The sequence below is a fragment of the Cheilinus undulatus genome, linkage group 14, assembly GCF_018320785.1.
Source record: "Cheilinus undulatus linkage group 14, ASM1832078v1, whole genome shotgun sequence".
NCBI classification, from domain to species: domain Eukaryota; kingdom Metazoa; phylum Chordata; class Actinopteri; order Labriformes; family Labridae; genus Cheilinus; species Cheilinus undulatus.
Window position 1 is genome coordinate 9405793 of NC_054878.1, and position 246090 is coordinate 9651882.

Consider the following 246090-nt stretch of genomic DNA (forward strand, 5'->3'; position numbering starts at 1 on the left):
GGTATATTGGTCCCCCCAGATCTAGAAACAGCTTGCACCGACAACTAAAAGAAGCGAACCAAAGACTATAGAAATTATGGCTGCCCATGCCCAAACAGCATACAACTCCCTGTCAATGCATAAACAATCTTTTGTTCATTCAGTCACTGTGATCATGGAACCTAGAAGATAAAGGCATCTTATATGTATTGCAATGTTTCTTGTGCATACTGTGACATTTAACCCTAGCGGCACCACCAACAATGTGCTACTAGTCCATGACTTATTAGCATGTTTGCAATACTTGGCCTGGAAATTGTTGCAGTGCTTGCCCCATCATGTTCAAAGAGGGGGCAGCAAGTGCGCTGATGAATGTTCTGCAAAAGTGAGCAATTCTGGGATTTTGAAATATGACAGGTAAAACTTTTATGTTAAAATGGTGTCTTGTCTAAAAATGCAGTGCAACCAGCCCACAAAGTTTTTGTATTATGATTAGGGCAAATGTGAGCTTGTGATTGGATTATGAAGGAGATCTGATCAGTCCAGGGCTGAAGAGTTATCCACATGTGCAGATATTTAAACCCAGAGGTCTCTGATGTTTGCACCAAACCTGCAAAATGGAATCAACTTCCTCCATTCAGAGGTTCCTCTGTTGTAGTTTTTGCTAAATTGCCCAGGCTCAGCAGTACACACACCAGTAGATCAGATTAAACAGGATGTAGGATCCAGGGAAGATCATGCGTGAGTAAGTGTCAATAGCATGGGTGTTCTGGATGATCCTGAAGCCGCGGATTCCCTTCTTCTGCTTGTTCCCTGTGGGCTCATTGTCCAGGGACAGATGCACCACCATTCGCTCCTGTTTTTCTGAAGAGTCCTCAGCTGCCATCGATGCCCTCGTATACCCAGCCAGACTGTTGGCGTCAGCTTCACTGTACGTTCCGTCCAGCATCATGGTCCTGGCGTGGGACATGCCGCAGGTGCAGGGGAGAGTCTGGGACTAGAAAAAAAAAGACAGGAAATGGGATCAAGTTTGATTGAAGAGGTGAAAACGCCATTTGGAGCAAATTCCTTTTCTGAAATGTCTCTGTACCTGCTCCCGGGCTTTTTCTCGGAGCCTGCGGTCTTTTCCGTCTCTCATCGTGGTCAGGTAGTTGACAGCTGCATATTCAAGCACAGACAGGAACACAAAGACGAAACTGACCCAGAGGTAAATGTCCACAGCTTTGATGTAGGAGACTCTAGGCATGGAGGCGTTGACTCCTGTGATGATGGTTGACATGGTGAGCACCGTGGTTATACCTGGAGAACAGACAGTCTTTCATTAGAAAAGCAGATGTTAGGGAATACTTAAAACTTACCAGCTCTGTGTGTTGGGTATCAAAAAGTCATGAAACATGTAGAACAAAGTTACTTAAGTGGAGAAACTATTTAGAGGTCAGGCTCGCTAGAGAAGCTTCTGTAAGGACTTCTGTAAGGCGTGGATAGCATCATTAGACCGACACAACAGAAGAGACCCAGGTCTGTCGAATGGCAATTTTCTTTTCAAAATGCCGTCAATTAAAAGTTAAGATAAAACCAAAGCTGTGTGTACATACTGCAGTGATGAACTGTCTTTCCACTGAAGCACAATGAGTCTGAAGTCTACCACCTTCAGGCAAAGCACCATTGCTAGTGTTAGCAAAGACGTTAACAACAACACGGGATCAAGCCATGGTCATCAGGCTACACCGGGGGAGTCCAACAGACCTGGATTTACCACAAAATGTCAACATCTAAGCTAACTAATGCAATCACTAATAAGTCGCCAAAGCCAGCAGATCATCAACATCGTTGACTGATTGATTTCTTTAAACCTATTGACAGCACTAGTTTCTACCTTTCAACAAGCTCAGCAGATTTAATTGGAAGCCAATGACCAGCTACATTAGGAAGCAAATGTTATGCTAAGTATTGATATAAATATCTAAAAATAAGATAATGTCAATAAATCTGAGTATGTCAGATCAAACTTGATGATTTCAGTAGTCCAGATAAGTTCCATCATCAGCATATTGTTTAGGCCAGTGGGTCTCAGCTGGTTGGGTATCAGGACCAAACACCACCTGCTTATGAGAAATCACGACCCAAAGTTTAAATAAATGTTCAACAACTCAAAATTATGTAATGGTGGCAGAATAATTAAACATGTTAAAGGGGATATATTTTAACCATTTAAGACAAGTTTATTTTGGTCTCAGAGGTCCCCAGAACATGCCTGTGAAGTCTGTTGCTGAAAAACACTCTAGTATTGGATTTTTGCATGTCTAAAAGCCCCCTCTATTTTAGCCCTGCTCAAAACAAGCTGTTTTTGTTTCTGTGGCTTTAAATGTTACTGAGCTGTCTGACTTCACCCCTCACCACACCCCTCTCAGGAAATGGGTGTGGCCGAATGGATGTGGCTCTTCTGATCCTCGAAGATCAGGAGAGGAGTGTGAGCAGGGAGGGCCAACCGAACCTGAGAGCGAGGCTAACTCGCCACGTGACATCATGAGGGGAAAAGCTGAGAACGGCTTGTTTCAGCACATATTTTCTGAAAGGTGGAGGAAAGGGGGGGGGGGGGGATGGATTTTTCTGGTACTTGTGGGAATTCTGGACAGATCAGGCTAGAAAAGCCTGAAAAAGTCTATTTTGCATAATATATCCCCTTTAATAAAAAAAATCCATCTTTGCAGAAGAGCATAAATGCTTACATTATTTTTACATTTACATTATTTTACTCCATTTCCCCCATGTGGTCATTTCTCAAGAAATTTCCAACTTTTCTTGGAAAACTAGCTTTGTTATCCAGGGAAAAGGAGATAAATAAGTTAAAATCTTGAGAAAAAGGCTAAATTTTATTTACAGTACATTCATACATTCTGTATGAATGTACTGTATGTATGTCTGCTTAGGGCTTCTGTACATCATAGACTTTTTGCCACATTGTTTTCCAGGCACACCTACCCAACCCACTGGAAATAGTTTCATGACCCACTTTTGGGTCCTGACCCACCAGTTGAAAACCACTGGTTTAGGCAAAAAGTGTATACACTCTGTTTCAATTATAAATGAATGTGGGTCTAACTAAGTCTTCTATTAATTCTCAGCTGGCACTCAGGAATGATAAGAAAACATCCTTTTGAACACTGATTTGGAGTTGCTACAGGCTTTTATTTTGCTAAACTGAGCTGTGCTCTCCTCTTGCTTTACATACACAATGAAAATGAACAGTATTTGTTATATGGTTTTACCCAGTGAGACCCTGGCAGGAACGGCCCTGCGGTCGATCCAGAAGGACACCCAGGACAGCATGACCATGAGCGTGGCGGGGAAGTACGTCTGCAGCAGGAAGAAGAAGATGTGTCGCCGCAGCGTGAAGTTGATGTACAGACGGTTGTACCAGCCTGGAGACACAAAAGAAACATCAGCCAAGCTTGCAGACTGTTTAACAGGACCCATGGGAAATAAACAGATAACTATGAGCTGAGATGACACAGAATCGGGTGGAATTATCAATTTATATGAACAGGAATTATTGATACCTGGAGGGCTTTTAAACTAAACAAAGAAATCTATAACAGCAGAGCACAGAGCGGTAATGTGAGGGGGAAATATCATAAAAGCCCAAAGGTGTGCTTTCCATATCAATGCTCTAGTTTCACAACTTCAGAAATGTTTCTCCTTGGAACATCTTTTTCTCTGGGTACATAAGTAATCTTATTATGACAGGGAGACTAACCACAGTGTCCTTGACTGGCATTGTCAACCAGCTCTGTGCATTGTGGTTAAAACTAGGGCACCACTTCTGCAAAGACAAGCTGCTACTGACTCTGGATTTAATTCTTCAGTTTGAGACTTCAAAAACCTAAAGGTTAAGGATGTCTCTAACGATGTCTAATTCCCACAATGGAAAGGATATCTCATTAAAGTCTTGATCTAAAGGTTCAATTTTCGTGCACCAGCTGCTTTGCCAACTCCTGGTCCATGGGGAGAAAATAGAGGTGCAAAGTTAAAGAGGACATATCATGAAAAGCAAACTTCTTCAGTATTTTTGCACATCTATTTCTAGAGTATACAAACCGTAATAAGCCATCCCAGTCCTTTATTCACTGTAGGCAACAACAAAACTTGATGGTACCTTTATTAAACAAGTTCGTGTAATGTAAATTCAAAGGCTAAAGACCTACTTATAAGGGATTAGTTTTAACCTGGGGATCTGTAATAATAATTAAAGTTATTGTCAGTGTTGTTAATCCTCTGTTTAGTGACCACAGCACTGTTCACTGAGGCCTCTGTGCAATCTCCCCTGACGTCAGTCTGGTACCAAAATCTGTGATTTACTCAAATGAACCGACATTTCTGATTGATAACACCGAGGCGCTGTATGACAGCAATAATTTTTAAAGCACTACACTCCTCCTGTTTTATATTCAGCTTAAAGACATTAAAGTGCACCCTCTGTTTTGCAGGTATCAGTGCCTTTATGTGGACAATCTGTTAACCAGTTAGATGACACCTGGGCGGCTGTCCAAGTGAATGCTACTCTTCCACCATTTTATTTTCACATTATTTTACATTTTCTCATCTGTGTGGATTAAATGTTGTCATAACTAAATATTGAGTGACAAGTGAAAAGAGTTTGGGCAGGAAAAGTGCTGTGTCTTTGAAAAAGAAGTGTAAACATGTTCATGTAAGTATAGCAGAAATGAAAAGGGGGAAATTAAAGTAATTTGTGATCAAATGTTTTGGGGAAAAAAATTGAGAAAAGGCATTACCAGTACCAAATATTTTTTAACAATATCCAAAGCAGTCTGTTTTTAAAAAGACTATTGGTAGAGACCCAAAATAAACAAAAATTTACCACCACAAATACTGAGATGCAGATTGAGACTGGGTTATTATTATCAGCTCTGTGTGTGCTGGAATATATTTGTCAATCTGCAGTTTACAAATGACAAACATGGTTGATTTGCACCGGGATAAAAACAGATATCCTTATTGATTCCCATCCTGGGGTTCCGGACCCCGTGGGAGGCGGATGTACAAAGATCTCAGGGGGCGCTAGGCTTTGAATCTGTCAAAATAAGATTTTCACACTGACTAAAATCATGATACATCTCACATCTCATATAGTTCATACAAGAACTATTTTTTCAGGGATTTTTCAATTAGGCAACTAAAGTCTTTGTTTTTTCTGTCACTTTTTACTTGTGCTGGTCCTGAAGAGGCTTAGCTTTTCTTGATATGTGTTGGTGGGACTCCAGGGAATCAAGGTGGGGAGCAGCTGCTCTTCAGTCCTTAAAATGATTAAAGTTCTGCAGGTAGCAGTCTCTAACTGTCTGATAGACACTTTATAAGTCCCTTCTTCAACTTTATTCCCAATTTTCTTATGAATAAAAATGAGCTGAAACTGTTTTTTCTAATGAACCACAATGGCAACAGACAGGAAGTCAAAGAAAAATCCAAATCACGATTAATTGAACTTTTTACCTCGATTATTATTAATGAACAAGTATTCCACCCCCAACCTCCGACTCTGTTTGTTCTGTAAATATTTGTATAATTCTAAAATAGATAACTGAAAGGAACATGCAGCCAGATATGGCCTCCGAATAGGCTGAGGGGATCTGGTACCGTTTAGTTCCTAGGGCAGTTTTGGCAGCTGCTGTATAATAACTAGAAAATTAATCTGTTGCTCAGGTTGCACAGGTGATTGAGTTTCAGAAGACTGGATGGGATAATGTTACATGACAAGTACTTCTTTTGCATTTCCAGCAGGCCACATGCCTTGCGACACCTGGGTGCTTATCACGTGACGCCAGTAGTTTAATTTTAAGGGGCTGGTGCATTAGTGGAGAGAGAATTCAAGGGGAAAATATTGACACGGCCGGTTTTTGTCAGTTAGAGGCTCCTAATGTTGGTTTTGATTATTTTTTTGATTAATTTTTCCGCTCTCCTTTGCATGGGAAGTGGTTCATACCAACTTCAGTCCCAGTTTTGTTTGCACACAATGTTAATAAATGAGAGTCCTGTGACATTTTCCTGGTAAACTGATGCACTTTTGGGCCAGTCTCTTTGTTTTCCTTTTTCCCTCACAATGACCAGCCCATAGAGCTTCTGTCTCTTTACCTCGGTTATTGTATTAAACAGTACCTAGTCCAATAACTGGCTTCTTTTTAGCTGAGGGCTGGTGTGGAAACTTGTGCCAAAACTGTAAAGAGAAGAAAACCGTGGTTCTGCTCCCAAAGTTACATGGTGCTGAAAGCAGCTGACAGGGCACTCAGTGGATAGCTGCCACTCTATCTGTTAAAAGTAATTGTCATGTAAGATCAAAGTTAAAAGAGTTACATATTGTTACTTAACAAGAATAAGAGTGCATTGCTGTATTTGTTCAATTCATTTGCTGGGTAACCACTACATCAACAGCGGAAATACCCTCCAGTCACTCTCCATTTATTGAATATAGAGGGGGAAAAACTCTAAAGATGGGCTCAATAGCCTGGCTACTCACTTGAAAAGTGCCTCACTACTTTCAAAACAAAACAGTGGTATAAATTTGAGTAAATTAAAGACTTAGCCTATCCAGTATGGCTGTGCTATAAAAACACTGACTTTTGGGGGTGATTCCTGAATTATCAGAGGTCCTTGGGTGTGACTTTTCACAGCATTTGGGTTGTGCTAAAGACTCCTTGAGGAGTCTACTGATCTTATTCTCTATACAGGTGTTTTAAAGCTTGATTTTATCCAGCCAGAGTTTTATCCCAGTGAATTACTGATGCATTCTGCCTGTAAAGCTAAAGCAAGCATTAGCTTAACCTTTGCTACAACTTTGGAAATATCAAGCTTGTCACCTCCAGCCCCAAGTGTGAAAATGCCAATCTTGAGGTTGACCGTATTGAACTGATGGTTCTAGCTCTCTACGCCCGCTCATAGTCCATGTTCAGTACTCTTCATGCTCTTCCATCATGAGATTCCTATTTCATAATGCATGTTTGCCTCTTTAAATCATCTCCATTAAGTGCACATGTGAAGCACTTATATATCCTTACTGCATTATATATGTTATGTAAATTAACTTTCTCTGACAGCCTTGCCTTGAGCCTCTTCAGATTTCCTCACTGAGGTTCAACTCTGCAGATGTGATTACTTCTGACTTGGCAAAACGAGGGTCTGATTTACCCATCAGCACAACTTGGGGTGAAGAGTCCCTGCTGATTACTCTAATTTATTTTTTAATTTCGGCTTCTTAAAGATGGATTTATTTAAAATATGCACCGCATTAGCATAACTTCAGTTTAATCATTACATGTGTTGAGAAAAGGATTTGTCAGACCTATGAAGCTCAGATAAAGTGGTGTATCTACCTGTGCTGCTGTAGAAAGCCAGTCTGGATGTGGTGTGGAACTTCTGGATGAGAAACTGAGACAGAGAAATTCTGTCGTCGGTACTCAGGGACTCATCTCCGCTTTTCCAGTAGAGCATCAGGTCTTCATCTGTGTAGGCGTCTACGGGACAGAGAGTATGAGGGTAAGAAAGCACTAACACAAGGCTTAGGTGCCCCATATCCTGCCAAAGCATGACTGTCCCCCTCCACAGTCACCCACTAGCCAACACTCAAATTGTTAAGAGAACAAATACCTCCTGTACATGCAGAAATGCATGTGATTCTCGCTATGAAATAATAACGTATAATTGTGTAACATTACGATGCATGAAGCAAATACTCGGAACTATTTCTTGAGTAAACCACTGGGCGGAGTGACACAGTGCAGGAGCCATGCCTGGAGTGTAGTATCGGCTTTGCATTTAGCTTTAAAACATCTCTGTCTCGTAATGTTCCATGATTATTTCATAGCGTGGTGAATGTGCAGGTCACAACTCGTCCACGAGAGCGTTTTGGAGTTGTTGGATTGTGTATTTGATGAGTTTGATGAGGGAAAGCCAGAATACCATCTGCTTACATTGAGTTGGCACAGCAGGTCCAAACTCGGCTGCGGCCGATCTAAAAACAGCTTGCACTGACAACTGAAGGTAAAGAACCTATAAATAAGACTATAGGGATTATGACAATGGACGAATTTGCCAAAATGTTGAAGTATCCCTTTAACTTTTCTCTAGTATAGAAATGTCTGATTGTTTTGAGAGTCATTTTTTTATATACATGTTTTATCTGAGTTTTGGTGTGTCACATGCTGTGTTACTCTCCTGCCAGCTCACACCCTGTGATGTGTAAGTGGGTGTGGGAATACAGGTGTCACTGTGAGTACACTGGACTATCATCCTGCCGCCACTTTATAAATCATAACTATGAGACATTGTTCTGGGATGCACATATTTTATCCTTTTTATACTTACCTAATAATTTCAACTGTCACAGGTTTAAAAAACAACACTAGATAGAAACAAATGTTCTGACATTACTGACATTTCAAAATATTGAATATGAAAAGCATAAAAATTTTCATCTGGGACTTCTAGTCTGTTGGACCAAACCTGTAAGGAACTGTGACACCAAACTGAACAGTGATACCGGTGAACTGTTACAACCCTAGAGCCTTTGTTTGTTCTCATGCATGAACATCCATACCATGCTGAAGCCCACTTCTTCTAGCTGTTTAAAGTTCATCTAATATACACAAGATTTAATGCTAGAACTATTTGTAGTATCACGAAAAGAAGTTGGATATTTGATTTGACTGGAAATCACACTGGAATAATGCCAATTCTTAGGAAAGTGCAGACAAACATGTTATAAAACCAAAAATATATCTGAATTATTTGTAAGAAGTAAAAAAAAAAATTCTTGCCTGATTGGCAGATATTTGTTCTCTTAGTAATGACTTCAGGCCTAAGTATTATTAGACATTTTGACTAGAAATTAGATGAAAAACTTGCTCTGATTTGAGTTTTTTGATTGCATGTGTTGGTTTCTTTTTAATGCAGTGATTTGTGCTCTCAGGGCCACCATACAGCTCAGGGTGTAAAATCAGCTAGTTGCTGATTGAAGCAGCATTTTAAATTCTGAAAAAAAAAAAACAAAACACTTGAGGCCTTTAATAATGAGCAGCCCATTATCCACACTGTCTCCTCAGCACTTCAGTGAAGAGTCAGAGACACTCACAGCTCTCCAGCTCCAGCGTGCACGTCTGAGAGTCCAGCGGGAAGCGGCTGAAATCCATGTTGCACGCAGCGGTGACTGTAACCCTGTGGGATTAAAAGCAGAGAGTAAATGTCACCAGTGAGGGCATGGATCTGTGTATGTAGGATGGGTGGGGAGGATTTAAGTCTCACCTCAGGCTGTAGAGGACGTGACCGTCAGGAAACACCCGCAGCATGATGTTGTCGGTGGTGGTGTCGTGGATAAACGACCTCTTGGAGTGGACGAAGAAGACATCGGGCACCCAGATCTTTTTCACCAGGCGCCCATCAAACGTCATGCTCTTGTTGGTGGTGCTGGGGAAGGCAAGCCGCTCGTCCTTCCAGTAATGCCTCAGATACAGGGTCATGGTGAAGTCCTGAGGGGGGAGGAGAGGCTGTTAGATCCCGTGTTTGGATTAAGTCTCACTGCGAGGATTCGCTCGTTTACGGAGTTCTGCTGGGATTACACAGCTGTAGATCCTGGATTATATGGATTCTTTATGACTTAATATACACAGTGGAGAAAAGTGCTGAACATATGTTAACTAAGCAGAATCTACAGTGTCCATTAGTCCTAGAATACCTCAGTCTGCCTCGTGTTTCCACAGGAAGAGTGAGGCTGATGCTTCCACTCCTATCTGAGGCTGTCAGAGTTTTCCATTCTTTTTGATGCTTGATACATACTCCTTCGAGTTAAGGATCAGTTGTATGGAAAAGTAACAAAGCTTTAAAACTACATCTACATCTTCAGACAGCTGTATATCAAAGAAAAAAAAACTGCAAAATTTGCAGCCAATCTTTAGCACACTGTCAAAAATGTAAAAATACATCACCAACATGTATTTAAACTATTCTGGACAGTATGTAAAAGTATGTTTGCTTATTTTGGCAATATGATCATCCAACATCAGATATCAGGGACTTCTGTTTCTCCACTCTGACTATTATCCGGCATTAGCTGTTAGCCTGGATGTCACTGTAGGACCGTTGCAGTTTACTCCAATCTGGACCGCTGTTCTCGTTAAAACATTGGTTCATTTTCTTTTGTCAGTAATCTTTTTCTTATAGAGAATGGCATGAGGTCGACAGCAAAGACTTGTAATTTGGAAGGACTGACTTTGAGCTCTGTCATCAACCTAACACTCCACTTCAGTGGCTGGACCAAAAACCAAAGAGATCATAGAGGTGCAATAGTTGCAGTGACATCTCTAATGTACACATAAGATTTTTGGGGGAAATCTGCCTCTCAAAAGGAATGGGTTTCTTGCAATTTTTGATAACTGATAAAAAAGACAGGTATTGTATTTTTTTAGTTAGAATGGCACTGAAACACGTATCAGTGTTGCTTGTTGTTTGCAACCTCTTTATTGAAGTTTAAACATTTAGTATCATAAAAACTCTACTCCCATCTCTGCTATTTTACAAGAGCATAGCAGTTTGAAAGAAAGTCTACATCCACACGTCACAGTCTTGGCTTCAATCATTAAAGAAACTTTGAGGAGTGTAGATGAGTTCAGGGGCACGTCAGAGTCTGTGCAGTGAATAGTGATGTGCTGAGTTCACTAATGAGAGGTGCTAACCTTGGCTGCTAACTAAACTGTCTAAAGCCTCACAAAAACTTTAAAGTCCTTCAGCGGACTGTAGAAGCTTTGCATAAGTTCAAACTTAGTCTATTTTTTTATGATTTTTTTTATTGAGGACATGTTTATGATCTAGTAACATTTAAAGTTTTTCACCAGCTGAGAAAGTTCCAACACAGGAAGACGTTACACCTAAATCCTGCCCCTTTTTCCTAGCAGGTGCTTTTTCGTACACATGCAGTCAGTTAAACATTATACGCCCACGCTAAACTCATCAACAACAACAGTTAGCTTCACATCAGCACCATTAGCCTGTTAGCACATTGGCTGCTATCATAGCTTAGTAGATCTGAAGTGGGTAAATCTGGCACAACTTCACCAACTCCCAAGGTGCATGGAGATGAGGAGGGTCTTGAACAGAAGAGAAATCTCCAGCAACACTTGTAGTTAAAAGAACAACTTTATTAGACTGACGCGTTTCGGCACGTAGCCTTCATCAGGGTCATGCTATCATAACTTAGCAGCTTATAACAGCCAAATACCATCCTCCAACAACAACGAAGCATCCAAACACACAACAAAGGTGCTCTGTTAACTGGACACTGCGTTAAAACTCCACATTTCAAATAATAAATGAGTCTTACTGTCAGTTGCTAATATCAGTCCTCATGATGATATAACTGTAACCTCTGCTAAAGCTGGAAATCCAACCATCCTTGTTTATTTGGACTAGTCCCGAAAAGACAAATGCTCCACAGCAGATAGTCCAGTCCAGTCCTCCTCTCATTAACAGCTTATCCAAGACTACTTCTGCTAATTAGCCAGGACATCCCAAGCATTAACGGCCAGCTACGGGGAAGAGGGATGGAGCCTTTGTTATGAGCTCCAAGCGGTCCTTGCCATTCTGCACGATGTGATTCTGTGTTGACTACAATCCAACTTTATCTGAGGATTGGTCATAGGTAGTTTATCGAAGTCCACTATTCTGCTCGGTGTAGGCCACCTCTCTGTTGCTGCATCGGGGTTTCAGCCACTCAGCTATACATTTCCCTTTGTTTCAGCCTCTTCATTACTCGCAGTGATGACATAAAATCCCTCCATACCGCTGATGATATTAAGCCTTTGGTTAACCAGGAAAATCTCACTTAGATTAAAATTCTGCTTTCCGAGAATGTACTGGTCAAACTTTTCCAGCATGGTCCCCAGCAGAACTGCATGCTCAGAGAGAAGGCTTGGGTTTTTCATCATCGTGCATACATAATTAGCCATGTGCTTGCCGTCTGAGGAGATAAACAACCCCAGCACAGCAGGACAGTAGATGTAGTAAGATCAGGCTACTTTCAGTTTATATTAACGCATCCTCGCGACATATTTTCTAGGTTACACAAAATATAATCTGCAAGCATTTAGTATTTACTTATCTGTTCATTGGCATGTTTTCTGCAGGACATTTTGACCGGTGATATTTTTATCTGCCAGACTTCCGCCCTTTTTACCGGCCAATGCCGGCTAACGGAAACTCATATTTATATATAATGCATTGCGCTGCTCAAGTACTTCTTCTGTTCGCCCTCTCCCTCTCTCCTTAAGTTAAATCACCCCCTGGGGGGGTAAGATGTCTCATTGCTTTTGTTAAACCCCACTCACAATGTCATGTCGGTAGATATTGTTGTGGAGTGCAGAGTAAGATGTGTTTAGTCTCTTTATTAAATGCCAACATCAGATTGACTAAATTCCCCGTGATGGACCAAATTCTTAACGACCAATTAATCAGTCATCGGTTAATTGTTCCCATCCTTAGTACTGACTTAATTTTGGAGGTCATACGTCAAAGGTCAAGATCATTGGGTTTGTGCACATCCCTTGTGATAGCTAAGGAATGCTTTGGATTTTCTTCTATCACTGCACCAACATCTACAAAGTTTCAAGGAATAACTGATGAAGTTTTGGAAATCAAAGGTCAAGGTGATCAGGCCTCATGTTCATCCCTTCTTTATAGCATTTTTACCACAGAAAGTACCACAGTCCTTCTTCATGATCTGACTGTGCAACAGCCGTTAACTGTGGAGGCTACAACTGTCCTGTGCTAATTCTAGCTAACCTGACATGCCAGTTGGACTTGTTTCACTCATCCATCTGGAAAACCTTCAATACTAAGCGTTTGGGTAAGGGCAGAGGCTTCAAAAAAAAAAAACCTGGGCCAATCAGAGCAACAAAACATATGATGTAGCTGCGACCGAGGTGCGCATGCGCAGCTACCGAGTAATAACACGAACCATGGCGACTATAGACATGTCAGTACACGACTTTTGTCATTTTTGAAAAGAAAACAACTCAATGCTGTTCTTTGTTCTTCTTTTAATAAAGAAATGTTGTCAAGTTATGACAAAGCTGGCGCTTTAGCAGCATCCATGCTAATGCCTTCCCCTACAATTGCATCGGACTCTTGTTGCTGTTTGCTTACATCATGACTCTGCCGCACCTGAAAGTACTGCTCCTCGTTGCTGATTGGTCCTGTCACTTTCTAACCAAGCCCAAACGGTTCAGACGGGATCTTTGCAAAATGGATTCGCCAGTGAGAAACAAGGAAACGAGTGTATCCATCTGCTTGGCAAGGTTAAGTTCTAGCTACTCCTGCTTAGTTTTCCATGAGCCCAGTGTAATGACCACCGAACCACAGGAGATGTGACAGTCTCTGAAGTGAAATTACAGTTTTTACTGAGACACAGTAAATGTGTAAATACAAATCTAAAATCAGGGCTGCACAGCGGCACAGGGAAGTTTCCTGGTTTGCTTCACGGTCAGAGCCTTTCTGTGTGGAGCTTGCATGTTCTCCCGGTGAATGTGTGGGCTCTCTCCTGGTACTCCAGCTTCCTCCCACCACCAAAAACATGCTCATTAGGTTAAATTGTCACTCTAAAATTGGCTGTACGTGTGAATGAGTCTCTTTATGTCATCCCTGTGATTGATTAGCGACCAGTGCAGGGTGTAGCCTGCCTCTCACCCAATGCCAGCTGGGATAGGCTACAATCCAAAACAGCAAAAAAAGTCTGAAAACAAGGAACTAAAGGCCTTTTCACACTGAGTCCATTGTTTTCATCCCAACATGCTGTATGTAGGGCCCTATGATTTTCGCATTAACAGAATCACGGACGGAGGAAACAGGGTTACTGTTAACCATTTAACTTTAATGTGACCTTGTTAAGTTACTATCACTCTCTGAGAGAACAGAAGGAATTCTTTTCTATTTAATTAGTGAACATTTTATTCATTTTACATAAACAGGACACTTTTTATAGTAAAAATAGTGGAAAGGTATGTATGTATATAAAGAATTATGACCTTATGTTGTGTTCATCATTTTCACACACTGACTTCAAACTTTTGTCCATCATTATTTTATGGGAACAGGTGTAAATGTGTGCTCTTTTTGTATTCCTCACATTCATTTAAACGGGTTATTGATGCATCAAAGCAACAGCTTCGGCTCCCTTTTTTCTCTTGCAATAAAACTTCACATCAAACACTTTTATGTTCCCATGCATCAAGTGGATATCAGCAACCAAACATGATAGATAAGGACCAAATTTGCACTTACAGCCATGCAACAAAAGGACTGAGTTAAAAAGATTCACACAGGGCTGTGATGCACAAGCTTGTGCATATAGCTTTTAAAGGTCTCTGTTAGGAGTGAGGGTCTTTGCACACTGAGTCTGTTATTTTTTGGATGCATCTGTTCTGTCTGTTATTTTTTTTTTTAAGTCATACACTCAAACCTTACACCCTGAGTCTGATGTATTTTATTTGCATTCCCTTAGAAAATGTAGAAAATTGTTTTGTACTGCAGAGAGAAAAAGAGTGAAGATGATTCTGTGACTCTTTGACTCGTTGAAAAATCAATCTGGGTTCACCCATCCTGACCAGAGCTCTTCAGACAGCACCAGATCACGCTTCACAGCACTGTCATGTTGGGGAGATGGAGGTCAACTTTTTAATTCAGTCTCTGTTACATGGCTGTGAGGCCGAACTTTGGCACACTATCGATCATGTTTCATTTTCAATACCGACACAATAAACAGGCAATTCACAGTGTTTAAAGAGAGGTCTCAGTGGAGAGAGCGGAGGGAGGGTGGTGAATGAGGGAAAATGAAGCAGAAGCGGCTATTCTGAGTAATCAAACAACCGTTTAAATGACTTGGACTGATGCAAAAAAAGTGTGTCTGTAAATAATGGCCAAAGTTTAGACATCAATGTGCAATATAAGAAACACGACAAATGCAATGAATAGAAAAATAAATGCATCAGACTCTGTGTGCAAGTCCAAGTGTGTGACTTTTTTGTGAACACATTAAAAAAAAATCATGAACTGTGTTTACGAAGATCATAAGGCTGGAACTTTTGACTCATGGTACAGAGACAAACTGACTCAGAAGGAAGACAGAGACACTGACTAAGAAGTTAATTTCTGAGACTATAGGCTGAGTTTCTCAACCCAGGGACCCCCATTGGGGGGTGCCAGAGATTTCAGGGGGGTGCAAGGCTCTGTCTGGAGGTTGTAATAATGTGATTTAAATATATTGACTAAAATCATTAGATAACACTTATACATTATTCATACAATAGTCTGTGGGTAGGAACATTTTGGTTTAGGGCCATTTTTTGAATTTCAAATTCAAATTGATGTTAATTTTGACCACAATGTATCACTTTTTTTCCCCCGTTGGACCTTTTTTTTTTTTTTTAAATTCTGAGAAAAGAAAAACTGAATTTTAATCTCAGAATTTTGACATTTTTTTTAGAATTGGAAAAAAATTTGCTTCTCACATTTTTTTTTTTCAGTGGCCCTACTCCTCCGCTGTACATTACTTACATTTAGGCATTGAATTTTTTTCAAGGATATATTTTATAATAATGGATAAATATACCTATGCCTTTCTGTGCAGAGTTTGCATGTTCTCCCCCGTGTATGTGTGGATTCTCTCCAGGTACTCCTGCTTCCTCCCACCACCAAAAACATGCTCACTGGGTTGATTGGTGACTCTAAATTGGCCGTAGGTGTGAGTATGCCTGGTTGTCTGTCTCTATATGTCAGCCCTGTGATTGACTGGTGACCAGTCCAGGGTGTACCCCGCCTCTTGCCCAATGACAGCTGGGATAGGCTCCAGCCCCCCCTCCCCACGACCCCTTATGAGATAAGCGGTATAGAAAATGGATGGATGGATGGTTGGATAGATATACCACTTTAAATCATTTTAAATATCCTTGTTTTTTGTCTTGTCTTGCTGGCTCCCCAGGAGTCCCAGTCCCCACTTTGGGAAACCCTGCTCTAAGGTAAAAGCAAAAATAAAACAAATGACAACACCTTAGCTAAAGCCTCACATTAGCTGATTTTAAAATCTTAACAGATTTTGAAATTGTGAGAGCTACACAGAAGATGAGATATACTTTATTGTCCCAGAAGGGAAATTTGCCTTGGGCAGTAGTGCAACATACACAGCTCAAAACATACACTGACATGCAAACATCAAGATTTAAGAATAAAATACAGAGTCTGTAATACTATATAAAGTGCCTGAAAGCATCCAACATCATAAGAATTCATACAATAAATACTGACAATTCCAACTTCCACACTGCAAGAAAACCACTGAATATACACGCAAAAAAAGGACATTACACATTACCAGCTAGACTACCTACCACAAAGAGTGCTAACATGCAAGCAGGTGCCAGGAAGGTATAGCACTTGTGGATACACAAAACTAGGGAACATTTGGGACTGCAGTCTGTTTTTTGTTGAACAGTGTGATTGAGGTAGGAATGTAAGAAAGTTTGAAATGATTGCTTTTATATTTACAGGCTCTATAGTGCCCAATGATAGATTAGGCGACATAATGATAGATGAAAAGTTGTATTGTTGAACCCAGTTCAGATCAAAGATTGATGATGCGACAAAATCGTTTAAGAATAATGCTGGCGACGGTTGGAGTTGTCTCAACCAAGCCGTCTCAACTCGAATAAAGTCGTCCGATGATAATGCCTTTGATTCAGCACGTCAAGTCACACTGGTTGCAAGCTGTGAATTTTAGAAATGATTACACATGTCTGCCTTTAACTTTTCAAAAATGTCAGGATTGTCTTGCAGTGTCTGCCCCATTTTACGTTACAAACTAAGTAGTTTATCTGTACAGTTTAGATTGAACCTCATACCACCATTTAAGACACAGTGATTGTAACAGGACATGATATCTGAATTTTTAGTGTGACTATTCAAAGTTAAAGAGCAGTGTTAGCCATTACTGCTAATGACAAATTGAAAGTTCATTGTATTAGCAGCAAAATGCACCTTTGATGAAGTTAATACACGCTCAATTAAAGAGTTCTTCTGCTGCAGCTTCACTTAGCAGCTGATGAGGTCATTTGGGGCAAACTTAAGGAGAAAATTGCTCTGTAGATGACATTACAGTGAGTTTTCTATCCTTATGACTGCATCCAATTATCCAAATTCTTTCAGATTCACAGGCTGTGTGGACTTTGGTGTGCTTTCAGCTGCATGATCTTTGCAGAATACAAAAGACTATCAGGCTGACTCTTTAGGTACGGTACACCTGGGTTCAGACTCACAAAATGAAACTGGACTTTAGGGTCAGGGCTCATGTCCTTGATGTGAAAGCACCCTGACTTTACATAAATATTCAGAAACATTTGGATCCTGCTGTTTGGAGTTCTTATACGAAGACTAACCGTGACGGCACTGAAGTGAATGTGTTGTTGACGGGCCTGCAGGCTGAATGCCAACATGCACCCGAGCATATTTTGAATTTTGGTCTTTTCCCAAACCCCCTCCATGTCCTTGAAAACCTTGTTTTTGCATAACCTGCCATTTGTAAATGATGCAGCGGTAGATAATTTGCAGTGTCACCGTTGAACATCATGCCTTTGTGGTATGACATAATGTCATTAAGAGCAGCCGTGCTCTGAAGTCATTATTTATTTCACCGCTGTCTGCTCAGAAACAATTAAATACACAACTCCGAGGTCCCAATGAAGAGTAATCCTCACTCGTCCTTCAAACGGAGGCTTACACAACATCAGGACGACAGTTTTTTGGATCCAATTTCTGCTTCCAGAACAGCAGGTTGATTTAATTACATTACTCAACATGCATCAGTCTGACTTTGAACAAAATCAACATCCCAGCAATGAGTTTCAGTAATCAGACGCTGATTATCCAACTGAAAAGAACAGCTTCATTAGTACAACTAAAAGAAAGTTTTTTTCATCATTCCTCTCCAAATGAAGAAATCCCTCCATTATCAGTGCATCAGATCACAGATGTATACTAATGAGATCTACTTATTCCAATAAGTACGGCTCATGATCTGGTGTATCCAAATTAAAGACTTGGACAGACAACCCACGTGCTGAAAAAGTAAGTTGTTTTTGTTTTTCTAAGATTCATAGTATATGTGAAGTTGGATCTATAGAAGTAATGGAGGGTTGCTAGCTCACGCTGTGTAAACCGATGGTCAGGCAACACCTGTGTGTTAAGTCAGGATAGACCGTGATGAATGCCACGAAAGGTTTCCTTTAAAAACTCCATCAGATGGAGGTTGAAATCCCATCCATCTATATTTTTTATTAACTCTTTTGCATGGTTTAAATTGAACCCAGACAAAACTGCTCAAAAGCTAAACCATAAAAAATATTCACCTATAGCTCTGGAGATATTTCATTTCTGTTTTTACTAGTTTGTATCTTTTACTATAGAAGGGGAAAACTTGCCTGCTTTGTAACCAACATGAAAACCAGAGAGCTGTTTATGGGTAAAAAACAAGCAATTGTGAAGCCAAGAGAAGAGGCAAAATCAATCAGAGCCATTTCACAATCATTGGTCATAGCCTGCACAACCATTAAGTCCTGAAGAAGAAAGAGACCACTAGTGTACTCTGTAACAGATGTTACATGGGTAGACCAAGGAAGACAGTGTCAGTTAATGACAGAAACATTGTCAAAGCTGTAAAGAAGGACACTAAAACAACTGTTAGTGGCATCAGCAACAATTTCCAGAGGGCAGGAGTGAAGATATCACCATCTACTGTTCACAGAAGACTTCATGAACAAAAGTACAGGGGCTACACGAGAAGTTACTAACCACTCATTAGCAAGAAGAACAGGAAGGCCAGGCTGGAAAAGTACAGAGACAGGCCTCAAACATTATGGGACAAAGTTTTATGGACTGATGATCCCAAACATACAAGCTCATCTGTGAAACACAGTGGAGGTAGTGTCATGGTTTGGGCTTGCATGGCTTCCTCTGGGACAGGCTCATTAATCCTCATTGATAATTTAAAGCATGATGGCAGCAGAAATGAACTCAGAAGTCTACAGAAACATTTTGTCTGCCAATTTAAAGAAAGACGCAACAAAACTGATTGAGTGATCCTTCATCATGCAGCAAGGTAATGACCCAAAACAACAAAGGAGTTCATCAGGGTAAAGAAGTGGAAGCTTTGAGATCGACCAAGTAAATCTCCAGACCTAAACCCTATAGAACGTGCATTTTACCTGCAAAAGATGAGAATAAAGGGAGTAACCCCCCAAAAAACAAACAACAACTGAAAGAGGCAGGGGTGAGAGCCTGGAAAAACATCACAAAAGAAGAGTGCTAAAGTTCACAGACTTGATGCAGTTACTGCAAGCAAAGGATTTGTGACTAAAATATTAAGTCTTATTCCCTTTCAGTCTCTGTTCCAATACTTTGGTGCACCTAAAAATTTGGTGTCCCATTTCAAATAATGCTATCTTCTAAGTTGCGGTACAACCAAACCCAACTCTGTATGGTATGGCTTTGAAAGTAACGTCACTCACTCAGTCAGGGACTTACAGGGCCATCTGTAGGGCTGACCTCAGCGGTCAGCCAAAAAATTAGATTCAGTAGCAAGAGCAGCACGGCGATGAGCACCAGCCTCTTATCCCTCTTCTCAGCATCTCCATGCTGGTTTAAAAAAGCCTCTGGATGTGAAAGCAGAGAGGGTCAAAGACCTTACTGCTTATACAATCTAAAGACTATAAGCAGACAGGTAGAATGAGAGAACAGCAACTACAAGGGTCTAAACTTTGCACAGACAGTAAGGAAATTTGTGATTGGTTGATTATTTTTTTGTTTTAACAATGCTTCTGGGCTATAAATCAATCACCATAGGCCCGGAGACTGTTCCATGGCCTTGGGAAATCCACAGCACAAGCAGGGGCCTGTGGCAACCCTACTATGTACCTTGACATTATCCTTGGCCATACTTACTCAATACATTCACCCCTTACTGTACCCTAAAGGTGTCAACATTGTTATTTTTTCAACAGATTATTTTCCCATTAATATGCAATGATATCCAGAGCACTACTGGGGTTGTTCTGTCCTCCTTTCTGCCCAATGGTTCCTTTAAGCAGCTTACTAGCCACATCTAGGCCTTACTTCAGCCTCAATGCTTGGCTCAAAAATGCCTTCAAAGTTCTGCGCTGTACTGTTTGTACGTAAGCATCACCAAAGCAAAGTTCTGGCTCAGACTTTCATGGTTTTAGTGATTTGAATATAGTCCCTGGAGGTGTATAAAGGTCCACTGCGACAAAAAACGTAGTTTAAATTAATGTCTGTTATCTGCTGTTGATCTGCTGTTGATCATTGTCAGATGATGTAAGCATGCGTTGTTTTGAAAAGTTGGAGAATTGAAATGCCCTGTGCTGCAGCTCCAGATAGAGGCCAATGGTAGCTGCCATGTCTTGAGCACTTTTTGCCCACCAGACTCCAGTATTGCACACATGACAGAAAACTGTGAAGTCCAGTTTTTGGCAAAGGATGGAATGTAACAGCTGTTTCTGGTTTGTAGAGCTCAGCCTCCTCTCTAATACAGGCTCTGTTTCAGTAGAGACCCTTTCTGTAATGTTGTCAGACACTTAAAATAACAACCTGAACCCACCAGTGACCCAGCAAATAAACAAAAAACGTTTTGTGGTTGTACTCTGATCAGCAGATTTTCCCTTAAGGATCATTTAACAGCTATTCCAGCCTGTTTTTTAGACTGAGAACCACGTCTACTGAAGTCTCAGTGTACTGTTCCTGATGTTTAGGGTTAAGTTTTATCAACTTTAAAATATGCAAAAACACGCTGCAAACTTAAAATGATTGAATTCTTCTCCCATGAAGATGGTTTTTGGATCATTAGTTGCCTCGTCAGAGCTTCTCCTCTGTGTGTTGAAGCAGTTTGAGCTCATCCATGAAAGTCAGCTACTTCAAACTCAGTCTGTCAGATTTACTCGCTCAATCTGCCAACAGGAGCATAATCCAGTGGAACAGTGGCATTAATACCAACATGATATTTCTACTTTTTCTATAATCTCATTACTTTCAGTTTGTGAGTGTGGGCTTTCAGACCTGATTGAAAATTAAGTTAGAGTGATTCCAGTAATCCTCTTTTAATACAGCCAAAATTGAGACTACTTTAATTACTTATTTGAGGTTCATGCAGCGATACTAGAATATCAGATTGCTGTAAATACATGTACAACAATTTAGAGCTGTCACAGGAGCAGATTTTTATGTTCTGCATGGGTGATGGCAGATGTTATGGTTCTGGCTGTCCATATGTCCATGCCATTCTTATAAACATGATAGTATCTCCGCAACACTAAAAGTGGTCTTCATCAAACTTTGTGGAAATGTTCAAGGTGACTCAAGGATGAACTGATTAGATTTTGGCATTCAAAGGTCAAGGCATTGGGCCTTGTGTTCATTCCTTGCTGAAGAACTGTAATTCTCAAGAATATGTTGAGAGATTTTCCTCAAACTCAAACCTCCCAAAAAAAAAACTGATTAGATTTTGGAGGTCAAAGGTCAAGGTCATTTTGTCGAACCTTGTAAACATAAAATTTCAAGAATGCAGTGCAGTATTTTTTGTCAAACTTGGGGGTTAACTGATCATATTAGGAATGTTGGAATAATGCTACATTATGCCGTGCTTCACTGTGCTACGCTAAACTGTGACACTCTACATTATAGATCCCTACACTGCGTAGCGATCTTTTGTGCCAGGCTACAATGTGCCGTGCTTCATCGTTCTGCTCTTCATTGTGCCATGCCACATTATGCCACGCTTTATACTGGTGTGCTACTTTGTGCTGCTCTACATTGTGCCATGCTAAACTGTGACGTGCTACATCGTGGCATGCTACATTGTGGCCTGCTACATCGTGACATGGTACATTGTGACATGCTACATTGTGCCATGCTGCATAGTTATTTGCTACAACATGACATGCTACATTGTGACATGCTACATTGTGCGGTGCTTCATGTTGTTGTGCTAGACTGTGCTGGGCTACATTGTGACGCACTACAATGTGACACATTACATTTTGACACACTACATTGTGCTGCATATCATTGCATTGTGCTCTTTGATGCCAAGCTACAATGTGCTGCGCTCCGTCATGCTGCTCTTTAATGTGCCATGCAACATTATGCCATGCTTCATAGTGTTGTGCTACTTTGTGCTGCTCTGCATTGGGCTGCGCTACATTGTGCTGCACCTAGTTTTGCCACGCTAAACTGTGTAACACTTCATTGTGCAACGCTAAATAATGCAATGCTACATTTTGCCATGCTACATTGTGCCATGCTGCATTGTTAAGTGCTACATCTTAACATGCGACATTGTAGTGTTCTACATCGTGACATGCTGCATTGTGCCATGCTACATTGTGAATCGCTACATCGGGACACACTACACTGTGCCGTGCTACATGTTGTTGTGCTATACCATGCTGCACCACATTGTGCTGTTCTACATCGTGCCATGTTATATAATGCCAGGCTTCATAGTTGCATGCTTCATTGTGCCATGCTGTTGTGCCACACTATGTAGTGCCATGCTACATTTTGACTTGCTACATATTGCCATGCTACATTGTGTCTAACTATGTTGTGTCTTGCTACATTATGTCACACTTCTTTGTTTATGCTACAATGTGAAACAGGCTGTGTTGTATGATTTAACATTGTGTTGCATAATGACATGACAAAATGCTGTGTTCCAGTACAGAAAGAGAAAGCCACTGTTGAAAGAAGAAGAAGAAAAAAAAACCTCAGATTAAATCTGGACTAGATTTTGCCAAAAGGCAGTGGAAGTGAAAGAAAGTTCTTTGGTCTGGTGAGAGCAAAATGGTACTTTTTGTTTATCAGACAAGACACACTTTTTTGTGGACATTAAACCCTGCACATCACCACAAACACATCATCCCGATTGTGAAGCATGGTATTGGCAGCATCATGCTGTGGGGATGCTTCTTGGCAGTCAGTCCTTGAAGGCTTTTAAAGGTAGAGGGTAAAATGAATGCAGCAAAATAGGAAGTTACTAGAGGATAATGTTCTTCAGTCTGCAAGAGAACTTGGGACCTGAGAGAAGATTTATTTTCCAACAAGACAATAACCCGAAGCACACAGCGAACGCTACATAGAAATGGTTTAAAGACAACAAGGTGAATGCTCTGGAGTGGTTGAGTCAAAGCCCAGACCTCAATCCAAAAGAGAATTCCTGGCTGGACTTGGAAAGAGCTGTTAACACCTGATCCCTGTGCAGCCTGACAGAGCTTGAGCAGTTTTGCAAATAAGAATGGCATAAAATAGCAGTGTCTAGATGTGCAATCCTGAATGAGACCTATCCACACAGTGTCAGTGCTGTGATTGAAGTCAAAGGTGCATCTACCAAATACTGACTTAAAGGGGTTCATATTTTTTAAAGGCTCTGTACATCACACTCAAGCCACTCACCATGTCCACCTCTGATATGCTGTCCAAACTTTCCACCTGCACGTCCACTCCCACAGGAACGGCTGGACCTGAAGACAAGAAGCAAAAACAATTAACATTTAAACACGTTACAAAAACACAACTGTTCTGTTAAAATAAACTATTACTTGACGATTAAAGTCAGTTACTTATAAATTATAGAACAGATTAGGAACAGAGAATGAAAGAAATAGAAATGTTTTCAAGTACAGCACTACCATGCATTAATATGTCTGCAATAATGTTGTGGAAACTACAAAAAGAGGCTTCTATAATATAATCAAGCACCATATACAGTACATATTTATAAGTGGGATCACAAACAGGGTTGTGCAGCCTCTGATAACTACTTCTTAGCTGTCATGTGGGTATAAGCGTGACAGCTCAATGATGAAATGTTAATGCACAACACTTATAGCAGCTTTCCAGGCTTTCCAGTCACGCTGCATGTCACATTCAGCCTTTTACTCACATTTTACATTGATGTCAGATGCTATGTAAAGAATCAGGCTGATCAGCAGGATGTAATCTAATCATATTCACACACTGAAGCTTCTCATTCAGGAGAAATATTGGCTCCAGTGTCTTGCCTGAGGACACTTCAGCATTTACTGGGGGAGCGGTTAGACATGTAGTGCTGTAAATGGAAGCCTGTAAATCTCTTTCAAAGTAGCTTCTTTATCAAAACACCATCCTGCAGTGAGCGGTACTGGGCTGCAGTTAGAAACATTTTCACACATGCACTTCTTTTTAGGACAGGCTGCTCCTGAAATCTTTCTGAGCAAATTTTCTATTCACAAAGACCTCACAGCTGGAAATTTTCCCTGTCAAACAGATAAGGCTCTCAGCAGGCAGGACACGAAGTAATGAAGACTGCATGAAAAGGACGGGCAAAGCAGCAGCATCTGAAGCTGCTGCATTAGCTGTGATGAGCTTTGGTCACGTTTGCACCAGATTCCTGAAAACTTTTTAGCCCAAACTGGAAATTCTCCTGCCAGCCATACAGTAAATTTTCCAAAGGAAGTCAGGTTGAGCTAAGAATACAGCAGGGAATATTTAGGAAAATTCCTCACAAGCGAGCAGGAGAGGGAGATAGTGTTTAAACGGTGATGGTGTGTCCAGCGGCAGCAGAAAGCATTAGAGTCTACAATTGAATTTCACACACTCTACAAGCGCTGCGTCCTGGATCCACAGTGGTTTGCATCAACCAACGGCATACACCTTTGCCTGAGCAGTCAGAGACTCAAGATCACAGGAGAAAACTATGAGGAAGAGTATGTAAAAATTGGATTATCTGGCCTTTTTTGGGTTGATTTGCCATTTATTTTGATGTTGTTCGATGATATTTTGCTTTTGCTATGGGTTACTATATAAGGAATTTTAAAGTTTAATGTTTGCTGCAAAGAATGTACGGTTTAAGGTAAAATTTTGAGGTTTTTCTCAAACGTGCTGTAGCAGCTCTGTGACCAACCTACTCACCACTTGGTGAGGTGACCTGTTGCTTGTGCCACAGGATGAGACGTAATGTTGATACAGTGAGGAGTTTGTGTATTTTGTAGTATTTTGAAGTTGCTCGGATGACTCACGTTTTTCCAGCTGTTTGGAACAACCTGCTCTACATGGACTAATGCGGTAGGGCTGCTGTCAATCTGGCAAGTACACTATATTGCCAAAAGTATTCACTCACCCAGTCAAATAATACAAATCAGGTGTTCCAATCACTTCCATGGCCACAGGTGTATAAAATCAAGCACCTAGGCATGCAGACTGTTTCTACAAATATTTGCAAAAGAATGAGTTGCTCTCAGTAGCTCAGTGGATTCCAGCGTGGTACTGTGATAGGATGCTACCTGTGCAACAAGTCCAGTCGTGAAATTTCCTCACTGCTAAATATTCCACACTCAACTGTCAGTGGTATTATAACAAAGTGGAAGCCATTGGGAACGACAGCAACTCAGCCATGAAGTGGTAGGCCACGTAAAACGGAGTGGGGTCAGCAGATGCTGAGGCGCATAGTGCGCAGAGGTCATCAACTTTCTGCAGAGTCAATCGCTACAGACCTCCAGACTTCATGTGGCCTTCAGATTAGCTCAAGAACAGTGAGTAGAGAGATTCATGGAATGGGTTTCCATGGCCGAGCAGCTGCATCCAAGCCATACATCACCAAGTGCAATGCAAAGTGTTGGATGCAGTGGTGTAAAGATGTAGAGATGCGTTCTCTGGAGTGACAAATCGCACTCCTCCACCTGGCAATCTGATGGACGAGTCTGGGTCTGGCACTTGCCAGGAGATCTTTACTTGTCTGACTGCATCGCGCCAAGTGTAAAGTTTGGTGGAGGGGGGATTATGGTGTGGGCTTGTTTTTCAGGAGCTGGGCTTGGCCCCTTAGTTCCAGTGAAAGGAACTCTGAATGCTTCAGCATACCAAGAGATTCTGGACAATTCCATGCTCCCAAATTTGTCGGAACCTTCCTGTTCCAACATGACTGTGCACCAGTGCACAAAGCAAGGTCCATAAAGACATGGATGAGAGAGTTTGGTGTGGATGAACTTGACTGGCCTGAACAGAGTCCTGACCTCAACTCAAGCTTGCTACATTGTTAGCATGGATACTTAAACTAGCATAGTTACATTAGCTGTATTTTTAGCTACATTCGCTGTTCTTACACTAGCTGCAGAAGCTAATATAGCTTGGTTTTGAGTTTCTTATATTCAACATTTTGCAGTTCTGTTTTGCAGGACAAGTTAGTGACTTTGGTGCCCTAACCCTTATTCGAAGATGAACCATAAGTTTAATCATATTTTATTTTGAACATTAAGTGTGTATTTCTGAGATTTGACCATCAGAGTGCACTGCAGTGATATGATTTTAATAAAGTTTATTCTGTTGCTTGTTGCTGATTTTCAGCATTGCTTCAGTGTTGCTAATTTGCTGCAAAAAAATATTTTTAGAAATGGATATCTGAATGTGGTCCTGTAAAAATGCAGAATAGTAAAGAGACTGTGGTCAAGTGTCAAAGCTTCATCTGCAGCAGCTGTCAAACTTTAACATGCTATTATTCAGTAAACGTTTATATTCTGATGATTTAGGTATTAAAAATGGAAGACTACAAAAGAAGGCTGCAACTTTTCTGGTTTATTTTTCCAAAGGTTCAGTGTGTTGGATACTGATATGACTGAATCCTTTCATGGAAAGCTATCTCCATTTGGTTTTTATCCTCAATCATAAATTCTGATGGTGCACACTTCAGGGGGTATAAATCACACAGCAGGTTTTCTTTTGGTTTGATATCAATAGTTTATTTTTTGTTGTGGAACAGAGAATCAAACTGGTGTTTAAAGTGTATTTTCAAAAAGGCTTTTATCTTTCCTTGTCTGATAAACTCTTCAGGTGGTCTACATCGGCTCATGATTCGCATCATGTTCATGGTGCTGAAAGGACAGATAAAACATTTCAGTTCAATCGAATCATGGTGGTCAGTGTTTGGAACTCTATGTACTACTAAGGTTCATGTGTGCAAAAAATCTGCAATTGTAAGTTGCTTTTTTAAGAAAATATCCTGAACAATAAACAAATCTCCTCTTTTTTCCAGTATCTTACAGGTGCAGAGGCTTGACAATGAGTGGAATTACTTAGAATTAGAAAAATGCACAGCATAGTGAGCAAAGATGCAAAGATAAAAGCCTACGGCAAATACAAAGTATGATATTTGCTGGAAATTGAACAAACTTGCTGCAAAAAAAGCAAAATAACTGCATTTACATGATTTACACAAATAATAAAACACTAATTCAGAGGCAACTGCAGAAAAGTACTCACAGACATGCAGGACTTCTGGATTTGCAGCTTTCCTCTTATCTGAGTGTTAGGTGGGCCTTGTAAACCATGACCCTCCTACTTGTGCAGCTGACCTGCTCTAAATAAATGGAACATATTTTCCTTGCTTATGTTTTTATTCATTCAGATTCAGTATTTGAATAATATTTATGTAACACCATAAAAACAATTTTATTCTACAAAAGATGACAGACATTAAAATTATGCAGCTGTTATGTGTGAGATCAGAACCCATCATGTTGGGCTATAGCTGCCAAACAATCTATACTGATCTCAATTAATCTCAGGATTTCTGCAGTTAATTATAGTTAATTTAGATAGAAGATTATTATATGAACTTAATAGGGCTGAACGATTTGCAAAAATAATCTAATTTTTTCCCTGCAATATTGCAACTGCGATTTGAAATGCGATTACTTAGGTTCCTCAGTTTTTTCTGTTGTTCAACAAACATTTACAAGAAATCATTCTATATTATAACAAGTACAATATTGGGTAAGTTAAACTAGGGCCATTTTGGCTCATACAGCAAATTTGATATCGATTGCTTTATTGAAGGGGATGATCATTTCTCATATTCTTCTCATTTTGATGAAGAAAAATACATGTATGAGCAGGAAAAGTAAGATTTTTGTAAAAAAAAAAAAAAAAAAAAAACATACTAGAAGGTTTGAATAACGTATAAGGCAGTGATACTCAACGTGTGGCTCTTTTATGTCTTGATTCTAAATATTATTCCCCCAGAAAACCTTAAAGGAGACATATTATGCAAAAATCCCTTTTTCAGGCTTTTATGTGCCCCTGGCCTGTCCACAATCCCCTCAAATACCAGAAAAATCCATTCCCTCTCCCCCTCTTTTTCTCCACCTTTCAGAAAATGTGTGCTGAAACAAGCTGTTCTCAGATTTAGCTCCTGGTGACCTCACCAGGAGCGTAAGCACCCGCCCCCAGGTTTGGTTGGCCTGCCCCCACTTGGAAGAAAGTTCTGCCCTCCTCAACTGATTCTCTCAATCATTCACTGGGATGCTGGATAACTCAATGGGTTTTCCTGCTGACAACAGTGTGGGAGGTTGATGGTTCAAACCCCGGTCAAGTTCTAAGCTTTGGATAAAAGTGTCTGCAGTACCAAGAGTTTTGAGAGGGGTGTGGTCAGGGGTGGAGTCAGATAGCTAATTACCATTTAAAGACACAGAAACCCCTTTTTACCATTTTTGTTGCTTTTTGACCCTTTAAGCCTCCTTTAACTTATTTTTATTGCTACTTCAAGCTGTTTTTGCCACTTTTCACCACTTAGATTGTGGCTCTTGCAAAGGTATTTTCAACTATTTGGCTCTTTGGTTGAGTAACACTGGTATGAAGCATAAAAAAAGATTGTATCAAACTGGTATTTTGACACTTTTCAGGTTAAAGAAATATTGCACTGTCTGCGATTTGAAAATTGCAGCATGCCATATTGTGATTTAATCTAATTTGCGATTAATTGCCCAGCCCTAGAACTTAACACAGAAAAATGAACAGTACAGAAGGGGGACAGACAGCTGATCCCAGTTATCGCCTCTCAGCTCTCACTGCCAATCACAGCTCTTTCTCTCAACACAGTGGTGTATTTAAATGTGATGTACTTCTCACTAACCCCTGCTTGCAGCAATACTGATGCTGCTACACCCCAGCCTCCTCTTTTATAGAATAAAGCTTGTTGCACGCTTATATTGAGATTCATGCTATCATGGATTAAATGCTTTTAAACTTTTTTTTTCATCACTGTAGCTGCAGGGAGAAATCGCATTAGCTTAGGCAAAGTGTGGTGAGAGGGACACTAGAGCATGCATTTCATTGGGATTTTAAAAAACCCTGCACTATGTAGCTACCCCAATTAGTCGCAATTTATGCTGCCCACCCTTTCATCTGGCCATCTCACACTTGCACTTGCATTTTTCTCAGCTCAACAGTATGTGGATGCATGAAGGATGTAAATAACAGCACCTGCAGACAACCTCTCAAGGTTTATCAACAACTGTACTGCATCTCCAGTGACTAACACTGTATCTGCTGATGCTCACATCTAGTTTCACTGCTGGAAGAAAGTTTCTTAATGTCGCAAAACAACAGACAAAAAAACAGGAGATGGCGAATGTTCCTGTCTGACCTGATTGTCTTTAAGTTATCCTAAAAGCACAACCTAACTGTTAAAAGCTCAGGAAGATAGCACAATGTGGCACACATTTCCTATCGACTTATCTCTTTCTGTCTGTCTCACCCTCTCTCCCTGTTATTAATACAATCTGATAATAATTCATTTTAATCATTTAAAGAGAGAATTTTCTTACAGAGAAGTTGAAGAACAGATTTCTGAAAACAGATCAGTCTTTACTACAAAAGAAAATAAACAAGCTCTCTTTTGTGCCTTGGGCAATATGCAGTGCATGCTTTACTCATGCCAATTAAATAATAGTGTTGTCAGCATTAATTGCAATTAATTAAACTCTATCGCTAGTGGATTATTTCATTGCATTAATATCGTGCTTTTTTGTTTCTCTCAGAACTTTGGTTAAGTCACGTCAACGTCTCCCTGCAGCCTGTCTGTCTCATTCATTACGGGCCAATCAAAGGATGAAGTATATGACCTAGTGGGCACTTGCAATGCTGGATTGAATTTCGCCTTTGGTAGCTGCCACTAGGTCAGTACAGATTGTCGGCTGATAAATTATGTTTATAGAAATGTTTGGAGACATAACGGCATAATAAAGACACAGGATGGCGCTGGACTATCATTAACAGAGAAAAACTAAAAAAACAGACAAGTCCACTGATATTTATCACAGAATAAATAAGACAGCATTTGTAAATTAACATGATTTCTATTTGGTTAAATACTGGAGTGAAGTGAATGTAACTAATGCTGTAAAAGTTTGTATGACATAATGTGAAAGCTGAGAGCTGTACAGTCTAGATTTGTCACATTAAAAAGGAAAATGAAGGTTTTAACTTGAGTTAAAATTAGGGGTGCACCGATCGATCGGCCAAGATCAGTATTGGCCTCAATTTCCTTAATTTTGGGAGATCGGCGATTGGCCAATCCTTGTAAAATAAGATCGGTTTCATATGCCTCTACTTACTAAAATGTAAAAAATGAAAGACTAAACTAAACTGATATTATTTAGTAGTTTGGACAGCAATGCTTTAAACTTTTCATTCATATTTGACAGAACTACCTCATGTGCAGTTAAAACAACAAGTTTGTATTGTTTCACGGGTATTGTTCAATGTTATTCAATAAAATAAGATTGGAACATTGAAGGTGTATGCTGTCAGTCATAAAAAAATCGGTATCAGCCAAAATCGGAATCGGGAGGTCAGGCTTTTTAAAGACAGGTGATCGGTGATCGGCCAGAAAATTGCAATCAGTGCACCCCTAGTTAAAACTGAGCTAGATTAGGAAAGACAGCTGACATACGTTGATCTGGTTTTAAAATACATCCCCAAAAAGGTTTAACAACCTCAGATCAATCTTTTGACAGTTAGCTTAAGTAAAAGAAGTAAAAGAATCACTGAAATATGGAGAAATAGCTGATCTAAAACTTGATATTAAAAAACTTTTTAAAGTTAATTTAGTTGCATATCAATCACTGCTGAACGGGCTGATGTGAGCCTTTGGGCCTTGCTTTGTGTACGTGAAATCAGGTCCATTATGGATGCCAGGATTTGATTTATGATCACTAATAAATGTCCACGGTCCACTGTGTCGTTAAGAAACATTGTGGATCTCTCTCCAGTTGAGATTTCCCTAACTGAAGCGGACATTAGTCTTTCCCCTGTTTTCATCCATTCCCCTTTAAGCAGCCAGCAGTGCCTCAGACCATTTCCACTCAGCCGGACCGAGCGGTCATGTCCCATGCTAAGTGACATCAGAGCACCCCCTCTATACCTGCTCATAGTACAGTTAAAACAAGGCCTGTAACCACCCAAACTTGTGCTTAAGGAATTCTGGAGAAAAGTAGCGTAATCTTTTCCTCATAGCAAAGCTTTAAGTGCATATTTTGCTCTACTTGTAATAAAGAAAAGTGTTCTAGTTCTGATAAAACTGCTGCAGCTGCATTTGAGTGAAATGCTACCTGCCTTAAATCATCATTCTCAGATCAGACAGAAATGTTCCAGACTGGAGCTTAGAGAGGGATCTGCTTGATGACAGACATGAAGTCTGGACAGTTCATCTGCTCTAAGTCAGTGGTTCTCAACTGGTTGAGTTTCGAGACCCACCATCAACTCCTCAAGGAGAATTGTGACCCAAATTTTAGGGATTTGTTTTTATCAATCAGATGTATTTGATAAAAAATAGTTCATGGGCCTAAGACAATTCAATAGGTGTAACAACACAATGAAACAGGACAAAACAGGCGTTTTTATAGAGTCTCATAGACAATTTGGTACAATTCTTTTCCCAGGCACACATCCACGACCCACTGAAAAAGGTTTTGTGACCCACTTTTGGGTCCTGACCCACCAGTTGAGAACCACTGCTCTAGCTTAACGTCTTGTTCAACTCTAAAAACTCAGACAGCTCAGTAGATAAATCAAAAGTCTTCTGCTCCTTCTGTTATCAAACATTTACCTTTTCGCTGTTCCTTATATTTCTTTTCAATCCATATCAAGTTGGGTTGAGTTTATGCCATATCCTCTCATCTACCCAAAGTTCCTTATTTCCTATTTCCTTAGTGAGGAAAAGGCCAGGCTGTGTTCATAAAGGAAGTCAGTTACTCTCCTATTTGTACGGTAAAAGTATTACCTAAGGACCTCTGGTCATTTGTGTCGTCAGTGTTCAGTGTAGTGCATTCACATAGGATAAGTGGAATCTGTAATGAACTCAAATTTACAGGCATTCCTGAAGGAAAACATGAGGGTTGCATGGCTGCAGCAAAGAAAATACACAATTTTTACTTCTAAAATTCCTACAAAACATGCAATTTGGAGCACATCCTGTTCAGCAGGTGGCATTTTCTTTATATGTCTGATAAATACTGTTAACCTCGTGTTAAATTTGAATTTTGTCTGTTACGTTTAACAGTAGTGATGGGAATTTTGGCTCTTCTCAGTGATCTGGATCATTTGGTTCGGCTCAGCAAGAAGAACCGGCTCTTTTGGCTCCCAAACGGCTCTTCATTTGGGTACCAGTTATGTTCATTTGACCTGCCAGATTTAGCAATATCATGACATATGATTGGTATTTGTGCTAGTATTTCAGTCCAACTATTCTCAGTTTTTTGAATTGATGAAAATATCATGCTATTATATTTTAAAATATACTGCCCCCCCCCCCCCAAACACATTGCTGGTAAACTGAAATCTGCTCACTGGCTGAGCTGTTTGACACACCTTATTTAAAACATTTATGTTATACCACCAAGCTTGTGTCCCTAATGCGAGATGTGCCATAAGGCCTACATTTGGCCTCAAACGTTTCAATTTGTCAAGTAAAATAAAGCTATTTTTACATGTATACTGAAAATGACTGAAAGAGAAACACCATTTATAGCCTCTATGTGTCAAAAATTTGCTAACAATGTCCTGCAAAGATTTCACTATTTTTTGAAGAAGGAGCAGAAAAAGCTGCACAGGTTTAACATAATAACCACCCTAGGTTATGGAGATGCTGATTCGTATGAGATTATAATCACCCGTGGACCTCTGTGTGCTGAGATACGGTTGGTAATTTGCTCAGGAATTTTTACATCTCAAATAAAAGACATGGTCAATTCACACTGGACTAAAAAATCCAGACATCCAGTGAGGTTATTCCAAATTATCTAAGGTCATGAGGTAATACTAGCCCTGTGTGAACAGGGCATTAAACAAGGGAAAATCCAAAACAGCATAAAACAGTTTTGAATGCAAAACAGTGGAATTTAAAACTGTAACAAAAAGTTGAAATTGATCAGGGTAAACTACAGAAACTGAGTTTAATTGCAATTAAGAACTTGAATCATTTGACAGCCCTGATTTATAAACGACTCCCACGTCCACAGGTGAATAAAATGCAGACTCTGCTGATGGTTGAATGTTTCAGAGAAACTTCTCCAGCTATTTTTTCAAATAAAATATGTACAGAACATAGATGCCTGAAAGAATGGGACACATTGGTCCACAAGTGTGGACAAAATTACATGGGCCCAGCCAAAAATGCAATCCTGGCCCTGCCTTTGTGTTCTCTGTTTCAGTGGCTGCATCTGCATTGTTTCCCACCATGCTGCATGTTTTTCCTAATGTAACTCATTCCACCCACTGCTTAGCCTTTGCACTTGCACTTTTCCTCCTCAGGGGGAAAATTTCTATCAACAAAAGCCGATTTTCTGTATAGAAACACTCCACTCCTGCCATGTGCTTTTCCTGTGATGCACAATTGCTTCACAAACATGATGCTTTATCCTGCTAATAATTCCAGCTTTCATTATCCTGATAATAATGTTTATCATTCATTCATGTGTGGTGTTTAGCTGACCGAGGTGAAGTTATTTAAGGTCAGTTTGGGATTTCCACTGCGCTGGGAGAGAATCCTAGTATCTGTTTCATTAATCCACACGCACCCTCTTTGTATTTTGGTATTAAAGAGACGTTGGCGGCTGTGCTATTGTTAATCTGAGCAGCAGAGAGGGTGCCAGCCTTACATAACTGGTGGCACGACAAAGCTGCTACCTGGAAGAGAGAGAGGAGGGGGTATTTACTCGTCCAGCTGTCACCAGAGTGTCCTCCCTGCTCTTACTCACACCATATGTCCCCCATCACGTGCCAGACTCTACAATCCCCGAGCCCGGGTTGATGTGTTGTCTCAGCAGAATCAGCGGCAGATACCTGCTGGGACAAACGCCCAGACCAGTGGGGATGACGGAACTGGACGGGTCTGCAGCCAGCACTGGGAGGACGTATGAATGTGTTTGTTTTTTAGAGTACAGTGTGCTGCAGCGTGATTTCTATGGTTTATACTGAGGCTGAAGAAAATATGTTAGTGTGTGTTCAAGCAGGACAATCGTGTACGTATAAAACATGTGTGACTTTGTGCCAGAAGATTTCCGTTTCGCTATTTTAGGCTGACAGCATCAGCGAATTATTCCACTACACTGATCATCAGATGAGACCCACAAATGCGTCATGGAAATACTCCACTTCAGGATGCTGCTGGAAGCTTCTGCAGCCCTCAGAGCCTCATCTGTGTGTGTTAATATGAAAACAGTAGTAAAGAAAGATCAGTAAAATCAACTTTTTAGTGTAGTAACTTTAAAATAAGTCAACCAAGACATTTACAACAGCTGAACATCCAAACACTGGTGTCATAAGGTCAGATGCATTACAGACAACCTGAAGAAGAAGAAGAGCACACGGGTCAAACGTGGACAATCAACAGAAACAACATGTCACAGCAACATCAGCTGACTCTTAGTGGAAGACTGTAAGAGTCAGCAGTCGAAACATGTCAAAGTGATAGACACTTCAAATACCTACTTTTACCTGGTCAGGCCAACCACACACACTAGATCAGTGATCATCAACTGGAGACCCACATCAGGCCCCCCACAGCTTTCCATCTGGCCCCCAGAGGGTTTTGGCCACACACAGCACAGCATATTAGCATTAAACTCAGTGATAAACATCACAATGTCTCCAGAAATGCACAGCTAAAATTTCTCAATCGCCCCCTTGTGGCTGGCTGCAGTATAGGTGATAGGGACTGATCTCACTGTTAAATGCTTTAAGTTCCATTAGTTTTGGAAGGAAATAATATTTTTACAAGAATATATTAATTAGAGGAAAATATTAATTCTATTTCAGTTTATTTCAATGTCTGGCCCCCACAGCATCGGTCAAGAAAAAGCTGGCCCCTGTGAAAATGGAGTTGATGACCCCTGCACTAGACCATTTCAAATCTCAAATAATTTAAAAAATGAGGGAGACTGTACATTCTGACCAGAATTTCATAACAAGATTTGCAACCGTTAAGATTTGAGCCAGGCACTTGCAACAGGCTCCCTTACTGGTTCTTCAATATGCTGTATTGTGATTGGTCTATATGACGCCCACTGCTACAGCCTGAGCCTCGCATGTGTCTGAGCTACCTGCAGCACCTTGAATAAAGCTTGCAGCATCCAGAGTTCAATCCTGGAGTTAAAATCATCATAGTCCAGTCCTTTTTATTGAAGATATTGTGCAACAGAAAACACAACAGAGTCCACAGACATAAGGACAATTTTAAGAGACTTGATCTTAAAATCCTCTGAGCAGACACACTAGACAAGTGGGTCTCAACTACGGATGGCACGATCACCCATTTTCACAATTAATTGTGGTATTAAACTTTACGATTACTTAATCGTAACTTTTCCTAAATATCGTCAATTTCCAGAAAATATTATGCCAGGAACCATATTGGTACGTCAGCGCAACTCGCCCGGAACGAAAACAAAGTTACACAACAACCGCGTGTCACCGCCTCCTGTTGCCTGCGTGCAGTTGCAGGCGGTGGCGTGTCACAGTCCCAAACAAACTATAGCATGAAGAGGAAGAGCTGTTCCCTCCGAATAAACGGTTGAAGTCAGCCATGAGGAATTTTTTGGATACAAAAAAATGACCAGAGTGTCATTGTGGAAGACGGTCAGCCTAAATTTAAAACATGCCACAAAAAAGTTGCAGTGAAATCAGGCACCTGCGGGATAATAACCCAGCGTTGTACGCCAAAGTAAAGGTAAATAGTAACTGGGTTAAGTCATGTCAATGTTAGGGATGGGGATCAAAACCCGGGTCCATGGGGCCCGGTTCTGTGTTTTTGCAATACCCGAAATCAATAACGTTTTAGCTTATCGATACTGCTATCGAGTCTCACAGGCTCTGTGACGTAACGTCATTTTAAGATAAGACTGGTGTTAAAACATACACCAGTTCTTTCAAGGGGAACATAAACTGGCAGTGTCATGCATCACATCAAACAAGAATGTACCTTAAACTGTCGGCTTGAGGAAAAAAGACGCTGCCTGTGAGTCACATGCTATCATATGGTATCCTGTAGTGCTGGGAGTAACAGGCTAATATCCCTCACTTCAGCTGCTTCAGGACAGTTTTCTTCTTCAGCTGCTCAGATAAATGCTGATAAATGCTCCAAAACTTTGAGCTAGTCCTGTTTGTTAACAATATTAATCCAGTGTAGAAATCTGTGGTGGAATTGGCAGGACTGAAGTTAATTAACGAACTTTACGAGCTGAAGGCAGAAAATATGATGCATTCAGGTAACCTCAGTATATTAGACAACTGTAGTTCATACGTAATGATGTGTGCAAATGCCAACTAAAAATGGGAAAATTTTGTTTTTGACGAGAAACTGTAATAAATACAGTTGTGAATATGAAGAATTTGTTTATATTTGAAGGACATAAAATAGATGTGATCGACTGAATTATAGCTTTTTAACTCAAACACTACTCAGCTAAGACCACTGGAGTGGTCCATCAAAATGGGATTATTATTATTTTTCTTGTAATTATTGGTTACTTTACATTGTTGATATATTATTTTGTTATAAGAGCATCCTAAGATGGAAATAAAACACAAGACCTATAAGGAGGGTTCATGTTATTTTACATATTCATTGTAGTGTGAAATTAATTAATGCAAAAATAATCGTGATAATCGTAAAATCGCAATTATTTCTCTGACAATAATCGCACCAAGAAAATCTGTGATCGTGACATCCCTAGTCTCAACCACTCTAGCCTCAGGACCCACCAGCATCTTTGATGACAAATCACAACCCAGATTTCCAAAAACCTTCAACAATGCAGCTGTAAATAAATAAAAATGTTGCACTTAAGATCTTGGATGGAACAGAATTTAAGACAAGAACAAGACCAAGGGCAAAACTCACGTTTGACAGCCCCCTTTCCCCATGATGAGCTGATTTTCTAGAGATCTTGAGAAATTACTTCATGAACATGGTTAAAGCAGCTCTTTTATTGCAAGAAAAGGAACTAAATGAGTTGAAATACTGATAAAACATTTAAATTTGCCCATTATCACAATAAAACAGAGTAAAATAAATGGTACGGTTGAATGTTCTTCATAGACTTTTGCCACCATTTTTTTCCAGACACACATTCCCGACCCAGTGAAAGCTGCTCCCCGACCCACCACGAGTTGAGAACCACTGCATGAGACCACCCAGCCAGACTGTGAGACCTCTGAGACCACACACCACTTTTAACCAATTTTTGCCACATTTCACTCTTTTTTGGATTCCATATTGAAATCGCTGTCTCAACTGAACTTTGGATCAATCTAACAGCCCGCCCACTAAGCTCAACTTCCTGTCAGCTAGCTAGCTAGCATTCTGGTTGACAGAAATGTAGCTTCTGCCTGTTAAGCTATCTGTCAATCAAATGAGACGCGCCAACCAGTGAGCAGTGAGGTTTTTCCTAAATATAATCTAAACCATTTTGGTACAAAAAGTTTATTTTTAGTTTATTTCTAGTGTAAAAACCCAGCTGTTTAAACGGTGTTCAGATGGGACTTCCGGTGTTCTTGCAGTCAGCCTCAAGTGGGAACTCACGGTATTTCAATTATTTGCACTTTTGCATTGGCTTCATTTTTCAGGACCGGAGGTTGCCACCTGCATTTCACTCATTCTTCCACTTTTTTGCCACTTTAAATCCATTGTTGCCCTCGTTTTGCCTCCAGATGGTCATGCACAACCTGAGTATTCACACTGTACGAGGGAAGTTGGGACGGACTGTGACAGAAATCTGTGGAGTTTCCTTTGAAAACGTCTCACACACAGAGGTTGAAGTCGTACCCAGTCATACCCTCTCCATCTGTCCCACCTGTCTCTCTGTCCCACAAAAACAGCATCACCATCTGTGTTGGCTGCAGGTCCATGGGTAGGAATATGTCCTGCTAGTTTATTTCCTTTGTTATAGCAACCCCATCAAGCACCTTTGCCATGCATATACACCATGTACTACCTGAGAGTGTCAGTCTAGTGTACTCACAATCATCTCTAATACATTCATCCTGTACACCAGCGCAAGGTTAAACAGCAGGTCAATGCTTCTCTTACTGACCAGGAACACACATACTACTCCAGAGAAAGCCCACACTCTGAATTTGAATGTAAAAGCCTCGTGTTTATGAGAGCACACACAGCTGCAGAACATTCACAAAGCTCAACTAACCCCCTGCTGCTCTATTTTCCTCAATGTTTGACTCCTTACAACAGAATTATTGTCCAAACAGAAACAAAAGCACATAATCCACACACACCCTGACATAAAAGCAAACATTTTATTAGCCACGTTTAGGGATTTATTCAGCTCCTGAATATTTTATCAGCCTAATTATTTGAGTTCCTGTGTTTATGGACTTTCATTTCCCACGCTGCAGGAAAGTTCGTAAAGTCTTTAATTAAGAAAGTTAAACTTAAAGGCAACAAAACGATGATAAATCTAAAAAATATATAAAGTTTGAGAGTATACGTTTGATGTGTGCCAACAGATGGCAAAGCATATTAAAGATTTTAGCCTGAAACCGGACATTAGGGGAATATTTCACTTATGGAAGCAGTTTTTGGGTTTCTGCAGGTACTTTTAGAGATCTATGAGCTGTGCTAGCTCTCTTTAATGCTTTATGCTAATCTAATGAACTTCTGAGTGGGCATCCGGCCAAAGAAGAAAGAAAAATAAAGAAGTTAAAGGCCAGTCTTCCCCCGGCAGGCCTGGATTAAACCATTAGAGATAAATACGCCCCCTTCCCACTTACAGGTTGTGTTGTTCAGCAGAAAGACCTGCAGGATATTGATTTTCTTTTTCAGCTTTATCTTACAGAAGTGTAAACCAGAGAGCTGCTGAACATAAAGAGGCTGTTACGATGCTGCTGCAGAGCTGTGAGCTGGAAAAGCTTTTTAAAGTCCTTGTAAAGCAAAATCACAATTTGTCACTAAACACGTGTTGGGGTAAGGCTGCTGTAAACATTTAATAAGAATGAGGGTTACTGTTTACTGAATTTCAGGTGTAGGCCAAGGTTTCTCTAAACATTTTCACCACTTTCAAGGTTTTTTAGGCAGGGCTAAATTTATGTATGTCTCAGTGACACACTTGAGCCTCAAACATTGGGAATTAGCTATATAGAAAACAAGGACTTGGCCTACATGGCAGTAGTAGTTTTGGAAGCTAAACAGGACAATGGACCATAAAACCTGGGGCAATCATCATCCCAGGATCCATTGCAGCACTTCATACTGAGGTGTCAAAAAGGACACATGTATGTCTCTCATAGGACGAGACCTGAGGAACTGCAGGGTTCCAAGTTTGGCACAGTCAGCAATTAAAGAGATTAAAAAAACAACTGTGGACTATGAACTTAACAGAACTAGCGTGTTTATCATTGATTAAATTTGCTGCAGCAGTGACAATTTTATGCAGCTGCTGTTATGGTTTTGGGTTTTGTTGTAAGTTTTAGTTCCTTAGGTTTCTTGTGCTCCTTGTGTTTGATTTTCTACCTCCTGTGTTCCCTCGTCTTTGTGTTTCCTCGTTTAGTTTCTAGTTGTGTCATTTTGTAGTCCTTGGGTCCGTTTGAAAAATTACCTCCTAAGTCCTTTTCTATTCACTTTTCCTTAACCCTGATAAAAACGTCACAGGGTTAAGGAAAGGCGGGACTACGAGGATAGGAAAGGAGAACTGTGGTGATTAAGGAATCCAACTGCACTTTCCCTAGGTGGATGTTACGGATGTGACGTGTGGTATTTGTGTAAAAACTACATTTAACGTTGATGGACTATATCTACCACTCGGTGCGTTCTCTGTGTTGTTATGTGCTGTGAATGAAATGCTAAAACATCAGTGATAAATCTGAGCTCATTAAGATTTTTACATGCTAAAGTCTCTTCAGGACGAGGAACTGTGACTGTTAACATCCAGAACAGCAGAAACTTTTCTCTTAATCTGAACTTTTTGCTAAGTCAATACGACAATATGAACGATGTTCAAGTCCTTTTATTTCACAATGATATTGGATTGTTTTGCTTTATTCCCTACCTATCCATTTATTCTTTAATTTTCTCGTCTCTGTTAATTTTATTACAGAGTCTACTCTGGTTGCATCTTTCTTTCAGCTCGTTATGTCAAAAGCTCTATAAACCCCGTCTTCCTTGCGTAATTGTGATGATAGATATAATTTTCACAATATAAACTTATCACATTTACTTTGATATTTCAAAATAGCAAAACAAATACAGTTTAAAATACTAACTGATCAGTTAACTGTTTGAATAAAATGGAAATGAGAAGAAATTAAATCCTTATTGTAAGTTGAATGACAAAGTTTTCACCTGTGTCTCATCATCCTCACCTGTCTCCCTGTGTCTCATCAGTCGCTGTGTTTTGTTTCTCCATTTTCCCTGTGTCTTTGTCAGTTCGTCTGTTTGCTTCCTGTGAATCCCCTCTCAGTGTCTCCACTGTTCCTCCGTGTTTTAATTGGTGAGCTTTAGGTTTTGTATTTTTTGACCTTTTGTGATTTTGATTTCGTAGGAGTTCAGGTGTTATTTCTTGCCATTTTTAGTTATTAAAGAGTTTTTTGTGCCTTTTCATTTGGGTCCTTCCTTTTTGAGTTTTTCTTCACATCACAGCTGCAGTTTTCATCGACTTCACAGACCTTGTTTAATGCCACAGCCCACTTCTTTGACTTATCATGGACTTTGAATAAAGGAGTCATCTGTTGAAATGTACCCATGACCAGCTGTTTAAAGCTTTACTACAGGAACCTCTGCAGCTCTGGTCTCTCTGCAGCTCACAGCATTTGTTAAAGCCCCAGACAGGCTGACAGACACTCACTGTGTTGATGTTAATAAAGAAATCAAACTTAGGAAGAAAAAAATGTTTTTTCCTGTTTACTGTGCTGCAGGTTAATAACAATGGCACACCGACAATATTATCTACAATATGATTTAAAAGAAATATTTAATTGTGATCATTTTGACTCATATTGCAAATATGATATCATTGTTATACTGAAGGGGGTGATCATTTTTTTCAGTTTCCTTTTAAATAGGAAAAACATTTATTAGTAAAGCAGGAGTTTCTATTCTTGAAAAGAACTTGAATTTTTGCATGATGTGCATAAAATCTCTGCTGCACAAAAAAGCATTAACTGTTATTTTGACACATTTATAGTTAAAGAAATAATGCATCTTTCTGATTTGATCTACTTTGCGATTAATTGCCCAGGCCTAATTGAAACACCTAAATATAGTAGACAACAGGTGTGGGAAAATACTTTTGTCCATATACTGTACCTGGCTGGGCCTAATGTGAGAGAGAAGAGGCAGATAAAGAGAACGAGAGCTCACACCACAGTAAACTATCTCCTATCTTATTGATTAGTAAAATAACCTAACCACTTAAAGCCAACTTTGGTAACATTTTTACCGCAACATCCAAGGATGTTTTTGGGTTTTGCACTAAAACAGATGCTTCTTAAAGGATCTATTAAATCCAGAGTCCACAGTTTTTGATATAACTTAAAAACAGCTGTTAGGAGAATAAGCTGTGTCTGCAGCCTTCATGCATGGATGCTAACTGGTTTCTCTGTGTCGCTGCTGTCAGAGTTGATGATTCAACTTTTCCCATCTGGCGCTTTGTCATCACCATTGCAACAGACATGTTAGTACACCTCTTTTTAAGTCCAAGTAACAGGGCAACTATATTTGCATATATTTTGTCCTTCTGTTTCTCTGTATTTTTGCTGCTAAACTTGTTTGATTCAGCAGAATGACGATCTCGCAGCAGGTTGGTGATAACAGAGTCTGGAGCTGGAGGAATACAATGTTGGAGCTGTTGGAGAGAGCTGGGAGCCTCCAGAGCAGCGCTGCGCCCTGCTGCTGATGATCCAAAATACACAGCATCAATGGAGGTTGATGGAGCTCATTCTCAGTCTGAAAGTGGCTTCATACACCTGGATGAGACCAGGAGGAGCAGGAAACAACAGATATGTCACCTGGTGACAGCTTCTGTGTTTAACATTTGAACAAACTGTTAAAATGTTCGGTGACAAGCTCACACACAAGATAGTTGTCAAACCTTTGAAAAATGTGAGATTGCAGACAGAAGGAAGTCTAAAAAGAAAAAACCTCCCTACATCTATCACAAATTATCCAGTGATAATTTTTTTCTTGGAATTTATTATTAAACAGAAAGCCAAAGCCTCAAATTACTGCTGCTCACCATTCTTCTACCCAGTCCCATTCCCACTGATGGTATTGTTCTATATTGTGTGATTTCTCCTCATGTGCCCAGAGCAGAGAGAGATAAAGAGCGTATCATTTCCTCCCAAAGATGCTGGACGGCTCCCGTGTTTGTGGATTAGCAGCTGCTGCTGACAAATCCAGAAGAGAGGATGCGTTTGTGGAAGGTTCCTCGGAAAGCAACGGGTGAAACGAGGAGAAAACAAGCGGCCTCTTTAATGCAAATGTGACTAATGCATGACGGGTCTAAACCCGAGGCAGACAGGGAGGAGGAGCTTTATAAATAGAAGCACACAGGAAATATAATGACAAATATTCAGTCCAAATGTACGTCTTCTTCCCTTCAGCTTCCTGTTTGATTTGTGAGGACGCAGTGGGGGACCAATGGGAGCAGAGCAGGTGCTCTAATGAAGGCGATAGACACCTTATCAACACACACAGCTCCACCTGCACGCCGACGATAACACAAAAATCATCTTCTGAAGAAGCGGAGGAATCTGAGCCAAAAAATTATCATCTTTCTGTTGAGAGTTTCATCTCTTGAATCTTAACAAAGAGGCTTATTGCAGGTTTGGAAAGTAATTCACTACATTTACTCACTTCACTGTAGTTGAGCAGCTTTTTGTGTAGTTTTGTGTAGTCACCTGAGTAGCAGTGAATTTGACACAGGTGATTTTAGATAAAAGACAGCTGAGTCTGGAAGGTCAAGTCACTGGTTAATCAGCATTCCTGGCTACCTTTACACCATGAAGAAAAAAGAACAATTCAAGTAAATCAGAGATTGAAATGTATAAGTCAGGGGAAAAAATCCAAGGCCATCCTCACAAACTGAGTGAGCATGCAAGAAGGAGAAGAGAGAGACCACCAAGACACTTATGACTACTCTGAAGGACTTAAAAGCTTCAGCAACTGAGATGGGAGAGACTCTGCATAAAACAACTGTTGAGCTGGTTCTTCACCCGTCAAAGCTTTATGGGAGAGTGGCAAAGAGAAAGCTACTGTTTAAGAAAACTCAGATCAAATCTGGACTAGAGTTCACCAAAAGGCATGTGGGAGACTCCATGGTCAAGTGAAAGAAAGCTTTTTGGTCAGATAAGGCACCAAACACTGAACATCAACACAAATGCACCATCCCCCCTGTGAAACATTGTGGTGGCAGCATCATGCTGTGGGGATGCTTCTCAGCAGCCGACCATAGAAGGCTTGTAGAGGTAGAGGGTAAAAAGAATGAATCCAAATGTAGGAAAATCCTGGAGGACAATCTTATTTAGTCTGCAACAGAACTATGGCTTGGGAGAAGATTGATTTTCCAGCAAGACAATGAACCAAAGCATGCTTGAAAACTACATTCCTGACAGCTTGAGCAGTTTTACAATGAATAATGGAATAAAACTAACCTGACACACCAGATGGATTTATTTCACACGTCCATCTGTGAAAGCTTCAATAGGAAATGTTTGAGAAAAGGCAGAGGCTTTGATAAAAACTCAGAGAATGATTGGGGGAACACTCTGTCTTTCACATCTCTACGGGCCAATCAGAGCAACAAAACACGTGACGTAGCCGCTATCAAGCTGCATGTAAGTACTTGACTTATGTCGTTTTTGAAAAGAAAACAACTCACTGCTGTTCTTTGTTCTTCTTTTCACAAAGAAATGTCATCAAGTTCTGATAAAACTTGCACTTCAGCAGCATCCCCGCTAATCTCTTCCTCCATAACTGCACCAGCTCTTGTTGCTGCTTGTTTCTTTTTTTTTTTAAAGATTTATTTTTGGCTTTTTTGCCTTTATTTGATAGGACAGTGGATAGAGTCGGAAACAGGGGAGAGAGCGGGGAGAGACATGCAGGAAATAGTGCCACCGTCCGGATTCGAACCCCGGTCGCCTGTGTATATGGCATGTGCCTTAACAACTCGACTACTGGCGCGCCTTGTTGCTGCTTGTTTACGTCACGACTCTGCTGCACCTGAAAGTGCCTGCTCTCGTTGCTGATTGGTCCTGTCACTTTCTAACCGGGCCCAAATGGTTCAGATGGGAGCTTTGCAAGATGGATTCGCCAGTGAAAACAAGGAAACGGGTGTATCCATCTGCTTTGCAAGGTTAGAATAAAACTGCAGTGTACAGATGTACAAGCCTGCCTGAGACCTGTCCACACAGACTTAGAGCTGTGACTGCAGCCAAAGGTGACTCTACTGAATACTGACTTGAAGGGGCTGAATATTTATGCAGTCACTTATTTTACGTTACATTTTTTTAAAATTTAATTGACATAACTTTGTAGAAGTCTGTTTTCATTTTGATATTACATTTTTTTTGTACAATAAAAATCCAAATTTTATTGACCATGATTGATTTATAAAATCTTTGGAAAGAGGTCAGTACTTTTTATAGGCAGAGTAGAGCAAACCTAGATCTACTAAAAAAGTGAAAACTGCAGAAAATAAAAGATATTTAGACCTTTTGCGTCTGATTTCACAATAGTTGGTCCAAGTACAGTTGTTGTATTGTTAAAATTCCCAAAGCACACCAGGATTTGCCTCAAGTTGCACCACTGAGAAACCACTGTTTTAAACCTCCACTAGCTACTTTCAAAGCACCCTGGTATTACTTATGGCACAAATTAGGAAGGCCGCTTTTAACCGCATTCTCCCTAATTATGTAAGAGTCATCAACACAATGAAAGAGTTGGTTTAATGTTTAGTAAATACGTTTAAAGGAGTGCATTTTTTTATCCAGCAGAGTCCTGGAGCTGTATTCACAACTTACCTGAAAAGTCACATATTATACAAAATACACTTTTTCAGGCTTTTCTAGCAAAAATATGTGCCCCAGGCCTGTCCACAATCCCCCAAGAACCAAACATCCCCCCCACCTTTTAGAAAATGTGTGCTTTGATTTTCCCCTCATGATGTCATGTGGGGAGTAAGCCCCGCCCCCAGGTAAAGTTTGCCTTCCCTGCTTGGAAAAAAGTTCCACCCTCTTCTCTCAGATCAGGAGATCCACATCTGTTAAGAGGGGCGGTGTCAGGGGCGGAGTCAGGCAGCTCATTAACATTTAAAGCACAGAGAAGGCTCGTTCTGAGCAGGACTGAAGCAGAGGGGTTTTCAGACATGCAAGAATCCAATACTGGAGTGTTTTTCCAGGACCAAACTTGACAGGCATGTTTTGGGGATGTCTGAGACCAATATAAACTTGTCTTAAAGGGGTAAAATATGTGACCTTTAAGTACCTCAAATTCTTTAGAAATTAAAGAAGATTGTTAGAATCCTGACTTTTTGAATTTTCCCTTAAAGTTAAGGCTTGTTAAGTTCAAAATTAGTCACAATGCATATTAGCCCCTAAGAGAGCATCGTAGGAGAAAAATAGCTGGGAGTAGAGAGGGGAACATTTATGAGGAGTTTCAAAAACAGAGGATAAAAATAGCAGGAGAGAGAGAGATTATACTGTATTATAATCATAGTTATAAAGCAAACTGTTACATCTCAAATTAACATCGTTTACATCTACTAAAATTTGTGGCTCAGTAAAAAAACACATGAAAATAAATAGAAGCATGTAGCAATGAAGGACTTACAGAGGGTGAAAAGAGTCCAGGCTGGAGTACTGATTGAGAATGTTCTTTTTTTCATAGCTGGACTAAAGAGGCTGATTCTATTCATGCAGATCTTTCCATCTTCTACTTTCCTCAGTACAGAGTGACTGTGATACATGGCGGTCCTTCTAAATGAGTTTCCTCCACAGCTACATCCAGTTTCTGAATAAAGTCAGCAGGTGAAGACACTACTATACATTACCGTGTGTTTTAAAACAGTTTATCAGTTGTCAAAGTAAGGTTGTTTTTTTTTTACTTCTTTTTCGGATCAACCAATCACAGCTTTCAAAAGGATGGGTCATACCTGGCAACAGGTAAACCCCACCTCCTCACTAAGAAAACAGTTTTAGTCTTTTAATGCTCAGAGTTGCTCTGAGAGTTTTCCTAAATCCCTTTAAGCCACCACTGCTTGTGAGAATTTTTCTTGATAGGTTTCAGACTTGGGTGCGTGTTTGCTGCAGAGCATGTGCTGCTGTGTCGCTGCCTTTATACCAGACAGGTGTGCTGTTGTTGACGGTCTCCCTGCTGTCACAGTCCCCTCTATCTTCATAAAGTATGACTGATAAATTTCCCAACAAGAGTCTTCATTCATTTCAAATGCAGGTCACTTTTTTAAAAGCAATCATTATTTAACTTAACATTACTATGATAATGTTATAATAATGTTATTTCACCCTTTTTTATTTGGAGCATTTTTTTCAGTTGTTAATACTGAAAATTTAATTTTTAATTTACTTTGAATATAATTTATTTTTGTCAACATAAAATTATTTAAACTAAGCAATTGGCTAAATGACTACACCTTCATGTAAAACATACACAGAAATCTGTGTCGTCAAATCAACACAGAATTAATACTGTCATTTTTAGTGTCTTTATTTGTCCACGTCACAGAGTATTGACTCTTTTTAAAAATATTATGCAAAAATCACTTTTCAGGCTTTTCTAACAAACATATGTGCCCCTGGCCTGTCCACAATCCGCTTGAGTGCAAGAACACCCCTCCCGCATCCTTTCAGAAACTGTGTGCTGAACTAAGCCATTCTCAGATTTTCCCCTCATGACCTCATGTGGGGAGTTAGCACCACCCCCAGGTGACATGCCGGATAGCTCAGTGGATTACCCTGCTGACTTTAGTCTGTGGGACTGATGGTTCAAATCCCAGTCAGGCCCTAACTTTGGATTAAAGCATCTCTAACAGTTTAACATCAGGACTGCCACGTCCATTTCCTGAGAGGGGTGTGGTCAGGGGCGGAGTTAGACAGCTCAATAACATTTAAAGCCACAGACATGGAAACAGCTAATTCTGCAAAATTCTGCAGTGTTTTTTTCAGTAACAAACTTCACAGGCATGTTTTGGAGACCTCTGAGACCAATATAAACTGGTCTTAAAAGGGTAAAATATGTCCCCTTTAAAACAACATGCTTCAGCTAAACTAGTTTAAAGAGCCGGATGCTACTAACACCGCTAAACCAGGTGCAGCTCACGCTAGCACAGCACAGAAATTTCACTCACATCAATAATGTAATTTTCCCGAATTTCCTGTGTATATTCTCACTGCATTTCGATTTTGCTTTCTCATTGTTCTTGTATTATTTGTGATCGGATTTTACATAAAACATTAAAAACTCAAACTTAAATCCTGTCATTGCCTTAAAAACTATCTCTCTAAATTCAATTGATAAAATGAGCTTTTAAAAACTGTTTTCTTTTCCTTTTTAATATAAAACTGATGAATCATAAATTCAGGCTTTGAGTAAACCGTGCGTCTTGACATATTTATTTCAGCATCCTTTAGTCCGATTACTGTACTTAAACCAAACCTGCATACTGACGATAACAGGACAAAAAAACACCTCTGAAGAGGCTCAAAAATCTCAACCACAAACATTAACATTTCTCGGTTAAGTATTTTGGATCATAACAATGATGTTTATTGTGCAGATGTTCACAATAAAGCGCTCCACAGTGGAGATTTGTCTTAAAGTGACTTATGAATTCCCCCATCCACACCGACAACCCTGCTGGCTAGTAACAGCATCGTTCCCGATATGGCTCCCTCAGTGTGTAAGAGGTTTTCATTAGTAACACTGCAGCCTCTGCTTTTGAAGCCAGGAGGAACCAGTGCATCTGCTGCACACATAACTTCCTCCACAGACACATGAACGCAGCCCAATCTCACACACAGCAGCGGGGCGCTTACACGAGTCAGCTTCTTATGATGTTTGACTAAGACCCTCACATTCTTCTTCTTCTGCAGCTACAAACAAAAGCTGCCAAGCGACAAAGACAAAAGTGGTCCTCAGTGGGAACCTCGCCTCCATCTGTGTCTGCTGCTGCAGTCTCACAGGAGCATGAAATGCACCATGGGACGATTCATTTAGCTCGCCACCTCCTCCTGTGTTCAAACTGCGCCCCATTTATGCCCAACACCAGAGGATGGGACTCTTTAGTCCAACAAATAAGCTTCTTATTTTTAATTGCCTCATGAAAGTCACAGCGGCAGCACTGTAGTCCTGACAGCCAACGTGTGAAGGAGACACACAAAACAGGGCCTATAGGGGAAATTCTGGCCTATTTTGAACCTGGACCACATTTTTACAATCTAAGGCTTCAAATGACTAAAAGATAGCAGTTGTGGAGGAATTCCTCCAGTAGACTGCAGGCCTGCAGCAGCAGTAGCACACACTGTGTGGGCTGAAATGTAATCCATGAAGGAAAATGTGCCAAGAGTGAGTCCACTGAAAATCCTTGTTTTAAAACTTTTCCGTAAGTTAAGATAACCTTTTTCTAAGTGGAGACTTGTGTCTTTGATAGGGGAAATTGCCTGCTGCAGGCCTAAAGGAGAAATTACACCCTATTTTAAACCTGGATCCCCTTTATTTTACACATTAAAGGTTTTAGATGATAAAAGATGATGGTTGATTGGGAATTTCTCCAGTAGATTGCCTCAGACTGTCATGGCTGAAATGTAATCCATGCAAGAAAATGTGCACGATCATAATGGGTCTACTTAAAGTTCTTCCTTTACCACTTTATTATAGGGAAAAATAATTGCTTTTTCTGGTGTCATTGCATCGAACTACAGGGGTTGATGATGTTGCCGTCATTACAGTCTTTTTTATTGTCGCAGGCAGACTTAATCTACAGGAGAAACTCCAAAATACAAAAAGGTGAAGCCCTGGAAATGCATATTGAAATTTTGCAGCTGTGTTGATGAGAAAATACAAAAGAAGTTTAGAAATTTCTGCAGTAGTCTGCAGGAATAAAACAGGCTAGAATGTAATCAATGCTGCAAATGTGCCAAATCAAACTACTTCCACTGAAAGTTCTGCTTTTCCTCTGTGTTATATAAGATAAAATACATGCTTTTGTCAATGGAGTCTGGTGTCTGATCGCCTCGATGATGTGGCTGCCATTGCAGCCTTTTTAATTGCAGCAGGCTGAAGCAATCTGATGCAGAAATTCCTTAACTTTTTATGTTTTTCTCATGAAGGCCAAAAACGAAAAAGGCCAGGAATTAAATTTTTAAAAATTCAGTTGGAATAAAGGCTGTAATGGCTGCGACATAATCCTTAAATATTCCAAATTTGAAAAAAAGGCCCTCTAAAAGTTCTTTCTGTCTTTGCTCTCTGATAGAGTCTGGTGCATTTGAACGGGAGCATAAGCCTAATATGTTGCAGCCTTTACAGCCTATTTGGCTGCAGTCCTGAAAGTAAACTTCTGTCCTCTTAAATCATGGACCTGACTATTTTTTTTGCACAGTTAGTTATGAGAAAATAGAAAGCAACAGTTTGGGAATTTCTCCAGTAGATCGCCTCGGCCTGCAGCAATAAACAGGTCACAATGGCTGAAATGTAACCCTTGCAGGCAAGTGTGCCTTATAAAGAAGATCGGGTAAAAGTTCTTATTTTGACCCCTTTTTAGCATAAAATAATGTAACTGCATCTTATTTCTTTGATCCTGCATTTGCTTGCAAGGACTGATGTTGTTGCAGCCCATTTTATTGCTGCAGGGTCAGACAATCTTGTAGAGGAATTCCCACACCTTTTCTATTTGGGGCTTTTCCACTATGGCTTTTGGTCGTGCTGAGCCAAACCAAGCCGTGCTGGTTTGCATTTCCATCACCAGTTTGGCTGGTGCTCAGGGCCAAAGCAGGCCAGCCCGTGGGGTCTGATTTGCTGGGGGAATTTACCCCCTTTGCCACTGATAACCCCTCCATGATAAATTTTCACCCCAAGGGGAGATGGGGAGATACGTTTTATCCCTGCCTCTGTTCCAGCTGTCCATAATTCTGTTACAGCATTGTCAGCATTCACTGTATGACTTAAATATTAACCACACAAGACCAGTACTTGAGATTTTTTTTGCATACCATGGTCCAATAGTTGCACACAGCTTCTCACATTGATGAATGAGATCAGAAAGGACCATGTGCAGATCAAGGAATACACATTTTTCTGCACCTACTAATAACAAACTAATAACATCTACTAATAACCTTCCCCTTCTTATAGACAAACAATTCTAGACTTTTAAAAATTAAAATGCTGGAGATGTTCGTAACATTACTAACATGATGGAGTCTGTCTTTAATTTATTCTGGTACTAGTAAATCATACAGTTCTCTTATGTTTTCCTTGTAAAGACTTCAAAAAAGTTAAAGCTGATAAATAAGTTTGGGCAAAAATTCCACTGAAGACTTTCAGTTGCGATTTATTTTCTCCTCATGAGGACCTTAAGATGTTAGAGAAAAAACAGACAGGATTTCTCTTGAATACTTGAAACTTGAGGCAATAAATAAACTGTAAATGCTGCAACATAATCCATGTAGAAATGTTCTTAATCAGATTAGGCTGAAAAAATGTGCTTCCTTTTCACTGTTCTGTGAGTTAAAATATTGTGTTTGATCGATGGAGTCTGGTATCTTTGGGAGACAGGGATTATGTTGCAATCATTACAGCCAGGTTCCTGCTGCAGGTCGGAACAGGAAATTCTGTCCCATTCCATACCTGGGCTGTTATTTATTTATTTTAATTCCTCTGCAGGTATAAAAGGGTAATATATAAAGTAAAAGTTTGGGAATTTCTCCAGTGCATTGCATCAGCCTGCAGCAATAAAACAGGTCATAAAGCCTGCCATGTAATCTTTGCAGTCAAATGTGCCCAATCAAAATATTTTGATTGACTAGCTTTTGCAGCCTATTTTGATGCTGTGGGGTGGATAAATCTGGTGGAGAAAATGCCTCAACTTTCTATGCTTTACTCATGAAGACCAAAAAAAAAAAAAAAACAGTAAGACCAAGGAATTAATGAGGACAATTTTTCGCCTGAAGACTTACATCAGTAAAACAGCTAAATCCTTGAGGAAAAATGTTCTCAATCAAAGCAGGTCCACTAAAAGTTAATTATCCTCATCTCTATGATGAGGCTGAAAAAATGTGCTTCCTTTTCACTGTTCTGTGAGTTAAAATATTGTGTTTGATCGATGGAGTCTGGTATCTTTGGGAGACAGGGATTATGTTGCAATCATTACAGCCAGGTTCCTGCTGCAGGTCGGAACAGGAAATTCTGTCCCATTCCATACCTGGGCTGTTATTTATTTATTTTAATTCCTCTGCAGGTATAAAAGGGTAATATATAAAGTAAAAGTTTGGGAATTTGGGAACCAGCTGGTAACAGGAAAATTATGTTGTATGAGTCACCATTTCAGCTTAATGTGTCCATGACCAGGGCCACTCATAAAGGGGGAAAGGAGAGAGCGTACTGGGGCCCACCACAAGGGGTGCTGATGGAGGTAAGCAAAGGCATAGTCCATAAAAATAATGAGCATTCTTGTCAAAGCAACAAAAACCATCTTTGATTTATTGTTGCTTTAGAAAAATGTAAATGTTTCAGATTGTCAAACTATTTTTTATTTTAGACAAAGACAATCTGAGTAAACGCCAAATGCATGATGATTTCAAACCAAACCTACCTGACCCTATATAAAAAAGTTATCGCCCTCAAAACCTATCACCTGCAAGCAAAGTTTGTGATAACTGCCAATGAGTCTTTCACATCACTATGGAGGAATTTTGCCCCACTCTTCTTTAGAGTTGTTTGACTTCAGCCACATTGGAGAGTTTTACCCGGTATAAACGACCTGTTTAAATTCATGCCACAGCATCTCAATCAGATTTAAGTCCAGACTTAGACCAGGCCACTACAAAAGCTTCATTTTGTTATTTAAAGCCATTAAGAGGTGGACTTGCTGGTGTTTTTGGATTACTGTCCTGCTGTGCCTGAGCTTGAGGTCATGAACTGATGGCCGGACATTCTCCTTCAGGATTTTCCCTTAGAGAGCAGAATTCATGGTTACACCAGTTACGGCAAGTAGGGTCCAGGTCCTAAAGCAGCAAATCAGCCCCAGACCATCACACTACCACCATGTTTGACTGTTGGCATGATGTTCTTTTTATGAAATGCTGTATTAATTATACTCCACGTGTAACAAGACGCACACCTTTTAAAAGTCCAACTTTATTCTTGTCAGTCCACAGAATATTTCTCCAAAAGTCTTGGGGATCATCAAGATTTTTTTGCCAGTGTGAGGTGGGTCTTCTTTGTCAGCAGTGGTTTTGGCCTTGGATCTCTCCCGTGGAAGCCATTTTTGCCCCATCCCTTTCTTATTGTTGAATCATGAACTCTGACCTTAAATGAGTAAGTGAGGCCTGCAGGTCTTTAGTTGTTGTTCTGGGTCCATTTGGGACCTCCTGGATGAGTCATCAGTGCGCTCTTGGAGTCATTTTCTTAGGACAGCCACTCTTGGGAAGGTTCACCACTGTTCCAAGTTTTCTCCATTTGTGGGTAATGGCTTTCACCGAGGTTGGCTGGAGTCCCAAAGTCTTGGAAATGGCTTTGTAACCTTTTCCAGACTGACAAATATCAGTGACCTTGTTTTTCATCTGTTCTTGAATTTCTTTGTAGCATGATGAGCTGCTTTCTGAGATCTTTTTGCTACTTTACTTTGTCAGAAGTAATCAGGTCTGGGTGTCATGAGTGAAATTGAACTCAGCTTTCCAAATAACATGTTTAATCACAGTTAATGCATGACTTAATGAGGCCACAGTTACTTTTTCAGACAGGTCCAGGTAGGCTTGGATGACTTTTTCCCTTAATAGATGATATCAGCATTTAAAAACTGCATGTTGTATTTAGGTTATCTTTTCTTATGTAAGGATTTGTTTGGTGATCTGAAACATCCAAGTGTTGCAAATGTGCACAATAAAAAGACATCAGGAACGGGGCTTACATTGCAGCCCCTACAGCCTGTTTCATTGCTATAGTTTGAGTGGGTCTCTACCAAACTCTGCTGATATTCCCTGCAGTGTCTCAGTGACTGTTAAAACCTAATGAAAACTACTCCATGCTCCTTTTCTGTCTCTTCCTGTCCTCTTCAGGTTCGTCAGAGTGGTGGAAGAACAGACAGGAGGCATAAATAAACCTGTTTCTGCTCCGTCAGTCTGCGTGCTATCAACATTTACTTCACGCTCAGGTTCAACAAAGGGTGAACTGAGACTAATCCTGTGGGTGTGTCACATCACTCAGACACACAATCACAGACACACAAAGCTCTGAGGGCTTACCTGCGAAGGCCGGCCTCATGGTGAAGTCATGCTCGTCGATTCGCAGGAGGTGACTCGTTTTCAGCTTTCGGGTTTTAGTTCCATCTGCCACCTTCTTGGACAGAGGACTGGAGACAGGAAACAGAGAGGAGAGGTTTTCACTGACTCTTAAGATTAATCTGAAAGGATAAATCCTGTTATTGTGATTTATTGTCTGTCAGTGCGGTTCAGCTTTCTGACCAGAAATTTCCAAACAATTCTTATTGTTTTTGTGATGTGCTTTAGTTCCTGGAAGAAAAACAGACTCCAGACTGAAAAACTTTTCAATTCCATAAAAGCTGGGGTGAATCATGTCTGTTTTTTATGCAGGGCCACCAGGGGGCCGGAAGAGCATGAGCAATTAATACAGTGTTAATTTTGATAGCTATTTTTATTTTAGTCTCAGTCTTAGTCTTTAGATTAAATGCCTTTTAGTTTTTGTCACATTTTAGTCATTTCTACCTTTTCTAGTTAGTCTAGTTTTAGCCCATTAAAAGTCCTCACATTTTAGTCTTAACTTTTAATCCAAGCATTTATTCTCTTGCGTGAATCTGGTGCCAAACCATGACAGTGTGGGGTCCCTGCCTTTCTACAGCTGAGAGACAGAACAGCTGCAGATGTGTTGTATTTTGACAGAGTTCACCACAGCTGAGAAATATCTTGGATTTTGAATGTCTGACAGAGATTTCTCCAGATTATCAGAATCTTTTGATGATATTGTGGACTGTAGATCATTGTATTTAAAGGTTTTGAAGTTTTACGTTGAGGAACAATTATCTGAAATTGTACCACACTTTTTCAGATATGGTTTTATGCAGATTGGTCAACCTTTGCCCATCTTTATGACAGTGGATCCCCAACTGAGTACCAGGCACCCCTTTGGGGGGCACCAAAGATTTCAAGGGGGGGGGGGGTGCCAGACCCTGTCTGCTCTGATGTTGTCAAAATTAGATGTACACAAATGTTTTCAAAATTATGATTCAAAAATTAATGTACGGCAGTGTATTAAGGCCCATAAAAGATAAAAAAAAATGTAAGCAGAGCCATTAACTTTTGAGCAAAAGAGTGAACATTTTTGTGGAGAAGGTAAATTTTTGAGATTATAAAGTCTATGTTTACAGGAGAAAAAAAATCAGAATTTAAGAGTTTAAAAAGTCAGAAATTTATGGGAAAAACTCAAAAGATTACAGCGTAAAACACCTGAAATTTGATATTAAAATCTAAAAAATTTCAAGTTTTACATTCATAAATTTACAACATTGTAAAGTTAGAAATTTACAAGACTCTCTAAGTTTTGATTGATGTACATTCACGGATTTAAAGTTAAGATTTTCTTTTTTTCCCCCATAAATTAATGACTTTTTACACTTGAGAAATTTTAGGATTTTTTTTCTTGAAAATTGACACATTTTCTTCATTTTTTGGAGTGGCCCTAGTGCACTGTTATAATAATGGATAGTTTACACATAGAACTTTTACAAGAACAAGTGTCAGTGGCTGGAAATACCCTGCCTCTCTAAAAATGCTCCTTTTATACCCAGCCATTTTACTGACCTGTTGCCAATTTATCCAGTTAGTTTTAAAATGCTCCTCCAGCTTTTTTTCATCAGGACTACTTAAATTTCCAACCATTTTCTGTCCCATCCCTTCTTTTTGGAGATTTGTTGCTGCCATCAAATTCAAAATGAGCTAACATTTTTTATGAAATGGTAAAATGTCCCAGTTTGAACATCTGATATGTTGTTTACGTTCTATTGTGAATAAGATATGCAAATCATTACATTCTAGTTTTATTTACACAGCGCCCCAACTTTTTTGTAATTGGCGTTGTGCAACAGCACATCACTGTAGTCATGGAAACTGCTATTATACAGTCCCCCTGAATATGCAGACCTTTTATTCTCCCACATTATGTGTCTAGTCATTTGCCACACCGGTAGGTGGACCACAGCAAAGGTTGACTCCTGTGGTTTGTTTGTGCTGCTCTCCCAAAGTCTGCATTTTCTTGAAGTTAATTCTGTCCTAATTTCTATGCTTAAAGGCTCACCGCTCTGCAGCATAGAAAGTGGGAGTATGCAATTCATAGCTTCAGTACAAAGTAACACCACCACCTGGCCAGTTTATACAATGTTTGAGTCTTTTTGTGGATCTCTGCACACACTGGTTGTTATCAAAACGTCATGTGTACATGGAGCAACCTTGAAAATGAAAATGAAAAACGATCACTTCTGCGTAAACACAGCTTTAGTGTCAAACATAATTCAAAGCTGTACCCAGCCTTCAGTTTTTGGCAGGTCTTCTTATATAAACTGACAAATGAGTCAGTAACTTCTATTTACCTCTATGATTTTAACAAATGAGTCAGTAACTTCTATTTACTAGGAAACAAATGAGTCAGTATTTTTGAAGCAGCTGTTTATGCAGGAAAAACATGATTTGGCTCAGATTTACTATTGAACCCCAAAAAAGATGTAATTCTCACAAGTTACACAGGATTGATCAGATTTACATAAAACTTCTAGGCACATTTCAGAAACAAATGAGTCACTAACTTCTTTTTACCAGTGAAAGCAAATGAGTCAGTAACTCCGGTCTATTTACCAGGAAACAAAGGCCAAACTCCTTTTATCTGCAGTGTGAGATCAAATTCAAAGGCAGGAAGATAACAAAAGAAAAGATCAGGAGTTCAGTAAACAACGAGAGTTTCTCTGGTAAAACTTTAAAGAAGGAATAAAGATGTTTACCAGGAAACAAATGAGTCAGTCTAACTGCTAGTTAACCAGCAAACAAATGAGTCAGTAACTTCTATTAACCAGGAAACAAATGAGTCAGTAACTGCTAGTTAACTAGGAAACAAATGAGTCAGTAACTTCTATTTACCAGGAAACAAATGAGTCAGTAACTTCTATTTACCAGGAAACAAATGAGTCAGTAACTTCTATTTACCAGGAAACAAATGAGTCAGTAACTTCTATTTACCAGGAAACAAATGAGTCACTAACTTCTATTTACCAGGGAACAAATGAGTCAGTAACTTCTATTTACCAGGAAACAAATGAGTCAGTAACTTCTATTTACTAGGAAACAAATGAGTCAGTAACTTCTATTTACCAGGAAACAAATGAGTCAGTAACTTCTATTTACCAGGGAACAAATGAGTCAGTAACTTCTATTTACCAGGAAACAAATGAGTCAGTAACTTCTATTTACTAGGAAACAAATGAGTCAGTAACTTCTATTTACTAGGAAACAAATGAGTCAGTAACTTCTATTTACCAGGAAACAAATGAGTCAGTAACTTCTATTTACCAGGAAACAAATGAGTCAGTAACTTCTATTTACTAGGAAACAAATGAATCAGTAACTTCTATTTACCAGGAAACAAATGAGTCAGTAACTTCTAGTTAACCAGGAAACAAATGAGTCAGTAACTTCTATTTACCAGGAAACAAATGAGTCAGTAACTTCTAGTTAACCAGGAAACAAATGAGTCAGTAACTTCTATTTACCAGGAAACAAATGAGTCAGTAACTTCTATTTACTAGGAAACAAATGAGTCAGTAACTTCTGTTTACTAGGAAACAAATGAGTCAGTAACTTCTGTTTACTAGGAAACAAATGAGTCAGTAACTTCTATTTACCAGGAAACAAATGAGTCAGTAACTTCTATTTACTAGGAAACAAATGAGTCAGTAACTTCTATTTACTAGGAAACAAATGAGTCAGTAACTTCTATTTACCAGGAAACAAATGAGTCAGTAACTTCTATTTACTAGGAAACAAATGAGTCAGTAACTTCTATTTACCAGGAAACAAATGAGTCAGTAACTTCTAGTTAACCAGGAAACAAATGAGTCAGTAACTTCTATTTACTAGGAAACAAATGAATCAGTAACTTCTATTTACCAGGAAACAAATGAGTCAGTAACTTCTAGTTAACCAGGAAACAAATGAGTCAGTAACTTCTATTTACCAGGAAACAAATGAGTCAGTAAATGCTAGTTAACCAGGAAACAAATGAGTCAGTAACTGCTAGTTAACCAGGAAATAAATGAGTCAGTAACTGCTAGTTAACCAGGAAACAAATGAGTCAGTAACTGCTAGTTAACCAGGAAACAAATGAGTCACTAACTGCTAGTTAACCATGAAACAAATGAGTCAGTAACTGCTAGTTAACCAGGAAATAAATGAGTCAGTAACTGCTAGTTAACCAGGAAACAAATGAGTCAGTAACTGCTAGTTAACCAGGAAACAAATGAGTCACTAACTGCTAGTTAACCAGGAAACAAATGAGTCACTAACTGCTAGTTAACCAGGAAACAAATGAGTCAGTAACTTCTATTTACCAGGAAACAAATGAGTCACTAACTGCTAGTTAACCAGGAAACAATTGAGTCAGTAACTGCTAGTTAACCAGGAAACAAATGAGTCACTAACTGCTAGTTAACCAGGAAACAAATGAGTCACTAACTGCTAGTCAACCAGGAAACAAATGAGTCACTAACTTCTATTAACCAGGAAACAAATGAGTCAGTAACTGCTAGTTAACCAGGAAACAAATGAGTCAGTAACTTCTATTTACCAGGAAACAAATGAGTCACTAACTGCTAGTTAACCAAGAAACAAATGAGTCAGTAACTTCTATTAACCAGGAAACAAATGTGTCAGTAACTTCTATTAACCAGGAAACAAATGAGTCACTAACTGCTAGTTAACCAGGAAACAAATGAGTCAGTAACTGCTAGTTAACCAGGAAACAAATGAGTCAGTAACTTCTATTAACCAGGAAACAAATGAGTCAGGAACTTCTAGTTAACCAGGAAACAAATGAGTCACTAACTGCTAGTTAACCAGGAAACAAATGAGTCACTAACTGCTAGTTAACCAGGAAACAAATGAGTCACTAACTGCTAGTTAACCAGGAAACAAATGAGTCACTAACTGCTAGTTAACCAGGAAACAAATGAATCAGTAACTTCTATTAACCAGGAAACAAATGAGTCACTAACTTCTATTAACCAGGAAACAAATGAGTCACTAACTGCTAGTTAACCAGGAAACAAATGAATCAGTAACTTCTATTAACCAGGAAACAAATGAGTCAGTAACTTCTATTAACCAGGAAACAAATGAGTCACTAACTGCTAGTTAACCAGGAAACAAATGAGTCAGTAAATGCTAGTTAACCAGGAAACAAATGAGTCACTAACTTCTATTAACCAGGAAACAAATGAGTCAGTAACTTCTATTAACCAGGAAACAAATGAGTCACTAACTTCTATTAACCAGGAAACAAATGAGTCACTAACTGCTAGTTAACCAGGAAACAAATGAGTCACTAACTGCTAGTTAACCAGGAAACAAATGAGTCACTAACTGCTAGTTAACCAGGAAACAAATGAATCAGTAACTTCTATTTACCAGGAAACAAATGAGTCACTAACTGCTAGTTAACCAGGAAACAAATGAGTCACTAACTTCTATTAACCAGGAAACAAATGAGTCACTAACTTCTAGTTAACCAGGAAACAAATGAGTCACTAACTGCTAGTTAACCAGGAAACAAATGAGTCACTAACTGCTAGTTAACCAGGAAACAAATGAGTCAGTAACTTCTATTAACCAGGAAACAAATGAGTCACTAACTTCTAGTTAACCAGGAAACAAATGAGTCACTAACTGCTAGTTAACCAAGAAACAAATGAGTCACTAACTGCTAGTTAACCAAGAAACAAATGAGTCAGTGACTGCTAGTTAACCAGGAAACAAATGAGTCAGTAACTTCTATTTACCAGGAAACAAATGAGTCAGTGACTGCTAGTTAACCAGGAAACAAATGAGTCACTAACTGCTAGTTAACCAGGAAACAAATGAGTCAGTAACTTCTATTAACCAGGAAACAAATGAATCAGTAACTTAGTCAGTGACATCTTGTTAACCAGGGAATAAAAGAGGTACCAACTGCTGAACCAGGGGAAAAAACAGAATAACTAGTTTAGTACAGAGTCACTAATTCATCATTTTCTTTTCATTAGTTTTTCACTGGTTCTCTGGTTTACTACTGTTTAGTTAATCATTTGTTACCCAATAACTTGACCTCTTTGTATGTGTGTCCTATTTGTTGTAAAGTGTTGTTTCTTTGAAATAAGAAATGCATGTTTCAAAGCGGCGCCTGGTCTGGTAAAGTGATAAAATCCATTTTTTTCCTCAGCAGAATAAACCCATGAAAATTATCAGAACAAGTGAAGCTGCTGCAGCTTGGAGTGTGACTGTGAAAGGAGAGAAAAACAGCCACACATGAGGATTAAAAAGAAGAATCAGCCTCTCTGTGGGGAGGCTTCATAAAGAATTCACCTGAAATAACATCCTTCACTCCGTCTGCAGGGAGGATTCTACCCTCGGATGTAAACACCAACACAAGTTTCCTCAAGGATGATGGATCAGCGAGAAAGCACTCTGCTCGGAGTGTTTGATCCATCAATTAATAGGCAAAGGCCACAAAATAAACCCAGAAGCACAACATAAATAAATCATTAAGACTGGACAGTGATGTTAGAAGGGTTTGCTCAGACCGGATGTAAATGTTTAGTTTCAGAAATTCTTGGAAATTATGAGGCAGTAATATCCAGTGAGCTTCTCTCTGTGGTAATATTATTTTCTGTAAACGAATAAAAAAAAAACATTTGCCTCAATTATACAATTATAAACTTTAATATGATTCTTGTAAAAATCAAATTACATCCTTGCAAAGTGCAGGTGTTTGTCTTCTATATTCATAGATCATTAAATAAGCCCAATATTCAGAGGGTAGGATTTCTACATTTGTTGCTGTGGAATCAGACAGGTCTCAATATTATTTGATTTTTACTAGAATCATAATTTTATAATTTTAATATCATCACCACATTTGTTATCCCTTTTTTAGCTAGAAATATGAAGGCATGATTTTTTCCTATGACAACATACCTATACTGATACATGTTGATACCACAGCAGCAAAAAAGAAGTCCTAGACACCTAAAATTGGGTATTAATTTGTTTTTTTTGTCACCAAAAACCACAAGCAAACTTCTATACATGTTTTAAATTGCACAAATATGCAGACGACATTTGGAAAAGTTTGTGGAACTGGCCAGGAATTAGGGAAACGCTTGCATTTTTCCAAATGTTGCCGACTTATTGGTACAATCTAGAGAGAGAAGATTGCCTGCAATTTTGACAATTTAAGACAAAAAAGTTGAGAAGGGAAAAATCAAATGATAATAGAAGTTTATGAAACTCAACATCGGATAATTTGTGGTTTTTTCATGACCCTTAGTTTAATAAGCCCCTGCTCTTCGCCAGTTCCATCCGCTGTTCCAAAAGGTTGCCGATGTATTTGTGCAATTCTCTCTCTCTGTTGGTTCAAGATCATTACATGGTTCAGCCTGTTGCACCAACTATCAGCAAGTTCTAAAGTTATGGTTTAAAGTCCAGATTAAACTCTAGGTTAAAACTGTTTCAGTCCTAACTTTAGTCAAGTCATTGTTTGGTTGCACCACTGGGATGGAAGGTTGATCTCACCTTATGGAGCTGCGTCCAAACTAACCAATATGATGTTGCACATGTGACTTTTTCATTTAATTCAACCAATCAGTGAAAGGCGTTTTTAACCCAATGTTTGTTACAGAGCTGCCTCTCATGTCTGTTTTTGTCTCTAAACAGGTTAAGGGCTAAAAACACGTATGCTAACTACCGTTTATCCTCTAACAACGCCAAAAGTGTATGAAAGACATGACAAAGCATTTAACATTAACAATTAACAAAGCCTACAGCCGAAATCTAGAGCCAGTATGGGATAAAAACACTGACTGAGGGCTGGACAACTCTCCCAAGCTTACTTGGGGCCCTAAGCAAAGTTTGACTGGGGCCCCCCCAACCGCTGATCACTGTTAGTGATGCAGTCAATGCTAGATGATCTGCACATATACTACTTATCTAAACCCCAGTGGAGAAAAAATGAGGTAGCAGAACTTGAGATTTTCTTCATTTTATGTCAAACCACATTGTAGATATTGAGAGAAATTCAACATGTCACGTTTTATAAAGTAATTTGTCTCAGTTGATTCTTTAAATGAGTCAAACTAGATTTATGTATTTGACCAGTGTGAATGAACTCTCTATTTAGTCCACTGATGATCATCCCTAAACATAATAGTAGTGACTATTAGATCCAGACTCTGGGCCCACTGACATGCAAGTAGTAAACTGAGCTGTGAGCTGGACTGTTGTGGATCGGGAAAGGACTGTGATTGTCTCTGGGAGATCAGGAAGTCCTCCACTCCTCTGTCTCTGCTGGGATGTTCTGGGTTTTACCTTTATGCACACAGATGAGAAGGCTTCCTGTCTCCCTTATTTTTCCTGGACTATCTGCCAGGAGAGGGCTGTGTTGGAGCCCCTTAAGGTCCTGAAGTCTGTAGGAGTGGACACTTGTGAAGGAGATGGACTTCTCCCTCTTTTTCTTATCTGTCAGTCATTCTTTAGGAGACCCCGCCTCATCAGCATGCATCCACACTAAAAATAAAATCAGTCTTTTTAATGTGTTAATGGTAATAACTTAACATTTATGTACAAAACACAGAAATCAGGGGTGGAAAGTGACTAATTACATTTACTCAAGTTAGTGTAACTGAGTAGTATTTTTGTGTACTTGTACTTTTTTGAGTATATTTCAAAATCAGTACTTTTACTTTTACTTAAATACATTTTAAGCGAAGTATTGTACCTCACTACATTTTAAAAAGTATTAAGTACTGAGTAAAAAAAAACAAAACACTAAAAGCCAAAATGAGGCGATTTTAGCTTTCAGCCAACAAGAAAATGTCCTGAAGTTTGACTTCACAGCACATGACGGTCAGCAGAGACAGAATCACATTTCATCCTAAAACTGCTGCTGAATTTGACTTTAGGTCAGGTCTCACCTTATAACAACAACCTGGTTATAGATTCATGTTCTTGTAGTTATTTCACATTAAAAAAGATCCTATTTTACTGTAGACCCACCTCAGGTATCAAAAATAGCTACTCAGTACTTTGAGTACATTTTAAATGACTTACTTTTTCTAAAGTAGATTTACAGATCACTACTTTTACTTTAACTTAAGTATATTTTAGGTATTTTTACTTTTACCACAGTACAATAATCTAGTACTCCACCTCTGTCAGAAATAAACCTGTTGATGTCCTACACCCTCCCTTTTAACGCACATCCTCCTCTTTCTGAAACATCACATTTTTGAAGGATTTAGAGCCATAGAACAACACAGACGGCTAGTAGTTCATTTATTTTACATGCTTTTAACCTCAACCATGAATCCTATTACAGTGACAGAGCTAGTTTTATATAGAAACGTTTACTTTACAGCTCTTTAATGATCTGTATTAACATGAAATCCCCTCTTAAAGTCAGATATTATGACGGTGCATGCTTCGTTCTCTTCATTAAACACTAAAATAACAGGCTACAGATCTATAAAGTCACGTCATTACTCTCTAATTATATTAATCTGGAAAATGTCATTAACCTCTGTCTTACCTGTGATCGTGTTTATGTATCCCTGTGGTCTGGTGCACGATGACTACGAGCCTGCTAACGTTTATCCTCTTTATGTCCTTTCTCCCGGTCCGTACTAAAACAGTTAGACCCTACACAGCTCAGCTTCCCGCTAAGAAGAGACTAAACTGTGGTTGAAGTAATATGGTAAGAGAAACTTAAGAAAAGCACGACTTTAACGGGACTCTAGTTCGTGTTTAGCATGTCTGTACTGCTCCAGTGCAGAGACGCTGTTTGACTGTTGTGTGGTGCGTTCAAGAACATTAGGTAAATATGCGTTTTAATGAACAGACTTAAGAAACAGCCTAAAACAGCGTTATACGAATCCCCCGATGTAAAACATCGACTTAAACTATTGAATCTGGGGTGGGGCACTGTTTCTTCTTGAATTTTACTCTCAGCACCTCATTCCCTTCACAGCCTGGCTGATTTCACTATAGTTTGCTTCTGAACTGCTTGTGAACGTTCACTTCCTCACTCTTGGGGGCCCCCTGGTTGCGACGGGGCCCTAAGCAGCCGCTTATGTCGCTTATGCCTTGGGCTGACTCTGTGGGACAATTTGGAACAACAATCTAATTGCAATTTTTCCCTCTTATATTGCAGTTATGGTTAATATGGGTTTATTTTTAAGTTCCTAATCTTGTGTATTTAAAACAAACAAGTAAAAAAAATGATTCTACATAGAGCTGATTTTTTTTTAAGAAGGCCAAATGATCTGCTATGTTTAAGGGGATGGTTATTTTCATATCATTCTCATTTTTAATAAGAAAAATAAATACAGAAATAAGGAACTAGGGTTTTTTGCAAACTATTTGAGAAAAAAATACACATAAATATTTGCATGTGTAAAGAATAACATTTCCACTGCAAAATAAAACATTTCAGGCTTAATAAATATCGCACCTTCTGTGATTTGGAAATTGCAGCATGCCACATTGCAATTTAATATTTCCCAGCCCTAGTTCAAACTAAGCTATGTTTGAACTCATGCACAGCTGGTGAAACCCATAGCTGGACTATCTGATAATACTGGTCATTAAAATAACAGAGAATACATCCTTTTGGAACACGTGGTGTTTAATGATAACCTCTGCATACGATGTTTAAACAAAAATTTAAGATTTATCATTCCATTTAATTATTAAGGCTGTCAACATTAACACAATTATCGTGATGCATTTAAGATCTATAATTAGTGCATTATTTGTTTAATTTGCATGACTAGCATTCTTTATTGTCTCTTTCAGCACACTTTGATGAAGCCACCACACTCATGTACTCAGTCCACCACTGCTCCTTAACCCTTAGGCCGTGTTTCCATCAGGGGGTCCGGTTTGATTCAGTTCGGTTTGGTATGGTTTGGTATGCTAAACCCCAAAATAGTTTGTGTTTCCACAGACACCCATGCTCTCACTTGGGTGGGCGGGGCTGTGAAAGCATGCATGTAAAGTCACAGACAGCGCGAGTCAGCTGTTCCAGCAGCAGAGTTATAGAAAGGATGAGTGACAGAAATCAGTCAGGAATAAGCAGTAAACAGCTTTATTTCAGCTGAAAGTGCTTTTAAAAAAATAACTCAGCGAGCAGCTGAGTTGTGCGCTGATGTGACGTCAGTGCAGCCCCTATTGTTCTGTGTGTAACTCCACCTTTTTGGTACGGTTAGGTAAGATTGGCACCCCTACGGAAGGGTGCCAAAAAGTGGGACGGTACGGTTCACTTTTTTGGGACCCTTTCTCTATGGAAACGCCAAAAAAAGCGTGCCGTTCCGCAACGAACTGAACCGAAATGCTCGGTGGAAACAACCTATTAGTAGTCCACTGGGCTACTTTGCCATTTTGTTCATACTTTTCTATTGACAATAAAAAACACCATGCTCATGTTTGGTTTCATTTTTCTGCACTACCACAACTTTATGAAATGAAAACTGTATCTTTATAAGTTTAATTTGTTGTAACCAAACTGCAACCTTTTTTCTTGGAGCTCCCCTAAAGGTGCCTAACAAAAGTGGTACCCCCCAAACCCCCCCCCCCCCCCCAGCAGCCTCAGAGCAGGCAAAGCCTAAGATCTTTGGCGGCCCCCACGACCCCAGGTTGGGAACCAATGCTGTACAGTATGGTCCACCGTCCCTTATGTAAAATTAATTTGTATATCAAATTCAAATGATCATATTTCCTGTTTTACTTGGCCTATTGACATCAAACCAAAATGAAAGAGAGCTCAAAAAACACTTTCCATTGCAATGTAAAACGTGGCTTTGATTTCATGCTGTCATGTGAAGAAAATAGCAGATGATGAAATCACACCAGTGTGACTGTGGACCCCTAAGGTCTCATTTCATCTTTAAAAAACTCAAAGACAGCTCAGTCGATAGTCAAAAGTCATCTTAACCTTGTCCTATTAAACATTTACTTTTTTTTTATAATACCCTTATTTCCTTTTCAATCCATAGCAAATTCCTTTTTCTGCGGTTAAGTCCATGCCATAACCTTGATTCGATCCAAACTTGCTCATTTGCTTTCGAAATAAAAGCAGGTCTGTATCCAAACAGCAGGTAACTTTCCCTTTATTTAATGCTGCCTTCCAGTTTAACTCAGTACTTGGCAGGTAGATACATCATCACAAATGTGCCCTGAGCTTGACTCGGAAACTCAGAGCAACGTTGGTCTTCAAGTAACCAACTCATAACAACTAAACGCAGCATTAGAGAGTAAAAAGATACAAAATGAAAAAAAAAAAACAGCTTTAAATGAAAAATATTACAATTTTCAAAATGCAACAAATAAAAGACTAATAGTGATTAAAAGCAATTAAAAATATAATCGATATACAGCCTGATTGAATTTATTGGCTGTGACTCAGAATTAGAAGGTTGTGGGTTCAATCCCCAGACCCTTCAGTCACATGTTGATGTGTCCTTGGGCGAGACACTTAATCCCAAAGTTCTTCCATTACAGTCAGTGGTGAGTTCTCCATAGAAAAACTCTTTGTGAATGTGGAGTTAAAGTGTATGAATGGTTAGCTGTGACCTGTAGTGTAAAGGAGCTTGGGGTGTTTTACAAGCTCAAGTCCATTTAGCAATTCATTTCCTTAAAAGGTACTTTGTGTAGAATTTGGCATTTTAGCGACATCTAGTGTTCAGATTTTAGAATGAGCCGATCTGTTGCCAAAACGTCACATCACTAAGCAACAAGAGCCTGTGAAGACCAAAAAGGATCGTGAGCCGGACATCATTTACAGCAGTGACGAGGTGAGGGTTTATTCATTCATTTTTGTAACCATTATTTTTATAGATTATAGGTCAGTCTTCTTCTCCACCTGCCTTCCAGGTAGCTTTCAGGACTGGCGGGCAGGTTCGTTTAAAAAAATTGCATTTCGCTCTTTCTGTCCCCAAAAAGTTGCCGTAGACAACATGGCGGTTCGTTATGTCAGCCTCTGTGAGGGCGACCCGCGGTAATGTAAATTTAAAAAGCTTATTTCTAATTTTGTAAAAAGAAAATGAAAGTTAAAGGGGATGATTGTGCACTTATTTTAACAAACTTCACATAGATTTATAAACATTGTATCCCATTTACACCGTTTCTGTTTGGCGAAATGCTGCCAAATTCTACACACTGTACCTTTAAAAGGAGCATCTATACCGAGTGTCCAAACATTTTCCACCGAGGGCTGCATACAAATATATATAGCTAAGGATGGTGGGGCCACCTTTATATATATCACCTTAAGGATATTAAAGCCAGTAAAACCAATTTTATGATGGTTAAGACATGACTGGTTACTGTGTATACTTTAATGGCCAGTTAATGGCTGGCAAGCCAAATATGGAATCATTCAACCAATTTTAGTGGGCCAATCAGATTTCAGGGAGCCCTGGTCGACCCTGGCTAATACTGGCTGCAACCCTAAAATGGTACTATTTGCCTCTGTAATCCATCAGGGCATTATAAATTAAGATATTGTACTTATTTGGGTTGTCGATATGTTTATTATTTATAGTGTTGTCTTGACCCTCCTGCATACTTTAAAATTAACATACACCCTTTAACCTCATGTACACAAATGATCCGTCTCATAAAAGTGCAATAAAAATGTAAAACATAATTTTTTTTTTACTTTAACTGCATCAGATCTTTTCAACAACTTCAAACATATCCATAGATATGACGTTTATTATAATTTTTCAATATTTTAAATATTTTTATGGCCTTTTTTTCATTAGAACCCCTGATTTTTTTCGGAAAAGACACAAAACGTGCAATATTTCCAAAAATGAGGTGCAAAGGGAAATATTTGTGATGAAGATATTACAGCCTTTACCATGTTAATAATTGATTAAAAAAACTGATTTTAATGCATCATTACTTTTGGCACAATGAGAGTTAAAAAAAAAAAAGTACACCCTTTGACCTCGTGTACACAAACGGTCTGTCTCGCAAATTTGGTCACAAGGTGAAAGGGTGTCAGTGTGATGCAGATCTCCTATTCTGTACACTTCTAATGGACAGAATTTTGGAATTAGAAAATAAAAATGAAAAAAGAGTGGCAAAATTTCATACAGTTAGCCTTTAAACTGACCGCTATATTGACAGACGAACAAATAAAAACAACCAAAATGTCACTTTTGGAGGGTTAATTTAGTTACCAAAAAAAATAAATCAATAAATCCTTCCTGTTTACAAACATTCCCATGTGCTTAAACCAACAAATGCAAAGCAGTCAAACACAAGCTTCGTGTTCAAATGTGGGCCATATTTCTTTAATTTTTAGAACTTGCAGCAGGCCAATCAAAAATAGACCGCTGGCCACATTTGGCCCCCGGGCCATAGCTTTAAAACTCCTGATCTATACTATTAGTAAGAATTAAATGATACTGATTTTTGTTTTCTACCACAGTAACAAAAACAGACTTCCTACGCACCAAATACTGGGTGATTTATTGTTTTAACCTTTAGTTTAATGATCCCCATGCTCCTGTCCAGCTCCACCCATTGTCACAAAATGGCCAGTGAATTTGTGCAATTTAGAGAGAACTTCTCTCTTTTGGTTAAAATAGAACTGAACAGTATAAAGACTAAGTATTTGATACCAGTGATCATAAGATAGCTGAGATTTTATCATTTTTAAACAGATGAAGTCATTCAGTATCTTTGGATATGAACATGCAGTTTAGGCAGTGTGCACGTGTCTGCCTGCCTCTGAGAGCACTATTATTGGTTGTTTGTGGTTTCTAATTTAGCTGCTGTGGTATCAGTCAGCTATGTGATGTAATTTTTCTAATATTATAAATGCTTCTGTTAGACCAAATAGGATTATGGTTTCCCATTCAGATTTCATAGATAATCCTGGGGTCAGTAAGCATACTGTTGGTGGTTCTCACTGCCAGAAATCCTTTTACTGAGCGTTTACTGAGCATCCATTATAAATGATGTTGTCTTACCTCGTTATCTCTTTGGAAAGAATGTATATCGACATATCTGAAAAACACTAAGTATCCAGCCCAGCCCTACTCTGTTGCAGAGTTGCGCGTAAATTGGAGCTGTCAGGCGCACGAAAGAGAAACACTTTCTGTTTCCCCTGATTTTTCTGGTCGAGTTTTTGTCCAGTGGAGACTTTGCTGGCACTGTACATGTTCAGTGTATTCTGTACACCTCACATGTTGATCTTAATTGAAAAGGATGGTAAGAATCTCGGTACTTACGTCCCGGGCTTGTGCGCCTCCGCGGGCGCAGACCAGCGCTTTTTCCTACTTCTGTGCTTCCTGCACTCCCCGATCAGCACCAGACACAGCAGCAGGAGCACAAACCTGGCGTAACAGCGCATAGTGAGTCTAAAAGTCCCGCAGAGAGTCGATCTGTGCCGCTTTGGGTCTGCGTGCCGTGCGCTCAGTGCGCCGTAACATCTTCCTGTCCGCCGCGGCAGGATGAGGAGTGACCGAGGACTGTGGTGGAGGAAGAGGAGTGAGAGAGAGAGAGAGGGGGAGAGGAAGAGAGGGGATGCTAGAGTCTGATCCGAGCTCTGATTGGTCTGCACACTCCGGAGGGGGCTTCTGTGGCTCAGGCGCGCAGCATCAGCACCACATGCGAGGAACAGAGAAACAAAATCACGTCCCCACTGAGGAGAGACTGAACATTTCTACAGGAGGCAGGAGACAGTGCCTCATTATAGGGAAGAAAATAATATGTCCCATAATCCCCTCTGCTTATAACCACCCCAAAACTAAAACCTGAAATAGGACCACATCCTTAAAATACAGAAGTGAGGAGCTCTGATTTGATGCTGGATCTGTCTGGAGGATTGGACAAAAGTGTGTCTTGTTTCTTTGATTTAAACTTCCCCTGGTTGCCCAGCTGTTTCCTCTGTTTCTATTTCTTGCAGTGTTGGACTTTTTTTATTTATATCTGACACTTTTTGCAGTGTCGGACATGTGTGTGAGGGCATCCTCTCTCTGACCTAATTTGTTGATGTTGACATCTGTTTCTCTCAGGACTCTACAACCTTCAGTCGCTGTTAGAGGAGGAGAAATTAAAGGAACAATATGTAGAGTTTTTGGACTGAAACGTCACATTAGGGCTGTCAAACATTTAACAGTCTTAATCACAATTAATCTGAGAATGTCCACTGTTAATCTGGATTAATCTCACCTTTGCCTACATTTTCAGTTTCATTTTATCTTTTGAAGATATGAGAAGAACACCTGCACTGCAGCTGAGTTGATCATCTAGACCATCCACATCTTTATGTTGTTTTATACTCAGAGGGCCGCATGGTTGGGGATAATGGTCCTGAACAGGAGCCTTAAGGCAGTGGTTCTCAACGTGGGGGAGACACTGAGAGGGGGTCGCCGATGCCTTAAAAAGAAAATAGGAATATTTTATAAATTATTTGAAATAATGTATTTTATCATTTTTTAATGAAAATGTATGCACAAGAATTAGTTAAATGTAAAAGAAACCATGGTCATTTGATGAGATTTATGCTGAAATCAAAGTAATGTATAAAAAAAAAGTCTGAACACCAGCTCGCTAACAGATGTGGACCCCGACAAGCCAAAGACTGGGCTCTAACTTTCTTTAGATCCACATGTTGAAAGCTTTTATTTGTGCCACTTTTTTAACACTTTTCCCATCCAATTGTGCCACTGTTTGCCACCTTTCATCACTTTTGTGCAATTTGCACTTATTTTGCCTTTTTTTTTTACCGAGTTTGGCCACTTTACACCAATTTTAACACATTTAAACCTGTTTTTACCACTTTGTACCACCATTTTCTTGCCAATTTTAACACATTTTTGCCACTTTTGTTAATTTCTGCCACTACAAAACAAATTATTTTCTCTGTCCACTTTCTGTTGCCTCTGTTGACCAGTTATTGCTACAATTAACCCTTATTCACCACTTTTTACACCCAGTCTTATGGCCTCATTGTTATGGCCTTTGTTTTGCCATTTTAAAGAAATTCTGCCAATTTCTGCCTCAGCTAACACATTTTTGCCCATTTAGACCAATTTTCACCACTTTTAAAAATGCATTTCACCATCTTTTCCACGCGTTTTTGCCCCTTTAACCCCATTTCCAACACTTTTAAATCTAATTTCACCAATTTTTCTACCAAATTTGACCACTTTTTAAGCAAATATTTGCACTTCTAGCCCTTTTTACCACTTTTTAGGTTTGTTATTGCCACTTTAACCCATTTTCATTCTGTTAAGAAAGGGGATTTACATTTTTAAGATGGACATATAACAAAAGTATTCACTGACCCATCCAAATAATTGAAATCAGGTGTTCCAATCACTTCCATGGCCACAGGTGTATAAAATCAAGCACCTAGGCATGCAGACTGTTTCTACAAACATTTGTGAAAGAATGGGTTGCTCTCAGGAGCTCAGTGAATTCCAGCGTGGTACTGTGATAGGATGCCACCTGTGCAACAAGTCCAGTGGTGAAATTTCCTCACTCCTAATTATTCCACAGTCAACTGTCAGTGGTGTTGTAACAAAGTGGAAGTGATTGGGAACGACAGCAACTCAGCCACGAAGTGGCAGGCCATGTGAAATGACGGAGCGGGGTCAGCAGATGCTGAGGCACATAGTGCGCAGAGGTCACCAACTTTCTGCAGAGTCAATCGCTACAGACCTCCAAATTTCAGATTAGCTCAAGAACAGTGTGTAGAGAGCTTCATGGAATGGGTTTCCATGGCCGAGCAGCTGCATCCAAGACATACATCACCAAGTGCAATGCAAAGCATCAGATGCAGTGGTGCAAAGCATGCTGCTACTGGACCCTAGTGCAATGGAGACGAATCGCGCTCCTCTATTTGGCAATCTGATGGATGAGTCTGGGTTTGGCGGTTGCCAGGAGATCAGTACTTGTTGGACTAAATTGTGCCAAGTGTAAATTTTGTTTTTCAGGAGCTGGGCTTGGCCCCTTAGTTCCAGTGAAAGGAACTCTGAATGCTTCAGCATACCAAGACATTTTGGACAATTCCATGCTCCCAACTTTGTGGGAACAGTTTGGGGATGGCCCCTTCTTGTTCCAACATGACTGTGCACCAGTGCATAAAGAAAGGTCCATAAAGACATGGATGAGAGAGTTTGGTGTGGATGAACTTGACTGGCCTGCACAGAGTCCTGACCTCAACCCAATAGAACACCTTTGGGATGAATTAGAGCGGAGACTGAGAGCCAGGCCTTCTCATCCAACATCAGTGTGTAACCTCACAAGTGTGCTTCTGGAAGAATGGTCAAAAATTCCCATAAACACACTCCTAAACCTTGTGGAAAGCCTTCCCAGAAGAGCTGAAGCTGTTATAGCTGCAAGGGGTGGACCCACGTCATATTAAACCCTATGGATTAAGAATGGGATGTCACTTAAGTCCATATGCGTGTCAAGGCAGGTGAGCGAATACTTTTGGCAATATAGTGTAGCTACTATGGCACAAAGGAATTTTAAAAAAAAGAACATAACCTCTGGGCCATGTTTGTGCTCTTCAGACAAATACTCCATCTTATTGTGAGTTTTATCGCACTGACTGAGCTCCACCTTTCGTATCTTCATGTATTTGTTCAGACTGATTAGCAGCCATCTGTGTCTGTGCTCACCATTCTTGGCTTGTTAGCTTATTCTGTGTTTGCATTCTTATTTATTATATCAGCCAGTGCATTGGGAGTCAGGATTGTCCAGCAAAGAACCAGGAAGCTTAACTCAAAACTCCTCAAGGCTGACTCGTGCTAACTCATGAAACATAAAAGCCAAAAACATCAGCACTCGCCTTGAAGTCCCAAACTTTTGATGATGAAGCTAAACAGCAGCTGAAAGACACGATCCAGTTTCAGCCCCAGGCTTTGAAATGCTGAAGAAAACCAAGGACTGTAACACGTTTGTTTCTTTCATCTGCTGTTTGTCCTCATCGTTAAAAGCTTTTCACTTCGTTGAAAGTGCTGACGTTTTTGTTGCCACAGTCAGAATCATTGTAAACTCTTCCCTGCAAAGATATGACAGCGGTAGTGATGAGAAGACGTTACTCGTTTTGAGTCGTTCAAACATTTTTCACTCCCACAATGGAGAAGTGTGAACGTGAGGGATGAGATTTCTCAATTCCACAAGTTCTTAGAAATGAAGACGTGTTTCAGCTTGTCGTCTTGTCAATGAACTTTCCTTTGTCCTTGACGTAGACTAAATAATGATGGAGATACTTCAGTGGTTTCCCTCCTGCATAAATGAATCCCCATGACCATATTTGGACTTGACCAATTTCCTTATTAGTGCCTTGTGCAACTTTTCACTTCAAGAAAAAACAACAATCCTGACTACCATTTATCAACAATGTAAAGCAATTCTTCCTAGTGTAATAATTTGTGAACCACATAGTTCATGAGCTGTATTTCATGATGGTTACTATTAGATTGATCTTACTACTATAATTGGCGGCGTGTCTGTCCGTGTTTATTTGCCCGCCACACCGTTGCTCCAGTTGTCCTTGATACCTCTCAGAAGACTTCCTGGGTGTACTGGTTTGAAACTGGTGCCATGAAAAAAAATCACAAATACATACAGACTATTTAAATTCTCATGTGTTGCTCTGGGCCATCATTTGTGGACTAATTATCTAAGTTGACACCAGCAGATGGTGGTCAAGGAGGACAACAAAATCTGAACTCAATTATCTCAGGACCACAAACCAAACAAAATGAAATCACTGCACTTCTAGGAGGATTACTTAATTATGTGAGGCCCTCTGCCAAATTCCTTTGTGTTTTCTTTTATCCAGACTTGTGTTTTGGGCCAAATGTAGCCAAGGTTAAAACATGTTTGCCAAACAAATTGGATAGACTCATCAATGCTTTTGTCCCTCCGGCCTAGACTTGCGTGACTCACTGCATTCTCAGTTCAGACAAAAATCAATCTACACCTGCAGACAGTTCAAAATAAAGCAGATAATTTTTGAAACCAGAATGAACAAATGTGCAAGTACCACGCCAAATTAGGTGTACACTGGCTGCCCATTGATTTTTTGGGACTGGTGAAATTCTTGTATTACTTTTAAGCCACAACACCAAGCCCACAGCCTGTCTGAGATCCTCTCTTTAAGTCAGAACACAATCTGAGATCTTCTGTTAGTACTCTATGAGCTCTATGAGCCAGGGTTCCTGACTAAGATCCCCTTTAAAGCTTTAGTAGAAGTCTATGAAACAGTAAACCATCTCAGACCCTCTGACAGAGGTCTAGCCGAGCGCTATGAGCCATGATGCCGTCTGAGATGCCCTGAAGGAGCTCTATGAGCCAGGAGGCCTTGGGATCCTCAGGTAGGAGTCTTTAAAGGTCACATATTTTACTGTTTGAAGACAAGTTTATATTGTTCTCAGAGGTCCCCAAAACATGCCTGTGAAGTTTGTTGCTTAAAAAACACTCCAGTATTGGACACATGTCTAAAAACCCCTCTGTTTCAGCCCTGCTCAGAACGACCTGTTTCCCGTGTCTGTGGCTTTAAATGTTACTGATCTGTCTGACTCCACCCCTGACCACACCCCTCTCAGGAAATGGATGTGGCACTCCTGGTGTTACTACTGCTTTTATCCAAAGTTGAGGACCTGACTGGGATTTGAACCATCAATCTCCCAGACCAAAGTCAGCAGGGTAACCCACTGAGCTATCCAGCATCTCCGCTGTTAACTGAGAGGAGGATCAGGAGAGGAGGGTGGAACTTTCCTCCAAGTGGGGAGGGCAAACCGAACCTAGGGGTGGTACTAACTCCCCACATGAGGTCATGAGGGTAAAATCTGAGAACGGATTGTTTCAGCACACATTTTCTTAAAGGTAGAGAAAGAGAAGGGAAGGGAAGGGATTTTTCTGGTATTTTAGGGGATTGTGGACAGGACTGGGGCACATATTTTTGTTAGAAAAACCTAAAAAAAAAAGGGTTTTTTGCATAAGATGTCCCCTTTAAGCCAGTAGGTGTCCTAGCCTCCAGACTGACACCTTCTGAGATCCTCTGGTAGCAGTTTATCCATCTGAGATCCTCTTGTAGAGCCCCATGGTCCAAGATACTCAGCCAAGGGCCATCTGAAATCCTTTGGTAGCCAAGTATTTTACAATAAATGTGTTTATTTTTGGAGCCTGTTTCATCTTATTATGTTTACCCTTACTGTTTGTTCTGAAGAGCTTGTTAACTGCACAGAAAAAGGGGCAATAGAAGTAAATAAGTATCACCATTCACATGTTTAAAAATGGGGCAAAATCATATCATAAACTGTGCATTTTAAATAGCAGATTTGGTTGCATCCCTTAAAACACTGTTATGTACACTGCTGTGAAAAAGTATTTGCCCCCTTCCTGACTTCTCTGATTTTTTGCAATCTTAAATGTTTCAGATCATCAAAAATGTTTGATGTTAGTCAAGGATAACCAGAGTAAATACAAAATGCAGTTTTCTAAATGACAACTTCTTTTATTATGGGAACAAAACCATCCAAACCTACCTGGCAAGGACAAAAACTGTAAGCAAGCATTGAGAAACTGGCATTGAGTCACTGCATCACTGTGGAGGAATTCTGGCCCATTCTTCTTTGCAGAATTGTTTGAATTCAGCCACTTTAGAGGGTTTTCCAGCATGAATGGCCTGTTTAAAGTCATGCCACAGCATTTCAACCAGATTTGTCTTTGCCACTCCAAAACCTTCATTTTGTTTTTTAAAGCCATTCAGAGGGGGTCTTGCTGGTGTGTTTCAGATCATTGTCCTGCTGCATAACCCAAGTGCTCTGGAGCTTAAGGTAACAAACTAATGGCTGGACATTCTCCTTCAGGATTTTCTAGTAGAAATCAGAATAACTGGCAAATCCATCTTGCAAAGCTCCCATCTGAACCATTTGGGCCCCGTTAGAAAGTGACAGGACCGATTAGTGATGAGGTTCTGTACTTACGGGTGTGGCGGAGTCGTGACGTATGCAAGCAGCGACAAGAGGCTGGTGCAACCATGGTGGAAGACATTAGCATGGAGGCTGCCAAAGCGTAAGTTTTACCAGAACTTGATGACATGTCTTCGTTAAAAGAAGAACAAAGAACAGCATTGAATTGCTTACTTTTAAAAAATGACAAAAGTTGTGTACTGACATGTCTACAGTCACCATGGTTTGCGTTATGCAGCTCTCTATGAAGTTTACTCATCGTTAGCTGCGCACCTCCAGTTTGGGGCTACGACGTCAGGTGTTTTGTTGCTCTGATTGGCCCGTAAAGATGTGACAGACAGAACGTTCATTCAATCACCCTCTGAGTTTTTTCAAAGGCTCTGCCCTTTCCCAAACGCCGTCTATGGAGGGTTTACCAGATGGATGTGTGAAACACAACCATCTGGCGTGTCAGGTTAATTTTTGTCTGTCTCTTTCTTATTGTTGAATCAAGAATCTGCAGGTCCTTATGTGTCATTCTGGGCTCTTTTGTGACTTCCTGGATGAGTCATCAATGAGCTCTTGGAGTCATTTTGGTAGGCCGGCAACTCCTGGGAAGGTTCGGCACTGTTCAAGTTTTCCCCATTTGTGGATAATGGCTTTCACCGTCCTTCACTGGAATTGAAAGCCTTAGAAATGCCTTTGAAACCCTTTCCAACCAGATAGATGTCAATGACTTTGTTTCTTGTCTGTTTGTGTTTTGCTTTTTGAGATTTAACAAGGGGGGCTATTACTTTTCACATAGGGCCAGGTAGGTTTGGATGGCTTTTCCCCTTTAATGAATAAAAATCAGCATTTAAAAAACACATTTTGTATGTACTTGGGTTATCCCTGTCAAACACCAAAATTTGTTTTAATGATCTGAAACATTTAAGTGTGACAAATACGCAAAAAAAAAAAATCGAAATCAAGAAGGATGTTAAGACTTTTTCACAGCACTGTATGTCAGACCGTATTTCTCTAAATAAATGCCCATGAATCTTTCATACTGGTCCTTTAAAAGCAGCCACATATTCCCTTGTGGGGTATAAAGGAAGAACAGGACGATATAAAATCTGACACATGGCACACAGTGTTTCTTTCAGGTGATTTATTTTCTGTTGCGATCCCGTACACCAGCCGAGAGCAGCATCATTGTAGAGACAGATACAGAGAGGTTCAGAGAATACGGATATTCAAATAGAATCTCTGCCGCCTTCAAGTAACACCTGAACATGTGCAGGTGTAAGATGTAACTCAAACAGAGAAAAAACTACTCAGACAGATTTGTTCCCCTCAACAGGTCGACTGCTACGAGCACCTTGGAGATATTTTTCTCTGTACATGTCAGAGAGCCGTCAGCTACGATGTGCAAAGAGTGAATGTAAATTACCTCCCGGTTTCTCTGCTTCTCATCAGAGTGATAAATCCTTGCAGAGTGTATCAAAGAGGGTAAACTGCAGACAGTGTGTGGGTCTGTTTATACGGGGAAAATGAGTGTTTGCATACGGCTTCAGAGAACGCAAGACAAACAAGAGACTAATGCAGGGACATGGTGCGAAAACCATCAAACAGTGAGAGGGGGTTGACACAAATAAACAGGATTAAAGTGTCCACATTAAAATGACTTCTTCATTCTAATTAAATAATAAAATTTACTGGATGGAGAACAATCAAAACAAAGCCTCAGTTGTGCTGGAAGGACACAGGCTGCTGGCAGACCAGGCTGATGTTTACTGGTGGAATAATCCCTCAAACGATCTCAGCAGTAAACGTTTGCAGGGTGATAACAGTATGAGCACTCTGCTCTCATGTTGTCCTTCAGAGCCCAGAATTTCATTTGGCCAGTCCATTTTTTCAGTCAAGTCACCATCTTAACAGAACTTGTGGGATTTTTCACTCTCCAGCTCAGTTTTTGACTGCCAATAACACTCAGACATTTTCTTGACCTTCAATTTCTCTCGCAGTTTAAAGCTGTTTCCAGTGAAGTTGGGTTTTCATTCTGAGGCTAGTCCCAGCCTTTTAAACCAGCCGTTTAAACCTAGACCTTACACATGCATTATTTGGGGTCTAAATGACGTCTAGGAACAAAAAAGTTAAGCATTTTTTCAGTTGTTTCCAAGAACAGAGAGCCTTGAAACAGGCTGTAATGGCTGCAATGTAATCAATGAGTATAAATTTGTTCCTAAAGCCTAGTTCAGACCAAAGATTCACGATAAGACCATTTCAGAGCGTCACATGCCATGATCACAGATGCCTGAGCTGAGCTGTTATAGTCTGATCAAGCAGTCTGATGACGTTACCTGCATTTCACTTCATCAGATCACAAACAGCTGGTTTTTGGATGCTGCATGTGGATAAATATGACATATCTTATTTTGAAAGATTTAAAAAGTGAAACTCATACAGATTCATCACACAGAGTGAAATATTCAAGGTCTTGATTTCTTTTCATTTTGATCATTATGGCTTACAGCTAATAATAACCCAAAATTTTGTGTCTCAAACAATTAGAATATACACAAGACCAATTAAATAATGATCTTTAATACAGAAGTGTTTGCCTTCTGAAAAGTACATTCTTTTATATGCACTCAGTACTTGGTCTGTGCTCTTTTTACATCAATGCAGCATGGCATGAAGGCGATCAGTCTGTGGCACTGCTGAGGTGTTATGAAGGAGGTTGCTCTGATAGCTGCCCTCAGCTCATCTGTATTGTTGGGTCTGTTGTCTCTCATCTTCCTCTTCACAATAACTCACAGATTCTCTACGGGGTTTAGGTCAGTCCAGTTTGCTGGCCAATCAAACACAGGAATATTATCGTCATTTTACCAGTTTTTGGTGATTTTGGCAGTGTGGGCAGGTGTAAAGTCCTGCTGGAAAATGAAATCAGCATCTCCATAAAGCTGGTCAACAGAAGGAAGCATGAGATGCTCTGTAATGTCCTGGTAGACGGTTGCATTGACTTTGGACTTCAGAGAAACACAACAGACCAACAGCAGCAGATGACATGGCTCCCAAAACCATCACTGAGTGCGGGAACTTGAAACAGGATTTCAAGAATCTTGGATTCTGTGCCTCTCCTTTCTTTCAGACTCTGGGACCTTGATTTCCAAATGAAATGCAAAATTTACTTTCATCTGAAACCAGGACTTTAGACCACAGTCCTTTTGGTCCTCAGCCTGGGTATGACACGTCTGATGACGTCTCTAGTTCAAGAGCAGCTTGACACGAGGAATGTGACAGTTGTAGCCAAATTCCTTGATACGTCTGTACGTGTTGGCTCTTGATGACCTGACTTAATCCCCCCATTGTTGGATGGGTTTAGCTTGACAATCGTTTCAAGGCTTCAATTATTCCTGTTGCTTTTGCATCTTTTTCTACCACACATTTCCCTTCCAGTCAACCTCCTATTATTGTTAGCACTCCATGACTAGCCAGCTTCTTCTGCAATATTTTTTTTGTCAATGACTGTCTTCTGGACATCTGCCAAGTCAGCAGTCTTCCCCATGACTGTGTAGCCTACTGATCCTGGCTGAGAGACCGTTTAAAGGCTCAGGAAACCTTTGTAGGTGTTCACAACATTGAACTTTTTCACAATATTCCAATCTTATGATACTGAATTTTGGGTTTTTATTAGCTATATGCCATAACCATCAAAATCAAAAGTAAAAAAGGCTTGACATTTATCTGTGTGTAATGAGTGTATATATGAGTTTCACTTCTTGAGTTGAATGACTGAAATAAATAAACTTTTCCATGATATTCCAATTTATTGAAATGCACCTAGACATGAGAAAAACCAGTCTGTAGGAGCTAAATAGTCAGTAGTAAAACCATAATTCTTTGCAGGTATCTTAGTTATACAAGGACTGAGCTAGCAGAGCATTTTTGAATTTTTATGTTGTGAAATTTCACTTCCATGCTCTGACGGTAAGGACAAAGGAATAGCCGATGAGGAGGAATCATACAGCCTGACATTACAGATTATAAATATGATAAACGGAAAACAATTAATATGCAATACCGTCCTTCTTGTACAGATAGATTTATTGTGCAGAAACTTTAGAAATAATCTAATGACTGTGAGAGTAAAAACTATAGACTGAGGATGGATCAGCATAATATCAGTACTGGCAAGTATTAGCTTAAAATGTTGATTATTGGTATCAGCAGAAACAACAATTTCTGCCTACATTTACAGCAGTTTTATCTGCCATGCATATCAACAGTATATATAATATATTGGCTTTAAATACTGGTAAAATATAGAACTGTACCATCAGCTTTAGATAGTTGTCTGTGGTGCTACACACTCGAGGAGGCCCACTGTGAGCTCTGAACATTTTCAATGAAGCTTCCCTGCTCCTCTCTCAGCTGTTTGACTCAGTGCCTCTTTGCCCTGCAGACACTTGGTGTTCTTTACAATAAAAAGGTAAGCATTCATTAAAACCTGCATTGGTATCAGCTTAAATGAGTTAGTAAATATATGCATGTCAAATATCAACAAAAATCCAACTTTGTGTATCCGTAGTGGAAACTATGCATCGTCTCCTCCAGTTGTCATACATTGAACTTACAGGCTTTTAGAATTTTGCAGAACAGTCCCTCAGACGCAGCTGTCAGGTTCAACTCACGTCTGACTTTTTGAGCTGAACTGGGCTTTAAATGGGACATATCATTGGAAAAAAGTGGGGGTTTTGCACATTTGGCTGCTCCAAAAGTTAGCATTTTGTGTGCTAGTGTGGCTTTGTTTTACACAGGTTCTAGTAGAGTAATCATGTTTGTTTTTAAAAGTACTTTGGCTTGCTTTAACAAACTAAAAACATGTTTGATAAGATAAATGGTGACTCTAAATTGCCCGTAGTTGTGGAGGATATACCCTGTCTCTTGCCCAATCACAGCTCAGATCTACTCCTGTCCCATGAACCCAAACAAGGTGGAAGGATGGCAGAGACACCCAGTAAAGCAACACAATAACCTCCTGAGTCAGGGGTAAGAAAGTAACCGTATGCCATATCTGTGAGGTAAAATTACTGACTTTTAAATGGAGTCTGTTTCTTGAATACAAAAGAGTCTTCCTCTCAAATGTTGAAGATCCTTTCTGTAATGTTTTCAGACACTTGAAATAACAATCTGAGCTGTAACAGGCAAAACATGAGCTTTTAGTGGGCAGACTGATCGGGACATATAAGCTGTTGGATGATGCTGCAGCCATGACCGCCTGTTTTACTGTAGGCTAGCAAAAATGTACCAACATTCTTTGTACCTATTAGTCATTTAGACTTAAAAATATGAAAAACCACTGCCAAAGTTAAAAAAAAAAAAACACCCATTTTCGAGGGATAACCTTGAAGTTATGTCACACGCCCCATTTACAGAGGCTTTAGTCCCCGAGGTGGGCGACCGTCTGCTCTTTACCCAATGTCATTCCTGCTCTCTCATCCCTCTTTGTGATTCTACCCACTGTCCTCTGCAACAATAAAAGCATGAAGAATAATCTTTAAAGGGGACATTTCTGGCACTGGTTAAGCTCAGTTGGTAAAGCAGCCCCCTCCTACGGAGACTACAGTCCTTCATGCACTGGTTGCAGGTTTGAATCCTGATTCTGGTGCTGTTTATTGTATGTTTCCCAAATTCTCTCCACATTTACTGCCTCTCTTCAGCTGTCCTGTTAAATAAAGGCAAGAAAAAAAGTACAAATTCTCCTTTGTGTACCATATCACACCGTAAATTTAGGACCTGAAGTTGGAGCATTGAGGTGTTGCTGTAACTGAAGGGACCTTGGAGGGTGTTTAAGGGTGTTTTCATACCCAGAGCTTGTTTGACATGTTTGGAATCAGACTATTATTTGATCAAATGATTAACTGTTGCATTTTTTCCTTCGGTCATGTTGTGTTCACGCTGTAGTGCCGTAAAGCAGGCCACTTACGTAGAGCTGTCCATACACTGTAACAGCCTGCTCTTCTTGCTGCATAGGTGACGCATTTTCCTGTTCTACTGGTCTCACTTTGGAGTGTGTGATGACTCTAGGACACTAACTAGACACTTTACCGACCCAATAAATGAGTTGTGGAGGAGCAAAAAGATCAAATTTCTAATTGATATTTTGGAAAACGAGAATATTTATCAAAAATTTGACACCATTTGCAAAAACTTAAGTTAAGAAACTCGGGGGCGTTCTATCGGTATTATGGTTTAACTTGTAAGCGTGTTAAATGGTGTTAACTGGCATTCCTGGTGGAGGTTTCTTTGTTTTGTTTTCATGTATTAAATGAGTTACTTTGATATTACAATGTAAAACTGTTCAAATGGGCTTTCAGGAGTATGATTGCCAGTTTTAACATTTGTCAAAGCAAGCACAGACATACTATAAGCAGCTAGAGGTCATTGGTTCACACAGTCCCTCTTCAAAGCCAAGTGTACATTTCAAGCCAATTCAGAAAAAGATTTTGAGTGGCATGACTCCTTGGAAGCGGGGCTGAATTTCTCAAGTTTGGAGCTATTCCTGTGCTGGACAACATCTGAAATCAGCATGAAAACAGCAGGAATATCTGTCTGATGTGCTTTCTCCTCCAGTCATAAAAGACATGAATGAGAAGGAAATATCTGACGACCTCTATACATGAAGAGGTTTTATGTGAATAATTAGAGTGGTTTTCCTACAGACTAAAGGCTTGATATTTACTTTAAAGGCTTAGCTACTGCTCAGTGGTATAGTACTGAGGTTTTATAACATCATACAAAACTGTTTTGTTTCTTGTGAAATCTAGGATTTGGTGTAATTCAGTGCTTTCAGTCAATTTAAAAAATCCCAATTTACCTAAGGCTTTGTTATTAATCAAGTGCAAACAGTGTATACCAGAAATATGAGGATTGCATCATAGGTAGATTTAATGAAAATGGAAATAAAATGATCTGAAACAATGTGCATCTGATTTTTTTTTTTTTGCCAGCCTTTTAAACAGTGATGTTATGTAAAAGAAAATAGGTTGCACATGTGTGGCTCTTCGCAGATGCAGACAGGCACAGGAGGAGGAGGGAGTAAGGGCAGACTGCCCTTGCTTAGCTTTTGTTGAACCACACATGGCTAAAATAATAAAAAAATCAAGGCCAAAGGGACTTTTGGCATTAAATTTACAAGCTACTATAGAAGGTTATGTAATGACATTTCGATGTGACTGATCTTTAAAATCAAAATTTTTCCCCCTGATTAATAAATTGGAATTAATCTAAATTTTTGACTGCCAGTTAGATTATAACCTGATATTTGAGTAAAAAATTGTATTTACAGTACATTCAGAGAGTATTCAGACACCTTTACTTTTAATCCTTTGGTTCTGTTACAGCCTGATGCTACAATTGATTTTTTTCTTTATTAATCTACACTCAGTACCCATCAAGACAAAGTGAAAGCAGAATTTTAGAAATGCTTGCAAGTCTATCAAAAATAAAAAACTAAAATATCACTTTGACATCAGTATGCAGACCCTTTGCCAAATGGGGCGTCATTGCAGAGTGGCGAGATGGAGTCCTCACCTCAGAGCAAAACACTCTTCAAAGTGCACTTGAAGTTTGCAAAAAAACTGGGCTTTCACAGAGGAGAGACTTCTGTCTAGTCCAGATCTGTGGAGGGATGCAGTGATGGTTGTCCTTCTGGAACAACCCTTTGGTTCTTGGTCACCTTATTAAGGCCCTTCTCCCCCGATTGCTCAGTTTGGCCAGACTACCAGCTCTTGGAAGAGTCCTGGTTGTACCAAACTTCTCCCATTTAAGAATTGAGAACCTTCAATGCAGCAGATTTTTTTGTAGCCTTCCCCAGATCTGTGCCTGTCAACAATTCTGTCTCTGAGCTCTACAAGCAGTTCCCTTGACCTTATAGTTTGGTTTTTGCTCTGATATGCGTGGTCAGCTGAGAGGCCTTCTGTAGAGAGGTGTGCGCCTTTCCAAATCACATTCAGTCAATTTAATTTACCACAGATGGACTCCAACCAAGGTGTAGAAACATCTCAGCAACGATCCAGAGAAATGGGAGGAAACTGAGGTAAATTTACAGTGTTATTGCAAAGGGTCTGAATACTTATGTCAATGTGATATTTCAGTTTTCATGAATTTGCCAAAATTTCTAAAATTCTGTTTTCACTTTGTCAGTATGGGGTAATGGAGGAAGATTTATCAGAGAAAAAAATACAAACAATTGTAGCAACAGCCTGCAACATGAGAAAAAGAAAGTGAAGGGCATCTGAACACTTTCTGAATATCATCTGTAAATCAGTCATGAGATAAAACATTGCTAAATTTGGTTAATTAAAAAAAAAAAAACAAGATGAAGTGCCATTTTGGAGCTGAAAGATTTGTTTGCTGTACATAACCAAAACATCCAGGTCACTAAAACTGATTGAATATCCATCACTTAGCTGACTCAGTATTTGTTATTATGTAGCTGCAAGTTGTGTTTGCTGGCCATGCTGTGCATCTGTGAATGAGGAAGAAGCTGAGACTGTTTTCATCACTGTTTGAAGCTTTTTGAGCTGTCCAAATGTGACATTACATCTGACTTCAACCTCTGTCTGTGAGACTTTTCAAAGGAAACTTCACTGAAATGTGTTACAGTCTGCCTAGAAATCATACCCTCAAATCATGAGCGTTGGTCATGTGTCCTAAATGATTCAGTCAGACAGTTTAAGGTGACAGTCACTTGAAATTGCACACGTTTATGCTAATTAGCTCCTCAGCAAAGAATAGGGTGAAAAGATCCCATTGAATTGCAAATGGTAATTATTTAGATTTTATTTTCAGATGTTATTAAAATTGCCTAGAAACCATATTATTACTACTGGAGCGTGATGAGTCAGACAGTTTTTTGTTACAGTTGCATTGATTGCGCTCTCAAACTGCTCCAGGGTTTGACTGGAAGTGATCCTAGCTCCCTTGTTTTGTCCTGGATTGTCATGATACATCCAAACAAACTGGGCCAAAACGGGAACGCCTCCTTGTTGTTGCAAACAACAGAGGTGTGAAAACACCCTAAACACATGAAGAAGAAGAAGCAATAATAAAAGAAAAACTCTGTAGATAATTTCATGATTCAGTAATAATCTTGAGACAAACCTCCCCTTAATTAATTTTGTTTACAGATTAAATTACATTTTTAATTAAAGGGAACAAGCTAAAGCTCTAAGACGGACAACAGATCAATGAAAATGAGCATGTGATGGTTTCAGTTCTTAAAAATGTACGACACAGGACAGTAAAATGGACTCTGATTAAAAGACACCCAGGAGGTGTTGTGGAGATTAAAGTGCCTCCTCTGCAGGAATGAGATCTCCCCTCAGAGGAGACTGAACCTCGGCTGGCGAGCACAGAGGGAGGAGAGTCTGGTGGCCGCTGACTTGGCTCTGGGTCCACTGCAGCGGCTCAGTTTGGGGGGATCAAATTAGAGGAAGAAGAAAGGTGTGAAGGCGTCGTTGGTCACAGCTCAAAGTCAAACTGGTACTCGTTGTTCAGGTAGATCCTGCGGAAGATGAGTGCAGCCAGAGCCAGAGTGAGGAGCACGATGAGGACGGCTGAGCCCGTGTGGCCCTCCTCATGCTGCCTCCGAGGAGCGGGGGCGAAGACCGGCCTGCTGGCCGCGTCTCTGCCGTCTCTCTGACCCTGCTGGTTCTGCTGCTGCTGGGCGCGACGCTGCCGGGGACTGAGGGGCCGACCGGTGCTGGGGGCTGCAGGGGGCTGAGGCTCCTCTGCAGGTGCTGCAGACACCTCCGCCTGTGGGCCAGAGAGACAAAAGTCATCACTGATACGTGCACAGACCAAATGCCAGGCTGCTTTCCAACTTAAGGGATCAAACACAACTTTGTTTTTGGATTCTTATCATCAGCTAATGTGTGACCAAACTTACTGCAGCATTATAGAAAAATTTAACTGTGATTGAATCACAACAAACAGGAGGAAACAGTGCTCAAATAACAACATGATTGGCAAAAGGGCTCAATTAACCATTAGCCTGTTGTAAAATCAAATATCTTGTTTATTTTTGTTTTGTTTATTTTGAATTTAGTCAGGTTTAACCTTTTCCAAGGACTTCAGGACAAAAACTGTTGGTATACTGGCAAAAAAATTAGTTTGCAAAAATGCACAAATACTAAATCATGCAAAATAAATTACTGTGTCTTTATTTTGACATTAGATGAGACATCTCTTACTGATAATTTGATAACTTTTGGTTGAGTGATTGTGAGACTTTGGTGCATAAATGTGTTTGTTAAACACTATTTGCTTAGAGATTGGTATTACCTAGGGACTAGGGAGCTCTGGTAGTTTGTAATAATTGATCCAGATGTCTGTGTTTTTAACTGTCATTTTATAAGTAATGATTTCAGGGCAGGGGCGCAGATGGCTTGGTAGTTAGGTTGTGCCTCATGTACGCAGGTGGCCCTGGTTCAAGTCCAACCTGTGGCTCCTTTCCCACGTCTCTCACTCTTCATGAATCCTTCTGTCAGAATCTATCAACTGTCCTCCTCTATCAATAAGGGCATTAACAGAACTAAAATACTATTTTCAACTCCAGAGCAAATAATCTACCATATTTCAGCCCACAAATAGGGGGACAGGTGATTCTAGTCCGGTGTGAATCTGCATCTCTGTAATTCAGGATGGTAATTATGATATTTTAAGGTCTGTGTGGCTTTTTCTTTCCTAGCTCTGATCCAAGAAGAATAAAATAAAAGAGGCTGCGTAGATGATTTTTTTAGAAAGTTTTGACACATTTAAGTTATTAATCTGCCTTTCCTTCAGTTTAATTCATCATAGCTGACAAATGACTTTGTTTCGCTTGGATTATTAATTCAAACTCTACCATCCAAACACACAGCCCTTCTGTTCTGCCTCCAACAACCTCTCTTTATCTGTGCCTCATCTTAGTTTAGATCAGTTTTATTTAGCTGTATATTTCATGCACACACAATTTACAATTTGAAATGTGTTGTTCAACATTTAGTGGTTAGGCTAGCTGATCTGTGTGAGGAGGGTTGATGTTGTGATCCGAAATAAAGGTATGGAATAACATGAACAGCATTTTTACTGATCATGGACAGCCTGCTACAGATTATGAAAATGTAAATACATATAAATATATAAATAAAAAAACACTTTGGCATGTCATGTTTACTGTGAACTCTGATTAACAGTATAAATAGGATACATGAAGGCCAAGTCATCTGCAGAACACAGCTGTGTTTTATTGCTCCTGCCATGCTGCACCTTCATGTTTTCCTTCAGAAATGTCAGTAAATTCAAGTATGCTACAGACTCTGCTTATCCCAGGACATCATGGGGTGATTTACAAATTACCAGAGGTCCACAGGTAATACTAATACCAAGCTGTAAGATCTAAATCTGGCTACACACTGGATCATTTTCAAATTATAACCAGCTTTTCAAAAATTAGGAGACAGTTCCAACAGATTTCTGACATTATAATCCTCCAAATGAACACATGAGATGAGTTAGCCAGACGGTGAGACCCCACACCTGCTGCTTGTTGTGACAACTTCACAGTGGAGATTCAAAAAGTGTGAGATCTCATACAAACTTGTGGATCAAATGTGACTTAGGAAGAAAAACAAACATGGAGGACATGGTGACTGCAATTCTATGGTGCATGTATTGCATGAGACATTACACAGACACTAGTGTTGTTGCCAGAGCTCTGGGCTCACACCCTACAGTCAGCTGGGCAATTAGACGGTTATTAAGTCTTGTGTGATCAACATCTAATTGGTCAGAGAGAGAGAGAGATGTAGTTGCAAATGTAGCAGTAGCATTAAGAATAAGCGGTTATGCTCTAAAGAACAGAAGCACGTCTACAACTTGTCAAGTGTGCAGGATTTCTGGCACCATTAAAAAGACAGAACAGTTATCTGAAGCTATTTTGTTTGTAATTCTAAACAGCTGTTCTGTGATCATGAGTATAGGCAGGGGCGTGCAGCTGGTCGACTCTGAGTCGGCTATTTCAGCACAATAATGAGATTAAAAACAAGTTATTATGCTGCAAAAAGCTGGTTGTTTATTTTCAAGGTCATTTAGACTGACAGGAGGGTGGGGCAAGAACAGATGTCACTGATTAGGGTGAGCTAGTGAAGACATGCAGGTAATTATTTTTCTGTCCAACAATCAACTGACTGAACGGTGCATGGGTGTAATTTTCAGTCAGTTGAGTCCCTCATGATTCTACAAGCTTGTCATCTTTTTTTATATACGTTTGTGCTCTGAATGTTTTTATTATTTTCTTGAGCTGGAGTACTAGCATGGTGTTGTTTTTGTTTTGTTTCTGTTACATTGTGTTACACCATGTATGAAATGTTTTGTCTAACTGTAGTTTCAATTATTAATATATTTTTCCAATATTCCCCTCAGCTCAGGGCACAGCTGTGTTTATGTTCTCTGCCATGTTTGTGAGCTGTAAAAGTGAAAAACATCCATTTGATGTGACATCTTGTCTTATCACTTGGCTATTTAAGAAATTTCAGCAGAGGCATCCCAGTCTGTAATTATAAATATTATAGAAATGATGATTTAAGTCAGAGAGGCTGTATATAAATGAATAAACACAGTTTTGATTTCCATCCACATGACTTACATTGCATGTCTGATGAAGTGAATGTGCACATGTGTAGATCACCTCTGCTGTTTAAAAATGAATCATGCATAAATGCAGCAACATTAGAATTTGTCATCTTATTCACTCTTTACTGTATTTCATGGAATTAAATCACACTGTAGTGTATTTTACCTTAAAATAAAAGCTATGATTTATTTATTCATTCATTTAACTTTTTTATTATGATTTATGATTTATTTTTAACTTCTTTTTTATTCTTCTTATTATATAAGAGCTATGTTCATTTTTAGTCATACACTTAACATTATGCCTCATTTAATTTAACATGTAAACGTAAATTGTCTTTTATGTGTGAATTCACATTGAAACCCATTCTGCATCTTCCTGCTCTCTGTTTTTATCCTGTTTTTTGAAAGTTTGTTGTCTAATTTGTTTCTGTCCTGTTCTTCTGTCATTGAATGTTGGAGGTCATCCGCTGCTGCCAAATACCAATTTCCCCTGAGTGATGAATGAAGTACTTTTATATCATCTTTATCTTCTGCTAACTGCAGTTGACGTTAGACTTAATGATGAAACATTACAACATTACTGTGGGTCTAGACCACAGTAAGTGGCAACCTCTGGTGTTGAAATAAGAGCAAAAACACAGCAGTATCCACACGAGTATGTCCACAGAAACATCTTAATTCAAAAAAACACCTTTTCACTTAACCTATTTAGTTCAAAAGTCCTTTTCCGTGACCAAATGGGTGAATTATCTGAAATAATCTACAACCCCAGTTCCAAAGAAAGTTTGGGCGATGTGTAAAATGTAAATAAAAACAGAATGCAATGATTTATACATTTCATAAGCCCATATATCACTCACAATAAAACATAAACAACATGGATGATGTTGAAACTCAGACATTTTACCATTTCATGAGAAATATTAGCTCGTTTTGAATTTGATGGCAGCAACATATCTCAAAAAAGTAGGTACAGGGCAAGAAAAGGCTGGAAAAGTAAGTGGTATTAGTAAAAAACAGCTGGAGGGGAATTTTGTAAAAAAAATAAAGTGGCAATAGGTCAGTAACCTGACTGGGTATAAAAGGAGCATATTAGAGAGGCAGAATCTCAGAGGTAAAGATGGACAGAAGTTCTCCAATCTGCAAAAAAACTGTCTAAAATTGTGGAACAATTAAAATAATGCATGATGTAAAACTGTCAAGACTCTGAATATCCAACAATCTTTGGATCATCTTTGGATGCAAGTTTTCTTAGTTCCCTCAGGCGGTACTCTATTAAAAACCGGCATGATTCTGTACTGGAAATCCCTGCATGGGCTTGGGAACATATCGACAAATAATCATCTGTCAACACAGTTTGCCACGCCATTCAAAAAAACAAGTTAAAGCTGCATCATGCAAAGAAGAGGCCATATGTGAACACAATCCAGAAACACTGCCATTCTCTCAGGACCAAAGCTCATTTAAAAATGGACTTGAGGCAAAATGGAAAACTGTTCTGTGGTCAGATAAATCAAAGGTTAAAATTCTTTTTGGAAACCACAGACATCCTGTCCTGTGGACTACAAAGGAGAGAAATCATCCAGCTTACTATCAGCGCTCAGTTCAAAAGCCTCCATCTCTGATGGTATTAGTGTCTATGGTGTGGACAGCTGATACATCTGGAAAGGAACTATCAACACCAAAAAGTAGATGGAGGTTGTAGAGCAACATATGCTTCCATCCAGACAATGCCTCTTTCACGGAGAGCCTTGGATATTTCTGCAAGACAATGCTAAAGCCCATACCACATCTATCACAACAGCATGGCTTCACTGTCAGAGAGCCCTGGTGCTGAACTGGCCAACCTAAAGTCCAGACTTTTCACTGATAGAAAACAACTGGAGCATCATTAAATGAAAAATCCAACAAAAAAGACCCAGGACCGTTGATTAGCTATAACCCCACATCAGACAAAAACTCCAGCAACTGGTCTCCTCAGTTCCCAGACTGTGGTTAAAAGAAGACACACTGGTAAACATGGCCCTGCCCCTACGTTTTTAAGATGTGTCGCTATCATCAGATTCAAAATGAACTAATATTTTTCATGAAATGGTAAAATGTCTCAGTTTCAACATCTGATGTTGTTTATCTTCTATAGTGAATAAAATATGGGTTTATTAGATTTGCAAATCAATTTACATTTCTAAGTGTCCAAACTTTTTTGGATTTGAAGTTTTAAAAAAGAATGCACATTTCTGGCATGTAAAACCCAAACTACTGAGGCTTATTGATAAAATAACTGCTATATTAATCATCATTAAATGAAACGATCATTTGTTGCATCTCTATTTGGTGTTAATGTTCCTAAACAAACAAACAACATCTGGATGAGTTTATTTAAACAGACTAATGAACCTTGAAAGTATATCTTCTAAATTTGAGCCACAAGAGAATTTTTCTTTTTTACAACTTTATAATATTAATTTGTTATTCCTTATCATGCTGCTTCAGCAAATTAAAACCATTAATTTCCAGCGTAACAACTGAAGATAGAAATCAGATAAACACTGTGATACTGATGTTTGTTTACACTGACCACAGCTGATAGGATAAATCCCCTGTGATCAGGGGTCCCTGCAGGACTGTTCAATGTTGGTCTAAGTCTTCCCCCTCCAGCTCCAGATGGTGAGCCCTCTTTCTGACCTGCTCAGTTCATCCAAAAACTCACAATCTTTAATCTAAGCTGACCCTCCTCTCTGCTCCTTCAGACTCTGCTGCTGTGGTTCTGCTGGTGAGCAGCTGGCATCAGAATCAATCCTCTTAGGCAACAAAGCTCAACCATATCATCTCAACTGGTGAAAGAAAGCAGCAGAACCATCGGCTTCAAGCTACCAAAACAGGTCAGGCGTGAGGATGGGAGGAAACGCTGATGTCTTGCTGCTTGATTTCACACACAGCTGGCGTTTAGCCGGCACAGAGCTGCTGCTGCACTGTCGATCATTTTCATCTAGCTCATTCAGAGCAACTGTGAGGCTCAGCGGGATGTCAGAAGGTGGTGAAATGTGTCACCAATTATAGGAACCATGTCAGAGAAGAGTGGCTGACTTCATAGAGATGGCAGCATATAATCTACCCACTGAAGCTTTAAAGGGAAATGCTGTATTTTTAAACCCAGGCCCTGTTTCATATACTTTACAATCTAAGGCGAAAATGATCCAATAAAAACATATTCTTTTTTACTTTCAAAAATATTAAAAATAAGACAATTATAGAACATTGAAGGGGAGAGCTGCAGCTGTGTGAACTGAGCCGTTGCAGCTCAAATAAGACCAGCTTCCTGCAATTTAGTTTGTCAAGCTGAAAGCTTTATTTAGAAAGTAAGACATGTCAACAGAAATCAGTGCGCTACAAGCACACAGAGGAAACCAGCTGGTCACACCAGTTAAGAAGGTAAAACCAGTCAGTAAAGGCAGAGTTATGGAAATATGACAAAAACAACAACCTCAAAAGGCTACAGTGTGGTTATCAATGGTTATGGCTCACCTTTCACCAATGTGCACAATATCATCACCACCATTTCTCTAGTAAGGTAAGTGTTTGCTCTGCTTATTGGATGTGACTAATCTCGCAAGGCTGATGGCTTCATCAGATTCCATAACTGTCATCTGTAGCAAAACTTTGATCTGATTCGCTTGTCTCTGGTCAGAGAGTGACTGGACAAATAAGCGTCATTTGAAGAGGTAAATGCTGCAGCTACGGGGGTGGTCTGGTTGAAGCCACTGCAATCCTCTAACAATGGTGACAACCTGTCCCTAAAGACCTTGTAAAGCAGGGGTTTCAAACTCAATCACAGCAGGGGCCAGATTCGGGACTCAGGTCTAACCTGAGGGCCAAACAGGGTCAACATTTAACCATAACTGTCAACCTCATTTTCACCTGTAATAAAATATTTTTTTAGAAAAACAGCACCGATGATAAATTATTTGGAAATCTAAAAAAGTGATAAGTTTAAATGCTCAAATCTGAGATAAGAATTCCACCTTGTTAGTTCAAAAGATCAGAACATGATATTAAAAAAAGAATAGAAAAAAATGTTTGAAGAGCAAAGAGCAAATATATGAGGAGAAAGTTGAGATCATAAGTTTGAAAGGTGAAAATATGAGATCAATTTTGAAATCATGAGTTTAAGAGTAAATATATGACTTAAAATTTTAAATTGTGAGTCTGATAGTTCAAAATATGGGATTAAAAAGCCATAATTAGGAGTTGAAAATGTCAAAATATGTGATAGAATTCAAAATGATTACTTTTAAAGTTAAAAATATGACTTAAATTCAAACTTGGGAGTGTTAAAGGTCAAAATATGATATATAAAGTAAAAATTAGTCATTTAAAATGTTAAAATATGAGCAAAAAAATTGAAATAATGTTTTTAAAAGTCAAAATATGGGATCAAAAAGACAAAGTAAGGAGCTGAAAATGTCAAAATTTGACTTAAAATTTAAAATTGGGAATCTTAAATATAAAAATGTGACATAAAGTCCAAATTATGAGTTTAAAAGGTCAAGGTATGAAATAAAAAGTAAAAATCATAAGTTTGTGTTGTAATCTTGAGAAGCAAAACTGAAAATATGAAATAAAACACCAATTAATTTCTTTCCCCACGTTCTTGACTTTTTATGAAATCTTTCTTCCTCTTTATTTTTTCAGATTTTTAAGGCTAAACAAGGATATTTTAAATAATGAAGTTAAATCCAAAATGTGTGTCTTAACACTCTAGATATGTTGGAATAAGGTTGCTGTGAACATGTAAAAACACTGAGATCTACATGTGACTGAATTTTGGATCTAGACCATTAGAAAGTTTTTCACCTCTTTCCTGGCTTGGTTTAATTTCGGCGGGGCAAATATGTGGGTTTGTGGTGTATCCAGCCCACAACGGGGAGTTACCCCACCCCCTAAAGCCAAAATAATATAAAATCCCCAAGCAGTTCATCTCAGTACAGCCTGTTGTTAGCTGATGCCACTGCCTTCATTTAAAGTTAACAGTAGATTAAATGCTGATTTTGTTCACTCTGAGGTAAATTAGCCTCATTATCACAGTCCTCATTTATATTGTACATGTAAAGTTTAGTACAGCTACAAGACAGGCATGAAAAGCAGAAGTGGAAACTAAAGCACAGACATTGCTATGAAAACTTTGCATTGTCTCACCCAATTTACAGCAGTGTAACCTGACAGGCTTTTAAAATACTGTAGAGTGACCCATTGCAAGCTGTCACGAATTTCAACTCATCTTGTCAAAAATATTTGGTCTTCACTGGGCTTTTCTTAACCTTGCAAAACAGTGAGATTTGCCAGTCTCCATTACTCTCATCAGGCAAATCCATCTGTAGGCACACAGGAGTGAGAAGGAAAGCACCATGACAACAAAAAAGTCTGAATTAAATAAACTGTACAAACAATCTTGCACTGGAAACTCAGTATTAAAAATACTTTGTTCTAAAGTGGATGTAGCACTGCTAAAACTAAAAAAGGCAGATTTAATTATACATTTAGCACCAGTAATGGATATCAAATAAATGGTACAGGCATCTGATAAACAGCACATCCATCTGAATCTGTCTGTAAGAAGAAAAGGATGCATTTAGATAAAATGAAAAACAGTTGAATTGGTGGGGAAAAGTCATGCTGTCAATATGAGTGTGATGAAACCTATATTTATCCTAAAACGGATGCTGTTAAATGATGGAACTGATGGAAAAACACTGCACTTTGTTTTCAAATAAATCATTATGCTGATCTTCTTGGCCTTGTGCTCACATATTGAGCACTTATGTTACTCTGCTCTGATAATGATTCTTTTTAACCCAGCAGGATAGGTAGGTGGCCTCAGAGATAAACCTCGCAAAGCAGATGAATTTGCCAGAGTGATATCAGGCAAATCCATCTAGAAAAGCTCCAATCCACACCATTTGTGCCCAACAGCACGATGTTCAGACCAATCAGCGTAATTTGAGGAGAACGAAGCGGTAGCTATGGGTGGGGTTTAGTTATACTAGCCAATTGCAATGGCTGCAGCCGTTTTATCAGAACTGGACCACATTTCTGTATGAAATAAAGAGTAAAACAACACTTAAAGCTTTTCATGACGGAAAAGATGTTTTCGCTCTACTCTCAGCCTGCTTCGGCATGGGTTTGCAATTATTACGGGTGGGGTCTGCCCAGTGTATCCACTGGCTGCTGCCGTGGTAGCTGTCAGCTTGGATGTAGCTGTAGGAAAGCTGACCACACTTCCTTTTGAAACAAAAACCAAGAGGCACACTGAAAGCTTGTCTTGGCAAAGAAGATTTTTTTGCACATCTCATGACCAGCCTTGGCATAAACTTCTTTATGCAAGAGCTCCACCAGTCACAACCATGGCAACAGTAGCCTGTCTGCTCAGGAGAAGCGCATCAGAACAACCTCATTTTGTCTTGTCACTCTGATTGGCCCATCATGAATGTGACAGACAGAATGGTCCAAACTCTTTCTATGGGAGCTTTTGAATTTAAAATATATCCATGCAGTAGATATATAGAACAGTCTACCTGGCATGTCAAGTTACTGAAAGACAGGGACATGAAGTTCCAACAGAGAGCCTTTCCCATGCTTTGAAGAATGTGATGCATTAACTGCTAGGCAAGCTTTACGTAATCTGTATTTTGCTTAACTGCTGTTACAACTCTCTATTCGAGAGGCTCCTCTCCAACAATCCAGAGAGTCTGTGCACAGCTTGAATTAAGAGATACTGACTTCAAGATCCCCATTGTGAGCATAGTGATTCTTTTTCACCCCACAGGAACATAATTTAAACACATTAAATAACCTTGTGTGAAGGAAGGCCATTACTATTTAAAAAGAGTGGTTCATGGAAAAAATCCCAAAAAGGTGCTAGGTTTATCTTCATAATTTACATCTCACAGTTAAAATCAAACACTGCATTAAAATAAAACCTGACCGTAGTTCAATCTAATTTTATACTGATAATAATATGAAAGTGCTGAATTTAAAATGCATTAAATGCAGTAAAATACAATTAAAGATAACATGTTATTGTGTCTTTCTTGATCTTACAGATTTGAGTGCTGATAAGTGTGAAATTAATTATTTCATCCTGTCATATCTGCACTCAAATGTGTGTAGAAGTGCTCTCTAGTGTTTCTGAACACTAGACAGCACCGAACTAAGAACCAATCCCAGGGAAGAAAACTTAAAGGAGACATATTTTACCCTTTTAGGACAAGTTTATATCAGTCTCAGGGGTCCCCAAACATGTCTGTGAAGTTTGCTGCTGAAAAAACACTCCAATATAGGACTTTTGCTTGTCTAAAAATCCCCTCTGCTTCAGCCCTGCTCAGAATGATTTGTTTCTGTGTCTGTGGCTTTAAATGTTAATGAGCTGTCTGACTCCACCCTTGACCACGCCCCTCTCGTGGAATGGATGTGGCACTCTTGATGTTACAGACACTTTTATCCAAAGTTGAGGACCTGACTGGGATTTGAACCATCAATCTCCCAGACTGTAGTCAGCAGGGTAACCCACTGAGCTATCTAGCATCTCAGCTGGCAGCTGAGAGGATCAGGAGAGGAGGGAAGAACTTTTCTCCAAGTGGGGGACGGCCAACCAAACCTGGGGGCGGGTGCTTACTCCCCATGAGAGGTCACTAGGGTTAAAATCTGAGAACGGCTTGTTTCAGCACACATTTTCGGAAAGTGGAGAAAGAGGGGGGGGAGGGAATGGATTTTTCTGGTACTTGAGGGGATTGTGGACAGGCCAGGGGCACATATTTTGTTAGAAAAGTCTGAATAAGTGATTTTTGCATAATATGTAAGTTAGTGTCAGAATCTTAAAAACTGTGCAAGTGAGGATTTTAAGAACACATTTCTTGCTAAGATTGGTTGGTGCATGAGGCCCAACATGTGCCATTGTACTTACATTACTTACATATTATTATTTTGCTAACAATGCATTTAACATGTTCCCTCTGACTATTACTGAAGCCGTTTAACATTGTGCCTACATTACTCATTTATACCATAAAATGAGTAAGAAAGGGCTCCGCTTTAAGAATACCAGAGGTTTCTTATACTCGCTGCTCTGTCCAACAGTTTGCAGCTTAAACAGATTGAAAAATAAACCACAGGATGCTGAAGAGCGAATCTTTAATCCTCAGTATCAGCTCTGCTGCCTGTCAGTGATGGAGATTTACAGTGGGGTGATATATTTTTTTATTAAGTCTTCAGCGATGTAAATCATCAGCAGTAAGTGTTAGCTTTCAGTGTCAGCTCTTCAGAGCAGATCAGGCCTGTCTTTACAGTAATCACTGAGCTGTCACGCAGATCGACTGTAGGAGGACGGAGGATCATGTAAACACCAGTCAATCCTACACACAGACATAGAGGGGATATACAATATGGCTGCTAACGCTCCTTTTCAATCACTCACTTCAGCCTTTAGAGCAAAAAGCATTCAGCATATAACATATGTACTTCTAGTTTGACTAAAAGCTTAAATTTCATATAAAAATACTGATATTTAGTCTGTTTGGATGTGGTTTTTATCAGTTGAACAGAGCCTGTTTCTGTGTGTGGGTACAATCGAACATCTAAAAGTTCCCACTACACCAACACACATGCTTTCATACTGTATGAGCCTGCTTTTTATTCTAGTGAAATGAAGGTATAAAAAACCCAAATAAAGCAATAAATTAAGTCCTTGATTGGAGTAAAAACAGCCTCACTGAGAGAATCTTTGATATCAAAGAGGTTTAGCAAACTTTATCACTACCAGGCTTTTAAATGTTGTAATCTGTTTTATCTTAATAAAGGATATGGTACATATTTTCCTTAAGACAGGTGTGTAGTAGAGGAATGATTCTGTCAAAATGTGGCGTGTAAACTCCCACACAGTGTCTAAGAGGAACAAATACACTGGCACCTTTACAGTATTGAAACTTTGCCAGTGTATTTGTGCAAATTTGAGAGCGTGTAGGAGTCTGCTTGCAATTTTTGATGGTTGAAAATGAAAACTTATCCAATTTGGATGCCTAGGACTTGTGTTTTATTTATTTTGTTAGATGGTACCTTCAAATCAAATGAGAGGAGACTACAAAAATCACCCTATGGTACAGTAACTAGAAAAAGTATGTGAACCCTTTGAGATTTCTTGGATTTCTGCATAAATTGGTCATCAAATGTGTTCCGATCATCTAATTCACAACAATAGACAAACACAGTCTGCTTAAACTAATACTGCACAAAAAAATGATATGTTTTCATGTTTTTATTGAACAAAACACATAAACATTCACAGTGCAGGGTGGAAAAAGTATGTGAACCCCTAGGCTTATGACTGGTTGACCCTCCTTTGGCAGCAATAACCTCAACCAAACGTTTCCTGTAGTTGCAGATCAGACCTGCACAACAGTCAGGAGGAATTTTGGACCATTCCTCTTTACAAAACTGTTTCAGTTCAGCAATATTATTCGGATGTCTGGTGTGCATCGCTCTCTTGAGGTCATGCCACAGCATCTCAATCGTGTTGAGGTCAGGACTCTGACTGGGCCACTCCAGAAGGCGTATTTTCTTCTGTTGAAGCCATTCTGTTGTTGATTTACTTCTATGCTTTGGGTCGTTGTCCTGTTGCATCACCCATCCTCTGTTGAGCTTCAGTTGGTGGACAGATGGTCTTAAGTTTTCCTGCAAAATGTATTGATAAAATTGGGAATTCATTTTTCCGTCAATGACAGCAATCCTTTCAGGCCCTGAGGCAGCAAAGCAGCCCCAAACCATGATGGCCCCTCCACCATATTTCACAGTTGGGATGAGGTTTTGATTTTGGTGTGCTGTGCCTTTTTCTCTCCACACATAGCGTTGTGTGTTCCTTCCAAACAACTCAATTTTGGTTTCATCTATGGACAGAATATTTTGCCAGTAGTGCTGTGGAATATCCAGGTGCTCTTTTGTAAACTTCAAACGTGCAGCAATGTGTTTTTGGACAGCAGTGGCTTCCTCCATGGTGTCCTCCCATGAACTCCATTCTTGTTTAATGTTTTACTTATTGTAGATTTGTCAACACAAATGTTGGCATGTGCCAGAGATTTCTCTAAGTCTTTAGCTGACACTCTAGGAGTCTTCTTCACCTCATTGAGCATTCTGCGCTGTGCTCTTGCAGTCATCTTTACAGGACGACCACGCCTAGGGAGAGTAGCAACAGTGCTGAACCTTCTCCATTTGTAGACAGTCTGTCTTACCGTGGACACATTAACATCAAGGCTTTTAGAGATACTTTTGTAACCCTTTCTGGCTTCATGCAAGTCAACAATTCTTGATCGTAGGTCTTCTGAGAGCTCTTTTGTGCCAGGCATGGTTAACATCAGGCAATGCTTCTTGAGAACAGCAAATTCAACACAGGTGTGTGTTTTTTATAGGGCAGGGCAGCTTTAACCAACACATCCAATCTCATCACATTGATTGGACTCCTGGTTGGCTCACTCCTGGCTCCAATTAGCTCTTGGAGAAGCCATTAGCCTAGGGGTTCACATACTTTTTCCATCCTGCACTGTAATTGTTTAAATGGTTTAATCAATAAAAACATGAAAACATATCATTTTTTGCACGGTATTAGTTTAAGCAGACCGTGTTTGTCTATTGTTGTGAATTAAATGAAGATTGGAACACCCTTGATGACCAATTAATGCAGAAATCCAAGAAATCTCAAAGGGTTCACATACTTTTTCTAGTGACTGTATATACAATAGCATATATGAAAATTGCTCTGAAAGCCATGGGTTAACAAGTTGTGATATGCATGTTTAGGAAGAAAATACTTCAATTCAGTCTTCTTAGTCTATATGCACCGGCGTCATTTCTACCTCTCAGCTGTAGTAAGCAGGGACCCCAGATTTAGCAGGTAGCATAGAACACAGTACCGTGTTTGGTAACAGATTTAAGCAAGAGAATAAATGCTTGGACTATAAGTGAAGAGTAAAATGTGAGGACATTTTATGGACTAAAACTCGACAAAAAAGTTTTGAGTTACTGTCAACTAAAACAAGAATAAAACAATAGAGGCTAGAAATGACTAAAATGTGACTTAAACTTAAGGGCATTTAATTTTAAGACTAAAACTGAGACTAAAATTAAAAATAGCTGTCAAAATTAACACTGGGATACAGTTGTGTAAAGCACACCTACACTGGATTGAGGAGCAGTGGAAACGTGTTCTCTGGAGTGATGAATCACATATCTCTGGCAGTCAGATGGGTGAGACTGGGTTTGGTGGATGCCAGGAGAATGTTACCTGCCTGACTGCAATGTGCCAGCTGTGAAGTTTGGTGGAGGAGGGATAATGATATGGGGCTGTTTTTCAGGGTTAGGACTAGGCCCCTTATCTCCAATGAAGGTCAATCTTAATGCAAGCACAGACCAAAAGAGTGGGCAGGTAGGATTTGGTCGGTTTTTATGTATATAAAAAGTACAGTTAACATCTGATCTATTTGAAAATTGCCTTTTAAAGACATGTATGTATGAAAGGAAGACTTGTAAAAATAGCCCATTAAAGACTTGTGAGACCTTACAACCTGCTGTCGTTAATAAAACTCAGTAATCCAGTAGCCTAAGTCATAGTAAAAAGATAGTCATAATCATAAAACAATTTTTAAACTTGATTTTGTGTCAGGGGCTGCAAGGCGGGCTGTTGCTTCACAGCAGGAAGGTTTTCGATTTGCTTTGGGCCTTTCAGTGCAGAGTTTGCATGCCCTCCCTGTGCTGGTGTGTGTTCTCTCCAGGTACTCTGGCTTCCTCTCACCACCAAAGACATGTAGACTGGGTTAACTGGTGACTCTAAATTGGTCGTAGGTGAGTGTGAGCATGCCTGGTTGTCTGTCTCTATATATCAGCCCTGCAATTGACTGGCGCCTCCGGCCTAATGACAGCTGGAAAAGGCTCCAGCCCCCCTGTGATCCCGAACAGGATAAGTGGTATAGAAAATGGATAGATGGATGGATTAAATATCAGTAACAGGACCCAGGAGCTCAGTGTGATTGTTGCTGTCAGTACAACAAGGCAATGCAGAGCTGTTATTTCAGTACAATTTCACATCATTAAATAAGTTTCCTAACATTAAAGTTTAATGTTTTGTTTTTAATATTCTTGGAATGGTATCGCTATAAAAATATACTGAATCCTTATTAATGCATCTCCTTCAAAAGGTTGTGAACTAAAGTGGGCTCCTCTCAGCAGCTGGAAGTGAACCCCACTCCAGCCCTGGGCCAAAACTTTTTTGAACTGCACAGAAAGAAAGAATGCAGTGAATTTTGTGTCTCCTTCAAAAGAAAAGAAAAGAAAAGGCTGGGTAAATAATTCCATGTCAAACTCTTCATGTTTTTCAGTTATCTGCACAACCTCATGCACTATGGCACTGTGCCACGGTGAGGAGAGAGTACAACTGAGCTACAGCCACTGCTCTTAATTTTCAGTCACCTGCTTGAATAATTTAGAAGGAAAAAAAAGGATGGGAAAAATGACACAAAAAAAATCACATCTGTTCTGTGTGCAAACACGATTCTGCTTTAAATAACAGGAAACTGATCACTATTCAGAATTAATTCACCAACAAAGTGGACGACAGCAGCAGCCAGTGATAAATACTGGTAATGTTAAAGTACAGCGAGACAAGTAAGCCTATGTGTTTCTGTTAATGGGAGTATGTTGATGAAGTTATTCTCTGGTTTTAAATTTCCTTTTCATCAGCTCTGATGCCCTGCTGTATTCTTACCCCTCTGTTATTATTTTCAGTCTAGTTTTTGGAAAGTATGCTGGAGTTACTGGACTAACTGAGTCCATTTGCATTGTAGACAAACACTGTCAATGACCTCCTCTGATCATCCCTGCACTGTGCAGCAGGGATTAATCTCTCCTCCTTCCTCCTGTCTGTGAATTTGGATGTTTGTATTGTTTCTTTATTACCTCTGCCAAGGAGGTTATGTGATCGGGTGGGTTTGTTTGTTAGCAACATAACTCAAAAAGTCATGGACTGATTTTGATGAAATTTTCAGGAAATGTCAGAAATGGCGTAAGGAAGAACTGATTAGATTTTGGGAATGATCCGGATCACCGTCTGGATCCTGGAATTTTTTAAAGGATTCTGTACTATTGGGAGATAGGGCTAGTGGCAGAGGTCTGCGCTGTTACCACTTTACACCAGGAGATGGTGGACATGAGTAACTTATACAAAGTTTTGGACTTTACAGAGTTTGTAAGACGCAAGCCCAGTCGAGGAGACGAGTCGGAGCGTAACAGAGAGAAAGGCAGTGAATTGTAACGAGAACACTCACAATGCTGGGAGGAACAGAGGAATATTCACCCTCTGCCATGACTTCCACACGTAGCCAATGCTTTGCCTCACCTTGTCTCCACCCCATCAGGGAGGGAGTAATCAGCGAATTAGATTTTGGGAGTGATCCGGTCACTGTCTAGATCCAGGAATGTTTTTAAAGGATTCTTCACTATTGGGAGATAGGGCTAATGGCAGAGGTCTGTGCTCTCTGAGTGCTTTTCTAGTTTTAAAAATGATTCTGCATCATGTAGTGTATGTGACCCTTTCTTTGCTGTTCAGCTCAGCGGTACAGTCTTCAGTGACAACCTAAAGAATGTTTTTAAGACACATGAAGCATTTTCATGCTTTCATGCCAAATAATTAGAGTATAATGTTTTAAATTCATGATTAATTGGGGCAGAATCATGCAAACTGCAATTTTCTGCAGCCAGACTCCTGCTGCTTCCTTCTCTTGACTCCACCACATTTTAAATCACACACAATGTAACATAATGACGTTAATTGTGATGAAGAAAATAAATGAAGTCTTTACTTTCTGCAGCATAAAAACTCAAGACATTCTGCTTTTCTGTTTGTATTTTATCTCAGTTTAATCAGAACTATGCAAACAAAAGACTAACTGAGTTATTATATATTTCCGACAGCGTCTAGGCATCAAAATTAGAATATTTCTTAGAAAGGAACCGTGCCAAACACTTTGCATAATTGTGGACAATTTTCCCAAACATACCTGAAAGGATAATTTCAGTTCATCACAACTTTGGTCTTATTTTCTTGTTTTGGCTGTCAGATATTTAATCACTACATGTACGTTAAGGTTGACACCTGGGAACAAGAAGACAATATTTAAGAAAAATAGATCAAGACACATGACCTGTCAGCCTATAAACATGCCAACAACTGATCCAAATCATCTAAATCTTTTTATTTAGAGATTAAACCGACAGTTAGGGTAATAATATTGACTTGCATTCTGTTTGCCCTCTGTTTAGAGTGAGGTCAAAGTGTTCTTAATGCTGATGTTGTTGTGCACCATGGACGGCAATCTCTGAGATCACTACCTATAATTTGACAGCAATATGGCCTCTGAGGGACAGTCTGGATGAAAACTTTTTGAAACCCAGGCTCAGCTGATCAGAATCATTTTTGTTTAGCTCTCCCACTTTATGCAAATGTGTGATACACTATTAAGCAAATTGTTTTACAGGCATTTCTTTTCATTTGGATTAGACAACTGAAAAAAGACGGGGAATATGGGGAGAGAGATTTGGGGAAGAGAGCACCAAACACCACCAAGACCAGGAATCAATCCCATGACGAGTGCGTCAAGGACTCAAGCCTCTGTATTTGGTGCCTGCTCTACCAATTGAGCCAAACAGGTGGCTAAGATGGATAAATCTTGCATGGAACTGGTTAGATTGATACAAAAACTTCAATCAAAGACTTGAAGAAATGAGCAGATCGCAATGCATCATTTAGGTATGAGCTGGTTCTATGTGCTGGCTCTTTTATGTGAATGACTTGAGCCGGCTCCCATTTGAGAGCCAGTGAAGAAGAAGTCACACTGACAGGTGTGGCACTGTTCCAAAAGTTGGACTGTTTTGAACTGATAACACTGTGAGAATGTCCAAAAAAACCAGCTGATGCTGGGGGTATTTTTGCATTCAGCATGCTGAGCACTGAAAACACTGACCTACATTCGTTTTATAAAGAAACTGAGCGCTGCCAGTGCAAAAGTTGCAACAATGACACAGGCCCTAACCTTAAACTTCTGCAACAGAAATATATTTGTTTCAGCTAGTTTGACAGACATGTTTATCATTGTGCAATAACATTGATAGATTATACATATGCAGATAATTATGAACTTGGTTTATATTGTTGTCTTTAGAACTTTCTGTTCTTGTTTCTGCTGCTCATGTGCAGGCTGCATCTCATAGCCACGCACTTATTTTGAGATGAGTATTGCTGCAGCATGGAGACCTCTTGTGTCATACCCTCTCCCTTCTGCCAGGCATTGACAGTTTAACCTACCCCAGGGGTGTCCAAACTTTTCCCACAGAGGGCCACAAACAGAAATATATTAGGATGGTGGGGCCACTTTCACAGTTGTTGCTCTAATGATTTTAAAGTTAGTTAAACTAATCCAATATAAGTTAATACATGCTTAATAACTGAGTATGCCTAAATGGCTAGTTAATGGCTAGATAGCCATTTTCAGGATTTTGGAGAGCCAAACAGATATTAGGGGTCCCTGTTTAGCCCTGTTTACCACTGGCTCTGTCCCTGGTGCTGCATTTTGCTGTGATAATACATCAGGATGTAATTAATCAAGATATCATCTTGTCAAGATGTTTGTTTACAGATTTAACATGGTAGCACTGCCTTGTGCTGAAACATGAAGAACAATGCAGTTAAGCACAAGCTTCATGTGTTAATGTGGACCATATTTCATTTTATCTCGAGAATTTTCTACTGGCCAATCAAAACAAGGCCAGGGGCTGCATTTGGCCCCCGGGCCATAGTTTGGACACCCCTGACCTACCCCAGTCCTAACCTGAAGGGAGTATTTTTTAAATCAACATTAGATGTAATCATGCTTATGGACCAGCTTTTATTTTGAAAAAGAGAAGCTGACAACAACCAAAACATATAAGAGGAGAGGTCTGAGAGGAGATGTCTTCATGGCCGTAGCGATCCACTCTTGCTTTTTTTCTAAAGACTTTCACAGCCAATGCGTAGCCATCATATATACCTGTACTTAACAGTATGTATATCTCCAGCCTTGAGACACTTATGTCACAGTAATAACAGCAGTGAGGTGTCAAATGTGAAATCTCACAAAGAGATCAATTTAAAAAACAAACTCAGACATTCTCTGCTGCATTACCACATCAAAAGCTACTAAACTTTGATAGAAATATAGAGACAGAACAACACAATGGAATAAAAAGATGATAGAAAACCTGTAGCTGGCAAATAAAGCCTTTAAAACATCTGACTTTTGTTTCCAGTGTGGTTAGACCTGTGGTTAATCATATTAAGCATGTATAACCAAGGCTATGATCTGTTTCCGTGGGTGTCGGTTTGGCTGCAGGCCGGTAATGTTCTCCACTGTGTCGTCCCTGAGCAGCACTTTAACACCTACCTGTTCAGTCGGAGGCTCGTCAGCAACTTCCTGTCCCGCAGACGTGGAGGCGTCTCCCTGAGTGAGCGAGGAAGGCTCGCTCTCTGCTCCTACGTTCTCACTTGAATGTCTGGATAAACTGGACTCTGCCTGTAGGAAAATACAGAAAATTCCAGTCATTACTGTGTATACTGACAGCATGAGTGTGACTGGAGAGTATGGAGGTTTCTCTTTCATGGTGGATCACTGTGAATGAGTAAGTCCTGATTACAACCAGTTAAACAGTGGTAGTCTCTTAAATACACACTGCAGTGAAACTTCTGCAAATGATGGATGGTGGATACTTTGGCGCTGCAACAGGAGCGAGTAAATGCAGCAGCAGAGTGATGTCACTCTGATTTTTCTTCTGTTTTTCACCCTTACTGCCAAGCAAACAAACAATAAGTCTTGTCAAACTCACTCTTTCTTCACAAGCACCTCCATTTCTGTGTCAGAAAGTTAATTTTCTTCCAGTTTCTTCTGCCTCTCATCTAAATCATCACTGGAAACCTTTAATCTGCTGGTTTATTATCATGCATTTTCATTCTTTAAGAGCCTTGCTTCAACCATTTGAGGGTAAATGTGGGCGTGTGGAGAGAAGAATGATCCGTTCATAAAAATCCTAATGGAGTAGTATTTATCACTGAGGTATTCTCATTTTATTCACTGCATTAATCAACGCAAAGAAAGCACCGGAGGGTGGAACCACATTTTGTAGTCCGTCTGTACATACATCTGTCTGTTATCTCTGGCTTGTCCAGGGCCCTGTCACAGTGGCAACAAGCTAAGCAAGTCAGCCCAGACATCTCTTTCCCCAGAAACAATTCCTAGCTCTTTCTAAATAACTTTAAGGTGTTCCCTGGACCTCCACAGGGAGACGACCAGGAGGCATGGAAAGAGCACTCTGAGGAGCTCTGGAACCCAAACATCACCTCCTCTGGCGAGAAGGCAGAGTCTGAGGATCCATCTATCAATTTATATGTGATTTAATACACTCAAATACATGTCGGTACCTTGCCTGGTGTCTAGCAACACGTCGTACTCTGTGCTGATTTATTCGTATTGTGTAAAGAACGACATGCTGGGCAGCTCACCGCCTCGCTGGCTGCTCACAATGCCCCAGTGCAAAAGCAGAAACCCCAAGACAACGTAAATTATGTGCTTTTCATTGTTTATGTGGAAAAAAAGAGACCAGCGGAAGGAGCTGAATTTCCGGTTTTGTCGTCTTCTACGCCGTCTTTTCTTCCTGGTCCCCATTTGTTTGTGACAACAGCGCCCCTAATGGGCACATATTTCTTGTTTTGTGAGCTTATCACAGAGAGGCATATTTGTTACATTGCCCACGTCAATTTACATTGTTTATTAAAACAAAATATTTGAATGTTCAGGACTCAGGGGCTGTTCACAAGAGAAAGCAATTTTAATAGAAAGAACTACCAATCTCAGAGAAAAGCTACTTTGTCAGATGAAGTCAATGTTATTTATGTTTTGTATTATCTCTTTTTACATTTTGCTTATTTGCACAGCTCTATGTATTTTGTTTTGCAGAGAAGAAATTTACTTTATATAACTTATTATTACTTTACTTGAGTTATTACTTTAATAATTTACTTAATAATTTACTTTCTTGATTTAATTTATTTATTTCTTTATTTCTTTATATACAGGTATACAGTACAGTTTCTTTTCATGTAATTAATGTACATGTCAACCTATGCAACTGATTCAATAAAAGACAGTATTCAGTTCATGTGGATTTAACTCAAAACTGAATGTGTTTTTATTCATTCTTCATGGACAAATACATCAAGGTATATATTGAATATCGAGATATAGTTAAAATATATTGAGATATATATCTTGGTTCATATCGCCCAGCCCTAGTATAGTCAAGTATATTTATAATCAAGCTTGTGATGCACCGGGATGCAAATGAAAGTGCCAAGTCGAATATCTCTCCACTGAAGGATTTGAACTCTGGCCTGAACTTGTGTCTGCAGGTAGACTTGTAATTGTACTGCATGAAAATTTGTTCCTCATTTCATCTAAACACGCCTTTAGAAAAAATAACTGCACAGCAAATACCTGGACTTTCATTTCATCAGGCTAAGAACATCAGCTGATGAAATACTATCTTTGATTGAAATCTCCAGATGAGCTACTGACTTGACCGCCTGATGATTTTGTGGTAAACTGGTAGTTCTGAAGCCAACAATGAACTCTTAAAATCTGGAGTATTCCTGTTAAGAACAGAAACTGACAGCAGCAGAGTGAAGTACCTGACATGATTCTGTTTCAGGAAGGCCAATTTAGGTTGAAATGTTGTCAAAATAAAAGCATATCAGCAGAGGCAGGGATTATATTTCTGGCTGAGAGTGCACGCAGAGAGAAAACGCAGTCGTTCTTTTGTAGCTGATGCTGTCAGAAGCTCTTTTGCTTTGGGGGTTAAATCGCTGACTGAACCCTGAATCAAACGTGATGCATGTTAAAGCTGCTCGTTTGTACCTTGAAGTTGATTTGCTGAGCCAGTTGTTTGGCCTGGTGGTCCTCGGCGCTCGGGTTGCTGTTGGGGGTCAGAGCAAGGAGGGTGGAGCGCATGGAGCAGCTGCACGTCTCGCAACAGAAGTCCTGGGACCTGACGGAGACAGAGACAGTGCATGGTGAGGGCACTGTACTGAAGGGGCAAAGCTGAACCTTTGACATTCAAAGACTTTCAGTTCTTCAAGAAAGGAGTTTTTAAGAGTTTTAAACATTTATCAAACAGCCTGGTCTTTTTTCTCCAGGGATGGGAGCATGGACAAAAACATTATATTAACTGAATGATGTTAAACTACAAATCTTGACATTTTTTACTGCAGCTGGTTGTCACAGCAGCAGAATTATACATTTTGATGTGATTGTAGTGAAAAACAAACCATAAAGAAACCTTTTTGATACAATGGCAACAGAAATAAAAGTCCTAGAGACCCAATATTGGGCAATTTTTAGTTTTTAATAATCAGAAATTAAACAAAATCTCCTATACAGTGTCTAAACAAAAACACTGGCAATATTTCCATATGTTGAGGATGTCTTATTTTCTGTACTCCAAAATACCATGCATTTCAGAATGATAAAATCTCCACATCATCCATCATTTGATTAGTGCAAGCACAAGCCTACCGCACTCAGACACCATGCTGGAGTTTGCTTGAAGATGTGGTCTGAGCCACACTTTGTGTGTACTTGAGCTCAGTCTGCAGAAGATATAGAAGCAACTGTGCCTAAGCACAGGATACAACAGTGAGTTGAGTTAAAAAGGGAATTCTTAATGTTTTCTGACTCTTCAAAAACAGTCACATCCACACAGCACAGGCCCAGTTCATCCTGACCTGCACAGTCGACGTTTAAAGAGGGTTGTTGTTGTCTCAAAAAATAAAGCGTAAAAAGAACTACCACCTGGTATTTCCGTGCTTTACAAGATATACAACTGGTGGATAAGGAAGAAGGGGACAGGTATTTTCTTTAGTGTGAATCATAGAACTGTTAGGACCAAAGTATAAACACTAATCACTGGCATGATGAAAATGTCCAGTAGTAGCAGAAAAAACTCAATTGTCCACTCAGAGCCTGAGAGATGTGCCAATGTGAGTCATAACCTTGATTTCTTCTTCATCTTTCCAGCACATCTGTAGACTAGTTGTATGCATAATACCACCTGCTGTAGCAGACTGTATAGAGACACAGTATGTTTAGTCATGGGACAAAGTTTTTCATGTGAAAGCAGAACCAGCAGGGAAGAGGGGAGGGATGAGCACTCATTCTTAGGCAAAGAATCAAACAACTGTGTCCTATATGAAAACACCCTTACTGATCGTTAGTCAAATTTTAACAAAGACAGGAAACACTGTTTAAATAGCACAGATACTTGAACACATTTTGGAAAAGTGGTTGGAAATGTTAAGAAGCCAACCCACCTTTATTGCCAGTTACATGTCCTTTTTCAAAATGTTGCCAAGGTTCACTATACTGACAAAAGTATTTGGCCACACCTGTTAATTACTGAATTTAGGTGTTTCAACCAGACCTGTTGCCATAATTGGATAAAATCAAGCACCAAGCCACGCAGTCTCTGTTTACAAACATTTGTGATCATAAATGGGTAATTCTGAAGAGCTCAGTGACTTCAAGCTGGAACTGTGATGGATGCCACCTTTGCAATAAGAAGTAGGGGTGGGACAAAAAATCGATACACTGTCACGATCCTCGTCTGTTAAGTTTATTTTTCACCTTTTTCGCACTTTCATGTCTGTTTCATTTTTTGCTGGTTCTAATTTCTCTTTTCTATTTTTAGATCAATCACGCTTCATGCACCGCGCCCCCGCCTTTTCCTCTCCGACTCTCCTTACCTCTTGTGTCACTCACCTCGTCCCCTCCCTCTCCTGTTCTCCGTCCTGCACGCTGCTCCTCACACCGGTCCTGCATCACTAATTAGTCATAGTATAATACTCACCTGCTCACCCACCTCCTTTGTTAGTCCGTTGACCTTTCTTGTCACGTACCAGCTCTCTAGTTTACTCACGTCTTTGTTTTCATCTCGATCTCGACCACGCCAGCCCGTTTTGACTCCGCTCCTGCCTGCTGCTTATTTTGTACCTTTGCCTGTGAGTTTTGGAACTTCTGGTTTTTGACTTTGGACTGTATTAAAGAATCTGATTTTTGCCTCACGTCAACCTGTCTGAGAGTCTGCATTTTTGAGTCCTGCAATTCTGTGTTCTGGTCCATGGTTCTGACAGAACGGACTAACCAGAATGGACTCAGCAGATTCTGATCCTGTCCGTCACGCTCTGAAGGTCCAGGGCCAGAGAATCGCGCAGCAGGAGGAACAGATCTCCTCCGTGCACACCTACGTGAAGGAGATGACCGCGCGCCAGGAGGCGCTGATCCACGACCTGAGCGCGCAGCTGAACTCCCTGACTCAGCTGCTTCACAGAAACATCACACCTGCCACTGATTCTGCCGCCACTTCTGCCACGCTACCTGCTCCGGTCGTCGAGGTCTCGCCGGCTCCACCTGTCGCTCCCTCAGCGCTGCAACTCTCCCGGCCGGAGAAGTTCTCAGGAGATTCCGGTGATGTTAGACCCTTCCTGACCCAGTGTGAACTCCATTTCGAGCTTCAGGCCTCTGCCTTCCCCTCGGACCGAGCCAAGGTAGCTTACATCCTGTCCCATCTCTCCGGACGCGCCGCAGCTTGGGCCACTGCCGAATGGACGCGCAGATCGGCAATCTGCTCGTCCCTGGCCGCCTTCACACATGCGCTCCAGCAGGTGTTCCAACAGACCTCCCCAGGGCGAGAAGCTTCACACGCTCTCCTCAGGCTGAAGCAGGGGAGACGCCGCGCGGCGGACTTCGCCATCGAGTTTCGCACGCTGGCAGCAGAGAGCGACTGGAACCCTGCTGCCCTTACTGATGCCTTTTTCCAGGGGCTCTTGGAGCCCATCAAGAATGCCATGATCTCCATCGACCTTCCTGCAGAGCTAGATCCACTCATCGCCTCGCCATCAAGATTGATCGCCGCCTGTCAGAAAGGGAGAGAGAGAGGGCGTCTCTCCCACCGAGTGTCTCCTCCGCGGAGTTGGAGGAGAGACTCCGCTGACCTCCCTACCCGAGTCGCCCACCTCCTCTGCCCTGCTGCCTCCGGGTCCCACCGCCGAGGAGCCCATGCAGTTGGGTCACACACGCCTTTCCATGGAGGAGAGGCTCCGTCGACAGAGGGATGGGAGATGTTTTACTGCGCCAATTAGGTCATGCCGTGAGTAAGTGCCATGTTAAGGCCGCCTTACACCCCAGAGACAACAACTGCCGGTGAGTGAAATCATCACTGTGAACACTATTAATCATGTCCAGCCCCAAGTACAAGTAATTTCTAATCATGACTGTATCTCGGTGCCCGCTCTAATTGATTCTGGGGCCGAAGCTAACCTGATTCGTTCTCGTCTCCTCAGGATCCTAGCGTTGCCACTGTTGAAACTTCCCCGTCGCGTGGCGGTGAAAGCCGTTGTTGGGTCCCAGCTGGGCAAGATAACGCACCGCACACAGACAGTTCAAGTAAAATTCCCGGACTCACACACGGAAAGAATCAGTTTCCATGTTTTTCGAGGCATGTCACATGACGTGATCCTAGGCCATCCCTGGTTAGCGCTACACAACCCCCAATTAGACTGGGTTACAGGGCAGATCCGGGGATGGGGGGAGAAGTGTAAAGATGCCTGTTTTTTCAAGAGGACAGTCATTGAACCAGTTAGCCAAGACCCGATCTCGTTAACGTTCCCCTGTTACCATGATTTAGCTGAGGTTTTCAGTAAAAGCAGGGCAACCTCTCTCCCTCCTCACCGTGAATATGACTGTGCCATTGACCTGGTGCCGGGCTCTTCCCCTCCTCGGGGAAGACTCTATTCCCTTACAGCACCTGAACGCACCGCCATGGAAGACTACATCAGGGACTCCCTCGCCGCAGGAATCATTAGGCCCTCCACCTCTCCAGCGGGGGCGGGCTTTTTCTTTGTGGACAAGAAGGACAAGACCCTTCGTCCCTGTATTGATTATAGAGGTTTGAACAATATCACGATAAAGAACCGGTACCCTCTCCCACTCATTTCCACAGCGTTTGAGCTCTTAGATGGCGCCAAGGTTTTTACCAAATTAGACCTCCGTAATGCTTACCACCTAATCAGAATCAGAGAAGGAGATGAGTGGAAGACTGCATTCAATACCCCCACTGGTCACTATGAATATCTTGTCATGCCCTTTGGCTTAACCAATGCCCCGCAGTGTTCCAGAACCTAGTCAATGATGTATTGAGAGAATACCTTAACATCTTTGTCTTTGTTTACCTTGATGACATCCTGATCTTTTCTCCCAATGAAGAATCTCACAGGCAGCATGTCCGTCTGGTCCTCCAGAGGCTGCTGCAAAATCAGCTGTTTGTCAAAGCTGAAAAGTGTGAGTTTCACAAACCCACCGTGTCCTTCCTGGGGTTTGTGTTCGCTGAGGGAGAGGTAAGGATGGATCCTGACAAAATCACAGCTGTAACCAATTGGCCGACTCCCAAGTCCCGTAAGGACGTCCAGAGGTTCCTAGGTTTTGCTAATTTTTACCGCAAATTTATTACAGTGCCGTTGCCTCACCCCTGCATGCCCTCACTTCTCCTCACAGGCCATTCATTTGGAGCCCGGAGTGTCAGTCTGCGTTCGGGTCTTAAAAGAGCGCTTCACGTCCAGCCCCTGTCCTCACTCTTCCAGACTCAGATCAGCAGTTTATTGTTGAAGTAGATGCCTCTGATGTCGGAGTTGGAGCCATATTATCCCAGATAAGTTCAATTGATGGTAAATTGCATCCTTGTGCCTTCCTATCTAAGAAATTGTCTCAAGCAGAACGTAATTATGACGTAGGAGACAGGGAGCTACTGGCAGTTAAACTGGCTCTGCAAGAGTGGAGGCATTGGCTAGAGGGAGCCACTCAACCATTCCAAGTTTAGACTGATCATAAAAATCTAGAGTATCTTAAGACGGCCAAGAGGTTAAATGCCCGGCAAGCCAGGTGGTCTCTATTTTTTGACAGGTTTAGATTCACTATTACTTTTAGACCTGGTTCCAAGAATGTCAAGCCTGACTCATTATCTCGCCTATTTAACTCTGCTAATATTAATTCTGTACCCAAGTCGGTGTTATCCCCCTCTTGTTTCATTGCCACACTATCCTGGGAGATAGCTGACCGTGTCAGGGAGGCTTTAGATCAGGTCGAGAGCCCGTCAGAGTGCCCCGAGGGGAAATTGTTTGTTGTACCGGAGCTTAGGGGCGCAGTTATAGATTGGGCTCACACACTCAAGACCTCATGTCATCCTGGCATTTTCAAGACCTTGTTTGTCATTACTCAAAGATTCTGGTGGCCTAACATGAAGAGGGAGGTCACTGAGTATGTCAACGCCTGTACCATCTGTGCTACCTGTAAGTCTCCCAAGCAGAGAACAGTGGGGAACTTAGACCGTTGCCCATCCCCAAGAGACCCTGGTCACACCTCTCCATGGACTTCGTCACAGGACTGCCCCCTTCTGCAGGTAACACCACAGTACTCACTGTGGTTGACCGTTTCGAAAATGGTACATTTCATTCCTCTGCCTAAGCTGCCCTCGGCCAAAGAAATGGCCGAGATCATGTTAAATAAGGTGTTCAGACTCCATGGTTTTCCCACAGACATTGTGTCCGACAGAGGACCCCAATTGCTCTCGTTTCTGGAAGGAATTCTGCAGTCTCCTGGGAGCCAGTGTGAGCCTGTCTTCAGGGTTCCACCCCAAACTAACGGCCAATCCGGCGCCTGAACCAGGAGCTGGAGACAGGTTTGCGCTGCCTTGCTTCCCAGGAGCCGTCCTCATGGTCTGAAAAGTTAGTTTGGTTGGAATATGCTCACAACACCCTACCTACATCTTCCACTGGTTTTTCCCCATTCCATGTAGTGCATGGTTATCAACCACCTCTGTTCCCCTCCATAGACTCTGAATCCACAGTCCCGTCTGCATTAACTCTGGTCCGAAGATGCAGGAGAACCTGGGGAGCACGGCAGAACCTCGTAAAAGATCTGCCGCATACAAAGTTGCAGCGGACCGCAAGAGGGCTCCCGCTCCGAATACAAGGATGGACACAGGGTGTGGCTCTCAACTCGTCATCTGCCTCTGCGTGTCCAGTGCCGTAAGCTCGCACCCAGGTTTGTTGGTCCATTCCCCATCTCTAAGGTCATAAACCCTGTAACAGTGAAATTAAAGCTCCCCAGGACAATGCGTATTCACCCAGCTTTCCACGTCAGCCAAGTGAAGCACACCAGGGACAGCGCTCTGGTCCCTCCGGCCAAGCCCCTCCTCCCGCCCGACTCATCGATGGTGACCCGTTTACACTGTAAGGAAGCTGCTCGCGGCTCGACGTCGGGGCAGGGGTCTCCAATATCTCGTTGATTGGGAGGGGTATGGCCCAGAGGAACGGTCTTGGATTCCCTCCCGCTTCTTTATGGACCACTCACTAATCCATGATTTCCACGCCGCATCCTGATGTTCCTGGGCCGCCGAGCCGGCCCTGAGGGGGCACTGTCACGATCCTCGTCTGTTAAGTTTATTTTTCACCTTTTTTGCACTTTCATGTCTGTTTCATTTTATGCTGGTTCTAATTTCTCTTTTCTATTTTTAGATCAATCACGCTTCATGCACCGCGCCCCCGCCTTTTCCTCTCCGACTCTCCTTACCTCTTGTGTCACTCACCTCGTCCCCTCCCTCTCCTGTTCTCCGTCCTGCACGCTGCTCCTCACACCGGTCCTGCATCACTAATTAGTCATAGTATAATACTCACCTGCTCACCCACCTCCTTTGTTAGTCCGTTGACCTTTCTTGTCACGTACCAGCTCTCTAGTTTACTCACGTCTTTGTTTTCATCTCGATCTCGACCACGCCAGCCCGTTTTGACTCCGCTCCTGCCTGCTGCTTATTTTGTACCTTTGCCTGTGAGTTTTGGAACTTCTGGTTTTTGACTTTGGACTGTATTAAAGAATCTGATTTTTGCCTCACGTCAACCTGTCTGAGAGTCTGCATTTTTGAGTCCTGCAATTCTGTGTTCTGGTCCATGGTTCTGACATACACTAAATATCGCGATACTTCCTGGCGTGATATTGTATCGATATTTTAAAATGCAGTATCGATATTTAATTAATTAGCTAATTATTCGCTTTGTTGGTGCGGTAGTTTGTGGTGTAATTTCACCCCCTGACCGCTAGTTGGCGGCAGGCATCGCTAGCTGGCAGTTGACTCTTGCCTCTTCTCTCTTGAGACGACGAGATCACACGACACTTCCGGCCTGCGTGAGCCGGTTGCTTGTACCTACCCAGCAGAGCGACTTCTGCCGCATTCATAGTGGATTTGTAGACTTATTTTGGCTTCCAAAACATTAAAGACAGCACAAACTTAGACAGGAGTTAGACAGTCGTTTGCAAGATATGCCACGCCAGAGTAAAACACTGAGACAACACAACGAATCTACTATCGCGTTAGCGCTACAGCTAACGGCTAACATCAACAAACAAGCCTGTTGAAGCTACCGCTGGTCTCTACTCGTGCAACCATAATCACAGTCGTATTATTTGTAAGGACCTATCCCGTGTAGTGTCATTAAGAATGACGGCTTCGGTAACACAAGAAAGAAATACTGGCCTGTCACATCATGCCCTCCACAAAACACAGTCCATCAGTCTTAAAGCTGGACATGACGATCAGCTCGTCTCCCATAATCTCCCTCCACAAACACATTATGTGATGACATAAAAAACTGATAAAATATGAAATATAAAGGATTGGGGTACATTCACTCTATAATAATTTATTCCCCTTTTCTTAAAAAAAAAAAAAAAAAAAAAAAAAACACGGGAGCATTTTAATTCAGTGCAACAAATGGGGAAAATCCTCATCTTCAGATTGAACAAAGATAGGTAAAATGCGAGATGATGCAGGACTATACATTTTTTAAATAGCTTAATTCTACATTATTAAATTCGATATTAACTTAAAATTACCTAATAAGTTATACATATATATACTACACACATATGTATAGACTTTATGCACTTCATATTCAGTATTTAGCTCAGTCTGTGTCAAATTCTGTGAAATTGATACTAAATTGTTGTGAATAAACTGAGAAATCCTGCACTTGACCATTTTATAACTATTTTGTATTCTCTAGTTAGACTTATTTTGTGATGTATCGTTATACACATGTGATGTGTATTTTTCCTGATATAGTCTGTAGGCATCATTATCATTCATCTTTTTCACTGGTGTTTAAAAAGCTAACTAAAGATTGCAAAAATCGGCAATATCGTAGAATCGCAATTTAAATCGAATCGGCACCTAAAAAATCGAATCGGGAGAAAAGTGAATCGTCCCAGCCCTAATAAGAAGGTTCATGTATTTTCATCCCTGCTGGATATTCCTCACTCAACAGTATGTGATATATTAGAAAGTGGAAGCGTTTAGGAACAACAGCAACTCAGCCACAAAGTGTGGGGCCAACAACTGTTAAGGCACATGGTGCATGAAAGTCGCCAATGCTCTGCTGATTCCATAACTGAAGAGTTCTGCACTTCCACAAGCATTGATGTAAGCATTAAACTATGCTGCAGGAGTAGGGATAGGAATCGAGAACCAGTTCCAATTAATTTAATCCATCGACATGATTTGCATTTTATCTCAACAATTCCCTTATCCATGCTTTACTCCAACATGCCATGAAAAACATGGCCTCGCGTGAGACAGTCAGTGAACAAGAACAGAGAGGTTGAGGAAATTAACATTTACCAGGGTATACAGTATTGCTTCAAGGTGTTTAAAAAACAGATTATATCAGCACGTTTGGCATGCATAAGCACAACGAGTGGAGCGCTTTATCAAAATGCTTCAAGTCAAAAAATAAACACGTTTATAAGGAGATGTTTACAGGAGCACTGGAAGTGATTTATATTAGTAAAATAGGTTAAATCAGGGCAGAGGATCAAATAAAGTTTCTCTTTTTTCTCTGTCAGTGACACAGACATGTGCTCTCCCTCCTCTCCTCCCAGAGGTAAAATGAGAAGCGATAATCTAAATCTAATATCACAGAATCTGGGAATGTGAAGTAATGTTCAATGTGCTTTTGAACATTTAAAGGCTTGACTTTAATATCATTTTTGTCCACACTGTGCTTCAATGGCGAGCTCCGTCCTGCTGAGAGTTTTCTTTACAACAATCTTATAAAAAGCTAAAGAATACTTAAGCGCATAAAATAACCAACAATCACTGATTAATTTCAACTACATTTCACATCAAACTGGTAAGGATAAGTTTAACTTTTTTAAAAAACCTTCTGTGGATGTATGTAATCATTCATCATCACTGATCTACACCCAGGAAGAAGAATTAAAGCGTTTTTTTACTCATGTTGTCTCAGATCACATTAGAGCCAGCGGTGCACATCTAACAGTTTGACTTTAGAGAAGACAATGCTCGTGTTGTACTCAAAACTACACTATCCCAGACCAAGACTTGCCCGAGACCAGAGAGCACCGAGGACAAGACAAGACCAAGACTTTTCGGGACTGAGACTGAGTCAAGACCAAGACTGAGTCAAGACCAAGACCATAAAAATCAATTTTAAAAACCATGGCAAGGTTGAGCAGTTAAAGAACATCCTCTCTTTAGTTTTAGTTTTCTTTTAAATAAATTTGACAGGTAAAAACAAGATGTCTGCAACTCTTTCAAAGCACAACATGCAAAAATCTCAAATCTTAACAAATCTGTTCAACTAACTTCTTGTAAAAAATAAATCCTTGTACATTTAAAAGCCACTGACAAGTCCAGAATTACTTTAAGTATCTATAAATGAGATGTTTATCTAGATTTGTCAGGTGAATGAGGCCAAAAGTAAGTGTTCAGAGGTATTTCTGACTAGAGATAAGATGGACTGATGTCCAAGTTTTTTCGATGTAGCTATTTGTTGTTTTAGCAAGAGATTTTCCTTATCATCACATTAATGAAGCCAAAGAATAGCAGATCAGTGCTGGTCTCGACAGGTCTTGATGGAAAATCCTCAGTCCTGCCAGTCTGTGACCGAGACGAGACCGAGTAAAAATGCTGAGGTCTTGAGGTCTCAAGACCAAGATCGTTCTTGTGTACTACAACACTAGACAATACCTCGGTGATATAGCTTTGGCTGTGCCATGCCAGCACCATGCCAAGCTATGGCGCGGGTTTATCTATGCGCTGGTATTTACGTGCGTGTATGCTTTTGCAAAACTGACCCCCAGGGGAGGCCGGCCTCACACTTTGAAAACCACTGCTCTGCAGAATGAATGGCACAAATCCCCACAGAAAAAACTTTTAGGAAAGTTTTCCAAGAAGAGTGGAGGCTGTTAAAGCTGCAAAAGGGGGATAACTCCATATTAAAGAATATGTAGAAGACAATGTCATTACAGTAGATGAGGTAATAGTCAGGTGACCAAATACTTGAGTTTGAATTTGAAAGCATATTAAACTATATCTTAAATACCTTCCTTTAACTCTGCAAATGAAAAGCCTGCTTTGATTCAGGAACAAAATAAAAGCTCTATTAATAATGAACATCACCGCCCTTTAATGTTCCTGCTCTCTTATCACAGAACATCAGGTGTAGCTTTCATTAAACCTGAAATATTAACCTGCCAAACTTTAACTCACCAGCTTGTACAATAATTACATTTTTCACAATGTGTGTCACACTGATAATTAAACTGCAGCTTCAGCTTGTAATTCATCAAAAAGTGCAATTTAATTGGTTTAAACACCAAACTTGTTCCACTTTATCCTGAGTGAAAATCAACACTGATGCATAGACGCTCAAACTTTTAACAGATTCATGCTTCAAGGAAAATTCTTCAAGACATGGTCATGTTCTCATATCACAGTGTTACTGGTTTATTCTAGCTTTAATCTCACCATCACACTTGCATCAGGCATGGAACTAGGATTTGTGATGAGAAAATATCCTGCAGAGCAAAAACAGCCAAAAATGTTAGATGCAGGGATTGTGAAATTAAGAACTGTTGTTTAAATCAACGATTTAGCCGATGTGGTTTTTAAATACTTCTTGGTAAAATACTCTGAGTATGTTGACATTATCTCTCACATTTGACCACAACAACTTATCAGAGTTTGTCCAACAGGTGACTTTTTCTGACCTGTAAAACAAAAATATTGGATTCAGCAGCAAGATCGACCAGCTGTGCCAGCGTTAACAATGATTGGACACAACAGATAAACACTTAGAGAAACCTCTGTGACCTAAGTGTCGTTCTTAATGCCAGCAAGACCAAAATGATGTGCTTCTCACAGTCTAAATCACAAGTTCAAGGCAGTGCTCAGATTTTTACCTTAAACAATGAGGCAACTGAGTGTGTTCAAACATATAAGTACCTCGGCTTTTTGTTTGAAGAAAATCTGTCTTTTAACCATCATATTGATTGTCTTGCAAAGAAACTGAGGGTGAAATTGGGTTTCTTCTATTGAAACAAATCTGTTTTTCTTTTGTTGCAAGAAAGAAACTCATTCAAGCAACATTTTTGTCTGTAATGGATTATGGTGATGTTCTTTACATGCATCCTTCCTCATCCTCTCTAAAAAATGTTGGACTCAGTCTACCATGCTGCCTTGCGATTTATCACTGATCTGGATTTTCAGACTCATCATTGTGTTTTACATGAGAAACTTGGTTGGTCGTCCTTATACAATAGAAGGATGGAACAATGGTATATCTTTCTTTATAAGGCTATTTTACATGAATTACCTTCTTATCTTTGTACTTTACTGACTCCAAAAGCTGTCAGTAGCTTGAATCTTCGTTCTCACGGATTCATCATGTATGAGATTCCTCGCACTCGCTCTGTCTTTGGTCAAAGAGCTTTCAATGTTTTTGCTCCATCGTCTTGGTCAGAGTTACAGGGTCATCTTAAACTTGAGCGTTGTGTTAGTTTAGGAGATTTCAAAACTAGAATTAGGGAACATTTGACCAGTGTGTGCACATGTTTTTCTGCTGAAAGCTGCTGATTTGTTGACTGATGTAACCTTTGTTCTATGTCCTGTTTTAATGTCATATATGTGAAACTTATCGTGCTGTTGTCTTGGCCAGGACTCCCTTGTAAAAGAGATTTTTGGATCTCAATGGGAATAAATCCTGGTTAAATTAAGGTTAAATAAAAAAAAAATAAATAAAATAACATGAAAAAAATGTTTTTTTTTTTACATCTCTGTATGTTCAGTATTGTGTTACTGCTCCTGTAGTTTAGGTTTCACTTCTGTAATGCTGAGTTGAGTCAAGCTGCAAGCGACTACATCTTATTTCCTATTGGGGGCATTCACAATAAAAGCCTTCAATAAATATTAACAGCTACAGACTTTTATTGTGACAGAATCATTGGAAGTAGCGTTTTTATCATTGTTCAACTAAATTTCTGCAGCGGTATCGGAGACTTTCTGCAAAGTGCAGTGTTTACAGCTGCATCTCGATTCAGAACTCTTTTGAAGTTTCAAGTTTAAAAAAAAGTTGTCTCTGATCAATTTTTGTTTTGCTCCCACCATCTCTCTGTTCATTCAGTCCATTTAGCAGATCATGCAATGAGACAAAAATCACCTCAAACAAGGGAGATGATCAGATTGTTTTCATGGACGCTGACCTGAATGACTATCGGTATTACACATCTCTCTCGATCAGAATGAAATTTTTTTCCAAATGAGCCGAACTGGAGGATTTTATTCTGAATAAAGTGTTTCATTTTTATTCAGATCAGGCATTTATTCTGATTACAACTGGTCCACATAAACAAAGCTAGATGATGAGTGTGCAGGTGATAGAGGAGAAGACAGATAGCAATGTCTCCTCCTCCCTGAGATGTTTCTTTGTGTCTGTGTGCGTTTAGTAAACAAACTTAAGTTGGATGCTGTCTTGAAATTATTTACTGTGATGATAAAGTGCGGTTATCACTGACACTTGTAATCAGGTTGCTAAAAGCTCAAAAGACGGGGAGACTTGAAATAAAAAAAGGCACCAATATTAATCGATGCATCTGTAAATCCCTAGTAAAAAAAAACAACTTATGGGGCTTTTATTTGCACACAGATCTCTGAAAAACCTTATTTTGTGATGAGCATAACTGTAACTGAAACACTGGGAGATGGAACCCCAATCAAAAAAAAAAAAAAATCTCATTCAACAAGTCCTAATCTGTAAACAGACCCAGCAGTTTTCACAGGAGCTTAATATTCACAGAGGTGTTGAAAGGATGAACAGAGGAACAGAGAATTATAGTAGAAGATTGGACAGTGAAACTAATCAACAATTGGTTTGATGCAGAGCTTCATTTGGATTTGTTGGCAGGTGGTCAAAAATTGTTTGGTGGTCAAAGAAACAAAAACACATGAAATAGAGAACTCACTCCTTCAGAAATTTAAATGCAAGCAGCCTGAGCAGATGGTGGCTCACTGATTGATCAGCCAAGGAAAAGCATAATTTGGCACCTTGATTATGAAGATATAAAGGTTTTAGATGGAGCTGCCTGTTCTTTTCACAATGTGTGTGCATCCTGTGGAGACTTTGGCAGAAAACGGTGCTTCAAAAGCTTTTGTGCGATTGTGGATTTGGCTGCGTTTATTGTTGGCTGCCTCACAATGAATCCTCAGCTGACAGCTCGGTTTCTGCCGTCTCCACCTGTGGCTCATTGGATGCCAGATCCCTGCTGAAAGGTGTCGACTGTTGAGAGCACCTTTACGTCCTCGTGTCAATCCTGACAGCGGGGTGCGATGCAATATCTCTTGGAGAGGGAGCAACACGCCCGCTGAGAGCACTGACAGGCAGGGGAAGAAAAAAAATGTAGAAAAAGCAAGACATAAAAAGTTTGTGGGGATTTGTATCGGGGGAGCTAATCGTCCCTTGCAGCAGCTAATGGTCTGATGTTGCAGCTGTGAGGAGGAGAGATGAATCATGCTCTAAGGAACACCACATCATCACCATGGAGCTCCTCGGGCTAAAGGTGCTACGGATAGATTTGGGTACATTATGGCATTAAATGATCCACATCAGCGTTTTCCTCTGGAGCCAAATTGAAATTGGATTCTTTTCAAGTGAAGTTAAGATGTAGTTGGAGAGAAGCTGGGCTTATTAGGCGTCAGATATTCTCCATGACTCTGGGAGCAATCTAGTCCGCCTTGAGTCATCGTGTCAGTGGACTATGACAGCTTCAACAGGCAGCCTGGGCTTCCTGAAGCAGACGCCATGCAGACAGGCTCCACGGTTGGTTGATGGTTTCTCATATGAATGACTGTTTGAACCCTCCTAAGCGCTGATAATTATGAACAGAGCAATGCCAGAATGGGTGATTTGGTTTCAGATCTGAGAAGAATACTGAGAGAGAGGAAGCGTGTCTAAGATTTTATGTCAGTAATCATTAAAGAAGTTTGGTTCTGGCAATTTCATGTGAAAAATGGGTAGAGGGAAGATTTCAAGGCAAATATATTCTACTAAAAAGGTTTTCAGATTCTTCTAACGGCCTCATGCATGGCTGCTTTTGTCATAATCTGAATGTAAAATTGAGTGCAGAAAGGTCCAAAACTGAGCGCTGTTGCATTAGTCATAGTCATAATTACAAGAATATGACAAGGAGCTCATAGAGGGAGACTGTGGAGGAGATAAGGGACAGCCAAAAGGAGGTTGGTGAAGGCAGTTTGGACCATTTATGCCTTTGGTCCAATGGTCCATCGAACATTTAATCTCATATCACTGCTACTGTCAGAAATGGTTCCCTGATAAATGAGTTTGAGACACTCCATGCTCCCACATTATTTCGAAAGTAGACTACAGAAAGTTAAGCATGGGGACTGGTTAAAATGAGCTTGAAACACAAACCCCAATTACAAAAATGCTGGGACAACATGTAGAATATGTGAATAAAAGCAGAATGCAGTGATTAGCAAATCATTTTCAACCTTTAGGTGCATCTCAATAAATTGGCCTCCAATCAAAATGTTGATTTATTTCAGTTATTTTACTCAGAAAGTGAAACTCATCTATTATATAGATTCATTACACACAGACCGATTTATTTCAAGTGTTTATTTCTTTTCATTTTAATGATTATGGCTTACAGCTAATGAAAACCCAAAATTCAGTATCTCAGAAATCAGACTATTACTTAAAACCAATTAAAAAAAGGATTTTTAACAGAGACATTTCGGACTACTATAAAGTACAAACATGTACAGCACCCAATACTTGGTCTGGGCTCCTTTTTCATGAGGCGATCCGCCTGTGGCACTGCTGAGGTTCTATAAAGCCCAGGTTGCTCTGATAGTGGCCTTCAGCTCTTCTGTTGTCTTCCTCTTCACAGTACCCCATAGATTCTCTATGAGGTTTAGGTCAGTCCGGTTTGCTGGCCAATCAAGCACAAGGATACCGTGGTCCTTAAACCAAGTGCTGGTACTTTTGTGGGCAGGTGCCAAGTCCTGCTGGAAAATAAAACCAGCATCTCCATAAAGCTGGTCAGCAGAAGGAAGCATGAAGCACTCTAAAATCCTGACCTTGGACCTGATAAAACACAGTTGACCAACACCAGCAGATGACATCGCTTCCCAAGCCATCAGTGACTGAAATCTTCACACTGGACCTCGATAGATTAGAAAGAATAGATTCTGTGCCTCTCCTTTCTTCTCCAGACTCTGAGACCTTGATTTCCAAATGAAATGCAAAATTTACTTTCATCTGAAAGGAGGACTTTGGAGCACTGAGCTACAGTCTAGACCTTTTTGTTTTGTCCTTAGCCCAGGTAAGATGCCTTTGACGTTGTCTCTCGTTCAAGAGAAGCTTGACACGAGGAATAAGACAGTTGTAGCCCATGTCCTGGATCCGTCTGTGCATGGTGGCTCTTGAAGGACTGACTCCAGCTGCATGATTGTGTAGCTACTGATCCAGACTGAGAGACCAATGAAAGGCTCAGGAAACCTGTGCAGGTGTTTTGAGTTCATCATCTAGCTAATTAGAGCTTGACACCATGAGTCTCAAATATTTCGCAATATTATAATTTTCTGAGATACCAAATTTCTGGTTTTGAATAGATGTGAGCCATAATCATCAGAATTAAAAGAAATAAACACTTGAAATACATCACTGTGTGTAATTAATCTGTGAATATATGAGTTCACCTTTTTGAATTGAATTATTGAAATAATTCAACTTTCTGATGATAGTCTAATTTATTGAGATGCACCTGTGTAAACAAACAGAAGCTCTGCTTACTCCTCTGTGCCAGAGCTCATTTTAGGTAAACTGAACTAAAGTGGGAAAGTGTGCTAAGCTCTGATGAGTCCACATTTCTAATTGTTTTTGGAAATAATGTCCATCAGGTCCTCCAGGCTAAAGAGGAAAAAGACCATCCAGTTTGTTATCAAGGGAAAGTTCAAAAGCCAGCATCTGTGATCGTGTGAGGGTGTATTAGTGCCCATGGTAGGGGTAACATGCACATCCATGACATCACCATTAATACTGAGAGGTAAAGACAGGTTTTGGTAACATATGCTTCCATTCAGACATCTTTTTCAGACATGCCCCTACTTATTTTAGCAAGACAATGCCAGGTCACAATTAGCATAAGTTACAACAGCATGGCTTCACAGTGAAAGAGTGACGGTGCTAGGCTGGCCTGCATGCAGTCCAGACCTGCCTCCTATTGGAAGCGTATGCAGCATTATGAATTGTAAAATAATTCAATGTAAACCCCACACTGTGAGCAACTTAGAAAGCATAAAAGCAAAATGGAAAAGAATTATACCTCCAACTCTTCAACAATTATATCTTCAGTCTTCATGCTTACATGCCCCTGTCCCAACTTTTTTTGGAACATGTTGCAGGCATCAAATTCACAATGTGTGTATATTTCCAAAATACAATGAAGATTATCAGTTTAAACATTAATTTCCATCCATACATCCATTTTCCATACCACTTATCCTACTTGGGGTCGTGGGGTGCTGTAGCCTATCTCAGCTGTCATCAGGCGAGAGGCGGGGTACACCCTGGACTGGTCGCCAGTCAATCACAGGGCTGACTATAGAGACAGACTAAACATAAAGATTTTAAATAACTTTTTGTATTCAGCTTAAATCTTTTACACAATGTTCTAATTTGAGGGGTAAGTGGGGTTTGGACCTTTGACCATAACATCTTTGTCACAATAAACTAGAGGGATGCACCACTTTTAAAGCTTGACTGTCTGATGAGTTTAATAGGCTCTTTTTATAAGCTCATAATCAAATATTTAAGAAAAGTAATTCCACAGTATCATGGCTCTGTTAAAGACCTTTTATAACTTTAATGCAATATAAGCATGACGTTTCTTATCTGAAAAAGCCCTCAAGCTTAAAGAAGGACATTTTTAAGTTGTTTTTTGTGATCACAGAGCCTGGAGGTGTTTGTCCAATCACATCACAAGCTGACCAACTTCTCTGGCAGTTAACTTGTCAAACACTTGTCACAAACTTGGCAAACTCTGAAAACATTGGACAGGAGCCTTTCCCAGCTGTGCAGAGCCCTCTGTCTGACTGACAGCTCTCACAATCTCCAGGGGCACACGAACAGGAGATGAGAAACCGAAGAGAGGAGCTGTCTCGCCCTCAGAACAAGGAGAAAGAAAGGTTTTCCAACAAGGAGATAAGCAGCTCTGTATTTATAGGAAAGTGCGTCCTCCCGTCGATCTCATCTCCATGTGTTAATGAAACAGCCCGCTGTCACAGACCCCCCTCTCATGTGTTAATGGAGGAGCCATTTTAGCTGGATCCTTTCCTCCACTGGCTTTTGTGTTGTTTCCTCAGAGAGAAATGTGGTGTGAAATACAGATCAACGTGCCCATTCATGTTTCCTTCAGAGACCGGCTATTTTAGCAATAATGAATTTGTCATCTTGGAGAAACAGGGCTGGCATGGGTGCGCTCGTTTCTCATCATGAATATGCAGTTATTAGTGGGAGGCTTGTCAACTGAGACTTAGATGCTAATTACATTACATTCACATTCAATGTCTGAATAGAAAACCCCCTATGTGATAAAAAAAAATTGATTTAATTAAAAGAATGTCACCGCATGTCTAGCTGGCTTTAACACCTAAACCCATGCTGGCACTTTGTAAAAACCTAGAAGAGTTTCAAACATATTCAGCAGCAAAGAAAGAAGTCTGAGGAGGCAGAAAAATTTAATGTCTATGACTGTCAGTGCTGACGCCTTAATGATGACTGTGATTTAGGTCCAAAATCAATGATTTCAATTTTTTAAACACGCTATTTTGTCATTCTCGGTAGGGGTGCACCGATTGCAATATTCTGGCCGATCACCGATCACCTATCTTTAAAAAGCCTGACCTGCCGATTCCAATTTTGGCCGATACCGATTTTTTTTTTATAACTGACAGCATACACCTTCAATGTTCCAATCTTATTTTATTGAATAACATTGAACAATACCCATGAAACAATACAAAGTTGTTGTTTTAACTGCACATGAGGTAGTTCTCTCAACTATCAATGAAAAGTTTAAAGCATTGCTGTCCAAACTACTAAATTATATCAGTTCCTTTAGTCTTTCATTTTTCACATTTTAGTAGGTGGAGGGATATGAAACCAATCTTATCCACCGATCTTATTTACAAGGATCAGTCGATCGCAGATCTCCTAAAATTAAGGAAATCGGCGCCAATACTGATATTGGCCGATCGATCAGTGCACCCCTAATCCTCGGTGCACCGTAGTTAAGCTGCTATTGATCGTCCACAGCTGGTTACTAAATCCAGATCTCAAATTGATGTAAAAATTAGTCCACCGCTGCTCCTTCACGTCTCTTTTCACTTAAAAACTCACAGACAGCTGAGTGGGCAAGACAAAAGTCCTCTGCACCTTATGTTATCAACTTATAACTTTTATCGCTGTCGCTTCTCTTATGGATGAACTAATGTCATTACTGCTAATCAACCAGAAGTTCCTTACTTTCTATCAAAATAAAAGCAGGATCTAAAAAAGGAAGAAAGTACTCTTCGATTTAGAGATTACAATTCAGAAAGTGAAAGCATGATGAAGTAAGTTTCTTGTGGAACTTTCTTAGCTTTATTGTTAATCATAACTGAGTTACTCATACAAAGAAAGCAACAAAATGTGAACTCCTGAAAAGTGTAGGTCAGTGAGTCATTTTGTACATGCACTCCTGCATGTTTCGTTATGTATCACAGTGGTAAATACTGTATTCAAACATTTTTACGCTGTCTCCTACCACAAAGTCAGTTTTGTTTTGGGTAAGGCAGGGGTGTCCAGACTTTTTCCACAGAGGGCCACATACAGAAATATATCGGGATGGTTGGGCCACTTTTCTATTCCTCGCCATATGGATTTTAAACTCATAAGACTTATCCATTGCAAGTTAATACATGCTTAGCAACTGAGTATGCCTAAATGGCTAGTTAATGGCTGACAGGGCAAATTAGACAGCCAATTTCAGGATTTTGGGAAACCACTCAGATTTCAGAGGGCCCCCTTTAAGCTCTGGCTACCACTGGCTCTGCTCCTAACATCCATGTTTGTTTACAGATTCAACATGGTAGCACTGCCTTGTGCTGAAAACAAGAACTACAGTACAGTTCAGCACAAGCTTCATGTTTTAATGCGGGCCATATTTCATTTTATCTCTAGAATTTGCTGCGACCAATCAAAAATGGGCCACAGGCCGCATTTTGCCCCCAGGCCATAGTTTGGACCCCCCTGGCCTAAGGCAGGCCTAAAGGTCAGCTCAGACTACACAGCTGTTTTTGGTGTCTCAAGATCTCACCAAGTCAGACTATGTGCCAAAAATCTTGTCCTGCCTTGTCCGACAGATTGGCCACACTACAAGAGTGATCTTGACTGCTCATCGCATGCTGACATCACCACTGTCTCTGAGACTGTGTGCGGGTTCACAGGTCGTCGTGAGGGGTGTGTCGAAGAGTGCCAGTCACTCTACAACAGAGGTGCTCTGTGTGATTGTAGCAGTCTTTGCTTCTAAAAGTGTCCTCACTTCTTGTTGTGTTGGACGTCACAGCTATTTCACAGAACCTTACCAAGATGACCCCGTCTACACAGCGGAGGTCCTGTCAAAATATACTGTAACACACTGGTTCCCAACCTGGGATCTGGGATGCCAAAGATCTTGTGAGGGGCTCAAAGCTTTGTCTACACTAAGCCTGTCCAAATAAGATTTGTACAGGTTAAAGAAATCATAATAAAGTTGTGATTGGAAGGGTTATATAAAGATACTCTGATAATAAAAAAGTGTAGGTCTTTTATGTAGAGAATTTATCAGTGAAAACATTTAATATTGATGGAACTTTTTTACAGGGAGGTATCTCTCTTTTTGTTGTGAGGGTCCTTAGAGAAGCTCCCTTCTTTGAACAGAATGCTTTTATTGAGATTTTTTCTGGCTTAGTTCAGCTAAAAAATGAATCATGCCCCTTGTAAAAATATTTATTATGTACCAACCAGAGGTGGAAAAGGTACTAGACTATTGTGACTATTAGGTAAAAGTAAAGTTTCTTTGGATAAAACTGACTTAAGTAGAAGTAAAAGTAGTTATCTATAAATCTACCCAAGTAAAAGTAAAAAGTCATTAAAAATTTACTTAAAGTATTGAATACTTTTGATACCTGAGGAGGTTAAATATATTTTCGTAGTGAGAAATAACTACAAGAGAATATGAATCTATAACCAGGTTGTTTTTAATAAGATGAGATTTAACCTAAATTCAAATGCATCAGCTGTCTTAGGATGAAATGTGGAATCATTCTCTTGCCACTGAAAGTCAAAACTTTTGTCCATCTTCTTGTTGGCAGAAAGTTAGAACCTCCTTGTTTTGGTTTTGAGTGTTATTTTTTTACTCAGTACTAAATGCTTTTTAAAATGTAGCAAAGTACAATACTTCCCTCAAAATGTACTAAAGTAAAATTAAAGTAGTGATTTTGAAAAGCACTCAAAAAAGTACAAGTTCAGAAAAAAGCTACTCAATTACAGTAGTTACTTTCCAGCCCTGGTTACAACTTATAAAGACATGGCTGTGACAGCAAGGAGAAATACACTGAACAAAAGCCTGGTATGAAAGCCGTGATGGTGAATGCCAGAGCAAGCATGCTCTGTAGCTGCATGGGGCAAAACATGCAGCCAGTCAGAAACATCTTGCCACCTTGCAAAGCCAATTGATTGGCCAGAATCCATGCCAATGATCAGGCAGATCCATCTTTGCAAAGCTTCAAGCTCACACGCTTGTTTGAATGACCAGACCAATCAGCATCATCTGAGAGGAATGCAGCAGTAGCTACAGGCGTGGTTTAGCTGTACTTCAAACGGCTAGAGAATAGATAAGGGTGGAAGCAGAAATAGCAGCAGTTTTATCAGAATTGGACAGCAAAGAACCACACTTAAAGCTTTTCTTATTGGAAAACACATTTTTGATCTTCTGTCAACCCACTTTGGCAATGGTTTGATTTACCAACTGGCTCCACTGGTAGTAAACAGTGAAAAGGGCTGCCTTTAGAGCTGGCATTAAATTTGGGATGGCATACAGTTCCTATGTGATATATTTTGTTGCTCTGAATTGCCTGGAATTAATGTGACAGACAGAATGTACGTCCAATTACACTTTCTGTCTATATGCTGCCCAAGTAAATGTGAAATTATGCCCATTCAGTGTATATATTACACATTCTACCTTGCACGTCAGGTTATCACATTCAACATACTTCCCATTGTCAACATGGACCTAAAAACCTGTTTCAAAATGCGAAATATTTGAATTCTAAACACGCAATTAACAAAAGCAATTATGTGTGATTAACCCGTAAAAATTCAGCAAATACTTTTGATTTTTAAATTGACCATTTGACAGCCCTGTATGATATGCAGGAAACATATACTCACACAACAGAGCTCTGGGTTAACACGGGGCAAAAAAGACCAGAATCACTAATGTTTTAGGATACACACTCTTCCACACACACCTTGTTATTATTCTCTATGCGTAGCAGCGCACACACAACACGTGCTCTGCAGAGTAAACACTGGAAATATTTTCATCTAGCACATCTTACTTTTTGGCGAGGGCCCTCCTCTCTTCTGGGGTATAATCAAGGGATCCTATTGCTCCCTCTCCTTTTGTTGGCATGAATCCGATTATAGCTATTAGAGCGGTTCGAACTGCAGGAGAGAAAAACAGAGGAGAGGAGAGACAAATTAGAAAAAAATACAGATCATGTCAAACATTCGAGGGTAAAATGGAGAAGGTTAAATTACATGACAGGATGCACATGTCTCCATGTTCAGTACCAGTGTTACATAATGAAATGATGCTTTGTTTTCTGTGTAAGCCTGGATTTAACTGCAGCCTCTGAGAGGACGTTCACCCTGTGCCTGTCCTCACACTTCTTCCAGCTGGCACGAGACACGTTGGACAATATGGTCAGGGTCACGGGTGTGTTTGTGATGCTTTGACTTGCTGTTTGTCTGAACATCAGTATCTAATACACTGAATTAAAGCAGCTGGGAGACTCGTGTATCTGTTTTTTGTTTTGTGTTTTAAGAGACGTTGACTTAACAACACTACCCACATGAGATTTAGTAACTGTCACTTCTGAGCACTGGCAGTGGCATCATGCTCACTTACATGAAAGGCTTGACCGTTAAACCCTGCCTATGATTGCTGTTACTGATGTCACCCAACTTCAAATGCTTGAATTACACAGTTAAAATACTAACGTGACCCTTTGTTGGCTCTCTGATTGGTCCGCTGACCCACGAATCAAAAAGCCTCATTCTCAACTGTTGCTGAGCTACTTCTAGTTACACAAACTTTTGCCAAGGCCAAGGTTTTTTAGCGCATTGCGGTGAAAGTGTGACCTTAATTTTTTCACTTCAGCACGGTTAGAAGATCTGCTTGTGTCTGCAAGAGTGACTAAAGATATCCACATCATAACCCAAGAAGTGTTTTTCATCCTCTTTTCTAAACCAAAGATTAATTATGAAAAACATCTTTGGATTCAAGTCTGGCAACTCAATCCACTAACAATCCCAGAGAATATTTAAATAGGCTCAAAGGAAAGAGAAAACATTTTAAAACTGACAATTTTTCATGTTCTGTTTATATTAAGGCCTTATGATGGCACTTTATAGAAAATTATGGGAGCCATGAATTAGCTAAGGACTTAATTCTTGGTGTAATTTGAACAACGTACCAGGTGTGTGTTTGCATTTCTTGGGTTATTATTTGTGTGATCCTAATGAGTAGGGTGACAGTGGGTCATCTGTACATTATTGTTTTCTGTGTGACAGGTGAGCTGGGCCGTCGTATTTTTCATTGGTGCTGTTTTCTTTGCTCACTGTGATTACGTTGATTATAAAATAACTGCAAATTTTTCATGAGTTTATTATGTTTTTCTTTAATTAAAGATATAATGTGCTGTTAAACATTTCTGTGAATATTTCCTGAAGCACATCAGACAATGAAAGAGGCATTTTGCTCAGTGAAGTTACTTTTTTACTAAAAAATAGGGCTGCGCTCCACCAAGGAAAAACATGATCAACTTAAATTGCACCAACACACCATCGATTCATTGTCAAAAGAAAAAAGGGTGAAAAAAAACAAAATTTTATTCAAAATAGGTCTGTTGACAAGTGAAGTGAGGAGACCAGTTGCTGGGGTTTTGAGTGAGGAATGTTGTCCCATTCTTGTCTGATGTAGGATTCTGGCTGTCATCAGTCCTGGGTCTTCCTTGCCGGATGTTTTTGTTTTTCTTTTATGATGCAACACATGTTTCTATAGGTGAAAGGTCTGGACTGCAGGCATGCCAAGCCATGCTGCTGTGATGGATGTGGTATGTGGTTTAGAATTGTCTTGATGAAGTATTCAAGGCCAAGGGTAAATTGACTTGGAGTAGATCACCTACACTTTATTGCCAACAGCATTGATAGTGCCTTTCCAGATGTGTAAGCTGCCCACTCCATAGGCACTAATGCAACCCTATACAGTCAGAGATACAGGCTTGTGAACTGTGTGCTGACAACAAGCTGGACAGCCCCTCTCCTTTTTAATCTTTGGGGCAGAGCATCCATGGTTTCCAAGAAGAATTTCAAATTTTGACTCATCTGACCACAGAACAGTTTTCCATTTTGCCTCTGTCCATTTTAAATGAGTTTTGGTCCAAAGAAGACAGCAGCGTTTCTGGGTCAGGTTCACATATGGCTTCTTCTTTGCCTCAGACAGCTTCATCTTGCATTTGTGGTTGGCACAGTGAGTTCAGTTGACAGCCAGTGACAGTCTGAACATTTCTCATCATCTTAACTTAACAATAGTTCATAGACGTGAGCACTTTCAGCTGCTACTTTTCCCTTGTATGGTGTGACAGTGCTCTGTGATTGTGCGACTGATTCTATCAAGTCTTTTACTTTATATTAAACTGATAACTGGTCCAACTCCAGCTCTAAAATTCCTTTGCTACATGAAGACAGAACTTGACAGAAGGCTGACAGAATGTTTCTCTTGTTCAAACTTTGCAGATTAGACTGGCAGCAGTTATCAGAGCTTGACACACCAGCTCACATTATGTAGCTGAGATGAAACCCATTGTATAAATTTGACTTCACTCAGTGTCATTCGATTCAAAGGATGAACGGAACATTTTTACCAGCAAGTTCTGTGAGCACTGGCTGATTAATGTAGGAGGAAGCAGCAGGTATTTTTGTTTGATGGCAGCACAAAGTCTGTTTGACTCCAAAAGTCAAACTTTGAGTCTTTTTGGGCTCCTCGGATTGATGGATCTGTGACCTCTTTAAGGCTGGAGATATTCATTCTGTTTCACTTTCCATTCACATACTAGAAAAAAAGGTTGGAAATCACTGAAATAGAGAGCCCAAGCCATTTACCATTCATTATCTGATGTTTGGGATGTAAAAACTGAAATCATGTATTCCATTAGTGTCTGTCCAGCCTCACTCAAAGTGATGTGAATTCAAGCTCTTTCTATCTGAATTATTTGTTTCGGCTCCGTAATAAGAGCTTAAGTTTTCCAAATGACACGTCACAAGCACCCAATGACAAGCAGTTTTTGATCGTAGGTATTCTGATTGAAAGGGCTGTCATTTCTAAATGTAAGGGCCATGTGTTTTTGTGAAACCCCTTAAATTAAAGCTGAAAGTCTTCACGTTAGTCAAATCTTGATAATCTCACTTTAAACCCATTGTGGCAGTAAATAGAACCCTAAGCATTGCAAAGGCAGGGGCTGTAATGACATTGCATTTACATTCATGTACTTTAATACTGAGTTGGCCCCTTTTGCAGCTATAAAAGCCTCCATTCTTCTTGGAAAGCAGGTGTTTCTGTGGGAATTTGGGTCCATTCATTCTGTAGAGCATTTATGAGATCAGGCTAACAAGTTGGACATGAAGGCCTGGCTCACAATCTCTGTTCCAGTTCAGCCCAAAGGTGCTTGATGGGGTTGAGGTCTGGGCTCTGTGCAGGCCAGTCAAGTTCTTCCATGCTGAACTCATCAAACCTTGTCTTTACAGTCCTTGCTTTGTGTGCTGGGGCACAGTCATGTTGGAAAAGGGCCTTCCACAACTGTTGCCTCAAAGTTGAAAGCATAGCATTGTCCAAAATGTCTTGGTATGCTGAAGCACTGGAGACTAGGGGCCTAGTCCAAACCCCATACCATTATCCCTCCTCCCCCAAACTCCACAGTTGGCACAATGCAGTCAGGCAGGTAATATTCTCCCATCATCTCCAAAACTCAGACTCAACCATCTGACTGCCAAACAGAAGTGTGATTCATCATTCCACAGACTGTATTTCCACTGCTCCACAGTCCAGTGTTGGTGTTCTTTACACCACTCCATCCAACACTCGGCATTGGACTTAGTGATGTGAGGCTTGCATGTAGCTTCTCAGCCATGGAAACTCATTCCATGAAGCTCCCGCCACACAGTTTTTGTTCTTACATGAATGCCAGTGGAAGTTCTGAACTCTTTAGCTATGCTATGGACCATGCACTTTAACATGGTCATCTGCTTCAGGGCTGAGTTGCTGTTGTTCCTAAATGCTTCCACTTTCTAATAATATCACTTAAAGTTGACTGTGGAATATCCAGCAGGGATGAAATTTCACAAACCATCTTACTGCAAAGGTGGCACCCATCATAGTTCCATGCTTGGAGTCGCTGAGCTCTTCAGAACAACCCTTTTTGTATAAAAATGTTTGTAAATGAAGACTGCATGGATAGGTGCTTGATTTTATACACCTGTGGTAATGAGTGACTGAAACACCTGAAAGATTGTACTCTTGACTGCCAAGTGGCTCTTCTAATTACTCTTCCTCTCTTATGTAAGTCTGTAGGTGAGGCATGTAATCTAAAAAAGCAGCTGGTAACCCTGTACAAAAGTTTAAAAAAATCCTGCTGGAGTCATGTCAGCTGGCCTGGAGTCTGTGTTAATACCATGCCAGGCATCCTGCTGCCTCTCCAAACCAGCTGAGACACAACTCGTCCGTTACACTTTAAGAACGCAGCAGGAGGTAGTCAAATCTCTGAGGCGTGTCCAGCCATGTGATTTGCACTGAGGGTAAAATAAGTGTTCGAGCAACTTTTGTCTCTCTGTTTTAATCTTTTTAATTCTTTTGCAGGTCCAAATTTTTCTACATTAAATGAGCAGAGAGCACTTTGTGAGGATGCATCATCTCCCACTGAGCTCAGTTTGATTAAAGTCCCACGCTGTGAGTAGAGTTATAAAGCAGCATAAGGTTGAGGACAGAAGATCATTACGCCTCCAGCTACAAATAATAACCCTTTTTTTAACATTATGGGCTCTCCAGACCAGAATAAAACTCTGACCTGTTGCTGCTAAAAGAAGAAAGGAGAAACTTAGAGGAAGAGCAGAACTTTGCAGATACTCACTGCTCCATGAGGGTTGCCAGGTCTCTGGATGGTGGCCAGAGATGCTCAAACAAATCTTCTTACCAACTTCGAATCTACCGTTTGGCTAGCAGGAGAACGAAAAACAAAGAAGATAGAAGTGAATGTGTGGGAGAGGATGACTGAATAAAACATTAAGTCTTAAAAAGTGTGACAAGCAAACTGATATGAAGTTTGAAACAGATGAGTTTGTGAGCTATTTTCAAGAGTCGGATTTCAAACAAACAACGCAAAAGAAGAACTAAAAAGGACAAAAAATATCTGCGCACAATGAAATAGTATCCAGAGTAGTGAGTCTTTTATCAGCCTGTCATTAGTGCAGGTGTCACATAGCTGTCTGAATATAATAAGACGGTCTGATAAAAGCAGCGAAATCCTGCGTGACAGCTCAGGCTTTGATCTGACAACCTTCAACGTCACGAACGGCTGAGGCTTTAATGACACGCCGTCCATTTTTCACTCTTTGATCATCTGATTTGACGTCTTTCTGTTCTGCTTTAGCTGGGAATTAATCACGATGGGTGAGACGTGGCCTCAGCCGTTGTCTTACCGTGAGGAGGATGATGCTGGGGGGCTTCATGGGGTACTCTGGAGGGAGAACGATCCTGCCGTGGTAGATCCCGCCGTCAAAGTCTGAATCTGGGGGTCCACGTACGGAGAAGTGCCATTCAAAGAGGTTATCCTGCAGAAAGAAAACTTTGTGAGTTCATAATATGGAATTATTCATCGGTATAACCTTGACAGTCAGTAACTTCTCATTTTAATCTGATGTGACAAAAACAGACAGTTCTGACTCTTGTGGGGCATTAAGCCTCACAGCTGTTTGTGGTGTTAATGGTGAGAAGTTATTTTTACTGGAGAAGATTCAGATGCTCCTGGGCTGCACTCACTTAGAGCAACACCACCAGAAGTCCTCTTTTTCTCACTGGCAGACCCAGATTTTTATCCTAGTGTCTAACAGTATTACAGAGAGGATCCCTACAGAGACTGAGCTATTTATGACAGGAAGATGTTTATGTAAACTCTGACACTGATGTTGTATTGTTACCTTACCAGCAACCAGACTGTTGTAGAAAATCATGACTTTACCTCGCAGATCAAGGACGTTGCTGATCCACCACAACCTTGATCTCTGGGTCTGTATGTTATTATGTAATAAAGAAATGTTATGTTGCCTTAAGCCAAGGGTATATTGTGGGCCGATTCTGTGACATGGATTTTGAGTCATACGACTGGTTTTGAAGTGAGGTTGAATTTCAACTTTGTCGTTTGATCAGCTGCTCCTGACCAGTCAGATGAATTTCTGACATCAAAATGAAAATTTCAGGCACTGAGCACACCAGTGCATCTCAAAACATTATAATATCATGAAAAAGTTCATTTTTTTCTGGTAGTTAAGTTAAAAATTGAAACTTCCCTATATTCTAAAGAAGGGATGGGCAGCTTAAGCCCTTAAGCCACATTAATTATACTGTCAATGCCAAAGAGCCAAATTATTACCATGGTTTGGTATTCTCATTTTAACTATTGTGATTACTAAAAATGTAATAAATGAAACAATAACCTGCTTTCATAATCATTTATTGTACTAACATAACGCATGGGAATTGATAAGATTTTATTGATTTTGAAGCCATTATCGATTCTTCTTATTGATTCCCTCCTGTGAATTTTCTTTTGGAAAAAGTAGTTTTCACTGTTAGCTAGTTAGCAGATGTTAACTCGCTAACGTGTTGCTAGCTAACATGTTGCTAGATCACAAAGTACAATATGTGCTACATCACTAGGCATTTATTGAGGGGGTTAAGAGGTTAGTGTGGTTCCACTCTAAATTCCTGGCCATTTTTGAGTGAGTCAGTAGTAAATCGAATTTAAGTCCAATTTCAGTTTCAATTTCTGTGCTGCTTAAGTTTCCCATAATGAGGGAGAAAAGCTGTTAAAAATGCCTTTTCTGGTTCACACTATATGTGATCCGCAAATGCTTTGTGAGAAGCTTGTAGTATGAACCAGGAGGGCCACTTTTACTAGCTTTTCTTCGTCATTATTTAAAATTCATCCATGAAACCAAAACAGTCCACTACGCCGGCTTGACATAAGAAATCAGTGTACTAAGGCTCTGCTGCTTGTTATCAGAGCTCATCCTGCAAGCTCTGGCTCAGCGTCTTTAATCTCATGAGATATTTTACCAGTAGGTACTCTCTGGGTAGCTAACTTGTGTAACTTTGGCGCATCGCCAAAGCATCTTATAGTTCTCCCCCTCAGAAATCAAGTCGTGTGGACTTAATGTGTAGGAAGGGAAACGTCTCGAATGTTTGCCCATCTTTACATTTGTGCAATATCAGCACTGAAGTCTCACCTGTTGGGACTCTAGAGCTGAAGTTTTGCTAAGATGGTAACACTAGCAAGCAGCACAAAAAGACCCAAATATCAAAGACTTTGCTCATTCAAACCCAGTTAAGTCTTTGATCATCACAGAATCTACAGCGTGTTTTATTCCTGGGGCTTAGAACCTTAATGTTTTTGTCTAGGCGATTTACTTTGTGATATAATCAATATATTTTATCCCATTATCATGAAATTAAACAGAGCATTTTATCAACCAAGATATCAGTTTCAGAAAGAACACAAAAATGGTGAAATACAGAGTGGAGATAATGATGTCTGACTGACTAAATATTCACAGTAAGAGAAGTGATGAAATAAGAGAATATAATTCCTAAATTGAAGTTTTTGTTTTATTTTTTAATTTTTAATTTGACAGAGTTCTCATAGAGCCAAAGCTACAGGTAGTTTGCCAGTAATCATTACCAGGACTGAAATTAGTCATTTCAGTTTACCTCGGGTTTTTCTTCTGTCTAAATCTGCCCCACTTAATTTAAGTAGGATGATTTGTACGCTTCATTTAACATTTATTTGACTTCCGTATTTCAACAAAGACTTTCTCTTTCTTACTTATCAAAATAAGTTCCACATAATTGCAAAATTTAAACCCTGCTGCTGCTGCACTAATAAATAATGAAAAAAGATAATGCAGTCAAAAGTCAGGGGATCTTTTTAAACTTTAAAACTCAGAGAACGTCTGAAAGTAACTCTGTTAATTAAAGTTGTAAGGAATTATTACAAAATCATTAAGTAGTCATGAAAATGTGTTCAGATTTAGCATACTGGTGAAGCAGTCACTACATAAATCATGGCACAGAGCTCTACACTACATGAATATAAAACTGCTGTTATAAGTAGAATGTCTCAGTATGAGTGACACTGGCCTTGTTTACTTGATAACCGATTGATACCAAATTCTGCAGTATGGCAGCATTAATGCCTGGTTCTAGGCAGAGGAGAATGACCAGAGTGCTTTCAGCTGTCAAAAAGGCAGCAGTAACTCAGATAAACACTCTTCACAACTGAAGTGAGCATCGCTTATATGTTTTCTCCACCAAGCCAGTTCTGGGGCTGATTCAGAGCTGGGGCTTATCCAAGCACCAATCCTTTGGTTTTCCATAGCCTAAAAACTGAAGCATGAAATCAACTCCTTACTGGACCAGAGGAAAGAACCAGTTCATGCCGGGCCAGCGTGCTTACATTGGGGGCTCAATGCTTCAGCTGTGGCTGGTTGTGGTATTGGAATGCAGAGTAACTAGCGAGAGCAATGTTTTTTAAAGAATTGAGCTTGGCTTCAAAGGATACTGCAAAACCACGGTGACATAAAGCAGAATTAATGAGAAACACTGAATTCACATTATGATATGATCAGTACTGAACTCAGAGACGAGCTATCTTATTAGACGGCAGAAGCCATAAACTTAGCTACAGCAATTTGCAAAAGTTCACCTAGTATGATAAGTGAAACCTAGGCCGATAGAAACTTATCTAAACAGAACCTTAAAGCGGATGAGTTACAGCAAACCTTGCAAAGCAGATGGATTTGCCAGACTCCATCTCTATCATCTAATAAATCCAACTCGAAAAGCTCCAATCTACTCATTTGTGCCAACCCGAAGACTTTTGGGACCAATCAGTGTCATTTGAGGAGAATGAGGCCGTAGCGTGGGTGGGGTTTAGTTGTAAACTAAGTCATTTGCAATTGCTGCCTCCAGTGCAGTGATTAGCTCGGGTGTAGCTCTAGCACAGCATCAATTTCACCAGGACTTGACCACGTTTCAAAGAAACAAAGAATAAAAACAACCATGAAAGCTTTTCATAACCCAGAAGATGTTTTCACTCTTCTCCTGGTCTGCTTTGGCAAGGGTTTGCGATTGTTATGGGTGGGGTCTGTTGCTGGTCCCAATGGCTGCTACTGTGGCAGCTGTTAGCTTGGATTTAGCTTTAGGAAAGTGCAAGTTCATTTGGAATGGGGCCACATTTCCTTTAAATACATGTCTCCCGACTGGCCTTTGTATCAATATTACTTCCCAAGGAGCTCTGCCATTAACAATCTACAGCAGCAGTAACCTGTCAGCTCAAAGAAGAGCGTGCGTACAATGACATTTTGTCTTGTCGCTCTGATTGGCCTATCATGAATGTGACATACAGAATATTCCTCCAATCACCTTTAGAGAAATTTTTGAAAAGCTCTGCCCTCCCCAAATGCTGTCTACAGGGGCTTTCCCAGAAGAATGTGAAATACAGTCATGGATGCCCAAATATTAAGTTGAGGGTGCCAACAATTTTGTCCCGTCCATTTTTTGAGTTTAGTGTAAAATTATGTCAATTTTGGCTTTTTTCTTCTGTTTTTTTTTTTGTGTTTTCCCAATGCACATAAATGAAATAAACATGTGTATACCGAAGAAATTTGTAATTGCAACAATTTCTGGGAGAAATGGTGTATTTTCTGGAAAAATTCCACAGGTGCCAATACTTTCATCCATGACTGTATATCCATGCAATGGATGTTGGAAACTGTTGATCAGTTGTGTCAGGTTACATTACAGCAGCATCAGGTGCCACACCTGTTAGAAAAAGAAAGTGAGGCTAAATTTAGATAGGCTCACCAAAATTTGACAACAGAAGATTGGAAAAATGTTGCCTGGTCGGTTGAGTCTATATTTGTGTTGTGACATTTGAATTGTGAGGAGAAAATTGGGCGTTGTCAATATGAAAGCCCACTAGACTGACCAACAATCATGGCAATGATTCTGATGTACTGCCTAAGTGCATTCTGATGGGCTGATTAGATCTTTGCATTAAAGCGCTGTCAAATAAATATTCAGGTATTCAAAATACATGCAAATTTGAGCGCATGCCATGCCCACACCCTTTTACTATTGAAAAAGTTGTTGATAGCTTTTTATAATCATGCCTGTTGGATGTCCAAAGTACAGTTTGCTTGAACGAACATCCTAGGACTAATTTGTCTAAGTATGATTCCTTGGAATGGTCCAAACAACCCAATTATAGGTAACTTATTCAATGCCCTCTTGAAGTTTGAGTCACAGCCCCATGAGTCATGGGATTTTTCCACAAGCCACATCTGCCTTCCAAATTTCATTAATGTAGGAAAACTGGCTTTCAGTAGTGGCATGAAAGGAAACCTACATTTTTTCACAGTTTCAGATTTCGGCCGATTTTCATGCAAATTGGTGAATGTCTAATGACCGAAAACAGCAGGAGAAGAACAAAAGGTGCTTCGGCCCACTTGATCCTGTGGTTGACTTACTTCCAGTGGCTGGGCGTGGTAGTGCTCTGTGGGGTCTCTGAGCTCAGCAGCTTCTTTCATCAGCCTCTTCACCGCTGGTTATGCAGAGAAAACAGACACACAAACACACTGAGGTTAGTGCACGGAGGCTAAAAGTGATCATTACAGCTCACACCCTCACAGCTTGTCTGCTGCAGTCCACCATCATTATTTTAAACTGCAGCAGCTTTAGAGGCCAGCATCTCTGAGTGAACCGATGTTAACAGGATGTTAACACAGACGGACAGATGAGGAGAGCATGCAGGGAGACGGACACTGTGGACTGTCTCTGCTCAGACAGCTGGAGTAAAGAAAAAAAAAAAAACAGCTGAAACAATAATCCTTCAAATGTGCAGTCTAAGATTAAAATCATCTCTGGCATTTCTCCAATCCTTGGGGTTGCATCGACAAGACAATAAGTCTGCGGTGAAGAAAGACACATTTCATGTTGAAGTCTTTCACTTAGAAACAGATAATATAGTACATATATTCACTTTGCATTAAGGCTGTCCTAATACCAGGATCTTAAACCTCAGTGCAATAGTAGTAAAATAAAATCACAACCTCAGTTATAACAACATTTCCTGTGGATGCTCTTTATATTCCTTGTTTTTGCAGGATAAGAAGCCTAAAAGCACAAATCAGCATCCACTAATTCAGAAAATCAACAAAGAAAGGAAATTATTTTTATTTTCAGCTCAAACAAATTTTTGTACAACATGACTGTGGAAATTTAACATAATCCCTCAAATGATTGTTTTCACTAGAAGAATAATTTGCAGCAAGTTGCTTCAAACTTCTGGAGGCTAAAGCCTGATTTCCACTTCTTATATTGACTTTGCATTATGTTGGTCTTTGCTGTCAGGAGCTCTGCATACTCTGCATTGGCGTGTCTACGTAGTTCTGCAATACTCCATCTAAATGCTATTCAGCAATGTAGTTTATTGGTAGTTACCATCAGTATCCTTCTGTACTTTTTTGTGCACAGAAAAACATAGAGACTCTGTGTTTGAGCTGGTAAATACGGAGATGCACTTGATTAAAGAAAAAATGATTGCAAAGAAGAAAGAGAGGAGACAGAGAGAGAGGAATCCAAGGCCTCTGAATCATCTTTTGGTCAGACTGGGACTTTGCATAGTGATGAGATTCTAACCCTGGTTATTAGTGCGACTTCGAAGATTAAAATATGTAAACAGTGTCTAAAACAGGACAATATTATTCCTTCACCTTCTAACAGAGAGGAAAAAATGAATAAATGACCTCGGATAAGGTACACTACAATTTAGCTAACTTTATTAAGTTCAGATCAGTGATACGGTTTTGTTAGAGGAGCTGGGACATGACCTTTTATATTTCAAAGAAGATGAAAAGCCCAGTCAGAGCTTTAAAGAAGTAGTGAACACTTTAACATTTTTGTCATCTGTACACTGAAGTATCTGACTGAACTATGATAAAACACATCAATGCTGGTGGTATTTCTGACATTTGCACCAAACTGATAAAAAATCTGCATTTTACGACTTTTAATTAGCTCAAATGGACGTCTGCTTTGAGAAATCTTTTCTGAAAAGGTGGGGCTTATGTGACGTAGAAACCTACCATCGGTAGGTATTTATTTCCTCTGTTAAAAACAGTCCAAAGTAAATTACATAACCGTTAATAAGAAGAGAAAGGAGAAAGAGAAGCTTTCACATCTCCCGTCTTTCCACACACACCATTCAGACAGTTATTTAGACTAAAAGGCTCATGTTTAAATGACCACATCTCCTCTGGCCTTCTAAAAACTGGATCGTGTTGTGACATAATTAAGAGCTTCCTAACCGCTCCTGCAGGCTAAAACAACAGCCAGTCATTGTGAAGTCTCAAATGAGTATTATATCATCTGAAAGGTTTGTAAACACACCGTCCTGAGGACACACAGGCTCATCACACTTGTGCTGTGACCTTCCAGTTGTGGGTCAGTCTTCTGAGCATGAGGCCTCCCTGTCCTCAGCTGGCTCTGTTTTTGTGAATCTGAAATATTTCAGCTGGTGGTGACGGATGGAGCTCACTCTGCAGACGCCTGTTCAGCTGTTCACAGTTCACTGCGCGGTTAAGCCTCATGTCTGTTATTTAATTTGTTGGCTCCTCTGTGCGCTGCCACATGGACAAACAGATTTGTCGTATTTTTGGGTTTCTGTTGAGGCTTAACATTTTCGGGAAAACCCAACAGATTGTCATTGATGAAGGTGGAATAATTCCTGTGTGTGGTGAGAACAGAAACCACTCTCAAAACTGGAATCAAACCCACAACTTCAAGGTGTGTGGAATCACTCCCTAGCAGGGTTTTAATCATTCTCAGTGTTTCCTCTTGATTTTTAACCAGCAGAGCAAATGTTTACGCCATTTCCCAAAAAATACCACAATAACATCACATGTGTTTGAATAGCTCCATTTTTCATATTTTTTTCAAACTTTGTGAAGGAATGAAGTGAATGAGGTAGACTTTGTTTGGATGTTGAGGGTCCTTCTGATTTTCATGCTTTGAACTTGAAACAATAGTACTATCATTTAATATCAAAAAGGTTGTAAAAACCTTGATATTGTGACACTTCTTCTATACCACATGCGTTAAATGGTACAATATTCATTATTTTCCTGTTCAGTGATACCAACAGGTACCCGAGTAGGGAAAGAAAAAATAAATACAGTCATAAAATCATACAAAAGTCAAAAGAGAGAGAAGATCATGCAGCAGCACACTCTGACGTAAAGACAAGGAGCAAGGCTAGTTACAAAAAAGCAGTTATACACAGAAATAAGTTACTTTCTGTTTCACAGCAGCTGCCCTCTAAAAAGTCAGAAACACATTGACACAAACGTGCAGGAAGCAGTGTGTATTTGATTGCTGCTGAAGTTATATTCACTGCTGCTTCTGTCTCTGCTCTGCACTGTCACAGGCAATATTTTATGCACTGGTTGGTTAACAAGTTTTGCAAAGTCCTGCACAAAGATAGGGCAAACAGTTGCAAACAGACAGAAGAGGAGAGAGACAGAGATGTCTCCTGGTCCCTAAAAGTTTTTCTCTAGGGCCAATGTCCACAAAGCAGTCAGAGCTGCACTAGTCACTGTCACTAAAGCCTGCCACACACAGGATTTTTAGATCCATGGGCCCGGGTAATCAGTACCCTTTTTCTCCCCTGTGCTACACCCATGGTCAAACATGACTTTAGAGTAAATAGGTTACTTAGGTTAGCTGTTAGCTGCATGCTACATCCATTTCAGTTCCTTGTCAGTTTGTTTGGAGGTACATTTAACAGTGCTCATTGTTAATCACTTGTTTTGTTGCATCAAATCAGCAACTTGCTCCTCCATTTCCGACATCCATAAAACTTTATGCTGTCCGTTTATCACCATTGCTACGGCTGTGTTTTTGTTCTGCTTCCTCTTTTGGTGAGCTTGCTACCTGATTGGCTATCACTGCGTTCCATATAATAATTCTTCTTGTGCTAGCTCTGCTGTCCTCGGTGCTCACCATGCACAACAGGATTTCTGGTCTTAAATATTTAAGATGTTTAATATTTAGGATCTCGAGTTAGAGTGCCTCTGATCAGGTTGGTGAGGGAAAAATTCACTCTTAACACACCGTAGGCCACAGGCTAATCTGGCAAGATAATCTTAAGAACCATCCGATAATCAGGCCTTTGAGGACTTTGGTTTAAGGAGAGATTCAGTCCAACAATCAGCACAATTATGGTGTAGTGCATGGCACGCTTATCCCATCACATCTGGAATCTTTGGTCTGAACTGGGCGTTAGCTAGCGATCATATTTTAGTAATAACAGTACATGGATCCAACATTAAAAAAGCACCAACACTGATTGATATAGATATAACTCTGCTCATATCTTGAACATGTACTTATTTTTCTGTGAAATAAACATCTATATCAGCTGTCAGAAGTGAGCAGAGTTTTTCTCTTGGCTCCTTTCCTATAAAAAAGAAACTTGGAAAACATTTCGGAGTTTATCATCCTGGGAAATAGTCTCCTGACATGAAAACCTGCCAAAACATGTTCAGTGTATTTTTTATCAGTTTGGGGCCAAGATGCTCCTGTAGGCAGTAGCTGAATTTCTCCTCACATGGATCAGATTCCCATCTGCCCCCTCGTCTGTAGTAAACTGTTGGTTCGCTGCGTGACCTTCTGCACTCTGGTGTAAAAAACGCACAAGCACAGATTCTTCTCTCGTACTCTGTGTGTGCTTCCACTGTGGATTACAGTAGTTTGTTTGCATCTTCGCTGTCTTTCCTCGGGCGGAATCGCACACAACACGTGCCCTCATGACTGCTGTGGCGTCACACCCCCCCCCCCCGCAGCCTGCTCTTCCTCCCTGCTTGCCTTCATCACTGTTATTTGCCCTCCCACCTCTCAACACCGTTTCTGTCCTTCATCTTCTTCCTCTGTTTCATTTCACACTCTCCATTTCTAGCTCTCTTTGCCCTCAATTGGTTTCTGAACCAATTCTTGCCTCCATGAATGCCTCTTAGTTCCGCTTTCCTTTTCACAATTACTTTCCAATTTCCAGGCCGCCCTGATTCCTCGAGTAGCAGCTTGGTAGATGATAGTTCAGGCTCTGCTAGGGGAAAAGCTCTCAATCTGACCTTGCTGTTTGAAGCTGAAGCTTCCTGTGAGCGTGCAATGAGCACTCTGTTAACACGAGGCTGACACTGTGACATCAGTACCTGCTGCTGTGACTCATGACCTTGTGTTGAAGCATGATGGGACATTTAACCCCGGGGTTTGCCTTTGGCTGGCTCTCCTCCTGCAGCCTGGTAGTCATCGGCACATCAGGAAGCATGTTTGTGTCCTTTGCTGCCAGGGCGATGAGTAAACTTCACCACTATCATCATCATTGTCTGCTGGACTTGTGTAACCGCCGTCTCCTGATTGATGAGTGTGTTTGGATTAACCCATCAGGCTGGAGAGTGTTGGAGGCTGGGTCATGACACAAGGGTTAAAAGCAGCAGATGTTCCTGGGAGCGTTTCTTGTCTGCACAGAAAACTCTGAAACTACTGCCACAGAGAGACTGACCCCTTAAATGTGGGAAATAAAACTTTGTTTACTTTCTTTTCTGACTCCAGAGTTCAGCTTTTAGTAGCAGACAGAGAAATAAAAAGTTCTACTGTTGACTCTGAATCATCGCTTTAAAAAGGATAGGAAGGGCTGGAAGTATAGCAGGTTTTATAGGGGAAGAAAGTTTTGTTACACCTATACATCCAAAAAAGTTGGGGCACTGTGTAAATGCAAATAAAATCAGGATGCAATGATTTTCACATCTCATAAACTGATATTTTATTTACAATAAAACAACATATCAGATGTTGAAACTGGGACATTTTACCATTGCATGGATAATATTAGCTCCTTTTGAATTTGATGGATGAAAAACATCTGAAAAAAGTAGGGACACTTTTTGGATACTCTATGTGTTTTCTACTGGTAAAAGGTCTGGACTGCAGGAAGGACGGTTCAGGACCCAGACTCTTTTCCTGTGAAGCCATGCTGCTGTGATGGATGCAGTATGTGGTTTAGCATTAAAAGAGATGGGAGCATATGATGCTAAAACAGTAATACTCAACGTGTGGCTCTTGAGCCACATTCCATTCCACATTTTTAAAACTTTTTTGCCACTTTAATCCTGCTTTTTTCTAATTGCAATTTGATCCCCTTTTTGCTGCTTTTTTCCACTTCCTGCCCATTTAAGCTGCCTTTTGCCACTGAATGACACATTTTCCCCCTTTTTGCCAGTTTTGGTCCATTTTTAGTCACTTTTTGCCACCTTTGCAACTTTTACTTATTTTTATTGCCACTTTAAGCCAATTTTACGACCTTTCACCACTTTGACCTTGGCTCTTGCAAAGGTATTTTGCTCTTTGGTTGAGCAGGGTTGAGGAACACTGCTCTAAAACCTCAATCTACTTTTCACAGAACCACAGAACAGTTTTCCATTTTGTGTCAGTCCATTCTAAATGAGCTTTGGTCCATAGAAGGCACATATAGCTTCTTCTTTGCATGGTACAGCTTTAACTTGACCTTGTGGATGCCACAGTGGACTGTGTTAAAAGACAATGATTACCAGAAGTGTTCCTGCGCCCATGAAGTGATTTCCAGTACAGAATCATGCCTGTTTTTAATGCAATGACCCCTGAAAACCTGAAAATCATGAGCATCCAATACTGACCTCTGGCCTTGTCTGCTGTGCATAGGGATGTCACGATTACAGATTTTCTTGGTGCGATTATTGTCAGAGAAATAATTGCGATTTTATGATTATCAAAATTGTTTTTGCATTAATTAATTTCACACTACCATGAACATGTAAAATAACATGAACACTCCTTGTAGGTCTTGTATTTTAATTTATTTCCATCAAAATAATATATCAACAATGTAAAGTAACCAATAATTACAAGAAAAATGATGATAATCCCATTTGGATAGACCACTCCAGTGGTCTTAACTGAGTAGTGTTTGAGTTAAAAAGCTATAATTCAGTCCATCACATCTATTTTAAATCCCTCAAATATAAACACATTCTTCATATTCACAACTGTATTTATTGAAATTTCTCGTCAAAAACTAAATTTTCCCATTTTTATGTGGCATTTGAACATATCATAACATATATAATACAGTTGTCTAATATACTGAGGTTACCTGAACGCATCATATTTTCCGTCTTCAGCTCTTAAAGTTTGCTAATTAACTTCAATTCTGCCCATTCCAACGCAGATTTCTACACGGGATTAATATTGTTAACAAACAGGACTGTCTCAAAGTTTTGGAGCATTTATCAGCGTTTATCTGAGCAGCTGAAGAAGAAAACTGTCCTGAAGCAGCTGAAGTGAGGGAACCAGCACTGGATATGATAGCATGCGACCCAGGGGCAGCGTCTTTTTTCCTCAAGCCGACAGTTTAAGGTACATTCTTGTTTGATGTGATGCATGACACTTCCAGTTTATGTTCCCCTTGAAAGAACTGGTGTATGTTTTAACACCAGTCTTATCTTAAAATGACGTTACGTCACAGAGCCTATGGGACGCGATAGCAGTATCGATAAGCTAAAAAGTTATTGATTTTGGGTATTTCAAAAACACAGAACCGGGTCCTTATGGACGCGGGTTTTGATCGTCATCCCTAACATTGACATGACTTAACCCAGTTACTATTTACCTTTACTCTGGCGTACAACGCCGTGTGATTATCCCACAGGTGCTGAAGTATTATTGTGTATTGTTGTGTAACTTTGTTTTCATTCCAGGCGAGTTGCACTGGCATACCACCATGGTTCCCGGCATAATATTTTCTGGAAATTGACGGTATTTAGGAAACATTACGATTAACTAATCGTAAAGTTTAATACCGCAATTAATCGTGAAAATGGGTAATCGTGCCATCCCTAGTTGTGCATAGAGATTACTCCAGATTCTCTAAATCCTTTGATGATATTATGTATTGTAGGGTGTGGGATGTTCAAAATCTTTGAAATTTTACATTCAGGAACATTTTTCTGAAATTGTTCCATAGTTTTCACACAGTTTGGAACTCTGCCTCTCTAGAATGGTCATTTTGTACCCAGCCATGTTACTGACCTTTTGTTAGTTAACCTAATTAGTTGCAAAATGCTCATCCAGCTGTTTTTCATTAGTTCCACTTACTTTTCCAGCCTTTTGTTCCCCCATCCCTACTTTCTGAAATGTGCTGCTGCCATCAAATTCAAAATGAGCTTATATTTTCAACGAAATGGTAAAATGTGTCAGTTTCAACATCAAAAATTTTAAGTTGTACTGTGTATAAAATATGGGTTTATGAGATTTGAAAAATATTGCATTGTTTTTATTTACATTTTGCACAGCACCCCAACTTTTTTGGAATTTAGGTTGGAATTATTTTATTTGATTTAAGGATAATTTTCATAATGATTAAGAATCAAATGATTATGATGACTGTTTGATGCCAAAGCAACAAAAAAGTCCTGAACAGCCATTATCTAATGAGGCATTGCTTGAGCTCTTGCAGGAAATTGTCATAAAGCAGCAGACTGATTTTAATTGTCCTCCAGCTCTCATAGCTGATCACAGCTCATTCTCACAGCAAGGAGGTTCATTTAAATTTGACTTCTTCCCATTGATCCCTCCTTCATCAATGTCAATCACACCACACTGCTGCAGGCAAAGCTTCACCTCCACCACCCCAGCCTCCTCCTTTTTATCCTAAAGCTTTTGCTGCCCCCACTAACAGACTTTTATGCTGTTATAGAATAGATGGATGCTGAACAAAGTTTTACTCTTTTTGACATGGGTTGTCATAAATGCTGCTTGATGCCAGAGGTGTCATGGTTTGCTGCAGTCCCAAAGCCTTAGAGATGGCTTTATAACCCTCTCCAGACTGATAGATGTCAGTGATTTGTTTCTCATCTATTCTTGAATTTCTTTAGAAAGCGCCATGATGTGTGGCTTTTTGAGCTCTTTCAGCCCACTCTATTTTGTCAGACAGGTTCTATTTGAGGGATTCAAAAGGTCTGGCAGTATTTAGGATTGCATGTAGCTACTGAAACCGAACTCAGCTTTCCAAAAATGTAGTTAATCCCAGTCAATTCCTGATTTAAAAAGGAGGGGGCAATTACTTTGTTTTTGTTTTTTTTGCAGAGGCCAGGTTGGTTTGGCTCCCCTTTAATTAATGAAATCATCATTTAAAAACTGCATTGTGTATTTGATATTAAAATCAGTTTGACAATCTGAAACATTTTAATGCGATGATTATGCAAAAAAAGAAAAAAGAATTCAGGAGGAGATAAATACTTTTTCAAGGTACTGTAAACACGAAAAAGGTGAGAATACATAAAGCAGAATGACAGCAGACCCTCTCTGTAGCAACATGTGGACTGGCAATCTGAGCCTTCCTGCAGAGAAAAACATGTTTTGTTATATGCAGCTAGGCTTTTGTCCCCTGTGATTACACTGCAGTCATTAAAGGCCATTTCATGGCTGCTGTCAGAGGCAATCTTGTGTCCCAATCCGAAAACTTTTCATACAAAAATGGGCACTTATAAAGGCCCTTCATTTTGATTGTCCTGCTTAAACCCCACTCTTTATGTGGTGATTTTCCTCAGATTTAAATTCAAATAAAATCCTCTAAAAGGTAGGAAAATAAGCCAGGAAGACATGTGTGTGCAGGAAACCTGAAGGTGCCAGACACAGTAAATGTTTGGCACAAACAAACTGTATCATCCTTAGAGTGAGGGAGAATCAGAGCCAGTGTGTCCCTAAATTATATCTTATGTGGGATAGAGAAGAGTGTCTCTAGGAAAAGAAATAATAACCGAGGAGAGTGGAGGAGCAGAGGAGAAAACTTTTGACAGCAATTAGAATAAAAAAGAGAGAGGAGGGAGGAATCAGCGGGGAGAGGGTGACATGAGGAACTGCTTAAAGAGATTTTAACCTTCGACAGGAGCTGCAGAGCCGCACCCTGACGGGACCAGAGAGGAAAATGTCACTCCACCACTTTGGACCCAGGAGGGAAACTTTGAAAATACCACTTTGTATGCTTGGGCTCATGTCTGTTGTGCCTTTGCTGTCAACACAAAAACATGATGGAGAAGGAGAACAGACCAGGGGACACGTGTTGCATAGAGAGCAGTGGATGTCTAATAAGTGTGTGTGTGTGTGTGTGCATGGTGATGTCTTCGTTCTCGTCTTTTATCATCAGGCTCCTTCATGTTTTACATTTCAATTCCAGAATTTATTCATGGAGTTAAATCCTCGACTGAATGACAAGATTTCCATGTTTACTCAATGTTCTCTGCTGATTGAAGTTTGTTGGTGGTATTACTAATGCTAACCACACTAGATCAATCTGCAGATTTTCCTGCAGATAAAAAGCCTCGTCTTAATGAAGGGCTTCAGCTGCACAAAGAAAGCTGGGGGGAATCTGCAGCATTTAGCATATAGATTACGACAACAACAGAACTTCACAGTTTGCAAACTGACTTTGCTTATTTTTAACCAAGAACAAAACATATCAGATTTAGATGATAATAGTTGCTTTATTGTCCTTCCAGGACACTCTGACTAACACCTCTGCTGCGTCTTTCTGCAGCCACTGTGATGTCAAATAAGTCCACCACTGCTCCTGAATGTTTCATTTCACTTAGAAAAATCACAGACGGCTCAGTGGACAGGTTTGTGAAATTTCATCCCACAGTCAACTGTGTGTGATATTATTAAATATTCAAAGTGTTCAGGATCAACAGCAACTCGGCTATGAAGCAGAAGACCACATAAAATCCCAGGGAGGGGTCAAGGACCGCTAAGGTGCATGGTGTGTAAAAGTCGCTCTGCTGATCCACAGCTAAGGAGTTCTGAACATCCACTGGCACTAATGTCAGCACAAAAACTGTGTGGCGCTTCATGGAACGGGTATTCATGGTTGACTAGCTGCATGCAAGTCTCGCATCACCAAGTCCAATGCCAAGTGTCGGATAGTTAAAAAAGACACAAATGTGTGCCTGGACCAAAAAGGTGGAACAAGGTCTATGTTGCATGGAAGCCCTAAGCGCTCCATACTGTTTTTTATGTTTTAACAAAGCTCGTTTTTCTCTAACCTGACACGCCAGATGGATTTGTAGACAGCGTTTGGAAAAGGGCAGAGCCTTTGAAAAAAAACTTGAAAGGTGATTGGATGAACGTTCTGTCTGTCACATCTTTACGGGCCAATCAGAGCAACAAAACATGTGACGAAGCCACTACCGAGGTGTGCCACTACCGAGGAGTAAACTCTAAAGGTGCCAGAGACCGGGGGACCCCCGCAGCATCTGAAGGTGCTTGAACAGCCATGAACATTCACAAATAGCCGTGTGCAGACAAGGCCGTCCATAAGGAGGGATAAAGGGGAAGGTTTCTGGGGCCCAGCCAAACTGGGGGCCCATGGAGGTCAGCAAAACCATGGTCCATTGTGAAGTTAAACTGTGAAAACCATATATTTTATATTTGACTTGAATAATAACCACTCCTATTAAATAAACAAATTTCTTTCTTTATTCATTTGTGTAGTAAATAGCCTTCTTAATATGAAAATAATTTTTGTCAAAAACATAATTAAAATGAGTTTAAAATAGCTATAATTGTTTAATAATGGCAAAAAAATGGTGGAAAAGGTGGTGAAAATGGATTTTTAAAGAACGTTAATGAGTTAAAAGTGATAAAGGGATTAAAAAGTGGCTGAAATGGCTCTAAAGTAGGGGTGGGTAAAAATATTGATTAATCGATACATCGCAATATTTCACCCCTCAATTCAATATCGATTCAGCAAATCCTCTGAATCGATTCACCTCCTGGCCAGTGGCGGTCACTGTGCCTGTGATTCATGTTGTATGGACAGAGGCCACACTCGACCAAACAATAACCAACCATAACCATGTTATGTGAGGTTTATCACAATTTCCAAGAGGAAAGAAATATTAAAGTTTACATGCACTTTACTTTTTCATTGTTTATACAGAACTGGCATGTTTTTTACTTTTGTACTCTTTATGCACAAATAAGTTATTGTGCAAATTTTTATTTTCAAATGGTTTATTGCTAAAAAATGTGAGGTGGCCTACCACATATGTTCACATGGGCATGAAAATAATTATCAAAAAATTTTCAACTGGTCATTTGTGTATTTCTACTTCTTACTGAATCAACATCAAAGCATTTAAATCAATATCGAATCGATATCGAATTGAATCGCAACCTAAAGAATCAAAATCGAATTGAACCATGAAGTTCTTAGCAATACCCAGCCCTACTCTAAAGTGCAAAAAATGGTGGAAATTAGGTGGAATGAGATGAAAAATTGACATAAACTTGCAAAAATGTGGTGAAAATGGGTAAAAAGAAGTGTAATAGGTGGTTGATAGAAGCAATAACGGGTCAACAAAGGCAACAATAGCAAGAAAGTGGCAAAAATTGGTTTAGAAGTGGCAAAAACAGGCACAAAAAAGTGATGGAAGCTGTTTAAATTTGACAAAAATGGGTTTTAAGTGGCAAAAATGTGCTAAAATTGGCAAAATTGGTGTTTTAAGTGATGAAAAACAGTTAAAATTTGGTAAAATTGGTGTAAAGTGGCACCAGTGTAATTTCAAAACTATTATTAACTATCTGGTGACCCCCTCTCAGTGTCTCACGACCCCCAAGGGAGTCATGACCCCAAGGTTGAGAACCACTGCGATAGAAAACTGCGAACCATGGCGACTATAGACATGTAAGCACTCCACTTCGTCATTTTTGAAAAGAAAACAACTCACTGCTGTTCTTTGTTCTTCTTTTAACGAAGAAATGACGTCAGGTTCTGATGAAACTGGCGTTTTAGCAGCATCCACACTAAGCTCTCCCGCCATAATTGCACCAACCTCTTGTTGCTGCTTGCTTACGTCATGACTCTGCAGCGCCCAAAAGTACTGCCCCTCATTGCTGATTGGTCCTACCACTTTCTAACTGGGCCCAAACGGTTCAGATGGGAGCTTTGCAACAAGGGTTCCCTGGAAACACGGAAACGGGCGTATCCATCTGCTTTGCAAGGTTAACTAAAAAGGGCTTCTCAATAATCCAACAGAGATGTGATAAAAGCATGAATAACTTTTTCCAAACCATTAAAAGAGATAAAAGAAAATTCTGGAAATAGTTCTGAGTTGATAAAATCCTGAATGAGGAAGCATTTTCACATGAGGCTCCAGACTGAGGTTACCATATAAAATAACACCAAGGCTCTTGACTACAGGTACCAGATTATCAGCAAGTTCTCCAAGAGTAGGACAGATTTCATTAAATGCCTGCTCAGGGCCTAAAATAAGAACCTCTGTTTTTGATGTGTTTAGCTGGAGAAAGTTTTCAGCCATACAATCTTTAAGTGCAGCAGTACAACTTTTAAGGGAAACAATGTTTGATGGATCAGATGGTTGAGATACATTTGAGTATCATCTACAAAAAATTATGTGGGAAACCTTCCAATGAGAGTGGAGGCTGTTACAGCTGCAAAGGGGGGCTGACTCCGTATCAAAGAAAGAGTTTTTTAATACAATGTCATTACTGTCCCTGTTGGTGTTATGGTCAGGTGGCTGAATACTTTTGTCCATATAGTGTAAATCAAAGTCAAATGAATAAAAAGGCTAAGCAATAAAAAGTGAGGTGACTACGTTTTTAAAGTACATTTTTGAAATGCAGGTTGTGTTTGTGCTGTTTGAATGAGCTCTGCATGTGATTATGAGTTATCAGTCTCACTGTGCATTTGCTACATGACAATTAATCAGAGCAGCAGGTGGCCGGTTTCATTAGATATGTCAGAGGTTTACAGGCTAGAAGAAGTAAAAACAAACAGCTCAATAATTCACATTCAGGTGTATGGAGACAGATCATTGTAAAGGCCTTTAGATACATGAATGAGGTTTGATCACAGCACACTGGACACAGCATAGGAAGTTAAGGTTAGTGACCAGCTGGACAGTTTTGCTAGCTCTGCACCCACACTATCAGTAACAAGAATTTGTTCCAATCAAATTAAATCCACTTAAGCGTCTTGATTGGCTATTGTTACAAACTAAAGTTAAAACTGTACACAATTTTAGAATAACACACAGATTCTTGTGGGAGGGGAATGGACTACAATGGCTGTGATGTAATTTCAACATCTGGGGCAGAGTAAGTCTATAAAAATAAGGGTCATCAGGTTCAGATTGTCCACTTGTAATAATTTCCCACTTTTTGCACTTATTGGCAGATCAACCCATAAAATACGGTTGAAATTTTCCTTTAATTCTCTCAAATCGGTCCGCTTTTTCCCTCTGAATAGCACTGAGACTGGCACGCAGAGAGCATAATAGCCCCACATCTCAGGAAATTAAAGGAAATTAGCTTCAGATGAGTGCCTTCACCACCGACAGTTGTCATTATATCCCTCAGAATCAGTTTCCAGCTAAAACTCTCTCCTCCCACATGTTGTTAAGACCTCGTTAATTATGTATTATTAAATCGCTACTCTTTGAAGTAGTCTTCATGTGATAAAAATGTTTCGTCCATGAACATTTCACTACATTTCTGTCGTACTCAGCCTTGTGTGGGCTGTATGGGAACATATAGTTCAGGCCGTGAATGGCTCAGGGTAACTATACAGCTCTGTGTGTACTGTACACAGTTAGTACAACTTCAGGGTATGGTTCATGCCTGCTGCTAAAAGCGACAACAAGCCTGATGTGTGGCCTGAGTTGTGCTGACAGCTCAGGGAGTAGTGGTCTCCTCAACAATTACCCAGCAGGCTTTGGTACACGGCACGCTGGCAGAGCTGGGCTGGTTTCTCACTGCAGCAGAAGACACATTAAGGTAGAAATTACAGTTGTGAGGAGAAGGACCAGCACACTCCAGAGTGGTTTTATTAGCAGCATCCTCCTTCAAATATTATTTGTTTTCAGAGGTGAGAGGTTAAAAGGACTTTGTTATTGAACTCAAGACTTTACCTGGATATATTTTTCAGACAGCTTTCTCCCTTTCTCTTCCACCTTTTATCACAAGTATCTATTAGGGCTGTAGACACCAAAGAAAATCTGGTCTATTAAAGTTACACCAACACCTACCAATCAATTAGTTAAAAATATTACTTTCAGTGACCGTTAAACAACAGTTACAGTCAACCACAGTCTAAAAAGCAACAGTTAATTCACACTAAAGGCTCTACAACCCCGTGAGTTTCTATTCTCTCTCATTATAAGGAGGGAGAATGTTAATTTAAAGACAAACTGCACTGAAACAAAACAATGTGACATCAGCTGTGGTGCTTCAGCAGCCTGTTAGCAGCACAGCTTCTTAGGCTATGGTACATTAAAATGCTGTCATAATAATAAACATGGTATCACGAGCAAATGCCAGTTCAGGGCTTTTCCACGTCAACCATGATCCTGTACTGCTGTGACCTCCTGATGGCCGTCATCCAGGCCTGTGCCAGGCCCATGCCCCATCTCTCCAGGTATCCTCCCAGCTGACCCATCCTTGATGCACACAGTCACCCCAGCATCAGGACTAATCACTGGGTCCTTAGCACCCAGTATGCAATGAACTACATCAGGCCCAGGAAATGTCGCCAGGTGCCCGTAACCCCAGACTTCCACTGGGTCCGTCTGCGGTTCATCATGGCTGTGCTGCAGTCTGACTGCGTTCCCCACTGTGCATTAACACCCACCTACTGTGTTTTCAAGGCATTGCACTGCTCGAGAACGAGGAGTTCATGCGATAATTACAGAATCATGTTCAGCCGTGTGTGTAGGGTTGATCCAACTTTGATACCAGTATTGGAAATATGTCTGATACTGCTTGAAATGCAGGTTTTGGTGTCAACAAAAACTAGACTAAAACTAAAAAAGGACAGAAATGACTAAAATGTGACTAAAACTAAAATGCATTTCCTTTAAAGACTAAAACTAAGACTAAAATTATAGCTGCCAAAATTGACAGTGATTTAAAAAACAACAAGGCGGTTTTAAAAAGTGGTGGAAACAGTCGCAGCAGTCTGACCTGAGCTGTTGCCGCTCAAGATAAACCTTCTGATGTAGCTGCCTGCCATTCAGCTAGTAGGGTGCTGCAAGCAGAGAAATGTGAAAAGGCAAATATTAATCTGTTTTTCAAAGCTAAAAACATTTTGTTTGATAAAGTCATGCTATTACTCTTGGAAATTACTCTTTCATCAATCAACACGATAATCACTTGTCATCAACATCATAGCAGCAAAATTTCCAAGAACATATAAACACAAAAATGCTTTGGCAGATGAGTCTTGTTATAACAAAGATGTCTGCTGGGAGTTATTAATATTCCACGGACAAATTTAGCTCCTGGACCCTTTAATTTTCATGTCATCTCTCATACAGACCACGCATGCTGCTTAGGAGCACAGCTGGAAAATGGAGAGCCTTTTCAAAACAGTATTTCTATTTCTCTTTTCACATTTATCTGCTTTTTGGGGATAATCAGGCCAATATCTAGATTGTTAAAGTTTTGTAAGCAGGACGTGCTGCGCGGAAGACAGAGGAGTAAAAACATCCCCTTCTTCATGTTCCTTTATGATTTTTCCTCTTTTTATACCACTTTTTGTCTCTAGTCAGTGCTAAGATATTTTAGTCTTTCATGTTAGACTTTACAACAATTTATCATTATTTATGGAATGAATGGAAAGTCTTTCCTCCAAATGCTCTAATGAAGACTGCAGCATGCAGGTCCATGTAGAGCTTTACCTAACGGTCCTCTATACTGATTGATTCCTAACAGGTCATCTTCACTCCCTGTCCCCCATCTGACATTCCTGCATCAGAATCTCAACTGCAAGTGATCTATATGGAGAGGCACTTGTCAATCCCCTTGTCCTGCATGCACCTCCATCAAATATGCCTGTGCTCTGTAACACATGTTTGACTGGCTTTGGTTGTCGCTTTAATCCGAAAACTTGCAGTGCTCCCTGCAGTTAGGTCAGATCGAGGGTGGTTCATATTCTTACTAAAAACAAACCACATAATAGAGATGAACCCCGGTGAGCCTGAATAATGTACAGGCTGTTATTTGCATAAGAGGTGGATAAGTGAGTTCCAGGTCATCAGTGAGGATGTATTGTTGATGCAAAATGTGAACGCAGGTACTAAGTGCACTCATTTTGGTATCTGAGGTTTGAATGACCCATTTGTCGCTGCACCGATCACATAACAGCTCAATGTCTGCTTTCACCCATGTTTTATCACAAGTGCACATACTTCTACCAGAGTAAAGAATGTTTTCATGGCACCTCCATCTATTTCATCAGACTGTATCTCCTATTCCTTAAACAAGAGTGATATTTTCTCTTCATCTAACTCTCTCTCATGGTCCAGTCCAATAAACCCAGGTGCCATAAATAAGATAAAAAGAAAGGCCACACTTTGAGGTGGGCTGAAAATATCAAAAAGATTGAGAGAGCTGTATCCAAAAGCAATTAGTTTAAAACATCCTCTCTGTCTCCCTGGCCACTACTTAGTCATGATTTTTGGCCTCTGGGGACCCATCAGTGCCCCCGCCAGTGAAATCAGGAGTGCTCAGATGTGTGATCGAGCTATCAGGGCTGGACAGGCACTTCAGGATGAGAGATGAGCCCTTCAGTACCTCACCCACCAGTATCTCCTGAGACCAGTTCTAGCTTTGATGGCAGAGCCCGTGGCAGCTCACAGTTAGCCGGGTCTCCTCGGGTCATGAAAGAGACGTCCTGATGTATGGATCAAATCTCTGAGAGTGAAATCTGACCATCCGTGACAAGTGTTAAACTTAGCCTTAGGGGTTGAAAACAAGTCCTGGAGCGTGCAAACTATAGCAGAGAAATTCTCCAGATATATGGATGACAGCACGGCACTGCAGGGCACATTAGGATTGATTCCTCCTATTATAATAAAATCACACCCACAAAACTTACACTTACACAGCAGTCTGGTTGTAAACACAGCAAGTTAGTAAGTAAATCAGATCTATTGAGAAAAATCAAGTCATGTTCTTCAAGTAGAAATCTGATGTTAGAGTTTATCAGAAGCTAATTTCCTCTTTTTTAAGTTCTGGAGGGTGAAATGTGACAAATTCTGAAATTTGAATAGACACTGATTTCTGCAAGATTCAAAGATTTCAAGTGACTTTTATCACATCTCTAAAACATGTTTTTTTTAATGGAAGCACAGATGTATTGGTTTAACATTGCTATCAGCCATTATCTCCCCTGATGATAAACATCTGCAACTGGAAAATCATGTGGCTTTCATCAGTATCAGTAACAAATGTTTATCTGTTGTGTCTGATTGATTTCCTAAATTATTTTAAACATCATCAACCCTGATTTTTACTATTAGAGTAGCTCTAGCAGGGTTTTTTTTGTTGTTGTTGTACCACCGCATTACTGTAAAGCTCAGTTTAGATGTGTCTCAAGATGTTGTATTGTTTTAATAGCAATGGCTCTCATAGCAATTTCAAATCTGAGCCCTAAACAATTATAACCATTTTGTCTCCCCTGAATTTAAGTCTTAAAAGCTTATAAAACATCAACCCTGTGGTGTACAGTCAATCTCTAATCATCCTTTTATTTTTAAAGACAACCTGGGCTGCAGTTGCACTTAATTTTTATAAAGTTATGGGACTATTAAGACAAAAGAAAAACAAAATGGAAATTAAAACTCAAAGACTCTTATTTTTCAACAAACATAGCTAAGACTTTTTTGCACAGACTTGTTCTCCCATCTCTTGGGGACCAAAAAGTGAAAAAAAAAATCATTCATTCAGCCAGGAACCCTCTCGTCATACATTCAACATTTTTTTGCAAAATGGATAAACAGTTTTATTTAGCTGAGAAGGCTCTGCTCAAAAGAAGCTCCCTGGGTTAGTCAAGCAGCATGCTTTGACTTTCCAGAAAGCACATAGCTAAAATAAATTTATAGCAATGCATACTGGATACAATAAATTTGGTTCAAAAGCAATTAATACATTGTAGCATGAATCTGAATATGAGGGTGTAACAAGCTTTATGCTATAAAGGAGGAGGCTGGGGTGGAGGAGGTGAAGCTTTGCCAGCAGCAGCAGCATGCATCAGCATTAATGCAAGCAGGGATTAGTGAGACGTACGTCATATCTAAATGGGTCGCTGTGTTGAGTGAGAGAGCTGTGATTGGCTGTGGGAGCTGGGAGGCAATAATTGGGATCAGCTAGCCGTCAACTCCCGTGCGGGCATATGACTACCATGTCCTGCATGAACTAGCACTGAGCCTCTTTTCTGTGACAAAAGTCTTCAAAATATTCACATATTAACCAAAAAGTCCTTAAGCATAATTGTGTTAGCTTTATTTGAATCCTTATTCAAAGAAGTTCCTGTCTGCAGTGACACAGAGGGCCACACTGGCTTTCTGTCCCTCCATTAAGAGCTGCCTTCTCAACAAGGATTTAAATGCGTAGTTTGACAGAGTATGGTGCAACAACAGAACAGCCCACCACTGGTTTTCGCAGCTAGTCCCAATGCATTGTGGGATACAAAACAGACACTATGGAAGAAAGCATTAGCCGCTAGGAGCAGAAACAATTTTAAAAAACGATAAAAATTTGATTTAAAAAAAGAAAAGTTTAGAATCAAAGTTACCGGCGTGGATTTAATCTTAAACATCCTGGAAAGTCATCCAGGTGAGAGAAGCGTCCGTAAGAGCTACAAAAGCACGGCTACCATCATTAGAATGGCACAGCCAAGGACTTTTTAAGTCCCTACAATTTATGCTTCAAAACCGGTAGTGTAGTGCAATTACAGCTGCCATTTTTGGGTATCGCTCTACCAACTTTGCACATGTAGAGACTAAAATTTTTGCCCATTCCTCTTTGCAAAATAGCTCAGGCTCAGTCAGATTTGATGGAGAGCGTCCGTGAACAGCAATTTTCAAGTCTGGCCACAGATTTTCAATGGGATTCAGGCCTGGACTTTGACTGGGCCATTCTAACACATGAATGTGCTTCAATCTAAACCAGTCCATTGTAGCTTTGTCTGTATGTTTAGGGTCGTTGTCCTGCTGGGAGGTCAGTCTCCGCCCCAGTCTCAAGTCATTTGCCGATTCTAACAGGTTTTCCTCCAAGGTTGCCCTGTATTTGGCTCCATCTATCTTGCCATCAACTCTGACCAGATTCCCTGTCCCGGCTGAAGAAAAGCATCCCCACAGCATGATGCTACCACCCCCATGTTTCACGGTGAGGATGGTGTGTTGAGGGTGATGTGCAGTGTTAGTCTTCTGCCACGTATGGTGCCTTGCATTTGGGCCAAAAAGTAAAATTTTGGTCTCGTCTGACCAAAGCACCTTCTTCTACATGTTTGGTGTGAGACTCCTTCTGGATTTTTTTTTTTTTTTCAACAACGGCTCTCTTCTTGCTACTCTTCCATAAAGGCCTATTTCAATTATAAAGTCTGTACTAGTTTAATATTTTTTTTTAATCACTTCAGTCCATAGTCATTTCCTACTGTAATGTGTGTGTATACCTGCCTGCATTTTCCCTCCTCTCTGTGCTGCATCACTGTCTGTTATCATCATCTAGTGTTTTTAAGGCTAATGACAGCCAACAGTTTGATGTGATCACCTTTGGCACTCTCAGCTTCGTGCCAACAATTGTATCACAACAGTTTATGTGGCGTTCAACATCACTCCCTCAAGAATACAGATCAAATCTAATCAAGTCAAACCTAATCTAATCATAAGATAATGAACGATTCCTATTGCAGGGTTATAGATGAGGCACGCTGATTTCACAGTTTCCAGAGAGGCAAAGTTTTGCCTGTGTTTGGGTTTTTGTAAACAAGTTTGTTTTGAATACAGCTGCACTTTATCAATGCTGAACAAGTGTACACAATATAAATGTTAAAAGAAGGAGTATAACTCACTGCAGCATTCTTGGTGTCTGGTGAATAGTTGGTTCCATTCTTATATGTAGTGAATAAAGTTCTGCAGCTCTGATTGGATAATCCATCATTTAGACACAGTTTTTGTAGTTTATGTTAGAGACTTAGAGCAGCATCCAGCTTTGAAGACAGAGTTTTTACATGGACCGGCCTCCTGGAAGCTCCTGCATATCTAATGAAGCTGGAATAAAATATTTAACTGAAGGGTGAAAGAGGATTTCACATTTAAACCATCTGTATGAAGCCTTTTACCTCCAATTTCCACATACAACGAACAGCAATCTGCATGCCTGGACCAACACTTTGCTCCACTTCATTCGAAATACGCTGCAGGTCTATTTTCAGTGCTGGCCATTGCCAAACTGCGTCAATTCCAGTCGATCAGAAAGCTCCAGAAGAGGAAGTCACAAGCGTAGAAAATCTGGTTCTTTCAAAAACCAATGCACGGACCCCCAGTCATAAATCATCACTATATCAACATTACGTCTCATCCCGCAGTGAGAGCAGAGGTTCATCGAGAGGTCAGTGGGTCACAGTGCTACAATGGCGCAACTGGCATGGAAAAGTTAACTTCTGGGGACAGTTACCCAAAGAATTTCACATAAAACCACAGATCCTTTAAGCAAACATTATCCTTTTAACTTCCTAATGTACTCACCCTATGGCAGAAGCAATAATATCATGGACTTAGACCGGAATGGATGATAAATCAACCCCAAAAGGTAAAACAGTTCGTTGCTGACATACTATTCCTGCGTGAACTCACTGTTCTCCTGTGATCTCTGCCTGCTGATCAGGGCTGTGCTGTGGCGCAGCGCTCTAGACTCACTTCCAGTGGGCGAGGTCGCTCGCCTTTGGTCAGACCAAACCAGCGGCGCTTCGGTGGGCAGCGCAGTCGTCCTATGTGGAAATTGCGGGTTACTGGTTAGAGAGATCTGTCAACTGATAATTTCACATTCAATTAAGTGCCAAATACAGTGGAGTTTAGTCGACTAGATTAAAGTTAAGAAAACTCTCAGAAAAGACTAAATTGAGCCCCGTTTATTTAAGACAACATCACAGGGGCAGTTGGTGATGTGAAGCTAGTTTACAGAATGTAGCTAACATTAGCAGTGTTAGCAGCCTAAGATCCTCTATTCTCTACACCAAAATAGTGCCAAGTCCTCCATTCAAAACAGGAAGAAGAATTGAGAAGGAGGCCGCAAAGGTGGGTGTCCTGAGCAGTGTTGGTGCCAACTGGCTGGAGATGCAGAGTGTGGGGGTTCAATGTTAAAGAAGTGAGTTTGGGTGAATGAACTCACAATCTAAACTAATCGCTGTCATTCGACAAAATTTGATGACAGCATTTGTCACTGACAGATTACATTTTTGATGTTTCATTGGATCTGTGTGTTTTCGTGCTTAACGCATACGTTGCATTGATAGATGAGGAGTGAACCATCTCTCCTCCTTACTCTGTGTTTAGAGTGGCATGAAAGCAGAGTCCGTGATGCGACATGGAAACAAAATACAGCATAATGGTGGGGACTTTTGCAATATGGTCATGTGCCAAAACGTAAAAATGCATGAGCAATTACACTGCTGCAAACTTCTGCAGGGTCCTGATGAAAGCCAGGAAGCACAGCAGGAGCGTATTTGTCTGCTGCAGCACTGAAGCAATAGTTAGTTAACCTCACTGTTTTAACTTTTTAACAGCAAGCAGTGAGCCCACAGGAGCCTGTCTTGAATCTTAAGGAGTTGGGATGTTTATTAGGTATTAGGTATTAGATATTTTGGTACTGGTTCCGTGCTGGTACTGGATTTCGATACTGATCTCTATGTGACACACTCCTCACTCACTTTCAGCTGGTCACAAACAGAACAATGCTTCTATAGCATGAAGATTATCTGTGATATTTGTAAAGTGGACCTTGCTGACCATGGGAGCATGAGGTTGGTCTGCAAGATTTTGAAGAGAATGCATGTCAGACATCTCTACTATATAATTTGTTTTGTTTTCATATCTAAGCAGTTTTACATTTTTAGCCTCTCACTCATCCTTTTTAAACAAAAACACTGCATGATTTCTCTTTTATCTCTCCTTTTAATCTTTTTCTACTTCCACTCTCACAGTAAACGCTGAAGCAAACTCGTATTAGGGCTGAATGACTTTGGAAAATATTCTTATTGCGACCCCCCCCCTCCCCACACACATTGCAATTGCGATTTGATATGTGATTATTCCTCAACTTTCTTTTATTCCTTAACAAGGGATGAACAATTCTTTAAAAGTGTCTAATTCTGATGATTTTGACTGGTATTGCAAATTGGATATGAACTACTGCATTGAAGGGATTTTGTTATTCTTATGTTTATTAAGAAAAAAGTACAAAAATAAAGGCTATTCTAAAAAAGGGGCACCTGAATGACTGCATGAAACGCCATGCATAACATCTCTGCTGCAAAAATGAGTTTAAAACTGGTATTTTAACACAAATTTCAGGTCACAGAAATATCAAACCTGTGGCGATTTGGAAATTGCAGCAGGCCATGTTGCGATTTATTTTAATTTTCAATCAATTGCACAGCCCTAACTCATGTCATGTTAATATTTAACTAAAATTGTGTAAATCCTCCAGAGACCCTACGTGTACTTGAGGACACTGTTGCATGCTGACTTTCTTAAAACTTAGTCATAATTTTGCTTTTGGAACTTAAGAGATGATTGCCAAGAATTTCCATACAGTCAATTGCTTGGAATGTTTGGAGAAGTTGCTTGAAAATTTTCAGGAATTTTCAGGGAACTTTTAGTGAAAGGCATTTTTGAATTTTCAAGGAAATCCTCCATAATGAATGAGAAATTTCCAGGAATTTAGAGGGGTGTTAATGTTTTATGAATCTCTCGTTATTCTTAGTGGAATTTTCCAGGATCTCCAACCTTTTACCGGAAATTTAAATCTAACGACTGGCTGACATACACTCAAAATGGGGGAAAAAAATACAGACTTCCTGTTCAAGTCATGCTTAGGTTATAAAATTATCAGGCTCTATAAATCCCAAGAAAGAGTAGAAACTAAAAATGCATTAGTAACTAAAGCTCAGGTTTCAGGAGGAGGACATTACCAGACTACTTTCACAGTTATGTTTAAAGTCAAGACAAAAACAAAGCTTGAATTTAGATTCATCACGGCATATAACCTCAATAACAACTATTAAACCCAGCTGAATTGACTATTTGCCTCAATAGTCAGTGATTTGTAGACAGTTAAAAAAGTCGTTAGTTGCATCTAGCTACAAAGACATGACACGTCCTGTTACAATTATTAAGAATTTCTCTGTCCTTGTGAATTTTAGGAAATATATGAGGTACTGTAAAACATCAACTAAGAAATAAACATAACATAATGGTCACTTTTTAAACTTAATATAGATATTTCAGTACTTGTTTCTTTAATGAGAGCAAGAGGAAGGTGGTGGACGGTGCTGTGGAGTCTTATCTCTACCCCTTTGTTTAGTTACTATTTCAAGTTTGAATCAATAAGTGATTTCAGTGTAGTTTTTTGTAACATTAACCCTACTTTGAAATAAAAGACTCTGCTCTGAACCGAGACAAAGATAACCAAACTGGTGGCACAATTTCACTGCCTTCAAATCCTTATCAAATTCAACTTGAGATGTATAAAAAGGCAGTTTTAAATATTTATGGGTTTTTTTGACAAGAAAGCCAAAGATAAAATCTGTGTTTGCTCTTTAACCTTTTTCAGTTGACACTGAGATATCTCGTTGAGCAGTTTTTGCAACAGACACTTAATTTAACAAGAGTCTGACCAAATCAGCCAATCAAAAACGTCAAATCTCTCAGAAGGAAATGCAGTCGCCAGCTTTCCTTCCAGCCTCACATGTATGTCAAAAACTTTACTTTCTGTATTTTTGACAGACTAGGATCATAAAAAAGGAGAAGGGATCCAGATCCCAGGAGCATCATCAGCACACGGCGGTCCCTGCAGTGTTTGGATGCACTGCCACAGGCGCTCCCCGGCTCCATATCCCCTCCTGCTGTGTTTCACTTCCTGTGCCCATTTTTGGCGTTTCCCTCCGGTGACAGTGAGCAGACATGACAAGGAAAAGCCCTTTCCCACACGAGCCCCTCTGGCGTCTGTTGGGTGAGCAGAGGTCCGGTCACTGGCTCAAGGCGGGACGCCGATAATCCTCGTATGCAAAATCATCTTATGTAACGCATATTTGGTGTGTTGGCCACTGGGAATGATTCATAGTGCATCCAGAGGGAGGAAACAAGGCTCTATTGCATAACAACAAGCCGACTCTGAAGATGAGAAGGAGCAGAGAGGAGAGAAAGGACTTCTTCAAAGTCTGAGCCTCTCCTTTGCTGCTGTTTCCACAACATCCAGCTCAAAGGTAAATCCAGGACGATGAGACGCAGAGAGAGCGCTAATCCCTCTATCAGAGCTGCAGTGATTTATCTATTTAACTACTAATCCATCTAAAGAACAATCACAAACTTTTCTGTTAACCCATTTCTAGTTCCACTGATGTTAAAGCAGAAAACTTTCTATAATGCTTCTAAGAAGTTAAGAGTTTCACCAAGACAAATCTAGAGGCATTAAGGCAGATGTCAGCAATCTCTCCTTCACAAGACGGTCTGACTCAAATCAAGGCGACGATCCAGTTGACAATTCCTTAAATTACAGAACAATTCAGACTGATTTGATTTGAATTAATCTAATGCTAGTCACCTGTGTAATCCTCAGTCATTTCTATGCTTTCTGGAACAACAGAAAGAAGAATTAAAAAATCAAAACAGCATGTCATTGTGTGTTGTTTTTTGCTGGGACTGGTAAAAGAGAAGGCTTCTGTTACAAAAAATATTCTGACATTTAAGTATACAAATGGAAGACTAGAAATGCACAACGTTGTATTTTTACCGACATCCAATATGCCGATATTTCCACGTTCATTTCAGCTGATACAGACAGGCCTGCCCACTGAGTTGGCTGAGCCACTGAAACCCATGAATGAGCTATTCCAAGATGTGATTCGTTGAGGATGTTAATGCATGTGTGCTTGATCAGTATTGGTGCTTCTGTCCTGCTTAACCGTAACTTCATTATAGCACTGAAAAGAGTGTCAAGCTATAATTGGGTTGGGATGTTCAAATCATTTATTCCTGACACTTTTAAACCCTTTTACATCACTGTTTCTGCCCCTTTGGCATCAGTTTGTTCCACATTAAACCCATTTTTGTCACTTTTAAAATCCTTTTAACTACTTTGGCCACCCATTTTTGCCACTTATTATCACTTTTAGCCCATTCTCACTGGCGAATCCATCTTGCAAAGATCCCACCACTTTTATCAGAACTTGACAACAATTCTTCAGTAAAAGAAGAACAAAGAACAGCTGTGAGTTGTTTACTTTTCAAAAACGACAAAGGTCGAGTACTTACATGTCTATAGTCGCCATGTTTCGTGTTATTCCTCACTAGCTGTGCACGCGCAGCTCGATAGCAGCTACGTCATGTGTTTTGTTGCTCTTATTGGCCCGTACAGATGCGATAGACAGAACGTTCATCCAATCACACTCAGAGGTTTTTTCAAATCCTCTGCCTTTGCTCAAACGTTTCCTATTGAAGCTTTCCCAGATGGATGTGTGAAACAAATACATCTGGCGTGTCAGGTTAGGATACCCCTTCACCTGTCATGTGAACGCACAAGACTAAGGGGAAGGGCTTAGAGGGGTAGAAAAGGGATACACCCTTTATCCTTAAGAAAACTTCTAACTGACCTAAAGGAAGCTGTGCCTTGGTTTTTCAAACCATTACTGTGCAAAAAAAAAAAGCACAATCTGTGCAAGGTTTATAAACTTTCTTGTTGCGCTCAGAAGACAGTGACCCTCAACCCTCCACTGAGATTTGAACAGGGAAAAGATCTGCATCCCAGCGTAGGAAGACACATACTGCTGTTGTACATTAACATTACAGCTTTTCATTGTTTTCCTGATTTATTTACAAGAATTTTCACCTGACAGGTAAACGTCAGGAGAACCCAATCAGGAGTGAAACTTTTTAATACTATTGTCTTTTTACAGAGGGAGGCTGGATGTCTGCGAGACATCAATCATTATTAGAAAATGTTTTTAAAAGTATAATTGCTGAATCCCTTGTATTTATTTAGCCTACATGCTGCTGTATGATCTTTGTCTGCATCTGCTCCTCTCCTTCATTGTGAGCAGCAGACAGGTTTGAGTGTGACACATAGAAGAAGGCTTTCTCCGTTATCCCCCCTTGGGGGCGGCCGTGGTTACAGATCTCGATAATAGTTCATAAATGCAGTACAGATCGAAAAGTTCAGCCTTTAAAACACACTTCATAGTTGAAGGAATGAGGATGAAGAAAGAAAAAGACTTCAGTTTAAAATGTATGGTCGATATGTCGGCCATATATTCCTCACTCCTCTCTCAGAGCAGCTTGACTGAATGCCAAATAATAGCATCAATAATGGAAACCTCTATTAAGAGACACTGACACTAGAAAAACAGAACTATCAGATCATTCCAGCGTTATGAATATGGTCATGTTTTCTTTAAAATAAAGAGGAAGTATAGGCTTTCAGCTCAAGGAGCCTTTCGTACAACCTTCATACATTTTATAGTCAAACCAGCATTTTCATCAATAAACACAAAAATGTTGGTTTAACATGTTTCACTTAACTCCTGAGGTATGATATGTGCAGAAAGGAAGGGTGGAAACAGTATATTTTCTGGAACAAACTATCCACATCCATTGAATTATAAAATATACTGTGTACCAGTGGGGGTGGATTTCAGGGACAAACACTGCAAATTAAAAGATCGACCAGGAGTAAGAACAGAAACAGATGTGAACTCAAGGATGCAGTCCCAGTCTACATTCATTTACTAAATTAAATATTTAAACTCCAGCCTTGTAACTCTCACAGTATTTCTTATTAAACCTCAAGGATTCTGCAACTTAAAGCTACACGTGTAACCTGGTAAAGCAGCAGACTGACTGAAGGTATAGAAACCTCCATCCCTGTCAAAATATGACTAGAGGGAACTTAACAAGGGTACTGAGGAAAAAGATCTCTGACCCTAAAAAGTTCCCATCCTTGGTTTCAGTTTGGTTGTTGTGTTGAAAGAACTCTTCGACTTTAAAAAGAGTTACAATGAAACTATTTTCAAGCACAGTAGGTGCCTTAGGGCAGTGGTTCTTAACTGGTGGGTTGGGAACCAAAAGTGGGTCGCGAAGCCCTTTTCAGTGGGTCGCGGATGTGTGCTTTGGAAAAAAATTGCGTTAAACTGTCTACGAGACTCGGGATGCACGATATTATTGGCAGTATATCGGTATCAGCCAATAATAGATTAAGAAGTTAATTATCAGTATCTGCCGATAATAAAATTTACGCCGATCTGTACAGCCGATAATGTGATGTCATAATTAAGCACACGTGATGACGCCGGCGTGCGCCAACAACAAACTCAACATGTCGGCTGTGTTTAAGAATTATGAGGTGTGGGAGCAAGACGGCAAAGTAGCTGTTTGCATCGCTTGTAAAGTACATGTGATGGGAGGAGGAGCACGACAACACGACTTTAACGCCACCAGTTTAATTTTGCATCTAAAAAAACCGTCAACCTGATGACTACAAGGACTTTCTTAAGATAAAGACTGACAAAACTTCATGCCAGGGAAAACTCGTCAACAGCCTCTACTTAAGTCATTCGACGAAGCTAAAAAAATACAGCAGCGACCACCCAAAGGTAAGGAGCTGAACAGGAAAAACATTGAATTCATAGCTCTTGATAATAAGCCTTTCAGCATTGTGGGATATACGGGCTTCCGCAGGCTAATGATGCATTTAAAGCCCCTACGTTATACCTAGCAGGCGCTTATAGCCTTACCTGAACTGCAAAAACTTTGTTTCCAGTCACATAGAGAAGCTCCTCATTAGAGCTAAACATATTAGCTTCACCACAGATATATGGACATCAAGTGTCTGTCCTGTTAGCATGTTGAGCCTCACTGCCTCAGTGGATAGATGAGGATTTCACTCTTAAAGTCCGTCCTGCACTCACAGGAGTTCTAACTCAGCAGCCACAATTGCAGCCGCTTTTGATAACATGTTTCATATCTGGAAAATAGAGAAAAAGAACATGCATGTCATGCTACGTGACAGTGCGCGAAACATGGCAAAAGCAATGATGGACTTGTGTGTGCCGTGTGCATAGCGCTCTGGCTGTGCACCAAGGTGTGATGTCTCCAGCATTGGAGATGTGGGTGTCACTGTGTTGTTACAGAGCTTACAGTGAAATGCCCATTAAACTTTTTTGCTCAGTTTGTGTTGTTTAAAGCAGAATCAGGGAATCTGTCTTTTTGCTGTTGTTGTTTTAAAGCACTTTGTCAGGAGTATCTCAGGAAGCCATCCTGCAAACTGGCTGAGTAATAAGGAGAATCAGTCTAAATGTATAAGCTATTTCTTTTTTGCACTGTGGCGCTCAGTGTCAGCAGGTTATTTTACTGCTGTTTATTGCCCTCAAAGATTCGGATGACTTTGGCTGTACTGTTAAAAATATACGTAGCATGTAATGCACATGTAACCCAAAGACATTACTCTAAGTTTTTCGTTAGCCTATGGCTGTATTTGAAAAAAACAATACATCCTTCATTTCTGGTAAAATCAAATGTTTTGTCTGTTTCTAAAAAAAAGGACTACCAATATTTAAAAAAAAAAAAACATTTGTAGTACAGGATGGAATTTGTGTTCTTTACAGTGGAAATCTGATATCTGCAAAAATATCGTCCATCCCTATATGAGACTCTATAAAACAAGAATGTTTTGTCCTGTTTCACTGTTCTGTAAAATCTTTTGTCCCGTCTTAGGCCCAAGCTCTACTATTTTTTATTTAATACATCTGATTGACCAAAAATAATCTCCAAAATGTGGGTTGCTATTCTCCTTGAGGAGTTGATGGTGGGTCCCGGGACTCAATCAGTTGACTGAGTTGCCCAGGGGGCGCAAGGTCATGTTAGGGGGAAGGCTAAGCAACACAAGCTGATGACCTCAACACAGCAAAAACAGGAGCAGTTCATTGATGTATCCTCAGATTCAACAATGTCAGTGAGAGCCATGGCCACACCCTTTCCTTTAGCAGCGCCCTAGCAGTGTGAGTTAACCGTTTTCTGCAATTAAGACCAAAACAAATCAAAGCTGGATATTAAAAATGGCCTGATATTGTCCCTCACAGTTGCATCCAAGACTCAAGAGCAAATATTTTCATCTGCCAAAGGGGGGCCTGACAAAAAAGAGGTTTGGGAACTACTGAATTAACCCAACAAGCATGTTTTCAGTGGTGGGAGGAGGCTGGAGAAGCCGGAGAGAAGCCACGTATGCATGGGGAGAACATGCAAACGCCACACAGAAAGACCCTGACCGGGGAGAGAACCAGGAACTTTCTTTGTGAGGCAACAGCATGCTGCACATACTATTAGATAATGTCATGTTTTCATTTACCAGTAAAATAAAAGCAACTTCCTGCACATTGTTGGTGTTGCACATATAGTCAGTGTAAGTGCATTTAAGACAGTTAGCTCTCCTGCTCCTTCATCTTTAGCTTAAAATATGGCAGGAGCTCTGCAGTCTTTTGAAGTCTTGGTATTTTTTACTACTGTTAAGCTTGAATAGCAGCTTCAATCATTAAAAAAACATGTGCTGTCTAAAACTATACAAGTAAGAAAAATTCTGATCTTTCTGTTTCTGCAAAAAATCACCAAAAGCCCCCAAAATTGAAGAAAAAAAATGAATTAGAGAAACTGATTCTAACCACATCTTGCACTGATTTCTATGTCACCCGAGTGCCTGCTTTAATGCCATGGTGACCTCAGCAGATAGGCAAATAACAGACTGTCCACAAATCTGATTGAAGAATCAAATTACCTACAGACTGAACGACGCTCAAGACATCAGCACACCTGAGTTTGAAAGGTCACTGCCATCAAATTATTCAACAGTGGAATCCTGCAGATGAAACTACAGACACATTAATTATTCCAATATTCAATTACAAAGATTTATCTTCTCTTTGGCCAAGTAATCATCATTTTATAAGTTTTACTTTTTTCTATTTTTGTGTGATGCTGAAGTATTTTTAAATAATCTATTAAAGCTGGTTGAAGGTCTGTGTCTTTCACTGATGGTTTTCTGCTGGTAGCAGACATCTAACTCTGTAGTTCATGGTTTTCAGTGCTCAGGGTAACACGGGGTCAGTGCCACTTCATCAGTGAGCAACCAAAACAAGCAGGGGCAGGAACTCTGATATCCGTTACACAGTGCCACTTAAAACCATAATATTTATGCCCCTGTGATGGTTTCCTTTACCATGAATATCACAGAGGTGTAATGGGGAGACGAGGTGATGTCTCCTCGTAGAGAGGTGAAATCAGGATCAGCTCAACCAGCAGGGGGGCGCAGCGCTGTTTGTGTAGCTGCTCTCTCACAATCCCACCCTGCCAAAAACATAATACGAACCAACAGAAGGGGCATACAATATCAGGCTGCTGCGGTATCAATATGAATGTCTCCAGGCCAACTGACAATAAAGCTTCATTACACTGCTGTCAAAAAAATGCACTGTGAAAACAGCTTTAGTCAACAACAGTGAAAGAGAGGAGATTGAATGAACTCGTCTTTCCAAGGGAACAATTTCAGATCTTAAGTTCAAAGACAAGATCCTTTAATAATGTCTCAGTCTACAGTTAGGTAACCTCACCTCTGTCCAACTTCTCTATCCCAGATAGTTGCTGTCAGCCATATCCTAGCTTTTAACCGAGTCTTATTTAAGAAGAAAATGGAAATAAAGTGGTATGTGAGCTGTTGAAGGTTGAACTCCATTTAACTACATAACCAAAGTGAAAAGAGGCCATATATCAAAGCCAAATATCAATCTGCGAAAAGGAAAGGCAGGTGGAGTGCCAGTGCCTAAATGGTGCCTGAATCGATACCTATGAGAGGAAAACGAGTTTTGAAAGTCAGCTGGAGAATAAAAGCTGTCTGAGTATCATGAATGATTTGCAGAAATAGCTTTATAAGGTACCAGTCAAACATGGGACATAAAAGAAAACCAGTGTAACATAAACACATAAGTCCCACAAATTCCATAACGTGTTCACTGCCTTTCACAGGTGGCAGGATCTCAAAATGAAGTAGTGAGCACTTTAGAAGTACAACTGAAAATCTGGCTTTTTAAAGGTGTCATACTTTTACTCCTGTTACTCCTGTCCTTTAGTTTGATGGTCACTGTGAAAGCTGAAATCTTGGTGTGGTTTTCATTAAAGGGAAACTCCAGCACGACGAGCTCCAGTCACTCTGAAACTCTGAATATTAAACTGAAAGCGTTCCAACTCGACAACTCTGAACAAACAAATCATGTTTGCCTTGGGGTGCTGAGCACCTGCATCAGTTTGTGTGTCCTGGAGAAAAAGTCACACACCAGTAGAGCAAACACTGAGCTCACATGACTCTCCTGCAGGTACTTTGTGATACGTGGCATGAATTCCTTCTGTTCATTACCTTTCCATTTCCTCTAGTGAACATCCTGTCGTCTACTGATGCAATTTAAACACAAAGTTTCAACCTAAAGCACATCGTGCCTCATTATGCCGCCGTGTGAAGAAGTGTAGTCGAAAATGCAGCTGCGATACCATTAAAACAATACACACAAGACGCAAGCACATTACAAACACTTCACAAACCATTAACACGTCACCAACAAACACAGAGACAAACACAATCATCATGGCCATCATTCTTCCAAACATGGCCCTGGTGTATTCCATCTTCTTCCACTGTCATTCATCTCTCCCTTCTTCTATTTGCAGTAATGCCCTCTAACCTAAAATAAGGTTCCAAAAAAGAGAGGAACTAACGCAAAAGTTCATTTTCCTTTAAAATGGGGGAAAACAGGGCTTTCCATTCCACTAACAGCCGTCTCCTTATTTCCTGTCTCTTAACTCGATAAAATAGTTTGGCTGACAAGTTTCAACTCTCTTTTCTTGTACAATTTTAATTTATTTCAACAATGCATCAACCTAAATGTTATTTTAGACTGAAAATGTTTGTATGCTACTTAAACATGACACTAATGTCTTTACTGAGAATCTGCTGGCTTTCACACAGGCTGACTACTCCATATGTCTGTGGACAGCCCTGGGAAAAATCAGCGCCCATATTGCACAAGATCTGGGAAAAACATTGAAAATCCAAAATAAACCTTTAAAAGACAGTCCACATGGCCAAATATCAACAAAGGAGTCTTCTAATCTTTATTTATTCTTATACCCAGCATGCTGTCACAGGAGGAAGAGTAACCAACAAACGTTTTATAAACTTACTGGAGTTATTGTCTGTTTGTCACACAGACTGGTTGGTTTTTGAATCACCCCTCTAAGTGCTAAAAGCAAGCTTGTTTCCTCACAATAAAAGCCAAGGTTGAACAAACAATCATGATAATAATCAACTGATTGGCTCATTTATGTTCCATGACCTACTTCTCCTTACTGTTGAATTGTTTTTTGTATAAAATCCAAATTTAAATTTCTGGAAACATGAAGGCCTTAAGGGCCTGCGTCCACAGCTGTCATAGTTTTTGCTGGCAGCATTTCATTTCCATTTAAAACCAGTGTGGTCTGCTGTTTTCATCCTAAGCATTAAAACGCCCTCAGCAACAGCTGTTACTTGTCGCTGTGCTCATTGCACCCGAATGTAAAAACTGTTAATCTGTTATAGGGATGCACTGGAACCACTTTTTAGTTATAAAATTTGGGTTCTCATGACAAGTAGTACAACACTGAATACTTAATACCTTTAAAGTTCTTACAATTATTTTGAAAGTTTGTTTTATTTTCATCAGATGTTTCTCATCCCTCCTCTTGACAATTTAGCCTTCTCTACATTTGTAATCCTCATTTACGTTAAAATATCACGAAAGAAATGGCTCCAACTTGGCCTTCCAACTCAACTAATGAGAGGCAAAACTTATGTAAAAGACAAGGAGTGCAGTATTTGCAATGCTTAATAAGAGTAAGAACAAGAGTACTTAGCCTTAGTATTAGAACTGATACCCAACAACCCCACATCACCACACTTGTCAGAGTCACTCCTCCCTCACTAGCCATTAAAAATCATAAAGAGGCAAAACTCACGGCAGCTTTAATAACAGCAGTGGCAGAAGAGAAACTGATCTGACTCGTCTGTCTAAGGGTACGATTTCAAGTTCCACATCTGCTGCAAATACCAGGACAGAATTCTTTATATTGTTTTTATGTTTCCTTGGTACAATTTCCTGGACACAAAAGAAAGCATTAAACACACAGAGCTATTCAAAACAATGTTGGATCGTATCTCATAGTATCAACTTTCATAACAGCAACAATAAAGGCTGATGAAAGTGCTCTAAAACTGACTTTAAGGACACTGCCTGTGCAAAAAAAAAAAATAAATGTCTGCCTGTATATACGCATGTAGTCAGACTTTGCTACATCATGTGGATCGCTTTCTGTCATAAAATCACTGATGCACTCATGTGCTGTGTTTGGTTTGTAAAAAAAAATACTACAATAGTTTTTATCACAACATGTTTTAAAAAGAAGCACAATCTCCATTATTTTAGTCATGGATCAAATTGAAAGGTACCCACATTTTATAATAACTTCAAAATTTTAACAAAAAGTCACCAGGGGCAAAAAAGAGAGAGGACTGACTTAGATGCATAAATGTTTGCAATGTTTTGGTAAAGAAACTCTACATCTGTATATTTTTGACATAAAGTACAGAATTCATCCAAAGTTTGCATTTTTTCCTTGATCCTTAACTACATATTAAAATGTTATCATTTAAGTAATATAGCCCCACTCTCACATTAATACGATGCATACAGTGTGTTTTTTCTTAGATTCTGGTCTGAGTCCTTCCATAAGCGAAGGTGTAAATACCATTATTGATTTGTAATGTCTTCCAAATAAATATGTGCATGTAATATTTTTTTCACATTATGTGAAATATTGCATTTCATTCCTTGTGCAATGCTACTTTTACAATTAAGATGATTTCTGTTTTGAATCTTCGACTTTGACTCGTGGAAAAATTTCTTTCCCAGTATCCCTTTTTTTTGGCTTAGTCCTGATTCTTATTGAGATGGAGGGATAAAGTACAGTGTTAGGTAGAGATCCATCTCCTGGGCATTTCAGGTATGTTTTTCTCACATTTCTCCCAGTTACTGCTGACACCCCAAAAGTATGCCTATAGCCCATGCAGGACAAATGACCACAGCTGAAGACAGTATGTTAGACATGTCTGTTAAAGATGTTGCACCTGTAAATGCAAACACTGTCAATGATTACTGATGATGCATCAATTTGAGGTGTCATCTAGTGCTAGATTAATCCAGCTTCAGTTTCACAACAATTTTGGCTTCTCCCAATCATAAAAACAAGATAAATCATAGTTAAACTATTACTTTTCCACATGCTGTGTTGCATTTGTTTTGTCCACATGTGTAGTAATTTTAGGTTTGTTCTTACATTTTGGCCATAAATGTACTTTTTTTGTTTATTTATTGATACTGTATGTCATTATTTTACATCTGAATATTTTTAAGGCCTTTATCTTCATTTATGGCTAATTTTAGAAAATATTCAGAGTACTTAAATTTAATAAATGCATGCAATGCAGATATTGTAAAATTAAAAGTAAAAGTGTTTCATATTAATAATCTCAACATGAGCCTTAGTCATCATGTAGTAGTATCAGTGTGGTCATTACCTTAAGTTTGCACAAATAAAGCCTGTGTCTGAACTGTAAATACTACTGTCAATAACAGCATTACTGTCTTACCCCGATCACTTTGTTTCTTTACTTATCATACTTCTGTTATCCATTTAATGCACAGTTCCTTCAATTCCTCGCTTATTCACTTAATACTACGTGATGCAGTTCAAATTTCTGGATTTTGTTCTTATTGGATGCTCTTTTGTGTTACTCTTTTGTAAAGTTGGAGCAATCTGAATAAGAATCAAGACTGATAAAGCTGTATGTTATTTTATCACTGATTGATTTAGACTTTTTATAAGAGTTCCTCTGCAATGTTTGTTAAATAAAAGCTGTAAATTACCAAGTTTAATAATTTACAACTTGTATTTCTGTGGCTGTGGTATCAAAACCAGTATGATTTTACTGGAATCATCACAAAGTCTACAAATCCAACATCATGACAGCCCTATCACGTGTGTCACTTACCAACTTCAGACCAGTTAAACCACAGCTCATCATCTTTGTGCATAACCATCACCTTTACTGTTTGTCACAACACAAGTAAACCCAGTTCATTACTGTGTTCATGCCTGCAGCTTCACCCTCTGACGTGTCTGCATAAATATGCTGCACGACTAAACACCACGTCAGAACAGGATGTCAATACGATAATAACGGAGGCTGATTTTTACCCTTAATAGTGATCAATGCAAGAATAAAGCATGTCTATATGGCGTTGACAGCAAAAACAAGCAAACACACGCACACAGAACAACATAGACAACACACAGCAGGTGTTGAACCATCGTTTTGTGTTGTCAAATGAGCAATTTTACAATGAACTCCGTTTAAATGATGTTAATTAGGAGATGTAAACATTGAAATGATGGATGCAGCTGTCATATTAGGAAAAAACGTTAGACAGCAGACAAACACATGAAACTAAAGTCTTACCTGGACTCTTCAGGTTGTATTTACTCTCCATTGTGTCACACCTTGAAGACTCAGTTTACAGACGAACTGCTGTTGAGTTTCTGTTTCTAACTCGTTAGCTAGCCCCAGCTAGCTTGTTATCTCCTTAACGTTAGCTACACTTAGCAGACCGGCTAGCTTGATTCGGTGTTTAAATAAGGACTAAAACTGCAAACTACGGGTCTTACACTCCGCTTGATGTTTCAGTATATAAATAACGCAGAAAATATTTAAAGCAAGCCGTCACGAGGATATAGAATAGTTTTTTCACAAGTTATCTTCTCTTTCCCTTTTGAAACTGTCGGGTAAATGCTATCTGCGTGACGTCATTGGTTGAAACGTAAACAGGAAGTGATTGGCCACTGGCTGCGTGTGGAATGATGCGACGCGTGCGCATTGTCGCAAGAAACTGAAATTGAACCGTAGACGGACTAGAAGGAAACTGTTGACCAGTGTTAATTTTGGCAACGATTTTAAATTTATTTTTAGTCTTTAATCAGAATGTTCTATAGTTTTAGTCACATTTTAGCCATTCTAAACCTTTACAGTGTTAGTCAACATAAACTCAAACACTTTTTAATCCAGTTTTACTCAATAAAAAGTCCTTGTAACTTTTAGTCAGTTGCGGTGTTTACTCTTCAACTAATTTAATTAGCTAAATTGCCGTGTACATAATTGGCTGCTATTAAGTGTACCATGTCACTTTACAATAATAGTACCGCCGTTATTTTCTGCACAGAATCAGTTGCAGTGTATACCTCTTGTCTTTTATTTTATACATGTTGCTTATCCTTTAACCCTAACCGTCTACTGTATTTCAACCACAGAAGTTATATTGTGTTGCTGCAATGCCAAGATTTCTTTTCTTATTTTGTGTTTTTGTTTACCACAGAGGATTTTATGTTTAAATTGTTCATTATTTTCCACCTCAACACTGGAAAGTAATTCATAACTACACAGTGCAAGAAAACAACCTTGCTCAGTCATTTTCACCCACTTAATGCATCTCAGGGTTGGCTCGTTTGAATACACATTTTGAAAAACATTACCTTCACACAATTGCTAATCAAATCACCCTCATTTTGCTGTTTTAAAACTACTAAAATGAAAACTTATTTCCCCCTGTTTCAAATTTAAACCTCAAAAATGAGAAAATGCCAAAACACCAACTTCATTTAGAAATTTTAATTTCTACCCTTCCTATTAGCAGACCCTTTCTGTTATTTGTCTCGCTGTGTTGTTAGTGCTGCGGCCTCACTGCAGCCAGCTTCCTTGTTAGAATCCCCATTAGACAGGGCCTCTCTGTGTGGAGTTTGCACATTCACACCCCAACCTGCGTGGGTTCCCTCTGGACTTCCTCCAGTAGCCCAAAAACATACTCGTTAGGTTAACTGGTGATCCTAAATTGCCTGTAGGCATGATTGTGAGAGTAGCTGTTTGTCTCTGTAAGTAAGCAATGCCATTAGCTGGACAGGGTGTATCTGGCCTTTCCCCACGACCCTAAACTGGATAAGTGGTATAGATTCTGCATGAATGGATGGATAGATGCTTTGACTGTTTATTCTGCAACTTCTAAAAATGACTGTTTGTACTTCTGCACTGTCTTCATAGTTTAAGCACTGAGGCTGCCAATTGCCGCACTGTCCTGTTTTTGCCACTGAACATTTCAAACCAAAGTCAGGTTTTCTGGCACAACTGAGGATGGAAAAAATCTTCAGGTGTCAGAAAGCTAACTTTGCAAAGCTGATGGATCGTACAGATTCTGTATCTGTCATCAGGCAGATCTGGCAAAGCTTCCTGCTGACGCGCTTGTTCCCAGTCCTGAGAACAACCAGACCAATCGGCGTCATTTGAGGAGCATAAGGTGGTAACAAGGTTTACAGCAAGCCTGTAAACAATGCTGTGAAGAAATCAGCTTTGATGCTATAGAGGCAGTTTGATCAGAGCTGGACCACATTTATTCATTAAAAGAAGAGTAAGAAAGAGCACTGAAAACTTTCCTGGAAGGTGTTATGTTCCCCAAGGCTCCTAACTAGAGGATGAGGGGAACAACAATCAAAGAGGGAACCGGGAATGAAGAGAGAGATGAGAAAAATCCAAATTAAAATGAAATATATTGATTTAATAAGCTCCAAGTAACTGAAAACAAGCTTCTTCAACAAACGAACTCTAAAGAAAAACAGAAGCTTTTGCTTCTGAATATGAAATAAAAGGGTCCACAGAGTAATTACAAAATATCTTTAAAAAAAACACATCCTTCTACTGAAGGCAAAGCAGACACTGCTTTCCTTTCATTCTCTGCTCCTCATGCTGCAGACCTTGACTTCTGATCTTCTACAGGTGAGTCTGATCAGGAACTGTAGTGGAAGAGCGCCAACCTGCAGCACAGAAGAGAGAGATACAGAGGGGGAGAGAGAAAATAAGGGTGACAAATATTTAAAAAAAGGAAGGGGGCAAATAGTTTTTCACAGCATTGTATCTAAATGGGTGCATATGATGTTGTCTTTATACAGTGGAAAAACTTAAATCTTAGCCAGACATAGAAAAAAAAACAGCTGTTGTACTCAAGTAAAAGTACAGTCAATCTGGTTAAAATTTACTTAAGTAAGAGTAAAAGTACTGGTCTACAAAGCTACTCAAGTGGAAGTAGAAAAAACGTGTTTAAAGATTACTGTAAGTACTGAGGAGCTACTGAGGAGTTGTACAGTAAAATATGATATTTTATTATTGGCAAGAACAACAAGAGAATAAATCTCCAACCAGGTTGTTCAGGTAAAGTCACCCCTCTATAATAAAATTAAATACATAGCAAAATTTACAGCATTAATTAAAGTCATGCAGTGGTAGAGTCCCTGCAAAGTGTAATCAACCTTATTCCAACAAGATATGTTGGAATAAGGTTGTTGTAAACCTGTGAAAACACAGATCTATGTGTGAATGCATTTTTTAATTTAGACCATTAGAAAGTTTGCAAATGCACTTCTACATTTAAAATTTACATCAATCTTTGTACAAGGTATTGCCATGTGGTAGAGCCCCTACCAGGAAGCCTATTAAGTTTTATTGTATTTTATTTTGAAGGTTGTACCTGTGACGCTCTGCATAACTCCTGTATTTAAGGTGGTCTTCCACATAGTGTTTCACAACGCTGAAGAAGACTGAGTCGAAACGTGTCCGTTGTGCCTTGTTGCCTTGAATAAAAGTACCAAAAAAGGACATTTTGAGGGCCGACACCTTTCTTTTTTCTAGTAAGTCCTCTTTGTCGGGCACCTTAAGGAGCTTTGTACTTGGTGGGTGCTCCTTTTTTCCCTTTTTTTAACCGTTAGAAAGTTTTCACTGGTTTGGTTTAATTTGGGCAGATCAAGAATCTGAGTCCATGACATCATGAGTCCCGCTCCCCTAATGCTACAACATAAAATCACAGAGCAGTTCACCTCAGTACAGTCTTTAGTTAGCTGATGTCACTGCCTTCATTGAAAGTGAGTCATTTCCCAAATCTATCAGTCTTTCTGTTCTAGCACAGAATCAGGCAGCTGTGCTATGTTTAGATGCATTTTTCTAAAATTGAAGAGCCTCTTATTTCTCCTGAGTGGGCGTGGCTTCGGCTCATTCAACCGACACGCCCACACCATCCTAGAGCAGATTTAACTGCCTCATTTTTCATGATATTGAAGCTAAATTTTATAAACTTAGAGATGTTTTTCCTGACTTAAATTTGGTGTGGTGGTTCATAACACAGTGGCCTGTCATACAACAAACCTAAAATCTCACTTTATAGGGACTTTAACGCACTGGGGGTGTCTACAGTGGTCCTAGACTTAAAAGTTTTTATGTAGCTGACACTATGACAGTTACTCTTGAAATCTGTAGGTCTACTCTGGCAAGAACAAAGCAGAGAGTCCACCTCCAAACAAGGCAATGCATACTGCTGAAGAGTAGGCATTTTACATCCTTTAGGAGCACCTAAAATCACAGGCGAGATTCCTAACGCAGTGGACAACTTCACCCATGGTGCACATGTGTCTTACATCAAAAACAACAACAATCCAGCAGAAACATGAGCTAAAGAACCCCCATTCCTTTATGTCCTCCCAGGGCTTCTGTAATAATGTGCTTCAGTTCTGTTCAAAGTCTGAACAGCAGGATTTTTTAGATTTTGTGGTGGAAAAAATCAGAAATTTAAGTTGCAGTTTCTTATCAAGGGGATCATGGATCCTGAGGCTTGACCAGTTGAGAACCACTCATCAAAAATATCTCATCAGACTTAATATAAACTGACATGTCCAGAAGAATATCTCATTTCAAGATAGAAAAAGTAAAAATAAAGCCTGAAATGCTTGTGACATGTAAAATATCTTTCACACAGTCAAGCAGATTTTTCTTTTTGACTGTCATCAAAACAACAGATGAACTACTTTAGAAAGAAATAAGATATTTGATAATAAAGAGGAAAAATACTCCTACTTGGATTTTATTTTTCACAGTGGCACTAACAAACATGGCGAATGGTCTATCTGTGCTCTTTGTTTGTCCCAGAATGTGAGCGTAGTTCTTTTAAGGCTGAAATGTCAAGAACATGTCAGTTTCAGGGATGAAGCAATACACAGAAATCTGGAGCTCTTATAAAGCAGGTTATTATAGAGAGATTTGATGCAGACCGTGCTGACGCTTTAAAGCTTTATGGAGGTTCACAGACTTTACTTTGATCGGGATCTCTTCATGCCTTTGACCTGCAAGAGTTGAGTGTTTCACAAACCTGAAAAAAATTCAGATGTTTTACGGAGGAGGATGTTCTTAAAATAGCATCACTTGGCTTTAACAGATACAACTGTAACATTTATTACAATGCACCTGTGTAGTCTTAATTATTCACAATCATTTAAGTCTTCAAAAGCTAACAGTTTTCTGCCTTTTCTTAGAAGCCTGATCATACACTATATTGCCAAAAGTATTCGCTCACCTGCCTTGACTTGCATATGAACTTAAGGGACATCCCATTCTTAATCCATAGGGTTTAATATGACATAGGTCCACCTTTTGCAGCTATAACAGCTTCAACTCTTCTGGGAAGGCTTTCCACAAGGTTTAGGAGTGTGTTTATGGGAATTTTTGACCATTCTTCCAGAAGTGCATTTGTGAGGTCACACACTGATGTTGGATGAGAAGGCCTGGCTCTCAGTCTCCGCTCTAATTCATCCCAAAGGTGTTCTGTCGGGTTGAGGTCAGGACTCTGTGCAGGCCAGTCAAGTTCATCCACACCAAACTCTCATCTATGTCTTTATGGACCTTGCTTTGTGCACTGGTGCACAGTCATGTTGGAACAGGAAGGGGCCATCCCAAAACTGTTCCCACAAAGTTGGGAGGATGGAATTGTCCAAAATCTCTTGGTATGCTGAAGCATTCAGAGTTCCTTTCACTGGAACTAAGGGGCCAAGCCCAGCTCCTGAAAGACAACCCCTTGCCATAATTCCCCCTCCACCAAACTTTACAATTGGCACAATACAGTCCAAAAAGTACCGTTCTCCTGGCAACCACCAAACCCAGACTCATCCATCATATTGCCAGATGGAGGAGCGCAATTCATCACTCCAGGGAACGCATCGCCACTGCTCTAGAGTCCAGTGGCGGTGTGCTTTACACCACTGCATCCAACGCTTTGCATTGCACCTGGTGATGTATGTCTTGGATGCAGCTGCTCAGCCATGGAAACCCATTCCATGAAGCTCTCCAACCACTGGACTTGTTGCACAGGTGACATCCTATCACAGTACCACGCTGGAATTCACTGAGCTCCTGAGAGCGACCCATTCTTTCACAAATGTTTGTAGAAACAGTCTGCATGCCTAGGTGCTTGATTTTATACACCTGTGGCCATGGATGTGATTGGAACACCTGATTTCAATTATTTGGATGGGTCAGTGAATACTTTTGGCAATTTAGTGTATCTCTGCAACTCTCTGAAGTAACAAAAAGCTGCTAAATCAGCACATTTTATTGCATGTATTCCTAGCACAAACTTTCTAAAAATTTTGAAAGAAGCAATTTCCCGCATTCTGGTGCATTTTATCATGTTTTTGAATTGAAAATTATCTCCCTCTTTCATTGTTTTTCCTTGAAACCTGCATGGTCTGCAATTACTGTCTACTATTATGTTCTGGTGTAATACACAGAGGACTGACACTGACAGCTTTTTTGGCACTTTATTCTCTATTTAATTTAATTTAGTTTCTATTCTATTTGCATCCTATTTTTAGAAATTAAACTTGTTTCGGGCTATGTAGCAAGAACTAACCTACTCTTTGCAGAAGAAAACTGCCTGTCACCTTTCAGCACTCACCTCAGCAACTGAGCTGTCTCCACTGCCCCTGCAGGACCCCTGACCCTGCCTCTGACTCACTCTCAATCTCAACCACCTATATCAGGAGACATGGAGATGCATTGAGCATTCTGTCATATTGATAATTGAAATAAGCTTAATGTAGATTGTTCATATGAAGATTTCTGTGATGTAGCTTAGTCATGTTATTAGCATATCAAATACACAGGCAGTACAGCAGCCTAATAATTATGTAGTCTACGTGAGAAATGGGCCACCTCCCTAAAACATGACTGAGCAGTTTGACAGTTCAGAAATTGTCAAATGTGTGTTCAGACCTGGAGTCTTTTTTTAATGGATGCTGTCAGAGGGAGGAATAATGTCACGAGAGAGAAAAAAGTGAGTAAAAAAGACCCTAAATATGTTAAGAACAACAAATGAACTTCCTTCTGTTGATTCTTATTTCTTACAGTTCCAACCCTCATCCTTTATCTGGGCTTAGGACTGGGAAAAATGACTCAAGAGAGACACTCTGGCAGTTATTTCAAATTGTATTTTTAGTTGTTTTTTTAAATTCTATTTTTCATAAGTTTAGTTTTCTTAACTTTGGTTTAGTTTTCAAACTTATGGTCCATTTAAGAGCCTACAACAAATCACAGTGAGACATGAACATTTTTAACCATTTGATTCATAATATGTTTTTTCTTTTTTCCTTTGGTTCTAAATGAACCAAAGAGACAATAGAAAAACTGCCAAAGCGACGTGGAGAGGTGAACGCCTTCTGCTCCACTGCAGCCGAGGGGGACTGCTGTGTGAAGACTTGGCCGCCTGTGAGAGCTTTGAGACAGGGAGGGGCTCACAGCAGCCCCCGCTGCTCATTGAGAGAAGCAGCAACAATACGTGCTTTCACGTCAGAGTCTCCTAAAGTCTCCAGTAACACCAGAAAAAGTCACTAGATTTGTCGCTAGTCGCTTTTTTAAAAAGAGCCACTAGAGGGGTCTGAATACTCGCTAAATATAGCGACAAAGTCGCTAGGTTGGCAACACTGCACCCGCGTAAGGTGCCTGATGAGACTGACGTGCCTGCCTGCTCGGGGTGCTAGCCTGCTAACACTCTTATCAGAAAGCTGGCTGTGTTTGGCCATGGAAGAACGCGATTTAGCTGTTTGGTCACTCAAGGGAAAACTTGGGCAACTCTGACTTTCTTTCCCTTCTTTGAAAAAAAAAAATCCTTATGTCCATCTCTTGTCTGTAGAAAAGTCAAAGAAAGTATTTCAGCAATAGCTGGACATTTTGACATTTGCTGTCGCTGTCATTGATCCGACTCTCAGTCTCAATATGCCTGGGTGCGGAGTGGATTTCTATTGATATGGGCATTTCCCCCTAATGAAAAAATGGAACGGAGTTAATTGTGAAGCAATGGAAAGAAGGCAGGAGTAGACCAGTCATGCACTAATACTTTTGATGGCAAATGTGGGGGGGTGTCCAAACGACTGTTTTTTTAAGGTGAGGGGGATGTGACCCCCCTAATTGTATTGTGGCGACGCTCATGCACAGTGGTCAATGATGATTTTGAATCTCTTAATTTTATAAACTTAGTGATGTTTTATTTCACTGAAATTTGAACTGGGGTTTCATAACCCATTGGCCTGTCATCCTTCAAATCTAAATATAGATTCAATTTCACTTTACAGGGTCTTTAACTTAAACGTGTGGGCTCCTTACCTGCTGAGTGAAGACGCTGAAGCTTTGGGAATGCCTGTCTCCTGGGCCAAAACAAAGATCCAGGTATTTGGGGGGCACCTTGGATGCTGCCATCGAATCCATTTCTGTGAATAGTAGGACCATGGGAGTAAGTCTTGTAGAGTAGTTCACCTGAGGCTGAGATCAACCATAGACTTGGACAAGTGCATGGGGTGATGCATAAGAGCTGTAAGAGCATTCCTGGTCAAGTCAGCCTCTTGGTCCTTGGTCCTGTTGTTCTTACTATACTATTGTGAGGTCTGGACATTTACTTATTGCCAGAGGTGCTGACTGGACTCCCGCACAACTTCTCCTCCATGCATCTTTGGGTATCATTGACTAGACTGTGCATCTAATACTGATGGGCTCAGGAGAGTGAGGATGGGAAAAGTCAGCTGCTGAATACGGGAACAACGAGATGGGTGCAGACCTAGAGGATGACCTGACCTGTGATAGGGCATTCTTTTTGAAAATTTTTGCACAATTTTACCAACATTGAAACTTCTCTCTTAAGGTGTAAAAGTTAAAGATTTTAGTTTTAAGTTTAGGAGTCCAATGCTGCAGCCATGTCTGTGTCGCTGCAAACATGAGCGGTTTAAGATTTATTTTCCATTAAAGAATGGGATGAATTGTTAATGCATGAAACGTGGGAAGTAAGGGAGGTTCGACAGACAATCCCTCTTTGTTTTAATCTAAATGTATAAAGCTTCCACATCAAAATGCAAAGGTTTTCTGCTTGAGTCTGAGGATGACAGCAGAGGAAGCTTCCCCTGGCACAGAGACTTGCTCACCGTCTGCGGGTACATTTATTGTATTCAACATCGCTGAAACAGCAGAGCAGCATATCGCTGTTACACAACATTAACTATGGATGAGTCCTCAGATGCAAAACCCTCTACGTCGTCATTTCAAACCAACCACTGTGCAAAATGAACATCAGATCTGTAGATCACTTCCAGAAGCAACAAAAGGAGACTCCACCACTGACTCATGTCACACCACATCAAGCACCATCCACTTCTTCTGCATGTGTGCCCACGCTCTGCAGGCCGAGGTTCTGGTCATACACAGATGCCCACGGCGTTAAAAACACACATGGGTCATGAACATGTCATACAGGCCACACTTGCCCTTTATTAGCCTAGCTGTGTGTTTGCTGCATGTATTCACTCAGCTGAGGATGGAATCAGAGCAGGAACTCAGTTATTAAAACACGCTGTAATATTTGTTGTGACGCTGTTTAATCAGCTGTGTTAGATTTGGAGTCTGTTAAATCACTCATGATGTGTTTCAACTGTAAGAGGGAAATTTATTTACATATATGGGCTTTATTTTTAAGATATTTACACGCTCAGTTCCAACCTCCCCTGCTGCTTGATTCTTGTTTTGAATCAGGAACTCACTTCAATAAAAACTGGGTTAGGGTTGAGGCATGGAAATCAGGTATTTCTCAAGAAATGAACTTATATTGGGAAAGCCAGCTTTGTTATCCTGAGAAAAGGAGCTTAATATGTTAAAATGTTGAGAAAATGAAGAATATTCACTTATCATAGAAATACACTATATTGCCAAAAGTATCCACTCACCCATCCAAATCATTGAAATTAGGTGTTCCAATCACTTCCATGGCCACAGGTGGATAAAATCAAGCACCTAGGCATGCAGACTGTTTCTACAAACATTTGTGAAAAAATGGGTCGCTCTCAGGAACTCAGTGAATTCCAGCGTGGTACTGTGATAGGATGCCACCTGTGCAACAAGTCCAGTGGTAAAATTTCCTCGCTTCTAAATATTCCACAGTCAACTGTCAGTGGTGTTATAACTATGTGGAAGAGATTGGGAACGACAGCAACTCAGCCACAAAGTGGTAGGCCACGTAAAATGACGGAGCGGGGTCATTGGATGCTGGGGCGCATAGTGCGCAGAGGTCGCCAACTTTCTGCCGAATCATGTGGCCTTCAGATTAGCTCAAGAACAGTGAGTAGAGAGCTTCATGGAATGGGTTTCCATGGCCGAGCAGCTGCATCCAAGACATACATTACAGAGTGCAATGCAAAGCGTTGGATGCAGTGGTGTAAAGCACGCCGCCACTGGACTCTAGAGCAGTGGCGATGCGTTCCCTGGAGTGATGAATTGCGCTCCTCCATCTGGCAATCTGATGGATGAGTCTGGGTTTGGCGGTTGCCAGGAGATCAGTACTTGTTGGACTAAATTGTGCCAAGTGTAAAGTTTGGTGGAGAGGGAATTATGGTGTGGGCTTGTTTTTCAGGGGCTGGGCTTGGCCCCTTAGTTTCAGTGAAAGGAACTCTGAATGCTTCAGCATACCACGAGATTTTGGACAATTCCATGCTCCCAACTTTGTGGGAACAGTTTGGGGATGGCCCCTTCCTGTTCCAACATGACTGTGCACCAGTGCACAAAGCAAGGTCCATAAAGACATGGATGAGAGAGTTTGGTGTGGATGAACTTGACTGGCTCGCACAGAGTCCTGACCTCAACCTGATAGAATACCTTTGGGATGAATTAGAGCAGAGACTGAGAGCCAGGCCTTCTTGTCCTACATCAGTGTGTGACCTCACAAATGCGCTTCTGGATGAATGGTCAAAAATTCCCATAAACACACTCCTAAACCTTGTGGAAAGCCTTCCCAGAAGAGTTGAAGCTGTTATAGCTGCAAAAGGTGGATCTATGTCATATTAAACCCTATGGATTAAGAATGGGATGTCCCTTAAGTTCATATGCAAGTCAAGGCAGGTGAGCGAATACTTTTGGCAATATAGTGTATGATCAGGTTTCTAAGAAAAGGCAGAAAACTGTTAGCTTTTGAAGACTTAAATGATTGTGAATAATTAAGACTACACTGGTGCGTTGTAATAAATTTTACAGTTGTATCTGTTAAAGTCAAGTGATGCTATTTTAAGAACATCCTCCTCCGTAAAACATCTGAATTTTTTTCAGGTTTGTGAAACACTCAACTCTTGCAGGTCAAAGGCATGAAGAGATCAAAAATTCCCATAAACACACTCCTAAACCTTTTGGAAGGCCTTCCCAGAAGAGTTGAAGCTGTTATAGCTGCAAAGGGTGGACCCACATCATATTAAACCCCATGGATTAAGAATGGGATGTCACCTAAATTCATATGCACGTCAAGGCAGGTGAGTGAATACTTTTGGCAATATAGTGTATGCAGGTTGTAAATTAATATGTTTCTTTATCCTGGATTTTTCTTTTCTGGACACACCTTTGCGATCCACTTGAAACATTTCTGTATCTCAGACTGAGATTTTGCAAAGGCTGGCAACCCATTTTTGGGTCCTGACCCACCAGTAGGGAACCACTGAACCAGACTAAATTTGCAAAAAAAAACAACAACAAAAACAAAGCAGTCTTACCCACCAGTCTTGTCGGATTGAGGTGGGTGAGCATTTGCTTCACTACAAGAGAATTTGTCATTCCTGATGTTCATATCCAGGCCTAATGTCAAAACTGGACTTAATTCTTGTAGTCTGATCCAGCTTTCAAGAGGGGCTTCCACACCTACATCAGAACCAAAACAGAACCATGGTTCAGACCAAAAAGCCAGATCTTTGCCCAACCAAAATAGGCAGTCTCAAACTGAACTACGGTCTGGTTCGACCGCAGTGTGAAATTCAGACATTTGATCTTTTTCCCAGTTATTCAGTTCACATAATTTTCCACAACAAGCTTTATACAGTATGTTAAATTGAACCAAACATAGTGCAAATGCAAGACTAAGAAACGATGAGGCAGTGTCTCAGTCCGAGTCATCAGGCAGGGTAGGTACACAAAAAATCCAAAAGAAGAACACGCAAAGTATCCAAAGCTGAAGACAAAGGACTAGGTCAGAAAATACAAACTGGGTCAAGAGCTAACTAGAAAACACGAGGAAATGCGAGTAATGCCGGCCTTACACCAGAGGACTTTGCTAAAACTCTCAAAAGACTCCAAAAAGACTAACATCTGAGACCCTCGGGCATTTAAAGACAATCTGTCAGCAGGCCGTTGAGTTTTCAGTCTCAGACTGAGATTTTGCAAACACTGGTGGTAACTAACTACAAGACTAGAACACAATTCCTTTTTAGATTATTTCCCATCATGCATCTGGTGGAAATTCACAACAACAATTTTTGCGCACAGAACAAGATGTAGATAGACATGGAGAACACATCTGACTTAATATCTCTTATAATCTGGTGTTTTTAAATCATTTACATCGAGCAGAAATGAAAGGAAAGTTAAACACTGAAGCAACTTTGCATGTTACTGCAACAACAGAGGAACTATTCCAGAAACACTTCAGAGTAAAAGTACCAAATAAAACTCAAGTTGCATACAACCAGACTTAAACGTTTGATATTATCGTAACGGCAAGACTGAAGAAAGACTGCCTTAAAACTCCTAAAACTGAGTCTTATGACCACCTTACACCTAACGACTGAGACACTGGGAGCGAGCTGCGACTTCAGCAAGACTCCCATGATGTTACTCCGACTTTGGAATTTTGTCTGGGACTTTGAAGGAAAGGACTGGGAAAAAACTTATGCTGCATTCCATTTATCAGACGGCCAAACTGGGAATGACATCCTTTTCAGCCTGCGACCCCCAAAATAAGGGTGCCAGAGACCCCCACAGCACCTGAAGGTGGTTGAACACAGCGACACACAGATGAAGGTGGTGGTTGGAGGTAGATTTTATTGTCAACAGAAAAGGCTGGTGATTGACTGGAGGGAGGCTGGTGGAGTGGAAGAGGCACTGGAAAAAAGAGAAAAACACAAGGAGGTCAGAATAAGGTCCAAAAACTTCACAAGAATCACAAATATATAAGGATAGAGCTCGAATTTAGGCATTATACCACGCTGGATGCAGGCTATAATCTGGCAACTTCTGAGCTCCAGCCAGGTGTATATAAGCAGGTCTTGATTGCTTCCAATGAGCTGCAGCTGTGTAATTGAGGACCCTCAGTGCCACTAAAGGCCGGCTCAGACTACACGATTTTTTTGGTCCTTCACGATGGCACCCTGCCAGACTATGTGGCCAAATCTTGTCCTGTCTTGGCCGACAGCCTGGCCACGCCACAAGAGTGATCCCGACCGCTCACCGTATGCTGACGTCACCACCACCTCCATGACTGAGTGTGAGTTCACAGGTTGTTGGGGGCGGGCCTCAGAGTGTAGATCACTGTGCAACAGAAGCGCTCTGTGTGATCGTAAAAAAGTAAAATAAGTAAAAGTGAAATAAGAAATAACTGTGGATTGGATTATGGATAACAGTTATTGATTTATCAAAAGGAAGACAATATGGACTGGCCCTCCTTCAGATAGGACTTAAGGTATTCACGTGATAACGTAAATAAAATAAAATGTAGACATTAGGGTTTTAGGGAATAAAAGGGGATAAAATGGTTAATCTTGTAAATGATGATGCAAAGACAATGAGCAAACACTCAGACATCAGGATTCACATCATTAAGGTCAGGTCAGGGTGTCAAACTAGACGATGATGTACGAAAAATTCTGACACGCTAGTCTTGTTGAATCATGGTCGTTAATTATGTCACACTACAAGACTGTTTGTCCTTCCTGATGCTCTAAATTGGGCATGAGTTTTGACGATGAGCGGCGATGTTGCAGTCGGGCTTAAATCTGGATGAATTCGTGTAGTCTGAGCCGGCCTTAAGCCACCAGCCTGCAGCAAAAGGAAAAGAACACAAAACACACAGCCTCCAAACTACAAAACACAAGCATAACAAAACCCAAAACGATCACTTGTCAAGAGACTACAAAAAATATTTCCAAACAAATCTAATCATGACCAAAAAATGGGTGGAAATTTGGTAAAATAGGATGAAACATTGATATAAACTGGCAGAAAAGGGTTAACTGAGACTGGAAAATGTGCAGAAATTGGCAGAAATAGGTTAAACTGGCAAAAAAATGGGTATATTAACTTGTGAAATGTGGTTAAAATGGGCAAAACTGGTTGTAAAAACTGGTCAAAGGTGGTTCATTTTTAATAATATGTCAACAGCGGCAATAATAAATGGGAAGTGACTAGAATTAGTCTAGAAGCAAAACAGGCAGAAAAAAAGTGGTGGAAAGGGTTTAGAATTGACAAAAATGGTTTTATGTGGTCTGCTTGTTAACAGCTTTTTTCTACATACACTAACTTATTATACACATTCAAGTATAAGGATCCAACACACATAAGGCAGATGTTTATCTCACCGGCCGTTGGGTTTTGGCTCCCAAAAATAATTTAACCAGACGGTTTTTACATTTCAAGCTTTTAAATCCCTAATGACCCAATCTTTCCCAATGACTGCCATTCATTTTCATTGAATGAATTTCCTCAGAAAGGGGCGGGGCCAGCATCATCTGTGCAGTCTCTCTTATGTATAGAAGATGTTGTGTTTTACCTTTAGACATCACCACAAGCTTGAGCAATAGCATGCATCACATTTTTACGAAAAGCAGAGAATGTACCAAATGTGCAGAGCTGTAAAAATTTGTTAGTGTTCACTGTTCAGCAGACAACCAATATGTTGATTGTTAGTAAGGTGGCTCTCTCCTGGTGTTTAAAGAAGATAGCTAAATGGCCCACTCAGGCTATAACTGTAGCCTGACTGGCCTGTGCATGTAAAATCATTATCAAGATAACATGTGCAAACACAGAAGATGGACTTGCTAAGGGTCTGTCAACAGGACCTCCACTTTTAGAAGCCCTCTGTCTTTGTCGTGACCTGCAGCGCTGCAATAGAAGAGAATGAGTCATCCCAACAGCGTACAGTTTATTTCTGCTACTGTACAGCCTTCACTCTCTCTGAATCCATCCCATAATGTGACTGAACGCCTCTGACACATTAACATCCTGAGCTCCAAGCTGGAATTATCCTCTGATCCAGTGTGTCACCACGTCTGAGCATCATTTCACGCCAAATTAACGTCACATCGTGGCCGACAAATCAAAACATAAACAAGGAAAGTGACAAATCCTGAGAGAATTTCCCCCATCAGCTGCTTCCTTTATCTCTTTTCTATTTCTGCTCTGTGAGAGCGAGAGAAATGCAGAGATAGAAAGCTGTGAAATAAGAGGAAACAACTGTAAACCAGCCCGCTAGCCATGCAGGACCCTGTGTTAACTCAGTTTTTAATGTGAGAAGTGTGCAGACAAGCGGGCATGTTGGCACATACACAACACCCCGAGGAATTCACACATCTCCTCAGCATTGTGGACAAAATAATTAGAGTCTGGAGCAAAACAGAGAGAGAGAGAGGGTGGAAAGTGATCTGAAACAATTTGGCTTCCAGAGGATTGTTCAACAGTTGGCAGCAAGCTATTAAAATACATATTCAGAAGGAGTGGACACTGCAGCATGCACAGAAAGGACAATACAAGGAGATAAACAGAGATGATTGTGGTGTTCATGCATACACAAAACTCTGAGCTTTGCTACATGAGGAATCATTTTAACTGGTGCTGCACAATTAATCCAATAACAATGTCAGTCTGCAATTACATAACTGCATAAAAGGCTGCAAAGAACCTTGAAATAAGTTAAGGTGACCAGATTTCTGAAGTGAAAACTGTGGAAAGTTCTAGTTAAGCAGACTTAAACCATTAAACATTGTCATCATGATGCACATAATGGGGATGCTTAGTTTCATGTATCTTGACAAAAGTTTTGTGTGTAGGGAGTGCAAATGATAAATTCAGAAAAATAGAACAACAACTAAGAATCAAAATATGTTATCTACCTTCTGTTGCAAGAATTTTAATCTTTAGGGAAAAAAAAATATTCCACCTTGTTTTCTGGTTGCTTGGGGGTTCTTATTGGGATGTTATCTAAATAAATGTTCAGAGCTTTTCCAAATGAAGATGGACTCAAAAGATCCATCAGTGAAGGACAGAAGATCTCCCCCACAAAGATTCCCTGCTTCTGACCCTACTCTTTCCTGTATTACCTCTTTAACAAGTAGGCAAAGCCTGCACAGTTAATTTACATGAGTTAATTTACTCATATTGAATACAATTTTACTCTGAAAAATCTAACCTTTCGTCTCAGTCTTATAAAGAAAAATTGACTCTGCTTGCCCTGTAATGTTTTCAGAGTTTTTTAATTCTAAAAGTGTTTTTATTTTACTCCAAACGATGATTATGTACTCCATGATGAAAAAAATAAAAACAGCTCTACACCAGTTGACTCAATACAGAGAAATACAGAACAAGGTTGACTCAATATAGAGCTGTTTTGGACTTAATACAGTGTTATACTTAGTCCAAAACAGCTGTCTTTCATTCCTTATAGAAATTTTATACTCATTATGGAACTTTTTCTTCTCCATATAGAACTGGGAAACACTTATGTAGAGCTGTATCTTACTCTAAATAATTAGATTGATGTTCCTCTTTATAAAGAGCCACATTTTTCTCTTGCAGTCACGGACAAAAGTATTGGCACCCCTGGAATTTTTACAGAAAATACACCATTTCTCCCAGAAATTATTGCAATTCCAAATGATTTTGGTATACACGTTTTTTTCATTTATGTGCATTGGAACAACACAAAAAAAAACCATGAAAAAATAACAAACAAAATTGACATAATTTTACACAAAACTCAAAAATGGACTGGAAAAAATTATTGGCACCCTTTTACACTGTGGGTGAATCTTTTTATTTCAAGCATGCGATGCTCATTTAAACTCACCTGTCGTTCTCACCATATGTCATAATCTGTATGAGATGAAGCGCTATGGCAGGAGACTGAGGAGAACCCCACTGCTGACAAAGAGACATAAAAAAGCCATACTGGAGTTTGCAAAAATGTACCTGAATAAGCCTAATCCCTCTGGGAGAACAGCTTGTGGACAGATGAGACTAAGGTAGAGCTTTTTGGAAAAGCACGTCATTCTACTGTTTACAGAAAACAGAATGAGGCCTACAAAGAAACCAACACAGTACCTACGGTCAAACATGGCGGAGGTTCAAAGATGTTTTCGGGTTATTTTGCTGCCTCTGGCACTGGATGCCTTGACTGTGTGCAAGGAATCATGAAATCTGGAGATTATCAAAAGGTTTTGGGCCGCAATGTAGGGCCTAGTGTCAGAAAGCTGGGTCTGCGTCAGAGGTCATGGGTGTTCCAGCAGGATAATGACCCCAAACATACCACAGAAAGCACCAAGAAATGGTTGGAGACAAAGCACTGGAGAGTGGCAAGCAATGAGTCCAGATCTAAATCCCATTGAACACCTATTGAGAGATCTCAAAATGCTGTTGCAAGAAGGCACCCTTCAAATCTGAGCACCTGGCTTTTTTCTTCTGCTTTTTTGTGTTGTTCCAATGCACATAAATGAAACAAACATGTTTATACCAAAAACATTTGGAATTGCAACAATTTCTGGGAGAAATGGTGTATTTTCTGGAAAAATTCCAGGGTTGCCAATACTTTCGTCCATGACTGTAATAGATCATTCTGCTACCTTTGCCTTTATGAGTATTACACACAGTGTTCTAATATTAAAGAAAGATTAAAGATTGTGATGAATATTTGATAAAAACAAGAGCAGAGCATGAGATGAGGCAGCAAGGTGATGAAGTTCATTTGACATCAATAGTGCAAATGATGGTGACCTTGCTGTGGTTGGCAGAATCACTGGTAGAGAGATGGAGTCAAAAAAGAGGACAAAAAGGAGTTAGACAAGGGAAAAAACTCACTGAAAAATCAAAGTAGGGGGTGGGGGTGGGGGGTCGTCATGTTGTAGTGTGTTTTAATAGGTTTCATTCCTCCTGGTGCTTGTGTCCTGTTACTTCTGTCTTGTGGCCCGTGAGTCATGATGGATATTGTAATCTCCCAGGCTTCCAAAAAATTTCTCAACAAATAAAGTGGCCTGAACCTGAACTTGAACCTGAACTTTATCTACCCCTTGTCCAATGACTCCCACTTCTTCTTGTTTTGTTTCAAGTCTTACGTTAGTCTGTCATTTTGACAGAATTAGTGGGTGGCAGTAGAGAACCATAATCCCATAACCTTTCAGAAACACACGACCCTGTCTTGTTTTCACTTTTTTATCCACTGCACAGTCTGTCGTTAGTTTCACTATTTGCAGTCTCAGTTTTAATTTTTTGGAGGACAATATGAAAGACAATATAGAAGTCTAATCAGATCACAGGATATACAGCCAAAGGTGCATCTACTGACTTGAAGAGAGTGAATAGTTATGCAATCACTTGTTTTACATTTAACATTTTTGTTTAATTGACATTACTTTGTAGAAATCTGCATTCACTCTGAAATTATCAAGGTTTTTTGTGATTATTTTTCATTAAAAAAGCCAAATAATATTGACCATGATTGACTTATAAAATCAGTAAAAGGGTAAAACATCCAATGGGGGGGGATTCATTTAATAAGCACTGTAAATCTATGATTTTGTTTATTCTATAATGTTATGATGCAAGTATTTTATGTTTATCTCACTGGCCATTGGATTTTGGCTCTCAATATATCGTACAGTTTTCATATCTTAAGCTAGTGACACAACCTTTCTCCTTTACCACTGTTCATTTGGATGGAAAGTTTACACCCCAAAAGGGGCGGGACTTGCATTGTTTGGGGAAATACCAGGATGTACTGATGTTGGAGAAACACATCATAAAGTAAAAATTCCATTCAATTCCTTCATAGTGGATTTGATCTTTAGATATTCTAAAATTAGACTTACCATGAGCTACCTGAGTGTGATATGGTGGTGTAGGCTCCTGTAGAGGACAAACGTTTTAAAAGAAAACTTCTTTTTAAAAATTCACAGATTGTTGATGATTTTAGTAGAAAAACACACCTAACCTACAGTCCTCGAGTGTCACAGCGATGCCTCTGATTGGTGGAGTGTCCAGTTACCATTGATGTTTACCAGGCCCGTGAAGGATGACTCTTGGCTATTATGATGACAATACATGCCGCCATAGTCCATCCATTAATTCATTTTCTACACCGCTTATCTTGTTGGGGGGCTGGAGGCTGGAGGCTATCCCAACTGTCATTGGGTGAGAGGCCAGGTACGCCCTAGACTGGTCGCAAGTCAATCACAGGGTTATGTTTCTATGTGAAGAAAAAGGTGTAGAAAAAAATGGTTTGAAAGCCTGATACACTAGCTGTGTTTCCATTCATTTTATGCAAAATAAATGTGATATTTCTTAAATTTCGACCAAAATTCATCTAGAATTCATCCCCTGTTGTAATAGGGATTTTGTGAAATGTCAATGGAAAATTTGAATGGCAAATTATACTTTGAGAACTAGGGATGCATGAAACTATTGGCATGATATCAGTATCAGCAGACATGAACATTTCTGCCAACATTTAGGTTATAAGAATCTGACTTTATCACCTGAAAATATTGAGTCTATAAATAACTAAAGCCGTGTTTCCATCAGGGGGTCCGGTTTGATTCAGTTCGGTTTGGTATGGTTTGGTACGCTAAACCCCCAAATAGTTTGCATTTCCACAGACACCCGTGCTCTCACTTGGTTGGGCGGGCTGTGAAAGCATGCATGTGAAGTCACAGACAGCGCAAGTCAGCTGTTCCAGCAGCAGAGTTAGAGAAAGGATGACTGACGGAAATTAGTTGGGAATAAGCAGTAAACAGCTTTATTTCATCTGAAAGTGCTTTTAAAAAAATAACTATATTTTAGTTATGTTAACCGCTGTCAGTACAGATTCTCAGCTGATGGAATACGTGTACAGAGATGGTTTGAGCCGTAATGTTACGTTTATATGTGAATATATCTAGTCTAGAACAGTTTATACGGCAAAATATGAAAGTTAAGAGCTGTAATGTGAGAATTTGCTTTGATTTGTTAAAATCAAGCTAGATTAAGTTAGAAATAGGGGGTGCGCTGATCTCGTTTTAAAATAGTCTGCAGCCTGAAGTTTTATGAGCCCGTTCAACAACCACAGAGCAGTGTTTTCACAGGTTATCTAACGTAATTTAGTTTTTCATCCATCACGGATGGATCAGGCTGGTGTGAGCCTTTGGGTTCTGCTTTGTGTACTTAAAATCATCCAGATAAACGTCAGGAAACTTGATTTGTGGCCAGATACCAATATCCAGAGACTAGGAAACAGGATCTCTGTCGAGTCCAAATATTTCCCATTTAGGCAGATATTGGTACATTTTTCTCCAGTTTTCGCCTGCTTCTCACAGCACAGACTTCCGTGTTTGAAGCCCAGAGACGAGCAGCTGAACTATGCGCTGACATGACATCAGTGCAGCCCCCATTGTTGTGTGTGTAGCTCCACCTTTTTGGTATGGATAGGTAAGATTGGCATCCCTACGGAAGGGTGCCGAAAAGTGGGATGGTACGGGTCGGTTTTTTTGGGACCCTTTCTCTATGGAAACGCCAAAAAAAGCATGCTGTACTGCACCAAACTGAGCCGGACCGCTTGGTGGAAATGACCTATAAGTGAGTGGAGCTGAAGGCTGGACCTAGGTCAGCTGAAGTCTGAAGACTGGATTGTGATAATCTGATCATCCTCAAAGCTTAATTTGTGTTTTAAGGACTTAAGTTATAGGCCTGAACTAGACTACGTTGAAATATCCGTTAAAATTCATGAGTAAATATCGGCATTTCAGATATCATCAAAAATCCAATATTGTACACCCCTAGCTGGAACAGAGCTGGTTCATGGTCACATGGTTTAAGCGTAGGGATCTATTTATAGGCAGCATAAATGAATCTTAAGAGAGCAGTTTTCAGCCAGTTGCTGAAGCAATGAGACAAACTGTTATTAATTGAAATGAACAGCTGTGTTATTAATGTTAATCTGACTTGTTTATTTGGCTCGTCCTTCAGTTTGAAGCACCGCGCTCACAGATGAGACGTCTCTCTGTGAAGTTCTGCCAGCTCACTTTTTTCTGTCAAACTCTGAAGTGTGAACAGAAACTCTGACTGTCTGCCTGTCCGTGATAACGAGAGAGCTGAACTCTGCTGTGACGATTTTAAAGCGATGGCGTTTGACTTGAGCACGTCTGGACCGTATGACCAGGGTGTGTAGATTAACCTCTAATGAAGACAGAGGGGGAAAAAAAGCTTTATGTAATGTCATGAGGTTGGCTCTCCATCATCTGCAGCAATCTTCCACCCACCAAATCCAGATTAAATCTGCTCGTGTGTGAGCGAGCGTGTGTGTGCCTGAGTGTGTGACGGCTAAATCTGTTGGTCTCTGACACAAACTGGCACACAGTTTATGATAATTATCACTCAGAGCTGTTTGGTTTACAGAGTGAGTCAATGAATATTTCTGCCCTACAAATATTTGAAATTAATATTTATTCAGTATAATAGACAATACAGTCAGTAGAGCTCTCAGGAGCACATAGCTCAACATGCATCTTTTTCCCTCAAAGAAAACTGTCCCTCTGATTTGTTTTTCTGGTCCACTACATTTTCTCATACAGTTTAAATTTTGCTGCCCTCTAGTGGTTTATATTTGCTATTATAGTCATTACAGTCAGTAGAGCTCTCATAAGCATAATTATTCAACATGCATCTTTTTTCCCAAGAGGAAACTGTGAATATGATTTTTTTTTCTGGTCCACTACATTTTCTCCTATTATTTAGATTTTGCTGCCCTCTGGTGGGTTTGCATCGTTATTTTCAGCAGGTATAAAAGCATTTAAGAGCCATGCTGCCTCTTACTGCATGCCTCTTAAATGCAGTTGTAGATACAAGCATTCCAGCCTGGTCAGAAGTTGTTTATTCTTTAATAAACGGGTGATTTAGGAAATAAAAAACACAAATGATGCAGTATACAAAAGATAAAAGCATGATTTTGTTTTTATGATGATTTAAAACAAACTCAAGGCCAAATCTGACCTGTGGCACAGCTATACCCCAGCTTCAAGATCATATCATAGTTTTAGAAGTACTCAACCGCTGGTATGAGGTCTGCAGATTTGCTCCTGTATAAAAATGTAAATGTAACCTTAGGAATTTAGAATATCCTTGTTTAGCCACAAAAAAAGTAAATAGAAACAATCAGGTAAAACTCAGAAATGTGGGGAAAGAAATTATTTTTTCATTTCATATTTCAATTTTGCATCTCACAATTCTGACTTAAAATTATGACTGTTTATTTTTTTTTTGTTTTATGACCTTTTAAATAATTCAATTTTTAATTTTAATTTTTTAATTTTTATTTAATTTTAACCTTTTAAATACCTACCTCTGATTGTAATCCCATATTTGCACTTAAAGACTTACTACTTAAAATTCAAACAGATATCTTGACATTTTAAACTCATGATTTCAGATTTTATCAGATATTTTAACCTTTTGAACTGATGATTTTGAATTTTATCTCATATTTTGATCTCTAGAACTCCTAATTTTTAATTTTATCGTGTATTTTGACGTTTCAAATTCTTGATTTTGAATTTTATCTCATATTTTGACCCTCAGAACTCATTTTTTTTCTCTGTATGTGATAAAATTGCTGTTTTAAACATCGTTTTGCCTTTAATTTTGTGTTTTGAACTAGAAAGTTTAACTTACCTCAGATGCAAGAAATCTTTTGACGTTCATCTCAAAATTAAGTTTTAAGTTTTTTCTCGAAATTTTGAATTTTCTCATCTTTTCATTTGTTATCTCAAAAATTAGTTTAAACTTTTTCTCAAAATTTTGACTTTTTTATTGACCTTTTGACCTTTTTTGCATTTGGACTTTTCTCTCACCATTTTGATTTTAATCTCAAGAATAAGTTTCAACTTTATTCTCAAAATTTTGACTTTATTCTGATCATTTTGACTCTAATCTTATAATGCCCAGCATTATTTTTTCTTCATGTGTCCCTTATCAGCTTCCGTACAGATCAGATTTGAAGCTGAAGTTTGTTTGCGAGTCATCGGTAGAGTCACATGCACCTTTTCATTGCCTTGCTTTTCCAAAAAAATTACCTTTTTTAATTGTAATATGTAGATAAAAATTGTAATGGCCTTAATATTTAAAAATAACAACAACAACAACAAAAAGCTCATCTGTTGTAAGGAGGGTTAAAATGTCAAAACTCAACATTTTCAAAGCAACTTAAAAGTGTATTTTTCTTTCTTAAATAAGTAATCTTGGCTATGTTTGATTTAAAAAAGGAACATTATGTCTAATTTAGGAAAGCTCATGTTTTTGCTAACTTTCATGGGGAACTCATGTAGCTGGGCCACATTAAACTTTCCCCTTTGCCCAACCCTATCATGGCCATTTAATAGTAAAGGTTAAAGATATGATAAAAGAACAAGGTTTAAGAAAAATATAAGTTTAAAAGTAAACTGGAGCTCAAGTGTAGCAGATATATACTGTACATATTAATATGAAAAACCTTCATGAGTTTTATTAAAATAATTCATTCTGCAGTAATGTGTCAGCATCAGCAGGGGGTGCTATAGTACCACAGAAAAACACTGCAGCAGGCATTTGACTTATGGAAACATCTAAACGTCTACCTCTGTTTGTTTGATGGTTGTAAAACATTTCAGCATCACTTCAAAAGTTTCAGGATCACATTAATGTGAGTACTCTGACTGCAGTGTCAGTTGTATTGTACTATTTTCAAATTTAATGTAAATGCATCTATCATGGCCATGGATCTCTACTTTGGCTCTAACACCTCAAGCCAAATTTAGAATTTTCATATCTGAACAACTTTTACATTGGAAGTCATATTTAATGGAGTAAAAATCTATCAGTGTGTTTGAAAGTTTTCTAAAAGTGAAGGTTCAGATGTTGGGGTTGTCAGTTCTCTGTCTAATGTTGCTTGAAATGACCTCAGAGGGAAACTTTAAATTAACTGAAGGAGAAATTTCAAAAGCAGTGAGAGATTCATAAATGCATGCTGACAGCATTCAGGAAAACCACTGAACCCGTGTTTATTTTGTCAGGATGATGAAGTGCTTCATCAAAGAGTTAGGAGTCTGAAAATATATATATAAAAAAATCCTAGTGGAAAATTTTAAAGCAGAGTTTTTCTAAAATGTGTCAAAGTAAAAATATAAAAAAAGACCACTGAATTCCTTCAGAGAATAAAAAAGTCCAAGTCCTCCAAACATTACTTCAAAAACTTTAACAGACTCCAGTTATTCTTCGTGTTATAGGTAAATTATGTACACTGAATTGGCTTTCACAGTTTTTTTTACTTTTTTTTTTTTTCCGAACTCGAAGCAGGCTTTTATGAGTTTTGAGCTGAGGGGAGGTTTCCGCTGGGCCACTCTGCCATAAAGCCCAGGAGTCTCATTTGTAAACCTTGCGTACGCACAAAACAGGGTCTGCAGTTGGCGTACGCCACTTTGCACACAAAGCATGGGAACTATACAAGCGGCAACCTCTGGTCCTGAAAAATGAAGCCAAAAAATTGCAATACCACGAGTGTCCACTTGAGGCTGGCTGCAGGAACACTGGAAGTCCCGTCTGGACACCTGTTAAACAGGTTTTTACACTAGAAATAAACTGGTTTACAGCCTGGTTCAAAAAAACCAAACGTGTCTCATTAGTTAATGTCTTATTGTGCTCTCACTGTATGGGGGGTAAATTTTTTTGTACCACGATCGTTTGGATTATATTCAGGAAAAACCTCACGTCACAGTGATTGGCGCATTTCATTTGACTGACAGATAGCTTGACAGGCAGAGGTTACGTTTCTGGCAACCAGAATGCTAGCTAGCAGGCTGACAGGAAGTCGCTTAGTGGGCGGGCCGTTAGGTTGATCCAAAGTTCAGTTGAGACCGCGATTTCAATATGGAAGACTCTGCGGATTGGCTTCAAGAGCCGTTTGAGTCCGCCTATTGTAAGCAGACGGCTGATGTCACCCGGGGTTTGTCCAATTCTTCCTACAGTCTATGGAACTATAAAAAACAGACCTGATACATCTGACCCATGCATATGAACATTTTGAAGGCAGATGGAGATTGGCAACACACATGGTGAGGTGAACTGGAGCCGGTTAGTATAATTATGCATTTGCAATAGTTACGGCCAATTTCCACATACAGCAAATGCACCGCGAAATGCTGGCAAATCGTACTGCGGAGTACATCGCTCCCTCTCTTGTCTATCAGAGCATTTCCACAGCCGGTGCTCCAGACCGGTATTGGTGCGTGCCTTGACCGATACTTCGCTCCGCTTCGTTCGAGATATGCTGCAGGTCTATTTTCAGCGCCAGCCGCTGCCAAACCACCTCAAATCTCATCCTGAGAGAGCAAAGGGTCACCAAAAGGTCAGTGGGTCACCTTTCATTGTCAGAGAGTTTTTTTTTTCTTCAACTTCCTTCCAGTTACCTTCGTGGTTCACCTGCAGGGTTGCAGTAATTTTCACATAATGCCTCGGGTAGATTTTTTATTTGAGCGGACCCATTTTTGGTGTCTTGTGAATGTGTATTTCAAATCAAAATCAGAACAAATGGCTTTATTTTACCCTCAAATACAACTAAATCAACCAGAAGAGAAGCAGAAAAACATAGAACATAATTTTTTTCAGATTTTGGGCTAGATTTATCACCAAGACCTGGCAACCCTGTTCACTGTCAAAAACCTTTGATCTACCAGCTCATTTATATGAATTTTCATTGATAAGGAGCTTTTCATTTAAGATTGAATGTAGGCGTGTAAAGCACAGAACAGAAGACATAGCTATGTGCACACATTTCCAGGTGGACCTGGGTTTATGAATAGAAAACTGCGTGAAGATGTGCGTGGGCACAGTTTTATAAATCTGATTTATTTTTGGTACATGCCATTTCCGAGGTTTTGGCGCACGTACACTTTAAGTCTGGATTCTATGCACTGTTTTATAAATGTTGCGTATGCACAAAATGATGCCTGAAGTATAACCATACCAAACCATATTCAATCAACCTGACCATGTCATCATCTGATGTAGAAATCAAAATACCAAGAAATGAGAAAATACTGCAGACCATAGCCAGTACTTGTATTCTTGTTGTCTCAGTGTTTTATTTAGTTTGAATAGATTTCACATTACTACAACCGTCCCATAATATCAGTGTTGTCTAAGGGTGCTGTCATGTTTGATTTGAACTGCAATTCCTCCCTCTCTCCTTCCTCCTGCTGGCTTGCTTTCACTTTCACATTAGCAGCATCAATCCATGCCCGGGCCCACATGCCTATGTACTCGGTCTGATACAGCCGGTGGCGGTATGCATGCAGCTGGTTTACAAACCAGCCAAGGAGGAGAAAGAAGAAAAAGCTACCATAGCAACGTTTTGGTTTGTGACCTGAGCGAGGATTTTTTATGTTTTGACCCTGCAAAAAAGACCATCCTGCCACCATGGATGATTTAAAATCACTATTTAAGATGCCAGCAATGTCGCTCTTTGTATTTTCACATCTGCGCGCAGCTAAGTGAATTATATGGACTTATGCTGATTGGATACAGAAGTTTTTTTAGGAGATTTTATTGCCTTTGGAATAAAGTCCAACTTGCGTTCACCTGTAAAGTGAGTCATAACAGACCCTTGGTTGACTTGATTCTGATGATTCCACCCTTTATTGAGAAAAAATGTGAAAAAACTGCCCCACAGTGGAAAGAAGTTTAGTTTTTACAATGACGTCATATAGCTGAGACAATGTTCTGTCCTGTATCCGGGCACGGTTGCATTCACATCTCATCCAAACCGGGCCAGAGCCCACTTGACCACCTCCAAGACCACCTCCCCAAATGGTGCCTGGTTCATTTGCATTCACACTGACCAAAACAAACTGGACCTTGTGCTCAAGTGCACTTGGTTCTGGGACCAGGCACCTAGTGTGAAAACCACCTTACCGTCTTTCATTCACAAGCAGGGAGGTGCTTGTGAGCCTTGATCTAACGGCTCATTTATAGTTTTTATAGCTTTATAGTTTTATAGTTATGTTTTTATTCATAAGGAGCTTTGCATTGACCGTTTAAAGCAGAATGTAGGCATGCAAAGGGCTGAACAGGAGGCAGATCTACATGCAGACATGTCATGCAGACACACCGTGCGTGGGCACAGTTTCGTAAGTCTGAATTATTTCCAGCACACACTCCAAATGGCCTGAATACTGATGTCAATGTGATATTTCAGTTTTTTCTTTAATTCTGTTCTCACTTAGTCATGATGGGGTACTGGATGTCGTTTTATGAGAAATAAAATAGATTTTTTTTTTCTGTATTATCAGGCTGCAACATAACAAAATTGCAAAAAGTGAAAGGGGGTCTTAATACTTTCTGAATGTACTGTATGTCAGCCCTGTGAGTGACTAGTGACCAGTCCAGGGTGTAACCCATTTCTCACCTAAAGACAGCTGGGATAATCTCCAGTCGCTGTGACTCCAAATGGGATAAACAGTATAGATTATGGATGGATTGACTTTCTTCCTTCTCAGTCAGAAACAAATGTGCTCCAAGAAGCGCCCCCTTCAGGCCTTGAACATTTCTATTTTGACTGGCTTTCTGTTATCTTTTCTGGATTTGTGATTGTTCTTATTTGTAACATTTCTTAAATATTTGCTGCATCTTTATGGTTTTATTTGTGTTGTGTTTCTGTGTATGCTTCTGAATTTGCATAGTTGGTGTACCTAAAGACGCTCTGAGTTCAGACTGTCTGCAGACACAGCTGACAGCCCTGGTGTGATGCTTTTCCTGCTGTCGTGTTCTTTAATAATCTACTGAAACAATATAAAAGGATCAGAGTTAATCTTAGAAAGCAGAGGAGAAATAAACCTTGTGTTCTCATCAGATAATCCTATAGAGCGTATATCTGGCAACAAAGCTCATCAACTTCTGCTGCTGCGTGCATTAATACTGTCCACACAGTCACGGGCTTAAAGGCCGGTGTATTTTCTGTTCCATTTCCTGTTTGAAACCAGCCTCAGAACTGCCTGAAAATGTCAAAATAATAGCCATCCATTGTGTTTTACAGTATAATAATAGGCTTAATTTTTCCATATACAATGTATGATATGTAATGTAAGTGAACTGGTGACAAGCATTGCACTAAAAAGATGTTTTAAACTGATATGGCTCATTTGGCTCAGCTCAGCAAAAAGAGTCGCTCTTTCGGCTCCTAAACGGCCCTTCATAGGTACCAGGTACCAGTCTGACTTTACTTACTTTACAATTTTAGCACTAGTATTACATATGAATGATATCTGGACAGGCGTTTCACTCCAACTGTGCTGTTTTTAAAATTGATAAAATTATCATGTAATTATTTTTCTAAATGTACTGTGGTGTGCCTGTGATAGAGGACAAAAGACCATCCCTAATAAAAAATCAAATACCACACAGACACACACAATCTATGTAAAAATAATAATAATAATAATAGTTATAAAAATATTAAACGGCTCTCAAATGGGATTTGGCTCTCATTGTTCATGTAAAAGAGTCGGCTCTTTGAACCGGCTCGTTCACCAACAACCCAACACTAACAACTAGCAATTTGAAGTTAAAGTTAAGTCAAAGTTGAGCCTGTGCTGGCAGTCTATAGCTGTCGGAAAACAGGATACAGCGTATACACTGCACAGTATCCCATTTTCTTTTGGACAGTGTTAATTTCTTGACTATGACTAAAACTATTTGTCGACAGCCTTTTTTTCCATGACAAACACTGGACTAAGACTAACGAAAATAGATCTGTGATGACTAAAACTGACAAAAACTAAGTTTAGTTTTTGTCAGGATGACTAAAACTAGACTAAAATGTATTATAGTTTTCATCGGACATTCAAATCTTCAAATTCAAATACTCAAATTTCTCCACTGTAGGTAAGTCTGGCAAAAAGGGTTAGAGTTAGGGTTAGGGTTAGGGCTCAACCATCTCCTGTGGGTTTTGTCAGTGCTCTGCTGTGTGAGCTCAGCTGCAGAAACCCTGGCTCCTTACTAGCTCAGTGTGTACGCCAGTTTCTTTGACTGAGCCTTATTGCAGGGCGTTTCTGTGTGAGCAGGCTTTCTCACATGTTCTCATAGGACAGTGTTATTCAACCCTGCTCAACCAAAGAGCCAAAGAGTTGAAAAATACTTTTGCAAGAGCCACAACCTAAGTGATGAAAAGAGGCAAAAAAGGGTTAAAGTGGCAATAAAAATAAGTTAAAGGGTGCAAAATGGTCAAAAGCAACAAAGAAGTGGCAAAAAATGGGTGAAAAGGGGCAAAATCAGCATAAAATGCCAAACACTGGGTGACAGTGACAACAAATGGGGGAGAAAAAGTGGCATAAAAGGGCAGAAAGTGGCAAAATTTGGGTGAGAAGTGACAAAACATGAGCTACAGGTGGCAAAAATGGTCAAAAAGTGGTACAAATATGACAAAAAATGAGTGAAAAGTGACTAAAATGGGCAAAAACCAGCAAAGTGTGGCAAAAGGCAGCTTAAATTGGTGAAAAGTGGCAAAAATGGGGAAAATGGCAAATAGTAAAAAGCAGGATAAAATAGTCAAAAAGGGACAAAAGGAAGTGACTAAGTGGGCTTAAAGCAGTAAAAATGGATTAAAGTTGCAAAAAATTGCAAATAAGGGCATTTAAGGTTTTCTTGGGAGTAATATTTCAAATTAAGACATAAAAGAGGCACAAATCATCATAAATGCCACATGTTGCTCAAGAGCCACACATTGAGTTTCACTCTAATAGGAAATATGTGAAAGAACCCAAACAGAGGTATACAAGAGCAAAGGTCTTAACGCACTGGGTCTGTTTTGTTCGGACTTTTTTTTTTGACCTGTGAGTAGGCTACAAACTTCTGCCTTTATCGGTTATTTTTTCATATTTGATATCCACATACACCGGCAAACTACGGTGCTTGCAGTGAAGTTTCGGTGCAAGAGAGAGAGTAGGGGTTGGGCGGGGGTGAGCGAGCAAGAGAGAATAAAGCAACAGGTGCTGATCTAAATCATCAACCACCCTCTGTGGCTGTGGTCATGCCAGAGTTGCAGAGGGCAACCTGTTTCACAAGTTTTTAAAAATCCCCACAGTATTTCAAACCGTGAATGCAACTCTCAGCGTAGCCTAGCAACAGTCTACCTACAATGCACTGCACTGTTCTGAAGCGTGGCTAGCGATGCTGACAGAAGTAGCCCCAAAATAGAGTATAAAACATGTCTTTTTCAACTGTAGCTACAACTGTGATAGTTTAGTTTTATATGCACTTTAAGATGTCTTTGGATAAGATGGGGCCAAAATTATTATTCAGAATTTCATTTAATTTTTCATTCTTATTTTTATTCAAGTGAAAAAACATTTCTACCTCCTCAGATTATGTTCAAATACAGCTCTGTTGTATGTGTGTATGTGTATGTGTTGTATTGGTTCCAAATTGGACATTACTAGCTGCTCACTGGGCGCTGAACATGTCTGGCCCGGCTACATTTCTTGATTTTGAAATTTGGCCCAGTTGAATTTGTAATTGAATAACCCTGTCACAGACTGTAGAAAGAGTTGGACAAACCCTGTGTGACATCAGTCATCTGCTTACAATAGGTGGACTCAAACAGCTCTTGAAACCAATCTGCAGCAGCTTCCATATTGAAATCACAGCCTCAACCAAACTTTGGATCAACCTGGCCCGCTCACTAATCTCGACTTCCTGTCAGCTAGCTAGCTAGCATTCTGGTCGACAGAAACGTAGCTTCTGCCTGTCGAGCTATCGGTCAGTCAAATGAGGCGTGCCAATCAGTGCACAGTGAGGATTTTCCTAAATATAATCAAAATGACTGTGGAACAAAAAAATTCACCCTCCTCTCCATCTGGGGAGGGATCGCGGCGGGGTTCGAAACGTACGGGCCTAATGTGAAAGCACCCTAATAAAGAGCGCTCCTGTCTGCGTCTGTCCCTCGTAAGAGCAGCCAGTTTGATGCCACTGTACACCGGCCCTCCTGGCCCAAACCAGCCCAGCCCAACGGAAATCCTCCAGATTAGCCTCTCCAGGCCTGGCTGATGGTTCAGTTAGCCTATAAATTACACTCTGCGTGTTTCAGTCACAGACATCGGAGTGTTACCAGGTCACTGGTATTGATTAGTGACTAGAAGCATTGATTCTCCATTTACTGATAACACATTTGAGAGAATATTCAGCAAGATGGGTGTGGTAAAAAGCAAACTTAACTCCATCCTGTACATCCGATACGGACTGAAGCTGTCTGGTGAGGCTTGCTATGAGCACCAGCTGCCTGATGAAGTTTTACAGCTTTTTGGCACATCAGCTGCTTACTCATTTAAGTCAGCTCCCTCAGTTGCTGAACCTGCCATCGAGAGCCTTGACCAAAATGATGATGACCCGATCTTTCTGTGAGCCAACGTAGCCTGTACGAAGGGTGAGGTCTGAAAATACAAAAAAATAATGAACCTGAATTAGGGCCAGACTAGTTTTCATCATTTGGTTACTGCTGACAGTTTTTTTTCTACTCCTTTTGTTTGCTTTTTTTTCTTGTTAATGCAGATTGTAAACAAAAAAATTTAAAAATATTCATGTTTTACTTTAACTTGTAATCTCCTAGACGGGCCATGAGGTTAAAAACCAAAATAAAATTTAAAAAACAAACCAAAAAGAAAAAAAAAACAACACAAAAACGAAAAAAACAAAACAAAACAAACCAGTAACTCTGCCAGGGTGTGTCTTTTGGATCACTTTTGCCGGTCCCAAGCCCGGATAAAGGAGGAGGGTTGGAATTGTCACTTTTAAAAAAACAAGCATGAACAGAAGAAAGTTCATTTGTTGTTCTAAACATATTTAGGGTGTTTTTTACTCACTTTTTGTTCCTCCCACAATCTTAATCATCTCTCTGACAGCATCCGTTACAATTACATGCACATAACCAATTATGCAAATTGGTCATTTAGCAATTTCTGGGACAGCCCACAGCTACTTTTCTTACTGAGGAGTTGGCAACACTAGTGCCAATCAGGTTTGCAGAACGGATGTTTGATACTGTGAGCCTCAGCGTCAGTGTTAAAGAAGACATTTTTTATGAAACGTGATGATGACAGGGGGAATAACCTAACTGACCTGCTGCACTCTCCCTCTGTCAACCAGCCACGCTTTATACAGCAACACTCGCTCTGGATTAACACAGTTACATAACTCCTCTTACATATTTATAATTGGTGATGTGCTTTTCAAATAATTATACTTTATGGTGTGTTGCAGATAAGGTGATATCATTTTTTATGAAGAGTTACGAGAATGAACATCAGCAGCATTACAATGATGGGTCAGCTTTGGGCAACAGAAGTCTGGGAGTTAAAGAGAGCTGAATATACTAATCCTGATGATGCATTTTTCTGTTCATCATACATATAAAGAAGTCTGCATGCACATAAGATCAGATCACTTCCCTGAGCAACACATCTGTCAGCCCCCTACCTCTGCAGGAGGAGCTGACGGCTTCTGTATGGAGGCCCAGATGCCTAAATGAATAACATTTCACTAAACCCCAAAATATTTCATGAAATGGCATAAATGTAAAAACATAAATTACAAAAAAGATAAAATAATTAAATAATAATAAGAAATTTTAAATGAGATGCAAAAAAATATTGAGCACAAAATACTTTATCAATATTAAATGAAATGCAAAACAAGTTCAGAAATGGCAAAAACACCAACTAAAGCAAAAAAAAAAAAAAATTGATATTCCAAAAACATTTCATGAAATGCAGAAATATGAAACTGAAATAAATAAATAAATAATCATACTAAAATGCAAAAAAACATTCAACAACAATCTGTAAACACTGACACATTTCTTGAAAAATATTCCTATAATTATTATTTTTTAATTAATTGTAAGAAAAGGTTTTTTTTCAGAATGTTTTCATTTTTCACCACAGTTGCATGAACTAGATATACTTTTGTGATTTATTTGGTTTTAATTAAACATTTTTGCAATAATTTTTTTGTTTGAATTTTGCATCTTTTTGAGTTTCAATAAATGTGTGTTTTGTGACATTTTATTTTTGTTGCATTAGTACTTTTTTATCATTTATTTCCACTTTTTGAATTGTTATTATTATTATTATTTTTATTATTATTATTATTATTGTTATAATAATAATAATAATAATAATAATGTTTTGTGTTTGCCTTTTAATATTTTGGCATTTTTTGACAATAAAAAAACATTTTTGCTTTTCATAGGATTTCTTTTGTTTCATCAAATGTTTTGTTTTTATGGATTTTTTTTTAAATGCCATTTATATTTTGCCTTTTTAGTTAGTGGGTTTTGCTTTTTGTATAAAACATTTTGTAAAGAATTTATTGTAGTTTCTCTTCTTTTTGCAGTACATACAGTTTTTGCTGTCTAGAAATATTTTTGTGTACATTTTGTATTTTTTATTGTGTTCAGTGAAGAGATTTTGCACTTTATTAAGTTGCTTTATTATGCTTTAAATTTTTTTGTTTGTTTGTTTCATTGAATTGCCTCTACCTTTCATGGTTTTTTATGTGAGCAGTCATTTTTTATGCTCAAGTAAACTTGTGCACAGCTGCACTTCAGGGCCGCCGTACTTCCGCTCTCACCAGGCTGAAAAAACGTGCTGCACCGTTCAGACTTCACCGAGCAAATCCTTGCCATCTGACGCGGAGGATTTGTAGGTTTAGGATAAAATGCTTGCCCCCCTCCTCTGTGAGATTAAAATCCGTGACATCCATGCAGCATATAGATCCTCACCATGTGTGCAGCGCGGAGCGGTGAGAGCGGGATGCGGTGTGGAGGTAACCTGCAGTTCTGAGACTTTTGGAGAGGTCTGCGGACGCTGGAGGACACCATGCACACGGATGTGGTGCTGCTCAGCCTGATGGTTTGGATGCTCGGTGTGTCCGCAAGACAGAGAGGAGAGAAGCTGCAGCCTCACAGGCTCCTCAGGTCAGTCCATTTGGAGAAAATTACGCACGTGTGTCATGCGTAAATACGTGCTAAGCAGATGAATTTGTCATTTGAAGTGAATCGGTCGAGTGTCTATGCTTTCCCTAAAACTTTTATAGAAAGGTGCATACATGTCATGAAACGTGCTACTGTCTCTTAAAGTAGGAAGTGCGCTGCGTAATGAGCAGCATCCTCAAGAGAATAAATCTATTAAACTGAGTGATCAGTTATCGAAGATCATAAAAGGGTCGACCCAAGATTACCCTCTTGAGGCTGTTGGTTTGTTGCTCACTCTTAGAACTTAATTCAAAACTCACCAGTCTATTCAATCGCAGACCTCCTGAGGAACTTTCCACAATGTCACATGTCAAAGCTGCTCAGGTTACCTACCTTTATCTACAGCTGATTTATCATGGTAGAAAACTTCAGCTGCACCATGCACTGAACGTGTCAGATTTCCAAAATGTACAGGATCAGATTAGTTTTATGAAATTACACGGTGATATTTGGCAATAAGCATTAGGATTTTTCCCTCATCTGTCAGGCTTCTGCTCGGTTCTGGTGATGTAATGTTATTATTCATTCTCATGGAGATTGCATCAGTAAAGTTAGTCGCCTAATATCTGCTAGGAGTGAAAATACCAACAACTAGAGCTTCAGTTTTTCCAGATAAAAGACTTTTACCAACATTTTGGGGGGGGGGGTGAAGAGACTGCAGCGAAAAACAAGAAAAACAGCATTTCAGACAGAGGTAAAAATAAGGGTTTTTCAGGACGCCAGTGTGAGAAACATGAGGAGTGTTTTCTGAGCTGCATGTAAAGCTACTACGTGGGTATTAGGGAGATGTGTAAAGGCTTGAAAAAAGGCATAATACCCCCACTTTAAGGTCAAATCATTGCAACATTTCTATACCAAAATGCTGGAAACATTTCTGTGCAAACTCCCTGCAGTCATTGGGGAATCAAAAAAATCTGTATTAAGTCTTTCAGACCTCTATTTTTCTTTCTGTTAAAAAACAGCTATCAGTATTTTTCTGCTTTATTACACACCACCCCTGTTCTCACAATGAGGTGGTCTGTGTGGTCTTCTTCTTCGTGGTTGAGTTGCTGTTGTTCCTAAATGCTTCCACTTTCTAATAATATCACAGTTGGAATATCAAGCAGGAATGTAATTTTACCAACCATCTTATTGCAAAGTAGGCATTCATCACAGTACGATGTTGAAGTCACTGAGCTCTTCTGAATGACCCTTTATGTATCACAGATGTTTGTGAATGAAGACTGCATGGCTTAATTTTCTACACCTGTGGCAACAGGTCTAATTGAAACACCTGAATTCAGTGATAAACAGTCGCGACCAAATACTTTTGTCCACGTAGTTTGCCATTTTTGTCACCTAAAAAGATTATTTTGACCTATATAACAGGCATGAGACATGCGACATCATTACTTTAAGTGCATGCAGGTGCCACTGCCACACTGTGCAAGACCCAGTGCATTTAAAAATGTATCTCCATCGGTGGCTTCACTGTTCCAAACATGCTGGAATATATAAAGACTACACTGATGGGTTGGTGCCTCTTTTTTCAAGGATGTTTCAGGATTTTTGAAGTTGGGTTGTATGAGGTGCTTGGTTATAGTAGTGGCACTATCCTCCAGTGATTTCTGTGTAATTTGATCCTGTGGTTATTACGAGCTCAGAGAGATCCATTGCATAGTGGCTATAGATGGGAATGTTTTATAGTAGTAGTTTAATGAGTTTTACGTAAAAATGGACCAAGAAAATATCTTGGCCCTTGGTTACAAAAATGTACAAAGTGATTCATTTCTCCTAAAACAAAAGATAAAATGAGCGATTTTGACTCTAGTGATGATGATGTGCCGTTTACTGTGAATACGAGAGGATATGTACATGAACTGGAGTGCACCGAAGAAGAACGTATGCAGATGGAGAGTCAGCGGGCAGAAAAGGAGAGCAGAAAAACTTCATTTGAAAGTTTTGAGCAGGAGAGATCCTGAGTTACCTGGTGGTGTAAGTGTGGAAAATGCAAACCCATATTCTCTTTGTTTTAGCTTGGTGTGGTTTTATCATCCCTGTAGAAGCTTGCAGACCCACACAGCTAATCAGAGGATCAGTGCACAGCGGAAGGAGACAAAATGCCCAAAGCTGCCCAAAGTAGGCTAAAAAATCTCAAAAAGCAACACATCGTGGTGCCATCTAGAGACATTCAAGAACAGATGAGAAACAAAGTCATAGACATCTATCAGTCTGGGAAGGGTTACAAAGCCATTTCCAAGGCTTTGGGACACCAGAAAACCATAGTGAGAGCCATTATCCACAAATGGGGGAAACTTTGAACGGTGGTGAACCTTCCCAGGAGTGGCCAGCCTACCAAAATGACTTCAAGAGCACATTGATGACTCATCCAGGAGGTCACAGAAGAACCCAGAACAACATCTAAAAACCTGCAGGCCTCACTTGACTCAGTTAAGGTCAGAGACTGGGAGGAAATGGCATCCATGGGAGAGTCCCAAGGGCAAAACCACTGCTTACCAAAAAGAAAGCAGAGGCTCGTATCACATTTGAAAAAAATATCCTGATGATTCCCAAGACTTTTGGGAAAATATTCTGTGGATTGACGAGACAAAAGCTGGACTTTTAGGAAGATGTGTTTCCTGTAACATCTGGAGTAGATCTAACACAGCATTTCATCAAAGGAACATCATATCAACAGTCAAACATGGTGGAGGCAGTGTGATGGTCTAGGGTTGCTTTGCTTCAGGACCTGGACCACTCGCTATTTATGATGGTCCCATGAATTCTGCTGTCTGCCAGAAAATCCTCAAGGAGAATGTCCGGCCATCACTTCATGGCCTCAAGCTCAAGAGCACTTGGGTTATGCAGCAGGACAGTGATCTGAAACACACCAACAAGTCCACCTCTGAATGGCTTAAAAAAACAAAATCAATCAGTCAATCTTTATTTGTATAGCACTTTTCATAAATTAGGTTTTGGAGTGGTTTAGCCAAAGTCTGAACTTAAATCAGATTGAGATGCTGTGCTATGACCCTAAACAGGCCATTAATGCTGGAAAGCCCGCCAGTGTGGCTGATTTAAAACAACTGTGCAAAGAAGAGTGGACAAAAATTCCTCCTTGATGTAAAAGACTCTTATCACAAACGCTTGCTTGCAGTTGTTGCAGCCTAGTGTGTCCACTGGTGTCCTCAATGGTGTCCTCTTAGAGGCTTTTATGTACAGTAAAGATGTAAGATTTAAATTCTAGCTGAATGGCATAAAAAGAAAATTGCATCATCCATCCATTTTCTATACCGCTTATCCTGTTGGAGATTGTGGGGGTGCTGGAGCCTATCCCAGCTGTCATTGGGCGAGAGGCGGGGTATACGCTGGACTGGATGCCAGTCAATTGCAGGGCTTACATAAAGAGACAGACAACCAGGCACGCTCACATTCACACCTACTGCCAATTTTAGAGTCACCAAAAAACCTAATCAGCATTTTTTTGGTGGTGGGAGGAAGCCAGAGTACCCAGAGAGAACCCACGCATGCAGGGGGAGAACATGCAAACTCTGCACAGAAAGGCCCTGACCGGGAAGCGAACCAGGGACCCTCTGTTGCTGTGAGGCAACAGTGCTAACCTATATGCTGCTGTGCAGCCCAAGATTGCATCATAGATTTAGAAACTGAAAAATCAGAACAGGCCTTCATGTTAGAAGGCTCACTGTATCCCTGCACTGTAAAAAGCCATGTATAAAACCCACTATAATCTCCATTAGTTTGACCAAAAAGCCCCAGTATGTCCAGTGTAGAGGTGCTGGACTCTCCTTCTGTGACCTGACCTGATAAATAACCATCCAACATGTCGGCGCCGACATGTGATCAGAGCTCTGTTTTTAGCTGACAGCGGTAAAAAGGTGACACATGTGCCTGTTGATAGAAATCACTTAGTGAGATTACATAACCGTTAATCTATCTGTGTTAATGTGCTCTCTGAATTATTGCTATTGTTGTGGCTTTATCAGAGGTTAGCCAGGCGCAACAAGGCCAGAAATTAAACATTGTTTTCAGTGATGCATTGTTGTTTCAAGCTTCTCTCTACTCTGCAGAATATCAGTTTAAGTTTTGATGACCAGAGATTCAGCATCAGTTCTTTGCAATCACTGATCGATGCACCGACATGTATCGCTGTTACAGGAATAATAATCTTCTTCATAGAGTAGTGTTGTGGTAATTTGTGCCATCAGCTGAGGCAGTTTGAGGACAAACACATTTACTGAATCCATTTATTTCGATCAGTAGAGGCAGAACTTTGTGTCCCAGCCTAAAACACTGAGCTCTTTCAGGTTTAAATCAATAAAACCAACAACATGGTCTAAAAGCACGTCTGCATTAGAACAAATGATTTTTGGGCTTGTTAATGCATGCTGATGGATCACGCATTTTAGAAAAATATTGTTTAATAATATAATATAACAACGTTTTATAAAGCTGTTGTAAAAATATGACTATAATAGTGGACAAGGATGGACGCATTTTTCCATCCTGTTTGGAATTTATACTCAGAGGTAAATACAGGTTTTGGAGCAACATATACATTTGCCAGGAGGCGTCTTTCTCAGGGTAGTCAGTAAGACACTGCCAAGACGCATTCTGCACAAATTACGACAGCATGGCTTCACAGTAAAGGAGTGAAAGTACTAGACTGGCCTACATGCAGCCCAGACCTGTCTCCAGTATACGGTGTATTAAGAAGTGCAAAATACAACAACAGAAACCCTACACTATTGAGCAATTTAAAATGCATATCAAGCAAGAATGAAAAAGAGCTCCACTTTTAGTGTTTAAACTGTCTTCAGCATCATGCAGAGTTTTGCTGAAGGAAAAGGTGACGTAACACAGTGGAAACATGCTTCTGTCCCAGCTTTTTCGAAACATGTTGAATGCATCAAACTTGAAATACAGTTTATCAGTTTGAATATTAAATAGCTAAGATTTGCAAATCAGTGTATTCTGTTTTTATTCAGATTTTACCTAATGTCCCTTCTTTTTTGGAATTGGTAACGAAGTACATTCTGAATTCATGATGACCATCAGTCTGCATATAGAATTCAGCAACAATAAACATGTTCATGAGTAATAAAGTTTGTAATTTGATTGTTTTTACCATGATTTACAACATATTACAGTGTGAGTACTTTAGTTTGACACATTTGTTGAGCTTGTGCCCCTGTTTTTGTTTTTTAAAAATTCTGACCAGTCTAGTATACATCCTTTATATTTAATATGACAGATGATGAAGGCTTTGATGGACTTGGCTATATAGTTATCAATATTTAACAGTAGAGATGCACTGATTGTGAAAATAAGGGCTGGTACAGATGTTTGAATAATAATTTAGCCAGTTTCAGATGGTATGTGATTTAGCATTATCTTGCTGAAATAGTCAAGGCCTTCCCTGAAAGAGATGATGTCTGGATGGGAGCATATGTTGCTCTAAAACCTCTCTCTGTTTTTCAGCATTGATATTCCTTTCCAGTTGTGTAAACTGCCCACTCCATAGGCACTAATGCAACCTCATACCATCAGAGATGCAAGCTTTTGAACTGTGCGCTGATAACAAACTGGATGGTCCCTCTCTTCTATCCACAAGACATGGTATCCATAGTTTCTGAACAGAGTTTCAAAGTTTGATTCATGTGACCACAGAACAGTTTTCCATTTTTCCTCAGTCCATTTTAAATAAGCTTTGGCTCAGAGAAGACATCAGCGTTTCTGGATCATGTTCACATGTGGTTTCTTCTTTGCATGATACAGATTTAACTGTCATTTGTGGATGACACCCTGAAGGTGTTGATTGACAGTGATTTTTGAAAGTGTTCCTGAGCCCATGCAGTGATTTCTGTTACAGAATCATGCCTGTTCAAATGCAGCGCCCCCCAGAGAGATTTCTCCAGACTCTCTGAATCTTTTGATGATAATATGGACTGTAGATGGTGGGATATTCGAAGCTACGTTTATGTTGAGGATCATTTTTCTGAATTGTTCCACAATTCTTAGACACAGTTTTTGCAGATTGGTGAACCTCTGTCCATCTCTATCTCTGGGAGACTCTGCCTCTCTAAAATGTCCCTTTTATACCCAGTCATGTTACTGACCTGTTCCCAATTGACCAAATTAGAAGCGAAATGTTCCTCCAGTTGTTTTTCATTAGTACCACCTACTTTTCCAACATTTTCTTTCATGCTGACCATAAAAATACAGTAGATCAGAGTTTGTCTGTCAGGTGACTTCTTCAGCCCAGTAAAAAAAAAAAACCTCATCTTTGATTCGTCAGTTAGATGTACTAGATGTCAGCTTTAAATTGACTTGATACTTTAGATAAACATCTTCTATTGACATCATTTCATGCCACATTATTTGCTGATGGCTGATGTTTTTCCAGCCGGGCCAATATTGTCCGTGTCCTTAAGTCAACCCAGTTTGAGGATCAAGGGTCATGAAGTAAACCAGACAATGATCTTAAAGCTCATCAGCTCTCTGACCTCTCCTTAATACTTCGTCTTAATCATTTCTCAGTTTCACTCAGCCCGGGCTGTTAGTGAAGGTAAAGTATTATCAAGTATTAGTAGTTCCTAAGTAGCGGTTCAGATGAGGTTAACCTCTATAGTAACATCTGTCAGAGGGTGTGAACACTAAAGAGACAGCACATACTTATTTTACCACAATGACTATTTCAGCCCGTTGACAGAGGGGCTCAAAGTTTGAAAGGCTGCTACCTCACTAATGACAGTTCAGTTTTTATATCAGTGTTTTTAAAATAAATTCTCCTTGTTTTTGATAAAAAGGGCTAATAATTCTGAAGTAATCCAACAAAATGCACAGCTGCCTATGACTTCCAACAGACTCTAGATTCAAACACAGATGTGCAGCACTTGCAGCTATAAGAAAGTTCAACTTCTGTCTCGTCAGTCCACTGAATACTTTACCAAAAGTCAGGGATCATCAAGCTGTTGAGTCATGATGAGTCAGGTGAGGCCTGCAGGTCTTTAGATGTTGTTCTTGGATCTTTTTTGACCTCCTGGATGAGTCATTGATGCGCTCTTGTAGGGTTTTTCCACTGACTTTTGGCCGAGCCGAGCCAAACCAAGCCGTGCTGATTTGCTTTTCCATCACCAGTTTGGGCGTGTCGAGCCATGCCAGAATGGTCCTGATTCACCACGTTCCAAGTTTGCAGAAATGGATTTGTAACCCTCTCCAGACTGTTAGACATCATTGACTTTGTTTTTATCAGTTCTTTAATATCTTTAGATGATACCATGCTGTGTTTTTGGGGTCTTTTACCCTTTGTCAGACAGCTCTTTAAGATATGTCTGGATTCTTTTGTGACCTCCTGGATGAGTTTTTGATGCACTCTTGGAGTAATTTTGTTTGGCTTTAGCAACCTTAAAATAGGCCTAAAACAGCCTATGAACAGCGGTTTGTCAACATCTTGATTTCCCCCAAGACTCATCTATTGTGGGTACTTCTGTAATTTTTTCAAAACTAGAAATACTGAAAAAAGACTGATGTGACGGTGCATATCAAGTTCAGACATTTGATGTGTTATCCATAGAAACCACGTGCCGGATTCCTCTGAGTCTCCTGCTGTACAGAGCGTACGTCAGCCTAGCTCAGAGGAAACATGACAACCCGCCAGTTATTTTGATTAGATTCTCTTATTATGCAATAATACAATTTTTCAGTGTGTTGTTTAATCTCCCATGGTTCTCTGGAGAGAGAAAGAGAGAGCAGATTAACTTGTTTCCTGAGGTTTATTTAAAGAACTCTCTTCGTCTCTCAGGCCTTCAAACAGGCTTGTACCTGGACTTTTCTCTTAAAAATACACTTCATGTTTTATGCCTGTTATGTAATAAATTATAGTAATAGCATCAAGTCACAGAACATTAAAAGTATGACTTTGTTGTTGTGTTTATTTTACTGGACATGCAGATCTTCTCCTTAAAAAAAAATACCTGTTTTTAAACTAGGGCCCAGTGTTTCCACTACCACTCATTTGGACTGGGTCCCAACATGACCCCGAAATTAAAGGTTGTAGACATGCACAGCTCCGGTACTACCCTGAGCTCTACAGGCTAATGCTGCCATAATGCACGTCTCATCGGGAGACTTGCAAAAACATCTTCTTTTAAGAGCAGCAACGCAGCAACGCTGGCTTATAGTGCTACTTAACCCCGCCCGTAACAATGCTTTAACCCATGCTGAAACTTGTTAACAGAAGAACGAAAACATCTTTTCTGTCATAAAAAAGCTTTCAGCATAGTTCTCTGCTCTTGTTTATATAAAAAAGTAGTTTAGTTCTGATAAAGTGCTGCTATACAATAGCTAGATCCGATCTTAACGCTACACTGGAGGCAGCCATTGCTAACTGCTCACAGAGTAACTAAACCCTGACTGTGGCTACCACCTTGTCCTCAAATGATGCTAAGGCTAGAACTATATTCGGTTCAGCACAAATACTGTGGACTGGAACTTTGCAAGATGCAAAATAGGGCCGGATGTCTTTGCTACCTCCCAGATAACAAAGACGTCTGGCCAATATCCTGGTCAAAGTTGGAACAAATCAGCTCAAATTCTGCACAATGCCAGCTTTGAGCCAGATCTGGGCTGAATTGTACAAACTTTGAGTCGGATCAGGGCCAACTAGTGCCAGGTTTTTGCAAGATTTGGGCTGAATTGTGCCAGCTTTGAGCCAGATCTGGGCTGACTATACTTTCTCCCTGAAAACGAAGACATTTGGCCCAGATCCTGGTCACAGGTGGCACAAATCCAGCCAAGTTTGTGCCAGCTTTGAGTCATATTTGGGTGAAATTGTGCCATCACTTAGCCAGATCTGGGCCAGATGTCTTAAATATTTCCCTTATAGTAAAGACATTTAACCCAGATCCTGGTCAAGTTGGTACAACTCGGCTCAAATCCAGCCAGCTTGAGCGGGATCTGGGTCAGATGTCTTTACTATCTCCCTCCACAAATCCGGCACAGTTTGTGGCAACTTGAGCTGGATCTGGGCTAAATTGTGCCAGTTTTGTAGAATCTGGGCCAGATGGTTTTGATAGCAAAGACATTTGGCCCAGATCCTTGTCAAAGATGGCACAAATTGGGCCAAATCCAGTGCAGTTTGTGCCAGCGTTGACAAGGATCTGGGCTGAATAGTGCCAGCTTTGAGCCAGATCTGGGCCTAATTTTGCCAACTTTGATCTGGGTGGAATGTGTTTGCTGGATGTTATCTAAATCACAGACACGTCAGCACTTTACCAGATGTGGTCCTGATTTGCACCAGAGCTGTTTTCAGACAGACATGGCATGCATTAACCATTTTACTGTGTTTTTAATTTACATTTAATTTGGTTCTGTTAAGAGCAATGGCAACAATACTCAATTTGATCAAAGTGCCATTTATTTATTGTAACACTGTGCACGACAACATCACACAAACCTCAGTAATTTGCAGCACAATATTGAACTGAGCCATTGTTAAACAACAAGGTTTATTAATCAAGCTGTTTGCTGATCAGAGGCACCATTTCAACTTAGTGGTTTGTCAATACAGACGTGTAAGCTCTTCAGAGGAGTCCAGTCCAAAGTTTTATTGGAGAAATGATTTAACTGGATTTATCTGGTGACAAACTACAAGTGAGTAACATGGAAATAATCAGGCCAGCACTATTCAAAAGAAACACGACTCAGATCAAACAAGTTAGCTCTTTGCATTTTGGATAAACAAATCAAGGATCAAAGATAACTTATAGAAAGACTTTATCAGAACTGTAGATAGCCATGAACTATCGAAAGGTCATTATGGTGTAGAAAACAGAAAATGTACAAATAAAGCACAGTTAAAGGTACTAGGAATGATAAAATACTGTCACTTTAAATGTATTTGGTTAAAAATCTATTACCTATCTATTACTTTTGCTGCCGTGCATATGACGTCGTCAATATTTTAATTGTAGTGCAGGACAAGTTTCTGTGACTCCTAGGTGAATCCATCTGAGTCTGAGGGCAGATCCGGCCCATGGTCAGCTGCCATCTGAGACACAATGGTCATTCTGCTCATTCTGCTGATTCCAGCCTTATTTGGTGGAAGGGTATTAACCGATTGTGATAGCTAGGTGAATCTGGCGAGTTGAGGCCGGATACGGCTCAGAGTCAGCTGTTATCTGGGTCACTTCATTTGACAGAGTCACTGACATTTGTGTTGAGTAGGCTAATTCGATTATGGGATGCTATGTTACGTTTTGGACTTCCAGGTACACTCTGACAGACATTATCAACAAAAATGTTTACAGCCCGAGGTCAACAGAGGTACGTCCACCATACACCAAAGTAAGTGACGTCATGGTCGTCACATGACCCCAAAAGGTCGATAGACCCCAGCTATGAGAGGACTCTACTTTTCCCACGATCCTTTTCAAGGACACAAAAAACACTGTCTTATCGAGGGTTGGCCCTGATGTCACTTTCATTGCAGCATGACTGCTCTGGTGGGGTGAGTGGCAAAACATTCTAAAACACATCTGTGCAATGGTGAAACAGTATCTGATTAAGTTTGGGATATTTGGACTCGACAGACACAGTAGACTGTAGACTTTGATATGTGGTCATTAATCATTTTTCCTGATTTCAAGCACACAAAACAGAGTCTTAAAGGGATATTTGGGGATTTTTGAAGTTGGGTTGTATGAGGTACTTGGCTATAGTAGTGGCCTCCAGTGATTTCTGTGAAAGTTGCTTTGGTGGTTATTTCGAGTCCAGAGAGATACGCGGCATAGTGGCTATTGATGGGAACGTTTTATCCGCGTAGTTTAATGAGTTTTGTCTAAAAATGGGTGAAGAAAATATGTACACTGTACACTGTGCTGAAAAGCACTTCAGCTCACCCCATAAAACCCCTCTGTGTCAGGCACTACTATGTGCTAAAACAAAGATAATATGAGGGATTTTGACTTTAGTGATCATGATGTGCTTTTACTGTGGATATGAGAGGATGTTTACATGAATGAGAGTACACTGAAGAAGAACTTAAAGAGATAGAGAGTCAGCGGGCTGTAAGAGAGAGCAGAGAAACTTCATTTGAAAGTTTTGAGCAGGAGAGATCGCGAGCCTGGGTATGCTCTTTCCACACCTGCACCACCAGGTAATTCGGGATCTCTCCTGCTGCTCAGGCAAAAACAATCTGACTGGCTCAATGTCACACAACCAGCCAATCAGCCCTGAGCCCTGGATGGCACTGACACAGAGAGTATACAGCATCACTTCCTGTTTCTGCTGCTCCTGTGTTCCTCTGTGCTGTTTCTCATGCTCACAAAGTTAGAGCTACATTGTATATTTTCTTTATTTTTAAATTTTACTTTAACTTTTGTCAGGTTCAGTAAATTTTATAACAAATGCATAATTTCAAAATATGGATTATTGGTCCTATGCAAAACCGCATAATAGTTATTTGTGTCGGCCCTGTAAAACTCGGTTGACCTTTTATCCCTTCAGAATAAAGGCCTAAAGCCCCAAAAAATTATTTAAAAAATTTCAAAGAAAAAACTGAACTTAAAAAGCCACGTTTCTTGTAAACTTCACGCATTAATCTGCCTCCCTTCACATAAGAAGAGAAAATAGTCCCTCAAACATTATCTAGTATTGCATAACACTTGCATGTGTTTTCCTTTTTTCAGGTCAAGAAGAGAAATGCCTCTCACGGAGGGATCCAGCCACAGGATCGGCAGGTATGGCGTTTTTCTATCCATAATTAGAACGATAACAGTGGCTAGACAGCAGAATCTTCTGGTGGAGATTAAAGCAGCCTGAATGGATTTAGAGGCGCACGCTCCACAATTTAATCACACTATTGTTTGCAGACGCTTTCGTGTATCTTACTAAGCCCGATATAATCCATTCTTATCCTGCAGAATTAGGAAGTTTGGAAGAGTATTTCCCTACGCTGCCTAAAGCCAATACCATGATAATAAATTTAAAAAATGGTAAATAACGGCAGTTTAGAAGAGGCTTCAGAAGATAAACACTGAAGCTGCAGTAAGCAATCAAAATGTCCAAATACAACACACTATAACTCATTGAAATTGATTTAGAGGCTCTGTTAAATTATTATTTTGAATGTTTATTAGAATAAAGAAAGTTTAAATGTAATAAGATCTAACAGAAATCACTCAGTGGGTATTTAATGCAGCGTTTTCCCAAAGCAGACGTGTCCTATTGAAATTGTTAGCATTAGCATCTAACCTCTTCCTTCAAAGCATTTTTGAGAGTTATATAATGCACCAGTTCCAAGGGAAACATTGAAGCCAACCACAGCTCAACCAGCTGCTCCTGACTGGTCAGATTTCTGACATGTTTAATACCCTAACCCTAACCCTTCCTTCAGACCTCCAGCTGTCAGAATATTTGTTATCATTAAGCTGCCTGTTGTGTTTGCTTTTGATGCTGTTTATGTGTAACCTTGCAAAGCAGATGGATTTGCCCGTTTCTGTGTTTCTTATTGGCAAATCCATCTTGCAAAACTTCCATCTGAACCATTTGGGCCTGGTTAGAAAGCGACAGGACCAATCAGCGTCTAGGGACAGTACTTTCGGGCGCGGCAGAGTCGTGATATAAGCGAGCAGCAACAAGAGACCGGTGCAATTATGCATTATACATTAGCGTGGATGCTGCAAGTGTAAGTTTTATCAGAACTTGATGAGATTTCTTCATTAAAGAAGAACAAAGGACAGCTGTGAGTTGTTTTCTTTTCAAAAACTACAAAAGTCGTGTACTGACATGTCTACAGTCACCATGGTTCACATGCACCTCTGTAGAGACTATGACGTCATGCGTTTTGTTGCTCTGATTGGCCCATAAAGATGTGACAGACAGAACGTTCATCCAGTCACTCTCCAAGTTTTTTTTTTTCAAAGGCTCTGCCCTTTCCCAGATGCTGTCTATGGAAGGTTTTCCAGATGGATGTGTGAAACAAATCCATCTGGCGTGTCAGGTTAGTTTATGTGTGGGTGTGAGAGAGAATTTCAGAGCAGTTTTGTTGCTGTTTGTAGATATTTGAGCATGAAAACGAGTTGATAGACCTGACTCAGAAGCCCCTTTGGCAGTAATTACAGCCTTGAGTATTTCTGAATATGATGCAACAAGTTTAGCACTCCCAGATTGGTGAGTTTTCTGCCATTCTTCTTTGCAATTTCTTTCAAGCTCAGTCAGGTTGGATGGGAACAGTCGGTGGACTGCCATTTTCAGGTCTCTCCAGAGATGTTCAATAGGGTTCCAGTAAGGGCTCTGGCTGGGCCACTGTAGGACATTCACAGGTTGTCCCTAAGCCACTCCTTATGCTGACAGTCATTTTCATGTTAGAAGGTTCGGCTCAGTCTGAGGTCCTGAGTACTGCAGAACAGGTTTTCATTAAGGATATGTCTACATTTGGCTTTGTTCAGCTTTCCCTCAACTCTGACCAGTCTCCCACTCCCTGCTGCTAAAAAAACACCCCCACAGCATGATGCTACCACCACCATACTTCCCTGTTGGGATGGTATTGGGCAGGTGATGAGCGATGTCTGCATTCCTCGAGACATAACATTTAGAATTGAGATCAAACTATCAATTTTGGTTTCATCAGACTAGAGAATCTTGTTTCTCACAGTCTGAGAGTCCTTCAGGTGCTTTTTGTACACTCTACGTGGGCTTTTGTGTGTTTTGCACTGAAGAGAGGCCTCTGTCCAGCCACTCTTCATAAAGTCCAGATCAGTGGAGGGCTGCAGTGATGGTTTGTCCTTCTGGAACTTTGTCCCATCTCCACACAGGATCTCTGGAGCTCAGTCAGAGTGACCATCAGGTTCTTGGTGATCTGTCTAACTAAGGCTCTTCTCCCTAGCTGCTCAGTTTAGCTGGGTTACCAGCTCTCAGAAGAGTCCTGGTTGTGCCAAACTTCTTGGGTTTGAGAATTATGGGGGCCATTGTGCTCTTGGTAAGCTTCAGCGTGGAAAAAAAACAAATTTTAAAAAGTGTCTTTAAAATTGTATTTTATTCTCTCCAGTATTAATATGTCAAATTATTTTGTGCATCATATCCAGAGGAGTACTTAGCAGGTTTGCAGAGCTTAAATGTCCTGCTTCAGAAACCTGATGTCATGAAACTAAAACTCCAATTGTTCTTCTCGTGTCAGGCCGATGTTGAAGAGGAGTCCGGACATCACTAAAGCCTGGGGACCAAAGTCTGAGCAGCTGCTAAGGATAGACGACCATGACTTCACCATGAGACCGGGCTTTGGAGGTGAGGACGCTCATTCATGTGACCTGAACAGATCCCTACAGACCCATTAGCCCTCTGCTTAAAGATCCTTTTGTTGTAATGCAGCCTGTAGACGAGTCATTAGCCACATCTGTTGGGTCAGACTTCACCCCATCTACCCTCTCCATCCGATGTATACGCTGCTCTGAACGTGGGCGGTGGGCGGGTCCAGTTCGGGCTCATGGCGATGACATAACAGGGTGGGATTAAGTCTGATCCACGCTGCAGTGATTAATTATGACCGAGCTGCAGCAGCAGTCTGTAGATTTAGGTTTCAATAACTTCCATCTAAATCTGTCACATTATCTGAAGCTGTGTGGTTTAAGTTCTCACACTTTCATTTTTCCTGGAAGGGTTAAATCTCTCATGGAGTTCTTGAAAAGTCTTTACTCTGGTAACAGCTGTCAGTCCTTATTCCTGTGTTTCAAGCTGAGATACATGCAAGCTGTCCAGGAAAGGGTTAAAGGGCATTGAGAAAATCAAACAGCTAGCAATTAAAACTCGATGAGGAGGAATGATGCCAGTTACAGCTAGAAAAACATCCATCTCCTCCTTTTCGCTCATGTGGTAGAGGACGTAAGCTAAAGAATGGTTGTGTGATGGCTTTACATGTCCTTAATACTGGCCGCAAATCAATTATGTAGACTAGGGTTCTTTAATATGCTGTCCTTGCATCATGTGGCAACTTTATCGCAATTTTTACATTTTTAAGACCCACTGACACTAAATTTACAAGACTGGAATATTCATTATAAATATACATCCAACATGGCTTTATGGCTTTAAAATTGTTCACAATATCTGATCTGGCCTCCATATCATTTCACCTTACCTGGGATCAGAGAGAGAGAGGATCCTGCGGAGATGTTTCCCTGACTGCTGCACAATTACTACTCATAGAGCTACAAACCCTCACCTACTGAGTGAAAACTTGACATATAAGCACATGTCTGAGCTCCAACAGTCATTCTTCTGCATGTCTGTTCTCTCTGAGTCTCTCTGACATCCCTGCACGCGTCATGAAGTGGCGCATCTCTGCACACAATTATAATGTCTTTTAGTGCTGCACCAAGACCAAAAATGCCGACCTCTCATGTCATAGGACTGCCTGTATCCAGGTTAGGTTTAAATTTTCAGTTATAAAGAATTTTATTTTTGTTATAAGAGTAGTTTTACCATTCGATGCAACCTGGAGTTAAATACGCCACAGGATTTATAAATGATGTCCGGTTTAAATGTTAGTGATCAAGACCATAATTGCACGTCTTGTTGACAAAAAATAAATTGTATAGCAATAAATTAAGTTGATTTTAGTTTTGCATTACAGATTCTTTATAATGAGGGATTAAATCAGGCTGATATTGAACTGAGTCACTCACCAAAGCGAGATACGATGTCTGCATTTGTGGTTGATGGACTACTATGCCGGGAAAGTATTTACTATCCTAAGAGCAGCTGTTTTAATCCCCCACAGGGATAGAAGTTTGGTTTTAAAAGGCAATAACCTCTGATATTGTTAAAGAGGGGGTATAATACTTTTCAGGTTTTTAAAACATACAATTGCTAGAAAAGTATGTGAACCCCTTTGAGATTTCTTGGATTTCTGCATAAATTGGTCATCAAATGTGTTCCGATATTCATCTAATTCACAACAATAGTCAAACACAGTCTGCTTAAACTAATATTGCACAAATAATGGTATGTTTTCATGTTTTTTATTGAACAAAACATGTAAACATTCACCGTGCAGGGTGGAAAAAGTATGTGAACCCCTAGGCTTATGACTGGTTGACCCTCCTTTGGCAGCAATAACCTCAACCAAACGTTTCCTGTAGTTGCAGATCAGACCTGCACAACAGTCAGGAGGAATTTTGGACCATTCCTCTTTACAAAACTGTTTCAGTTCAGCAATATTATTCGGATGTCTGGTGTGCATTGCTCTCTTGAGGTCATGCCACAGCATCTCAATCGAGTTGACGTCAGGACTCTGACTGGGCCACTCCAGAAGGTGTATTTTCTTCTGTTGAAGCCATTCTGTTGTTGATTTACTTCTATGCTTTGGGTCGTTGTCCTGTTGCATCACCCATCCTCTGTTGAGCTTCAGTTGGTGGACAGATGGTCTTAAGTTTAACTGTAAAATGTCTTGATAAAATTGGGAATTCATTTTTCCATCAATGACAGCAATCCTTTCAGGCCCTGAGGCAGCAAAGCAGCCCCAAACCATGATGGCCCCTCCACCATATTTCACAGTTGGGATGAGGTTTTGATGTTGGTGTGCTGTGCCTTTTTTCCTCCACACATAGCGTTGTGTGTTCCTTCCAAACAACTCAATTGTGGTTTCATATATGGACAGAATATTTTGCCAGTAGTGCTGTGGAACATCCAGGTGCTCTTTTGTAAACTTCAAATGTGCAGCAATGTGTTTTTGGACAGCAGTGGCTTCCTCCGTGGTGTCCTCCCATGAACTCCATTCTTGTTTAATGTTGTACTTCTTGTAGATTTGTCAACACAAATGTTGGCATGTGCCAGAGATTTCTGTAAGTCTTCAGCTGACATTCTAGGGGTCTTCTTCACCTCATTGAGCATTCTGCGCTGTGCTCTTGCAGTCATCTTTACAGGACGACCACGCCTAGGGAGAGTCGCAACAGTGCTGAACCTTCTCCATTTGTAGACAGTCTATCTTACCGTGGACACATTAACATCAAGGCTTTTAGAGATACTTTTGTAACCCTTTAAGTCAACAATTCTTGATCGTTGGTCTTCTGAGAGCTCTTTTGCGCCAGGCATGGTTAACATCAGGCAGTGCTTCTTGAGAACAGCAAATTCAACACTGGTGTGTGTTTTTATAGGGCAGGGCAGCTTTAACCAACACATCCAATCTCATCACATTGATTGGACTCCAGGTTGGCTCACTCCTGGCTCCAATTAGCTCTTGGAGAAGCCATTAGCCTAGGGGTTCACATACCTTTTCCACCCTGCACGGTGAATGTTTAAATGGTTTGATCAATAAAAACATGAAAACATATCATTTTTTGCACAGTATTAGTTTAAGCAGACTGTGCTTGTCTATTGTTGTGACTTAGATGAAAATTGGAACACATTTGATGACCAAGTTATGCAGAAATCCAAGAAATCTCAAAGGGTTCACATACTTTTTCTAGCAACTGTAAATATAAAGTCATAATGTTGGGTGTCCATACTCCACGTATGCAAATTTTCAAACCCCAAGATAAATGTATGCAGCAGTAATCTTGGAATTAGCGTGTGAACTGATGACAATGGTTCATTGAAAATCTCTCTGAGATTCTCCTGAGACAAGATTTCGATGGAGCAAACTGATGAGGTCATCGCAATAGGCTCCCCTTACTGGTTCGTGGTTCGTCCGTGCTGCTGGCAAAGTGGAACAGACCGCCCCCACATGGCCTTTTAACCATAGCAACACAGTAATTAAACACAACAAATTTCTGCTAGGGGACAATTTTCTGGAAAGTTTGCTGAATTTAGGTGCATGTTAATCCCCCCCCAAAGTAGTGATATTTTTGATAGAATTATAAAAACAAAGAAAAATGCTCTGAGTTTCAGTAGGGTCCACTCTCTGAGGTTGGTGCTTGGGGCCGATACAGTTGGGGCACTGCAGAAAGTGTAAATAGAAATAGAATGCAACTACTTGCACATATTTTATCACAATAGAGCATTAACAACATATCAGATGTTGAAACGGACATATTTTACCATTTCATGAGAAATGTAAGCTCATTTTGCTGCTGCATATTTTCCAGGTCCTGCTGTCCCAGTCGGAGTGGACGTCCAGGTTGAAAGTCTGGATGCTATTTCAGAGGTTGATATGGTAAGTCTGGACAATATTATTAGAAAGCTATACATGTTGGATGCAAGGCTGTAACTGATATATATTCCCCTTTTAAAGGACTTTACAATGACCCTGTATCTGAGGCACTACTGGAAAGACGAACGCCTCTCCTTTAAGAGCAACAAGAACCAGAGCATGACCTTTGACGGACGCCTGGTGAAGAAAATCTGGGTACCTGACATGTTCTTTGTCCACTCAAAGAAGTCCTTCACACATGACACCACCACCGATAATGTCATGCTGCGAGTTTACCCCGATGGAAAAGTCCTCTACAGCCTCAGGTAAGGACGCTTATGTTTTAGTATCATTTCAAGTCCACTCTATGAGCAAACAGATGCACAGCAGCTGGAAACCTATGAGAGAGAGAGGAAGTGTGCAATTGACCTTTTATTAAGACACATCCCTTTAGCTCACTCAGACAGTCTGCAGCTGCCCAAGTTAATGTGAATGGTTTTGAGTTTGGTGGACTTTAACAATAATCTACAGGTAACACTAATATTTGATTAAAATAAAACAAAAAGCACTAAGACTGAGATATGAAGATGATACAGTGTACTGATGTTTCAAAGGTAGCATTGGCCCTGACATGAGTGGCAATCAGCCACTGTTTTGCCACTGTTTGACATGTTACTGAAATAATGTATGAGGTAGCACACTTATCCAACTCTATGTTAGCATACCTCTTCTTAAAATTGACACCTTAACTGTTTTTAATTGAGGTTTAGGGAGCAGTAAAATACTAGTGTCGCAGGATACCTTGTATTAGTGTTTTACTTACCTCAATGCACATTGTTGACCATTTTTCTAGGTTAAAATTGTATAAATTGCAATTAAACTGCAGGAAAATAAAAATTTCCAATGCTTTTTAATGAAAGCCTAAGAATCAGATGTCTGAGTACATTGTGTAGCTCAAAGAAATGTGATTGGCTCAGGGATATGGAGGTTGTTGCTTAGCAAAAAGTGAATTTAGAGGTCTAAAGACTTTTGTTTTTTTCTTGCTAATTTGCCATTTCTCCAATAATTGACAGTGAAGGAAATTAAATTAATTTCTTTGCTTAAACCTAATGTAGTCTACATAGGACCTTCAAATAAACTACAAATAGATTTTAAAACATGACTGTTCAAATGACTGACTGATCAACTGACTGCCTGGTTCACTGATTAGTGGACTGACTGACAGACGGACTGACTGTCTTACTGATAGATCAACTTACTGATGGACTGATAAATTGACTGGTCAACTGACTGACTGATTAGGTGGCTGACTGACGGTTTTACTGACTGACTGATCAGTAGACTGACTGACTGACTGAGCTACTAACTGATCGCTTGCTTCATTGACTGACTGACAGTTGGACTAATCAGTCGACTGATTAACTGAATGGCTGACTGATCTACTGACTGACCAATAGGCTGAATGACTGATCAACTAGCAGACCAATTGACCAATTGTCTGATTAGTCTATTGACTGCCTGTTCGACTGACTGAGTAACCGATGGTCTGACTGACTGACTGATTTACTGACTGATGGACCGACACACTCATTGGCTGTATGACTGACGGACTGTCTGATTAGTTGACTGACCGACTGACTGACAGACAGTTTGACTGACTGAGTGACTGTTGGATGGACTAATCAATTGACTTACTAACTAGCTTCCTGACTAGCTGACAAATCTACTGACTGACTGATCAACTGACTGATCAACTTACCAATTTTCAGATCAGTGGACTGACTAACTGAATGACTGACTCACTTCCTGTCCAACTGACTGATCGACTGACTGTCTGACTGACTGTCTGTCTGTCCAAATGACTGACTGTCTGAGTGACTGACTGACTGACTGACATATTGATCTTAAACTGGGTAATTGTGTTACAGCAGCCAGTTTATTAGCAAATAAAGCAACACAAGAATTAATACACCAAGTCTTGGTTCCTCCGATTTCTAACTCAGAATTGTGGATAAAAAATTTAAATGTTAACACAGTCCGCTCATTTAAAAATGCTGAGTTTAGATATAGCTGAGGCACAGAAATACAGTTAATGAGACAGGATACAGGAAATGGGCCGGGACATGATAGGCCGGGACAGGATGGTTTCAGGGAGAACGGGCATGGATTTGGATCGGGCTTGATTGTTTGGGCTGAGCTAAGCTCCAGTACACGGTAATGAACTAGCATGATAATCCAGTTCTGTGCTGTTTGAGCATCTTTTAACAAATCTGTGCTAGAACTGCTTCATCAGCAAACGTTTGCATGTCATAACTTTACTGGGTCACTGCAGCTGAAACATCACCAAACTGTTACAACATAAGTAGACCAGCTTGGTAAACCATTATTAAACCAACAGTATTTTCACATCTGCTTTCCCAAAACTGTCCAAAACCTGACATTCCTACAGTTCTGGTCAAATTCAGTCCTACAGAATTTATTTTGATTACCACAAATGTAGAAGAAACACGAGGAACATGTTCTAGTTGTTTAGTGGGGCAGGTTATGATGTTAGTGGGTGTTCACAGATGTAATTACCTTTGGCCTGTCCCGCCAAGACAAAGTGGCTCCAGCTGTCACGGTTCAAGACGTGTATTTAAAGGGATAAAGTTCTGCCAATTACGAGCCCTAATACCCCTGAGCAGGACCTTGTAATTTTGGTGAGCGATAGGAGGCTAGGAGCCAAGATAGATGATTTAGTAATCCACGTTACAGAGCGGGGCAGAGATTAACAGCTGGCCATCTGCCTCCTGTTCAGACCACGGGACAACAGAGATGCCTTCATAATGGACCAGAATAGATAAATCAAATGATGAAGTCAGCATCACCCAGTCCTAATAGTGATGTTTAAGATCTTAAAAAAACTCTATCAGACATCAGAGTCCTGGGCTTCATGTTGGTAGTGATATGTGGCATCCTGGTGAATGCATAGTGGGCTGATAAATGAGGAGAAAGTGATTGTAAATAGTGGATATAATCTCGATCCTCATCACACGACCTGGGTTAATCTGGCTGTTGGTGCTGGTTGGAGATATTCCAGACTCGAGCAGATTGAGGATGACAGTTTGTGGTCGTCTCTGCTCCTGCGAGTGGGATTATCTATTTTCATTTATGATCGCCCTGCTGGAGTCCCCCACCCACACGATAGCGGCCTTTTCGTATGGATGGGTCCCACTGTGCTGAAGGTTACACACATGCATTATGGGCACATAATAAGATGCCAGTGGATTCTTTTATAATCAGATCAAAACTATAAACATCTTTGTTGGAGATGAAGAGAAATCTCACTATCCCAGACACCTGAGACACTTTTGCTGTTAAAGGACAAATTTTAATTCTTTTCCAGGCCATGTTTTCACATAGTTTGGGCCCTAAATGTAACCTTACAAAACCCACACACACTCTTTATGTTTAAACCCATGAACGATCCCTGAACGCTTTACCAAAGCTTGTAATTTTAACCAGAAGAAACACTTTAACAGATTTTCTCTCTCATTATGTGAAACTCACCCATGAAACCAAAATGTCAGTTTACAGTGTGATAAATACAGCTTATGGAGTGCAGTTTTTATCAAACAGAGTCCTCAGTTCCAATCAAGAAGTAAGCAGCAGCGATGAAGAGAGCAGAGCAGCACATCTGGTCTCTATTCGACCTTATAGGCATCACCCTTTCAGGGGTCGTGGGGTTGGCAAAAGGATGATGGATTGGGCAGTCGATGGCAGAGAATAATCCTGGCCTATCACAAGTGCATCACAGTAGATTATCAAAGGGGCAGCAACCAGGAGCAGCTCACTCCTCCTTATGTAGCGGTCTTTGGCCAGAGATATACTTGCTTTTTCTCCTTGCATTCAGGTATGTGGTAAACTTGTATAGCAGATGCATACACCTGTTTCTGTGTTTCTCACTGGTGAATCAATCTTGCAGAGCTCCCATCTGAACCATTTGGGCCCGGTTAGAAAGTGACAGACCAATCAGTGACGAGAGGCAGTAATTTCTGGCACGGTGGAGTCGTGATGTATGCAGGCAGCACCAAGAGGCTGGTGCAATTATGGCAGAAGACATTAGTGTGGATGCTGCTAAAGCGCCAGTTTTATCAGAACTTGATGACATTTCTTCATTAAAGAAAGAACAAATAACAGCATTGAGTTGTCTTCTTCTTAAAAAACGACAAAAGTCATGTACTGACACGTCTACAGTTGCCATGGTTCGCATGTACCTCTGAGATCCTTTCTGTAAAGTTGTCAGACACTCAGAATAATAATATGGACCTAAAAAGGGCAGAAACAAACCACAGATGAACACCTAAAGCATTTATGCTTGAGCTGCTGGCATGCTTAGTATCTTAAAAATATTTTGTTTTTTTCATTTTATCTTCCTGGTAATATCTCAGAGTCATATGTTAAGGAATTTTGTTTTTCAGGGTGACAGTCACTGCCATGTGCAGCATGGACCTGAGCCGCTTTCCTCTTGATACACAGACATGCTCTTTGGAGATTGAGAGCTGTAAGTGACCTTTCTTTCTTTGCTCTCTAGTTTTCAGTCAGCTGTTATCTCATGATTTTTCTGCCTACTTTAGAAAGTCCTGCCACGGGTAAAAATGCACAGGTAAATTCCTCCTGATGTTCTGTTTTCCATGGCTTTTAATAAATGCTTTATTGAGGTTAAGTAGTTAGATATTCATCTAGAAAAATAGTTTTCCAGCTACTTAGCTGATTCTTTTTGTCTCTCCAGATGCGTACACAGACGATGACCTGATGCTGTACTGGAAAGAAGGAAACCGATCACTCAACACAGATGAGAGGATTTCTCTCTCTCAGTTTCTGATTCAGGAGTTTCACACCACCACCAAGCTGGCCTTCTACAGCAGCACAGGTACACAGAGATAAACATATCTGTCTTTTTATTTCTCTCTGCAGCTGTCTTACAGCTTTGTCTCTTTGTCTCCAGGCTGGTACAACCGTCTGTACATCACCTTCACTCTGCGCCGCCACATCTTCTTCTTCCTCCTGCAGACGTATTTCCCCGCCACCCTCATGGTCATGCTGTCCTGGGTGTCATTCTGGATCGACCGCAGGGCCGTTCCTGCCAGAGTACCACTAGGTGAGACGGCTGAACCTTAGTTAGCTAAACAGTGCCATGATTAGTTCTGTAGTTGAAGGTTTACATGTTAGAATAGGAGCGTTTTCCTTTCCCAAACTGGCGGTCTACTGTGGGATGTTTTCATAAATTCTCTTGGGATTTCTTACTGACTTTACAACCCAAATTCCCAAAAAGGTGGGACACTGTGTAAAATGTAAAGAAAAACAGAATGCAGTGATTGTTAAATCTCATAACCATTTTGTATTTAACCATAGAAAATACCAGATGTTGAAACTTTCATGAAAAATAATTGCTCACTTTGAGTTTGATGGCAGCAAATTGTCTCAAAAAAGTAGGGACAGGGTCATTTTTACCATTGTGTAGCATCCCCTCTTCTTTTGACAACAGTCTGTAAAAGTCTGGGATGTGAGGAGACCAGTTGTTGGAGTTTTGGGAGAGGGATGTTGTCCTATTCTTGTCTGATATAGAATTCTAGCTGCTCAACAGTCCTGGGTCATCTTTACAGGGTTTTTCCAATTATAATGAATCAGTTTTTTTTAATTTGTGAAACTATTGGACTGCAGGCAGGCTGGTTCTGCACTCAGACTCTTCTACTGTGAGGCCATGCTATTGTGATGGATGTGTTATGTGGTTCAGCATTGTCTTGCTGAAATATGCGAGGCCTTCCCTGAAAGGGACATTGCCTAGAGGAGATTATGTTGCTTTAAAACCTCTGAATAAATAGTGTCTTTCCAGATGTGTAAGCTGCCCACACCATAGATACTAATGCAAACCCATACCATCAGAGATGCAGGCTTTTGAACTGTGTGCTTATAACAAGCTGGATGGTCCCTCTCCTCTTAAGTCTTTAGGACACGTTGTCTGTAGTTTCAAATATTGATTAATCTGACCACAGAACAGTTTTCCATTTTGCCTCAGTCCATTTTAAATGAACTTTGGCACAGAAAAGACTGCTGTGTTTCTGGATCATGTTCACATAAGGCTTCTTCTTTGATTGATCCAGCTTTAACTTGCATAATTGGCATGGCCAATTGTGTTGACAGACAGTGATTTCTGGAAGTGTTCCTAAGCCCATGCAGTGATTTCCAATACAGAAGCATGCCTGTTTTTGCTGCTTGAGGACTTAAACATTCACAAGTATCCAGTACTAACCTTCGCCCCATACCCTGATTACAGAGATTTCTCCAGATTCTCTGAATCTTTTGATATTCAAAATCTTTACAATTCTACATTGAGAAACATTTTCCAGATATGATTCCACAATTTTTAGATGCAGTTTTTTTGTAGATTGGTGATCCTCTGCCCATCTTTACTTCTGAGAGACTCTGTCTCTCTAAAATGCTCCTTTTATACCCAGTCATGTTACTGACCTGTTGCCAATTAACCCAGTTGGTTGCAAAATGTACCTCCACCTGTTTGTCATTAGTACCATCTACTTTCCAGACATCTGTTTCCCTGCCCCTACTTATTTGAGATGTGTGTCTGCCATCAAATTTGGAATTAGCTAATCTTTTTCATGAAATGTTAAATTGTCTTAGTGTAAACTTTTGATATGTTGTTCGTGTTATATTTTAAGTAAAAGATTGGTTTTAGATATGCAAATTAATGTTTTTCTTTACATTTCATACAGTGTCCCAACTTTTTTGGAATTAGGGTTGTATATTTGGGACTTTCTTACTTAAATTGATTTGGTCTTATTGACATGTAGCTGATTGGAACATTTCTATGAATTCATTGAATGAACTGATCAAGTTTTAGGCTCATGATGGATGGCAGACTTCGCTGTAAGCTCAGTTAGTGGCATCCATATACAGAGGCCATGGTCTACAACAGAGCTATTCAACTACAAATTCAGCTGGGCCAAATTTTAAAATCAAGAAATGTAGCTGGGCCAGACATGTTCAGCGCCCAGTAAGCAGCTGGTAATTTCCAATCTTAAAACCAATACAGATCAATTTGATCAAAAATATACACTTTTTATTTATAGTCTACCTTTAATTTGGGAACATGACAAAAGCACATCAAAAAGTGCATAAAACACAACAGAGCTGTATTTGAACATAACCTGAGGAGGTAGAAATGTTTTTTTCACTTGAATAAAAATAAAATAGAATGAAAAAATAAAATGAAATTCTGTAAATAATAATTTTGGTCACATCTTACACAGGAATATCTTAAAATACATAAAAACTAGTACAGTTGTAGCTACAGTTAAAAAGGATTTGTTTTATTCTAAGTTTTTAGGGCTACTTCTGTCAGCATTGCTAGCCATGCTTCAAAAATACGCAGTGCAGTGTAGGTAGACTGTTGCTAGACTATGTGAAGTGTGGCATTTATGGTCTGAAATACTGTCAGAATTCATGAAAACTTGTGAAACAGGTTGCCTTCTGCATCTCTGTCATGACCACAGGCTGGGCCACTTGGGGGTTGGTTCTGGGCCGCATGTGGCCCCCAGGCCTCTAATTGAATAGGCCTGGTCTACAATATGCTGGTCACAGCATTGATTCTGATCCCAGCACTGAACACTGTCATCTTCCCCTGATCTTTATCCCCATATTTCCCTGTCTCTCTCTAGCTGTCCCATTAAAAGAGGCTAAAGGTCTTAACGATTATATTAAAAAGCGTATCAAAAAAATACAAGGAGAAATGCAACAGTGTTAGCTCATCTGCCCAGATGTTTATTTGGCATTTGGCCCCTCCACAGCTCCAGGCAACCCACGGCTCATTTTACTTAATGGTTAACTGGTTGACCAGAGTCTGGAGAAAAGTGCACAACACAATGTTTTTCTCACATGTCTGCTGTTGATTTTTACTTTGTACTAGTATGCCGTTTGTGAAATCTCATGGTTGAGATGTTTTGGTTTTCTGCTTCTTGTTGAGGTACAGCAGTGCTAACATCTAGTACAGTACCCTCTTATGATGAGCTATTGTTTCATTCTGGCCTCAGTACTCTTCATGTTACATCAGTTTAAAATCATTTTTGAGGATTTCTAATGAATTGTCATGCTGTAACATTGTTTTATCATATCAGCACTACAGTTTGACAAATCAATGTGTGCTTTCATTATTCTAACAAAGAAACATCATGGGGAAAATCTCAAAAATGAGACTTATTTCTGAATTTTCTGTGTTTCAGGTATAACCACGGTGCTCACCATGTCCACCATCATCACAGGAGTGAACGCCTCCATGCCTAGAGTCTCCTACATCAAAGCTGTGGACATTTACCTCTGGGTCAGCTTCGTCTTTGTCTTTTTGTCTGTGATAGAGTACGCTGCTGTCAACTATCTGTCCACGCTGCAGGAACGCAAGGAGAGGAAGCTCAGAGAGAGGGTCAGTGGCGCTTATCTCTGTGGTTGAAATTCTCAGATAAATGTTAAATGAATCATTGTTTGAAAGCAACATTTACAGTGTGTCTATCAAGTATTCAAAACCCCTTAATTCTTTTCAGTTTTGTTACATTGTACCCTGATGCTACAGCCATTTTAATTCCTTTTTATTTTAATTAATCTACACTCAGTACCCCATAATGATAAAGTGAAAACAGAAATTTAGACATTTTTGCAAATTATTCAGAAGAAAAAACTGAAATATCACATTGAGATGAGTATTCAGACACTCTGCAAAAACTTGGAATTTAGCTCAGGTTCCTCCCATTTCTCTTGATCATTGCTGAGTTGTACTACACCTTGATTGGAGTCCATCTGTGGTAAATGAAATTAATTGGACATGATTTGGAAAGGCACACACCTCTCTATTTAAGGCCTCACAGCTGACAGTGTAAGTGCATTTTGAGAAAATATTCTACATGAAAACCAATCAGGCTTCCATGTGTTTTGCACTGAGGAGAGGTTTCCGTCTTGCCACTGCCATAAAGCCCAGACGGAGGAGGAGGGCTGCAGTGATGGCTGACCTCCTAGAACTTTGTCACATCTCCACACAGGATCTCTGGAGCTCAGTCAGAGTTACCATCAGGTTCTTGATCACCTCTCTTGCTAAGGCTCTTCTCCCCTGATTATTCAGTTTGGCCAGATGACCAGCTGTCTGAAGAGTCCTGGTTGTGCCAAACTTATTCCATTTGGGAACTAGAAAAACACTCAGAGAGCGCAGGCCTCCGCCATTAGCCCTATCTCCCAATAGTGAAGAATCCTTAAAAAAATTCCTGGATCCGTCCCCATGTGCCCCCAACCACGGCATTCACCAATTACTCCCTCCCCGGTAGGGTGGAAACACAGTGAGGCAAAGCATTGGCTTTGCTACAGGTGAACTGTCATGGTGAAGGCATTGCCTGCTGGTGCCAACAGATGCACATACAGTCTCACCCATGGTCTCACTGGATGACTGGAAGTCATGGCAGAGGGTGAATATTCCTCTATTCCTCCTAGCATTGTGAGTATTCTCTCTACAATTCTCTGTCTTTCTCTCTGTGACGCTCCGACTCGTCTCCTCGACCGGGCGTGTGTATTTCAAACTCTATAAACTCCAAAACTTTGAATGGAAACAGCCAAAATGCTGCTGGGATTGAAGTTACTCATGTCCGCCATCTCCTGGTGTAAAGTGGTAACAGCGCAGAGCTCTGCCATTAGCACTATCTCCCAATAGTACAGAATCCTTAAAAAATTCCTGGATGCAGACGGTGATCTGGATCACTCCCAAAATATAATCAGTTCTTCCTTATGCCATTTCTGACATTTCCTGAAAATTTCATCAAAATCTGTCCAGAACTTTTTGAGTTATGTGGCTAACAAACAAACGAACAAACACACCCAATCACATAACCTTCTTGGCAGAGGTAATTATGGAGGAAAGAAGATTCTCTGTTCTGATGGAACTAAGATTGAACTGTTGGCCTCAATTCTAAATGTTATGTGAGAAGAAAACCAGGCGTGGCTTATCACCTGCCCAGTACCACCCCAACAGTGAAGCATGGTAGTGGCAGCATCTTGCTATGGGGTTGTTTTTCAACAGCAGGGACTGGGAGACTGGTCAGGATTTAGGGAAAGCTGAATGGAGCAAATTACAGAGATATCCTCAATAAAAAACCTGTTCCACAGATCTAATGATCTCAGACTGGGCTGAAGGTTCACCTTCCAACATGATAATGACCCTAAGCACACAGACAGGACGACACAGGTGTGGCTTACAGACAACTCTGTGAATGTCCTAGAGTGGCCCAGCTAGAGCCCTGACTTGAACCCTGTCAAACATCATTATAGAGATCTGAAAATGTCCGTCCACTGACTGTCCCCGTCCAACCTGATTAAACTTGAAAGGATTTACAAAGTAGGATGGCAGAAAATTCCCCAATCCAGGTGTGCAACGATTGTTGGGTCATATTAAAAAAGACTGGAGGCTGTAATTGCCATAAATGGTGCTTCAACTAAGTACTGAGTAAAGAGTCTGAATACTTATGTCAATGTGATATTTGCAAAAAAAGGAAAAATTCTGTTTTTACTTTGTCATTGTGGTTTTAAGTGTTGATTAAAAAGAGAAACTGTGGAATTAAGTGATTTTAGTTTAATTTAGTTTATTAGTTTATTTGACAGGGGTCATGCAAAACACAACTGTTAAGCCAAAGTTATCTATAAAGCTAATTTAAATCTGTGGTCCCTGGGCAGGAAGATATAAAAGAATATGCTATATAGCATCAGGCTGCAACATAGCAAAATTGAAAAAAGTGAGTAAACAATGCATTAACACGGATTTAGATCCATTTTGGGCATTCAAATGCCAGTTGAAGACGGTTTAATCTCAGCCTGCATGCCAAGGTGGTGTGGGATGCCTTAATTCAGACTGGTTTGGTTGTGCAGATGCAACACATAATGGCATGCATTAAAGACCTGACATGATCCACTAATAAAGAAGAAGCATGGCTTTATTTATGTCCGTCCAGGCTCGCTTGCAGTGACGGGGATTGCGGTTCTTAGTAGAGATCTGGATAGTTTATCTGAGCTGAGTAATTAAAGCTGGTCTTTTGACTCCTAAGCAGCCTTACATTTGGTACCATTTTGCCTTTTTATATATTAAAACAACAAAAAAAGTTAAAAGAGAAACCGGCTCTCAAACAGGAGCTGGCTCCTGTTGTTCAGAACTGTGTTGTAAGCGAAAAGTACGTCATAACTCCTTTGTCATTTTGAACCAAGTTGTTGTTTCAGTTTAACCAGTACCATACAAGGCTTATTTGCCAAATAGTATATCATCCTGTCCTTTAAATGTATGATTATAACACGAAGGGGGAAAAGCTGCCAAAGAGGCACCAATAGCAGCTTAGCTCATTGTTATTCCCAATTAGCTAAGATGCTATACCAAGCCACAGAACCAAGGCACAGTAAGAGAGCCACAGAAATTATATAGAGGCTATTATTTTCTTAAGAGTTGTGCAATTGTTCTCTGTTATCAGGCTATTGATGAAAACTGTTATGAAGAGTCTGGATGGATGTTTGAACGTGCATTCATTTATCCAAATGGCGAAAAAGCAAAGTCAGTGCTAAATGTTTAAATAGTCTGTTCTCTCCCTGCAGCTACCATGCACATGCGGTTTGGCTCATCCTGGCATGATGTCAGCCAGCTACAGTGAGGTGGACGCCAACACTACAGGAAACTACGGCATGCCAGAGGAGAACGGCGTGAAACGGGAGAGGATGCTGGTGCAGATGGCGATGGAGAGCGACCAGATCACTGGCCACGTGGGCACCAGCGCCTACAGCAACGTCTGGATCGACACTCACGTCATAGACAAATATTCCAGAGTCCTTTTTCCTGGATCATACATCCTCTTCAACATCATCTACTGGTCCATCTACTCCTAACACAGACTCCTGAGGTTCAATAAGCTCTGAACACTTGGTGGTAAAGTGTCAAAGTCTGCCTCCAGACTCGTCAGTGAATACCAGACACTCTCAGAGAAGGCTGGAGATTTGAGCACTGAACTTCTGGATTTTATCTCCTAAGATATGAAGGAAATGGAGCTGTCCATCATGAAAAAACTGCTCAGAAATAGACTTTTTTGAATGCCAGAAACAGTTGGATTCATGCTCAATACATCAGACTCCAGATTCCCCAGAGGACCAACTAGAAGAGTCTCAGTGGATTAAACAAAGCTGAAACTTTCATCAGCCAGTAAAACACAACAATTACCCTCTGTGGCTTCAGCATGGGGCTGTTTTTGTACTTTGATGTGAACTTAAATGATGTCAAACACATGCTAGGAAGCAGCTATGGCTGTAAACTTCTGAATTTTAAAGTTTCTAATGTGTTTGTCAGGGATCAGGGCTTGGTAAACTTTATTCAAGGGCTTGAATGAGATTGTAGGCCGAGCTTCAGTTTTTTTAACGTTGGTTTTACTGTCTCTGTTAAATCCGAGGGCTCTATTTCAGGCCATAACCAAACTACATTTATTTTAAATAAGGGTTTTATGATGACAGTGATCCGACCTCTGCATCAGTACCACTGAGCATGTGACTGCTGGTAGAAAAAGTTTTATTAAAAAGAGGAAGTGGAGATTCAACTCAAAAGATCTCACAGAAACGTGCGATCAAACGAATTTGAAAAAGAATTTCTAAAATTACCTAAAAAACAAAAAATTTAAAAGCAACCCCCCCTGAAATTTAAAAAAAAAATCCCCAAAATTACCAATACACTTCCCAAAGGTACACAAAAAATGCATTAATATATCCAAACTCTCCCAAACATCCAAAAAATGTCCCAAAGTCCATGAAAATATTCAAACTTTCACTTTGCAAAACTTCCAATGAAACTCAGTTAAACCAAAAAATCTATGAAAACTAGTAAATTTGCTAGTTATCTTCCCAAAAATAACCAGGAAACTTTCTAAAAGATTAATTGCAAATTCTCTCATTTCTTTCCAAGTCAATTACTTAATTTTCAGTGGACACTTGACAATATGAAAAATGCTCATAGTTGGATCTTAGGAGGTTAAGCTACTTATGTGTCCCCAAAGAAGAGAAAAATTCAGACAAACATGAAGAAAAGAGATGAAGGTAGAAACGTCTGCAGGCCTGGATGAGTGGTGTGGCACAGCGCTGCAGTTGTGTGACATCTGTGGTTTAGTTATCATGGTTCAGCACATTTAACTTTGATCTTACCTGTTTTCTTCTGCTGATGTCCATCCAGCCTTGCTTATTTTACTGTTAAATACATCATACATACACTGAACAGCTCTTCATGTGGCTTTTTAAAAGTCGTAGGTCACCTAGGCCTATATTCCACACAAGTAAAAAATGCTTCTTCAGGTGACATCAAGGAGACTACACCCACACATTGACCAGTGGTTTCCAGCGTCTGAGGTCTGGGACCCCCTGGAGGGTTGTCAGAAATCTCATGGGGGGCCCAAGGCTTGGTCTGCTTTGAGGTTTTCAACATTAGATTTTCAAATATTCAGTAAAATCATGATAAAACACTTAGCCATTTATAAAATGGAACATTTAGTCTATACTTGTGGATTCTTTGTGGAACATTTTAGAGCTTCAGGATACGTTTACATCAGTCAGTGATCTGAACCACCTGAAACAAATGCAGAGATTGAGAATATAAGGGGATTCAAGCTTTTAGACCAGTTGGGACATTTTTGAAAGTCATGTGAAATTTAAGTGCATCAGCAGAATCTACAGTCACAGGTCGTTCTTATTCTGAGATATAAAATAAAATATGGCATGATAATGTGCTGTACACAGACGCTGAATTTACGCACATGGTGAATCTATGAAAAGATTTCCCGTTCATGTTTTACAGCTGCGTTTTTAAGAGTGGCACCTGAACCATTTTATTGAAGAGTTTTCTCCTTTTTGTGGCTCAGTCTTTGTGTTATGAAGATTTTGGTAATATTAACACATAGTTAATGTTCATTATGCAGTATAGCAGGTGCTGTCAATAATGCTTTTTTTTTCTCTGTGAGTAACATCTTCAGGTTTTCATAGTAAAAGTCACAAAACGATCAATAAAACTTTATTAGCGTGCAAGAATTTTCACTTCACTCTCATTCATGATGTTTTTTCTACTTTCACATCTCCATCTTGTTACTCTTCTACATCTCCATAAAATAAATCATCTTTGAACTCATTTGTCTGTGAAGAAATCTTGATTCAGATGTTAGTGTGATGGTTTTTGGTTGACCTTTGAATACAAAGGGACAACATAATTTGGGAGAATGGATTTGGCTTCTGAGCTTTAGGTCATCAGGACTGTTAGAGTAAACTGAGACTGAGAAGACCAAAGTCTCTCTCTCTCTCTCTCTCTCTCTGTAGATAAGAGACCAGAAAACAATTTTTAAAAGCATCCTTCTGTTGCATATTACCCACAGGTCTGGCTCCGGGTGATTGCCCTGATTTCCCACTTCTGGATAAAAATGTGGTTTGGGCACCTTAACAGGATGACTCCTGAGCACCTCCCTGTGGAGCTCTTCCAGGCATGCTCAACTGGAAGAAGACCTCGGGGTGACCTAAACTTTCTGGAAGGATTATATATCCCACCTGGCCTGGGAACACCTCAGAATCCATCAGGAGGAGCTGGAAAATGTCCATGGGGAGAAAGATATCTGGGCTGACTTTCTTAGCCTGCTGCCACAGCGACCTGGTCCCAGATATGCAAAAGGAGATGGATGGAAGAAACTAGAACACTATGCAAGTGCACTCAAACTGAGCTGCACTCTCAATTTGTTATTCTAGTCACAGACCCTGCACTTTAAGTTTTAAATAATACTAGATAGTTTTAAAAGTGCACAGCATTTCATCAGACAAACATAAAATAAATGCAGAACCAAGGTTTTAAAATGTCCTTTGAATATATTAATACCCTATACTACCAAAAGTATTCACTCACCCATCCAAATAATTGAAGTCAGGTGTTCCAGTCACTTCCATGGCCACAGGTGTATAAAATCAAGCACCTAGGTATGCAGACTGTTTCTACAAACATTTGTAAAAGAATGGGTCGCTCTCAGGAGCTCAGTGAATTCCAGCGTGGTACTGTGATAGGATGCCACCTGTGCAACAAGTCCAGCCATGAAATTTCCTCGCTCCTAAAAATTCTGCGCTCAACTATCAGTGGTATTATAACAAAGTGGAAGCCATTAGGAACAACAGCAACTCAGCCACAGAGTGGTAGGCCACGTGAAATGACGGAGCGGGGTCAACGGATGCTAAGGCGCATAGTGTGCAGAGGTCGCCAACTTTCTGCAGAGTCAATAGCTACAGACCTCCAAGCTTCATGTGGCCTTCAGATTAGCTCAAGAACAGTGCGTAGAGAGCTTCATGGAATGGGTTTCCATGGCCGAGCAGCTGCATCCAAGCCATACATCAACAAGTGCAATGCAAAGCGTCGGATGCAGTGGTGTAAAGCACAACACCACTAGACTCTAGAGCAGTGGAGACGTGTTCTCTGGAGTGATGAATCGCGCTCCTCCATCTGGCATCTGATGGATGAGTCTGGGTTTGGCGGTTACCAGGAGAACGGTTCTTGTCTGACTGCACTGTGCCAAGTGTAAAGGTTGGTGGAGGGGGGATTATGGTGTGGGCTTGTTTTTCAGGAGCTGGGCTTGGCCCCTTAGCTCCAGTGAAAGGAACTCTGAATACTTCAGCATACCAAGAGATTTTGGACAATTCCATGCTCCCAACTTTGTGGGAACAGTTTGGGGATGGCCCCTTCCTGTTCCAACATGACTGTGCACCAGTGCACAAAGCAAGGTCCATAAAGACATGGATGAGAGAGTTAACCTGACATGCCACATGGATTTGTTTCACATATCCATCTGGAAAACCTTCAATACTAAGCATTTGGGAAAGGACAGAGGATGTGAAAAAAAAGAGGGTGATTGGATGAATGTTCTGTTTGTCACATCTTTACGGGCCAATCAGAACAACAGAACACATGAGGTAGCTGGTATCTGGGTGCACATGCACAGCTACCGAGGAGGAAAAATGCGAACCATGGCGACTATAGACATGTCAGTACAAGACTTTTGTTGTTTTCGAAAAGAAAACGACTCAATGCTGTTCTCTGTTCTTCTTTCAAGGAAAAAAATGCTGTAAAGTTCTGATAAAACTGGCATTTTAGCAGCATCCATGCTAAGCTCTTCCACTCTGCCCCTCATCGCTGTTTGGTCCTGTCACTTTCTAATCAGGCCCAAACAGTTCAGATGGGAGCTTTGGAAGATGGATTCACTAGTGAGAAATAAGGAAATGGGCATGTCCATCTGCTTTGCAAGGTTATGAGAGAGTTTGGTGTGAATGAACTTGACTGGCCTGCACAGAGTCCTGACCTCAACCTGATAGAATACCTTTGGGATGAATTAGAGCAGAGACTGAGAGCCAGGCCTTCTCGGCCAACATCAGTGTGTGACCTCACAAATGCGCTTCTGGAAGAATGGTCAAAAATTCCCATGAACACACTCCTAAACCTTGTGGAAAGCCTTCCCAGAAGAGTTGAAGCTGTTATAGCTGCAAAGGGTGGACCCACGTCATATTAAACCCTATGGATTAAGAATGGGATATCACTTAAGTTCATATGCAAGTCAAGGCAGGTGGGCAAATACTTTTGGCAATATAGTGTATGTCCACTGACCTTCTTATCCTGCTGCCACCGCAACCTAGCTCCAGGTATGCATAGGGAAATGGATGAAGGGAAGAAACTAGAAGACTCTGCAAGTGCACTTACATTGAGCTGCACTCTCAATTTGTTATAGTCACACACTCTGCAATTAAAGTTTTAAATATTACAAGATAGTTTTAAAGGTGCAGAGCATTATATTAAACACAAAATAAAATACAAAATAAGGGTTTTAAAATATCCTTTAGATATCAATATTAACTTTTAAAATGATAAAAGCTCCCTTGTTCACATTCATTTAGATGCAGGCTCAATAATACACAGAAGTTAGTGCATCACTGCCCCCTTGTGGCTGCTGTTGAACTACATAGTAGCATTTTAATCTCTTGTAAACAAATACCACACTGCCATAGACAAAGAGCAAACTAAACCAGCCTTCATGCTAATCTATTTATAGGTTAAGTCTTTATAGTATAGTTAATTTTATCTATGGATTCATAATTTCTACCCAACTCAAGTCCTATGAGAACAACATCTTTTTGGATCAACCTACTGGATATCTGCTAATTTTGTGAGAGCAATCACAACTAAATCTTCCTCTACAACAGGCAAAAATAAATGAAAAATATATTTGGATTTATTTTTGC

At 40.0% G+C, this 246090-nt stretch overlaps 3 protein-coding genes across 4 annotated transcripts; 1 reads left to right on the plus strand and 2 right to left on the minus strand.

Annotated features, from left to right (window-relative positions):
* Nucleotides 1-658: 658 nt before the first annotated feature.
* Nucleotides 659-69307, minus strand: LOC121521674 (gamma-aminobutyric acid receptor subunit rho-2-like). The gene is made up of 9 exons (XM_041805808.1): nt 69186-69307; nt 53881-53987; nt 23542-23609; nt 9289-9512; nt 9119-9201; nt 7362-7502; nt 3249-3401; nt 1070-1278; nt 659-976 (listed from the first exon to the last, which is right to left on the minus strand). Exons 1-9 carry the CDS (start codon nt 69305-69307, stop codon nt 659-661), a joined length of 1425 nt encoding a protein of 474 aa, XP_041661742.1.
* A 15376-nt stretch (nt 69308-84683) lies between these two features.
* On the minus strand, nt 84684-176936 carry ube2j1 (ubiquitin-conjugating enzyme E2, J1). 2 transcript variants are annotated; one of them, XM_041805869.1, is made up of 9 exons: nt 176585-176936; nt 155903-155966; nt 140302-140375; nt 135196-135327; nt 134628-134712; nt 129780-129885; nt 107570-107699; nt 105047-105175; nt 84684-85673 (listed from the first exon to the last, which is right to left on the minus strand). In XM_041805869.1, exons 2-9 carry the CDS (start codon nt 155949-155951, stop codon nt 85380-85382), a joined length of 999 nt encoding a protein of 332 aa, XP_041661803.1. In that variant the 5' UTR covers nt 155952-155966; nt 176585-176936; the 3' UTR covers nt 84684-85379. The 2 variants fall into 2 exon arrangements, with proteins under 2 accessions (XP_041661803.1, XP_041661804.1); XM_041805870.1 differs by lacking the exon at nt 155903-155966.
* A 33311-nt stretch (nt 176937-210247) lies between these two features.
* On the plus strand, nt 210248-242874 carry LOC121521498 (gamma-aminobutyric acid receptor subunit rho-1-like). The gene is made up of 10 exons (XM_041805532.1): nt 210248-210560; nt 222305-222355; nt 224794-224900; nt 228698-228765; nt 228844-229067; nt 233202-233284; nt 233513-233653; nt 233729-233881; nt 237018-237214; nt 240403-242874. The coding sequence occupies exons 1-10, from the start codon at nt 210463-210465 to the stop codon at nt 240688-240690; spliced, it is 1410 nt and encodes a 469-aa protein (XP_041661466.1). The 5' UTR covers nt 210248-210462; the 3' UTR covers nt 240691-242874.
* The last annotated feature ends 3216 nt before the right edge of the window (nt 242875-246090 follow it).

Excerpts from the sequence above, each read along its gene's own strand:
- LOC121521674 (XM_041805808.1), bottom strand. The coding sequence starts at position 69,307 with ATGCGCTGTTACGCCAGGTTTGTGCTCCTGCTGCTGTGTCTGGTGCTG. Across the intron at positions 53,988-69,185 it reads GAGGCGCACAAGCCCGGGAC|TCCTCTGTCCAAGAAGGTGG; the intron begins GTAAGTACCGAG and ends TCCTGTCTCCAG. Across the intron at positions 23,610-53,880 it reads CATGAGGCCGGCCTTCGCAG|GTCCAGCCGTTCCTGTGGGA; the intron begins GTAAGCCCTCAG and ends TCTTGTCTTCAG.
- ube2j1 (XM_041805869.1), bottom strand. The coding sequence starts at position 155,951 with ATGGCAGGCAGCTACATCAGAAGGTTTATCTTGAGCGGCAACAGCTCA. Across the intron at positions 140,376-155,902 it reads CTTGAGCGGCAACAGCTCAG|CGGTGAAGAGGCTGATGAAA; the intron begins GTCAGACTGCTG and ends CTGCATAACCAG. Across the intron at positions 85,674-105,046 it reads ACGAGCCTCCGACTGAACAG|GCGGAGGTGTCTGCAGCACC; the intron begins GTAGGTGTTAAA and ends TCTGGCCCACAG.
- LOC121521498 (XM_041805532.1), top strand. The coding sequence starts at position 210,463 with ATGCACACGGATGTGGTGCTGCTCAGCCTGATGGTTTGGATGCTCGGT. Across the intron at positions 210,561-222,304 it reads CAGCCTCACAGGCTCCTCAG|GTCAAGAAGAGAAATGCCTC; the intron begins GTCAGTCCATTT and ends TCCTTTTTTCAG. Across the intron at positions 233,285-233,512 it reads CTCTTTGGAGATTGAGAGCT|ATGCGTACACAGACGATGAC; the intron begins GTAAGTGACCTT and ends TTGTCTCTCCAG.